At 38.4% G+C, this 288,358-nt stretch overlaps 1 protein-coding gene, 1 long non-coding RNA gene and 2 pseudogenes across 5 annotated transcripts; 2 read left to right on the top strand and 2 right to left on the bottom strand.

Annotated features, from left to right (window-relative positions):
* Nucleotides 1-6,423: 6,423 nt before the first annotated feature.
* LOC133242636 (dnaJ homolog subfamily C member 10-like) lies at nucleotides 6,424-11,682 on the top strand (annotated as a pseudogene).
* Nucleotides 11,683-35,056: 23,374 nt separating this feature from the next.
* LOC133243405 (ubiquitin-conjugating enzyme E2 D3-like) lies at nucleotides 35,057-36,694 on the top strand (annotated as a pseudogene).
* A 51,033-nt stretch (nucleotides 36,695-87,727) lies between these two features.
* Nucleotides 87,728-145,171, bottom strand: NBDY (negative regulator of P-body association). Of its 4 annotated transcripts, XM_061410278.1 has the most exons (5): nucleotides 144,806-145,171; nucleotides 142,820-142,956; nucleotides 127,201-127,275; nucleotides 111,835-111,989; nucleotides 87,728-87,968 (listed from the first exon to the last, which is right to left on the bottom strand). In XM_061410278.1, the coding sequence occupies exon 1, from the start codon at nucleotides 145,039-145,041 to the stop codon at nucleotides 144,835-144,837; it is 207 nt and encodes a 68-aa protein (XP_061266262.1). In that variant the 5' UTR covers nucleotides 145,042-145,171; the 3' UTR covers nucleotides 87,728-87,968; nucleotides 111,835-111,989; nucleotides 127,201-127,275; nucleotides 142,820-142,956; nucleotides 144,806-144,834. The 4 variants fall into 4 exon arrangements, with proteins under 4 accessions (XP_061266262.1, XP_061266263.1, XP_061266264.1 ...); XM_061410279.1 differs by lacking the exon at nucleotides 111,835-111,989; XM_061410280.1 differs by lacking the exon at nucleotides 127,201-127,275.
* Nucleotides 118,361-268,052, bottom strand: LOC133243404 (uncharacterized). The gene is made up of 2 exons (XR_009735074.1): nucleotides 267,892-268,052; nucleotides 118,361-121,918 (listed from the first exon to the last, which is right to left on the bottom strand). It is a non-coding gene; the product is annotated as an uncharacterized LOC133243404 (long non-coding RNA).
* Between the last annotated feature and the right edge of the window lie 20,306 nt (nucleotides 268,053-288,358).

The following is a 288,358-nucleotide window of genomic DNA, read 5'->3' as shown; positions in this document are numbered from 1 at the left end:
TATATATAGCAGTCTTTTTTTGTATCCATTCGGCCAGTCTTATTCTTTTGGTTGGAGCATTTAATCCATTTACTTTTAAGGTAATTATTGATAAGTATGATCTTGTTATCATTTATTTTATTGTTTTGGGTTTGTTTTTATAAACCTTTTCTATATTTCCTGTCTAGAGAAGATTCTTTAGCATTTGCTAAAGAGCTGATTTGTTGGTTCTGAATTCTGTTAGCTTTTGCTTGTCTGTACATCTTTTGATTTCTCCTTCGAATCTGAATGAAATCCTTACTGAGTAGAGTAATCTTGGTTGTAGGACTTTCCCTTTCATCACTTCAAGTATATCCTGCCATTCCTTTCTGGCCTGCAGGGTTTCTGTTGAAAGATCAGCTGTTATCCTTATGGGGATCCCCTTGTATGTTATTTGTTACTTTTCCCTTGCTGCTTTTAATATTTACTGTTTGTGTTTAATTTTTTAAATTTCATCAGTACTTGTTTTCACGTGTTTCACCTTGGGTTTATCCTGTATGGGACTCTCTTGGCTTCTTGGACTTGGGTGGCTATTTCCTTCCCCATTTTAGGAAAGTTTTTGACTATTATCTCCTCAAATATGTTCTCATGCCCTTTCCTTTTGTCTTCTTCTGGGACACCTGTAATTCGAATGTTGGGGTGTTTAACATTGTTCCAGAGGTCTCTGAGGCTGTCCTCATTTATTTTTATTCTTTTTTTTCTTTTTTCCATTAAGTTTCATTTATTTCCACATTCTATCTTCCAGCTCACTTGTCCTTTCTTCTGCCTCAGTTACTATACTGTTGGTTCCCTCCAGAGTGTTTTTAATCTCAGTTATTGCATTGTTCATTACTTATTGACTATTTTTTACTTCTAGGTTCTTGTTCAACATTTCTTGCATTTTCTCAATCTGTGTCTCTAGTCTGCTGCTGCTGCTGCTAAGTCGCTTCAGTCGTGTCCGATTCTGTGCAACCCCATAGATGGCAGCCCACCAGGCTCCCCGTCCCTGGGATTCTCCAGGCAAGAACACTGGAGTGGGTTGCCATTGCCTTCTCTCTAGTCTATTTGTCTGTAACTCCATTCTGATTTCAAGATTTTGGATCACGTTTACTATCATTATTATGAATTCTTTTTCAGGTAGACTCCTTATCTCCTCTTTTGTTGGGTTTTTAATCATGTTCCTTCACTGCTGGATATTTCTCTTCCTTTTCATTTTGTTTGGCTTGCTGTGTTTGGGGTCTCCTTTCTGCAGGCTGTAGGGTCATAGTTCCTCTTAACTGTGGAGTCAGCTCCTTGTGGGTTGGGTTGGACCAGTGTCTTGTGAAGGTTTCCTGGCTGAGGGAACTTGTGTCTGTGTCCTGTTAGATGAAGCTGGATCTCATATTTCTGGAGGGCGGTCAGTGTCCAGTGGTGAGTTTTGGGTGTATCTGTGGGTTTGGTATGGCTTTAGGCAACCAATATTTTAATGTTCAAGATTGTATTCCTGTTTTGCTGGAGGACTGCATGGGATGTCTTGTACTGGAGCTTGCTACCTCTTGGGTGGAGCTTAGTCTCAGTGTAGGTTTGGAGGGTCTTGGGTGGACTCTCGTCTATTAATGTTCCCTGGTGTCAGGACTTCTGTGATGCTCCAAAGTTCTGGACTTGAGTCTCCTGTCTCTGGATTTTCATCCCAACTTCTTACAGTAGCATGAAGACTTCTCTGTCAACACAGAAGACCAAGGTTAATGGTGAAACAGCTCTCCAGAGCCAGGAATACCCAAGGAGATTCACAGAGTTATATAGAGAAGAGGAAGGAGGGTGATAGAGGTGACCAGGAGGAGAAGAGGGAGAATCAAAAGTGAATAGAGCAATCAAGCCAGTAATCAAATCCCTCTGTTAAAATGGATATGAAATGTCAGACTGTTAAAGGTACAAAATTAATAACAAATATCAAAAAGAAATATTAAAAAACTAGAATAGATATTAGATTCTCAAAAGTACAATATAAAAAGAATAAAACAAAATTGAACACAAAAATAAAAATAAAATATTGTGGGATCAAATCAGTGTCAGATAATACCTTGTTCTGGCTTGTACTTGTTCTTAAAGTCTACAGTTGCCCCTCAGATACAGAGTCTCAGCTTAGTTGCAGGATTTTAATCTGTTGTTCTTGCCATTTCTAGGCTGTCCCCCCTTCTTTGCTTCAGTTGGCCTCCTCTGCTTGCAAGTCTCTTCAGTATCTAATCTCTGCCCTGGCACAAGGGGGCAATAAGTGGCCACTTACTCAGGCTCACTTGTTCAGTTGTGCTGTGGAGAGGCAGGGACACTGCAAACACTGTTGGCATGTTTGGGTAGCATTTGGGTAGCAATGGGTTTGGGTAGCACTCACTGTGGATGGACCACACAGGGGTTGCCACAGCCCAAAGCAGCATGCACTTCCCAGGTCCAAGTTGCTCAGGCTTCCAGGTGCTCCACGAGGGCACAGTTCTGGGTGGGGTCTGTGTCTCTTGCACTTCCCAGATCCAAGCCACTCAAGCTCTCAGGGGTACCATGATTGCACAGTCCCAGGTGGGCCATGCATCTCCTCAGGGGAGCTGGTCTCAGGCTGTGACAGTCCTGGCAGATATAAACCATCCAGGATGCCAGGAAGACATAGTTAGTGACCGGCAGCCTGCTCACAGCTTGGAAGGAGATGCGGTCTCTGGGGCCGAGATTGAAGTGGCCCTTTGCCTTCTGCCTCTGGCTGTCACACACCTTCCTCTCTGCCTCTGGGGAGGGCCTTGAAGGGCAGCCAGCTTGCTCTCCTTTGTTATTCGCTAGGGCATGATACTTTGTTCTGTGAGCACCAGGGATCAATCACAGTGAGGCGTTTGAGCCTTCCTGTGGGAAAGGTTCTTTGTTTTTCTTTGTCTCTCTGGCATTCCTATGGTTTGGTTTTCTATGTCATTTTATTTCCCTCAGAATATCTTCATGGCATTCAACACCAGTCCTTACCCTAACGACTGATGATGCATCCGCACCTCCACACCCAGTCCCCACTTGCTAAGGGTGGATGCGAGCATATGAAGCTGCATCTCCACTGGTAACTGCCATTCAGCATGAATTCTGTGGTTGCCAGGAGCCGGTGAGGCATTCCACTCGTGACAAAGGTCATGAGGAAGGAGGCTTGGCATACGCAAAGGCAGGATCGAGCCTCAGGAGTCTCCCCGGATATTCTCGAGCATCTTCCTCCAAAAAAACAGAGTCTGCCTACTTTATTGCTTTGTGCTCTCACCTCTGACTTTACTGGGGGCTGTCCCCCACCACCATCTCGCTCTCTCTGTCAAAGAGTTAACTTACAGCTCCAGTTAATAAAGTTCCTGGACAATTAGGAGTGTTTAAATCCAAACCCCTCAGATGGCTCTCTAACTCGCCTGACAAGTTTACCCGGACTCCTACAGCTATGCATACGATTGTTTACAGTCTCCCAGCCTCGAGAGGCACCGGAAGCTTAAGCTATTCAAATACTTTAGAGCCTCTCAGAGAGTTAGAAACTGTCAGAATAAACTAGTAAAGGATTTCATTGATGAGCCAATGATTGTTGCCAAGTTTTCACATCCCCTGAATTGTATCCTTGAATATGTGTTAATTAATAGTTGGTATGTAGAAAAAATAAGTAGTGGCCTTGGTGTTAGTAACTTTAGACCCTTAAGGTAATAAATTCTTTTCTTTGTTGTAAACCCATTACACATCCGCCCTATAGGAATGCAATTTTATCTTCAGAAGATGGCGCCAAACCTTAAAATAATTACTCTTAGAGAAAATAAGTCTTTGTTGATAAGTCCTTGTCCAGAGTCATAAAATGTTAGTAGTACTTCTGGCCAGAAGATGATGTAAATCACCTAAACCATTTGTATACGATAAATTTGCAGGAAAGAAACCCTGGTTTTTGATAAGGATCAAAAACTGCTGACTTTGCATCCCCTATTATCCTCTATGTGTAACTTAGGGTATATAAGCCCCTGTTAAAAATAAAGCTATGGGCCTTGCTCACCAATGCTTGGTCTCCCCATGTCATTCTTTCCTTTAACTTCCAGCTGAAGTCTCCATCTAGAGCGTGGATATCCTCTGCGACCACTAATTTGCCTGGGCTTCTAAGACCCACTCGAGAAGGTGTCTAAGGTGGGGCACCTTCCGCTATTCGAGAGGGCGCCTGCGGCCTCCGTGGTCAGAGCTAACCTGGTGTCATGGGTTATATTGATTTTCCGCGTAAACCAAGCTACTCAGCCTCTTTTCTCCATTGAATTTTCCTACTGAGCTATCCTCATTCTATTACTCTTTATATCTCTAATTACCATTTGAATAGGTCACCGACGCCGTCTCCCCTTCGAATACCCTGGATCAGCCGGGGCTGGTCCTCGGCATGTGGTGATTTTTTTTTTTTTTTTTTTCGGTTATGCTGTCCTCTGAGATTCCAAAGCTCCCCACTGACCCTGACTGTGACGTTTCCTATTGTATGGAAACTTCTCCTTCATAGCACACTCCCCCTGATGGGTCTCCATCCCTAAATCCTTTGTCTCTCTTTTCATCTGTATCTTTTTTCCTACGTCTTTTCAAAGAGATTGGTTTGTCCTTATGGGTATCTGGGGTTTTCCACCAGAATTCAGAGGTTGTTTTGTGGAAGTTATTCCCTGTGAAGATGATCTTTTGATGTGTTTGTGGGAGAGAAAGTGGTCTCCCCATCCTATTCCTCTGCCATCTTGGGACTGCCCCCCCCAGCAGCTTACTTTTAAATTCATTTACTCAATTAAATTTATTTTAAACTCAGTCAAAACTGACTGCATGAAACTAACTTTTTCAGCATCAACTTTCCACAAACATTTTTTTAAAATCACTTTCTGTATCAGTATTTTTGTTTCCCACTGACTTCTAGCACAAAAAGTGCACACAATACCACAAATAAACAAAACAGCTATTGAATTGGGTAGACTTACCCTGCAAACAAAATTGAGTCCATTGACTCAGAAGTTTTGTTGGTTCCTTGTCTCAGCTGTCAAGCACTGGGTGCCATTTCTGGGAATCCTGAAGGAAAGATCCTCAGACAAAATAGTTCTAGGAGTTGTTTAAGATCTTACTGACACATTCCCTGACCAGAATCAGCTAGCTACAAGCAGCAAGGATCATAGCTGGCTAAGACAAATTTGTTCCTGAGTCGAAACTCACTCTACTCACTGCACAAGAGGACAGTGAATCCAAGAGATGAGGTGCTGAGGCAATGAATATGGTTTTATTCAGAAGACCAACCAAGCAAGAAGATGGCAGACTAACGTCTCAAAATAACCATCTTTTCACGGTATAGATGCAGGTTTTTTTAATGGATGGAGATGGGGAGGTGAAGAATGAAAGTAAAGAAGTTCATTAATCTTGCAAATATCTCCTAGGTTGGCAAGCCTCGGGCAGGGAATGTATTAATTTCTTCCTTCCTGCAATCTTCAAGTGGATAGGGTTATGAAAAAAGGCACTTAAGCTTGTCAGGCAGAAGGACAGGATTCTCTGATGCAGGCCATTATTTATGATTATAATAACAAAAGCAATGGAAAGCAAGTCAAAAAGAAACAGTTGACTTCCGTCTACAACAGAGGGAAAGGCAGAGTCAGTGCTAGTGGACTTTTTAGTTCTGATATAGTTTCAATCAATATCTTCTTGGTTTCCTGCAAAGAAGTTACTCTATTGTTTCTTGTTTTAGAAACTTCTAGACATCAATCAAAGTAAGCATTCCATTCAGTCTGTTTGATCTTACTGCTGGCCTTTTCTAACTCTGCATACAAAAATATCAATTTGGGAATGTCAAAAGAACCCTAATTTGGCCATTTTAGGTTGATATCTCCTTAGTATAATTTCCACAATTAAGTAGGTATTTGCAAGTGCAATTTTGTACATACATAACCCTGGCTGGAGTGTTAGAGGGTACCTTCTGATGCCCCTCATTTCTGTGTTTGAGAGGCTCTATTTCCCATTTTAAGTTGAATTTGTCATTGATAAAATTCATTATTGAAATGGCATTGAAACAGGAAGGAAGTGGGCAGGCCACAACCTTTGAAAGAATGAAATAGCCTGAGGATACAACATAACCTGATTAGAATCAAATGAGTCCAAGATGGCAGACAGGTGAACTTCAACTATACTTTGATCCTCAGTATATGCTTATTGTGGGCTTCCCAGGTGGTTCAGTGGATAAATAATCTTCCTGCAATGCAGTAGACTTGGGTCCGATTCCCAGGTTTGGAAGATCCCCTGGAGGAGGGCATGGTAACCTACTCCAGTATTCTTGCTTTGAGAATCCCCATGGACAGAGGAGCCTGGCAGACTACAGTCCATAGGATCACAAAGAGTCGGACACAACTGAAGCGACTGAGCATGCATTCATCATAACACATCAACAAGCTGAATGACACACTCAGAGGCACCATGACAGTTACAAGGTTGACCATCAAAGAGGTAATTTCATTAGCCTATGAAATTACCCAGCCCATAAAAGCTAACCACGCCACATTTCAAGGCTACACTCTCCCTCTGCATTGGCCCACACTGCCTATGGAATGTGTTTCTCTCTAAATAAATACACTTCTAACCTATCATTTTGTCTCTCACTTAATTCTTTCTGTAATAAGACATCAAGAACCAGGGCTTCATTAGGTCTTGAAACCAGATCTGTGATCTCAGTTAGTTGGAAGACTGTGGGTTTTGGTTGAGTTTGATTCCCAGCCACGTGGGTTTGTGTCCCAAACTGGGTTTTGGCTTGATTAGATTCTGACACATGGATTCAAGTCTCAATCTGGGGTGGACAGTTTCAGTGTGGTGGGCAAATGCAATGCTTGTGAGCTTAACTCCTCCAGGAGTCACCCCCAGAGTCATTTCAGCCCTCTTACATGTCTCAGTAACTCTCTTTGGCAGTCTAAGACCACCACAGGTGCTCAGATCACTGAATGGACAATTCTAATCTGAGCTCCCAGATGAGTAGGTGTTTTAATTAATGAGTGAATTTCCCTATGGGACTACTGCACAATATGAGGACTTGGCCTTCACCATTCCTATAAATTTCTCGGTCATCTTGCCTCTTCTTTGAAATAAAGCTCTCATGTGATATCTTCACTTTTATCCTGAAAAATTCTATAAGGGCAGCCAAATTGACGAAAAGCAACAGATCAGCCTCTTACCTAACTACTCAGCACAGATCACTCAGTCTCCTACAACTGTTAAACCTCAATGTATTTCCTCTGAGTCCCACTCAATGTCTAAACACTGAGTGGGAATGCCCCAGTATATTTCAACTGCCCCCCTCCATATCTTTCAACTGGGAAGGGGTAGGTAACCTGGTCCACCATCAAATAAACCTCTGGACTCCCTGAGGATGTATAAGCCACCGCTGGTACTAAATCTACTGTTCCTCAAACCGTTCAGGTGAAGGAGGGAAATCCACACTGGGTCACTTCATAGTCACCATAACTGTTGACTAAAAAAGGATGCACAACATGAGAGTTGTGAGTTAAATTTCACTTGGGGCAAAATTAGGACTGCAGCCTGGGAGATGGCACTTCAGATAGCTCTGAGAAACTGTTACAAAGAGGTAGTGAGAGAATATCAATATATATAAGATTTTGGTGAAGTGGGAGCTCAATGCAATCAAGCACTTGTCTTACAAAAAGTTTTCTGCTAGTCACCAGGAATTGATGTCTCCATGAAGGGGTTTAGGACAAGATACTATTTAATGCTTTTCTAGACATGAGGAGATGCAAGGATTGAGATCATGAAATCAATTCCTGAAAATATCTGTCTAAAGACCTTTCTTCTAGTTTCCATGGAGCAAAAAATGCCTCATTCTCCAGCCTGAACTCCCTTCACAGTGTGTTGAAGGTCAACAGTTGCAGCAGCACATGATTCAGTCTCCACAGAGGCAGTTGGCAAATGCCCTTGACAAGCATCAATTGGTAGTTGACATAACCAAAAAACACTCACAGATTAACATTTTGGGAGACAATTTGTGCTCCCTGTTTCACCTTTGGATTAATGTATGCAGTTCTCAAATTTGCATTTAGCATCAACTGGAATGAGTGACATTATCTTAATGTTCATTTAAGTCAGAACTTATACAAGAAAAACAATGGTTGAATGAAGATGACTATTTCAGAGACTCAATAATGTTCATGCTGTTTTCTAATAGTGTATACAGCCATTTTAGTGGGTACAGATCAGAGTTTTTACAGTTTACTTGGAGTATTTAAAATGGAAGCAGTAGAGAAATAAGACAAGCTTTCAAGAAACTGGTATTTAAACTACATCTTGATAAAAACCTGAGTAACTCAAATGTACATAATGATTTTTTAAAAATACAGAATATGAACTACTCAAAGATGAAGATCTGTGGAAAAAGTATGACAAATATATAGAGAGGGGACTTACTGATAATAAAGGAGACTACTATGAAAGCTAGAATTGTTATCCTTATGGTTTTAGTATTTATGATGAAGATCCTGAAATCATAGCATTGGATAGAAGAGAATTTGACACTGCTGTTAATTCTGGATGCCAGGGACCAGCCCCAGCTGATCCAGGGTATTCGAAGTGGGGACGGCATCAGCGACATATTTATTTAAATATTTTATCAAAGATATAAAGAGTAATAGAATGAGGATAGCTCAGTAGGAAAATTCAGCAGAGAAAAAAGGCTGAGTAGCTTGGTTTATACAGGAGACCAATAAAACTTCAAGACAACAAGTTTGCACCACTTATGTAGGCCGCAGGCGTCCTTCCATTCTCCCAAAGGAGAGGAGACACTGAGGCCTCCCCCGTCGGATCTTAGAAGCCCAGGCATAATTAGTAAGCATGGTGGGTTCCGCGCTCCAGATGGAGACTCAGCCAGAATTTGGGAGAGAGAGCAACATGGGGAGACCAAGTTTCGGTGAACAAGGCCCGCACTTTATTTTCCAAAGTAGTTTTTATACCTTAAGTTGTGCATAGAGGATAATGGGGGAAGGGGTGGAGTCATGCAGGTACAGCAGTTCCTGGTCCTAATCGAAGCCAGGCTTTCAAACTTATCATATGCAAAAGTTCAGGTGAATTACATCATCTTCTGGCCAGGAGGCCTGTTAGCATTTTAAGAAACTTATCTTTCTCTAAAGGTGATTATTCCAAAGTCAGGCACCAGCCTCCAAAAAGCATTGGACAAAGCTGCATTCCTATAGGGCAAAGGTGAGGTGGGCTCAATCAAGAAAAGAATTAACTCAAGGGTCCAAGGTTACAAACATTGAGGCTACTACTTACATTTCTATACACCCATTATATCAGTCAATACACTGCCAAGGACACAGTAGGTAAGGAGTATGGAGACTTAGCAGCAAACATTGGCCCAATAAGTGAAAAACCCTTCACCAATACAATTTCTAATCAATCTTTTAACTACTCAAAGGAATCGGTGTTTAGACAATTTAGAACATCTCCTGCCTCTCACAGTTGGGAGGCTCTGAACAATCACATGTGGCCGGAAAAACCTATTCAGGCAGGCTAGAGGATTTCCAAAGGAGTTTGTAGGTTAAACACTGTCACACCCAGGAATTATCAACTGGAGCTGTAAGCTAACTCTTTTTCAGAGAGAGGTAGTGGGGGACAGCCCCCCCCCCCCCCCGTAAAGTCAGAGGTGTAGGTGAAAGTACAAAGCAGAAAGTAGGCAGACTCTGGTTTTGGGGGTAGATGCTCGAGAATTTCCAGGGAGACTCCTGAGGCTCGATCCCACCTTTGCGTATGCTGAGCCTCCTTCCTCATGACCTTTGCCACGGGTGGAGCTCACTCCCCGCATCTGGAGATCTGTGGCTTGTGAACTTTTACTCCCCAGGGTGTTCACATTGCCATAATTTGCCTCTCACATGGAAAGACTTTGCTAAAGAAGTAGATGGGTTGCTTCTAATTAGAGCTGTTAACTGTGGTGATGACAGAATGCTTTGCTGAATGAAAAGAGTCAACAGTTATCCCAGCCTCTTCGATTTTAGATGTAGAATGGCTGTAGTGAAATATCACAGGCATAGATCAAAAAGAAAGTTTAGTGAATTTTGCCATGCAGCATGTTAGAAGCACAGTGACAGAATTATAGACAAGAAATTGTGTTAGCTTCATACAAACTGTGTTTTCTAATGGTATTAGCTAGCTGATCACTTTTTGTTCCAAAGGAGATTGTGTGACTTCACAAACAGGTCTAAGGTTAAGTGGTGTGTTGGATGGTCTTGTTAATGTAGAATGGATAGACTGTGCCACCCAGGACAATCTTTATAAAAGTTTGGATATACAAGTACTACTGCTTATTTTCCTTCTAGAGCCACTTTAAATAACAATGAGAAAAGCAGTGTCTTGTTTCTTACTTAATTGGATGCTAAAGAAATATATTTGGAAATAATATATTTGGAAATATTGGAAATAATCTTCCACATTTTAAACTACTTTCAGCAAACACAGTAGAGGGTCATTTGGCTCATCATCCATCAATGGCTTTTATTTTTTCATTTTGGAAAAAATGAAAATTTAATTGATCTTGAGTTGAAGAAACTAAAGCCTCTACTTAAAAATAAATGTATTCAACCATGTCTAGCAATATTTAAAGGACAAGTAATCAAATAATTTGAAATTCATCATGGAAAGAAGATTCTATATGATATGCTTGCCTTTGCCAAAGAAAGTGTTAATTCTCATCTTACCACACTTGAATCTCAACATTTTCCTGCCAATGACAAAGAACCATGGCTAGCTGATTTTTTTGCCCCTTGGTGTCCACCATGTAGAGCTTTATTGCCAGAGTTATGAAAAGCATCAAAGCATCTTTATGGTCAGCTTAAGTTTGGTACATTAGATTGTACAGTTCAGGAAGGACACTGTAACATGTGTAACATTCAGGCTTATTCAACAGCAGTGGTATTCAACAAATCTAAAATTCATGAATATGAAGGACATCACTTTGCTGAACAGATCTTGGAGATCATAGAGGACCTTATAAATTCTTCAGTGATTTCCTTGACACTGACCACTTTCAATGAGCTAGTTAAACATAGAAAATGTAAAGTCTGGATGATTGATTTCTAGTCTCCATGATGTTATCCATGTGAAATCTTAATGCTAGAATGGCCTAGATATTAACTGAACTGATCAATGTGGGCAATATAGACTGCCAACAGTATCATTCCTTTTGTGCCCAAGAAAATGTTCAGAGACAAGCTGAAATGAATTTTTTTCTCAAAAATCAAATAAAGCTAATCAATATCATAGTTACAATAGTTAGAATAGAGATGTTTATTCCCTAGGACTATGGAGTGTAGGATTTTAACCTAAATATCTACAGATCTAACACCTCAGACTTTCAGTGAAAAAGTTTTACAAAGGGAAAAACCATTGGGTGGTTGATTTCTATGCTCCTTGGTGTGAATCTTGTGAAAACTTTTCTCCAGAGTTAGAGTTCTTGGCTAAGATGATTAAAGAAAAAGTGAAAGCTGGAAAAGTAGACAGGCTTATGCTCAAACCTGCCACAAAGCTTATCCAACTGTTAAATTGTATCCTTATGAAAGGGCAAAGAGAAATACTTGGGGAGAGCAGATAGATTCCAGAAATGCAAAAGATATTAATACCTTAATATATGAAAATCTGCAAAGCCACAAAAATCATGGAAAGAGAAATATTAATGAAATTTAATGATGTTAAAAACGAAGAAAATTTGAAAAGAAATTGACAGGTGACATCAGAAGACATGTTTTCAGAATGTTACTATATAGGTGATGGGAATAAATGAACATTATCTTGGACTTCAAACTGCACTGCCTGAATTCTGTACAACATTGATATAAATGAAGGGTTTGCAGCTGTTTTCTATAAAGGACCTGATTATGAATATTTTAGGCTTTGTAGACCATATATAGTTATTTGTCACATATTTTGTTTTTGTTTTGTTTGAAAACCTTTAAAAATGTAAAAATCATTCTCAGATCCAGGTTGTATACAAATAGATCATTAGCCATATTCCACTCATGAGCCACAGATTGCTGACCCCCAGAAAAATATTTAGGTTGACTGTGTCAAACATGATACTGCTCTATGGTAAGTTATACAAAATGCACTTTATTATTTAAAATTTTGTGGCTGACTTGAAAAGAGAATTTGGTTTTCAGTCACCTGTTCTCCTAAAAATTCTCTGAAAATGATTCTTTGACCATGTATTTCATTTAAAAACAGACTCAAATGTGGGGAAATAAACAAGTCCCATATATTCATGCTAAAAAATGTGAATCAGCTGCATGTAAACATATATCCCTTCCCTCTTGAGCCTCCTTACAACTACCCCATTCCACCCCTCTAGGTCATCACTGAGCAATGAGCTGAGCTACGCTACTTGTTCTATACAGCAACTTCCCACTAGCTATCTGTTTTACATATGGTAGTGTATATATGTCACTGCCACTCTCTCACTTCATCCCACCCTCCTCTTCCCTCCCTGTATCCACGACCCCATTCTCTATATCTGTATTATAGCAAATAGGTTCATCAATACCATTTTTCTATAATCTATTAAATATGCATTAATATAGGATATTTGCCTTTCTCTTTTTGACTTACTTAACTTTTATCACAGACTCTATGTTCATCTACATCACTATAAATGACACAATTTTGTTCTTTTTATGGCTGAGTAATATTCTTTATACATATGTACCACAACTTCATTATCCATTCATCTGTAGATGGACATTTAAGTTGTTTCCATGTCCTGGCTATTGTAAATAGTGCTGCAGTGAACACTGTTGTACTCCTTTTGAATTATGGTTTTCTCAGAGTATGTGCCCAGGAGTGGGATTTCTGGGTGGAATAGTAGTTTTAATTATAGTTTTTTATGGAAGCTCCATACTGTTCTCCATAGTGGGTATGTCAATCTACATGCCCACCAACAGTGTCAGAGGGTTCCCTCACCTCCACACCCTCTCCAGTAGTTACAGTTTGTAGATTTTTGATGGTGGTAATTCCAATTTGTGTGAGGTGATACCTCATTGTAGTTTTGACTTGCATTATCCTAATAATTAGAGATGTTGAGCGTCTTTTCACGTGTTTCTTGGCCATCTATATATCTTCTTTGGATAAATGTCTTATTTATTTATTTATTGGTTGCACTGGGTATCCATTGTGGTCTATGGGCTTCTCATTGCAGTGGCTTCTCTTGATCCAGAGCATGGGCTCTAAGAAAATGAGCTTCAGTAGTTGCAGCTCACAGGCTCAGTTGTTGTGGCTTGTGGGCCTGAGTGCAGGCTCAGTAGTTGTGGTACACTGGCTTTACCTGCTTCTCAGCTTGTGGACTCTTTATGAACCAGCAATTGAGCCCATGTCCCCTGCATTAGCCGGCAGATCCCTATTCACTGTGCCATGAGGGAGGTCTGAGAAATGTCTATTTAGGTATTCCACCTATGTTTTGATTGGGGTGTTTGCTGTTTTCATGTTGAGCTGCTTGAATGTTTTAGAAATTAATCCTTTGTCAGTTGTTTCATTTGCAATTATTTTATCCCATTCTGATGTTTGTCTTTTTGTCGGGTTTAGGGTTGCCTTTGCTGTGTAAAAACTTTTATATTTAGTTAGTCCCATTTGTTTATTTTTGTTTTCATTTTCATTACTCCAAGAGGTGGGTCAAAAAGGACCTTGCTGCAATCTATGTCCAACAGTGTTCTGCCTATGTTTTCCTCTTAAGAGTTTTATAGTGTCTGTCCTTACATTTAGGTCTTTAATCCATTTTGGGTTTCTTTTTGTGAATGATATTAAGAAGTGTTCTAATTTCATTATTTTACATGTAGCTGTACAGTTTTTGCAGCACCATTACTGAAGAGGCTGTCTTTTCTCCATTGTATGTTCTTGCCTTCTTTGTGATGATAGGGATAGCTTATGGAGAACAATGCCAATGTTCATGGTCTCTGAAGGAGAAAATTTCACTCCAGGACCCAAAAGACACTGTCTCAGTCACTCAGGGCTTTGTGTAGCAAAGTTTTATTAGTTTAAAAAGGATAGAGAAAGCCTCCAGCAAAAGGCACTGGAAGGGGGTAAGTGAGTACCTGCCTCACTAGTTTAAGCAGGGCATTATATCCTTTTCAACTGACTGTTAAGAATAGATAAGAACAGTTCAAGGCTGTACAAGTTCCATTAGACCCTTTCCCAAGGTATAGGTCCTGAGATAACTTCAGTAAAAGATTAGCCAGCCAGAAGGAACATGTTCCAGGCACTGTGTTTCTGGACCAGATGTACTATTGCTGAGAAACAGGCTCTCAGGCAAGATTTGTTACAATTATAATTATTAACATAGAATCTAAGAAAAGCATTTCCATGAGTAAGACACTCTGTGCTGTGTGGTCATTAGATACTAAAGAAAGACAAGTTCTTGGGTAAGATACATTGTTGCACAAGGCTTGAGGAAAGCATGAGTGAGAATGTTCACCTGCTCCTTAATGGGCCCCAGACTGCCTAAGCTTTAATCCTCTCAGTTAAAGGTGGTTTTGACCATAGGTGTGTGAGTTTATTTCTGGACTTTCTATCCTGTTCAACTGAGCTGTGTTTCTCTTTTTGTGGCAGTGCCATACTATCTTGATTACTGTAGCTTTGTAGTATAAGCTGAAGTCAGGGAGCCTGATTACTCCAGCTCTATTTTTCTTTCTCAAGATTGCTTTGGCTATTTGGGGTGTTTAGTGTTTCATGACAAACTATAAATTTTTTTGTTCCAGTTCTGTGAAAAAAGTCATTAGTAATTTGATACAGCTTTCATTGAATCTGTGGATTGCTTTAAGTAGTATAGTCATTTTCAAAATGATGATATATCTCTCCATCTGTTGTTAGTGTTGTCTTTGATTTCTTTCATCAGTCTTACAGCTTTCTTTCCGTCTTTTCATAGGTTTATTCCTAGGTATATTATTCTCTTGGTTGCAAAGGTAAAAGGAATTGTTTCATTAACTTCTGATCTTTCATTGTTAGTGTATAGGAAAATAAGAGATTGCTGTACATTAATTTTGTATCCTACAACTTTACTGAATTCATTCATGAGTTCTAGTAGTTTTCTGGTAGCATCTTTAGGATTTTCAATGTATAGTATCATCATCTGCAAACAGTGACAGTTTTACTTATTCTTTTCCAATATCAGTTCAATTCAGTTCAGTCGCTCAGTCGTGTCTGACACTTTGCGACCCCATGAATCACAGCACGGCAGGCCTCGCTGTCCATCACCAACTCCTGGAGTTCACTCAAACTCATGTCCATCGAGTCAGTGATGCCACCCAGCCATCTCATCCTCTGTCGTCCCCTTCTCCTCCTGCCCCCAATCCCTCCCAGCACGAGAGTCTTTTCCAATGAGTCAACTCTTCGCATGAGGTGGCCAAAGTATTGGAATTTCAGCTTTAGCATCAGTCCTTCCAATGAATACCTAGGACTAATCTTTAGGATGGACTGGTTGGATCTCCTTGCAGTCCAAGGGACTCTCAAGAGTCTTCTCCAACACCACAGTTCAAAAGCATCAATTCTTCGGCACTCAGCTTTCTTCACAGTCCAACTCTCACATCCATACATGACCACTGGAAAATCCATAGGCTTGACTAGATGGACCTTTGTTGGCACTAAGTAATGTCTCTGCTTTTGAATATGCTATCTAGGTTGGTCATAACTTTCCTTCCAAGAAGTAAGCGTCTTTTAATTTCATGGCTGCAATCACCATCTGCAGTGATTTTGGAGCCCAGAAAAATAAAGTCTGACACTGTTTTCCCTGTTTCCCCATCTATTTCCCATGAAGTGATGGGACCGGATTCCATGATCTTCGTTTTCTGAATGTTGAGTTTTAAGCCAACATTTTCACTCTCCTCTTTCACTTTCATCAAGAGGCTTTTTAGTTCCTCTTCACTTTCTTCCATAAAGGTGGTGTCATCTGTATATCTGAGGTTATTGATATTTCTCCCAGCAATCTTGACTCCAGCTTGTGCTTCTTCCAATATAGATCCATTTTATTTCTTTTTCTGCTCTGATTGCTTTGGCAATAACAACCAAAATTATGTTGAATAATAGTGGTGAAAGTGGGCAGTCTTGTCTTGATCCTGATATTAGAGGAAATGCTTTCAGTTTTTCACCCATTGAGAATAATGTTTGTTGTGGGTTTCTCATATATTACCTTTATTAGACTGTGATATGTTCCCCTCTCTGCCCATTTTCTGGAGAGGTTTTTTTTTTTTTTTTTTTTTTTTAATCATAAATGGGTGTTGAATTTTTTTAAAGCATTCCCTGCATCTATTGAGATGATCATATAGCTTTTATCCTTCAATTTGTTAATATGGTGTATTACAGTGATTAATTTGCATGTATTAAAGAATCCTGGATCCCTGTGATGAAGCCTACTTGATAATGGTGTATGTTATCTTAATATCTTATTGGATCCTACTTGCTAGTATTTGTTAAGAATTTTTGCATCCATGTTCATCAGTGATATTGGCCTGTGTGTGTGTGTGTGTGTGTGTGTGTGTGTGTGTGTGTGTGTGTGTGTTTTCTGATATCTTTTTCTGGTTTTGGTATTAGCATGATCAGAACCTTGTAGAATGAGCTTGGGAATGTTCCTTGCTCTTTTTTTGATGATTTTGAGAAGGACAGGTGACAGCTCTTTACTAATTGTTTAATAGAATTCACCTGTGAAGCCATCTGGCTCTTAGCTTGTTTTTTTTTTCTGGAAAAATTTAAATTCCAGTATCAATTTCAGTACATCTGATTTGTTTGTTCATAATTTCTTTTCCTTCCTGGTTTAGTCTTGAAATGTACTTTTCTAAGAATTTGTCCATTTATTCGTGGATTGGCATATAGGTGTTTGTAATACCCTCTTATAATCCTTTGCATTTCTGTGTTGTTGTAACTTCTCCTTTTTCATTTCTAATTTTATTGATTTGAGTCTTCTCCCTGTTTTTTGATGAGTCTGGCTAATTGTTTATCAATTTTGTTTCTCTTCTCTAAGAACCAGCATTTAGTTTTATTGATCTTTGCTACTGTTTCTTATTTCTTTTTCATTTATTTATGCTCTGATCTTTATGATTTCTTTCCTTCTACTGACTTTGGGTTTTGCTTGTTCTTGTTTTTCTAATTGCTTTAGGTTGTAAGGTTAGGTTGACTACTTGGGATTTGGGGATTTTTTTTTTTTTTTTTTTTTGAGGTAAAACTGTATTGCTATAAACTTCCCTCTTAAAACTGCTTTTGTTGCATCACACAGGATTTGCATGGCTGAGTTTTCATTGTCGTTTGTTTTTATGTAGTTTTTATTTCCTCTTTGATTTCTTCAGTAATTTCTTGATTATTTAGTATTGTATTGGTTATTCTCCACGTGTTTGTATTTTTTACATTATTTTACCTGTAATTGATATCTAATTTCATAGCATTGTATTTGGAAAAGAATGCCTGATATGATTTAAATTTTGTTAAACTTATTGAGCTTTGATTTGTAACCCAAGATGTGGTCTCTCCTGGAGAATGTTCAGTGTGCACTTAAGAAAATGTATTTACTGCTTTTGGATGGAATGTTCTATAAATATCAGTTAAGTCCATCTGGTATAATGTGCTTTAAGGTTGAGTTTCTTTATTAATTTTCTGTCTGGATGATCACTGCATTGGTGTAAGTGGGGGTTTTAATGTCCCCCACTATTACTGTGTTACTATCAATTTCCCCTTTTATGGCAGTTAGCCTTTGACTATGTATTGATATGCACTTATGTTGGGTGCATAAATATTTATAATTGTTATGTTTTCTTGAATTGATCCCTTGATTATTAGGTAATGTTCTTTCTTATCTCTTGTAATAGACTTTATTTTAAAGTCTATTTTCTCTGATATGAGAATATCTACACTGGCTTTTATTGATTTCCATTTACATGGAATATCTCATTCCATCCCCTCACTTTCAGTCTGTTTGTGTCCCTAGATCTGAAATGGGTCTCTTATGGACAGGATATATATGGGTCTTACTTTTGTATCCAAAAATAAGATACAAATTTGTATCTTCTTATTTGTATCTTCTCCTTGTGTTTATTCTTATTCTGTTTATTCTGAATGGGACTCTCTGTGCTTCCTGGACTGGATCTACTATTTCCTTTCCTATGTTAAGGAAGTTTTTGGCTATAATCTCTTCAATTATTTTCTCAGACACTTTATCTTCTTCTTGTTAGACCCCTATAATTCAAATGTTGATGAATTTAATTTTGTCCCAGAGGTCTCTAAGTCTATCCTCAATTTTTCTCATCTTTTTTATTCTCCTCCTCAACAGCTATTTCCACCATTTCCCACCTCGTTTACCCATTCTTCTGCCTCAAGTATTTTGCTACTGATTCCTACTAGTATCTTTTTTATTTAAATTATTGTGTTGTTCAGCACTATATGTTCTTTAGTTTTTCTAGGTCCTTTTAAACCATTTCTTTATTTTTTCTATTTTTGAGATTTTTGATCATCTTTACTATCATTACCATGAATTCTTCTTCACATAGATTGCCTATTTACTTTTCGTTTATTTGGTCTTGTAGGGTTTTACCTTGCTCCTTTGTCTGTGAGATATTTCTCTGTCTTATCATTTTGTCCAGCTTACTGTGTTTGAAGTTTCCTTTTTCCAGGCTGTAGGGTCAAAATTTCTCTTGCTTGTTGTCCCTACCCCCAATGGGTGAGGTTGGTCAAGTGATTTGTGGAGGCTTCATGGTAGTAGGCACTGGTGCCTGTGTTGTGGTGGGTGGAGCTCTTTTCCTTCTGATGGGCAGGACCATCTCAGGCGGTGCATTTTGGGATGTCTGTGATCTTTGTGCTATATGTAGCCTATTTGCTTATGGGTGAGATGTGTCCCTGTCTTTCTTATTGTTTGGCATGAGGTGTCCAGCACTGGGGCTGCAGGCAGTTGGGTAGAGCCAAGTCATGGATTCAGATGGAGGCCTCTGTGAAAACTGTTGCTGATTAAATTCTCTGAGTCTGGGAATTTCCTAGCAGTCCAGCATCCTCAACTTGATTCTCCCACCGCAGAGGCTCAGGCCTGACTTCCACTTTGGTAACAAGACCCCACAAGTCTCTCATCAGAGCAATAAAGGGGATTAAAGAGGAAAAAGAAAGAAAATGCAAACAAAACCCCAAATAGTAAAATCAAAATCAAACAAACAAAAACAAAACCACGGAAACACATACACACACAAGAAACAAAACAGAACCAAAGGAGGAAAACAAGAGAACAATCAACCAGACAAAAGAAGCTGAAAATGATATCATACCATTGAAAACAAAACTAGCAAAAGCAGAAAACAAAGTCAAAGGAAAGTAAAAATTGAAGAATAAAGCAAAGAAAACAAATCAGACAAAAATTATTTTTAAAAGGGAGAAAAACAAAGAAAAGAAGAAAGCAAATAAAAATGGAAATATAAAGAAATTAAAAACAAAGAAATACTTCACAGAACAACAGAAAGGTAAAGTAAAAGTAGAAATATTAAAAAAAAAAAAAAACTTTTTTAACCCCCAAAAGACTGAGTAAAAATAATAAACAACAAAAAGAAAGAAAACAGAACCAACAACAGAATGAATCAAAGCTTAATAAAAGCAACAGTAATAATGTTTTCCTAGTGTCTCAGTTCCCAGTTTCTTTGCCCCCACCATGAGTCACAGCTTCGCCTTCAGAGGAGGCCCTCCATGAATCACACCTTTGCCTTCAGAGGAGGCCCTCCAGTGCCTCTAGGCTGGTCTCTGGACCTGCTGTGGGACCTGTAGGGACAGTCCAGATTCTGGTCTGGCCCAACTCTCACATGTGCTTGCCCTCAAGGTCCACAGTTGCCATAACTAGACTATTTCATTTTTTGGATTACTCATTGTCCATTCAGATATTCCATAGATGCAGGGTCTACTGACTGACTACAGAGATTTAATATGCAGCTTGTGCAGCTGATGGAAGGACTTTCTATCCTCTTCCTTAATCACCTCACCACTAGGGCTAAGCTGTGATTGTATCCCCACCTCTGTATTTGGGCCATCCATGAGACTCTGCTCTGAGGCTGCCCTGGAGTAATTGGGTCTGCCCTGGTGAGGACAGGGTTCAGAGGTGGCATGGCTGCTTAAATTGCAAGATCTCTTGTGTGCTAGGTGTGCAGGGAAGTCAGTGGCCACAGGTGCAAGAGATATGGCCCTACTGGGAGCATTTTTAGCACCATATGGCAGGCGCATGAGGGCCAGCCCTGGCCAGCCTTTTTCTATTGCTCAGCAGCAGGTGCTGGCATATGAGGAAAGAAGGCTACAAATGCAGGTGGCTCCACTCCCTGCATGTTACTCAGCAGTAGGGCCCTGCTTCCATGGCAGTCTGGCTTTCCTCCATAGACATTCCCCATTGTGAATTTCCTCCCTCATGTCCCTTCAGGTTGCCACAACCAAAAGTAATCTTTGCCCTGGCTGTGGTCTCTAATTCCCACAATCCAGCTCCCAACCCCTGTGTGCTCTGGTAGACACACACCCCAGTCCAGGGCACATATGGCCACAACATGGTCCATCTGTATAGTTCTCACTCTGTTGCCTCTGCCACAGATCAGCCACTTCACCATCCTCCAACGACTTCAAAAGCTTTTTTTTTTCTGTCCTGATCAACTGATTTCCACCTTCATGAGGGGGCTTCCCCTGATATGGGAATCTCCCTTCTCCTTCAGCATGCCCCCCTACAGAGTCCAGGTTTTGTTACACTTCTTCTCCTCTTCTCTTCTTTCTTCCTACCAAGTTATGCAAGAATCATTATAGTTCCTACTGGTGACCAAAGTCTTCTGCTAGTGTTCAGCTGGTGTTTTGTGAGAGCTGTTGCACCTGTAGATGTATTCCTGATGCATTCCATGTCCTTCTACTTCTCTGCCACCTTGATTTTCCACAACAATGTAGTTTTATTCTTAACTAGCATGATTTCTTCTTCCAGAATAAGAAAAAGGAAAATATAGGGGGAAAACACAACAGATATTTTTTTAATTGTACAAAGCTTGTGGAAAAAGGAAACTTGGTTATGGAATTTTATGTGTGTGCTGTTTTAATATTTGAATGCATTGATTTATATGCTTTTAAATGAGCCTTAATATCAAAAGTGTACTGATACAAAAGTAGAATGACTCTTTTTTTTTTTTTTTCCCAGAAATCTTTCTTGGCCCCTTCTCCTTTCCATTTGTTTGTATTTTTTTTATTCTTTTTTTTTTAAGTTTATTTTATTTTTTAACTTTACAATATTGTATTGGTTTTGCCATATATCGAAATGAATCCGCCGCAGGTTTACATGTGTTACCCATCCTGAACCCTCCTCCCTCCTCCCTCCCCATACCATCCCTCTGGGTCGTCCCAGTGCACCAGCCTGCCACTATGGAGAACAGTGTGGAAATTCCTTAAAAAACTGGAAATAGAACTGCCTTATGATCCAGCAATCCCACTGCTGGGCATACACACTGAGGAAACCAGAATTGAAAGAGACATGTGTATCCCAATGTTCATCGCAGCACTGTTTATAATAGCCAGGACATGGAAGCAACCTAGATGTCCATCAGCAGATGAATGGATAAGAAAGCTGTGGTACATATACACAATGGAGTATTACTCAGCCATTAAAAAGAATACATTTGAATCAGTTCTAATGAGGTGGATGAAACTGGAGCCTATTATACAGAGTGAAGTAAGCCAGAAAGAAAAACACCAATACAGTATACTAACGCATATATATGGAATTTAGAAAGATGGTAACAATAACCCTGTATATGAGACAGCAAAAGAGACACTGATGTATAGAACAGTCTTTTGGACTCTGTGGGAGAGGAGGAGGGTGGGATGATTTGAGAGAATGGCATTGAAATATGTATAATATCATATATGAAATGAGTTGCCAGTCCAGGTTCAATGCATGATACTAGAATGACTCTTTTATTGGATTATTGATCTTTCCTTAATAAGAGATTGTAAAAGGTTTTTCTTTACCTTTTAAATGAACTGCTTAGGACATATTCTTAATTTTAACAGAATAATTTCCTCCACCTTATGCTAACATTTATCATGTTCTAGATTTCTTAACAGAGTGGAACTTTTGTTTCACAGTGATCTGTGAACCAACTTAATTAGATGTTCAAATCTTTTGACTTTTTTGATAACCTCTCCAAAGGAAAAGCTAAAAGAAATTTTCTTCTCCTCAAATTGACTTTAAGATTTCCCAGAAGGCCCCTGAAAAATCTTGGAGGGTTTGTTGTTTCATCTTGTAAGGAGAAAAAAGTAAATTAAGAAGTAATTGGGTTTGTTTGATATATTTAATTGCATGGGAAAGCATTTTCAAATAAGTAGAGAACCTAAACTACCCCAGATTATGTTCATATAGTAAACTTTATTACTAAACATATTTCAGAAATTGTATGAAGTCCATAGAAATACGTCATACAGTTTTTAATACATGATTATCCTTTATATAATTTTTTCAGTAATGATACCAGTTTTTATCTTAATATGTCAAAAATAACTAAATTTTCTTGTCTAATGAATTCTCATTAGATATTTAACCATAGCGTGAGTGCATGCTAATACGCTTCAGTCATGTCTGACTGTGTGTGACCCTGATGACTGTAGCCAGCCAAGCTTCTCTGTTTAAACATGCTGCTGCTGCTGCTGCTAAGTTGCTTCAGTCCTGTCCGACTCTGCACGACCCCATAGACGGCAGCCCACCAGGCTCCCCCGTCCCTGGGATTCTCCAGGCAAGAACACTGGAGTGGGTTGCCATTTCCTTCTCCAATGCATGAAAGTGAAAAGTGAAAGTGAAGTTGCTCAGTCATGTCTGACTCTTAGTGATCCCATGGTCTGCAGCCTACCAGGCTCCTCCATCCACGGGATTTTCCAGGCAAGAGTACTGGAAACTTTCACTAAAATGTGATATTTGAGAATGATGAATAGAATTAAATATGACTAGACAGCTTTAAGGAACCAAGACTGATATTATGGAACCAATGACTCTTGACTTACAGTGTTCACAGCCTTATAGGTGCATAAGGAATGTTGCTTCCTGAAAGACATAGGAAACACAAGGTATGTGGGAAACTTCAAAAAGAGATGAACTCACTCAAATCTATAGGTACTGAAGACGAGAGAAGAATTCACTCAAATCTATACGTACTGAAGATGAAATCTGGTATTATATTCTTGGCTTGGCTTCCTACCATCAAGAGCCTTTAATTTGAGATTTTTTATAAATGCTCCAGTAAAGCAAATTCAAAAGGGCTTATGTTATCAATTACCATTCTTGCTGCACTTATTGGAGAAGGCAATGACACCCTACTCCAGTACTCTTGCCTGGAAAATCCCATGGACAGAGGAGCCTGGTGGGCTGCAGTCATTGGGGTCGCTAAGAGTCAGATATGACTGAGCGACTTCACTTTCACTTTTCACTTTCATACATTGGACAAAGAAACGGCAATCCGCTCCAGTGTTCTTGCCTGGAGAATCCCAGGGACGGGGGAACCTGGTGGGCTGCCGCCTATGGGGTCCCACAGAGTTGGACATGACTGAAGTGACTTAGCAGCAGCAGCTGCACTTATGCAAATTCAGTTCAGATCAGTCACTCAGTCATGTCCAAATTTTTGTAACCCCATGGACTGCAGTATGCCAGGCTTCCCTGTCCATCACCAACTCCCAGAACCTGTCCAAACTCATGGCCATTGAATCGATGATGCCATCCAACCATCTCATCCTCCATCGTCCCCTTCTCCTCCTGCCTTAAATCTTTCCCAGTATCAGGTTTTTTTTTTTTTTTTTTTCCCAATGAATCAGTTATACCCATCTGGTGGCCAAAGTATTGGAGTTTCAGCCTCAGCATCAGTCATTCCAATGAACATTCAGGACTGATCTCCTTTAGGATGGACTGGTTGGATCTCCTTGCAGTCCAAGGGATTCTCAAGAGTCTTGTCCAACACCACAGTTCAAAAGCATCAATTCTTTGGTGCTCAGCTTTCCTTATAGTCCACCTCTCACGTCCATACATTACAGCTGAAAAAAAACATAGTTTTGACTAGACGGACCTTTGTTGGCAAAGTAATGTCTCTGCTTTTTAATATGCTGTCTAGGTTGGTCATAATTTTCCTCCCAAGGAGCAAGCGTCTTTTAATTTCATGGCGGCAATCACTATCCACAGTGATTTTGGAGCCCAGAAAAATAAAATCAGCCACTGTTTCCCCATCTATTTGCCATGAAGTGATGGGACCAGATGCCATGATCTTAGTTTTCTGAATGTTGAGCTTTAAGCCAACTTTTCCACTCTCCTCTTTCACTTTCAAGAAGAGGCTCTTTAGTTCTTCTTTGCTTTCTGCCTCATGCAAATAATCAGGCTAAATTTAATGAGACGACTTATTCTATAAACAAAAATCAATAGTGAGGTGACTGTACAGAGAAATTTTGTTTCAGTGTAAAACTATATCACACCCTTATGGGTTCTCAGTTCTCCTAGTTTATTCCTACATTGGCCTAGAATTCACTAAACTAACATTTCCATATTTTTTCCCATCTTTTTGACTTTGCACCACTGATAACTGAAACATGCCCACTTAGACACTTATGAGAACCATCTAAAGAAGCTCATTTGAACTGGTTAGATACTTCCATGCTCTGCTCCAACAAATAACCATGACAACAACAGTGATATCTCTGCCATCACCAAAGAAATTCAAACTGCAAATCAAGAAATTTATCAGATTACCACTGCCATTCTTAACTCTATCATCAAAACATGCTTTCATCTCAAGTCTAGAAATATTCTGTATAGTTTACCTTCTGGACTTAGCAACTAGGTTTTCAACTTTTAATCTTTGGTTTTGTTTTCGTAGACTATCCCTTCACTAAATACCTAACTGAACCATCCAGCAAACACCTCTACTACCAAGTTGCAATAAATGATTCAGTTCATTTCAGTCGTGTCCGACTCTTTGCGACCCCATGAACCACAGCACGCCAGGCTTCCCTGTCCATCACCAACTCCCAAACCATGTCCATCGAGTTGGTGATGCCATCCAATCATCTCATCTTCTGTTGTCCCCTTCTCCTTCTGCCCTCAATCTTTCCCACCATCAGGGTCTTTTCAAATGAGTCAGCTCTTTGCATCAGGTGGCCAAAGTATTGGAATTTCAGCTTCAACATCAGTCCTTACAATAAACACCCAGGACTGATCTCCTTTAGGATGGACTGGTTGGACCTCCTTGCAGTCCAAAGGACTTTCAAGAGTCTTCTCCAACACCACAGTTCAGAAGCATCAATTCTTCGGCGCTCAGCTTTCTTCATAGTCCAACTCACACATCCGTACATGACCACTGGAAAAACCATGGCCTTGACTAGATGGACCTTTGTTGACAAAGTAATGCCTCTGCTTTTGAATATGCTATCTAGGTTGGTCGTAACTTTCCTTTGAAGGAGTAAGTGTCTTTTAATTTCATGGCTGCAGTCACCATCTGCAGTGATTTTGGAGCCCAGAAAAATAAAGTCTGACACTGTTTTCACTGTTTCACCATCTATTTCCCATGAAGTGATGGGACCAGATGCCATGATCTTCGTTTTCTGAATGTTGAGCTTTAAGCCAACTTTTTCACTCTCCACTTTCCCTTTCATCAAGAGGCTTTTTAGTTCCTCTTCACTTTCTGCCATAAGGGTGGTGTCATCTGCATATCTGAGGTTAGCTCACCCTTAGTGAAGAAAAGGCAACTTATAAGAAATGGAATTATATTGTTCAGAGCAAAGAAGGATGTCTTTTCTTTCTTTGAATAAGAAGAGGGATTGACAAAAATCCTTCACCAAACTCTACTCAGGTTCTTCAGACTTTCTTCCCAATTAGGCCCTGACTTTTGGGCTTCTGTGTTTGTCTCTGCATTGTCAGTGTTAGAAAGATTGCAATAAGCAAGATTAGCAATTCTAGCTAGATAGAATTTCCGCATTCTTGATATCTGATCACCCTTAATATCTAAGTGGGTTCCTCATCCTCCACTATCCCTCAGGTGATGATAGCACCCTCACCTGTCTTCACTAGGAATCCTGTTAGGTCAGTTTAACCAGAATATCCCCTTACACCTGATGTTTTCTCTTAGTAATTTTCCATCCATAGACTCCCTAACTCACTCCTCAGTTATACCTTCTAAATTTTCCTTGCTTTATTTTCTCCCCCACCTCAAGACCCCATTGGCAGTGGTCCTGATATTTATCTCAATGGCTCTGACTTTCTGTCCTTAATAAGTGCCTTGAATGAATAGTTTTTATTTATTTATTTTTTATTCTGTAATACAGGCCATCCACTTTCAGCACCCAGTCACATTGCCAAGTAAATCTAAATGGAAGCTCTAGGTAGGTAGGCCTAGCCCTCTTCTCTATTTCTTTCTTACTATGAAATTGTTTTTCCAAAGTATAATTTCATATTGTACATTTTTAAAACTTCACAGTATCTTGATTCCTCAGCATTGGGCTGTGAGCACTTCTAGATGTTTGGGTGCACCAAAACTGTTTCTAGACACAAGTTCCCCTTTTTGTCCTCCTCTGTCTGTGATCTCAGGACATATAAATACACCAGTGAAATTTTCTCATGTCTTTTGCTTGTACACTCCACCTCGACCCTTAAAGGCACTTGCCCAGCAGTATTTACTCTCTCTAAGCTCCCTGTCTGCTTAGTTGAGTTCTTTCTTTTGGCACTCCTCTCGTATCCTGTGATGTGCCATACCTCTCTTTTCTAGAACCTGTATGTAATAAATCCTTTATTTTTATACTCTTTTCTGAGTGTAGTACTCACTACCATGTTGGAATAATCCTTAAAGATCCTACAAAGGTGACTTGCTCATTTACAATCTAAATCCTTCTCCAGTGGAAGACTGATTTTGTCTCTAGATTCATGATAATCTAATCTTTATGCTCTAGATATTTCATATTTGTTTAATTCTTAAAACAAATATTAGGTAGGCATTATCATAATTATTAAAGTTTAATTCTTCAGTTTTTCTTACATTGTGATATACTATAAAATTTTTTAAAATAAAACAGGCAGCCCAATAAAATTATGCAATATAAAAATCATTTACAAAGGATATTCTTAGAGACAAAGAAGACTTAACAATATCTCAGTATTCTATAATAGGTCTGAAAAAGCTTTTAAAATGAGCAAATAGTAAATATTTTAAGCTATGTAGGCTATATGGCCTCAGTCACAACTGCTCGGTTGTCTTTGTAGCAAAACTGTAGATACATGTAAATGATGGTATGTGGCTGTGTTCCAATAAAACTTTATTTATGAAAATAGATGGTAGGTGGGATTAGATTACTTGGTCTTATTTTCCAGCTTCCTGTTTATAAATGTTTCCTAAAGGAATAAGACTATATATGGTGTGTGTTTGAAAAGGCTGGAGTGGTGGTGAAAAAAATTAAGAGAAGCATAAAAGAGATAGCATTATGAAATATATTATTTCAAAAGTCAGATTTGATATTTGCTCATGATTTTAAAGACTACATTTTGAGAAAAAAGTTTAATAGTTTCATCAATTACTATAATAAAACTGAAGGGGGAGGGCAGGAAGATGGTGGAGGAATAGGACGGGGAGACCAATTTCTCCCCAACAAATTCATCACAAGAACATTTAAATGCTGAGTAAATTCCACAAAACAACTTCTGAATGCCTGCAGAGCACATCAGGCACCCAGAAAAGCAGCCCATTCTCTTCAAAAGGAGGTAGGAAAAAATATAAAAGACAAAACAAGAGACAAAAGTGGTAGGGACGGAGCTCCGTCCTGAGAAGGGAGTCTTAAAAAGAGAGAAGTTTCCAAACACGAGGAAACACACTCACTGCCGAGTCTGTGGCGAGCCCTGGAATGTCAGAGGGCAACATAACTGGGAGGAAAAATGAATAAATAATTAAAACCCACAGATTACGTGCCCAGTGGTAACTCCCCCAGTGGAGAAGCAGCGCAGATGCCTGCACCCACCACTAGCAAGCAGGGGCTGGGCAGGGAGGCATGGGCTGCATTGCTTAGAGAAAGGACCGGGCCTGAATGCCCCTAGGGCAATCTGAGGGAACTAACTTGGGCCAGCAAACCAGACAGTGATCCCGCTAAGCTACCACGTGAAAAGCCCTAACTTAAGACACCACCAGGCCTGCTCACAGAACAAAGGACTGTACAGAGCTAGTCAGCTGCAGACCATCTCCCTCCGGTGACAAGCAGCCAGAGCCGGGGGGGGAGGTGGGGGGAGGCAATCACAGCCCCAGAGAGACATTATCTACCAAGAAGCAAGCAGGCTTCTTTGCTAAGACTTCTTGGGGTTCTGGACAGTCAACATCCACCTGAGAAGGTGCACCAGTTGTACACCCAGAAAACCGAGCAGCAGGGACGGGGGAGGCAATAGCTTGCAGCGACCGCGCTCGCCACACACCTCATCACCTGAGCTGCTCGGACCTGGGAAGGACACAAAATGCAGGCCCAACCGAGTCTGCGCCTCTGAGGACTACCTGAGTACCTGAATCTAAGCGGCTTAGACCTGGGAGGTGCATGCAGCCCAGGGCCGGCCTTGGACAGTTCCCAGCAAAGCAACCTAGAGCTTGAGCACTGTGGGCAGGGAGGGCTCATGCAGTGTGAGCGGGGGCAGGCCCAGTGTGGCTCAGACACTAGGAGCAAACGCCAGTGTTATTTGTTTGCAGGGTCCCTCCCTCCCCACAGCACAACTGAACAAGTGAGCTAAAAAAGTGTCCACCACTGCCACCTTGTGTCAGGGCGGAAATCAGACACTGAAGACACCAGCAAACAGAAGAACCTAAAACAGAGGGAACCGTCTTGGAAGTGACAAGTGCAATAGATCAAAACCCTGTCGTTAGTACCGATTACATAGAAAGGGGCCTATAGATCTTGAGAAATATAAGCTGGACCAAGGAACTAGCTGAAAATGAACTGATCCGGCACTGCCCACAACAACACCAGAGAAAGTCCTAGATATATTTTTACTATCATTTTTATTTTTTTTAATTTTAAGTCCTCTATTACTCCTTTATTTTTCATTTTTATAACCTACTATTACTTTGCAAAAAAAAAAAAAAGAGACCCTATTTTTTAAAGCAAACTTCATATATATATATTATAATTTTTGTGACTTTTTTTTTCCTGTTCTTTAACACTGTATTTTTGAAAATCTAACCTCTTCTCTAGATTTTTAATCTTTGCTTTTTGATATTTGTTATCAATTTTGTACCTTTAAGAACCCAATCTTCAGTACTAATTTTTACTTGGGAGTGAGATTACTGGCTTGACTGCTCTCTCCCCTTTGGACTCTCCTTTTTTTCCATCAGGTTGCCTCTATTTCCTCCCTTCACCTTCTCTTCTCTACCCAAATCTGTGAATATCTTTGTGTGTTCCAGACGGTGGAGAACACTTAGGGAATTGATTACTGGCTGGATCTGGCTCTCTCCTTTTGATTCCCCACTTTTTATCCTCCTGGCCACCTCTGTCTCCTTCCTCACTCTTCTCTTCTAACTCCGTGAACATCTCTGAGCAGTCCAGACTGTGGAGCGCACATAAAGAAGTGATTACTGGCTAGCTTGCTCTCTCCTCTTTGGGTTCCACCTCATCTCATTCAGGTCACCTCTAACTACTGCCTACCTCTTCTATTCTCCATGTAACTCTGTGAACCTCTCTGGGTGTCCCTCACTGTGGAGAAACTTTTCATCTTTAACCTAGATGTTTTATCAACAGTGCTGTATAGATGGAGAAGTTTTGAGGCTACTGTAAAAATAAGACTGAAAACCAGAAGCAGGAGGCTTAAGTCCAAATCCTGAGAACACCAGAGAACTCTTGACTCCAGGGAACATTTAATTGACAGGAGCTCATCAAACGCCTCCATACCTACGTTGAAACCAAGCACCACCCAAGGGCCAAAAAGTTCCAGAGCAAGACATACCACACAAGTTCTCCAGCAACACAGGAACACAGCCCTGAGCTTCAATATACAGGCTGCCCAAAGTCACACCAAACACACTGACATCTCATAACTCATTACCGGACACTTCATTGCACTCCAGAGAGAAGAAATCCAGCTCCACCCACCAGAACACCGACGCAAGGTTCCCTAACCAGGAAACCTTGACAACCCACCCACACAACACCACCCACAGTGAGGAAACTCCACAATAAAGAGAACTCCACAAACTGACAGAATACAGAAAGGCTACCCCAAACACAGCAATATAAACAGGATGAAGAGACAGAGGAATACCCAGCAGGTAAAGGAACAGGATAAATGCCCACCAAGCCAAACAAAAGAGGAAGATAGGGAATCTATGTGATAAAGAATTCCGAATAATGATAGTGAAAATGACCCAAAATCTTGAAAACAAAATGCAATCACAGATGAATAGCCTGGAGACAAGGATTGAGAAGATGCAAGAAAGGTTTAACAAGGACCTAGAAGAAATAAAAAAGACTCAGTATATAATGAATAATGCAATAAATGAGATCAAAAACACTATGGAGGGAACAAATAGTAGAATAACAGAGGCAGAAGATAGGTTTAGTGAAGTAGAAGATAGAATAGTAGAAATGAATGAATAAGATACGAAAAAAGAAAAACGAATGAAAAGAAATGAGGACAACCTCAAAGACCTCCAGGACCATGTTAAACGCCCCAACATTCGAATGATAGGAGTCACAGAAGAAGAAGACAAAAAGAAAGACTATGAGAAAATACTTGAGGAAATAATAGTTGAAAACTTCCCTAAAATAGGGAAGGAAATAATCACCCAAGGGTAAGAAACCCAGAGAGTCCCAAACAGGATAAACTCAAGGTGAAACACCCCAAGACACATATTAAGCAAATTAACTAAGATCAAACACAAAGAACAAATATTAAAAGCAGCAAGGGAAGAACAACAAATAACACACAAGTGGATTCCCATAAGGATAACAGCTTATCTTTCAATAGAAACTCTTCAGGCCAGGAGGGAATGGCAGGACATATTTAAAGTGATCAAAGAAAATAAGCTACAGCCCAGATTACTGTACCCAGCAAGGATCTCATTAAAATATGAAGAAGAAATCAAAAGCTTTACAGACAAGCAAAAGCTGAGAGAATTCAGCACCACTAAACTAGCTCTCCAACAAATGCTAAAGGATCTTCTCTAGACAGGAAACACAACAAGGGTGTATAAACTCAAACCCAAAATAATAAAGTAAATGGCAACAGGATCATACTTATCAATAATTACCTTAAACGTAAATGGGTTGAATGCCCCAACCAAAAGACAAAGACTGGCTGAATGGATACAAAAACAAGACCCCTATATATGTTGTCTACAAGAGACCCACCTCAAAACAGGGGACACATATAGACTGAAAGTGAAGAGCTGGAAAAAGATATTCCATGCAAATAGAGACCAAAAGAAAGCAGGAGTAGCAATACTCATATCAGATAAAATAGACTTTAAAACAAAGGCTGTGAAAAGAGACAAAGAAGGACACTACATAATGATCAAAGGATCAATCCAAGAAGAAGGTATAACAATTATAAATATATATGCACCCAACATAGGAGCACCACAATATGTAAGACAAATGCTAACAAGTATGAAAGGGGAAATTAACAATAACACAATAATAGTGGGAGACTTTAATACCACACTCACACCTATGGATAGATCAACTAAACAGAAAATTAACAAGGAAACACAAACTTTAAATGATACAATAGACCAGTTAGACCTAATTGATATCTATAGGACATTTCGCCCCAAAACAATGAATTTCACATTTTTCTCAAGCACACACGGAGCCTTCTCCAGGATAGATCACATCAAGGGCCATAAATCTAGCCTTGGCAAATTCAGAAAAATTGAAATCATTCCAAGCATCTATTCTGACCACAATGCAGTAAGACTAGATCTCAATTACAGGAGAAAAACTATTAAAAATGCCAACATATGGAGGCTGAACAACACGCTGCTGAATAACCAACAAATCACAAAATAAATCAAAAAAGAAATCAAAATATTCATAGAAATGAATGAAAATGAAAACACAATAACCCAAAACCTGTGTGACACTGTAAAAGCAGTGCTAAGGGGAAATTTCATAGCAATACAAGCATACCTCAAGAAACAAGAAAAAATTCAAATAAATAACCTAACTCTACACCTAAAGCCACTAGAAAAAGAAGAAATGAAGAACCCCAGGAAGGAAAGAAATCTTAAAAATTAGGGCAAAAATACATGCAAAAGATACAAATGAGACCATAGCAAAAGTCAACAAAGCCAAAAGCTGGTTCTTTGAAAGGATAAATAAAATTGACAGACCATTAGTCAGATTCATCAAGAAACAAAGGGAGAAAAATCAAATCAATAAAATTAGAAATGAAAATGGAGAGATCCCAACAGACAACACCGAAATACAAAGGATCATAAGAGACTACTATCAGCAATTATATGCCAATAAAATGGACAACGAGGAAGAAATGGACAAATTCTTAGAAAAGTACAACTTTCCAAAACTGAACCAGGAAGGAATACAAAATCTTAACAGACACATCACAAGCATGGAAATTGAAACTGTAATCAGAAATCTTCCAGCAAACAAAAGCCCAGATCCAGATGGCTTCACAGCTGAATTCTACCAAAATTTTAGAGAAGAGCTAACATCTATCCTACTCAAACTCTTCCAGAAAATTGCAGAGGAAGGTAAACTTCCAAACTCATTCTATGAGGCCACCATCACCCTAATACCAAAACCTGACAGTTCAGTTCAGTTCAGTTCAGTTCAATCACTCAGTCATGTGCAACTCTTTCAGACCCCATGAATCACAGCACGCCAACACCAACTCCGGGAGTTCACTCAAACTCATGTCCATCGAGTCAGTGATGCCATCCAGCCATCTCACCCTCTGTTGTCCCCTTTTCCTCCTGCCCCCAATCCCTCCCAACATCAGAGTCTTTTCCAATGAGTCAGCTCTTCACATGAGTTGGCCAAAATACTGGAGCTTCAGCTTTAGCGTCACTCCTTCCAAAGAACACCCAGGGCTGATCTCCTTTAGAATGGACTGGTTGGATCTCCTTGCAGTCCAAGGGACTCTCAAGACAAAGATGCCACAAAAAAAGAAAACTAAAGGCCAATATCACTGATGAACATAGATGCAAAAATCCTTAACAAAATTCTAGCAATCAGAATCCAACAACACATTAAAAATATCATACACCATGACCAAGTGGGCTTTATTCCAGGGATGCAAGGATTCTTCAATATCCGCAAATCAATCAATGTAATACACCACATTAACAAATTGAAAAAATAAAAGCCATATGATTATCTCAATAGACGCAGAGAAAGCCTTTGACAAAATTTGACATTAATTTATGATAAAAACTCTCCAGAAAGCAGGAATAGAAGGAACATACCTCAACATAATAAAAGCTATGTATGACAAACCCACAGCAAACATTATCCTCAATGGTGAAAAATTGAAAGCATTTCCCCTAATGTCAGGAACAAAACAAGGGTGCCCACTTTCACCACTACTACTCAACATAGTTTTGGAAGTTTTGGCCACAGCAATCAGAGCAGAAAAAGAAATAAAAGGAATCCAAATAAGAAAAGAAGAAGTAAAACTCTCACTGTTTACAGATGACATGATCCTCTACATAGAAAATCCTAAAGACTCCACCAGAAAATTACTAGAGCTAATTAGTGAATATAGCAAAGTTGCAGGATATAAAATCAACACACAGAAATCCCTTGCATTCCTATGTGTACACCCGTGGTGGATGCATGTTGATGTATGGCAAAACCAATACAATATTGTAAAGTAAAAAAAAAAAAGAAAGAAAGAAAATAGAAAGAGAAATTAAGGAAACAATTCCATTCACCATTGCAATGAAAAGAATAAAATACTTAGGAATATATCTACCTAAAGAAACTAAAGACCTGTATATAGAAAACCAGAAAACACTGGTGAAAGAAATCAAAGAGGACACTAATAGATGGAGAAATATGCCATGTTCATGGATCGGAAGAATCAATATAGTGAAAGAGTATACTACCCAAAGCAATCTATAGATTCAATGCAATCTCTATCAAGCTGCTGTGTGCGACCCCATAGACGAGTGGGTTGCCATTGCCTTCTCCAATCCCTATCAAGCTACCAATGGTATTTTTCACAGAGCTAGAACAAATAATTTCACAATTTGTATGGAAATACAAAAAACCTCGAATAGCCAAAGCAATCTTGAGAGAGAAAAATGGAACTGCAGGAATAAACCTGCCTGACTTCAGGCTCTACTACAGAGTCACAGTCATCAAGACAGTATGGTACTGGCACAAAGACAGAAATATAGATCAATGGAACAAAATAGAAAGCCCAGAGATAAATCCACGCACCTATGGACACCTTTGACAAAGGAGGTAAAAATATACAATGAAGAAAAGACAATCTCTTTAACAAGTGGTGCTGGGAAAACTGGTCAACCACTTGTAAAAGAATGAAACTAGAACACTTTCTAACACCATACACAAAAATAAACTCAAAATGGATTAAAGATCTAAACATAAGACCAGAAAATGTAAAACTCCTAGCAGAGAACATAGGCAAAACACTCTCCGACATAAACCACAGCAGGATCCTCTATGACCCACCTCCCAGAATATTGGAAATAAAAGCAAAAATAAACAAATGGGACCTAATTAAAATTAAAAGCTTCTGCACAACAAAGGAAACTATAAGCAAGGTGAAAAGACAACCTTCAGAATGGGAGAAAATAATAGCAAATGAAGCAACTGACAAACAGCTAATCTCAAAAATATACAAGCAACTCCTACAGCTCAATTCCAGAAAAATAAATGACCAAATCAAAAAATGGGCCAAAGAACTAAACAGACATTTCTCCAAAGAAGACATACAGATGGCTAACAAATACATGGAAAGATGCTCAGCATTACTCATTATCAGAGAAATGCAAATCAAAACCACAATGAGGTACCATTTCACGCCAGTCAGAATGGCTGTGATCCAAAAGTCTACAAGCAATAAATGATGGACAGGGTGTGGAGAAAAGGGAACCCTCTTACACTGTTGGTGGGAATGCAAACTAGTACAGTCACTATGGAGAACAGTGTGGAGATTCCTTAAAAAACTGGAAATAGAACTGCCTTATGACCCAGCAATCCCACTGCTGGGCATACACACTGAGGAAACCAGAACTGAAAGAGACACGTGTATCCTAGTGTTCATCGCACCACTGTTTACAATAGCCAGGACAAGGAAGCAACCTAGATGTCCATCAGCAGACGAATGGATAAGAAAGCTATGGTACATATACACAATGGAGTATTACTCAGCCATTAAAAAGAATACATTTGAATCAGTTCTAATGAGGTGGATGAAACTGGAGCCTATTATACAGTGTGAAGTAAGCCAGAATGAAAAACACCAATACAGTATACTAACGCATATATATGGAATTTAGGAAGATGGTAATGATAACCCTGTATGCGAGAGAGCAAAAGAGACACAGATGTATAGAACAGTCTTTTGGACTCTGTGGGAGAGAGAGAGAGTGGGATGATTTGGGAGAATGGCCTTGAAACATGTGTAATATATAAGAAATGAATCACCAGTTCAGGTTCGATGCAGGATACAGGATGCTTGGGGCTGGTGCACTGGGATGACCCAGAGGTATGGTATGGGGAAGGAGGTGGGAGGCGGGTTCAGGAAGGGGGACATGTGTATACCCGTGGCAGATTTATATTGATGTATGGCAAAACCAATACAATATTGTAAAGTAAAAATAAATAAATAAAGCAAAAAAAGTAAAAAAAAAAAAAAAACACAATAAAACTGTAAAAAAAATTTAAAATTTAAAAATTTAAAAAAAAAAAGTGAAGAAAGGAGACGGGCCCCTGTCAGGAGGAGTGCACAAAATTGCCCTTTAGTCATTGCAGCATGACAGCTCCTGTTAACCAGCCTTGAGATTCTCACAAGTTCCACCTCAATACCAAGCGCCTGTATCTGGCAGAGCGGATGGGAGATCAAAAGACAATCCTTCCCAGCTGCTGGTATAATCAAGGGTTTTTGCAGGACCTTTGAGCACCCACTGAGAGAGTGAGGAGCCAGATTATGGCACAGACCAGGACGCTGAAATGGATTAATAAGCGAGTTAGTGATTTGGCCCGTGACCCTCTAGCACATGCAGGTCGATTTGGAGATGATACATTTCATTGGCAAGCCACAATTATGGGACCTAATGACAGCCATTTCAAGGTGGTGTATTTTTGACAATTCATTTTCCTTCAGACTACCCTTTCAAACCACCTAAGGTTGCATTTACAACAATAATCTATCATACAAATATTAACATTAATGGCAGCATTTGTCTTGATATTCTAAAATCACAATGGTCTCCTGCTTTAACTATTTCTAAAGTTTTTTATCCATTTGTTCACTGCTATGTGATTCAAACCCAGATGACACCCTAGTGCCAGAGATTGCACAGATCTATAAAACAGAGATAAGTACAACAAAATATCTCAGGAATGGAGTCAGCAGTATGCCATGTGATTCTACCTTAAAGTCAGAATAACCTGCATTATAGCTGTAATAAACTTATAAATTACTATTCCTTTTATTTACTTATTTTTTTCTTATCTGGCTGCTCCCCTTTTGGACCTCATCTTTTTTTATTTTATTTTTTGTCTACCTCCTCCAGTCATTCACATGCTAATCTGAGAAGACTTAAGTTCTTCCAGCTTTGGACAACAACTGCTTTTAGAAACTAAAGTAGTTACAAGAGAACAGTTGCCCAAGATTCAGAATTTTAATTTTTTTTTATTTTTATGTTTTGGTGTTGATTCTTTTTAAAAAAATTATTTATTTTAGTTGGAGGCTAATTACTTTACAATATTGTAGTGGGTTTTGCCATACATTGATATGAATCAGCCATGGGTTTACATGGGTTCCCCATCCTGAACCTCCCCTCCCACCTCCCTCACATCCAATCCCTCTGGGTCATCCCAGTGCACCAGCCCCGAGCATCCTGTCTCATACATGGAACCTGGACTGGCGATCCATTTCACATATGATAATATACATGTTTCAATGTTATTCTCTCAGATCATCCCACCCTCTCCTTCTCCCATAGAGTCCAAAAGACTGTTCTATTCATCTCTGTCTCTTTTGCTGTCTCGTACACCGGGTTATTGTTACCATCTTTCTAAATTCCATATATATGTGTTAATACACTGTATTGGTCTTTTTCTTTCTGGCTTACTTCACTCTGTATAATAGGCTCCAGTTTCATCCACCTCATTAGAAGTGATTCAAATGGATTCTTTTTAAAGGCTGAGTAATATTCCACTGTGTATATGTACCACAGCTTTCTTATCCATTCGTTTGCTGATGGACACCTAGGTTGCTTCCTTGTCCTGGCTAGTATAAACAGTGCTGAGACAAATATCAGGGTACACATGTCTCTTTCAATTCTGGTTTCCTCAGTGTGTATGCCCAGCAGTGGGATTGCTGGGTCATAAGGCAGTTCTATTTCCAGTTTTTTAAGGAATCTCCACACTGTTCTCCAGAGTGGCTGTACTAGTTTGCATTCCCACTAATAGTGTAAGAGGGTTCCCTTTTCTCCATACCCTCTACAGCATTTATTGTTTGTAGACTTTTGGATGGCAGCCATTCTGACTGGCGTGAGATGGTACCTCATTGTGGTTTTGATTTGCATTTCTCTGAAAATGAGTAATGTTGAGCATCTTTTCATGTGTTTGTTAGCCATCTGTATGTCTTCTTTGGAGAACTGTCTGTTTAGTTCTTTGGCCCATTTTTTGATTTGGTCATTTATTTTTCTGGAATTGAGCTGCGGGAGTTGCTTTTAATTTTTGAGATTAGTTTTTTGTCAGTTGCTTTGTTTGCTATTATTTTCTCCCATTCTGAAGGCTGTCTATTCACTTTGCTTATAGTTTCCTTCGTTGTGCAAAAGATTTTAATTTTAATTCAGTCCAATTTGTTTATTTTTGCTTTTATTTCCATTACTCTGGGAGGTGGGTCATAGATGATCCTGCTGTGATTTATGTTGGAGAGTGTTTTGCCTATGTTTTCCTCTAGGAGTTTTTTTTTTTTTTTTTTTTTAATGGATCATGTGTATTATGTGGCCAGTGTCTTGGTTGTGAGACTAAAACCATTCCTAATTGCTCTAACATCCTGAAGAATCATCTGAGAGGGAGGGAGATGGATGCTGAGCTGTCACGTCATAGGAAGCAGAATTATTCTAGCAACATCCATTTAAGCCTTCCACTGTTAAAGGTTTGAGGTTACATGATACACTTTATGCTCATAACTGATGTGGCTGGAGAATTGGTATTGAATTTACAGCATCAGCAGAACAGAAAATGTGATGTATTTTATGCATGTCAATAAAAGAATGACCTGTTCTTGTTCTACAGAGAATAAAAATTAGAAGTCAAACACCCTTTCTATTCCAAAATAACATCTCAAACATTTTGTAATTTTCACTTAAATTGTTAGGAGGCTTAGAGCTCTTAGTTAATCTATCTTCCAATGCATTGTTTAATATAGCACTGAATAAATGATGTGAGTTGTCAATGGATGAGTGATCAACTAATAGTCTGCTAGTAATTGATTTATTTTTCTTCAATAAAGTTGCTTAAACAAACAAAGAAAAAAACTGAAGGAATATAAGGTTGGATTTTCACATGCATTGGCATAGCAAATATTAATTTTATATAAGTTCAGCATATCCAGTTGGACAAATGTAAAGGAATGCATTCTATAATAACCCCTTCATTGTATCCTCATCACAAAAGCAGATAAGACAAGTAATCTAAAACAGAAGGAAATGCAGGTTATTACTGACTGCTCCTATAAAAGTGTTAAGACAATAAAAGAAGGAGCAAAGCAATTTAAAGTCAGTTTTAAAATACCAAACAAGGTGTCCTGATAACTATTAAAGAAAATAATATTCAGTGACACTTGTTAAAGATGGTAAGACAGACTTTATTCAGGACAGTTTAGATAGGTATAATAACAACTACAATGGGTTTTTACAATGGGGGACAGAGATTGGTTTCAACTCCAACCACAGGATAGAAAAGTGGATATTTATCATCAAGAAGTAGTCCATGGAAGAGAAAAATACTGTGAGGAAAAATCAGGTGTTCTGGTAAACTTTCTAAGTTGTCCATACAGCAGTAGGCTCAAAGGCTGCCTATTAAAAAAATGATGTGGCAATTATTTAACTTTATAAGAAGTCATCAGTTTCAGCTGGCAAGACTTTAAGCAAAGGACAGTTTCAGTCCTGAATGATTTTAAGTCAGAAGAGGGGAAAAAGTGGAAACTTTAATTTGGAGAGTTGTAGCAGGATACAGGAGAGAAGAAGGATTGGGTAAGGAATGGCAAAATGTGCAAGATTAAATCCACATGGGTACACCATAGTTTTCAATTTTAAAAAAGTTCCCTCTGCAATCACCTCCATTTTTATCAAAGATAATCAAAGTATTCATAAGACTAATTTGTTTACAAAATAAGTTAGTTTCATTAAACTTGGTTTTACTCTTTACATAACTGAGGCACAGCAATTGCCCACATGGGCCCTTTTTAAGTTTGCCTTGCTGGAACTTTACATATGGAATTTCAGATTGGGCTTTTAAAAGCCTCTTGAGACTAGGAAAACAAGGCAAAAACTCATCACCAGATTTTGCCTGAAATACCTATAGATTTAAGTGTATTTCTCTTTCTTCAGGTCTTTGAAATATCCTGAACTTCCTAAACCTGCCAGGAAGTGACATTCCTTACTCACTTGTAAGGCAAGAAAGCCTATAGTCCAGGTATAGACAGTTTTTCTAAGGAGTGACTTCATAAGCGTGCCTGTGTGCTCAGTCACTCATGTCTGACCTTTTGTGACCCAATGGACTGTAGCCTTCTAAACTCTTCTTTCCATGGGATTTTTACAGGCAAGAGTATTGTAGCTGGTTGCTCTTTCTTACTCCAGCAGATCTTCCTGACCCAGAGATTGAACCCAGTTCTCCTCTGTCTCATGCACTGGCAGGTGGATTCTTAACTACTGAACCACCTGGGAAGCCTGGCTTTATAAGCACTGGTGCCTTAAAGTCAATGGTCATCTGATTTATTGTACATCATTCTAAAATATAACATTCCATTCAGAGCATTGCTAATAATTTAATGTTTGCAATTGTGTTCTGTTACAAGGAGAACAGACTCTAACTGAATTGATGCAAATAACTATATTTCCATTAAAATAAGAATATTCTCTAAGAGTTTCCAAATTCTTGAGGTATCAGTTAAGAGGAAATGATAAAAGGTTGAATTTTGTTTACAAAGATATAATTTACCAAATTACTCTAAGTTATAGATAGCTTGGACTTCCCTGGTAACTTAGCTGGTAAAGAATCCACCTGCAATTCAGTAGACCCCAGTTTGATTCCTGCGTCGAGAAGATCCCCTGGCGAAGGTATAGGCTACCCATTCCAGTATGCTTGGGCTTCCCTGGTGGCTCAGATGATAAAGAATCCGCCTGCAGTGCAGGAGACCTGGGTTGGATCCCTGGGTCGTGAAGATCTCCTAGAGGAGGGCATGGCAACCCACTCCAGTATTCTTTCCTGGAGAATCCCCAGGGACAGATGAGCCTGATGAGCTACAGTTCATGGGGTCACCAAGAGTTGGACACAACTGAGTAACTAAGGACACCACAGCAGATAGATAGCTTAAGAGGAAAACATGTTTCCTTAAATCTGGAAAATAAAATATTTAATGCTTTAAACAGCAATATATCAAACAAGAAGTCATATTCTAAAAATTCCAAAAATACATACCAGTTCATTTAGTCAAATGTAACTAATTCTTATTTTTCTTGATCTCAGGCTGGAAAATATATGAATTCATGAGTTTCTTCATTAGTTCTGGAAATTCTTACACAGTTCAGTGGTATGGTCCTCAAGTTATTGAAGGCACACCATTATGGAGCATTCTTATTTGCAGCTAATTATAAATACTTTCAGAGAATAATTGCAATATAGCAGTAACTGAAAATGATGAAAGATAAAAAAATGACCATGGCTAAAGACCTGCTGTAAGTTCATTTGTGGAGGAATTTTAGTTATTTCTGTGGCATACAACATGTTAACATACTAACTGAACAACAAGAATATCAACATGTTTCTATGAACTTCATGTTAATTCTGAAATATCTACATTAAAAATATATATCTGTACACATATAATGAAAGACAGTTCAACATTACTTCCTTTTTGACAATGCTCGCCACGTAATTTGACATATCAGATAAACCTAAATATACCTCTGTTTTACAAGGTGAGAGAAAAATACTTCAAGACTTTCCAGGGGGCTTCTGGGAAACCTCAAAGTTAGTTTGTCTATGAAAAGGCTCAATTCAGAATTTTATTTTGAGAAGTTTCAAAATTGTCAAAAAGATGGAACAGTTGACTAAATAGGATCACAGGTAGATGGCTATCAATTTAATAAAAGTTACAACAAAATTTCAAACATTAATATAGAAAGTTGTTGTTATTCAGTCACTCAGTCGTGTCTGACTCTTTGTGATCCCATGGACTGCAGCACTCCAGGCTTTCCCTGTTCTTCATTTTCTCCCGGAACTTGGTCAAAACTCATGTCCACTGAGTCGGGGATGCCATCCAACCATCTCATCCTCTGTCATCCCCTTCTCCTCCTGCCTTCAATCTTGCCCAGCATCAGGGTCTTTCTAATGAGTTGGCTCTTTGCATCAGGTGGCCAAAGTATTGGAGCTTCAACTTATCCGTCCTTCCAATGAATATTCAGGGTTTATTTACTTTAGGATTGACTGGTTTGATCTTGCAGTCCAAGGGACACTCAACAGTCATCTGTAACACCAGTTAAAAAGCATTAGTTCTTCAGCACTCAGTCTTTTTTATGGTCCAACTCTTACATGATACATGACTACTGGAAAAACCATACCTTGACTATATGGATCTTTGTAAGCAAAGTAATGTCTCTGCTTTTTAAAACACTGTCTAAGACCCTTTTCTTCCAAGGAGCAAAGGTCTTTAATTTCACGGCTGCAGTCACCATCTGCAATGATTCTGGAACCCAAGAAAATAAAGTCTGTCACTGTTTCCATTGTTTTCCCCATCTATTTGCCATGAAATGATGAGACTTGTTGCCATGATCTTAGTTTTTTGAATGTTGAGTTTTAAACAGCTTTTTCAATCTCCTCTTTCATTTATCAAGAGACTCTTTAGCTCCTCTTTACTTTCTCTCATAAGGGTGGTGTTATCTGCATATATGAGGTTGTTGATACTTCTCCCAGCAATCTTGATTCCAGCTTGTGCTTCATTCAGCCTGGCATTTTGCATGATGTACTCTGCATATAAGTCAAATAGCAGGGTGACAATATACATCCTTGATGTACTCCTTTCCCAACTTTGCAACAGTCTGTTGTCCAGTTCTAACTGCTGCTTCTTGACCCATATACATGTTTCTCAGGAGGCAGGTTAGGTGGCCTGGTACTTCCATCTCTTTTATTTTATTTTATTTTTAGGCTATAAGTTTTATTTTTATTTTTTCTAATTTTATTTTCTTTTTAAACTTTACAATATTGTATTAGTTTTGCCAAATATCGAAATGGATCTGCCACAGGTATACATGTGTTCCCCATCCTGAACCCTTTCCATCTCTTTTAGAATTTTCCAGTTTGTTGGAATCCACACAGTCAAAGGCTTTAGCATAGTCAATGAAGCAGAGATAGATGCTTCTCTGGAACTCTCTTGCTTTTCCTATGATCCAGCAGATGTTGGCAATTTGATCTCTGGTTCCTCTGCCTTGTCTAAATCCAGCTTGAACATCTGGGAGTTCTCAGTTCATGTATTTTTGAAGCCTAGCTTGGAGAATTTTGAGCATTACTTTGGTAGCATGTGAAATGAGTACAACTGTGTGGTAGTTTGAACATTCTTTGGTATTGCCCTTCTTTGGGATTAGAATGAAAACTGATCTTTTCCAGTCCTGTGGGCACTGCTGAGTTTTCCAAATTTGCTGACATATTGAGTGCAGCACTTTAAGAGCATCACCTTTTAGTATTTTAAATAGCTCAGCTGGAATTCCATAACCTCAGCTAGCTTTGCTCCTAGTGATGCTTCCTAAAACCCACTTGACTTCACACTCCAGGATGTCTGGCTATAGGTGAGTGATTACACTATCATGGTTATCTGGGTCATGAAGATCTTTTTGGTATAGTTCTGTGTATTCTTGTCACCTTGTCTTAATATCGTCTGCTTCTCTTAGAAGGTTATGTGCTTATAAGGCAAACAAAAAATCCTTAGCTCTTTTAATATTAAAAACACCCAATTTTCTTAAGTAATTAAAGACCTTATAAAGATTACATCAAGCACAGAAAACCATTCTAAATCATACAAACTTGATTTCTCAGGCAGCTAGCTTAAACGATAAAGAAATGGTTATGAAGTATCAAATGCCAGGCCCTTGCATGCGGTACCTGTGAGTAAGTGAAACCAGACTGATCATATAGGAAAATCACCTCAGCAGGTGATTAGAAAGGCATGGTAACATGCTGGAAGGAGAATTAGGCACCAAATGGCCCAATCTGAAAGAAATAAAGATTCCAGTACATCAACTTGAGAATGAAGAGCTAAGGAAAAGTGACATCTGAGTGTGAGTTTCTTTGGTTGTTGACTGTTGCTTTCACCACTAGTCTTGGGGTTTTGTCTTCTGTGCTATGTGGCCTGTGAAGTCTTGCTGTCACAGTAAGCAATCAGGCCTAAATCCCCGAGATGAGAGAACCAAGTCCAGGACTTTGGACCACCAGACAACTCCCAACCCCACAGAATATTAATCAGAAAGACCTCTCCCAAAGGCCTCCATCTCAACACTAAGACCAAGCTCCATCCAAAGGCTAGCAAGCTCCAGTGCCTGATGTCTCATGCCAATCTTTCAGCAAAACAGGAATACAAAACTGCACATTAGCAGACAGGTTGCCTAAAGCCATATAAAGCCCAAATACATCCCCAAACACACTACTGGACACAGCTGTCCTTCAGAGAGACAAGAGCCAGCTCCATCCATGAGAACAGTGGCACAAGTCCCCCAAACCAAGAAACGTTCACAATGCACTGGTCCAGCAGACCCATGGAAGGCAGACTACAATTAAGAGGAACTGTGGTCCTCCACCTTACAGAAGGGAGACCTAAAACACACTAAGTTAAACAAAATGAAAAGACAATAAACATGTAGCAGATGAAAGAATATGGTAAAAACCCACAACATGAAACAAATGAAGAGGAAACAGGCAGTCCACCTGAAAAAGAATTTGGAGTAATCATAGTAAAGACTATTCAAAATCTTGAAAATAAAATGGAAGCACAGATAAAGAGACTGGAGACACAGATCAAGAAGATACATGAGGGAGAACAAGATGGCAGAAGAGTAGGTGGACATGGAGTACATCTCTCTCCATGGATACATCAGGAATACACCTTCGGATACAGAAGTGCATACAGAACATCAGCTGAGAGAAGACAGGAATACCTGACCAGTGGAAAAGAATATATGGAACCACAAAAACTTGGTAGGTTGAAGGAACTAGGGGGAGAAACACGAGTATTACTAAAACTGTACTTGCCCTTGGTGGGTGAGGGAACTGAAGCAGGAGTCCGATCCCCATAGTGGGGCAATTGTCTGAGTCAGAGGAGAAACATTTAAGGCTGAGAGTGAAACAGCTCATCTGTGGCAGCCTAAATGTAATGAGAATCAGACAGTTCTTGCCATAGTCGCAGTCATACATACACTGTTCAGGAACATGGTCTCCTGGAAGGGGCAGCGGCTGGGTGCTGGAGTTTAGAGATTGTGGAGCAATCCCAGTGCGAGGGCTGCTGTTGACTGTGGAAAGACGGATCAAGAGGATGTGAGGGAGTGGATCGTGGTGGGAAATGCATGCGGAGAAAAGCCAGGCAGCCATGGAAGTAAGGTGATACTGCTGAGTCACATGTAGGGAGTGGAGCCATCACCATAGCCTTTCTCTCTCCAGACACCAGCATTGGTCAGCTGAACAATAGAGAGGCTGGCCCATCAAAGGCCTGATGCACTGAGCTAGAGTACGACCCCACCCAGGGTGCCCTTTTAAGTGCCTGATGCATCAATCTACAGAGTAGGACCCCAGTCAGGGGGGCTCCTTTATGTGCCTGAAGCACTAAACAACAGAGAACGACCCCAGGCAAGGGATCCCTCTAAGTGCCTGAACGGCAGAGCTATGGAGAAAGACAGGCCAAAGAGGCCTTCTGATCATCAGCTACAAGAGGCTCGATAAAAGACTCTGATAGGGCCATAACTCGTGCCATTGAGGCAGTCTTTGTCCCCAAACACTTGACGCCACCAAGGTACCCACAGGCCAAGCAGATGCACTACCTTCACGTTCAACTCTCACTGGGGCAGAGCTGACACACACACACACACACACACAATGTCTTGTGTTTATGCATGCAGGGTCGCTTTGGTCCGTCTGACTCTTTGTGACCATGTAGACTGTGGACTGCCAGGCTTCTCTGTCAGAGAAGGGGTTCTCCAGGCAAGAATACTGGAGCCTATTGGCCAATACTGGTTGCCATACCCTTCTAGAGCACTATATTTCCTGCTGCCCTAGCCATCAACCCCCTGAGTACCTGGTGGTGCCAGAACCCCAGCAACCCAAGCAGCTGCACCACTTCCACACCTGGCCCTCAAAGGGGAAAACCCAAGCCATCCAGGGCAGCCTCAAGAGCTAAACCCCAGTGGACGACCCACTTGTAGGGGTGGAAATAAAACCACAAGTGAAACCCAGGGGCAGTGTGACTAAGGAAAAAGACCCAAAACCTTCCCACCAGCCGTACAAGCTGCAGATTAAATCCACAAGATCAACTAGGCAGACTCTGTGGCTACGGAATATATAAAAGGCCACTGAGAGCTCCCACAAAAGAAACACTAGTTCTGATAGCTGTGGACACTGGAGGCAAGAACACACAGGAGTAGGATCAGATTAGAATCTGAGCAGCCCCCACAGCAGGTCCAGAGATCAGTACAGTGTTGGAGGGCATCCTAGGGAGGTAAGGTGGACTGTGATTACCAGTGCAGGAAAGGACTCTGACAGCAGTGACTCAAGAAAAATATTTATTATTCTTATTTTTGACTTGTTCTGTAGATTATGTTGGATTCCCTCCCCCCCCATTTTTTCCCCTCTGTTGTTCTTGTCGATTTTATTGGCACTGAGAAACCAAATTAAGCTTTTGAGTTTTTTTCTTTTTCCTCAGTCACATTTTTTTTTTTTATTGTTGTCATAAACCTCTGCCTCTACGTTGGGCTTTTGCAGTTCTGTGGAGTTTCCTTTTCTTTTCTTTTAATTTTTAAACCTATTATTATTTTTTCTACATTTATTCCTTTGTTTGCTTTGTTGACTGTTCTTTTATTACCCTTGCAGTTAATCTTTAATGTATATAAATCTTATTTATCTACCTCTATTTAACTTTGCATGTCTATTCTTTCTTTCTTTTCTTTCTTTCCTTTCCTCTCAACATATTAGTTAGTTTTGTTTTCACTGCTTTATTTTTTTTTTCCTGTAGCCACTGACTTTATTGCTTGAATATTAACAACTATTATTCTATACACACATTTTAATTTCTTACAAAACTCTACATTCCACGTTGCTAGGTCTCTTCATTCTCCATTTTATGCCACATTTTCATGGAAAGGTATTTCCCTGAATCATAATCTGCCTGATTGTGTGTTTGTTGTTATGGTTGTTGTGGTCTAGTCGCTAAGTTATGAACTCATGGATCATAGACCCCCAGGTTTTTTTGTCCATGGGGTTCTCTAGGCAAGAATACTGGAGTGGGTTGCCATTTCCTTCTCCTGCATGTCTATTCTTTCTTTCTTTTCTTTCATTCCTTTCCTCTCAACATATTTGTTAGTTTTATTTTCATTGCTTTATTCCCCAATTGTCACTTTGCTTTAGTTTTGTCCTCCAGTTTGTGGTTTAATTAGTTTTGTTCTGGTAGATATTATTTTTGGTTTCCTTTCTTCCCCAGGTGAATCTATTGTACTTAATATTTGTTGGACTGTTTTGATTTTGCTTATGGATGTATATGTAGATGTGTATATTCAGTCACATTTCCTATTGTTGTTATAAACCTCTGCCTTTACATTGGGCTTTTGCAGTTCTGTGGAGTTTTCATTCTTTTCCCCTTTTTTCTTTGTTTTCTTCTCTTTTCTATAATTTTAATTTTTAAAACCTATTATATTTTTTCTACATTTATTCCTTTGTTTGCTTTTCCTCCTGTTCTTTTCCCCTTGTAGTTAATCTTTAATGTATATAAACCTTCATCATCTACCTCTATTTAACATTGCATATCTATTCTTTCTTTCTTTTCTTTCTTTCCTTTCCTCTCAACATATTAGTTAGTTTTGTTTTCACTGCTTTATTCCCCACTTGGCACCTTGGTTTAGTTTTGTTTTCCAGTTTGTACTTAAGTTAGTTTTGTTCTTAACTGGTAAATCTAATTATTGATTTCCTTTGTTCACCAGATCAATCTACTATACTTTATTATTGTTGGACTGTTTTCACTTTGATCATGGGTGTATATTCCATTATTTAACTTATTATATGCCTGATTTTGTAACTGCCATTTGTCTGGGGTTCATCTTTGGTTTCTCATTTTTTGATATTTGTTTTACTCTCCCTTAATGCCACAACAAACCACTTGTTGAATCTTCGTTCCTGACCAGAGATCAAACCCTGAGCCTTTGGAGTGGGAGCACTGACTCCAAGATGCTAGACTACCAGAGATCTAACAGTAGGGAGTATTAAATAGTGAGAACTCACACAAAGGAAATCACTTGAATACAAGACCCAGCATTACACAACCACCTGTGCAGGATGCCTCATCTACACAACAAACAAAACAAAAATACAAGCCAAATCATCAGCAGACAGGAGTGCCACCTCAGTCAGCCTTGCCCATCAGAGGAAAACACAAACAAAAAAACAAAACTCAGCACAAATTTCACCCTATATGAAGCTCACACAAACCACTGGACCAAAATTAGGAGTGCAGAAGCAAAAAGGAAGAAAGAATTCAACCTTCTTCAGTGAAAGAATTCAACTTCCCCTGAAGCCTGGGAAAAGGAGATCTCAAAAACGGTAACTTAAAAAAAAAATGAAAAGGCAGAGAAATACTGCACAAATGAAGGGAAAAACTAGAAACATAGAAGTCAAAATAAATGAAAAGGAAATAGGAAGACTACCTGAAAAAGAATTCAGAATAATGATAATAAAGATAATAAAAAACCTTGAAAACAAAATGGAGAAAATCCAAGAATCCATCTACAAAGACCTAGAAGAATTAAAAAATAAGCATACAGAGACAAACAACACAATTACTGAAATTTAAAATACATTAGTACCACACAATTGCACTCATCAGAGAAGGCAATGGCACCCCACTCCAGTACTCTTGCCTGGAAAATCCAACGGACAGAGGAGCCTGGTAGGCTGTAGTTCATGGGGTCGCTAAGAGTCAGACACGACTGAGCGACTTCACTTTCACTTTTCACTTTCCTGCATTGGAGAAGGAAATGGCAACCCACTCCAGTGTTCTTGCTTGGGACGGGGGAGCCTGGTGGGCTGCCATCTATGGGATCGCACAGAGTTGGACACGACTGAAGTGACTTAGCAGTAGCAATAGCACACGCTAGTAAAGTAATGCTCAAATATCTCCAAGCCAGGCTTCAGCAATATGTGAACCATGAACTTCCTGATGTTCAAGCTGGTTTTAGAAAAGGCAGAGGAACCAGAGATCAAATTGCCAACATCCACTGGATCATCAAAAAAGCAAGAGAGTTCCAGAAAAACATCTATTTCTGCTTTATTGACTATGGCAAAGCCTTTGACTGTGTGGATCACAAAAAACTGTGGAAAATTCTGAAAGAGATGGGAATATCAGACCACCTGACCTGCCTCTTGAGAAATTTGTATGCAGGTCAGGAAGCAACAGTTAGAACTGGACATGGAACAACAGACTGGTTCCAAATAGGAAAAGGAGTATGTCAAGGCTGTATATTGTCACTCTGCTTACTTAACTTCTATGCAGAGTACATCATGAGAAACGCTGGACTGGAAGAAACACAAGCTGGAATCAAGATTGCCGAGAAAAATTTTAATAACCTCAGATATGCAGATGACACCACCTTTATGGCAGAAAGTGAAGAGGAACTCAAAAGCCTCTTGATGAAAGTGAAAGTGGAGAGTGAAAAAGTTGGCTTAAAGCTCAACATTCAGAAAACGAAGATCATGGCATCCAGTCCCATCACTTCATGGCAAATAGATGGGGAAACAGTAGAAACAGTGTCAGACTTTATTTTTTTTTTTTTTTGGTTCCAAAATCACTGCAGATGGTGACTGCAGCCATGAAATTAAAAGACGCTTACTCCTTGGAAGCGAAGTTATGACCAACCTAGATAGCATATTCAAAAGCAGAGACATTACTTTGCCAACAAAGGTGCCTAGTCAAGGCTATGGTTTTTCCAGTGGTCATGTATGGATGTGAGAGTTGGACTGTGAAGAAAGCTGAGTGCTAAAGAATTGATGCTTTTGAACTGTGGTGTTGGAGAAGACTCTTGAGAGTCCCTTGGACTACAAGGAGATCCAGCGAGTCCATTCTGGGATTTCTTTGGAAGGAATGATGCTAAAGCTGAAACTCCAGTACTTTGGCCACCTCATTCGAAGAGTTGACTCATTGGAAAATACTCTGATGCTGGGAGGGATTGGGGGTAGGAGGAGAAGAGGACGACAGAGGATGAGATGGCTGGATGGCATCACTGACTCAATGGACATGAGTCTGGGTGAATTCCGGGAGTTGGTGATGGACAGGGAGGCCTTGCGTGCTGCGATTCATGGGTCGCAACGAGTCAGACACGACTGAGCAACTGAACTGAACTGAACTGAGAAGGAGTTAATAGCACAATATCTGAAGCAGAGGAATGAATCAGTGATCCGGAAGACAAAAATCAGTGATCTGGAAGACAGTGAGCTATAAATAACTTCTGAACAGCAGTATAAAGTAAAAAGAATGAAAAGAGCTGAGGACAGTCTCAGAGACCTCTGCGACCATATCAAATGCACCAACATTATAGGGGTCCCAGAAGAAAAAGAGAAAAAGAAGAGGTACAAGAAAATTTTTGAAGAGATTATAGTTGAAAAATTCCCCAACATGGAAAAGCAAATAGCCAATGAAGTCCAAGAGGCACAAAGAGTCCCACACAGGATAAACCCAAGGAGAAACATGCCAAGACACATACTAATCAAACTAACAAAGACTAAACAGGAAGAAAGAATATTAAAACAGCAAGGGAGAAGCAACAAGTAACATACAAGGAAAACCCCATACACTTAACAGCTGATCTTTCAACAGAAACTCTGTAGGCCAGAAGGGAATGGCAGGATATATTTAAAGTACAGAAAGGAAAAAATCTACAACCAAGATTACTGTACCTGGCAAGGATCTCATTCAAAATTGATGGAGAAATAAAAAGCTTTTCAGACAAGCAAAAATTAAGAGAATTCAGTATCACCAATCTAGCTTTACAACAAATGTTACATGAAGTTAAACAGTCAAGAAATACAAGAGAAGAAAAAGGATCTATAAAATCAACCCCAAACAATTAGAAAATGGCAATAGGAACATATATATCAATAATTATTTTAAATGTAAATGGATTAAATGCTGCAACCAAAGACACAGGCTGGCTGAATGAATACAAAAACAAAACCCATATATATGTTGTCTACAAGAAACCCACTTTAGACCTCAAGACACATATAGACAGAAAGTGAGAGGAGAGAAAAATATATTCCATGCAAATGGGAAGCAAATGAAAGCTGGAGTAGCAATCCTCATATCAGACAAAACAGACCTTAAAATAAAGATTAGAAGAGATAATCAATCCAAGAGGAAGACATAACAATTGTAAATATCTATGCACCCAACATAGGAGCAACTCAATACATAAGACAAACACTAACAGACATAAAAGGAGAAATTGACAGTAACAAATTAACAGTAGGAAGCTTTAACACCCCACTCACACTGATGGACAGATCATCAAAATAGAAAATTAATAAGGAAACAAAAGTCTTAAATGATACATTAGATGGGATAGATCTCATTGATATCTTCAGAACATTTCATCCAAATGTAGAAGAATACACCTTCTTCTCAAGTGCGTGGAACATTCTCCAGGATAGACCACATCGTGGGTCACAAATCAAACCTCAGTAAATTTAAGAAGCATCTTCTCCAAACACAACACTATGAGACTAGATATCAATTACAAGAATAAAACCATGAGAAACACAAACACATGAATATTAAGCAACACGTTTCTAAATAACGAACAGGTTACTGAATAAATCAAAAGGGAAATCAAAAAATTTCTAGAAACAAATGACAATGAAAACACAACTCAAAACCTACGGGATGCAGCAAAAGCAGTTCTAAGAGGGAAGTTTATAGCAATACAATCCTACCTGAAGGAACAAGAAAAGCATTGAATAGAGAACCTAATTTTACACCTAAAGCAACTGGAAAAAGAAGGGAAAAAAAAAAAAAACCCAATATTAGTAGAAGGAAAGAAATCGTAAAGATCTGAGCAGAAATAAATGAAAAAGAAATGAAAGAAACAATAGTAAAGATTACGAGAACTAAAAGCTGGTTCTTTGAGAATATAAAGAAAATTGACAAACCCTTAGCCAGACTCATCAAGAAAAAAATGAAAGAAGAATCAAATCAACAAAATTAGAAATGAAAAAGGAGAAGTTACAACAGATAATGAAGAAATACCACAGATTATAAGAGACTATTATGAACAACTAAATGGCAATAAAATAGATAACTTGGAAGAAATGGACAGACTCTTAGAAAAGTTCAATCTTCCAAGACTGAACCAGGAAGAAATAGAAATTATAAACAACCCAATTACAAGCACTGAAATAGAAGCTGTGATCAAAAATCTCCCCAAAGACAAAAGCCCAGGAACAGATGGCTTCACAGGAGAATTCTATCAAACGTTTAGAGCAGAGCTAATGTGTTCCCTTCTAAAGCTCTTTCAAAAAAATTGCAGAGGAAGGAACACTTCCAAACTCATGCTACGAGGCCACAAACAACCTGATACAAAAACCAGACAAGGACAACAAAAAAAGAAAACTACAGGCCAATATCATTGGTGAACATAGATGCAAAAATTCTCAACAAAATGTTAGCAAAAAGAATTCAGCAATACATCAAAAAGCTCATACACCATGATCAAGTTGGGTTTATTCCAGGGATGCAAGGATCCTTCAGTATACACAAATCAAACAACATGATACACCATATTAACAAAATGAAAGATAAAAACCATATGATCATCTCAATAGATGCAGAAAAAGGCTTTGACAAAATTCAGAGCCCATTTATAATTAAAACTCTTCAAAAAATGGGCATAGAAGGAACCTACCTCAACATAGTAAAGGCCATATCTGATAAGCCTACAGCAAACATTATTTTCAATGCTAAAAAACTGAAAGCACTCCCCCTAAGATCAGGAACAAGACAAGGTGTCCACTTTCACCACTGTTATTCAACATAGTTCTGGAAGTTTTAGCCACAGCAATCAGAGAAGAAAAAGAAATAAAAGGAATCCAGATCAGAAAAGAAAAAGTAAAGTTCTCATTGTTTGCAGATGACATGTTACTGTACACAGAAAACCCTAAAGATAGTATCAGAAAATTATTAGAGCTAATCAGTGAATTTAGCAAAGTTGCAGGACAGAAAATCAATACACAGAAAACCCTTGCATTTCTATATACGAACAACAAAAAATCAGAAAGAGCAATTAAGGAATCAATCACATTCACCATTGCAACAAAAATAATTTAATATCTAGGAATAAACTTATCTAAGGAGATGAAAGAACTGTACACAGAAAGTTATAAGACACTCATAAAAGAAATCAAAGATGGTATAAACAAATGGAGAGATATTCCATGTTCCTGGGTAGGAAAAATCAATATTGTGAAAACGACTATACTATCAAATGCAATCTACAGATTTAATGTGATCCCTATCAAATTACCAATGGCATTTTTCACAGAACTAAAATAAAAAATTTCACAATTCATATGGAAACACAAGAGACCCCAAATAGCCAAAGCAGTCTTGAGAAAGAAGAATGGAGCTAGAGGAATCAAGCTTCCTGATTTCAGGTTATACTACAAAGCTACAGTCATCAAGACAGTATGGTACTGACACAAAAACAGAAATATAGACCAATGGAACAAGATAGAAAGCCCAGAAATAAACCCATGCACCTATGGGTACCTTATTTTTGACAAAGAAGGCAAGGATATACAATGGGGCAAAGAAATCCTCTTCAATAAATGGTGTTGGGAAAACTGGACAGCTACACGTAAAAGAATGAAATTAGAACACTTCCTAACAACATGCATAAAAATAAACTCAAAATGGATTAAGAACCTAAATGTAAGACCAGAAACTATAAAATTCTTAGAGGAAAACATAGGAAGAACACTAACAAAAATCAAAGCAAGATCCTCTATGACCCACCTTCTAGAGTAATGGAAATAAAAACAAAAATAAACAAGTGGGATCTGATTAAGCTTAAAAGTTTTTGCACAGCAAAGGAAATTATAAGCAAGGTGAAAAGGCAACACTCAGAATGGGAGAAAATAGCAAATGAAACAACTAACAAAGGATTAATTTCCAAAATATACAAGCAGCTCACACAACTCAATATCAGAAAAACAAACAACCCAATCAAAAAGTGGGAAAAAGACCTAAATAGACATTTCTCCAAAGAAGACATACAGATGGCTAACAAATACATGAAACAATGCTCAATATCACTCATTATTAGAAAGATGCAAATCAAAACTACAATAAGACATCACCTCACCCAGGTCAGAATGGCCCTCATCAAAAAGTTTACAAACAGTAAATGCTGGAAAGGGTGTGGGGAAAAGGGAACACTCTTGCACTTTTGGTGGGAATGTAAACTGATACAGCCACTATGGAAGATGGCATGGAGATTCCTTAAAAAACTAGGAATAAAACCACCATATGACCCAGCAATCCCACTTCTAGGCATACACCCTGAGGAAACCAAAATTGAAAGAGACACATGTATCCCATTGTTCATTGCAGCGCTATTTACAATAGCTAGAACATGGAAACAACCTAGATGTCCATTGACAGATGAATGGATAAAGAAGTTGTGGTATATATACACAATGGAATATTACTCAGCCATAAAAAAGAAAGCTTTTGAGTCAGTTCTAATGAGGTGGATGAACCTGGAACCTATTATACATAGTGAAGTGAGTCAGAAAGTGAAAAATAAGTACTGTATTCTAACATATATACGGAATCTAGAAAAATTGTACTGAAGAATTTATTTACAGGGCAACAGACATAGAGAACAGACTTATGGACATGAGGAGAGGGGAGGAGAGGGTGAGATGTATGGTAAGAGTAGCATAGAAACTTACATTACCATATGTTAAAGAGATAGGAAACGGGAATTTGCTGTATGGCTCAGGAAACTCAAACACAGGCTCTGTATCAACCTAGAGGGGGAGGGATGGGGAGAGATATGGGAGGGAGTTTCAAAGGGGGGATGTATGTATACCTATGGCTGATTCATGTTGAGGTTTGACAGAAAACAGCAAAATTCTGTAAAGTAATTATCCTTCAATAAAAATAATTTAATTAAAAAAGAAAATACATGAAATGTTTAACAAGGATGTGGAAGTAAAGAATAGACGATACCAATGAACAACACAATAACTGAAATTAAAAATTCCCACAAAGGAACTAATAATAGGGTAACTGAGGGAGGAAAATGAATAAGTGAGCTGGAAGTTGGAAATAACTGAAGCAGATCAGAGGAAAATAAAGAGAATACAAAGAAATGATGACAGTCTCAGAGACCTCTTGGACAATATTAAGTGCACCAACATTCCAAGTATAGGGGTACCAGAAGAAGAAGAGAAAAAGAAAGTATATGAGAAAGCATTTATGGAGTTTGTAGTTAAGATTTTCCCGAACATAGAAAAGGAAATAGCCACCCAAATATGAGAAGCCCAGAGTGTCCCATTCAGGAAATATCCAGGAGAAACATTCCAAGACACATATTAATCAAACTAACAAAAATTAAACACAAAGAACAAATATTAAAAGCAGCAAGGGAAAAGCAACAAATAATATACAAGGAGATCCCCATAAGGCTAAAGCTGATCTTTGAACAGAAAATCTGCAGACCAGAAAGGAGGGGCAAAATATACTTAAAGTGATGAAAGGAAAAACTTACAAGCAAGATTATTCTATCCAGCAAGTATCTCATTCAAATTCAAAGGAGATATCAAAAACTTTAAAGATAAGCAAAAATTAAGAGAATTCAGTACCACCAAACCATATTTACAGCAAATACTAAAGGAAATTGTCTAGAAAAGAAACACAAGAGAAGGAAATAGTCTACAAAAACAAACTCAAATCAATAAAATAAATTTAAATAGGATCATATATATCAATAATTACCTTAAACATAAATGGGTTAAGTTCTCCAACCAAAATACACAGATTGACTAAATAGATGCACAGAAATAAGACCCAATATATGCTGTTTACAAGAGACTCTCCTCAGAAAGAGAGACACTTGCACACTGAAAGTGCAAGGCTCTACAAAGATATTCCATGCAAATGTAAATCAAAATAAAGTCGGAGTAGCAATATACATAGAAGAAATTACAGATTTTAAAATAAAGACCATTACAAGAGATAAAGAAGGACACTACATAATGATCAAAGGAGGGGGGCAGTCCTAAGATGGCAGAGGAATAGGATGGGAGACCACTTTCTCCCCAACAAATTCATTGAAAGAACATTTGGACACTGAACAAATTCCACAAAACAACTTCTGAATGCAGGCAGAGGACATCAGGCACCCAGAAAGGCAGCACATTGTCTTCGAAAGGACGTAGGACAAAATATAAAAGATAAAAACAGAGACAAAAGAGTTAGGGATGGAGATCCATCACGGGCAGGGAGTCTTAAAAGAGAAGTTCCCAAAACACCAGGAGACCCTCTCACCAGTGGATCTGTGGGGAGTCTTGGAATCTCAGAGGGTGACATAACCAGGAGGAAAAATAAATAATTAGAACCCATAGATTACGTGCCTAACAGCAACTCCCAGAGCTCAAGCCCCAACCAGCAAGTGGGGGCTGAACAGGGAGGCGCTGGCTGCAGTGCTTAGGTTAAGGACCAGGCCTGAATGCCCTGAGGGCAATCTGAGGGAACTAACCGGACATAGCAACCAAAACTGGGATAGCCAGAAAGAGAGAGAGAGAAAGAGAGAGAGAGAGAACTATCCCATGAAAAGCCCTAACCTAAGACATTGCCAGGCCCGCTACTGAACAAAGGACTGAGAGAATACCAGAGGAGAGCTAGCAGGCTGCACACCAGCCCATCTCCTGCTGGAGACTGGCAGGTGGGGGCAGCAAGAGCTGGAAGGGGGCAATTGCGGCCCCAGAGAGGCATCCTCTACCAAACTGTAAGCAGGCTTTGTTGCTAACCAAGACTTCCTGGCATTCTGCACAGTTGACATCCACCAGGAGGGTTGCAGCCAGAGATGAGCTCCCCAGAAGAGACACACGGGACACTTGAGAAGGCATGCTGGTTGTACACCCAGAAAACTGAGCGGCTGGGACAGGGGAGGCAATCAGATGCACCGCCCACCTGGGGGCCACTGTGCTCATGAAGCACCTGGTCACCTGAGCTGCTTGGACCTGGGAAGGACACAAAACACAGGCCCAATCGAGTCTGTACCTTTGTAGAGTACCCAAGAACCTGAACCTGAGTGGCTTAGACCTGGGAAGTGCAGGCAACCCAGGGCCTGCCTCAGACAGTTTCTGGCAGAGCAACCTAGAGCCTGAGGAGTGTAGACTACAAAAGCACACACGCCGTGATCAGGGGCAACCCCAGTGCGGCTTAACCACTGTGACCACTCCCCAAACACACCAGTGATATTTGTTTGCAGTGTTCCTCCCTCCCCAAAGCACGACTGAAAAAGTGAGCTTAAATAAATGACCACCATCGCCCCCTTGTGTCAGGGCAGAAATGAGACACTGAAGAGACCAGCAAACAGAAGAAGCTAAAATAAACAGAGGGAACCACTTTGGAATTGAGAGGTGCAACAGATTAAAACCCTGTAATTAGCACCAACTACACTGGAAGGGGCCTATAGATCTTGAGAAGTATAAGCCACATCAAGAACTATGAAACTGAACTGAACCCACACTGTCAACAAGAGCTCCAGAGAAATTCCTAGATATATTTTTACTATTATCATTTTTTAAATTTATTTTTGTTTATTTTTAAGTCCTCTATTATTCCTTTAATATTCATTTTTATAATTTATTGAGATCAAATCAGATCAGATCAGTCGCTCAGTCATGTCCGACTCTTTGCGATCCCATGAATCACAGCATGCCAGGCCTCCCTGTCCATCACCAACTCCCGGAGTTCACTCAGACTCACGTCCATCGAGTCAGTGATGCCATCCAGCCATCTCATCCTCTGTTGTCCCCCTCTACTCCTGCTCCCAATCCCTCCCAGCATCAGAGTCTTTTCCAATGAGTCAACTCTTTGCAAGAGGTGGCCAAAGTACTGGAGTTTCAGCTTTAGCATCATTCCTTCCAAAGAAACCCCAGGGCTGATCTCCTTCAGAATGGACTGGTTGCATCTCCTTGCAGTTCAAGGGACTCTCAAGAGTCTTCTCCAACACCACAGTTCAAAAGCATCAATTCTTTGGCACTCAGCCTTCTTCTCATTCCAACTCTCACATCCATACATGACCACAGGAAAAACCATAGCCTTAACTAGATGAACCTTTGTTGGCAAAGTAATGTCTCTGCTTTTGAATATGCTATCTAGGTTGGTCATAACTTTGCTTCCAAGGAGTAAGCGTCTTTTAATTTCATGGCTGCAATCACCATCTGCAGTGATTTTGGAGCCCAGAAAAATAAAGTCTGACACTGTTTCCACTGTTTCCCCATCTATTTCCCATGAAGTGGTGGGACTGGATGCCATGGTCTTTGTTTTCTGAATGTTGAGCTTTAAGCCAACATTTTCACTCTCCACTTTCACTTTCATCAAGGGGCTTTTGAGTTCCTCTTCACTTTCTTCCATAAGGGTGGCGTCATCTGCATATCTGAGGTTATTGATATTTCTCCCGGCAATCTTGATTCTAGTTTGTGTTTCTTCCAGTCCAGCGTTTCTCATGATGTACTCTGCATAGAAGTTAAATAAACAGGGTGACAATATACAACCTTGACAAACTTCTTTTCCTATTTGGAACCAGTCTGTTGTTCCATGTCCAGTTCTAACTGTTGCTTCCTGACCTGCTTACAAATTTCTCAAGAGGCAGATCAGGTGGTCTGGTATTCCCATCTCTTGAAGAATTTTCCACAGTTTATTGTGATCCACACAGTTAAAGGCTTTGGCATAGTCAATAAAGCAGAAATAGACGTTTTTCTGGAACTCTCTTGCTTTTTTGATGATCCAGTGGATGTTGGCAATTTGATCTCTGGTTCTTCTGCCTTTTCTAAAACCAGCTTGAACATCAGGAAGTTCACGGTTCACATATTGCTGAACCCTGGCTTGGAGAATTTTGAGCATTACTTTACTAGCATGTGAGATGAGTGTAATAGTGCAGTAGTTTGAGCATTCTTTGGCATTGCCTTTCTTTGGGATTGGAATGAAAACTGACCTTTTCCAGTCCTGTGGCCACTGCTGAGTTTTCCAAATTTGCTGGCATATTGAGTGCAGCACTTTCACAGCATCATCTTTCAGGATTTGAAATAGCTCAACTGGAATTCCATCACCTCCATTAGCTTTGTTCGTAGTGATGCTTTCTAAGGCCCACTTGACTTCACATTCCAGGATGTCTGGCTCTAGGTCAGGGATCACACCATTGTGATTATCTTGCAAAAAAATACCCTATTTTTAAAGCAAACTTCATATATATGTGTGTGTGTGTGTGTGTGTATATATATATATATAATATTTGTGATTTTTTTAATATTGTATTTTCAAGAGTCTAACATCTACTCTAGGTTTTTAATCTTTGCTTTCTGATATTTGTTATCAATTTTGTACCTTTAAGGACCCAATCTTCAGTACCCATTTTTACTTGGGAGTGTGATTACTAGCTTGATTGCTCTCTTCCCCTTTTGACTCTCCTTTTTCTCCACCAGGTCACCTCTATCTCCTCCCTCCCCTTCTCTTCTCTACCCAACTCTGAGAATCTCTTTGTGTGTTCCAGGCTATGGAGAACACTTAGAGAACTGATTAATGGCTGGATCTGTCTCTCTCCTTTTGATTCCCCCTTTTATCCTCCTGGTCACCTCTGTCTCCTTCCTCCCTCTTCTCTTCTCTGTGTAACTCCGTGAACATCTCTGAGGGGTCCAGACTGTGGAGAGCACATAGGGAATTGATTACTGGCTAGCTTGCTCTCTCCCCTTTTGATTCCCCTTATTCTCTTTTTGGTCACCACTATCTGTCTCCTCCCTCTTCTCTTCTCCATGTAACTGTGAACCTCTCTGGGTGTCCCTCACTGTGGAGAAACTTTTCTTCATTAACCTAGATGTTTTTTCATTGGTGATGTACAGATGGAGAAGTCTTGAGGCTACTGTAAGAATAAGACGTAAAACCAGAGGCAGGAGGCTTAAGTCCAAAACCTGAGAACACCAGAGAACTCCTGACTCCAGGGAGCATTAATTGATAAGAGCTCATCCAAAAGCCTGGAAAATGCGGTGGACAGAGGAGCCTGGTAGGCTGCAGTCCATGGGGTCACTAAGAGTCGGACACAACTGAGTGACTTCACTTTCACTTTTCACTTTCATGCATTGGAGAAGGAAATGGCAACCCACTCCCATGCTCTTGCCTGGAGAATCCCAGGGATGGAGAAGCCTGGTGGGCTGCTGTCTATGGGGTTGCACAGAGTCAGACACGACTGAAGTGACTTAGCAGCAGCAGCAGCATCCAAAAGCCTCCATACTTACACTGAAACCAAGAACCACCCAAGAAGAAACAAGTTCCAGAGCAAGACATACCATGCATAATGTCCAGCAACACAGAAACATAGCCCTGAGCTTCAATATATAGGCTGCCCAAAGTCACAACAAACCCATTGACATCTCAAAATTCATTACTGGACACTTCATTGCACTCCAGAGAGAAGAAATCCAACCCACCCACCAGAACAATAACACAAGCTTCCCTAACCAGGAAACCTTGACAAGCCACACGTCCAACCCCATCCACAGCAAGGAACCTCCACAGTAAAGATGAACCACAAACTGCCAGAATATGGAAAGGCCACCCCAAACACAGCAATATAAACAAGATCAAAAGGCAGAGAAATACCCAGCAGGTAAAGGAAAGGGATATATCCCCACCAAAACAAACACAAGAGGAAGAGATAGGGAATCTACCTGAAAAAGAATTCAAAAAAAATGATAGTGAAAATGATCCAAAATCTTGAAAACAAAATGGAGTTACAGATAAATAGCATGGAGACAAGGATGGAGAAGATTCAAGAAATGTTTAAAAAGGACCTAGAAAAAAATAAAAAAGACTGTTCTATACATCTGAGGGAGGTGGGAGGGGGTTCAGGATGGGGAACATGTGTACACCCGTGGTGGATTTATGTTGATGTATGACAAAACCAATACAATATTGTAAAGTAATTAGCCTCCAATTAAAATGAATAAATTTAAAGTAAAATAAAGAAATAAAAAAGAGTCAATATATAATGAATAATACAATAAAAGAGATAAAAAAAAAAAAAAAACACTCTGGAGGGAGCCAACAGTAGAATAACGGAGACAGAAGATAGGATAAGTGAGGTGGAAGATAGAATGGTAGAAAAAATGAAGCAGAAAAAAAAAAGAAAAAAGAATTAAAAGAAATGAGGACAACCTCAGAGACCTCTGGGACACTGAAACACCACAACATTCGAATCATAGGAGTCCCAAAAGAAGACAAAAAGAAAGACCAAGAGAAAATACTTGAGCAGATAATAGTTGAAAACTTACCTAAAATGGGGAAGGAAATAGTCACCTAAGTCCAAGAAACACAGAGAGTCCCAAACAGGATACACCCAAGGTGAAACACCCCAAGACACATATTAATCAAATTAACAAAGATCAAACACAAAGAATATTAAAAGCAATAAGGAAAAACAACAAATAACACACAAGGGTATTCCCATAATAATAGCTGATCTTTCAATAGACATTCTTCAGGCCAGAAGGAAATGGCAGGACATACTTAGAGTGATGACAGAAAATAACCTACAGCCCAGATTACTGTACCCAGAAGGATCTCATTCAAATATGAAAGAGAAATGAAAAGCTTTACAGACAAGCAAAAGCTGAGAGAATTCAGCACCGCCAAACCAGTTCTTCAACAAATGCTAAAGGATCTTCTCTAGAGAGGAAACACAGAAAGGGCGTATAAACTCAAACTCAAAACAACAAAGTAAATGGCAATGGGATCATACTTGTCAATAATTACCTTAAAGTTAAACGGGCTGAATGCCCCAGCCAAAAGACAAAGACTGGCTGAATGGATACAAAAACAAGACCCCTATATATGTTGTCTACAAGAGACTCACCTCAAAACAAGGGAAACATACAGACTGAAAATGAAGGGATGGAAAAAGATATTCCATGCAAATAGAGACCAAAAGAAAGCAGGAGTAGCAATACGCATATCAAAGAAAATAGACTTTAAAATAAAGGCTGTGAAAAGAGACAAAGAAGGACACTTCATAATGATCAAAGGATCAATCCAAGGACAAGATATAACAATCATAAATATATACGCACCCAACATAGGAGCACCGCAATATGTAGGGCAAAGGCTAACAAGTATGAAAGGGGAAATTAACAATGACACAATAATACTGGGAGACTTTAATACCCAACTCACATCTATGGATAGATGAACTAAACAGAAAATTAACAAGGAAACACAAACTTTAAATGATATAGTAGACCAGTTGGACCTAATATACCATGTTCAAGGATTGGAATAATCAATAGAGTGAAATTGAGTATACTACCCAAAGTAATCTATAGATTCAATTCAATCCCATTGTCTGCACAATGACAGAAATATAGACCAGTGGAACCAAATAGAAAGCCCAGAGATAAATACACACACCTATGGACACGTTATCTTTGACAAAGGAGGCAAGAATATACAATGGACAAAAAGACAATCTCTTTAACAAGTGGTTCTGGGAAAACTGGTCAACCACTTGTAAAAAAATAAAACTAGAACACTTTCTGCACCATACACAAAAATAAACTCAATGGATTAAAGGTCTAAACATAAGACCAGAAACTGTAAAACTCCTAGAGGAAAACACAGGTAAAACACTCTCCAACATAAATCACAACAAGATCCTCTATGACCCACTTCCCAGAATATTGGAAATAAAAGCAAAAATAAACAAATGGGACCTAATAAAACTTAAAAGCTTTTGCATAACGAAGGAAACTATAAGCAAGGTTAATAGACAGCTTTCAGAATGGGAGAAAATAATAGCAAACAAAGCAACTGACAAAAAATTAATCACAAAATATACAAGCAACTCCTTCAGCTCAATTCCAGAAAACTAAACGACCCAATCAAAAAGTGGGCCAAAGAACTAAACAGACATTTCTCCAAAGAAGACATACAGATGGCTAACAAACACATGAAAAGATGCTCAACATCACTCATTATCAGAGAAATGCAATTCAAAACCACAATGAGGTACCATTTCACACCAGTCAGAATGGCTGCTATCCCAAATCTACAAACAATAAATGCTGGAGAGGGTGTGGAGAAAAAGGAACCCTCTTACACTGTTGGTGGGAATGCAAACTAGTACAGCTACTATGGAGAACAGTGTGGAGATTCCTTAAAAAACGAAATAGAACTGCCTTATGACCCAGCAATCCCACTGCTGGGCATACACACTGAGGAAACCAAAATTGAAAGAGACACGTGTATCCCAGTGTTCATCGCACCACTGTTTACAATAGCCAGGACATGGAAGCAACCTAGAAGTCCATAAGCAGATGAATGGATAAGAAAGCTGTGGTACATATACACAATGGAGTATTACTCAGCCATTAAAAAGAATACATTTGAATCAGTTCTAATGAGGTGGATGAAACTGGAGCCTATTATACAGAGTGAAGTAAGCCAGAAAGAAAAACACTAATACAGTATACTAATGCATATATATGGAATTTAGAAAGATGGTAACAATAATCCTATATGCGAGACTGCAAAAGAGACACAGAAGTATAGAACAGTCTTTTGGATTCTGTGGGAGAGGGCAAGGGTGGGATGATTTGGGAGAATGGCATTGAAACATGTATATTATCATATGTGAAATGGATTGCCAGTCCAGGTTCGAGGCATGATACCGGGTGCTCAGGGCTGGTGTACTGGGATGACCAAGAGGGATGGGATGGGGAGGGAGGTGGGAGGCGGGTTCAGGATGGGGAACACGTGTATACCCGTGGTGAATTCATGTCAATGTATGGCAAAACCACTACAATATTGTAACGTAATCAGCCTCCAATTAAAATAAGTAAATTTATTTTTAAAAATGATCAAATGCTTAATCCAAGAAGAAGATGTAACAATTATAATATATATGCAGGCAACATAAGAGCAACTCAATACATAAGGCAAATGTTAACAAATATTAAAGGGGAAATCGACAGTAACACAGTAATAGTGGGGGACATTAACATCCCCACACACACCAATGGACAGATCATCCAGACAGAAAATTTGTGGAGAAACACAAGCTTGAAATGATACAATGGACCAGTTGGACCTAATTGATATCTATAGGGCATTTCACCCCAAGACAGTAAATTCCACATTTTTCACAAGTGCACATAGAACATTGTCTAGAATAGATCATATCTTGGGCCAAAAATCAAGCTGTGGTAATTTTTTTAAAAAATGAAATCATTTCAAGCATCTTTCCTAATCAAAACACAGTAAGATTAGATACCAACTACAGGGAAACACACACACACACACACACACAAACACGTAGTAGCTAAACAATACACTTCTGAATAATCAATAGATGACTGAAGAAATCAAAAAGAAAATTAAAATGTGGCTTAGAAATAAAGGACAATGAAAACACAATTCAAAGCCTATAGGATGTAAAAGCAGTGCTAAGAGGGAAGTTTATAGCAATACAAGCCTGCCTCAAGAAACAAGAAAGACATCAAATAAACAACTAGCATTACACTTAGGAACTAGAAAAAGAGGAAAAGAATGCCAAAGCTAGTGGAAAGAAAGAATTAACAAAGATCTGAGTAGAAATAAATGAAAAAGAAGGAAAATATAGCAAAGATCAATAAAACTAAAAGATCATTCTTTGAGAAGATAATCAAAATGGACAAATGATTAGCCAGACTCATCAAGAAAAAAAAGGAAGAAGACACAAAAATTATAAATGAAAATGGAGAAGTTACAACAGATAATGCAGAAACACAAAGGATCATAGGAGAATACTATGAGCAAATATATGCCAGTAAAATGGACAACTTCGAAAAAAGGACAAACTCTTTAAAGTATAACCTTCCAAAACTGAACCAGGAAGAAATAGAAATATGAATGGACAAATCACAGGCATGGAAATCCAAACTGTAATAAAAAAAATCTTCCAAGAAGCAAAAGCCCAGGGCCAGATAACTTCACAGGCAAATCTACCAAAAGTTTAGAAAAGAATTAATGCCAACCATACTTAAACTCTTTCAGAAAATTTGGAGGAAGGAAAATTCCCAAATTCGTTCTATAAGGCCACCATCACTCTGATACCAAACCCAAAGATGCCACAAAAAAAAGAAAATTGCAAGTCAATATCACTGAATAACATAGATGCAAAAATCCTTAACAAAATTCTACCAAACAGAATTCAGTAATACACTGAATGTATCACACATTATGATCAAGTGGGCTATATAAAACTCCTAGAGGAGAACATAGGCAAAACACTCTCCGACATACATCACAGCAGGATCCTCTATGACCCACCTCCCAGAATATTGGAAATAAAAGCAAAAATAAGCAAATGGGACCTAATTAACCTTAAAAGCTTCTGCACATCAAAGGAAACTATTAGCAAGGTGAAAAGACAGCCTTCAGAATGGGAGAAAATAATAGCAAATGAAGCAACCGACAAACAACTAATCTCAAAAATATACAAGCAACTCCTACAGCTCAACTCCAGAAAAATAAACGACCCAATCAAAAAATGGGCCAAAGAACTAAATAGACATTTCTCCAAAGAAAACATACAGATGGCTAACAAACACATGAAAAGATGTTCAACATCACTCATTATCAGAGAAATGCAAATCAAAACGACTATGAGGTACCATTTCACACCAGTCAGAATGGCTGCGATCCAAAAGTCTACAAATAATAAATGCTGGAAAGGGTGTGGAGAAAAGGGAACCCTCTTACACTGTTGGTGGGAATGCAAACTAGTACAGCCACTATGGAGAACAGTGTGGAGATTCCTTAAAAAACTGGAAATAGAACTGCCTTATGACCCAGCAATCCCACTGCTGGGCATACACACTGAGGAAACCAGAAGGGAAAGAGACACGTGTACCCCAATGTTCATCGCAGCACTGTTTATAATAGCCAAGACATGGAAGCAACCTAGATGTCCATCAGCAGATGAATGGATAAGAAAGCTGTGGTACATATACACAATGGAGTATTACTCAACCATTAAAAAGAATACATTTGAATCAGTTCTAATGAGGTGGATGAAACTGGAGCCTATTATACAGAGTGAAGTAAGCCAGAAGGAAAAACATAAATACAGTATACTAACGCATATATATGGTATTTAGAAAGATGGTAACAATAACCCGGTATACGAGACAGCAAAAGAGACACTGATGTATAGAACAGTCTTATGGACTCTGTGGGAGAGGGAGAGGGTGGGAAGATTTGGGAGAATGGCAATGAAACATGTAAAATATCATGTAGGAAACGAGTTGCCAGTCCAGGTTCGATGCACGATGCTGGATGCTTGGGGCTGGTGCACTGGGATGGCCCAGAGGGATGGTATGGGGAGGGAGGAGGGAGGAGGGTTCGGGATGGGGAACACATGTATACCTGTGGTGGATTCATTTTGATATTTGGCAAAACTAATACAATTATGTAAAGTTTAAAAATAAAATAAAATTAGAAAAAAAAATTAAAAAAAAAAAACAAAGATGCAAGGATTCTTCAATATATCCAATTCAATGTGATAAATTATAGTAACAAATTGAAAACTGAAAGCCACATGATCATCTCAATAGATGCAGAGAAAGCTTTTGACAAAATTCAATAGCCATTTATGATTAAAAAAAAAAAAAAAAACTCTCCAGAAAGTAGGTATAGAAGGAATATACTTCAACATCATAAAGGCCACATATGACAAACACACAGCAAACATTAGTCTCAAGGGTGAAACTAAAAGCATTTCCTCTTCATTCAGGAACAAGACAAAGCTTCGCATTCTTACCTCTATTATTCAACATAGTTTGGGATGTCTTAGCCACAGAAAGCAGAGAAGGAAAAGAAAAAAAAAAAAAGGAATCCAGATTGGAAAAGAAGAAGTAAAATTCTCACTATTTGCAAGTGACATGATAGCATACATAGAAAACCTTAAAGATGACACCAAAAAATTAATGGTGCAGAATATAAAATTAAAACAAAGAAATAACTTGCATTCCTATACACTAACAGTGAAACATTAGAAAGTGAGAAATTAAGGAAACAATCCCATTTACTATTGAATCAAAAAATAATAAAATATCTTGGAATTATGGATAACATTCCAAAACTGAACCCGGAAGAAACAGAAAATCTTAACAGACCCACCACAAACACGGAAATTGAAACTGTAATCAGAAATCTTCCAACAAACAAAATCCAGGATCAGACGGCTTCAGAGCTGAATTCTACCAAAAATTTCGAGAAGAGTTAACACCTATCCTACTCAAACTCTTCCAGAATATTGCAGAGGAAGGTAAACCGCCAAATTCATTCCATGAGACCACCATCACACTAATACCAAAACCAGAAAATGATGTGACAAAAACAAGAAAACTACAAGCCAATATCACTGATGAACATAGATGCAAAAATCCTTTAAAAAAAATCCTAGCAAACAGAATCCAACAACATACTAAAAAGATCATACATAATGACCAAGTGGGCTTTATCCCAGGGATGCAAGGATTCTTCAACATTCACAAATCAATCAATATGAAACACCACATAACAAATTAAAAGATTAAAAAACACGATTATCTCAATAGATGCAGAAAAAGCCCTTGACAAAATTCAATATCCATTTATGATAAAAACCCTCCAGAAAGCAGATTAGAAGGAACATACCTCAACATAATAAAAGCCATATATGATAAATCCACAGCAAACATTATCCTTAATTGTGAAAAATTGAAAGCATTTCCCCCAATGTCTGGGACAAGACAAGGGTGCCCACTCTCACCACTACTATTCAACATAGTTTTGGAAGTTTTAGTCACAGCAATCAGAGCAGAAAAAGAAATAAATGGAATCCAGATTGGAAAAGAAGTAAAACTCTCACTGTTTGCAGATGACATGATCCTCTACACAGAAAACCCTAGAGACACCACCAGAAAATTACTAGAGCTAATCAATGAATATAGTAAAGTTGCAGGATATAAAATTAACACGCAGAAATCCCTTGCCTTCCTATATACCAACAATGAGAAAACAGAAAGAGAAATTAAGGAAACAATTCCATTCACCACGGCAACAAAAAGGAATAAAATACTTAGGAATATATCTACCTAGAGAAACAAAAGACCTATATATAGAAAACTATAAAACACTGATGAAAGAAATCAAAGAGGGCACAAATAGATGGAGAAATATACCATGTTCATAAGAATCAATATAGTGAAAATGACTATACTACCTAAGGCAATCTATAGATTCAATGCAATCCCTATCAAGCTACCAACAGTATTCTTCACAGAGCTAGAACAAACAATTTCACAATTTGTATGGAAATACAAAGAACCTTGAATAGCCAAAGCAATCTTGAGAAAGAAGAATGGAACCAGAGGAATCAACCTGCCTGACTTCAGGCTAAACTACAAATTTACAGTCATCAAGACAGTATGGTACTGGCACAAAGACGGAAATATAGACCAATGGAACAAAACAGAAATCCAAGAGATAAATCCACACACCTATGGACACCTTATATTTGACAAAGGAGGCAAGAATATACAATGGAGAAAAGACAATCTCTTTAACAAGTGGTGCTTGGAAAACTGGACAACCACTTGTAAAGGAATGAAACTAGAACACTTTCTAACACCATACACAAAAATAAACTCAAAATAGATTAAAGATCTAAATTTAAGACCAGAAACTATAAAACTCCAAGAGGAGAACATAGGCAAAACACTCTCTGTCATAAATCACAGCAGGATCCTCTATGACCCACCTCCCAGAGTAATGGAAATAAAAGCAAGAATAAACAAATGGGACCTAATTAAACTTAAAAGCTTTTGTACATCGAAGGAAACTATAAGCAAGGTGAAAAGACAGCCTTCAGAATGGGAGAAAATAATAGCAAATGAAGCAACTGACAAAGAATTAATCTCAAAAATATACAAACAGCTCCTGTAGCTCATATCCATAAAAATATATGACCCAATCAAAAAGTGGGCCAAAGAACTAAACAGACAGTTCTCCAAAGATGACATACAGATGGCTAACAAACACATGAAAAGATGCTCAACATCACTCATTATCAGAGAAATGCAATTCAAAACCACAATGAGGTACCATCTCACGCCAGTCAGAATGGCTGCGATCCAAAAGTCTACAAACAGTACATGCTGGAGAGGGTGCAGAGAAAAGGGAAGTCTCTTACACTGTTGGTAGGAATGCAAACTAGTACAGCCACTATGGAGAACAGTGTAGAGATTCCTTCAAAACCTGGAAATAGAACTGCCACACGACCCAGCAATCCCACTGCTGGGCATACACACCGAGGAAATCAGAATTGAAAGAGACACGTGTACCCCAATGTTCACTGCAGCACTGTTTACAATAGCCAGGTCATGGAAGCAACCTAGATGTCCATCGGCAGACAAATGGATAAGAAAGCTGTGGTATATATACACTATGGAATATTACTCAGCTATTAAAAAGAATGCATTTGAATCAGTTCTAATGAGGTGGATGAAACTGGGGCCTATTATACAGAGTGAAGTAAGTCAGAAAGAAAAACACCAATACAGTAATATTAATGCATATATATGGAATTTAGGAAAATGGTAACAATAACCCTGTATGTGGGAAAGTAAAAGAGACACAGCTGAATAGAACAGATTGTTGCAGTCTGTGGGAGAAGGTGACTGTGGGATGATTTGAGAGAATAGCATTGAAACATGTATATTACCATATGTGAAATAGATCGCCAGTCCAGATTCGAGGCATGAGACAGGGTGCTCAGGGCTGGTGTACTGGGATGACCCTGAGGGGTAGGATAGGGAGGGAGGTGGGAGGGAAGTTCAGGATGGGGAACACATGTACACCAATGGCTGGTTCATGTCAATGTATTGCAAAAATCATTACAATACTGTAAAGTAATTAGCTTCTAATTAAAATCAATAAATTAAAAAATAAAATTAAGAAAAAAGAAGAAATAAAAGATGGTACAAACAGATGCAGAGATAAACCATGCTCTTTGATTGGAAGAATCAACATAGTGAAAATGACTATGCTACCCAAAGTAATCTACTGATTAAATGTTATCTTTATCAAACTACCAATGGTATTTTCACAGAACTAGAGCAAATAATTTCACAGTTTGCATTGAAACACAAAAGATTCCAAATACCCACAGCAATCTTGAGAACAAAAAATGGAGGTGGACTCTGTGGGAGAGGGAGAGGGTGGGAAGATGTGGGAGAATGGCAATGAAACATGTAAAATATCATGTATGAAACGAGTTGCCAGTCCAGGTTCGATGCATGATGCTGGATGCTTGGGGCTGGTGCACTGGGACGGCCCAGAGGGATGGTATGGGGAGGGAGGAGGGAGGAGGGTTCGGGATGGGGAACACATGTATACCTGTGGCGGATTCATTTTGATATTTGGCAAAACTAATACAATTATGTAAAGTTTAAAAATAAAATAAAATTGGAAGAATAAAAAAAAAAAAAAAAAAAGAAAAAAAAAATGGAGGTGGATGAATCAATGTTTGTAACTTCAGATTATACTAGAAAGCTATAGTCATCAAGACAGTATGGTACTCTTATAAAAACAGAAAAATATACCAATAGAACAAGGTAGAAAAACCAGAGATAAACCCACACACCTATGGGCACCTTATTTTTGACAAAGGAGGCAAGATTACACAATGGAGACAAGACAGTCTCTTCAATAAGTAGTGATGGGAAAACTGCACAGCTATATGTAAAATAATGAAATTAGAACACTTCCTAACACCATACAAAAATAAACTCAAAATGATTTAAAGACTTCAATGTAAGGCCAGAAACTATAAAGCTCTCAGAGAAAGACATAGGCCATACACTCCTTGACATAAATCAGAGTAAGATTCTCTATGACCCACATTCTAAAGTAATGAAAATAAGAAGAAAAACAAACAGATCAGACCTAATTAAACTTCAAAGCTTTTGCACAGCAAAGACATCTATAAAAAAGGTGAAAAAACAACCCTTAGAATGGGAGAAAATTATTGCCATTGAAACAATTGACAAAGGATTAATCTGCAAGCAGCACATACAGTTCAACACCAGAAAAACAAACAACCCAATAAAAAAATGGTCAGAAGACCTAAACAGATATTTCTCCAAAGAAGACATGCTGATGCCTAATAAACACATGAAAAAATGTTCACATTGCTCATTATTGGGAAAAAAAAATCAAACCTACAATGTGGTATCACCTGACAATGGTCAGAATGGCCATCATCAAAAAATCTACAAACAAATGCTGGAACAGATATGGAGAAGAGGAAACCCTGCTGCACTGTTACTGGGACAATAAATTGATACATCCACTATGGAGAACAGTATGAAGATTTCTTAAATAACTAGGAATAAACTAGTTTTGGAAGTCCTAGCCACAGTGATAAGAGAAGGAAAAGAAATAAAAGGAATCTAGATTGGAAAAGAAAGAAAACTCTCACTGTTTGCAGATAAATTATTAGAGCTAATCAATGAATACAGTAAATTTTCAGGATATAAAATGAATACACAGAACTCTCTTGCATTCCTATACACTAACAATGAAATATCAGAAACAGAAATTAAAGAAACAATCCTATTCACCACTGGAACAAAAAGAATAAAATACTTCAAAGTAAATTTACCTAAAGAGGTAAAAGACCTGTATGCAGAAAACTATAAGACACTGGTGAAAGAAATCAAAGTTGACACAAACAGATGGAGAGATAAACCATGTTCTTAGACCAGAAGAATCAATATAGTGAAAATGACCATACTACCCAAAGCAATCTAGATTCAGTGGAATCCCTATCCAACTACAAATAGTGTTTTTCACAGAACGAGGAAAAATAATTTGACAACTTGAATTGAAACACAAAAGACCTCAAATAGTCAAAGCAACCTTGACAAAGAAGAATAGAACTAGAGGAATCAACCTTCTTGACTTCAGATTATACTACAAAACTGTAGTCATCAAGACAGTATGGTACTGGCACAAAGACAGAAATACAGATCACTGGAACAAAATAGAAAGTGCAGAGATGAATACACATACCCATGGACACTTTAACAAAGGAGCCAAAAATATACAATGCATAAAGGACAGTCTCTTCAATGAGTGGTGCTGGGAAAACTGGTCACCTCTGTGTGAAATAATGAAATTATGCCACTTCCTAACACCATACACAAACACTCACTCAAAATGCATTAAAGATCTAAATGTAAGATCAGAAACTAAATCTCTTAGAGGAAAACATAGGTAGAACACTCTGTGACATAAACCACAGCAAGATCCTCTATGATTCACCTCCTAGAATAATGGAAATAAAGATAAAAATAAACAAATAGTACCTAATTAAACTTAAAAGCTTTTGCACAGTGAAGGAAGCTATAAACAAGGTGAAAAGACCCCTGTGAGAATGGGAGAAATTAATGGCAAATAAAACAACTGACAAAGGATTAATCACTAACATATACAAGCAGCAGATGCAGCTCAATACCAGAAAAACAAACAACCCAATAAAAAAGTGGGCAGAAGATCTAAAGAGACATTTCTCCAAAGAAGACATGCAGATGGCTAGTAAACATATGAAAAGATGCTCAACATCACTCATTATTAGGGAAATGCAAATAAAAACTACAGTGAAGTACCCTCTCACACCCGTCAGAACTTCCATCATCAAAAAGTGTGCAAACAATAATTGCTGGAGAGAGAGTTGAGAAAAGGGAACCCTCTTAACTGTTGGTGGGAATACAAACTGATAGAGCCATTATGGAGAATACTATAGAGATTCCTTAAAAGAACTAGGGTTAAAGATACCATACACCCCAGCAATCCCACCACTGGCCATACATTCTGAGGAGATCAAAATTGAAAAAGACACATGTACCCGAATGTTCAGTGCAGTGTTATTTACAATATCTAGGACATGGAAGCAATTTAGATGTCCATCAACAGATGAATGGATAAGGAAGTTGTGGTACCTATACACAATGGACTATCACTCCGTTATAAAAAGGGATGCACTTGAGTCAGTTCTAATGAGGAGGATGAACTAGAGTTTTTATAGAGAGGGAAGTAAGTCAGAAAGAGAAAAACAAATATTGTATATTGATGCATATATATGAAATCTAGAAAGATAATACTGACAGTGGTACTTGCAGGGCAGTAAAGGAAACACAGGCATTTTGGACACAGTGTGGGAAGGAGAAGGTGAGATGATATGAGAGGATAGCATTGAAACAATTAATATATCAATATTTTATCTTATATGGAAATGGTTGGTAGTATATTAGCTTCAGGTGCACAAAATATCTTTATAGATTATACAACATTTAAAGTTATTATAAAATACTGGCTAAATTTACTGTGCTGAACAATGTATCATTGTATCAATAGCTTCTTTATTTTATGTATAGTAGTTTGTACCTATTATTTTACTACCCTTAACTGACCCGTCTCTGCTTCCATCTCCCAACTGGTAACCACTAGTTTCTTCTGTATATCTGTGAGTTTGTTTCTGTTTCGTTATATTCATCCATTTGTTTAATATTTTAGATTCCACATGTGAGAAATAGCATATACTATTTGCCTTTCTCTGACTTATTTCACTAAATATAATACCTTCCAAGTTCATCCATGTTGTTACGAATATCAAAATTTCATTCTTTTTATAGCTGAGCAGAATTCTATTGTATATATGTACCACATCTTCTTTATCCATTCATCTGTCGATGGATACCTAGGTTGTTTCCATATTTTGGCTATTGTAAATAATGCTATGCATGTATCTTTTCAAATTGATATTTTTGTTTTCTTTGAACATATACCCATAAGTGAAATTACTGGATCTTATTGTAGTTCTTTTTAGGTTTTTGAGGAAATCATACTATTTTTCATACTGGCTACACCAATTTCAGTTCAGTTGCTCAGTTGTGTCCCACTCTTTGCGACCCCATGAATCGCAGCACGCCAGGCCCCCGCGTCCATCACCAACTCCTGGAGTTTACTCAAACTCATGTCCATCGAGTTGGTGATGCCATCCAGCCATCTCATCCTCTGTCATCCCCTTCTCCTCCTGCGTCCAATCCCTCCCAACATCAGGGTCTTTTCCAATGAGTAAACTCTTCGCATGAGGTGGCCAAAGTATTGGAGTTTCAGCACCAGTCCTTCCAATGAACACCCAGGCCTGATCTCATAATTTAGCATATTTTTAAAGTTTCAAGTTACAAAAATAAATTTGAACTATTTTACAGTATAGATATTATAAAACATAATTATTTCTAAAAATTTCATTTATAAACTTTTATATCACTTACATATTTATACTTTATTTTAAAGAATTATGCCTGAATTGATCATGAAAATTTCATGAGATATTAAAGATTGTCATCATCTTTAGTTACTTTTCTTGGTGGTAAATCAGGTGAGTAATAAAAGTTTTACACAACAAAAGAATTCAAAAATTTAAACATATGAATTGTCCACCTTATTTTTTTCTTCTGTGCTTCATAGACATTGAGCAATTAATTTTTATTGTACATTTGGTTCTTAGGTTATATTTATAATATTTTAATCTTTTACACATAGAGTAGGTTATACATGGGTGATAAATTACCTCAGATGTGAAATAATTTTTAAAATACTGGGATTATTTTTATATTTCTGAGAGTTTTAGGAAAAGATAATTTATATAAGTTCTTATTATTGGTAAACAAATTGAAACAGATATTATTTTCAAACTACAACTGGTCCCATCACTTCATGGGAAATAGACAGGGAAACAGTGGAAACAGTGTCAGACTTTATTTTTGGGGGCTCTAAAATTACTGCAGATGGTGATTGCAGCCATGAAATTAAAAGACGTTTGCTCCTTGGAAGGAAAGTTTTGACCAACCTAAACTGCATATTCAAAAGCAGAGATACTGCTTTGTCAACAAAGGTCCATCTAGTCAAGCCTATGGTTTTTCCAGTGGTCACATATGGATGTTAGAGTTGGACAGTGAAGAAGGCTGAGCGCTGAAGAATTGATGCTTTTGAACTGTGGTGTTGGAGAAGACTCTTGAGAGTCCCTTGGCCTGCAAGGAGATCCAACCAGTCCATCCTAAAGGAGATCAGTCCTGGGTGTACTTTGGAAGGACTGATGCTGAAGCTGAAACTCCAATACTTTGGCCACCTCATGCGAAGAGTTGACTCATTGGAAAAGACCTTGATGCTGGGAAGGATTAGGGGCAGGAGAAGAAGGGGACAACAGAGGATGAGATGGCTTGATGGCATCACTGACTCGATGGACGTGAGTCTGACTGAATTCCGGGAGTTGGTGATGGACAGGGTAGCCTGGCGTGCTGCGATTCACGGGGTCACAAAGAGCCGGACATGACTGAACAACTGAACTGAACTGAACGGAACCATCCAGAGACAGAAAAATATAACAAATACATAACAAATATACGGACATATGTAAAAACGTACACACTGATCCATGCTGATACCTTGTAGCTTTAATTATGAAATTTTAGTGATCAGTCAGCAAAATATAGTGACAAAAATCCACTAGTTTATATCAACCTTTTGTTTTTATTTGAATTGCTTTAAGAAAAATAACAAAAAATTACACTTTTATCAAAAACTGTGGAGTAGATTTCATCATTTTCTTTTGCCATGGAGGATAACAATATAGAGGATGTGGACTAAATTTTAAGAGATTGAAAGGATAAACACATGCCAGGTGCCTAGATATCTCCAAAGCTCATGAGTGAAGGAAACTTCCAGTTCTATTTGCAGTTAACCCTTTTTGCTCTTTTCAGAAGCCTCAGATGGTTGCCAGCAGGGATACATGAATGCTTAGATGGTACCCAATGAAGAGTACAGGGCAAAAGTGATTGTAAGGAGCTGAAGTGAGAAGGGAAAAGTCTGTCAGGGATGTATGGATAAAAGAGATGAAGAGGGGAGGACTTTGAAGGCAAACATGTCAAAGGATTCAATGGAATTGGAGGGGAGATTGAAGGTGGTAAGAGAAAGGCGGAGGAGCAGATGTAACAGGAAGAGAGAGATCTTAGAAGAGAAATCTGGGGGAGATTTCAAAATTCCCAAGGAGGTAAAAAACTTCCAAATTATCATCAGCAAAATCATGCCAGCAAGAAAGAGGTGGACAGAGTTGGCAGAACATATAGTGAGCAGATACTCAAGAAAGGGGTTTCAATTAATTGGGAAGTTCCCATTGGCAAAGCAGTATCAACAAGAGAATAGAATGTTTTCACAAAGAGTCAGGAATAAAATCCAACCCAGGAAGGAGGGAGAGAATTGAAATTGAAGAAAGGAGCTTAGGGGAAAGCCTTCCAGTCCAGGAGTCAGGGAAAGAACCCTAATCAAAACAAGGAGCCAGACTCAAGGGGGCAAAGGTAAAACAATGAAACTAACAATGTATAACACCATAAACAAAAATAAACTCAAAATGGATTAAAGATCTAAATGTAAGACCAGAATCTATAAAACTCTTCGAGGAAAACAAGCAGAACACTCTCTGACATAAATCACAGCAAGATCCTCTTTGACTCACCTCCCAGAGTAATGGAAATAAAAACAAAAAATAAATAAATGGGACGTGATTAAACTTAAAAGCTTTTGCACAACAAAGGAAACTATAAGCAAGGTGAAAAGACAGTTGTAAGAATGGGAGAAAATAATAGCAAATGAAACACTGACAAAGAATTAATCTCCAAACTATACAAGCAACTCTTGCAGCTCAGTATCAGAAAAATAAATGATCCAATCAAAAAATGGGCCAAAGAACTAGACATTTCTCCAAAGAAGATATACAGATGACTAACAAACACATGGACAGATGCTCAACATTACTCATTATCAGAGAAATGTAAATCAAAACCACAATGAGGTACCATTTCACACCACTCAGAATGGCTGCGATCCAAAAGTCTACAAGCAATAAATGCTGGAGAGGGTGTGGAGAAAAGGGAACCCTCTTACACTGTTGGTGGGAATGCAAACTAGTACAGCCACTATGGAGAACAGTGTAGAGAATCCTTAAAAAACTGGAAATAGAACTGCCATACGATCCAGCAATCCCACTGAGGAAACCAGAATTGAAAGAGACACATGTGCTCCAGTATTTATTGCAGCAGTGTTTACAATAGCTAGGACATGGAAGCAACTTAGATGTCCATCGGCAGATGAATGGATAAGGAAATTGTGGTACGTATACACAATGGAATATTACTCAGCTATAAAAATGAAAGCATTTGAACCAGTTCTAATGAGGTGGATGAAACTGGAGCCTATTATATAGAGTGAAGTAAGTCAGAAAAAGAAACAACAATGCAGTATATTAATGCATATACGTGGAATGTAGAAAGACGGTAAAGATGACCCTATATGGAAGACAGCAAAAGAGACAGTGATGTAAAGAACAAACTTTTGGACTATGTGGGAGAGGGCAAGGTTGGGATGATGTGAGAGAATAGCATCAAAACATGTATATTACCGTATGTAAAACAGATGACCAGTACAAATTTGATACAGAAAGCAGGGCACTCAAAACTGGTTCTCCGGGACAACCCAGAGGGATGGGGTGGGGAGGGAGGTGAGAGGGGTGTTCGGGATGGGGGGACACATGTACACCCATTGCTGATTCATGTCAATATATGGCTTCTAATTAAAATAAGTTAATTTTTAAAAAAGGAGCCAGAAGAACTTCCAGTCCAGTGAATGAGGGAATAATCCTCCAGTTAAGAAGAGAGCCAGAAAGAAAGACTTTTAGCCCAGCAGGTATCTTTCAAACAAAGAAGCCTGGGATTCTAACCCATTTATTATAGAGATCCTAGTACTTAAATGCAACCTCTGTCTGGGACTTCTACCTCAACTTTTAGAGTATTACTCAGAATGTTAAGAATCAAAATCTGTCCTTACCAACTTCAACAAATATTTGTCCAGAGCAATGGTTTAGGAGTCAGATTGACCAATGGACACCTGACCAGTCAGTCAGAAGTGAAGCCAAAGGCTGCAAACATACTCACCTAGAGTCCTGAGTGAGAATCTGGGGATCCAATGATAAATCTGATCCCATCTGGGTTTGGGCACCATAGCTGTTAAAGAAAAAATTATTCATGGCCCTTGTTATAGATGGTAAGAAAAACTTCATTCGATGGAGGACTATTGTGGTAATTATAGGGATCATTGTAATGGTGTCTTGCAGTGGAGGAGGGAGATCAGACTTAACTCTGAATACAGCAAGGAAAAATGTGAATTTTAAGCCAAGGAACATGGTGGTGGTGATGATGGAAGGGGAGTTGTCAGTGGATGTAAAATCACTAAGAGGAAACATCAGAGGTAAGGAGAGGATTCTGGCTAAACTGACCGAACAGGATTCTTGTTTGAAGGCAGGCCAGGGTGATCAGATATCATGTGGGAGATGTGTGGGAAGAGGAACCCACTTAGATATTGAGACTGGGAATTCTGGCGAAACTTACTTAGCAAGATTCATGCTAAAACTGATAATACAGAGATAAATATGGAAGCCCAAAAGTCAAAGTCTAGTTGAGAAGAGAGATCAAAAGAGCCTGAGTGGAGTTTGGTCAAGGAGAGAATCTTTGTCAGCAGGTCAAAAGAGTGTCATGTTAAAGATGAAGTTACAGGTAGAAAATTTCCTTGTCAAAACAATGAAATATAAAAACCCTATTAATCAGAGATAAACATCACTGTATTAACACACATTTATCCCATGTGAAGTGTAGTGTAATGGTTTCTAAACTGCAGTACCAATGGTAGACTTTTAGATGATTGTAGATGATCTAAGGCATAAGGTATCTCAAAGATATCAGAGCAGTTGTCCATATGTCACTAGATGGTACATTATTCTGGGAAATAATTTGATAGTTAAATGCATCTTCTAAAGAAAAAAATGCAGTATAAGTAGTATGAGTACGGAAAAATCATGAAAGTGGTATCCTGGATGAATTAATGATGGGAATCATTATTGTATCAGAAAAAGTACTATTATATACATTTTTGGGATACATATGTAGTGAAATTAGAAACATTAGAAGAAAGGGCATACGCTGACTTCAGTTCAGGGTCAAAGGGAAAAAAATGTGTAAAGGACATAATAAGGGCTACAATACATCTCTAATATTTTATTTCCTTTTGAAATAAAAAATGAGGGAGAAGGAAAGTAGCAGCAGTAGAACCTAGATCCAGGAATCAAGAAATATTCATTTAAGGCCTGCCTCAGTTGATAAAGAATCTGCTTGCAGTACAGGAGACCTGGGTTCAATCCCTGGGTTGAGAAGATTCTCTGGAGAAGGAAATGGCAACGCACTACATCACTACTGCCTGGAGAATTCCATGGACAGAGGAACTGGGCAGGCTACAGTCCATGGGATTGCAAAGAGTCAGACATGACTGTGAGACAAACTTGCAGTTTTGTTTTGTTTTGTTTTGTTTTTCCTTAAAGGATAGTACAATGTGCTCTAAATCCTTTTGTCTCTCTAGACTGGTTTAGTATTCAGTACAAGAAGGATTTGAACAAAATAATTGCAAAGGCCCAAACAGCTCTGGAATTCTATTGTTCTGTTTTCACCAATGGAGAAGGAAATGGCAATGCACTACGTCACTACTGCCTGGAGAATTCCATGGACAGAGGAACTGGGCAGGCTACAGTCCATAGGATTGCAAAGAGTCAGACATGACTGTGAGACAAACTTTCAGTTTTTTTTTTTTTTCCTTAAAGGATAGTACAATGCTCTAAATCCTTTTGTCTCTCTAGAATGGTTTAGTATTCAGTACAATAAGGATTTGAACAAAATAATTCCAAAGGCCCAAACAGCTCTGGAATTCTGTTGTTCTGTTTTCACCAATGGAGAAGGAAATGGCAATCCACTCCAGTATTCTTGCCTGGAGAATTCCATGGACGGAGGAGCCTGGTAGGCTACAGTCCATGGGGTCACTAAGAGTCGGACACGACTGAGTGACTTCACTTTCACTTTTCACTTTCATGCACTGGAGAAAGAAATGGCAGCCCACTCCAGTGTTCTTGCCTGGAGAATCCCAGGGATGGGGGAGCCTGGTGGGCTGCCATCTATGGGGTCGCACAGAGTCAGACACGACTGAAGTGATTTAGCAGCAGCAGCAGCAGTTCTCACCAAGGGTCCTTGTTTGTGTATGCTTAATGCCTTAATTTCCATGTACCCAGTTAGTAATAACACTTTTGTCTGTATCTAAGTAACAAGCTGACATTTTATCTACCGGTTCAGAATGAGACAGGAAAATGAAGAGAAAGCAACAAGGAAATACACTGTCAAAATATAAACAATGAGAAAACTTGGAATTCTGAGGGAAATGGACTGTAGCATAAGAAGCCGGAAATGATAGTAAATGGTTCAGGAGTAGTAAATAATGAAGCTGGAAAGCGGGTCATCAACAGCATTAGAGGTCAGGCTGAGAAAGTAGTCTTCATTCAAGAGTGGGGGTGCCATTTTATGAGTGTCCTGAAGGTAAGAGTCCTCTTAAGCCACACTCTCACCTAGAAAATGAATTCAAACATGGAACTTTCTCTTTTCTCTGTTTGCCACATCATCTATTATTAGAGTCCATATCAATAAAGCTTTTTCACAATTGGACAAATGTGAAAGAATGTGCTTTAACTCCTTCATTACATTTCAATCACAAGAGCAGGCAAGACAATGGATTTAAGACCAAAAAATGCAAATTACAATGCAAAGAAATAGAGGAAAACAACAGAATGGGAAAGACTAGAGATCTCTTCAAGAAAATTAGACATACCAAGGGAACATTTCATGCAAAGATGGGCTCAATAAAGGACAGAAATGGTATGGACCTAACAGAAACAAAAGATATTAAGAAGAGGTGGCAAGAATACACAGAAGAACTGTACAAAAAGATCTTCACAATCAAGATAATCACAATGGTGTGATTACTCACCTAGAGCCAGACATCCTGGAATGTGAAGTCAAGTGGGCCTTAGAGAGCATCACTACAAACAAAGCTAGTGGAGGTGATGGAATTCCAGATGAGCTATTTCAAATCCTGAAAGATGATGCTGTGAAAGTGCTGAACTCAATATGCCAGCAAATTTGGAAAACTCAGCAGTGGCCACAGGAATGGAAAAGGTCAGTTTTCATTCCAATCCCAAAGAAAGGCAATGCCAAAGAATGCTCAAACTACCGCACAATTACACACATCTCACATGCTAGTAAAGTAATGCTCAAAATTCTCCAAGCCAGGCTTCAGCAATACGTGAACTGTGAACTTCCAGATGTTCAAGCTGGTTTTAGAAAAGGCAGAGGAACCAGAGATCAAATTGCCAACATCCGCTGGATCATGGAAAAAGCAGGAGAGTTCCAGAAAAACATCTATTTCTGCTTTATTGACTATGCCAAAGCCTTTGACTGTGTGGATCAAAATAAACTGTGGAAAATTCTGAAAGAGATGGGAATACCAGACCACCTGACCTGCCTCTTGAGAAACCTCTTTGCAGGTCAGGAAGCAACAGTTAGAACTGGACATGGAACAGACTAGTTCCAAATAGGAAAAGGAGTACGTCAAGGCTGTATATTGTTACCCTGCTTATTTAACTTATATGCAGAGTACATCATGAGAATCGCTGGACTGGAAGAAGCACAAGCTGGAATCAAGATTGCCGGGAGAAATATCAATAACCTCAGATAGGCAGATGACACCACCCTTATGGCAGAAAGTGCAGAGGAACTAAAAAGCCTCTTGATGAAAGTGAAAGTGGAGAGTCAATAAGTTGGCTTAAAACTCAACATTCAGAAAACGAAGATCATGGCATCTGGTCCCATCACTTCATGGGAAATAGATGGGGAAACAGTGGAAACAGTGTCAGACTTTATTTTTGGGGGCTCCAAAATCACTGCAGATGGTGATTGCAGCCATGAAATTAAGACGCTTACTCCTTGAAAGAAAAGTTATGACCAACCTAGATAGCATATTGAAAAGCAGAGACATTACTTTGTCAACAAAGGACCGTCTAGTCAAGGCTATGGTTTTTCCAGTAGTCATGTATGGATGTGAGAGTTGGACTGTGAAGAAAGCTGAGCGCTGAAGAATTGATGCTTTTGAACTGTGGTGTTGGAGAAGATTCTTGAGATTCCCTTGGAGTGCAAGGAGATCCAAGCAGTCCATTCTGAAGGAGATCAGCCCTGGGAATTCTTTGGAAGGAATGATGCTAAAGCTGAAACTCCAGTACTTTGGCCACCTCATGTGAAGAGTTGACTCATTGGAAAAGACTCTGATGCTGGAAGGGATTGGGGGCAGGAGGAGAAGGGGATGACAGAGGATGAGATGGCTGGATGGCATCACTGACTCGATGGATGTGAGTCTGAGTGAGATCCGGGAGTTGGTGATGGACAGGGAGGCCTGGCGTGCTGCAATTCATGGGGTCGCAAAGAGTCGGACACGACTGAGCAAGTGAACTGAACTGAACTGAGCCCTATAAAAGTCTTAGGACAATAGAGGAAGTTAAAAGCAGGCCTAGGTTAAAAGTACCCTGTAAACCAGGTACTTCAAAAATAATCACTGGGTCTTTCCCAATAAGACCCCGTAAGGAACTTTATTTTACAAAAACAAAATGAAAGCAAAATCATTCTGAAAAGCACAACAGGTTTGTGCCCAAAGATATTCCACACAGTCATTTACAATGGTACTGCCTCGGGATAGCTCAACACAAAGGAAGTCTCTAGGTAAACCAAGACATATCTTGTCTGCATTCAGATGGGCTTCCCTTGTGGCTCACCTGGTAAAGAATCCACCTGCAATGCAGCAGACATGGGTTTGATCCCTGGGATGGGAAGAGCCCTTGGAGAAAGGAAAGGCTACCTACTAAAGTATTCTGGCCTGGAGAATTCCATGGACAGTCCGTGGTTTTGTAAACAGTCAGACATGACTGAGCGACTTTCACATTTCACTTTCACTTCCTTTTCTCCTTTGCCTTTCACTTCTCTTCTTTTCTCAGCTATTTGTAAGGCCTCCTGAGACAACCATTTTGCCTTTTTGCATTTTTTTTTTCTTGGAGATGGTTTTGAGCCTGGACTGTAAAAGAGTGGATTCAGCAGAGCCCAAGCCTTGAAAAGGGAGAGCTCGACTATTTGTCACATTAAAGAATGAGATATCCTGAAGCACTAGTCTTTTAAATGTGCCTTTCCTCACAAAGACTGTTCAGAACCCAGTTGCCTTCCCTGATTGCTCCACTCTTTCCCCAGCATTTTGGCAGGCCCTGAGGTTCTCTTTTCTTACAAGTTCTTTCATCATGCCTGCACAGTGAATAAAACTTAAAATGCAGCGGTGCTTGGATGGGGGCCACCTGCAACCCTTTCATTAGGGAATCAGAACCTGGGTGACGTTTGGGCCTCGAAGGGGGAGAAGGATCAGGAGACATCCTTGTGAACGCAAAGCAGAATGGTGTTTTTCAAGGGGTAAGGTCCATGTTTTCCTTGGATGTTTTAAAGGAGTTCCTATTCCCAAAGAGTTAACAAAATAAGAAAAGAATATATTTGCCCTTGAATCAATAGGTGGAGGTTGGGATGGCAGAGGTGGATGAGGACTAATAAACTTGCTTTGATTCTGACCTTCCCAGGCATTTTTCCAGTTGAGAATTACTGGAACTGCCAGGCATGGGACATGGCCCCTAGACTACCCCCCTTCCCCAGGCTGAGAGATTGTCCTTCTAAAACAGGCCTTCAATTGGGAACTCGACTCTATTGTGTTGTAAATCTCCTACCTTAGGGAAAATGGCCACACCAACACCCTCAGAGACACATGATCTGATTGGCTGAGCTGCAGCTTGAGCACAGGTTGATTGGTCTGCTCCTGAATGAACAAACAAAATTATACATATAGATATAGAGAACATATTAATAGTTACCACTGGGGGAGGGGGCTTGGGGAAGATGAAATTGGTAAGGTGGTCAACTATATGATGATAGATGAAAACTAAACTTTTGGTGGTGATCAGGCTATAGTATAAAGAAGTTGAAATATAATATTGTATACTTGAAACTTACACAATGTTATAAACCAATGTTACTTTAAATACAAGAAATTTAGAGCTCTCCACAAGAAAAAAACACATGTGCTTAAGGAATGTTACTCAACAATACAAATAATTAAAACTCACAAATAAGGCAGCAAAAAACATGATTAAAAAATAAGCCAAAAATTTTATCAAACATAGCATCAATGAGGATATACACATGACAAAGAAGCATATGAAAAAGTGCCCCACATCATATGTCATCAGGGAAATATAAGTTTAAGCAACAGTAAGATACCACTACATACCTATTAGCATGACCAAAACACAGAACACTGAAAGTAGCTAATGCTGGCTAGGATATGAAGAGCAATAGGAACACTAATTCATTCCTTGTTGGAATGCAAAACTGTACCACCACTTTGGTCAGCAGTTTGTGATTTCTTACAAAGCTAATCCAATTCTTTTCCTACAGTTCAGCAATTGCATTCTTGATATTTAACCAAAGAATTGAAAACTTATGTCCAAACAAAAATCTGCACAAGGATGTTTATGGGAGCTTTATTCATAATTGCCAGAACTTGGAAGCACCCAAGAAGTCTTTCAATAAGTGAATGGATTTATAAACTGTGGTACATCGAAACAATTGAATATTATTCAGCAATAAAAATAAATGAGCTATCATGCCATGAAGACATGAAAGAAACTTAAATGCATATTACTAAGTGAAAAAGGCCAAACTGAATGGAGTACATATTGTATGATTCCAGGGACATAACACTCAGGAAAAAGCAAATCTATGGAGTTAGTAAAAAGACAAGTGGTTGTCCGGATTTGGTGGTAGGGAGAGGAGGCATGAATCAGTGGAGCACAGGCGATTTTTAGTGTGGTGTAAATACGATGTGCACTACTATAATGATGTACACATATTATTATACCTTTGTCCAAACCCACAGAATGAAAAACTTAATGTAAAACACTAGGAGAGAATCCTAGAGTAAACTTTGTATTACAATGGGTCAATTTAGGTTCATCATTTGTGACAAATACACCACTGTAGTGGGTGATGATGGGGGAGTTTATGCACCTATTGGGGTGGGAATGCATGGGAACTCTATACTTTACACTTAATTTTTCTGTGAGCCTAAAACTGTTCTAAAAAAATAAAGTGTTTACAAAAAAAAAAAATCTTTAAAAGAAGGAAGTCTTGTCACACGGTGCAACATGAATTGAGGATATTATGCTAAATGAAATAAGCCAATCACATAACAAAAATACATACGCTGTATTATTATACTTATATGAGGTATCTATAGTAGTCAGTCTCATAGAAACAGAAAGTGAAATGTTGTCTGCCAGTGGCTTGGTATAGAGGTAAATGAATTATTATGTAATGTGCATAGAATTTTCACTTTGCAAGATGAAAAGGGATTTGAGATAGATTGTATGATATGAGTATATTCAACACTACTAAGCTGTACAGTTAGAAATTTTAATTTTATGTTGTGCGTATTTTACCACAATTTAAAAAAGGGAAGGCATTCTGATACATTGCTACAACATGGATGAAACTTGAAGAGATTATACAAACTGAAATAAGCTATATACAAATATTGTATAATTCCACTGATATGAGGTACATAGAGTAGTTTAATTCATAGAAACAAAAAATAAAATGGTGGTTTCTAGGAACTGGTGGGAGGGAAGAATGGAGAGTTACTGTTTTATGAATACAGAATTTCAGTTTGGGAAAATGAAAAATTCTTGAGAATGGATGGTGGTTACAATTGCATATTAACCATGTATAAATGTACAATGGCTGATTCGTGTTGATGTATGGCAAAGACCACATTATTGTAAAGCAATTATCCTCCAATTTAAAAAAATGGTTAGGGACTTCCTTGGTGGTCCAGTGGTTGAGATTCCATGCTTCCACTGTGGGGAGCACAGATTAAATCCCTGGTTGGAGAACTAAGATCCCACATGCCACATGGCATGGTCAAAAACATTTTTTAATTAAAAGAGTTAATTTAAATGAATAAATGATAAATTTTATATTATGTATATTTTATTGCAATTAAAAAAACCCATAGGTATAAAGTCTAAATTCTGTAAAACAATTTACATAAATCCTTGTGATCACCTCTACCTATCACTCCTGTCTGATCTCTCACCACTCCATCTACTTTATAGTTTAGCTAAATTGTTTTTTAATTTGTCAAGTAGGAAATATTTTCTTGCTTAGTGGATATATATATATATATATATATATATATATATATATATACTACTTTTTAATCTGTCTTGTGTGTCTCTTCCTTTTGGGAATTGCCATTTCCTGATTCAGTATGACTCTGGTGAGAATGTCAATCAGGAACCCTACCTTCCTCTCCACAGAGGTAAGAATATAATCTTTAAACTGGCCAATCAGAGCACCCATTCTAGTGGATAGTGATTTGTCCATAAATTCATATGTGATCCAAGCAAGGTCAAACTGAGTACTTTTGGAGCTATTAATATGGGAACTTGGAAAAGAGATTGCTTCTCCTTCTGAGTGTGTGAGCTTAATGTAATATAATTCTGAACGTACTGAGGTACCATCTTTCTCAATATGAAGAAAAAGGCTGAAAATGAAGTAAGCAAAGGAATGCTGAACTGAAAGATGAGGAGAGATCACTGAAGGCAGCTTCAGTATGTAGATCCAGACTTGCTTTATAAATTTGTTTAATTAACTGCCTTTCCTGTTAAACTGCAAGTTATACTGACTACTATCTTACTCACCCTCATATTTCCATAGTTTGTAGCATTTATTACATCATAAATAGTTAAACACCATCTTTTGAAAAACTAAATTATTATGCATGGGGTATGCTCATTGTACAATAATATAAATATTCACCAAAGTTTTTTCTAATATTTTTGTGATTTGATGTATTTAATTTAAATTCGTGGTATGAGGGGGAAGATCTAATCTGTTTTTTCCTCATATGATCAGCCAGATATTCTTTATACAATTTAATGAATGATTCAGCCATTCCTCACTTACTTGACATACTACCTTTAAAGTCTTCTATGTGTCCATTTCTGGGGTTTATATCCTGTTATATTGACTTGTGTACACATTTCTACATAAATAATAGGTTGTTTTAATTATTGCATCATTTTTATATTAATGTACATAAAGATCTCCAAAATTTAACTTTAATTTTTCCTATGATTTATGAAAAATACATGAACAATGTGAAAATACTAAAATTGCTGACTGAAATTTTCCCGTTTTCCTTTTATTTTTTATCATAATTTTTTATTAATGTTTTTAATTAAGATAACCTATTTGTTTAATACTAAGTGTTTTAGAAGTAAATTAGAAAATAGCAAATGAAAAGCATAGCAGCCATCTTGACCAAGAAAGCAGTTAAGATGTAGAAGAATAAGGAATGCCATAGAATAGATAAGATACCATAGAAAAGTTGATAGTAAAGAGAATGTGCTGGGAATTTAATTATTTTTCATATTTCCCCTCAATCCTCCCCCCTCATTCTTCTGGTATTTTCACACTATAAAGAATCAGTGAATGGTAATTCTTAGGAAGAAGGTCATACTTTGATACCAATTTTACTGATGCTTGGAATTACTATGAAACCTTTACTGAAAATTGACAATTTACTAGATCATAGTCATATAGAACTAACAGCAAATGAGAGAAAAACTTTATTGGAAACTTAATGGATTTATAAGAATTCAAAGTTATACAGCAAAGACTGAGTGTCACCAAAAGAGAGCATTGACTGGCTGCTGCAGGACCACCTCACAGGCATTATTTGCTTTGGTGAGGTCACCACAATCCAGGCTGGGGTCTTCAAATTTAGAGATCTACTGGTCATGTCCCAGAATCCATCCAAATTCAGGAGGTGAAATTTTGATGATTATATCATAAGACTGAAAGATATAAAAGAGGACAATTTATTCATTTATATTGAGAAATGCAATAATTATACAGATTAGATATGTCTCTTGAGAAGGTAACACCCCACATTTCCTTCTAGGCAGATTATAAGGGAAGCAAAATTATTAGTGTATTTCTTCATAAACATTAAATCAAAGTCATAAGATGCTGATAACAGGCATATTATTTATACCTGGTGTATTTTATTCTCCAGAAAATCTGTACTTATTTACAGAAATAATACATGTTTATAATTGAACAGTATATAATTTAAACAACCTAAACAAAATTATCCTTGTCACCAAACTTCTACTTTTCTTCAGTTCTATTTCTAAAAGAAATCACAGGTATCAGTTCTTTCTAAATCCTTTTCTATGCATTTAAATGTTCATACAGATAGTACTTACAGTAATATAAAATTTAGACAGTTTGAATATAAATTAGTTCATTCTGCAAATTGTTTTAATTCACTTTAACCACTTAATAAGATATTAATGATTTTTCTTTATCAAAATAGATCTATCTACATATTTCAACAGCTCACAATATTATACTGCATGACAGAATAGTCATTCCTCTCTCAAAAGGAATTTCTATCTTTGAAAATTTTCTTTATAATAAAAAAGCATATTTGTCTATATGTAAGAATTTTCCCATAGATTCCATAAGCAAATTATGTGTCAAAGAGTACACACTTTAAAGTTTTAATGCTGCTAATATAAAAATACACACTCTCATAACCAGTGTATATATCACCACATCCTCCCTAAAACAGATTACATAGATTTTTGATTGTTGCAAATGTGATGTGCTAAAAATGATATCTTGAATTATACTTCAATGATTAATAAGGAAGTTAATTAATTATCATTATTGGTCATTAATATTTTGCCTTCTAAGAACTGTCTGTTCCTTGAACATTTTTCTATCAAGTTATTTGTATTCTGTGTTATATATAAAAGTGTTTTAAGGACTCAAATCAAGATGGTGGAGTAGGAGGATGTGGCCCTCCCCCCATGAACATATCAAAAATACATCTACAAGTGGAAAAAAATGCTCAGTGAAAACTAACTGAAGACCAGCAGAAAGACTCCTGAACAATCAAGGTTGTAAGAAAGAAAGATACATGAAGAATTGGGTAGGAAGGGAAAAGAAATGATCAGATTAGGACTTGTGCCTCTGGGAGAAGATTCAGAGGAAAAGGGAGACTATACAGGCATAGACATTCACTGGAGAGTGAGTAGTTTGAGCAACATATTAGATGACCCACCCCTGGAGTCTGACAAATGGAAGCGCCCCCTTGGCTGACTGGAGGCTCAAGAGTGCTGTGGGAAGCCTTGACTCTCTTTGTGATGAGCACTTGAATGCTTGCTTGCTCCATTGAAGGAGGGAAAGGAAGCAGGAAAGGTTGAATTGAAACCACACAGGTCGTTGACTCATTCCCTGTGACCAATCTGGTGTATGCCCCAGCCTGAATCAAGCAAACACTGTAGCCCCATTTGCCTCACACTCAAGCTCCCCACTAAAGCAAAAGCAGTCAGAAATGAAGAAAGAGCTCAGCTATAAGATGTCACAGTGACTCAGACACTAAGCGTGTCTGAGCAGGGACTGGGCAGCCATTGTGGTTGATAGCACAGGCAGCACATCACAGGAAGACCAGATTGCTGAAAGTGGCCAGACTGCCATACCATACTCTATGCCCTGACCCTTGTTCAGTACCCACACCATTACCTCTTGCCCCAGCACTGCTTTTCTCTGGGGCTAAGGGAGACTGTGCTGGAAAGCAGAAGAATACACACTTCAAGGGAACTGAGGTACTTCAGACTCAACCCTCAGGGCTTCTGTTCCAGCAACCTGAGATCTGACCCAACCCCCAATAGGGTGGTGACAGTCACTGAACAGAGGGAAAGCCCCTCTTCACATCTGCTTTCTGCCTTAGCCCCTGACTCTCCAGCCCCATCTTCTACCACGATGATAGATGCTATTACACCCTGAGAAAAGATGTGACTTATGCTCACATCAAATCTAGCTCTATCACGAAAGTCACTGGGCACACATAGACTCACACATAAGGACATCCCTTCAAGATAATTGTTTTACTTAATTTCACAGAGACAGAGAAGAATAAGCAAATTGAGAAGACAGAGGAATTTTTCTCATTTGAAAAAGAAAAAAAGGAACCAATAAAACAGAAATGAACAATTTATTAGATAAAGAATTCAAAGCATTAGTAATAACAATGCTAACTAAATTATGTAAGAGAATAGATGAGCACAATGAAAATTTTAACAAGGAAGCAGAAAAAAAAAAAAATATATATATATATAATAGGGCAGAAGTAAAGAATAAGGTTTCCCTAGTGACTCAGTGGTAAAGTATCCGCCTGCCAATGAAGAAGACATGGGTTTGATCCCTGGTCTGGGAGGATCCCACATGCTGCAGGACGACTGAGCCTGCATGCCACAACCACTGAGCTTGTACTCTAGCAACCAGAGCCACAACTGTTGAGCCCACATGCTGCAACTACTGAAGCCCATGCACCCTAGAGCCCATACTCTGTAACAAGAGAGGCCATGAAAATGAGAAGCCAGTGCAACATAACAAGAGTAGCCCCCACTCACCACAACTAGAGAAAAGCCTATGAAGCAATGAAGACCTAGCACAAACAAAAATAAATAAATAAAATCATTTTTTAAAGAAGTAAAAATAAAGTAAATAAAAAACACACTAGAAGGAGTGAACAGCAAACTAGGTGATACAGAAGAATGCATACAGAAGAATGCATTCTATCTGAAAGATAGAATATAAATCAGCAGCACAACAGGAAAAAGAAAACTAAATTTTTAAAAATGGAAACTGATTAAGAGATTTTGGGGATAACATCAAGCATACAAACACTCACATTATAGGGGTTCCAGAAAGAGAAGAGATAGATAAGGGGGTAAAAATACATTTAATAAAATTATAGCAGAAAATTTCCAAAACCTGGAAAAGGAAAAATATTCAGGTACAGGAAAACAAAGATTGAACCCAAACAGACCCACAGCAAGACACAGTCATAATCAAAATGGCTAAAGTCAAAGATAAATAATTATAGGTCATGGGGTGAATGAAACTGTTGGAAGATCTTGCTGGAGGCCCCTTCTTTCTCTCTACCCCTGGAATATGCATCCACGTGTCATCCCTCCACTAGAAGCTCCTTCAAGGATATGGTCTTGTGAGCATAATATGTTTTGGGGACTATCTGGATGACCTATATACAGGAGTGAACCCAATTAAAACCTTTATATACATTATAAAATTCTGGCAGCCAGTGTGGTCTGTTCATCATGTAGTGCCCAAGACAAGCCTCATATGTACTGCTGCAGTGACCTTGATAAAGGCTATACAGATGGCTGACAAAATGACAGAGTAGAAGGACATAAGCAACACCTTCTCATTAAAACATGAAAATCACAACTAATTGCTAAAGAACAATCGATAAAAAAACACAGGAATCTACCAAAAATTGGTACCCAGTATCCAAACACAACACAGAAGTGGCAATGAGACAGAGTGAAAGTCCTGAGCCACACATCAGGATTCCCAGCCTGGGGTTGGGTCAACAAGAGAAGGAGACCCCAGAGAATCTGGCTTTGATGGACAGTGAGGGTGATCACAGGAATTCCACGGGACAGGAAGAAAGAAAAACCGCACTATTGGAGGGGGAAAACAAGACCCTGTGAGCATCAGGACACATGGGCAAAAATCAGTGACCTCATAAGAGACTAGATCACACCTACCTGTTAGTATCGGAGGGTCTGCTGTGGAGCTGGGGGTGGCTGTGGCTCACTGCAGGGACAAAGACACTGGTAGACAACAGTTCGGGAAAGTACTCATTGGTACAAGCCTTCCTGCAGAACACCATTTTCTACTCAAGACTTAGCCTCACTTAACAGCCTGTAAGCTTCAGTGCTGGGATGTTCCAGGCCAAACAACCAACAGGGAGGGAACAGAGTCCCACATATCAGCTTACAGGCTGGGTAAAGCCTTCCTGAGCAGAGCTCTGCCAACCAGAGAGACAGGACCCAGCTCCAACCACCAGCAGGAAGGAACCAGATCCTCTCACCAAGAAGCCTGCAAAAGGCCCTTAGATAGCCTCATCCAACAGTCCAACAGCTTGCAGAAAAGAAACTGCAATCACAGAAAGTTAGACAAAAAGAGATGAACGAGGAATATATCCCAAATGAAGGAACAAGATAAAACCCCAGAAGAACAACAAAATGAAGTGGAAATAGGCAATATGCTGAAATATAATCCAGAGTAATGATAGTGAAGATAATCCAAAATCTCAGGAAAAGAATGGAGGTACAGATTATGAAGATGCAAAAAATGTTTAACAAAGATGCAGAAGGACTAAAAGCAAACAAAGGAAACTATGAGCAAAGTGAAAAGACAACCCTCAGAACGGGAGAAAATAATAGCAAATGAAACAACTAACAAAGGGTTAATTTCCAAAATATACAAGCAGCTCATACAACTCAATACCAGAAAAATACACAACCCAATCAAAAAGTGGGAAAAAGACCTAAACAGACATCTCTCCAAAGAAGACATACAGATGGCTAACAAACACATGAAGAGATGTTCAACATTGCTCATTATTAGAGAAATGCAAATCAAAACTACAATTAGATATCACCTCACACCAGTTAGAATGGCCCTCATCAAAAAGTCTACAAACAGTAAATGCTGGAAAGGGTGTGGAGAAAAGTGAACACTCTTGTACTGTTGGTTGGAATGTAAATTGATACAACCACTATGGAAGATGGCATGGAGATTCCTTAAAAAACTAGGAATAAAACCACCATATGATCCAGCAATCCCACTCCTAGGCATATACCCTGAGGAAAACAAAATTGAAATAGACACATGTATCCCACTGTTCACTGCAGTACTATTTACAATAGCTAGAACATGGAAACAACCTAGATGTCCATCAACAGATGATGGATAAAGAAGTTGTGGTATATATACACAATGGAATATTACTCAGCCATAAAAAGGAATGCATTTGAGTCAGTTCTAATGAGGTGGATGAACCTGGAACCTATTATACATAGTGAAGTGAGTCAGAAAGAGAAAGATAAATACCATATTCTAACACATATATACAGAATCTAGAAAAATGGTACTGAATAATTTATTTACAGGGCAACAGTGGAGAAACAGACATAGAGAATAGATTTATGGACATGGGGAGAGGGGAGGAGAGGGTGAGATGTATGGAAAGAGTAACATGGAAACTTACATTACCATATGTAATACAGATAGCCAACAGGAATTTGCTGTATGGCTCAGGAAACTCAAACAGGGGCTCTTTATCAACCTAGAGGGGTGGGATGGGGAGGGAGATGGGAGGGAGTTTCAAAGGGAGGGGATATATGTATACCTATGGCTGATTCGTGTTGAGGTTTGACAGAAAATTCTGTAAAGCAATTATCCTTCAATAAAAATAAATAAAAAACAAAGAAAGAGATGAACAATACAATAGTTAAATTAAAAATACACTAGAAAGAATCAATATCAGAGGAACTGAGGGAGAAGAACAGAAAAACAGTGAGCTGGAAGATAGAATGGTGGAAACAACTGCTGTGGAACAGAATAAAGAATGAGAAAAAGATAACGACAGTCTAAGAGACCTCTAGGACAACATTAAATGTATGAACATTTGCATTATAGGGATCCCAGAAAGAGAACAGAGAGAGAAATGACTTGAAAAAAATACTTGGAGAGATAATAGCTGAAAACTTTCCCCACATGGGAAAGGAAACAGTTACCCAGGTACAAGAAGCACAGAGAACCTCAGGCAGGATAAACTGAAGGAGGAACAGAGAGTTACATTTTAATCAAACTGACAAAAATTAAAAACAAAGAAGATATTAAAAGCAACAAAGGAAAAGCAACAAATACCATGTCAGGGAACTCCATAAGGTAATCAGCTGATTTCCCAGTAGGAACTTTGCAGGTCAAAGGGAATGGCATGGCATATTTAAAGTGATGAAAGGAAGAACCTACAAACCAAGAATACTCTACCTAGCAAGGCTCATATTAAGATGCAACAGAGAACTCAAAGTTTATAGACAAGAAAAAGTTAAGAGAATTCAGCAACACCAGACTATGTTTGCAACAAATGCTAAAGGAAATTCTGTAAGTAGAAAAGAAAAGTCCACTACAAAAAGCAAGACCATTACAAATAAAAAAGTTGATGGATAAAGACAAGAATAAAGGTAGGAAATGAACTACACAAAAATATGATATAAAAACAAGCAATTGTGAGGAGAGTACAAATGCAGGATACTGGAAATGTATTTAAAATTAAAACACACAGAAAGAATATCATCAAAAAAATCTACAAATAATTAATGCTGGAGAGGATGTGGAGAAAAGGGAACACTCTTGCAATGTTGGTAAGAATATATATAAACTGATACAGCCACAATGGAAAAAAGTATGTGAGTTCCTTAGAAAAGTATCATATGACTCAGAAATCCCACTACCAGGCATATACCCTGCTGCTGCTGCTGCTGCTAAGTCACTTCAGTCGTGTCTGACTCTGTGCGACCCCATAGATGGCAGCTCATCAGGCTCCCCTGTCCCAGGGATTCTCCAGGCAAGAACACTGGAGTGGGTTGCCATTTCCTTCTCCTGTGCATGAAAAGTGAAAAGTGAAAGTGAAGTCGCTCAGTCGTGTCTGACTCTTAACGACCCCATGGACTGCAGCCTACCAGGCTCCTCCATCCATGGGATTTTCCAGGCAAGAGTACTGGAGTGGGTTGCCATTTTCTTCTCCACATATACCCTGAGAAAACCACAATTCAAACAGACATATGTGCTGTAGTGTTTATTGCAGCACTATTTACAATAGCCAAGACATGAAAGTAACACAGATGTAAATTGACAGATGAATGGATAAAGAAGTTGTGGTACATATATACAGTGGAATATCACTCAGCCATAAAAAGGAATAAATGTGAATCAGTTGAACTGAGATGGGTGAACATATAGCCTGTTACACAGAATGAAGGAAGTCAGAAAGAAAAAAACAAACAAACAAATATCATATAGTAAAGCATACATGTAGAATCTAGAAAACAGTACTGATGAACCTATCTGCATGGAAGGAATCGAGACACAGATGTAGCAAACAGACTTGTGGACACAATGGGGGAGGGAAAGAACAGGACAAATTGAGAAAGTAGCATTGACACATATGCAATACCGTGTGTAAAATAGATAGTTAATGGGAAGCTGCTGCTGCTAAGTAGCTTCAGTTGTGTCTGACTCTGTGCGACCCCATAGACAGCAGCCCACCAGGCTCCCCCATCCCTGGGATTCTCCAGGTAAGAATATTGGAGTGGGTTGCCATGCCTTTCTACAGGGGATCTCCCCCACTCAGGGATCAAATCTGGGTCTTCTGCATCTTCTGCATTGCAGAAGTTATATATATATAGTTAAGTCTCATTTTCATTGTTGTATGTTAGAAACCAACACAGTATTGTAAAGCAATTATCCTTAATTAAAAAATAAATTAAAGACCAATAATTTAAAACAATCCTGTTTATATATCGACTGCTATATTAATACTTTATGGTAACCCAAACTGAAAATCCACACTAGATATAAATACGAAAAAGAAAACAAACACTCTAACACTCTAAACACAAAACCAAGTTTAATCATCAAATCAAAACAGAAGAGAACAAAAGAGGAAGGGAAGAAAAAGACCTACAAAATAAATTGAAAAAAATTAACAAACCTAACAAAATGGCAATGCAAACATATATATTTAAAAAAGGTGGTAGAAACATACCTATCAATAAATACCTTAAATGTAAATAGATTAAATGTTCATCAAAATACACAGACTGTCTGAATAGATACAAAAACAAGACCCATATATATGCTGTCATAAGACAAAATAAACCTTAAAATAAACTTGTAAGAGACAAAGAAGGAAACTACATAAAAATCAAGGGGTCAATTCAAGAAGATTGTAAATTGAAAACATATATGCACCCAACATGGACTTTCCCAGTGGCTCAACATAAAGAATCCATCTGCAATGTAGAAGATGCAGGAGACCTGGATTTGATACGTGGGTGGGAGAGATCCCCTGGAGAAAGGCATGGCAACCCACTCCAGTATTCTTACCTGGAGAATCCCATGGACAGAAGAGCCTGGCAGCCTACAGTCCGTAGGATCACAAAGAATCAGACATGACTGAAGTAACTGAGCATGCGTGCATGCACCCAACATAGAATCCCTATGTATGAGGTAAAAGCTAACAGTCATTAAATAAGAAGTCAACAGTAACATAATAATAGTGGCACTTTTGTCTTTAACATCCCACTTTCATCAATGGAAGATCAGTCACACAGAAGATCAACAAGAAAACACAGGCTTCAAATAACATATTAGATCAGATGTACTTAATTGATATTTATAGGATATTGCATCTAAAAGCAGAGGGATACACTTTCTTCTCAATTGTACACAGAACATTCTCCTGGATAGATCACATCTTGGGACACAAATCAAGCATTGGTAAATTTAAGAAAGTTGAAATCATTTAAAAATATTTATTTATTTATTTTATATATGATAATTAAAATAGTGTGATGGTTTTGCCATATATCAGTATGAATTAGCCATAGGTATACATGTGTCTCTGCCATCCTGAACCGCCTCCACCTCCCTTCCAACCCTATCCTTCCAGGTTGTCACAGAGCACCAGCTTAGGGTGCCCTGCTTCACACATCAAACTCACACTGGTCATATATTTTACATATTGTAATGTCTATGTTTCAATGCTATTCTCTCAAATCATCCCACACTCTCCTTCTACCACTGAGCTTTTGCACAAAGAAGGAAACTATAAGCAAAGTGAAAAGGCAGCCCTCAGAATAGCAGACAATAATAGCAAATGAAACAACTGACAAAGAATTAATCTCCAAAATATACAAGCAGCTCATGCAGCTCAATACCAGAAAAATGAACAACCCAAGCAAAAGGTGAGCAGAAGACCTAAACAGACATTTCTCCAAAGAATACACACAAATGGCTAATAAACACATGAAAGGATGCTCAACATCACTCATTATTAGAGAACTGCAAATCGAAACCACAATGAGGAATCATCTCACACTGGTCAGAATGGCCATAATCAAAAAGTCTACAAATAATAAATGATGGAGAGGGTGTGGAGAAAAGGGAACACTTTTACACTGTTGGTGGCAATATAAACTGATAAAATCACTATGGAGAACAGTATGGAGATTCCTTAAAAAATTAGGAATAAAACTACCATATGACCCAGCAATCCCACTACTGGGCATATACCCTGAGGAAACCAGAATTGAAAAAGACATATGTGCCCCAATGTTCATTCCAGCACTATTTACAAAAGCTAGGACATGCAAGCAACCTAGATGTCCATTGGCAGGTGAATAGATAAGGAAGCTGTGGTACATATATACAATGGAATATTACTTAGCTCTACAATGAAATTCATTTGAGTTAATTCTAATGACGTGGATGAACATAGAGCCTATTATACAGAGTGAAATACGTCAGAAAGAGAAAGACAAAAACCATATATTAACACATATATATGAAATCTAGAAAGGTGGTACCGATGATCCTACTTACAGGGCAGCAAAGGAGACACAGATGTAAAGAAAAGTCTTTTAGACTCAGTGGGAAAATTGAAATCTTATCAAGAATCTTTTTCTGATCACAGAATTATTGAGATTAGAAATCAACTGCAAGGAAAAAGAAACTGTAAAAACTACAATTACGTGGAGGGGAAGCAATATACAACTAAACAACCAATGGATCATTGAAGAAATCAAAGGAAATTTTTTAAAATACACAGAGACAAAAGAAAATGAAAGCACAATGATCCAAAACCTATGGGATGTGGCAAAGCAGTTCTAACAGGGAAGTTTATAGAAATACAACCTTACTTCAGGAAACAAGAAAAATCTCAAATAAACAACCTAACCTTATGCCTAAAGATACTAGGGGAAGAGAAAAAAAACAAAACCCCAAAATAGTAAAAGGAAAGAAATCATAAAGATTAGAGAAGAGATCAAAGAAATAGAGATGGAGAAAACAATAGAAAATTTCAATGAAACTACAGTCTGACTCTGAAAAGATAAACAAAACTGATAAACCTATAGCCAGATTTACTGAGAAAAGAGGGAGAGGCCTCAAATCAGTAACATTAGAAATGAAAAAGGAGAAACTACGATGGACATCACAGAAATACAAAGGATCATAAGAGATACTATAAGTAACTGTAAGTCAATAAAATGGACAACCAGGAAAAAAAAGGACAGATTCTTAGAATGGTACAGTCTCCCAAGATGGAACCAAGAAGAACTAGAAAATATGAACAGACCAATCACAAGTACTGATATTGAAAATATGACTTTAATCAGACACCATGATGAAGTGGAATTTTCCTCAGGGATACAAAGATTTTTCAATATTTTCAAATCAACCAGTGTGATATACTGTATGAATAAACTGAAAAGCAAAAACCATACGATCATGCAAATAGATAGAGAAAAACCTTTTGACAAAATTCAACACCCAGTTATGATAAACTCTCTATAAAGTGGACATAGAGGAAACCTACCTCAACATAATAAAGGCCATATATGACAAACCTACAGCTAGCATTATATTCAATGGTGAAAAGCTGAAAGCATTTCCTCCAAGATGAGGAACAAGACAAGAATGACCACCCACATCAGTTTTATTCAACAGTTTTGGAAGTCCTTGCCAAGGGAATCAGAGAAAAAGAAGAAATAAAAGCATTGCAAATTGGAAAATCAGAAGTAATACTGTCACTGTTTGTTGAAGGCTTTAAACTATGCATAGAAAATCCCAAAAGTTGGCACCAGAAAACTAGTGGAGTTCACCAGTGAACTGAGTAAAGCTGCAGGATTTAAAATTAATACAGACAAGTCTGTTGCTTTTCTATACACTAACAAGGAAAGATCAGACAGAGAAATAAAAGAAACAACCACATTTACCATCACATCAAAAACAGTAAAATGTCTAGGATTAAACCAATCTAATGAGGCAAAGGCCAGTACTCTGAAAACTATAAGACCCCAATGAAAGAAACTAAAGATGACACAAGCAAATGAAAAGATATACCATGCTCCTGAATCAGAAAAAACAATATTGTCAAAATAATTATACTACCCAAAACAATTTACAGAATCATTATAATCCCTATCAAATTATCAATGGCATTTTTCACAGAACTGGAATAAAAACATCAAAATTTGTATGAAGATATGAAAGACTCTGCAGAGCCAAAGTAATCTTAAGAATGAAAATCAGAGCTGGAGGAAATCAGGCTCCCCAACTTCAGACTCTACTACAAAGCTACAGCTATCAAAAGAGTTTGGTACTGACATAGAAACAGAAAAATAGATTAATGGAACAAACAGAAAGCTGAAAATAAAATCACACATCTATGGCCAATTAATCCATGACAAAGGAGGTTAAGAATATACAATGCAGAAAAGACAATCTCTTAAATAAGTGCTGGAAAAACTGTACAGCTACATGTAAAAGAATAAAATTAGAACACTCACTAACACCCTAATAAACTCAAAATGAAATAAAGACCTAAAGGTTGGGTGGAATATTATAAAACTCTTAGAAGCAAACCCAAGCAAAACACTCTTTAACATAAACTGCAGTAATATCTTGGTGAACCCGCCTCCTAGAAAAAGAAAAAGAAAAATGAAAAGAAACAATTTGGACCTCATTAAACTCAGGAACTTTTGCAGATAGGGAAATCATTAACAAACTGAAAAGGAAAACCAAAGAATGGAAGAAATATTTGCAAATGAAGCAACTAACAGGGATTATTCTCTAAAATTTACAAAGAGCTCATGGGGCTCAATAAATCTGATACACAGACAACTCAGTTTAAAAAAAAAAAGAGCAGATGACCTAAATAGATATTTCTGCAAAGAACACATATAGATGGCCAAGAAGCACAGAAAAAATGCTTAACATCACTAACAGTTAGAGAAATGCAAACCAAAACTACAATGAGAAAAATACCATTTATAGTTTGATAGGGTTTGCATTGTATCTGTAGATTGCTTTGGGTAGTATAGTCATTTTTACAATATTGATTCTTTTGATCCAAGAACATGGTGTATCTTTCCATCTGTTAGTGTTGTCTTCTATTTCTTTCATCAGTATCTTATAGTTTTCTGCATACAGGTCTTTAGGTAGGTTTATTCCTAGGTATTTTATTCTTTTGTAGAAATGGTGAATTAGATTGTTTCCTTAATTTCTCTTTCTGATTTTTCATTGTTAGTGTATAGGAAACAAGGGATTTCTGTGCATTAATTTTGTATCTAGTGATTTTACTACATTCACTGGTTAGATCTAGTAATTTTTTGGTTTCCTTCATCTTTAGGATTTTCTATGTGGAGAAGGTAATGGCACCCCACTCCAGTACTCTTGCCTGGAAAATCCCATGGATGGAGGAGCCTAGTGGCCTGCAGTCCATGGGGTCGCTAAGAGTCGGACACGACTGAGCAACTTCACTTTCACTTTTTGTTTTCATGCATTGCAGAAAGAAATGGCAACCCACTCTAGTATTCTTGCCTGGATAATCCCAGGGATGGGGGGGTGGGGGGAGGGGGCTGGTGGGCTGCCGCCTATGGGGTGGCACAGAGACGGACATGACTAAAGCGACTTAGCAACAGCAGCAGCATGTATAGTATTATGTCATCTGCACACAGTGAGAGTTTTACTTCTTTTCCAATCTGGCTTCCTCTTATTCTTTTTCTTCTCTGATTGCTATGGCTAGGACTTCCAAAATAGAACTACAACAATTTTTTTTTTCACAATTTGTATGGAAAAACACAAGACCCTAAATGAAGTAAGGCATCCTGCAGTTCATGGGGTCACAAAAAGTCAGACAAGACTGAGCAAATGAACAACAACAACAATGCCACAGCAGTCTTGAGAAAGAAAAACAGAGCTGAAAGAATCAACTCTCCTGACTTCAGACTATACTACAAAGCTAAAGTCATCAAGACAGTATGGTACTGGCACAAAAACAGAAATATACACCAATGGAACAAGATAGAAAACCCAGAGATAAACACGCACTTATGGGCACCTTATCTTTGACAAAGGAGGCAAGATCATACAATTGAGAAAAGACAGCCTCTTCAGTAAGTGGTGCTGGGAAAACTGGACAGCTACATGTAAAAGAATGAAACTAGAACTTCCTAATATTACACCATACACAAATATAAGGCCAGAAACTATGAAGCTCTTAGAAGAAAACATAGGCCATACATTCCTTGACATAAATCATGCCAAGATTCTTTATGACCCACCTTCTAGAGTAATGGAAATAAAAATAAAGATAAACAAATGGGACCTAATTAAACTTAAAAGCTTTTGCACAGCAAAAGAAACTATGAACAAGGTAGAAACACAACCCTCAGAATACGAGAATAGCAAATGAAAGAACTGACAAAGGATTAATCTCCAAAACATACAAGCAGCTCATGCATCTCAATACCAGGATAACAAACAACCCAATAAAAAAGTAGGCAAAATCCCTAAGCAGATAAGCAGACATTTATCCAAAGAAGACATACAAAGGGCTAATAAATGCATGAAAAGATATTATTAAAGAAATGCAAATCAAAACTACAATGAGGTATCACTTTACACCAATAAAACTGAGAATAAAACTACCATATGAACCAACAGTCCCAGTACCGGAAATATACACTGAGGAAACCATAATTGAAAAAGACACATGTACCTCAATGTTCATCAAAGCACTATTTACAATAGCTAGGACATGGAAGCAACTTAGATGTCTACTGACAAATGAATGGACAAAGAGGCTGTGGTACATACATATACAATGGAGTATTACGCAGTCATAAAAGAATGCATTTGAGTCAGTTTTTTTTTTTTTTTTTTTTTTTACTGTTAAACTTTATTGTTAAAAGCAATACAAGTTTGGCAAAAAATGATAAATTACATGGTTACTTAAAAAAAGGAATGAATGACATTCTTACCATCCAGTCATAAGCATTAGTGGCACATCCATACACAATCTCATAGGCATTTCAGATGCTCATCCCTGTCTCTAGAGTTAAAAACACTGGGTACCCTCAGGGACTGCCATTGAAAACCAAGCTTCTTGATAAAGAAAGCAAAATATAATAGGAAGTAAAGAATTAAACAGAAACTCAAAGACACTGGCATTCAGGGCCAGTCAGTTTTAATGAAGTGGATGACATAGAGCTTATTATACAGAGTGAAGTAAGTCAGAAAGTGAAAAAGAAATATTGTATATTAACACATATATGTGGAGTCTAGAAATATGGTACTCATGAACATATTTCCATGGCAGGAATGGAGACACAGACTTAGAGAACAGATTTTTGGACAGAAAGGAGGAAGGAGAGGGTAGGACAAATAAAGAGTAGCATTGAAACATATACTTTACTATATGTAAAATAGATAGCCAGTGGGAATTTGCTGTATGACCCAGGGAGCTCAAACCTGGTGCTCTGTGACAAACTAGATGGGTGGTATAGGGTGGGAGGTGAGTGGGAGGTTCAAGAGGAAGGGGACATATGTAGGCCTATGACTGAAACATGTTGATGTATGGCAGTAAACTACACCATATTGTACAGCAATTATGCCCCAATTAAAAATCAATAAATTAAAAAAAAAAAAAACAACTACAATGACATATCACCTCACAACAGTCAGAATGACCATCATTAAAAAGTCTACATCAATAAATGCTGGAGAGGGTGTGGTCAAAAGGGAACCTTCTTTTGCTGCTGGAGGGGATATAAACTGGTTCAGCCACAGTAGAGAATAATATGGAAGTTCCTCAAAAAACTAAAAACAGAGCCAACACATACTATTGCAATTGCACTCTTAGGCATATACCCAGAGAAAAACATGGTTCGGAAGGATACATCCACACAATGTTCTTTGCAGCCCCGATATGGAAACAACCTAAATGTCTACCAGCAGACGTATGGATAAAGAAGATGTAATACACATATACAAGGGGATACTACTTAGCCATTAAAAAGCACAAAATAATGCCATTTTAAGAAACAAGACCTGGAGATTATCATACTAAATAAAGTAAGTCAGCCTGAAAAAGACAAATATATATTAGTATTATTGCTTACATGTAGAATCTTAAAAAAATGATACAAATGAACTTATTTATGAAACAGAAACACACTCACAGACTTAGAGAACAACATTATAGTTACCAGGGGGAGAGGGTGCAGGGCAGGGATAGATTGGGCATTTGGGATTGACATGTACACACTACTATATATAAAATAGATAACCAACAAGCACCTACTGTATAGCACAAGGAATGCTGCTGAATATTCTGTAATAACCTAAATGGGGGAAAATGAAAAATAATAACTGCATGTTTATATATAACTGAATCACTTTGCTATCCAACTGAAACACAACATTGTTAATCAACTATGCTTCAATATAAAATAAAAGTTTGTAAAAAGGAAAAAAAAGAAGAAAAATTATAAAGGTAGCAAGAGAAAAAAATAGATTTATATACAAGGGAACCCCTCATAAGGCTATCAGGTGATTTTTCTGCACAAACTTTACATGGTGGAAAGGAGTGGCATGAAATACTTAAAGTGCTAAAATGAAAAAAAACCTGCAACCTAGGATTATCTACCCAGCAAGATTATGATTTAGAACTGAAAAAGAGATAAAGAACTTCTCTGAGAAGAAATAAATAAGACTTCTTCTATACTAAACCCACCTTACAAGAATGTTAACATGTATTATCTAAGTAGAAAATAAAAGGCTTTAACAAGAAGTACCTAGACAAAATGAAAAATCCCACTACTAAAGGCAAATATATAGCAAAGACTGAGATTCCACCTCTTAAATCAGCCAGTATGAAAATTAAAAGTAAAAATAAAATGCAAAATCAAATATAACTGTAATAATCAGTAAAGGGACAAACATAAAGATGTAAAATGTAACATCAAAAACATAAAGTATAGTGGAAGGTAGTAATATTAATAAATTTAGGTCCTTTAGTACTTGCTTGAAGTTCAAACACTACCTGTTTAAAACAAGTAGATATAGTAATAGATCAACATATGTGAATCCCATGGTAGGCACAAATCAAAAATCTATGATACATACACAAAAACAAATGAGAAAGGAATACAAGCATACCACTAAAGAAAATCAATGAACTACAAAATAAAGAAAAAGGAAGAACTACAAAAAACAACTGGAAAAACATGTAGTTAAATGGCAATAAGTACATAATATCCATAATTATTTTACGTCAAAAGACATACGTGCATGCTAAGTCTGCTTGAGTCATGTCTGACTCTGTGTGACCCTATGGACAGTAGCCTGCCAGGACCCTCTGTTCATGGGATTCTCCAGGCAAGATACTGGAGTGGATTGCTGTGCCCTTCTCCAGGGGATCTTCCTGATCCAAGAATCAAACAGTTGTAAAGGAACACGTTGGTGATGCAGGGGAGAAGTATATTTGGGTTAATGTTCTCACAATGTAAAACGTTTAGGTGAAGGGCAGGAAACAAAATTACTTCAAAGGAAGTGAAGCAGCTACTTGAGAAAAGGTTGAGTCGGATTAGATTTCAGGAGCGCTTCTGTTGCAAGAGGTACAAAAAAGGTTAAAGAAGAATTCACAATTTTCTCATTGGTGTTCACCAAAAAAAGCAGTGACTGTAATTACTCTAACACAAATGGGGTATACCTTTGCCACAGGATCCAGATGCTGGCTATAATAACCTGTGGATCTATGGTGAACCCTCTGTTTATAGGTGAGTACCCCAAGGGCATCCCCTATCTTTTCAAATAGAGAAAGGAAAAAAAAAGAATATGATAATTGGGATGCCCAAGTTTAGGTGGGTCCATCAAATTCTACCTTAAGGCCTTGAAAGCTTCATGATCTAGTTCTATAAAACTGGGTCCAAATTGTTACAGCTGAGTAAAAATTTGGACATTTGGCCATAAGAGAGAAACTGCAATCCAGTATCAGCAACAACTAACCAGAGAAAACCTTGGTGTTTGTGCATTGTATGAGGTTTTCAAAAAATTAGGGCAACATAAAGTCTATCTAAATCTAGCTGAAACTCTTTTTCTAACATCAGAAACCCTTTCTGAGGAATTCAAGCCTCAGAGGCAGCATTCAAGATAGCTTTCTCAAACATGGATTTGGGAAACCTACAGTTTTGCTTTCGCAGCATTATGACATTTTAAGGTTAAAAGCTTTAGCAAGTGGATGCTGTCTTTCTGTGAGGAGGCATGAGAAAGAGAGCAAAGAAGCATATTATCTGTATATTAAAACAAAATAAAGCCTCTATGGAACTTTATGTCTTCCAGAACAGCCAACAGGTTGTGTGAGGAATAAGGACACTCAGTATAACCCTGAAGCATTACTGTCCAGAAAATTGATTCTGCTCCCAAGTAAAGCAAAAAGCTATTGAGTACACACTTCCATTAGCTGGAAAATTATGGTAAAGAATTTATTTCCAATAGGAATGAACTTTAGTAATGTATGAGGATTATAGATCATAGGAATAACTATGTTGTTATCTCCATAAAGGTTGCAAACAAAGTTCAAGACTCAGCTCTTAGGTTTTATCAACTGTAAAATGAGTGTTACCTTAGAAAGTGCAAGGGATAATGAGGATTTCAACACTGTAAACTTCTTTCAATGGCTTTATGGAGAAGGGATTATTTATAGGATATTAATTAATGCTGGGAATGGATGATAGAGTGTTCCAAATGAATTTCAAGGTGAAGTTCTCTGTAATTTTTATGAAAATCAGTTGGCTATTTTGCCAAAAAGGAAAGTAACAGCTGATACAATAGTGAAAAATAATTAGCGTTTATGCAAAAATATCCACAATAAATATCCTAACTTTAAACCTAATGCAACTAGAAAAAGAACAACCAAAAAACAAAGTTAGTGGAAAGAAATCATAAATATCAGAGCATATATGAAGAAAATAATACAAAAGATAAAATAAACTAAAAGCTGGTTCTCTGAAGATATAATAATAATAATAAACCTCTGGTCAGACTCCTCAAGAAAAAAAAGGGTTCAAATAAATAAAAGTAGAAAGTTAAAAAATGAAGTTACAATGGAAACCACATAAATAAAATCATAAAAGATTACTGGAAGCAAATATATGGAAATGAAATACACAATCCAGAAGAAATGAATACTTAGAAATGTACACCCTACCAAGACTGAAACAGGAAAACAGAAAAACTGAATAGGTCAATGACAAGTAAAAAATTGAAAATGATTTTAAAAACCAGCTTAGCCAGGCTCCTGGATATAGAGGCAACAGCCTGTAAGTATACAGTGAAATGTGTATTGTTCCCTTCATGCCCTTGGTCTTGGGAACCTAAAGGGAGCAGGGCACGACTTGAGGAGGCTCCTACTGGCTCACCTCTGGACTTTAAGAGCTCCCATAAGCATGACAGCTGTAAGGAATGCAAAGTCAAGAGATATTTTTGCAAGCCTTGAGCTTCTCTTGCTGTTTCATTGCCAAGTAATTCATGGAACACCTTCAGTTTTATTTATGTTTAGTTCTTGGGGTTTTTCTGGAGGATGGCAGGGATCTCCACCACCAGAGAAGGGAGATGTCAATGATGCAGGGGAAGAGTGGAAACTGAACCACACTACTTACTGCTTTCTCCTACACCTGTACCTCCCCCTTAACCAAAGAGCAGAAGAGCAAGGACACTGAGGACACTAGGCCAGCTAAAAGAAACTGAAAGGCAGAGTGGGAAGCAGTAATTCACTACCACTGTGGTCATGCCACCTCCAAGCTCCAACCTCCAACACTGTCTGCCCCTGGGCCCTGTGCAAGGGCGCTTCATTGTGTCTCTCACACAACATACACAAGGAATGACAGGGAAACACAAGCTGCCTGGAGCCCAAAGGATACGCTGCCAGGCAGCCCCTTGTCAGGAGTGGTCCCTCCTGAGTGCCTTCCAGGGCTCCAGACTGACCAACGGACAAACCAACCAACCAACCGGGCAGGAGGCCTGGTGGGCCTCCAGAAGGCAAAAGGAGAGGCGCGGCCAAGTTTGCATGCCTTGAGCATGTCAGGGCTAAAGAGCCCGGGGCGTGCACGCGGGGCTCAGCAAAGCTAGGGAGGACTCCAGGAACTGTAGGTTAAAAGTGGGAGGTGAAGGGCACACATGAGAGGGATGAGGTAATAATCTCTGATGGCAATTAAAGGATGGTTGTGAGGGAATTCCCCTCACTCCCACAGGAAAAGTAAAAGTGTTGGCAGCGTTGATGCTCTCAGACACCTGCCCAACCCTGCCTTCAGGACACAGGGAAGAACTGAAAGGAAGGAGCTGAAAGTGGAGAGCAAACTGAAAGCACAAGAAAGAACCACAGTGGAGGTGAAGTGTAAAGGGGGTCTCCAGTGCACTGTGTCCCAAGTAGGCTGGTGGAACCAACCGTGGCCTCCTAAGAGAAGAGCCATCAGCCAAAGAGTCATCAGCCAGGGCAGAGCCTCAGCCATGCAGGCAAGGGGCTGAACCCCATCCAGAGAGAGGCCTCTTCTGTGATGCCCTAGTGCCCAACTGGGAAGTGGAAAGACAAACAGAAAAGGGGCAAGGAGGAAGGACAGGGAACAAGGAAGGAAAGGCAACCATCGGGTCTGCCGAGACTTGGTGGAATGGGTGCCAGCACGGGGGTTGGGGGTGTGGTGGGGCCTGCACAGGCATGTTTTCAGGAATGCAACCTTTGTGTGGGTGTGTGCCCCAGTTCAGGACAGTAAGCCCGGGCAAAGGCAGGGGAAGGTGTGAAGTGATTCAGAGTAGGGATTCCACCACTTGCTGGTCCCAATCCCTGCCCTCCTTCCTTCCTCCCTGCATCTTCCCCAAGTAAGTGTTCCACAAGTCCTGATGTTTAATGCCTGGGAAAGATCCACCTCAGGTCCTACCTGATAGGAAGGTGGTGACTTTGGTTTTAGTGGGTTGTTTGCTATGTGTTTGGTTTCTCTCACCAATTTCGAATGTTGGCCTACTTTCTGGGACAGCTTGGCATAAGTAGAAGAATGTCTGAAACTGCCACTCAGTTCTAAGAGTCCTTAAGATACTTCCGAGTGTGGGAAATTCCTGGGACGTGGATTTGCTCCTCAGTTCTAAGAGTCCTTAAGATACTGAGTGTGGGAAATCCCTGGGACGTGGATTTGCTTTCCTTTGGAGCTCCCTCCTGTTCGGGTTACACATCTAGGAAGACTTTAAAGGAGCAAAGAAAGGAACCATTGAGGAACTTACAAAAGAGACTCGGGTTCACCTTCCACACTGGTCTCTCACGAGGCACTGGGTGGCATGGGCACGACATCCTTAAACACTCAGGCCATGGTGACCACTTGCTTTCCCTTGCACCTGCGGACCAAAACAATGTCCCTGGCCTTTTCCATGAACAAAGACTGTGGCCCTGCCCTCAGCCACTGCAGCTGCCCCGAAAAGTGTCACCCTGAGAGGGATTCAGGATGGGGAAGAGCAAGATACGGGGCCTGGATAGTTCAGATGTGAATCTAGGAATGATTTCAGTGGGCCCAAACTCTGAAACCTTTCCACACAGAGAATGAGATGTCTGGCTGTTTTCTGTGTATATATGTATGTATGTATGTTTACTGGCTTTTGCTGGCCTGGGATGGGGGGAGGGGTGGAATGGGGGGGGTGGACAGTGGACTAGCAGTAACCTTTCAGTGTTCCCCACGTTTTAATTTTTTCCTCTCTTTTTTTCAACAAAAACTCCTAAAATAGGCTGGCTCCTTCCTCCCTTACCTCTGGGGAAACCTTTCCTCAGAGCTATCAGAGCAGATGTGGCCCTGTGGCTGTACCCCTCAGGAAGGTCCCCGAATGAAAGGAAACTGTCAGCTTTCAGGTTGTGTGTTTTCCTTCTTTGCCCACATCCCAAAACTCTCTGGATAAAGGCCCTGATTCCCTTGTCATGATTGCCATGCCCGCTTGTGTGTGTGTGTGTGTGTGTGTGTGTGTGTGTCTGTTTAAGGGGGATCCATAATTCCCCTGGGGTGGGGGTGAGCTTCCAGGGTGAATACTAGGCTACTGTCAGGGGTTAGGTTTCGAAGCTAAGAGACCTACATGGCAAACCAAGCCACCAAACTCCCTTCTTGCCACCTGACCCCTTCAATCCCCAAGCCCGCCTCCTCTCTCCCTTCCCCCTAAACTCCACCTACTCCCCAGAGGATAAAAATTAATAGGACTGCTAGCAGAGGGAGGGCACCTGGAAAGATTGAAGGTGACATGCGGACGGGTTCCTGGTGCAGAACTGAAGCCTGCAAGAGCCTGGCTACCAAGGCCTGTGGGCAGAAAAGACCCAGATGGCAAACCTGTGGACAAATGTAGGCGAGGCCAAGTGGGGCATTCCCAAAGATTCCACCTGTGTGATACATGCCATCCCCCAAAGTCCCACCCATGGGCACAGAATGAGTGCTCAGAGGTACCATGCTGGGAGGCAGCCTGGTGGCCTCTTCCAGACCCTCGAGACTCCTGGAAAGATTCCCCCTTATTACAGAAGGGGTAAAAAACTTCTGGACCTCCCTGGGACCTGCTTGCCTCTGTCCCACCAGATCCTCGGGAGAACAGGGGTTGCTGCCTAGAAGAGCACAGTGCAGACAAGCAAGAGAGGCTGGGAGGAGCCCGAAGATACAAAGAAGAAACTGCAAGCCTACTGGTGGGATCTCTGCAGGGTTGTTGGTGTTCACGTGAAGGCAGTCAAGAACAGCCTAGCTACACCTGCAGGTTATCCCTAAGTGGCCAAGGTTATGAGGAGCCCAGCTGAAATGGAGCTGGGTGCTGTGTGAGCTGGACTATCAGTGGTGATGAGGGTATTGGGATATTGCTCCCGCTGCTGCTCATGATGATGGTGATGATGGGGAGAGTGAGGAGGAAGGGGGGTGGCAGGAGAAGCAAGAAGAGGAGGAGGAGAAAGGTGACCTGAGCGTTTCCTCATCTCCACCCCCATCCCATACTCTGTCTGGCAGCTAAAGGAAGGAGAGGAAGGCTTGCTGGGGCCTAGGAAAGGGGCGACTGCCATTTCTGGAGCCACAGTGCCACCCAGCGGAACGTGTATCTCAAAAGTCCATGCAGCAGACACCTGTCTTCTGCCAGGCCTCCAGGGATCAGCAAGGCTGTGCTGGGCCTTCTGAGCTCTGCCCAAGCTGAAGGTTCTCCTTCCCCACCCCACCCCCACCCCAAGTTCAGAAGCCTAAAGTGACCCCTGCCCCACCACGGGAAAGACAAGAGCTCTAGGAGCCTTGGACCCTGCCGATAGCACAGGGAACGACCAGCTCAGGGGGCGGAGCTTCCCCTGTCTGTCATTTTGGGCTGGACCCAGAGAGATTCTGCAATTTTTCCTGTGGTGTCCCTGCTGGGGAGTGCCGGGGTGCCCTGCCTGGGACCACAGTGGGGGTCAGGCGGCCTCTTTCCTCACTGGGAGCTGAGGGGCTTTGAGGTTCTGGGACTGGGGCCAGTTACACTTGGCACTCCCAGTGACAGCCATCTCGGGCTGCCCCTGAGGTATCTGAGGGCCTTCCACAACTGCGGAACCACGGTCCAGTCTCCCATGGAGCGCACAGATGAAGGGACAGCCGGGAGCCCGTTGCCCATGTGCACCCTCAGGATGACACAACACCCATCCCCACCCCCCTCAACCCCCACAGGGCCAGTTTCTTTCCAATCCATGGCTGTCTCCATCACTTGAGCCCAGATGACTGGCTTTGACAGAGACAAGCTCCACTTAATGGCAGCATGGCTCCCCAAATGCCAACCGAGGGCTGGACCCTGCCTCCATCATCCCATCAGGCCTTGATCCTCCTCCCCTTCCAAGGCAAAACCACTATCAGACCAACACAGACAACCCCGTGAAGGACGGGAGAAAAGGACAGAATGACCACTGGTCAGGAGGCTGGACGTCCTGCAGGTCTTTCCCCCTTCTTTGCCTCCAACCCGTTTTTTTCTTCACGCCTGCTCTTGGGAGAAGTAAAATCCTAAGTAACTTTCAGAAGCCTAAGGGGACGCCCTCCCCACAATGGGAAAGACAGATCTAGGAGCCCTGGATCCTACTGGCTTTGACATGACTTTATCTCTTTCCTACTTGCTTATCTTTTCTTAGGTGTTTCATAGAGTAAGTCTTCTCATAATTTAGTTTGTTAAATGTTACTTTTTTTTCCCTTTTTGACTTCTGATTTATATATCCGTCTTACTGAACAGTTTTCTTTTCCAAATAGTTACTATTTCATTTCTTCTTTATTCAATTGTGGTGAAATTCATGTATCATGAAAGTAACTACTTCTGAAGTGAACAGTGGCATCTATCACATTCACAATGTTGTGTAACCTCCACCTGTATCTAATTTCTTTTTTAAATTTATTTTTATTTTTTAATTTATTTATTTAAATTGGAGGCTAATTACTTTACAATATTGTAGTGGTTTTGCCACACATTGACATGAATCAGCCATGGGTGTACATGTGTTCCCCATCCTGAACCCCCCTCCCACCTCCCTCCCCATCCCTACATTTTAGCAGGAAAAGGAAATTCCCTATCCATTAAGCAGTTTGCCACTTCCCTACTCACCACCCACCGCTAGTTGCATTCCACATCTACAAATTTACCCATTCTGGACATCTCATATCAGTGAATCATACAGTAAGTGACCTTTTCTGTCTACATCCTTTCACTTACGTTTTTGAGGTTCATCCATGTTGTAGCATGTATAAGAACACCATTCCTTTTCATGGCTGAATATTATATTTGGGTCTTCCCCAGTGGCTCAGTGGTAAAGAATCCACCTGCAGATGCAGGAGACGTGGGTTCGATCCCTGGGTCAGGAAGATACCCTGGAGAAAGACATGGCAACCCACTCCAGTTTTGCAAGAAAATCCCATGGACAGAGGAGCCTGGTGGGCTACAGTCCATAGGGTCTCAAAGAGTCAGACATGACTGAAGCAACTGACCACAAACTATAATATTTGATTTTATTGTATATACCACAATTTCTTTATCAATTCGTTTCTTCGAGTTGTTTTCACATTTTAGCTATTGTTAATAGTGCTGCTCTGAACATTAATGTGAAAGAATTTGTTTCAGTATCTATTTCAGCCCTTTTGGGTTTATATCTAGGAATGGAATTTCTGGGTTGAAGCAATTCTATGTTAACTTTTAGAGAAACAGGAAAACTTTTTGCATAGCACCTGCATCATTTCACTTTTCTATTAGTAATTTTATCAGTATTTCAATTTCTCTATGTCCTCCCCAACACTTATTTCCTTTATTTCCCCCCAATTATAGCCATCCTAGTGGGTTTGTAAAGTTATGGTCTAGATTTGTATTTCCTTTATGACTAATGATGTTCAGCACGTTTTAAAGTCTTATTGACCATTTGTATATCTTCTTTAGAGAAATGTCTAATTCAAGTTTCTCCATTTTTCTTAAAATTGTACTGTTCACTGCTCTGTTGTTGAGTTGCAATTTTTTTTTTCATATTCTGGATATAGGCCCTTACCAGATATATAATTTGCAAATATTTTCTGCCATTCTGTAGGCTGTCTTCTCTTTATTATAGACCTTTGCTGAATAAAAGTTCTCAATTTTGATAAATCCATCTATTTTTGTTCTTTTATTGTTATTGCTTTCAGTGTCCTATTCAAACATTACCAAATCCAAGGTAAAGAAGATTTATATTTGCTTCTAAAAATTTTATGTTTTAGCTCTTGTAGTTAGGTCATTATTTCATTTTGAGTTGAATTTCTTATATTCATCTGTACATGGATACCCAGTTTTTCCAACATCATTTGTTCAACAGACTGTGCTTACTCCACTAAATGGTCTTGGCACCCTTGTTGAAGTTCATCTGATCCATATAGGTTTGTTTCTGGACTCTCAAGTCTATTTGTCTATCTTTATGCCAGTACTACACTGTTTTGATTACTGTAGTTTTAAAATCAAGAAGTGTGAGTCCTACGACTTTGTTCTTTTCCAAAACTGTTCAAGCTGTTTGGGATTCCTTTAAGTGTCCATACAAATTTTAGAATGCATTTTTTCTATTTCTGCAAAAAAAAAAGATGCCATTCAAATTTGGATAGAGACTGGATTGAATCTGTATATCACTTTCAGTAGTATGGATATCTTAACAATATCAAGGCTTCCAATCCATGAACATGGAATGTTTTTCCATTTGTCTTCTTTAATTTCTTTCGTCAACATTTTGTAGCTTTGAGTGTACAGGTCTTTGACCTACTTGGTTAAATTTATTCTATGTATTTATTTTGGGGAGATACTATTGTAAAGAGGGCTGTTTTCTAGATTTTCCTTTTGGATTGTTCATTGCTGGTGTATAGAAACTTAGCTGAACATTGTGTGCTGATTTTGTATCCTGCAACTTTACTGAATTATTAGCTCTAGCAGGGTTTTTTTTTTTTTTGGTGTGAGAATCCTGTGGGATTTTATATAGGATTATGTGATCTGCAAATGGAGACCGTCTTACTTCTTTCTTTCCAATTTGGATTCCTATTATTTCTTTTTTCTTCACAATTGCTTTGGTTAAAACATCCAGTGTAATGTTGAACCACGGTGGTGAAAGGCAGCATCCTTGTCTTCTTGATCTAAAGAGTAATGTTTTTACTCACTTATTATTAAGAATGATGTTAGCGGTTTGTTGTTCATATGTGTGTGCATGCTCAGTCTCTCAGTCATTTCCAACTCTTTGCAACCCTACAGACTGTAGCCCCCAGGCTCCTCTGTTCATGAGATTCTCCAGGCAAGAATACTGAAGTGGATTGTCATTTTCTTCCAGGAATCTTCTTGACCCAGGGATCAAACACATGTCACCTGCATTGTCAGGCAGATTCTTTACCACTGAGTCACCTGGGGTTCATAGATGCCTTTTATTACATTGACGAAGTTCTTGCTATTCCTAGTTTTCTGACTTTTTTTTCCAATTGCGAAATAGTATTGGACTTTGTCAAATGCTTTTTCTGCATCAATTGTGATTATTGTTTCCTTTCTTCATTTTGTTAGTGTGATGTGTTACAATGATTGATTTTCTTATAATGAACCACCCTTCTTTATTTCTGAGGTAAATCTCACCTCATCATAGTATATTGTTGTTCAGTCACTCAGCCATGTCCAACTCTTTGTTTGCCTGTGGACTACAGCACACCAGGCTTCCCTGTCCTTCACCATCTCTTAGAGCTTGCTCAAACTCATGTCCATTGAGTAGGTGATGCCATCCAAACAGGTCATCCTTTGTCATCCCCTTCACCTCCTGCCTTCAATCTTTCCCAGCATCGGGGTCTTTTCTAATGAGTCAACTCTTCGCATCAGGTGTCCAAAGTACTGGAGCTTTAGCTTCAGCATCAGTCCTTTTAATGAATATTCAAGATTGCTTTCCTTTATGATTGACTGGTTTGATCTCCTTCCTGTCCAAGGGACTCTCAAGAGTCTTCAATACCACAGTTCAAAAACAGCAATTCTTCAGTGCTCAACCTTCTTTATGGTCCAACTCTCACATCCACACATGACTAAATGGACCTTTGTTGGCAAAATAATGTCTCTGCCTTTTAATATGCTGTCTAGGTTGGTCATAGATTTTCTTCCAAGGAGCAAGTGTCTTAATTTCATGGCTGCAGTCACAGTCTGCAGTGATTTTGGAAGAAAATAAAGCTTGTCATTGTTTCAATTTTTTCCCCTTCTATTTGCCATGAAGTGATGGAACTGGATGCCATGATATTAGTTTTCTAAATGTTGAGTCTTTAGCCAGCTTTTTCACTAGCCTCTTTCATTTTCATCAAGAGGCTCTTCAGTTCCTCTTTGCTTTCTGCCATAAGGGTGGTGTCATCTGCATATCTGAGGTTATTGATATTTCTCCTGGCAATCTTGATTCCAGCTTGTGCTTCATCCAGCCTGGCATTTCTTATGATGTATTCTGCATATAAGTTAAATTCTTTCCCAATTTGGAACCAGTCTGGTGTTCCATGTCCAGTTCTAACTGTTGCTTCTTGACCTGCATACAAGTTTCTCAGGAGGAAGGTAAGGTGACCATCTCTTGAAAAATTTTCCAGTTTATTGTGTTCCACACAGTCAAAGGCTTTAACGTAGTCAGTGAAGAAGAAGTAAATGTTTTTTCTGGAATTTTTTGCTTTCTCTATGATCCAATAGATATTGGCAATTTGATCTCTGGTTCCTCTGTCCTTTCTAAATCCAGCTTGAATATCTGGAAGTTCTTGGTTCAGGTGCTATTGAAGCCTAGCTTGGAGAATTTTGAGCATTACTTTGCTAGCATGTGAAATGAGTGCAATTGTGTTGTAGTTTGAACATGCTTTGGCACTGCCTTTCTTTGGGAATCCCTTTTCTTTGGGATTGCCTTTGCATCATGGTGTATAATCAATCTATTTCTCTCTCTCTCTCTACATAAGTTTCCGTGTTATTGATTTCTAGTTTTATTACATTGTCATGGGTGAAGATACACTGTATGATTTAAATTTGTGAAGTAACACATGGCCAATCCTAGAGAATGTTCCTGGCACTTGAGAGAAATATGTACACTGCTATTGTTGCAAGGACTGTGATATACTTGTCTGTTAGGTCTACTTGTTTATAGTGGTGTGTAAGTCTGCCATTTCCTTATTGGTCTTCTGTTTACATGTGTTATTAATTATTGAGAATAGAGTATTTGTCTCCAACTATTACTGTCTATTCCTCCCTTCAATTCTCTCCTTTCTTACAGCATACTTTCCTATCTCCACTCTTGATCTCATATGATCTCACTTCTGTCAGACTATTAATTATAGCCACTTTCTCCTAGCTCCCTTTCTATTTGATATTTCCCATAAACATTTAAATATGCTCATCTTTTCCTTCTTAAAAAAATGACCCTTTACCTTATAGTCCCCTTCAGTTATAACTTTTTCTCTTTCTTCCTACGTATCATAGCTCAGATTCTTGAAAGCACTGTCAGTTCTCTCTTTGACCACTTCCTCACATTCCCTCCACAAATTCCTCTACTTATTACAATCTTTTCTCTGTCTCCTCAGTGAATCTGCTCTTGATAAAGTCACAAACATCTTTTGACAAATTCAGTGATTGTTGTCTCCTTTCTTCCCCAACATCAATGGACACTTTTAAGTGGGCTTCCCTGATAGCTCAGATGGTAAAGAATCCACTTGCAATGCAGGAGATATCTGTTCAGTTCCTGTCAGGAAAATTCCCTGGAGAAGGCACAGGCTACCCACTCCAGTATTCTTGGGCTTCCCTGGTGGCTCAGATGGTAAAGAACACACCTGCAATGTGGGAGACCTGGGTTCAATCCCTGGGTTTGGAAGATTCCCTGGAGGAGGGCATGGCAACCCATTCCAGTATTCTGGCCTGGAGAATCCCCATGGACAGAGGAGCTTGACAGGCTACAGTCCACAGGGTTGAAAAGAGTCAAACACAACTGAGTGACTAAGCAAAATGACAAAACTCTTTGACATTGTTGATTATTTCTTTTTTCTTGGGGTAATGTCTTCTCTCAGGTTTCAAGACACTTCATTTCCTGCTTTCCTTCCTTACTTCTTTGCCTATTCAATTCCTTTGCAGGATCTTCTTCTGTCAGTCATTTCATCATTGGTGTTTTTCAGAATTCAATTCTTGCTTTCTTCTCACAATACACATTCCTCATGACTGCAGCTCCCATATATATGCTGACAACTTCCATCACATGCTGGTAACATCCAAATATGCATTCCTTGCCTATAATGCTGACATTCTAATGAACATGCACACTTGAATATCCCACAGGTATCTCAAATTGATTACGGATGAAAATGAAATAATTTGTCAACTTTCTTCACCTGCGTGTCCCCCAATTATAAAGTAAGTTTAATCCAAACATTATCCCTTCCAAGAACCCTTCTCTTAGAGCTTATGATCCCTCCTTTGTGCTTCCTATCTTTATCTTCTCCCTTACAAGATGATTTTTTCTCCAGCACTAGACTGTATGATCTTCAAGGCAGATGCACGGTTTAGTGAGCTGTGTGCCCAACACACAGTAAGTTCTCAGTCAGTATTGATTAAATAGAATCAGTTACACCTCAATGTTGTAGCAGCACCGTGGTGTCTAAAGAAAATGGTGCTTTGACCTAATTGTACCCATTGTATTGACCTGAAGGAGACCTAAGCCTTTCTCTTTCTGAGTTTGAATTACAGCTTTGATGTAGTCTTTCTTGGTTTTTGTCCTTGTTTCTAATGTAAAAGTGTTTAACTGCTTCTTGGTTGTATTGGGTGGCATTGGAATAAGATTTTAACTAGGTATTCTTGAATTGCTTTTACAATAAACCAATTTTATAATCTTTAGATTTATCAGCTTTTTACATTTGTGTAAAGGAAAAATAGAAATAAAAAAATAGAACTGAGTTAACTTAAAATTAATATCTTCTCTACCCCAGAAAAATGTGAAGAACTCTTCTACAGTTTCTTCAAAAGTTTTTTATATTTAATTTTGCATTATCATAGACAATATATGTGCTGTGCTGTGATAAGTCACTTCAGTCATGTCTGGTTCTTTGCAACCCTACAGACTATAGCCCACCAGCCTCCTCTGTCTATGGGATTCTCCAGGCAAGCATACTGGAGTGGGTTGCCATGCCCTCCTCCAGGGAATCTTCCCGACCCAGGGATAGAACCTGCATTTCTTATGTTTCCTGCATTGGCAGGTGGGTTCTTCACCACTAGCACCACCTGGGAAGCCATGTGCCAGATTATTTTATTTCAGTGTGAGGATACCCATCCAAATGTTCTTAGACTTTTTGATTCTACTTATTTAAGAGTTGTTAAAGTATTTGTTTCCCTCTTTGAGCATTACCCTCATGAACTATTTCAGTATATTGTGCCCTCATAGGCACCATTATGGTTTTTATAAGGCTTCACATAAAAACCTGTCAGACAAAAGAGCACATAGTCTGTGATTCCATTTATGCAAACTTCAAAAACAGGCAAAACTAACCAATGGTGATAGAAGTCACAATAATGGTTACTTCTCAAGGGTACTGACTTGGAACAGGCAGAAATGGGCCTTCAGAGTTATTGGAAATGTTCTATATTTTAAGTGGTGATATTTATACAAGCATGTATATATATACACATATTCATTGAACTACATACTTAAAATATAGTACTTCACTGTGAGTTATATCTCAATTAATAAGTAAAACAAATACAACGAACCTATGGATTCTTGTTGTGTACTTTATTTTTCTTTTACACTCCTAATCAACCAGATGACAAGATACTACACTGAGAATTTGATTGAAATCAATGTGCACCTACCAAGTGTATGTATGATATGTATACCACGCAGAGAAGTAGCAAAGAGGAATTAGTCACCTCTAGATGCAGAGGACAGGAAATAAGGAAATATTTCCCTGAGACTAGCACAACTGAGCAGAGCTTGAAGAACAAAGACCATGAGGTAGACACGGGTCTAAAGGTATTGGAGAGAGCCAAATGTACAAAAGATTGGAATGAAATAACAAAATATGTTCAAGGACAGCCTAGTGGAATATAATATACAAGAAGAGGGTTGGAGAAGTCCAGGATGGAGTGTAGGAATTAAAAGCAACAAGCAAGGCTAAATTAAGAGGCTTTTGAGAGAATCTTAGATCATGCTAATATTTTATTATATAAAACAGGAAGTCATTAAAGGATTTTGAGTAGGGAAAAATATGGTTAGGTATTTATTCTAGAGGCTGTGCCACAGCTCAACAGGCGGTAGTGGAACAGGCTGGAGGTCAGTTAGAAAACTATTATTGTCATTTAGGAGAAAAATGGTAATGGTCCAAACCATGGTATGGAAACAGAGATCTGAGAATGGAAAAGAAGACCAAATGGGTGGCTCCAAAAATAATCCAAAGCCCATCAATTCTTTTACCATTCCCAAAACCTTCCTTATTTGTCTTCAGAAGCTTGTAAGTATTGAACAAAAGAGGGACAAAATCATCAAGGAAGAACTTGCTTTTCTCCTCTCATGCTTTTGAAATGAAAATATTCTACCTGTTTTTCTAGAGGAACCCTTATCTCTGCCATCTTTTTAAAATACAAATTTTGAAAAAGGGTAGGTAATTTGGAACTTGTCGAGGACAAATAAATGTCTTCAGTGTATTTTTCATAAATGCCAGTAAAAAATTATTTAACCTAGATAGGTGACCTTGATTTGTATATAAATACTCATAAATATGAAGGAAACTAGCGAGAGTAAATTTCATGTTCATGTGATCTAAAAAATATTCAGTATTATATTAATATCTAGTATGCACTTTTTAGTTTGATTAATATAAATGTCTTTATATACTATCACATATAAAAGAGATGGTTAGAAGTTGCTATATAACAGATAACTCAGCCTGGCACTCTGTGATGACCTAGAGGGGTGGGATGGGCAGGGGAAGTGGGGCTCAAGAGGGAGGAGATATATGTGTAATTATGGCTGATTTTCGTTGTTGTATGGCAGAAATCAACACAACATTGTAAAATCAATTTTCCTCTAATTAAAAAATAAAATGTTGTACCTACGTTTACTAGAGCTCAAATGAGACCTTTCTGTATCTGTTCTGACAGCAAGGAAAATAACTTGGCATGATGAAATTTTTATAAGTGAATTAAATGCAAGTGAAGTAAGAGCTTTTAGGTGAACTTTTTAGAAGTAATTATGCTTTAGGAATATCTACTTAAAAATAATCTCTCCGGGGTGATAGGGATAGAATGTTGCAAAGAAGCCAATACTGACTCCATGCTGGAACTGCTTCTTTCACTTGCTTTTGTTATTACAGTCATACATAATGGCCTGCTTCAAAGGACCCTGTTCCTCTGCCTGACTATAAACTAATGTGCCTTTGTTCAGCTCATAGAAAGACAATCAGACCCTGCTCACTTGTGAATAGAAGAGATTAACACATCCCTTCCAAAAGCTGACCCTTCCTGCAGATGTTTTATAAGACTGAAGATCCTTTTTACTTTACTTCCTCACTTCCCCTCCCTCTTTATTCTGCCTTTTAACTTTAGTTCCTCATTGCTTCTCTCTGACTCTATAAAAGAACCTGGATCCAGACACCAACAAAATGGTTACTTTGAGACATTAGTCTGCCGTCTTTTTGGTCAGAAGGCTTTCCGAATAAAGTCATATTCCTTGCTTCAATACCTCTCTTGGATTTATCGCCCTGTTATGCAACAAGTACAGTAAGCTTGGACACGGAAACAAATTTGGTGAGCCAGCACAGGAGCCTTACTGCTCATGGCTAGCTGGCCCCGATCAGGGAATATTTAGACAAGGCCCTAAGCAGCTTCTAGGACCATTTGTCCTGAGGATCTATTCTTCAAGATTCCCTGAAGCGGCACCAGCTACCCCAGCACTTGGGAGTTGAGACAAGGAACCAACAAACTTCTACAAGTCAACAGACTTGATTTTGTTCAAGGGTAAATCTACTCAATTTGATGGCCCATTCAGTCAATTTGCTTGTTTGTCTGCCCTTTTGTGTTATGAGTCAGTGGTCTCAATTTTGGAGGTGAAGTTGCTCTGCTGTACACACCAGGAACATATTCCCCCCTTCAATTTGGGCTTTTCCTTTATGGGAAAAGCCAATTTGGTTGGGGTACCCTGTTGGAAAGCTGAAGTGTTGTTGGACTCTACATTGAACCAGTTCATTGGGGAATTACTTCTTGTAAGACAAGCCTACCCTCATTGGAATTAGTTCATTTGTTTCATAGGGTAAATTTATCCACCTGATTTTGGAACCGGTTCATCTGTGCATCAATGCTGGAATTTGTTTGTGCTGTCTTTCTTGGAATTTGCACATGTCTTTTGTGTTTTGGCGTTATCAAACTTATAAAAATGGGAAATATTTAATCTATCCCTAAGGAAAGCTCTTTAGGGCATATATTAGATATACTAAGATCAGAAGAGCAATGGCCCCAGAATGGCTCACAATTATAGTCTCTCAGATAGAAGTACAAAGGAAAGGAACTCCCTGAAAATGAAGAGGCCCTAGGGCTCCCTTGGACTTGAGGCATCTGATTCTAGTTCCACTACAGCAGCCCCAGGTAACTTTGACAGTGGGGAGCATCAGCTCCAGTTTAGGGAGCTCCCCCTGAGAGGGAAAACTCGGAGCATTTGGACAAAGGTCACAGGTCTAATGTGACTTTCTGGTTGGCTAGGTTTTGGTTTATTCTGGTACTTTGGTAATACATAGACATCTGGTACTCTTTCCTCTAAGGCTTCTTCTACATCTTCTTGCTTCTTTCTCCTCGAACCCTCTGCAAACAGGTAAGTGGCTATGGAAGCAATTGAGGAACTCTGGCCAGGGTTCCTCTCTGGTGTGTTCTGAAGGCCCAAAGGTCACTGTGCCCCAGTAGCTGCCACCTAAGCGGGTGAGGGCTCTCCTTTCCTCTCCCTCCCTTAAGCTGAAGACCAGGCCAATTAATATCATGTGGGCACAAGTCAGGCACAGAAAAGCCATTAGGGTGCCTGCCACTTGCAGACTCCAGTGACAGGATAAAGGAATCATGAAATGGACTACAGTATTAGAGTATCTGTCCCCAACAAGACAACTTCTGTGAAACTCAGATACATATTGGTTCAAGCAAAACACTGAGCCCACTCCCCTGACAGACAAGTTCCCAGTAGGATTACAAGGCAGATTCCTCAGCCTGTCTTCCCTGTTGCCTTCACCTCTTTCCCTCTCAGTCGAGATTAATTTTGCAGAAGCCTGAGTGTTGTCACTCGGCCATCCCAGGAGGCCTTCTCCCCTATGAGAGAGAAGGAGGGGTGAAACTTTCCTAAGGTAGCCACTCAATTCTTTCAAAAAAATAAAAAGGGAAAAAAACAAAACTTGTTTTACAATGTAGTCTTTATAGCACCAGAAGGGAGGCTCCAAAAAGTCCTTTTACCACTTCCAAAATCTTGCCTGTTCATCTTAAGAGTCATGTAAATATTTTTAAAAGGGGGAAACAAAATCATCCTAGGAAGAAATTGCCTGTATCACTGAGAAGCAAATGCCTTCTCTGGTCTTCTCAAAAACCATTATCTCTGCTTTTTGTTTTTTAATGTAAATTTTAGAGTTATTGTTGTTCAGTCCCTAAGTCCTGTCCTACTCTGCAAGCCCATGAACTGCAGCATGTCAGGCTTCCCTGTCCTTCACTATCTCCCTGAGTTTGATCAAACTTATGTCCACTGAGTCAGTGATGCCATTCAAACATCTTGTCCTCTATGGCACCCTTCTCCTCCTGCCTTCAATGTTTCCCAACATCAGAGTCCAATGAGTTGGCTCTTCTCAGCAGGTGGCCAAAGTACTGGAGCTTCAGCTTTAGTATCAGTCTTTCCAATGAATATTCAAGGTTGACTTCCTTTAGGATTGACTGGTTTGATCTCCTTACTGTCCAAGAGACTCTCTCAAGAGTCTTCTTCAGCACTCAGCCTTCTTTAAGGTCCAACTCTCACACCCATACATGACTATTGGTAAAATGATAGCTTCGACTATACAGACCTTTGCCGGCAAATTGATGTCTCTTCTTTCTAATATACTGTTCAGGTTTGTCATAGCTTTTCTTCCAAGGAGCAAGAGTCTTTTAATTTCATGGCTGAAGTCGCCATCTACAGTGATTTGGGAGCCCAAGAAAATGAAATCTAATACTTATTCCCCATTTATTTGCTGTGAAGTGATGGGACCAGATGCCATGATCTTCTTTTTTTGAATGTTGAATTTTAAGCCAGCTTTTTCACTCTCCTCTTTCACCTTCATCAAGAGGCTCTTTAATTCCTCTTCATTGTCTGTCAATAAAGTGGTATCATCTGCATATCTGAGGCTGTTGATAGTTCTCCTGGCAATCTTGATTCCAGCTTGTGAGCCATCCAGCCCAGCATTTCGTATGATGTGCTCTGCATATAAGTTAAACAAACAGGGTGACAATGTATAGCCTTGATGTACTCCTTTCCCAATTTAGAACCAGTCCATTGTTCCATGTTGAGTTCCAACTGTTGCTTCTTATCCTGCATACAGGTTTCTCAGGATGCAGGAAATGTGGTCAGGTATTTCCATCTCTTTAAGAATATTCCACTATTTGTTGTGAACCACACAAAGGTTTTAGCATAGTCAATGAAGCAGAAGTAGATACTTTTTTGGAATTCCCTTGCCTTTTTCTATGATCCAGTTATTGCTGGCAATTTGATCTCTGGTTTCTCTGACTTTTCTAAATCCAGCTTGTACATCTGGCAGTTCTCAGTTCATGTACTGCTGAAGCCAAGCTTGAAGGACTTTGAGCATAATCTTGATAGCATATGAAATAAGTGCAATTGTATGGTAATTTGAACATTCTCTTGCAATGCCTTTCTTTAGAGAGGGTAAAGTAATTCAGAAGTTGTCTCGTCCAAGGTAATTAGAAATTCCTTTTTATGCAAATATTAATATTTAGCCATCTAGCCAAATGAGCTTGATTTGTTCCACCTGTGAGAAAGCCAATTTTAATCCAACCTCTTCTGTAAACTGGGTTTTACATTGCTATATCTGATTCAGGACAGAAACCTTGAAGAACTGAGGCCTCAATGTGCATTACATATATCTTTGTTTTTGGATAACATTGCTGCAGTTGATTTGTAAAAAGAGCTCTATTTAATTGGCTTAAATAAAAGTAATAAACACTGACAAACCAATCAACTCTAAATATAAGAGAAATTTAAAAATGACTTTCAGGCTCACGTGAACTGGTAAATATTTAATATTAAATTGGTAGCTGGTATCAATGTTTAAGTTTGTTGATCTAATTTTAATGATATAGACATGTCCTGAGTCATCATCAAATTAACTATAATATTAAGCATAAGACTTTCATTGTGCCTACGCTTAACATAAGCTAAATAAGGTATTATATCTGTCAAAAATTTGTCAGCAAGTAAAGTACCTCAATGTGGGGGAAAAAAAACTGTAGGGATATCAAGATATGTGTTGTCAGTAGAAGAAGGTGTGAGGAATTAAAAAAAAATACTGAAAAGAGCTATGCATGATCAGGATTTCCTAAGACTAGATTGAATTTAGTTGAGTAAATGAATCATGTTGGGAGTAAGCTAAGACTTGGATTTGGCTTTTTCTTTCTGTTCAGAGAAAAAAGTATTCTTGGAATGCCATTTTTGATAACACATTATATGAGTTTCTTTGCCTTTAAGTGCTTTGTATTTGCCTTTGAGATCTCTGGTTACTTTGCTTAAGGAATAAGTGTGATCCAACTTACTTTACCAATTAACCAGATGTTTAACTATGACTTTTAAGTCTTTTGTCATTTATAGATACATCTGCATTCTGATGCTGTTACAAAATGGGCTTTTTTATCAAGGAAATTCACAGGAAGTCTATGGAAGCACTTAAAATAGTTCCACATCAAAATGATGGCTATTCAAGAATTCTAATCCATATGGATTAAAGCAAGAAGCTGTCCTGCCCCTGAGGCCCCTATATCAGGTATCCAAAGACTTTTATTCCCTGACCAGCAGTCCATGCCACTACTCAGACTTGAAGCAGTTACAGAAAATAAGACCATCCCCTCTCTGCTTTCCATAAGAATATGGGAGTAAAATCTCTGAGAGGGGAAATGAAACAGGAGGGAAGAGGGCAGGGAACAACCTTTGAAAGAGTGACATAACCCTAGGACATTACAAGGCTGATTATAAGCAAACAGGTCCAACATGGTAGACTAGTCTGTTTCCACTAGACCTTGAGCCGCAGTACATGCTCTTTGTAATACATCAGGAAGCTAAGTGAGGCACCCACAACTGGGTGGTGACCCAATTCAATGTAAACAAACATTTAGATAAAGAAGTGTAAATGAAACAACAGCTTTTTAGATAAATTTTAAGAAAATACAAATGAGATATGAGCTTTAAGTGAACTTTTATAAATACATGTTTTAGGATCTCTCCAGATATTCTACAACTTAAAAGGTAAAATTTGTTAAAACAAATAAAGTAATGAGAGGTTTATGGAAAATGGACCCCAAAAAGGGTTATGTACATGATCAATCAGGACTGACAAAGTTTCAAACAAGTTTAACTGAGTAAATGAAACTTAAAATAAGCAGGTGCAAAATGTAAATTTGGCTTTTTTCTCTGTTAAAACAGACAAGTTTTCTTAACATGCTAAACTGCGTTTGATATTTAAGTTTACCTTTTAAAGAATGTATTTGCCTTTGAAATTTTGTATAGTCACTTTGGCTAAGTTTCACAGTGACCTATGGTCCTGATGTATTTAAAAAAATTTTTGGTGTTCCTTTGATAGGGCTTCACAAATTAAATTATATAATAAAGTTCCTTTGACCTCTAGCTAACTTTGGGGTGCTTCAAAGAGCCCCTGAGGCACCCCAAAGGGAGATATTAAACTAATTAGGTTCACTTGGTATGTTAATAGAGTATTGTCAAGTGAGTAATAAATTTTAAGTTGCATTATATGATAAATAGTACAAATATTCTAGAGATTATATAGAGTTCCTAAGAGTCTGATATGTCCAGGTGGAATATTATCAGTCATAATTCTAGTTATTTTCTGAAACTGTCATGTCACAGCAGCAACTGGGTTGCTTTATCAATTGCATTGTAATTAGATTTAAATGTGCTTTCTTAAGTCTTTTTGATGACAGTTACGGTTTCACTCTAATGCCATTGCAAAAATGCCTCCTCTTAACAATTAAAAAGGACTTGTGGAGAAATATAAGTGTCTAACTTTCCACACACAATGCTGAACTGAAAATTGAAGAATTCTACTAGAACACCTGATGACTTCATAAAGCCCTTAACAAAAAGTTACACAAGAATGAGTAAATGGGTAAATATGGTTGTAATTTTTATGGTTTCTATCTAAAAGGACTATCGGTTTGTGTTTTCTAGGTGTAAGAAAAATGTTCTTCTTCATTTAATTATGACTTGTAGTAATTTGGTAGATTTTGCCTTTTGTGAGAATTGGAACATTTATTCTTTTTCTCTCTACCTGGTTGATCCTGCTAGTAACATATGCTTGTCTCAAAAGATTAAGCCAAGCATAAATGTACATGGCCAGTACAATGGAACTGCAAATAGGTCATTAAATCAGTTATAGCTCCTTTGGTCACTCAATTACTACAACTGGATTACAACTAGTTATACAAATCATTGTTTAATTTTTTTGTTTTCAAATAGTGCTTTGTGCTGCACTATGTCATTGTCAATGTTACTAGCTGCACTACTTATGTCCTCTCTAATTTATAAGACTGTTGTCTCTTGTAGTAACCAATGTATAATCAGACCTCCAAAAATATTTGTGTGGCTAAATATTTTGAGAAAATCACATATATAAAATAAAATGACTGTAATAGTGTGATTCTAGGTATGGAAAGAAGCAACAGTGGAAAATGTCTCCTGGATTATAGTTAGACAGAATCCAATTTTTAATTATTGATGGGGCCTAGTCCAAAACGTAACACCTGGAGGGGCATATCAAGCATTTTGCCTGAACTAGGATAAGCCTCCCAGTGCTGTGGGACAAAAGTTGATCATGAAATGTCTTCCAAACATTGGTCAAATTCATGACCAAGAAGGGAAGACCTGAGGAATTGAATCGGGAATTGCAGCCCTTCAACATGAGCCAGTGAAACCCGAGGAAGGAGAATACCTGCCATCTAGCAGTCATCACACTGCTGCCTCTTCCTATGGTGAACTCTGAGGAAACTTTGAGAATACAGGATTACAGACCCCCAGGCAGTTGTGCTGTGCTGTCCTTAGTCCTTCAGTCTTGTCCAACTCTTTGTGACCCCATGGACTGCAGCCTGCTAGGCTCCTCTGTCTGTGGAATTCTCCAGGCAAGAATACTAGAGTGGGTATCCATTCCCTTCTCCAGGGGATCTTCCAAACCCAGGGATCAAACCCAGGTCTCCTGCATTGCAGGCGGATTCCTTACAGATTGAGCCACCAAGGAAGCCCCCAGATAGCTGAGGTACATATAAAGGAAATAATTTTAATGATCCCTGACTCTTGCATCTTCCTATATTTAGAAAAGTACTACATACCTTTAATTTGAAATGCTGCCTCCTGGATTTGAAGATCAGTATTTCTAAAGTCGACAAGTGTAAAGTAGACATTTACTGAAGAGGAACAAAAGGAAGACAAATCTTAACATGTGAAACATTGGCACTAATGGCAGACATTCTCAGAAAGATCCATCTGATGAAGCAAAATGGTTGTCACCCCTTTTTTCCACAAGATTGTGGAATGGGCTTTTAAAGTGCAGAATTGTTGCAAAGAATCCAATTCTGACTCCATAATGGAAATATTTCTTTGACTTGCTTTTGTTATTATGATCATACATAACTGTTGTTGTTCAGTCGCTAACTCATGTTTGACTCTTTATGACTCCATGGACTGCAGCATGGCAGGCTTCCCTGTCCTTCACTATCTCCCAGAGTTTGCTCAAATTCAGGTCCACTGAGAGGGTGATGCCATCCAACCATCTCATTCTCTGTGGCCCCTTTTTCCTCATGTGCTTTATCTTTCCCAACATCAGGGTCTTTTCCAATGAGTTGGCTCTTCCCATCAGATGGCCAAAGTACTGGAACTTGTTCAGCAACAGTCCTTCCAATGAATATTCAGGACTGATTTCCTTTAGGATTGACTGGTTTGATCTCCTTGCAGTCCAAGGGACTCTCAAGAGTCTCCTTTAGAACCACAATTAGAACACATCAATTCTTCAGCACACAGCCTTCTTTATGGTCCAACTCTCACATCCATACATGATTACTGGAAAAAGCATAGCTACGACTATATGGACCTTTGATGGCATAGTAATATCTCTGCTTTTTAATATGCTGTCTAGGTTTGTCACAGCTTTTCTTCCAAGAAGTTAAGTGTCTTTTAATTTTTTGGCTGCAGTCCCTGTCCACAATGGTTTCAGAACCCAAGAAAATAAAATCTCACTGTGTGCACTTTCCCCTCATCTATTTGCCATGAAGTCATGGGATCAGATGCCATGAACTTTGTTTTTTTGAATGTTGAGTTTCAAGCCAGCATTTTCACTCTCCTCATTCACCTTCAAGAGGCTCTTTAGTTTCTCTTCACTTTCTGCCATTAGAGTGGTATCATCTCCATATCTGATGTTGATATTTCTCCCAGCAAACTTGATTCCAGCTTGTGATTAATCCAGCCCAGCATTTCACATGACAAAATCTGCATATAAGTTAAATGAACAGGGTAACGATATACAGCCTCAATGTACTTCTTTCTCAATTTTGAAGCAGTCCACTGTTCCATGCCTTGTTCTAACTGCTGCTTCTGGATCCACATACAGGTTTCTCAAGGGACAGGTAAGGTGGTCTGGTATTTCCATTTCTTGAAGAACTTTCCACAGTTTGTTGTGATCCACACAGTCAAAGGCTTTAGCGTAGTCAATGAAGTAGATGTTTTTCTGGAATTCCCTTGCTTTTTCTATAATCCAGTGGATGGTGGCAATTTGATCTCTAGTTCCTCTGCTCTTTCTGAATTCAGCTGGTACATCTGGAATTTCTTGGTTCACATACTATCAAAGAATAGTTTGAAGGATTTTGAGCACCATCTTGCTACCATATGAAATGAGTGCAATTGTATGGTAGTTTGAACATTCTTTCACATTGTCTTTCTTTAGGATTGGAATTAAAACTGACCTTTTCAAGTCCTGTGGCCAATGGTGAATTTTGAAAATTTGCTAGCATATTGAGTGTACCACTGCCTGAATGTAAATTAATGTGCCTTTGTTCAGCTCATAGAGAGATAATCAGACCCTGCCGACCGTTAACACATCCTGATACTGAAGCTGGAACTCCAATACTTTGACCACCTGATACGAAGAACTGACTCATTGACAAAGACCCTCATGCTGGGAAAGATTGAAGGCAGGAGAAGGGGATAACAGAGGATGAGATGGTTGGATGGCAACACCGATTTGATGGACAGGAGTCTGAGCAAGCTCTGGGAGTTGGTGATGGACAGGAAAACCTGGCATGTTGCAGGCCATGTGGTCACAAAGAGTGGGACACAACTGAGCAAGTGAACTGAACTGAACACATTTTTTCCAGAGGCTGCTCTTGGAGATGTTTTGCAAGACTGAAGACCCTTTTTACTTCACTTCTCACTGCCTCTCCTTCTCTATTCTGCCTTTTGACTTTAGTTCCTCATTGCTTTTCTCTCTCTTTCTCTTTCTGACTCTATAAATGAACCTGGCATCCAGACCCCAAAAAGATGCTTAATTTGAGACATTAGTCTGCCATCTTCTTGGTCAGCTGGCTTTCCAAATAAAGTCATAATCCTGGCCTCAACACCTCATCTCTAGGATTCACTGGCCTGTTGTGCAGTGAGCACAATGAGTGTGGACTCAGTAACAAGAACCAGATAGTTATACAGGTCCCAGTAGGGGATTATAGATAGAGAGGGAAACCTAGGAAACTTTGGAAGACCACTGTAAGTTAATGATGGATCAGGAAAGCTATTGGAATGTCATGGAATGAAGCAGGCTTTGTTATGTATAAAACCATAAATAAAATTATGAAATATGCCCCAGTCCATTAGGTGACAGAAAAATGTTGACCTCCTTCTTCTGATTTGAATCAGCATTAAGATAATCCTAGTTTGATATATCCATCTGAATGCAGAGTTGCAAAGAATAGCAAGAAGAGATAAGAAAGTCTTCCTAAGTTATCAGTGCAAAGAAATAGAGGAAAAGAATAGAATGGGAAAGACAAGAGTTCTCTTCAGGAAAATTAGAGATACCAAGGGAACATTTCATGCAAAGATGGGTACAATAAAGAACAGAAATGATATGGACCTAACAGAAGCAGAAGATATTAAGAAGAGGTGGCAAGAATACACAGAAGAAGTACACAAAATAGATCGTCATGACCCAGATAACCACGATGGCGTGATCACTCACCTAGAGCCAGACATCCTGGATTGTGAAGTCAAGTGAGCCTCAGGAAGCATCACTATGAACAAAGCTAGTGGAGGTGATGGAATTCCAGCTGAGCTATTTCAAATCCTAAAAGATGATGCTGTTAAAGTGCTGCACTCAACATACTAGGAGATTTTAAAAACTCAGCAGTGGCCACAGGAGTGGAAAAGGTCAGCTTTCATTCAAATCCCAAAGAAAGGCAATGCCAAAGAATGTTCAAACTACTGCACAATCCCACTCACCATGCATGCTAGTAAAGTAGTGCTCAAAATTCCCCAGGCTAGCCTTTAACAGTATGTGAACCAAGAACTTCTAGATGTTCAAGCTGGATTTGGAAAATGCAGAGAAACCAGAGATCAAATTGCCAACACCCACTGAATCATCGAAAAAACAACAGAGTTTCTGAAAAACGTCTACTTCTTCTTTATTGACTATGCTAAAGCCTTTGACTATGTGGATCACAACAAACTGTGGAAAATTTTTCAAAAGATGGGAATACCAGACCACCTTACTTGCCTCCTGAGAAACCTGTATGTGGGTCAAGAAGCAACAGTTAGAACTGGATATGGAACAACAGACTGGTTCCAAATTGAGAAAGGAATATGTCAAGGCTATGAATTATTGTCACCTTGCTGATTTAATTTATATGCAGAGTACATCATAAGAAATGCTAGACTGGATGAAGCACAAGCTGGAATCAAGATTACCAGGAGAAATAGCAATTACCTCAGATATGCAGATGACACTACCCTTATGGCAAAAAGTGAAGAGGAACTTAAGAGTCTCTTGATTAAGGTGAAAGAGGAGAGTGAAAAAGCTGGCATAAAATTCAACATTCAAAAAACTAAGATAATGCCATCCAGTGCCATTACTTCATGGCAAATAGATGGGTAAACAATGAAAACAGTGACAAAATTTATTTTCTTGTGCTCCAAAATCACTGCAGATGGTGACTGCATCCATGAAATTTAAAGACGCTTGCTCCCTGGTTGAAAAGCTATGACAAACCTAGGCAGCATAGTAAAAAACAGATACATTACTTTACCAACAAAGGTCTGTATAGTCAAAGCTATGGTTCTTCCAGTAGTCATGTATGGATGTGAGATTTGGACCATAAAGAAAGCTAAGCGCTGAAGAATTGATGCTTTGGTTTTGGAGAAGAGTCTTGGGAGTCCCTTCGACTGCAAGGAGATCCAACCAGTCAGTCCTAAAGGAAATCAGTCCTGAATATTCATTGCAAGGACTGATGCTAAAGCTGAACCTCCAATACTTTGGCCACCTGATGTGAAGAACTAACCCATTAGGAAAGACCCTGCTGTTGTGAAAAACTGAATGCAGGAGAAGGGGATGACAGAGGATGAGATGGTTGGATGGCATCATTAACTTGATGGACATGAGTTTGAGCAAGCTCCAAGATTTGGTGATGGACAGGGAAGAATGGTGTGCTGCAGTCCACATAGTTACAGACTCAGACATGACTGAGTTAGTGAACTGTTTGATCTCACAGGGTCAGACACTCTTCTGCCTGTTACAACAGAGAAGCTAGTGATATTATTCTCAGGTCTACTCAAAGGCAGTCTTTCTCTTCCCCACTTTCCTTTGATTATAAAATTGCAGCCCACACAATCCTCAGGACAGAGGATGCTCATCTGTCAGCTTGCATCTCTCCCAAACCTTCTGTATTAATAAACCTACTTCATGCCTATCACTTTGCCTCTTGCTGAATTTGTTCTGCACTGAGAAAAAAAAGACCCTGAACTTCAATTCATCCAGATACCAAGGTTGCTCCATTGTAGGAGACTGTGTGGTCTGTGCTGGGTAGTTAGGTAAGAGGCTGATCTTATCTGATGCTTTTCCTCAATTCGGCTGCCTTAACAGAATTTGTTGGGCAGGTTCAAGTCCCAGCACATGGGTTCAAGTCCCAGTCTGAGGTGCACGGTTTCAAGGGTGTGGAAAAAAGGGAACTCTCCTACACTGTTGGTGGGAATGTAAATAGGTACTGCCAGTATGGATATCAGTATGAAATTTCCTTACAAAACTAAAAACAGAACTATCATATGATCCAGTTATCCTACTTCTAGGCATATATCTAGAGAAAACCATAATTCAAAATGATACATGCTATCCAGTGTTCACTGTAGCACTATTTACAATAGCCAAGATGTGGAAGCAACCTAAATGTCCATTAACAGTGGAATGGATAAAGATGTGGTACATATGTACAATGGAATAATACTCACTCATGGAAAAAGCAAGAGAGTTCCTGAAAAATATCTGCTTCTTCTTTATTGACTATGCTAAAGCCTTTGACTATGTGGATCACAACAAACTGTGTGTTTTCTACACATGAGACTCTATTTCTGTTTTGTAAATATGTAATCTGTAGCAACATGGATGAACCTAGAGTAAGTCAGACATAGAAAGATATCACAGGATATTGCTTATTTGTGTAATCTATGGGGGGAGGGTTAAATTGGGAGATTGGGATCAACACATACACACATACAGGTTTCTCAGGAGGCAAGTAAGGTGGTCTGGTATTCCCTAATCATCACCATTTTAGAATTTTTATGCATACCCATTTAAAACTGGGACAGTTTTATTTTTAGGCTCATAACAGGGATAAAATATTTGTTAGATTTCTTCATGTTTCTTGGTGTTTGAGGTTCCTCAGGAAACTCTATTAATATCTGTGCTTTATGAATCATTTGATATACTACTACTACTACTACTACTAAGTCACTTCAGTCGTGTCCAACTCTGTGCGACCCCATAGACGGCAGCCCACCAGGCTCCCCCATCCCTGAGATTCTCCAGGCAAGAACACTGGAGTGGATTGCCATTTCCTTCTCCAGTGCATGAAAGTGAAAAGTGAAAGGGAAGTCGCTCAGTCGTGTCTGACTCTTAGCGACCCCATGGACTGCAGTCTACCAGACTTCTCCGTCCATGGGATTTTCCAAGCAAGAGTACTGGAGTGGGGTGTCATTGCCTTCTCCATATATAAAACAAATAACCAGCAAACATGTACTGTATAGCACAGGGTATTCTGTAATGATCTAAATGGAAAAAAATCTATAAAAGAGAGGATATATGTGTATGTGTAACTCATTCACCTTGGTATACATAAACTAATCAGTTCAGTTCAGTCGCTCAGTCATGTCCGACTCTTTGCGACCCCATGAACTGTAGCACGCCAGGCCACCCTGTCCATCACCAACTCCAATAACTAATACAATATTTTAAATCAACTGTACTCCAACAAAATTTTTTTTCAAATATAATCTCTAGGTATTTGAAAATTTATTTGATATTTAGAGTTGTTCTAAATTAAGCGATGGCAGTTTATTGAATAGCTAGGTCATTCCCAAATAAAATAAGATACTGAGTTATCAATTACTAAACAGAGTTTGATGCCACCCTGAGATATTCTCTTTGAGAAAGCACATGTTTTTAGAAATCATTGGTATTTATGTTTACTAATCTATAGAATACTGGTGTAGAAGATAGTTTATGGTTGCTTAAGGAAAGTAGGGTGTGTGGTTTGAACAAAATCAACTAACTTAGCATCATCAATAATGAATGGGACCAAATGGCATTTTGTGTCTCCTGATGTGATACAATAGCAAGGACACAGCATCACCTATGTAGTCTTCTTACTAAAAATGTTCAAATTAATCTTGGTAAAGCAGACACATTCATATTGTGGGATGAATGCAGGACAACTGCCTGGACTTGTCAAAACTGCCAATGGTATGAAAAATATAAAGAAAAAAAATTGTCTGTCTTAGTCGTTCAGTTGTGTCTGACTCTTTGAAACCCCATGGACTGTAGCCCACCAAGCTCCTCTGTCCATGGGCTTGTCCAGGCAAGAATACTGGAGTGGGTTGCCATTTCCTTCTCCAGAAAGAAAAGAATGAGAAGGTGCTATTCTAGATTTTAAAAGACTAAAGGGGCGTGACAGCTAAATACAGTGCATGATTTTTGACTGGATCCTGGATCAAAACAAATAAAAAGATATAAAGGACATTGTTATGACAGTTGGGGAACTTTGACATCAATGGTATACTATATAATTGTATCAAAGTTGAATTTTTCTGAATGCTATGCCTTGTTATTAAGAGATACTCTTTGATGTGTTTAAGGCTTAAGTGTCGTGATATCTGCAAGTTACTTCCAAATGGTTTAGCAAAAAAGTGTATATTGTGTGTATGTGTATGTGTGTGTGTGTGTGTGTATATATACACACACAAAAAGAGAAAGAAAAACATATGTAGAAAAACAAATGATGTATCTACATGAATGATGTCTTTTGGCATTCCTGAAGAGTTGGAATTTTATAAATTTTTTTAAAAATTGTGAAGAAAACAATGTTTGAAGCTATAAAGCTTATCCTTAATTCTAATTATAAATCCTGACGGTAAATTCAGAAATAAACCAGTGTATTCAATTTTTTGGCAGAACATTTGCTGAAAAATAAAAGAAAGGGAAAAAAAAGAATTAAGTAAAAGAATGGAAAAAAGAAATATCACCCAAAAAGAAGTCTATCAGACAAAATAGACTTTAAATTCAAGTGAGTCACTAAAAATGATAAAAAGGTATATCTATTTTAGATTTGTATGCACATAATAATAAATCCTTGAATATATACAAACTACAAGAATTTATACAACTACAGTGGAAGATTTTAAATTGGTTTCAATAATTGATAGATGTAATAAACAGAATTAATAGTGATATAGAAGACACACAATACAATCAATAAGTTTAACAGACATTTACAGAATACTATATGAAACAATTGGAATATACAAAATATTTTCAAGCACACGTGCATCACAAATTGATCTTGCTCTTTAAAACATGAAGCATATCTCAACATATACTAAACAATCAGTATCATGTAAACCATGTTGTCTGTATTAAGTGCAATTAAATGGAAAAGAGTAACAAAATGCTAAGCTAAAAAATATCCATGTGCTCTAAAGGAAGAAATAAAGCTATCCCTGTTTGCAGATAACATGATACTATATGTAGAAAATCCTGAAGATGCCACCAGTAAACTACTAGAGCTCATCAATTGTCAGTAAAGTTGCAGGATACAAAATAAATATATAGAAATCTGTTGCATTTCTATACACTAATAATGAACTATCAGAAATTAAGGAAACAATCACATTCACTATTGCATCAAAAAGAATAAAATACCTAGAATAAACCCACCTATGGAGGTGAAAGACCTGTACTCTGAAAACTATGACACTGATGAAACTGAAGACAAATAGATGGAAAGATATACTATGCTCTTGGATTGAAAAAATAAGTATTATTAAAATGATTATACTACCCAAGGCAGTCTACAGATTCAATGCATTTCCCTGTCAAAATATCAATGGCATTTTCCACAAGACTAGAACAAAAAAATCTTAAAATCTGTATGGAAACACAAAAGGTCCCAAATAGCCAAAATGATCCTGAGAAAGAAGAACAGAGAAGAACATGCTCCTTGACTTCAGATTACATTACAAAGCTACAGTAATCAAAACTATGTGTAACACAAAAACATATGTATAGATGAATGGAACAAGACAGAAAACCCCAAAACAAACCCACACAGTCACAGTCATTAATCAATGACAAAGGAGGCAAGAATACACAGTGGAGAAAAGACAGTCTCTTCAATAAATGGTGCTGGGAAATCTGGACAGCTACATGTAAAAGAATCAAATCACAACATCCTCTAATACCATATACAAAAATAAACTCAAAATGGATTAAAGACCTAAATATAAGACTGGATACTACAAAACTCCTAGAGAAAGACTCAGGCAAAACACTCTGACATAAATTGTGCAACATTTTTTTTTTTTAATCTGTCTCTTAAAGGAAACAAAAGCAAACATGAACAAATAGGACCTAATCAAATTTAAAAGTTTTTGAACAGCCAAGGATACCATCAATAAAATGAAAAGACAAGCTACTGAATAGGAGAAAATATTTGCAAATGATATGACCAATAAGGGATTAATATCCAACATATATAAACAGCTTATACAATTTAACATCATAAAAACAGCCCAACTAAAAAATAGGAAGAGTAAGACAGACATTTTTCCAAAGAGGAAATGCAGATGGCCAACAGGCACAGGAAAACATGTTCAGCATTGCTAACCATCAGGGAAATGGAAATCAAAACCACAATAAGATATCACCTCATACCTGCCAGAAGGGCTATTATCAAAAAGAAACAAAAAATAAAAAATGTTGGAGAAAATGTGAAGAAAAGGGACCCTTGTACACTGTTGGTGGGAACAGAAATTGGCACAGACACTGTGGAAAACAGTCTGAAAGTTTCTCAAAAAACTAAAAATAGAACTACCATTGTTGCTGTTGTTTAGACTCTAAGTCCTGTTCCACTCTTTTGCAACCCCATGGACTGTAGCCCACCAAGCTTCTCTGTCCAGATTTCCCAGGCAAGAATACTGGAGTGGGTTGCCATTTCCTTCTTCAGGGGATCTTCACAAGCCAGGGATCAAACCAATATCTCCTGCATTGGCAGGCAGATTCTTTACTCAGCCACCAGGGAAGCCCACAATGGACTACTTCTCGGCCATAAAAAAGACTAAAATTTTGCCATCTACTGCAACACGAATGGACATTGAGGGTATTATGCTAAGTGAAATAAGTCAGACAGAGAAAAACAAATACTGTATGGTATCGCTTATATGTAGAATAAAAAAAAAAAAAAAAAAACTAGTGAATATAACAAAAAAGGGGCTTCTCAAGTGGCACTAGTAGCAAAGAATCCACCTGCCAATGCAGGAGAAGCAGGTTCAATCCCTAGGTCAGGAAGATCCTCTGGAGGAGGGCATGGCAACCCTCTCCAGTATTCTTGCCTGGAAAATCCCATGGACAGTGGAACTTGGTGGGCTACAGTCCATAGGTTTGCAAAGAGCTGGAACAACTGAGTGACTGAGTGACTTAGCACACAGACGTAACAAAAAAAAGAATAGACTCACAAATATAGAGAACAAACTAGTGGTTACCAATAGGGAGAAGGGGGAGGTACAAATTATTGGGTATAAGATTGGCTCAAGGATGTATCATACAACATGGCAAATATAGCCAATATTTTGTAATAACTGTAACTGGAAAGTAATCTTTAAAATGTTTAAAGTTTTTTTCAAAATATATCCATGTACCCACATCTTGGTTTCCAAATACCATCTCCCACAAAATGTACCAGAGATGCATAGAGAAATTAGCAATGAAGCAGGGAATACAAAACAACCATAAAGGTTAAAAAAGTAAGGAAATGGCTGAAGTCAAGAATGTATCAAAAAATCATGGGAATATGTGAAATGGACAGAGAATCCAGCTTGAATAGGTTGCCACTGGGACAATTTGAGCATTAAAATAAATAATGATAGCAATAGCATACTCATGAAATAAAATAAAAATCTATGTGTCAAAACCAAAATAAGCAAATAAATAAATAAAAGGAGGAGGAAAAAACCTCTTCCTTGAAGCAGAATACAAAGTAATAAATGTAGTGAAAACATGACATTTGAAAATGATCATTTCAGGATCTCCCCGATGCCCCAGTGGGTAAGAATCCACCTGCCAATGCAGGGGACACAGGTTAGATTCCTAGCCCAGGAAGATTCCACATGCCGCAAAGCAAGTAAGCCCGTGCAGCACAACCACTGAGCCCACGCTCTAAAGCCCACAAGCTTCAACTACTGAGCCCATGTGCTGCAACTACTGAAGCCCATGAGCTCTAGGGCCCAAGAGCTACAACTACTGAGCCTGTGTGCCACAACTACTGAAGCCCGTGAGCCTAGAGCCTATGCTCTGCAACAAGAGAAGCCATGGCAGTGAGAAGCCCAGGCGCTGCAATGAAGAGTAGCCACCGCTCATGGCAACTAGAGAAAGCTCATTCAAAAGCAACAAAGACCCAGAGCAGCCAGAAAGAAAGAAAATGACCATTTTGCAGCCATTAGGGTAATAACTCAGAGAAGGCAATAACAACCCACTCCAATACTCTTGCTTGGAAAATCCCACGGGCAGAGGACCCTGGTAGGCTGCAGTCCATTGGGTCACTAAGAGTCGGACACGACTGAGCGACTTCACTTTCACTTTTCACTTTCATGCACTAGAGAAGGAAATGGCAACCCACTCCAGTATTCTTGCCTGGAGAATCCCAGGGACAGAGGAGCCAGGTGGGCTGTCATCTATGGGGTCGCACAGAGTCGGACACGACTGAAGTGACTTAGCAGCAGCAGCAACAGGGTAATAACTGATTCAGTCAAGAATTATCAATGGATATTAAAGCCAGCGGATTTTAGTTTGAGGAGAAATAGGATACCTACACAGTTTCAAAGTACCCCAAGCAAATTTATTAAGTATAAAGCAGAAAATGGAAGCTTAGAGTGGATTAATCTAGTAAACATCATCTTAACTAAGTAATCGAGGTTAACATTTCTTCTAAGGGGTCAAATCAGCATTATGTGCCACTTATATGCTGCCCTGAGAATAATACATTACTTCTCTGACATTCCTGCCAAATTCCATAATCTAAATACAATAATGAGGAATGGGCACACAGATTTAAGTTTAGGAACAACCTATAAAACAACTGTCTACAATTGTCCAGAAATCTTTAAACTGTCATTGTCATCAGAGACAAAGAAAGGTTGAACTGTTCCAGGTTAAAGAAAACTGAAGAAACATGGAAACTAAATGCAGCACATCATCCTCGATTGAAACTTTGATCAAGAAAATAAAATAGCTATAAAGTGGAAAGTGGAATCACTCAGTCGTGTCCAATTCTTTGCGACCCCATGTACTGTAGCCTATCAGGCTCCTCCGTCCATGGGACTTTTCAGGCAAGATTGCTGGAATTAATTGCTATTTCCTTCTCCAGGGGATCTTCCCAACCCAGGAATCGAACCCGAGTCTCCCGCATTGCAGGCAGATGCTTTACCATCTGAGCCACCAGGGAAGCCCAAAATAGCTATAAAACACATTATTGGAACAAACTGGTCAAAGTGCAATATGGTCTAGATAATAATATTGGAACACTAATTTATGATATACTACAAAGCTATACTAATCAAAAGAGCATGGTGCTGACGTAAAAACAGACACATAGACCTTGGAACAGAATTGAGAGCCCAGAATAAAACATTGTATATACAGTCAACTAATGTTTGACAAGGGATTCAAGAGTACTTAATGGAGAAAAGATAGTCTATTTCATAAATAATGCTGAGAAAACTGAATATTCACATGAAAAAGAATAAAACTGGAGCCCAATCTTACACCACTGGCAAAGGTTAATTCAAAATAGATTAAAGACTTAAAATTCCTAGAAGCAAACAGGGAAAAAGCTTCTTGACATTTGTCTTTGCAATGTTTTTATGGATATTACACCCAAAACATAAGCAAAAGCAAAAAATAAACAAATGGTACTACATCAAACAAAAAAGCTTCTGCACAGCAAAAGAAATGATCAATATGAAAAAACAATATTTGGAATGGGGAAAAAACATTTTAAAACACATATCTGATAAAAAATTAATATCCAAAATATATAAGGGACTCATACAACTCAATATCAGAAAAACAAATAATCTAATTCAAAAAGGTGCAAAAGACCTAAATAGATATTTTCCCAAAGACATACAGATTGCCAACAGGTACATGAAAAGGTACTAAACATCATTAATCATCAAGGAAAAGGAAATCAAAGCCACAATGAGATACCTCACACTTTTTAGAATGGCTATTAACAAAGACAGGAGATAAAAAATGCCTGTGATGATATAGAGAGAAGTGAACCCTTGCATATTCCTTGATGGGAATGTGAAGTGAAATATCTACTATGGAAAGCAGTATGGAGGTTCTTCAAAGAATTAAAAATAGAACTAGCATATAATCCAGCAATTCCACTTCTGAGGAAATGAAATCACAATCACAAGATACTTGCAATCCCAATTTTACTGCATCATTCTTTACAATAAGCAAGATGTGGAAACAATCTAAGTGTCACTGACAGATTAATGGACAAAGAAAATGTGATACACACACACACATTACACTGGAACTACTCAGCTATAAAAAGAAGGGACTTATGACACAGTGGATAAACCTTGAGGATATCAGGCTAAGTGAGGTTAAGTCAGACAGAAAAAGATAAATACTGAATGCTCTTAATTATACATGGAATCTAAAAAAAAACTGAACTCATAGAAACAGAAAGTAAATTGGTGGTTTCCAGGGAAGGGAAGGTAGGAGAAATGTATAAAGGTGGTCAAAGGATATAAACTTTCAGTTGTAACAGGAATAAATTCTGAGGCACTAATCTACAGCATGATGTACATTATACTATAACACTATAGTTACACTATCAATATATAGTTACATAACTACAGTGATAGTATAGTTAATACTATAGTATAGTGAGTATAGTTAACAATTCTGTATTGTATACTTAAAAGTTGCTAGGACAGTAGATCTTACAAGTTCTCATCACACAAAAAAATATTAATTATATGACTGATGTCTTACCTAATATTATTGTGGGTAATCATTTTGTAATATATACATTTAGCAAATCATCACACTGTACTGTACACTTTAAACTTACACTGTTATATGTCAAATATATTTCAATAAAGCTAGGAGAAAAAGAACTGTAATAGAGCTTACATTGTCCATTTAAAATATATGTTCTCCCAAAGTCATCCCTTTTTCAATGAATATGAGTGGATAATCTTGACAATAAAGGCTTATGAAACAAAAATTGGAAGAAGGTCCAACTTCTATTTTGAAACAGGTACTGAGGTTATGTGGGAGAAGGCAATGGCACCCCACTCCAGTACTCTTGCCTGGAAAATCCCATGGACAGAGGAGCCTGATAGGCTGCAGTCCATGGGGTCGATACAAGTCATACACAACTGAGCGACTTCACTTTCTCTTTTCACTTTCATGCATTGGAGGAGGAAATGGCAACCCACTCCAGTATTCTTGCCTGGACAATCCCAGGAACGGGGGAGCCTGGTGGGCTGCCATCTATGGGGTCGCACAGAGTCGGACACGACTGAAGTGACTTAGCAGCAGCAGCAGCAACTGAGGTTATATAAGAAAAAGGTATTATTCTGAGAAAATATACACTGAAGTATTTACAAGTAAAAGCACTTGGAGTCTTCAAATTACTCTTAAACAGCTCAAAGAGAGAGAAGGAAACAGGAAGAGGAGGAGGTAGAAGACAGGCTAAGGGGCGGGAGAGGTAGACAACAGTAAAGGGAAAGAGAAAAGGGGAATGAGAGGAAGAAACAGAAATAGAGAATTATAAAGCCAACATGGCAAAATGGTAATTGGTGAACCTGGATAAAGAGTGTATGGGAGTTCTTTGTAATATTCTCACAATTTTTCTTTAGGTGTAGAATTAGATCAAAATAAAAGATTTAAAACCACAAGTATAAATATCAGCAATAACTCCATCATTGAACAGCATAAGCACAGTTTTCTTATGTATTTAATGAAAGTTTTATATTGCTGAAATCTATTGAGATGAGGAGCCAGTGTATAATTTTGCTTTTTGTTACAAGAATAAAAAACATTAAATATTTTAAAATAGAAAATAAAATGTTTAACTGTAATTGGATTAATGATTTCACAGTATGATTTCTAAAAAAAAATCCATGTTTGTAAATTTAAAATACCCGAATAACTCATGAGTCAAAAAATAAATCTTAAGAGCAATTATAAAATAATAATTGAATAATAATAAAAATACTCCATATAAAAACCTATGAAATTCTTCTAAAGTAGTACATAGTAGAAAACTTATGGTTATAAATTATTTTAGGAAAGAAGATTTAAAATTACTGAGCTAATGGTCCAAATAAATTAGAAAAAGAGCAAACAAAAAGAAAATAAAAGGAAAAATTATTAAAATAAGAGACAATGTTCAGTGGTAAGGCCTGATGAAACCAGAAGCAAGAAATATATTAGAAAATTGAATACTGTAATTTATCACATGGTCTCAGTGTCATGTTAATGGAGGAAAAAACTCCATGTGATCAGTATTTGGAGAAGCTCCATACTCATCCATAATAAAAGCTCTTAGCAAACGAAGAATATAAAGGAACTTACATAACCTGACAAAGAAAATACTAAAAATGGTGAAACATTTATGAAAATTCCCTTGTAAATTCAGGAGCAAAAGAATCCTCTATCACTGCTACTATATTTCGTTATACCAAAGATCCTAGCTAACACAGTAAGACTAATTAAAAAATAAATATTGGAAAGGAAGAAATTTCCATCATTTACAATATACTTAATTAACAGACAATACAAAGAATCTACAAATATTAGAACAAATATAAATCAGAAAGTTCACAGCATATAAAATCAGTATGTTACAATATCAATCACATTCCCATTTACCAACAATAATCTGAAAATGTGGTTTAAAAGATTCATTTCACCACGATACCAGAAACTATAAGGTAATTAGGAGTGAATATAACAAGACAGCTTATAGATAGCATTATTATTATATGGTATATATGGTTTCATATAATGCAGAAAATGGTTTCAATTTATCATTGGTGCTAGCCCTTTGTTTGGCTAACTATTTTAATGTGTTATAATCAACTCTTATTCCTCTTCCTTCTTTAATAAGTTTTTAGTAAAGAGATTACCTTAAAAATCACAACTTCCTGGTGCAGGACATCAGAAAAAGCAGGGTGGCAATGTCAGTAATCTTCATTGTCTTCACTGAATGAACTATTTTATGAATACACCAAGGAAATGGAGTCATACTGCAATCCCTCATAGACTGAAAAATAATAAAATAAGGTTAAATCATTTCTTCTTTTACTGTTCCTCTCTTTCCCATGACCTCCTCAAGTTCTTATGTTCTACCATACCCCCGTTTCAGCTATTTCAGTTATGTATTCCTGAAAAAGTTATACAGACAGAATTAGAAGGGATCTATTGCACAGCAATTAAGAGCATAGGCGCTGGGAAGTTTTGTAGAACAGTGTCTGGCATATAAGATGTTCAGTAAATGTTTGTTATTATAATTTCAATGATTTGAATCACTGGAGGAAATTATATATTTCTTGCATTTTTTGCCCTATACAACCACCTTTGTTTTCTGTTTAAGCACTCCTATTCCTATGGTTCCCCTTTACCCCAACTCTACCCCTTTGAACAGAGAGGTAAAGTTGAGGGAAATCAGGCAGTAAGGAATGACTGAGAGTGAAGCTTTCAAGCACAAAAGAGCTCATTCTTTTACTATGCACTACCACCAAGCCCCAAGTCCAGAACTTCCTTAAATTGCCACTGTAATCCCATCAATCATTGACCTATTCATTCAATATCTGTTTCCCTCCTACGTGACTTCCCTGGTGGCTCAGATGGTAAAGCGTCTGCCTACAGTGTGGGAGACCCGGGTTCAACCCCTGGGTCGGGGAGATCTCCTGAAGAAGGGAATGGCAACTCACTCCAGTATTTTTGCCTGGAAAATCCCCTGGACAGAGGAGACTGGTAGGCTACAGTCCATGGGGTCGCAAAGAGTCGGACACGACTGGGTGGCTTCACTTCACTTTCCTATGTGCTTTAGTTATCTAACCCCTACAGTTCCCAGCATAATGCTTAGTCCATTGCAACAGTTCCTTAAAGGTTTATTGCATAAATGAAGAAAGTATGCCATGTCTTATTTGGAGTACAAGAATCTATGAGTTTTGAGTCAGACCTTAGTTTTTACATTCTGTAAGCTCATCTAAATTGATTGTTTTCCTGATAAAAAAACTGGACTCCTAAAATATATCATTTCCTTGAAAATCTTCAATGGTTTCCACTGCTTCTGGATTAAACTGCATACTCCTTACCATAAATATTCAACCCCTGCAACACTATCTCACCTCCTAGTTTTTCTCATACATTCAGAATTATAGACAAGCTTTTCCTAGCACAAACCTGCTTGGGGCTTTTGTTCTGGGAAAGCTAGGCCAGTAAAGCATTCCCGCCCCTTCCACAAGGCAGATGTCACTCATCCTTTAAGGCCCACCCAAAGTTACCCCTTCCTCTTTGATGGCTCAAGGTCCGTCCCCCAAGCTTCCTGAATACCTTGAGCAAGCAAATATTATGGTACTTGGGTTTGATTTACCATACTATATTTTTTAAATCATTAAATTCTCCTGTTATACAACTCTGAAGGTTCGCTTTAAAATACTCTGTTAGCACAAAGCTATGGCTATAGGAATTAGGCCTTAAATACAATGATGTTATTGATCTTGAATCAGGCATTTTTTGAACGGAAAAGCTTCAAATATACACCAAAGTAGCAAGAATAGTTTAATGAATCCCCATGTATATATCACTCAGCTTTAACAATTATCAAGTCATTAACATTTGTACCCCTCACCTGGGCCCAACTGACTTTAAAGCAAATCAACAGATACGTCTACTGAAAATATATATTTAAAAATAATTACTTAACGTTATTAAATATCTATAAACTCACCCCCACATATTTTGTGAAAGAGCTATTTAATGCCTACATTTTTTTTTTTTTTAATTTTGAAATCGTGAAAAGAATAGGGAAAGGGAGAAGGAGATCTGCGGAAATGCATAATTAAGTTTGAGAGAGCCTGGTTGTCCCAAATGAGAAAGAATCTGACCTGGTTTAGAGTGGAAGAAGTATATTGTACTACTTCTCCGGAGGAGGTGGATGCGACTTCAGGCCCGGTGATGCTGGAGGAGGTGTGGAAGGGAGAGTGGTGTTACCTCCGTTAGCCGTTCCTTCAGGATAATCCCAACGTGGAGCTAGGAGGCAGCGCTTTTTTGGAGGCTTCGTTTCCCGCGTGTTTCCAGGTGGGAGCGTGGATCTCCCGGAGGTACAAGGTTGGTCCCCCATAAGGATTATAGGACCTGGGTGTCAGCTCTCTCCAGTGGGCCCTGGCGAGGCCAAGAGACCTGAGATGGCGGCGGGTCCCTTCCAGGCACAGAGCTTCCTCTGGGTTTCGCTTTTTCCGTATTTCCTGTATCCTGAGACGTATATCCCCTCTCTGCCTCCGCCCTCGCTCCCTACCCCACCCTATTTTAACGTTTCTGCGAGGATGGGTCTTAAAAAAAAAAGAAGCGTTTATTTAATAGAATGTCTCCCCCGCCCCCAGTGTAACTAAATCTGTAGATAGTCTTATACTATCTATGCAATTCTAAGATTAGAACAAATTCAGGTTTACTCTTAAATGGAAGCATCTGCATAGATTGTGGAAAGGCGCTGCGTGTCGGGGCGGGAGTGTTTGTGTGGAGAACAAAGAGGTGATTGAAAAGCTAAGAGCTTTACGTTCTAGTTGTAGAAGCACAACAGAGTCATAAAACTACCTACGACCCTTTAGAAAGCGATATACAAACGTCTTACTTGGCTGAAGTGCAGATAGCACACAGGCACCGACCATGGAAATTGAATGTGGAAAACAAATTCACCGTATGTCATAGAATCTAAGATCACGTTTTTTCTTCATATTTTAACAAATTACAAATCTCTGAAGGCTTATCTTTTTTAAAATATGTCAACATCTACGAAATCTCTGACAATTGACAGTATGCCATACTTTCATTGTCATTTTTTTCCTTCTCTACAGTTAAGGAAAATAATGATTCATTCCACTATGGCTGGTGTATTATATTCTGTGATATATGGTAGGTAAGTAACCGAAGCAGGTACACTGCGGCTTAGAATAAGGGTCAGACACGACTGAGGGACTTCACTTTCACTTTTCATTTTCATGAATTGGAGAAGGAAATGGCAACCCACTCCAGTGTTCTTCCCTGGAGAATCCCAGGGACGGGGGAGCCTACTGGGCTGCCATCTATGGGGTCGCACAGAGTCGGACACGACTGAAGCGACTTAGCAGCAGCAGCAGCAGCAGAATGTCTTAGGGCTTCCCTGGTGGCGCATATGATAAAGAATCTGCCTGCAATGCAGGGGACACTGGTTTGATCCCTGGGTTGGGAAGATCTCCAGGAGAAGAGATTGGCTATCCTCTCCAGTATTCTTGCCTGGAGAATCCCGTGGTCAGAGGAGCCTGGGGTCTACAGTCCATGGGTTCACAAAGAGTCAGATGCAACTAAACAGACAGGCAGAACTTCTTAGACCTTCATCATTCATATCCACCTCCCTGTGACTATGGACACACTTTTCCAGCTCTGTTCCCAGTGTTTTTTAATGGAGAGAATGCAATCCATAATGTCAAAATAGAACTGACTTTTAAAATACTCTGCTATTTACAAACACTCTTATATTTAAGTAGTTAATTAAACACTTGCACCTTTCCTTCCCAGGAGATGACAATTTTTTCCTTGTAAAACTATTGTCATAATCAGGGATTTTTCTGGGCTCCAAAATCACTGCAGATGGTGATTGCAGCCATGAAATTAAAAGACGCTTACTCCTTGGAAGGAAAGTTATGGCCAACCTAGATAGCATATTAAAAAGCAGAGACATTACTTTGCCAACAAAGGTCCGTCTAGTCAAGGCTATGGTTTTTCCAGTAGTCATGTATGGATGTGAGAGTTGGACTGTGAAGAAAGCTGAGCACGGAAGAATTGATGCTTTTGAACTGTGGTGTTGGAGAAGACTCTTGAGAGTCCCTTGGACTGCAAGGAGATCCAACCAGTCCATCCTAAAGGAGATCAGTACTGGATGTTCATTGGAAGGACTGATGTTGAAGCTGAAACTCCAATACTTTGGCCACCTTATGTGAAGCGTTGACTCATTGGAAAAGACCCTGATGCTGAGAAAGATTGAGGGCAGGAGAAAGGGACAACAGAAGATGAGATGGTTGGATGGCATCACCGACTCGATGGACATGGGTTTGGGTGGACTCTGGGAGTCAGTGATTGACAGGGAGGCCTGGCGTGCTACAGTTCTTGAAGTCGCAAAGAATCGGACATGACTGAGTGACTGAACTGAACTGAACTGAATCAGGGATAATGCATTAATTTTTTTTTCTAAATGATGGATAATTGCTTTACAAGGATAATGCATTTAAAGCAATTACCATGATTACCTCTCATCACCATCACTACCTTACTCTGAGTACTAGTGTTGCCCTTTGCACAAACTAGATACTCAGTTTGGGAAATAAATGACCCTGTGGTTTTCTATCAGATGCTACTTATAAAGACAAGAGATGTAGCAGTAAGTTAATGAAAAAATGTAAAAGAAACAATGCTGTAGAGCTAGAAGAACGGTTGGGACTAGACAAAATTGTGGGAGTCAGTAACATAGATGTGGTAGTTGAAGTTATGGGTGATATTCCAAAGAGAAAGTGTAGAGAAAAGAGAAGTGGGCTGCTAAAGACAGACTATTGAGTAATTAGGGTCAGAAGAGGAGAAGCCTGTTGTAAAGGCTGAGAAATAATGGACAAATTCAGAAGAGAGGATTCCAACCCAAGGTTTCTTGGTCTTGGCACTATTGACATTTGAGGCCAGATCATTCTTCGTGGTGAGACCCTGTCCTGTGCATTGTAGGATGTTTAGCAGTATGCCAATCCGGGCCAGTAGCATGTCCCGCAACCCTGCCCCAACTGCCTCCTGGTTTGATAGCCAAAAATGTCTCCAGGTACTCTCAAATATACCCTGGGCAGGGTGGAAGAGTGGCAAGGAAGGGGGGTGGTGGTCGGATAATACTTTTTTAGAACAGTTGGTCTATCCCTAATCCTCCAAACTTGCTCCTTTCCTAGTCTTCACTTCAGTGAATGTTAAACCTTCTACCTAGTTGTACAATTCAAACCCTAGAGTGTGTGTGTATATTTCAGTCATGTCCAACTCTTTGTGACCCCATGGACTGTACCCTACCAGGCTCCTCTGTCCATGGGATTCTGTAGGCAAGAATACTGGAGTAGGTAACCATGCCTTCCTCTAGGGGATCTTTCTGACCCAGGGATTGAATTGGAGTATCCTAGGTCTCCTCCATTGGCAGACAGGTTCTCCAGTATTCTTGCCTGGAGAGTCCGATGGACAGAGGAACCTGGCAGAGTACAGTCCATGGAGTCACACAGATTCAAATATGAATGAAGTGATTGAGCATGCATGCATATATATATATATATATATATATATATATCACTATTTTACTATTTCCTAAAATAAATGAAGTAGTTCAGTTGACTTGCTCAGTCGTGTCTGACTCTCTGTGATCCCATGGACTGCAGCATGCCAGGCTTCCCTGTCCATCCCCAACTCCCCGAGCTTGCTCAAACTCATGTCCATCGAGTCAGTGATGCCATCAAACCACCTTATCCTCTATTGTCCGCTTCTCCTTCTGCCTTCAATCTTTCCCAGCATCAGGGTCTTTTCCAATGAGTCACTTCTTCGCAACAGGTGGCCAAAGTATTGGAGTTTCAGCTTCAGCATCAGTCCTTCCAATGAATATTCAGGACTGATTTCCTTTAGGATTGACTGGCTTGATCTCCTTGCTGTCCAAGGGACTCTCAAGAGTTTTCTCCACCAGGGTTCAAAAGCATCAATTCTTCAGTGCTCAGCTTGCTTTATAGTCCAACTCTCACATCCATACATGACTACTGGAAAAACCATACCATTTTCACAATCTTTTATCTTGAAAGATTAAAGACTTCAAGAGTTAAAGTGGAAATTAAGTTGTCTCTCAGTAAATTAAGAGAAACATGTGCCTATTTTAGTAAAATGACTGAAATTAAAAATTGTATCAAATCCACATGGATTTGCTTTATGGTAAAGATTTGACTTGAAGTGAAAACAGTCTCAATTTAGAGCTGCTGACATCAACCTGAACTATTTATACTTCAAATGGATTTATTTATTTTTATTTTAAATTGTGTTATAATGCATATAACCTAAAATTTACTAACTTAACCATTTTAAGTGTACAGTGCAGTAATGCTAAGTATATTCACAGTGTTGTACAACCAAAGTCCAGAATTTTTTATGCCCATTAAATAACTTTCTGGGATCTTCCTGGTGACTCTAATGGTAAAGAATCTGCCTGCAGTGCAGGAGACCTGGGTTTGATCCCTGGGCATGACTGAGCAACTAGCACTGCAATACTACTGCAAACAACTTCCCATTTTCCTCTCTCCCCAGCCCTGTCAACCCCCATTATACTCACAACTGGATTTTTGTTTATTTTTGTTATATTATAATAGAAAACTAAAACATTTTACTTCTAGGTTTCAAAATGGTTTTTCTCAAACATCTTTTCCAAGTTCAGCCCCTCTCCCTCTTTATTAACATTGATAAAGTAGCTGCTGAAGAAGAAAATGGCAGCCCATTCCAATATTCTTGTCTGGAGAATCCTACGGACAGAGGAGCCTGGAGGGGCTACAGTCCATAGGGTGGCAAAGAATCAGACACCACTGGCAACTAAACAAGTAGTTGCATGTGAAACATGGCACCAGAAGAAGGCACTATTAAGTTGAAGGACTATTGTATCAAATTTGAGTAGCATAGATCTGAATTCCTTTCATAATTTCAAGAGCTTAGAGGATGACAACAGAGAACAAAACTGAATCTGCCTCTGGGTAGTAGTAATCTGTTTTCATTTATTTTTTTTTAATTGAAAAGTTGGTTGTTTTGTTGTGTTTCTTTGGAAATTAGCTTTCATTTAAGGCCAAGAATTTTTCTCTTCCTTGTACAAATATAAAGGATTTCTCTGTTAATTGTTTTTAACTAAAATCTAAGGATAAGAACCATGGAGTTCATATAACATTCTCATAAAATGAAAAATAAGAATGATTTGGAGGAAGACGACATCTTTTTTTTTTAATGTGTGTTTTACTTCAGGTTTTTGATGTAATATTTCACTAAGAATTTTTTAGAATTCTATGAAATACAAAGAAAGTAAGATCTATTATCTCTCCACCTAGATAGGCTCTAAACATTCAAAACATTAAAGTATAAGAGATAAAATAGTATAAATCTGGAAAAAAATTAATACTTCTGAAAGATCAAATAAAAAAGTAAAAATATCTGAAGTTGGTCATTTTAGCTGCATTTCAGTAATTACTAGGTGGGAGAGGGGCAGACTATAAATTTGTATATGTTTGCACAAACATACACATACACACAGATATGTGTGAGAGTTGTATCTACTTGCATAGCTATTGTTTTTCATTTCACAAAAGTGATCATATAGTCACCATTTTTGTAGTTTTCCTTTTTAACTTAACCATGTACCTTGGTGACTTTTCCATATAACATGTTTTTTGTTCTCATTTATAAATGTCCTTTTAATAGCTGCGCACAATCCTATTGTATGAACTTACCATAATTTTTTTTTTATTTAAATAATTCTCTATTTGTGTATGTTTATGAACTCTTTGGTTATTCCAATTCTTTAAATTAAAAATTAACCCATATACCATGAATTCACCTTTTAATAATATACAGTTCAGTATTTTAATGTATGTTCACAAAATTGTGCATCTGTTACCACTAATTCCAGAACATTTTCATCACTCCAAAAAGAAACCATGTACTCATTAACAGTTACTCCCAATCTTCCCTCACCAGAGCCATTAGAAACCACTAATCTATTATCAGTCTCAATTGATTTGTCTATTCTGAACATTTCATACAAATGGAATCATACAATATATGGTCTTACATGTCTGGATTCTTTCAGCAAGCACAATATTTCCAAGGTTCATGAGGCTATGCAATGTACTTCATCCTTTTTTATTTTTATATTTTTATTATGATAAAAATACACATAACATAAAGTTTACTATATTTTTTTTTTATTTTTCATTTGAGGTAATGTTTGCCATCTTGACCATTTAAAAAGTAGTAGTATTAAGTACATTCACATTGTTAAACAACCAATCTCTGGAACTCTTTTCATCTTGCAAAACTGAAATGCTACATCCATTAAACAACTTCCCATTCCCTACTTCCCATAGCCCCTGGCAACCACCATTCTATTTTCTGTCTACATAGATACAACTATAGTATTAATTCATATAAATAAAATAATAAAATATTAGTCTTATTGAATTATTTTACTTAGCATAATGTTCTCAAGGTTCATCTATGTTGTAGGATGTGTTTAAATTTCCTTCCTTTTATATATTGTAAAAATATTTTTATTTTTATTTATTTTATTACTAAAATGTAGGTTCAGGTGTATGATATAATGACTTATTTGCATACATTATGATATCACGGGGCTTCCCAAGTGGCGCTAGTGGTAAAGCATCTGTCTGCCAATGTAGGAGATGCCAGGGACGTCAGTTCAATCCCTGGATCAGAAAGATCCCCTGGAGTAGGGAATGACAACCCACTCCAGTATTCTTGGCTGGAAAATTCCATGGACAGAGGAACCTTGCAGTCCATGGGGCAGCAAAGAGTTAGACATGACTGAGCGACTGAGCACACACACACATACACAGAATTGGTCACAACAGTAAGTCTAGTAACCATCTGTCCCTATACAAAGTTTGTTGTTGTTCAGTTTCTAAGTCGTGTCCAACACTTTTGTTCCCATGCACTGCAGCATGCCGGGCTCTTCTGTCCTCCGCTATCTTCCACAGTTTGCTCATATTCATGTCATTTGAGTTGGTGATGCTATCTAACCATCTCTTCCTCTGTTGCCTCCTTCTCTTTTTGCCTTCATTCTTTCCCAGCATCAGGGTCTTTTCCAGTGACTCAGCTCTTTGCATCAGGTGACCAAAGTATTGGAGCTTCACCTTCAGCATCAGTCCTTCCAGTGAATATTCAGGGTTGGTTTCCTTTAGGACTGACTGGTTTGATCTCCTTCCTGTCCAAGGGACTCTTAAGAGTCTTCTCATCAAGAGTCTCTGATGTATTCTTCTAAGTTTATTATGGTTTTAAGTCTTACATTTAAGTCTATAATCAATTTTGAGGGCTTTTTTTAGTGTATAGTTTGAGGAAGTTGTATAGTTTCATTCTTTGTACGTGTTTCCCAAAACCATTCATTGAAGACAGTGTCCATTCCCTATTGTATAATTTTGTTTTCTTTCTCAAAAATTAATTCACTACATATGCATGGGTTTATTTCTGGGCTCTCTATTCCATGTTATTGATCTATGTGTCTGTTTTAATGTTGATACCATGCTATTTTGATTACCTCAGCTTTGTAATATAGTTTGAAATCAGGAATTATTATGCCTCCAGCTTTGTTCCTTCACAAGGTAACTTTGGTTTTTGTGAATATTGTTTGGTCATGTATTAACAAATATTCAGTTCAGTTCAGTCAGTCGTGTCTGACTCTTTGTGACCCCAAGAACTGCAGCACGCCAGGCCTCCCTGTCCATCACCAACTCCCGGAGTTCACTCAGACTCACATCCATTGAGTCTTCGATGCCATCTGCCATCTCATCCTCTGTCGTCCCCTTCTCCTCCTGCCCCCAATCCCTCCCAGCATTAGTCTTTTCCAATGAGTCAACTCTTCGCGTGAGGTGGCCAAAGTATTGGAGTTTCAGCTTTAGCATCAGTCCTTCCAAAGAACACCCAGGGCTAATCTCCTTTAGAATGGACTGGTTGGACCTCCTTGCAGTCCAAGGGACTCTCAAGAGTCTTCTCTGACACCACAGTTCAAAAGCATCAGTTCTTCAGTGCTCAGCTTTCTTCACAGTCCAACTCTCACATCCATACATGACCACTGGAAAAACCACAGCCTTGACTAGACGGACCTTTGTTGACAAATATTAGGACTGTTTGTTATTTTTGTGAAAATGCTATTAGAATTGTGATAAGTATTGCATTGAATCTGTATATTGTCTTGAGTAGTATGGACTTTTTAACAGTGTTAATGCTTCCAATACATGAACACAGAATAATTCATCATTTATTTGTGGGTTTTTTTTCAATTTTTTACATCAGTACCTTATGATTATCAGTGTACAGGTCTTAAACCTCCCTGGTTAAACTTATTTCTAGGTATTTTATTCTTTACAATGAAAGTATAAATGGAATTTACTTAATATCTCTTGCCATTAGTTTATTTCAGTGAGTAGAAACACACCAGATTTCTACATACTGATTTTGTATCTCACAACTATTCAGAATTCACTTATTCTATTAGCTATTTTGTAAAGTCTTTAGCATTTTCTGTATATTATATGTCATCAGCAAATAGTGGCGGTTTTACTTATTTTCTTTAAAATTTAGATTCTTTTTGTTGTGTTTTCTTCTCTGTTTGCTGGGGCCTGTACTCCCAATAAAATGTTGAATAAAAGTGGTGAGAGTGAGCATCCTTGTCTTGTTCCTGATATTAGATAAAAAGCTTTCAGTTTCTTATCATTTAGTATGATGTTGGCTGTGAGTTGGTTGTGTATGAAAGTATTATGTTGAGGTGTAGACCCCCTTTGTTGAAATTTTTTTTTGTCTTAAACACATAGTGAATTTTGTCAAAATATTTTTCTGCATCTATTGAGATGACCATATGAATTTTATTTTTCAGTATGATAATGTGGTATATCACATTGCCTGACTTTTGCATGTTGAACCATATTTGCATCCATGGAACAAATCCCACTTGATTATGATGTATGAAACTTTTAATGTACTGTTGAATTTTATTTGCTAATATGTTATTGAGGATTTTTGCATCTATGTTGATCAGGCATACATGCTAAGTCACTTCAGTTGTGTCTGACTCTTTGAAACTCTATGGACTATAGCCTGCCAGGCTCCTCTGTCCATAGGATTCTCCAGGCAGGAATACTGGAGTAGGTTGCCATGCCCTCCTCCAGGGGATTTACCCAACCCAGGGATAGAACAGATGTCTCTTGTCTCTTGCATTGGCAAGCAAGTTCTTTACCACTAAGCTAACTGGGAAGCCCAGTTGATCAGGCATATCGACCTATAATTTTTTTTCTCATAATGTCTTTGGTTTGGTGTCAGAGTAATGCTGGCCACATAGAATGAGTTTGAAAGCATTTCATCCTCTTTAATTTTCTGTAATGGTTTAACAAGGATAGGTGTTAGCCGTTAACTATTTGATAGAATTCAACTGTGAAGCTATCACAACCTGGACTTTTGTTTCTTGAAAATGTTTTTCTGCATTACTGATTCAATTTCATTACTGATAACTAGTCTGTTCATATCTTTTTTTATTTCTTCATGATTCAGTATTTGGAGATTGTATATTTTTAGGAATCTATCCATTTCTTCTAACCTGTTCATTTTAGCAGTATATAAATTTTGGTAATAATCTCTTGTAGTCTTTTTTATTTCTATAGTATCAATTGTAAATTCTCTTTTATTTCTCATTTTATCTATTTGAATCTTTTCTCTTTTTTCTTCTTGAGTCTACCTAAAGTTTTATCTTTTGTTTATCTTTTCAAATAACCAATTCTTAATTTCATTGATCTTTTCTGTACTCTTTCAGTCTTCATTTCATTTATTTCCACTCTGATCTTTATTATTTGCTTCTTTCTAGAAAGAATGTTTCTGAGATTTTTCTTGTTTTTCTGGTAGGACTTTATTACTATTAGTTTCCCTCTTAAAACTGCTCTTGCTGTGTCTCCTAGATTTTGTAACATTGTGTTTATGTTTTATTTATCTCAGATATTTTTGTTCATTCTTTGACCCACTAGTTATATAGAAGCAGGTTATTTAGCCTCTCTATGATTATTTCTTCCATAATTTTGTTAAAAAATCAATTTCTAGTTTAATACTTCCTTGGTCGGAAAAGATGCTTAACATGATTGCAGTCTTATTCAATGTACTGAGAATTCTTTCATGTCCTAAATATGATCTATAATGGAGAGTACTCCATGTGCACTAGAAAAGAATGGGTATTCTGCTTTTTGGGGGTGGAATACTCTTTGTATATATATTAAGTTCATATGCTTTAAGGTATCATATAGTGCCAATGTTACCTTATTGCTTTTCAGCCTCCAGGATTCATTAATTGATTAAAGTGAAGTGTTAAAATCCCTTGTTAATTATTGTAGTATTGTCAATTCTTCACTTTCTGTCTGTAAATATTTTCTATGCATTTAGGTGCTCCTATAATGAAGAGATATTTATAATTGGCACATCCTTCTGTTTAATTGATACCCTTATTATTATGTAAGGTCTTTGTCTCTTGTTACAGTCTTTGTTTTAAAATCTATTTTGTCTCATATATGTACTGCTATCCTAGACCTTTTATGTTGTTATTTTCACCTGCATGAAATGTGTTTTTCCATCCCTTCACTTTTAGACTCTGTGTTTCTGTAGATCCAAAGTGAGTCTCTTGTAGGCAGCATAAATATATGCCTTGAGGAAGCCTTTAGTGCATTTATATTTATCATAGTTATTGCTAGGCATGTATGATATGTATTGTAATTTTGTTAATTGCTTTCTATTTTTAGTAGTTATTATATGCTCCTTTTTTCTCTTGTGTTCCTTTCCCTGTGATTTGATGAATTTCTTAAGTGTTATGTTTGTATTCTTTTCTCTTTAAGTTTATGTGTCTCTATTATACGTTTATTTGCTTTGTGTTTACCATGTGGTTTATATATTGATATAATTATCTACTTATGTAGCAGTCTATTAGAAGATAATGGTCTCTTAAATTTGAGTGCATTCTTTTTTTTAAATTTTATTTTATTTTTAAACTTTACATAATTGTATTAGTTTTGCCAAATATCAAAATGAATCCATCACAGGTATACATGTGAGTGCATTCTAAGTGCATATTATTACTTCCTTATATATATGGTATTTCTTTTACTTTTAAAATTGAAGTGTAGTTAATGTACAACATTATATATTTCAGGTAAACATGTAGTGATTCACAATTTTTAAAGGTAATTTTCCATTTATAATTATTATAAAATAGTGGGTATATTCACTGAATTCTACAATATATCCATTTTAATTGAAGTATAGTTAAGTGGCAATATTGTGTTAGTTTCAGGTATACAGGAAAGTGATTCAGTTATACACACATGTATTTATATATTTCATATTGGTGAGTTCTTTTAGTTTTTGCTTTTTTGAAGAAATTCATTTTCTGAAGCATTGGTAAATTTAAGAAAGCTGAAATCATATAAAGCAACTTTTCTGACCACAATGCTATGAAATTAGATATCAATTACAGGAAATATTCTTGCCTGGAGAATCCCAGGGACAGGGGAGCCTGGTGGGCTGCCGTCTATGGGGTGGCACAGAGTCGGACACGACTAAAGCGACTTAGCAGCAGCAGCAGCAATGTGAAAACACAAACACATGGAGGCTAAGCAATATGCTACTAAGTAAACAAAAGATCACTGAATAAATCAAAGAGTAAATAAAAAATATTTAGAAACAAATGACAATGAAAACATGACAACTCAATACCTATGGGATGTAGCAAAAGCAGTTTTAAGGGGGAAGTTTATAGCAATACAATCATACCTCAAGAAACTAGACAAATGTCAAACAACCTAACCTTACACCTGAAGCAATTAGAGAAAGAATGACGACAATAGCAACAAAATGCAAAGTTAGTAGAAATAAATTATAAAGATCAGAGCAGAAATGCAAAGGAAATGAAGAAATTAATAGTGAAGACCAATAAAACTAAAAGCTAGTTCTTTGAGATGATAAACAAAATTTATAAGCCATTGGCCAGACTGGTCAAGAAAAAAAAAAAAAAGGAGAGGACTCAAATAAATAAAATTAGAAATGAAAAGGAGAACTTATGAACTTACAACCATATTGCAGAAATATCAAAGAGTGTACTATTAGCAACCATATGCCAATAAAAGAAACAACCTGGAAGAAAAGGACAAATTCTTAGAAAAGTACAATATGCCAAGACTGAACCAGGAAGAAATGGAAAATATAAAGAGACCAATCACAAGCACTGAAATTGAAACTGTGATTAAGAATCTTGCAGCAAACAAAAACCCAGGGCCAGATGGCTTCACAGGTGAATTTTATCAAATATTTAGAGAAGAGCTAACACCTATCCTTCTCAAACTCTCAAAAAATGGCAGAGGGAGGAACATTCCCAAATTCATTCTATTAGGCCACTATCACCCTGATACCAAACCTAGAAAAGATATCACAAAAAAGAAAATTGCAGATCAAATCACTAAAGAACATAGATACAAAAATCCTCTACAAAATACTAGCAAACAGAATCCAACAACACACTAAAGGTATCATACAACATGATCAAGTGGGGTTTATCCAAGAGATACAAGGATTCCTCAATATATACAAATCAATGAATGTAATATACCATATTAACAAATTGAGAGATAAAAGGCATGCCATCTAAATAGATGCAGGTAAGGCTTTCAACAAAACTCATCACCCATTTATGATTAAACACTCTCCAGAAAATGCATAGAGGGAACCTATCTAAGATAGTAAAAGCCTATATGACAAACCCACAGCAAGCAGCCCTACATCATCATTTCGATTGATCCATAAAAAACATTTCACAAAATCCAGTATCATTTCATGACCAAAACAAAACAAAACACCAGTAATAAACCTGAATTAGAAAGGAAATGCCTCATTATGACATACCACACATATGGAATTACCTATGGCTGACATTATACTGAATGGTGAAAGAATGAAAAATTTCCCCTCAAGATCAGGAGCAATACAATGGTGTACCTTTCACCACTTATATTCATTATAGTACTGCAAGTTCTTTCTAGGCAGACCATTTTGACAAGAGAAAGGAGTAAAAACCACTTACTTTTGAAAATAAGTATTATTATCTCTATCTCAGATGCCAAGGTTTTATATACATAAAATCATAGAGAATTATAAAGAAGCTATTAGCATTAATAAATCAATTTGAAAAATAGCAGAATATTGGACAAAAATCAATTGCATTTCTATATAATATCAATAGACAACCCAGAAAAAGTAATAAAACAATTCCACTTATACTAACATTAAAAAGACTGAAATGCTTAGGAATACATTTAACCAAGGAAGTTATTTGTCCACTGAAAGTTATTTGTGCAAGATTTGTGCATCACCGACTCAATGGACATGAGTTTTAGCAAGTTCCGGGAGTTGGTGATGGACAGGGAAGCCTGGCGTGCTGCAGTCTGTGGGGCTGCAAAGAGTCAGCCACAACTGAGCGACTGAACTGAACTGTGCGTTGAAAACTACAAAAACGTTTCAGAAAGAAATTAAAGAAGAGCCAAGTCCATGGAAAAACATCTCATGTTCATGAATTTTAAGACACAATACTGTTGAGAAAGTTCTAGGACCCACAACAGATTCCCCAACCTGGGAATCTGGCAAAAAGACTGAGAACCTCCAGGGAATTTCACTTTGGAGGTCAGTGGAATTTGATTACAGAACTTACACAGGACTGGGGAAACAGATCCTTGGAGGGCACAAACAAAACCTTGTGCACACCAGGACCCAGGAGAAAGGAGCAGTGACCTCACAAGAGACTGACCAAAACTTGCCTGTGAGTGTCTAGGAGTCTCTGGAGGAGCTATTCATTAATGGTGGCCTGCTGCAGGGTTGTAGGCACTGAATGTGGCAGTGCCTACGTGGGATCTTTTGAAGGAGTTTGCCATTATCTTCATTACCTCCACCACAGTTTGGTCTCAGGTCAAACAAGAGGGCAGGAACACAGCCCTGCCCATCAACAGAAAATTGGATTAAAGGTTTACTGAGCATGGTCCTGCAATCCCTGCAATCAGAACAAGTACCAGTTTCCCCCACAGACAGTCTCTCCCATCAGGAAGCATCCATAAGCCTCTTATCCTTATCCATCAGAGGGCAGACAGAATGAAAACCACAAACACAAACAGCTAATCAAACTGATCACATGAATCACAGCCTTGTCTAACTCAATGAAACTATGAGCCATGCCATGTAGGGCCACCCAAGGTGGACGGGTCATGGTGGAGAGTTCTGACTAAACATGGTCCACTGGAGAAGGCAATAGCAAACCACTTCAGTATTCTTGCCTTGAGAATTCCATGAACATTATGAAAAGGCAGAAGGGTATGATATTGAAAGGTGAACTCCCCAGGTCAGTAGGTGACTAATATGCTACTGGAGAAGAGTGGAGAAAATAACTCCAGAAAGAATGAAGAGACAGAGCCAAAGCAAAAATAACACTGGTGGTGGAAGTAAAGTCTGATGCTGTAAAGAACAATATTGCATAGGAACCTGGAATGTTAAGTCCATTAATAAAGGCAAATTGGAAGCGGTCAAACAGGAGATGGCAAGAGTGAACACCGACATTTTAGGAATCAGTGAACTAAAATGGACTGCAATGGGCGAATTTTAACTCAGATGACCATTTTATCTACTACTGTGGGCAAGAATCCCTTAGAAGAAATGGAGTAGCCCTCATAGTAAACAAAAGAGTCTGAAATGCAGTATTTGGGTGCAATCTCAAAAATGACAGAATGATTTCTGTCCGTTTCCAAGGAAAACCATTCAATATCACAGTAATCCAAGTCTATGTCCCAAGCACTAATGCTGAAGAAGCTGAAGTTGAATGGTTCTATGAAGACCTCCAAGACCTTCTAGAACTAACACCCAAAAAAGATGTCCTTTTCATCATAGGGGACTGGAATGCAAAAGTAAGAAGTCAAGAGATGCCTAGAATAACAGGCAAATTTGACCATGGAGTACAAAATAAAGCAGGGTAAAAACTAACAGAGTTTTGCCAAGAGAATGCACCAGTCATAGCAAACACCCTCTTCCAACAACACAAGAGATGACTCTACACATGGACATCACCAGATGGTCAATATCAAAATCAGATTGGTTATATTCTTTGCAGCCAAAGATGGAGATGCTCTATATAGAGCATCAGCAAAAACAAGACCTGGAGCTAACTGTGGCTCAGATCATGAACTCCTTATTATCAAATTCAGACTTAAATTGAAGAAAGTAGGGAAAACCACTAGACCATTCAGGTATGACCTAAATCAAATCTCTTATGATTATACACTGAAAGTGACAAACAGATTTAAGGGATTAGATCTGATAGAGTGCCTGAAGAACTATGGACGGAGGTCCATGACATTGTAAAAGAAGCTGTGATGCAGACCATACCCGAGAAAAAGAAATGCAAAAAGGCAAAATGGTTGTCTGAGGAGGCCTTACAAATAGCTGAGAAAAGAAGAGAAGCTAAAGGCAGAGAAGAAAAGGAAAGATATACCCAACTGAATGCAGAGTTCCAAAGAATAGCAAGGAGAGATGAGAAAGATTTCCTCAGTGATCAGTGCAAAGAAATAGAAGAAAACGATAGAATGGGAAGACTAGAGATCTCTTCAGGTAAATTAGAGATACCAAGGAAACATTTCATGCGAATATGGGCACAATAAAGGACAGAAATGTATGGACCTAACAGAAGCAGAAGTTGTTAAGAAGAGATGGCAAGAACTACACAAAAAGTACCTTCATGATTCAGATAACCATGATGGTGTGATCACTCACCTAGAGCCAGACATCCGGGAATGAGAAGTCAAGTGGGCCTTAGGAAGCATCACTATGAACAAAGCTAATGAAGGTGATGGAATTCCAGCTGAGCTATTTCAAATCCTAAAATATGATGCTGTGAAATTGCTGCACTCAGTATGCCAGCAAATTTGGAAAACTCAGCAGTGGCCACAGGATTGGAAAAGGTCAGTTTTCATTCAAATTCCAAAGAAAGATGATGCCAAAGAATGTTCAAACTACTGCACAATTGCACTCATGTCACAAGCTAGTAAACTACCGCTCAAAATTCTCCAAGCCAGGCTTCAACAGTATATGAAATGTGAAATTCCAGATGTTCAAGGTGGATTTAGAAAAGGCAGAGGGACCAGAGATCAGATTGCCAACATCCACTGGATCATCTAAAAAGCAAAAGAATCCCAGAAAAACATCTACTCCTGCTTTATTGACTATACCAAAGCCTTTGACTATGTGAAAGAAGAGAGTGAAAAAATTGGCTTAAAACTCAATATTCAAAAAACTAAATCATGGCATCCAGTCCCATCAGTTCACGGCAAATAGATGGTGAAACAATTAAAACAGTGACAGGCTTTATTTTCTTGGGCTCCAAAATCACTGAAGATGGTGACTGTAGCCATGAAATAAATTAAAAGACGCTTGCTTCTTGGAAGAAAAGCTATGAGCAAACTAGGCAGCATATTAAAAAGCATACATTACTTTGCCAACAGAGGCCCATCTAATCAACGCTATGATTTTTCCAGTAGTCATGTATGAATGTGAGAGTTGGACTATAAAGAAAGCTGAGCACTGAAGAATTAATGCTTTTGAATTGTGGTGTTGGAGAAGACTCTTGAGAGTCCCTTGGACAGCAAGGAGATCCAACCAGTCTATCCTAAAGGAGATCAGCCCTGAGTGTTCATTGGCAGGACTGATGCTGAAGCTGAAACTCCAATACTTTGGCCACCTGATGCAAAAAAGTGATTCATTCGAAAAGACCCTGATGCTGGGAAAGATTGATGGCAGCAGGAGGAGGGGATGACAGAGTATGAGATGGTTGGATGGCATCACCGACTTGATGGACATGAGTTTTAGTAAACTCTGAGAGTTGGTAATGGACAGGGAAGCCTTGCGTGCTGCAGTCCACAGGGTCACAAAGAGTCAGACATGACTGAGTGACTGTTTGAACTAAACTGTTGATATGGCAATACTCCCCAAAATGATTTATGGATTCAGTGCAAATCTTATAAAAATGTTAACAGCCTTTGTTTCTCCCAGAAATGTAAAAGAATTATTTAGATTTGTATGGAGTTGCAAGGGACCAGAAATAGCTACAACAAACATTAACAGCAAAACAGAGTTTGAGTAGTCACACTTCAAGATTTCAAATCATAATACAAGGAAAGTTACAATAATTAAAAAAGTGTAATAATAGCATAATGATCGGCATATATACCATGTGAATAGAACTGGGATTCTAGAAATAACTCATACATTTCTGGTTATTTGGTTTTCAATTTTCATTCAATTGAATAAGAATTTTCTTCTTAACAAATTGTGTTGGGACAACTGGATATCCACATTCAGAAGGATGAAATTGGACCCCTACCTTACACTGTATACAAAATTAACTCATGTTGGCAAAGACCTAAGTGTAAAAGCTATAATTATTGAAATCTTATAAGAAACCTGAGGGGTAAATCTTCATGAGCATGGATTTGGCAATGGGTTCATAGATGTGATATCAAAAGCACACAAAAATATATATATATGACATTTTCAATATTAAATACTTTTGTGTATCAAAGAACACTCTCAAGAAAGTGAAGACACAACTTATGGAATGGGAGAAAATATTCACAAATTATATATCTGCTAATACTCAAATGTCCAACTTCTATAGTCAAATATCCAGAGTACATCTTACAACTTAACAGCAAAAAAAGACAAAGTTAACCACCACAATATTGTAAAGTATTTTTCCTCTAATTAAAATAAATAAATAAATTAAAAACTTAAACTATATAAACTTAATGTTAGATAAAGTACAGTAAAAATAAAGATAAATACTCAAAACTAAAAAAATAACCAATTAAAATATTAGCAAAACACTAATATATATAGGAATTTTCTTTGGTGGTTCAGTGTTTAAGTCTCCATGCTTTAAAGGGGACAGAGGTTTGATCCCTGGTCAGGTAACTAAGATCCCACATGCAGCCAAAAAATATAAATAAAAAGAAGATACACAAATAGCAAACAAGCACATGAATAAAAAAATCAATATCATCAGTCCTTAGGGAAATGCTAATCAAAAGCACAATGAGATACCTCTTTATACCTACTAAGATGGGTATATAGTAACAACAAAAAGAAAAGAAAAGAAAAGAAAAATGGCTACTTTTGAGGAGGATGTGGAAAAATTATAAGCCTTATAAATTTCAGATAGGAATATAGAAATGTATATCTCTGTGGAAAATAGTTAAGAGCTCCTCAGAAGTTTAAATTTCGTATTATGGTATGCAATTCCAGCAATTCCACTTATAGGTATGTAACAAAAATAATTGAAAGCAGCTGTTTATATAAATACTTGCAAATTTTAATTGTAGCACTATTTAAAATGGCCAAAATGTGGAGACAACTCAAATGTCTATCAACTAGTCAAGAGTGATGTCAGTAAGATGGCATAATAGAGAGAAAGGTATTATATTGTTAATAATAAAATTACTAGTAGTATTAATATCAACATTACAAAAAGAAATATCTCAAATACACAGCCTAACTTTACAACTCACAGAACTAGAAATAAAGAGCAAACTAAGTTCAAAGTTAAGAGAAGGTAAAAAATAGCATATGTTAGATAAGAAATAAATGAAATAGAGACTAGAAAAACGGCATAAGATTAACCAAAGTAAGATCTGTTTTTTTTTAAAGACAAAATTGACAAACCTTTAGCTAGACTAATTGAAAAAATAAAGAAGACTCAAATATATAAAATCAGAAATGAAGAAGATATATCACGGAAATACAGAGAATCATAAGAGACTACTATGAAAAGTTATACACCAACAAAATGGTTAACCTAGAATTAAATGATGAATTCCTAGAAACATGCAATCTACAAAGACCAAATCATAAAGAAACAGAAGATATTCACAATTTTCACCCAAAGGAGAAAGAATGAATAATTTTCTTTCTTATGGATTTATTATAGACAAATATTGTAAATTTATATAGAGCTTATAACAATACCAAGAAAGGAGAGCAGGAGATGGTGTTCTCTTAGCTTACTGGATCCATACAGATAGCTCACAAATATCACTGGCCCTAGCTCTCCAGCCAATAAAAGCTGAAAAATGTAAGAATGATCATAAAAACGAAGGATACATAAACACTGTGCTTTTATAAACATAATTCCTTTCCTTCTTACTGGCATTTTCCTAAGCCTGCAGGTACAGGTTTTCACAGTTTTTATTTGTACAGATGCTAATTTAACTTGTGGGAAAAAAATCAGCCACTGCTCTCAATTTTAAGAAATGAAAATCTGAGTAGACTAGTGAGTAACAAGGTAGAATCACTAATCACAAACCTCTCATCAAAGAAGTCTAGTACCAGATGATTTCACTGGTAAATTCTACCAAAACTCTTCCCAAAAAAACTGAAGGGGAGGGAACATTTCTCTTGTATCCTCTCTTGTATCTCAGATATAAAAATTATCAAAATACAAGAAAACTGAATTCAACAGTACATAAATAATATTATATACTATGATGAAATGAGATTTATTCTGTGATGCAAAGATGGTTTAACACACACATGCAACCACATGCAATATATTGTTTTAATAGAACACTGATAAAAACCATATGATTATCTCAATATATGCACAAAAATATGACAAAATTCAACACTCACCTAAGATAAAAATATCATACAATATCATACAGTGTTAACTGCAGCTCTATTTACAGTAACTAGGACACGGAAGCAACCGAGATGTCCATTGATAGATGAATGGATAAAGAAGCTGTTGTATATATATACAATGGAATATTACTCTGCCATAAAAAGGAATGCATTTGAGTCAGTTCTAATGAGGTGGATGAACTGAGAGCCTATTATACAAAGTGAAGTAAGTCAGAAAGAGAAAAAAAACCCCAAAATATCCTATTGGCTAACCTATTTTACATATGACCATGTATGTTTCCATGTTACTCTTTCCATGCATCCCACCCCACTCTCACATTGTGGTACATGTGTCTTTTTCAATTTTCTTTTCCTCAGGGTATATGCCTAGTAGCAGAATTGCTGGGTCATATGGTGATTTTATTCCTAGATTTTTAAGGAATCTCCATACTGTTCTCCATAGTGGCTGTATCAATTAACATTCCCACCAAAAGTGCAAGAGTGTTCCTTTTTCTCCAAACTGTCTTCATAATTTATCATTCGTAGATTTTTTGATGATGACCATTCTGATTGGTATGAGGTGATATCTCATTGTAGTTTTGATTTGCATTACTCTAATAATGAACAATGTTGAACATATTTTTATGTGTTTATTATCCATCTGTATGTCTTCTTTGGAGAAATGTTTGTTTAGATCCTTTGCCCAGTTTTTGATTGGGTTTTCATTTTTCAGGTATTGATTTGGATGAGCTGCTTGTATATTTTTGAAACTAATCCTTTTTCGGTTGTTTCATTTGCTATTATTTTTTGTCCCATTCAGAGGGTTGTCTTTTCACCTTATTTATAGTTTCTTTTGCTGTGCAAAAGCTTTTAAGTTTAATTATATGCCTCTTGTTTATTTTTGTTTTTATTTCCATTACTCTAGGAGGTCGGTCATAGAGGATCTTGCTTTGATTTATGTCATTGAATGTTCTGCTTATGTTTTCCTCTAAGAGTTTTGTAGTTTCTGGTCTTACATTTAGATCTTTAATCCATTTTGAGTTTAACTTTGTGTATCGTGTAGGAAGTGTTTCAATTTCATTCTTTTACACATAGTTTTCTCAGAAGCACTTATTGAAGAGACTGTTTTTGCCCTATTGTATATTCTAACCTCCTCTGTCAAAAATAAGGTATACATAGGTGCATGGCCTTATCTCTGGGCTTTCTGTCTTAATTCATTAGTCTATATTTCTGTTTTCATGCCAGTGCCATACTGACTTGATGACTGTAGCTTTGTAGTATAGTCTAAAGTTAGGAAGGTTGATTCCTCCTGCTCCATTCTTCTTTCTCATTGATTTGGCTCTTTGGGGGTCTTTTGTGTTTCCATATGAATTGAGATTTTTTTTGTTCTAGTTTTGTTCTAGAATGCAAGTGATTTCTATGTATCTATTTTACATCCTGTGACTCTGATAAATGCACTGATTAGCTTTAGTTATTTTCTGATAGCATCTTTAGGTTTTTCTATGTATAGTATGATGCTGTCTGAAAACAGTGAGAGTTTTACTTCTTCTGTGATCTGGATTCCTTTTATTTCATTTTCTTCTCTGATTGCCATAGCTAGGACTTACAAAACTATGTTGAATAATACTGGTGAGACTGGGCACCCTTGGCTATTTCCAGATTTAGAGGGGATGCTTTCAATTTGAGAGTAATGTTTGCTGTGAGTTTACCATATATGGCCTTTACTATGTTAAGAAAGGCTCCTTCTAGGCCCATTTTTTTTTTTTTGAAGAGTTTTTATCATAAATGCATACTGTATGTTTTCAAAGGCTTCTTTGCATCTATTGAGATATTCAAATGGTTTTTATGTTGCAATTTGTTAATATGGTGTATCACATTGATTCATTTGCATATATTGAAGAATTCTTGCATCCCTGGGATAAACCCAAATTGATCATGATGTACAATCTTTTTAATGTGCTGTTGAATTCTGTTTGCTAGAATTTTGTTGAGGATTTTTACATCTATGTTCATCAGTGATATTGGGTTTTAATTTTGTTTTTTGTTGTTGTTGTTGTCTCTGTCTGGTTTTGGTATCAGGGTGACGTGGCCTTGTAGAATGAGTTTGGAAGTGTTCCTCCCTCTTCAATTTTCTGAAAGAGTTTTGGAAGAATAGCCATTAGCTCTTCTCTAAAGGTTTGATAGAATTCGCCTGTGAAGCCATTTGGGAAATTTTAATCACAGTTTCGATTTCAGTACTTATAATTGGGTTGTTCCTAATTTCTATTTCCTACTGGTTCAGTCTTGAAAGATTTAACTTTTCTGAGAATCTTTCCATTTCTTCCCAGTTGTCCATTTTGCTCCTCCGTCCATGAGATTTTCCAGGCGAGAGTACTGGAGTGGGTTGCCATTTCCTTCTGCAGAGTATCTTCCTGACCCAGGGATCAAACCCAGGTCTCCCACATTGTAAGTAAGACGCTTTACCGTCTGAGCCATCAGGGAAGTCCTATTGGTATATAGTTTCTCATAATATTCTCTTATGATCCTTTCTATTGCTGTGTTGTCTGTTGTAACCTTTCCTTTTTCATTTCTATTTTTGTTGATTTGATTCTACTTCCTTTATGTCTTGACGAATCTGGCCAATGGTTTGTCAATTTTATCTTGTAAGATAACCAGCTTTTAGTTTTATTAAACTTTGCTAATTTTTCATTCATCTCTTTTTCATTTATTTCTGCTCTGATCTTTGTGATATCCTTTCTTTTCTTAATTTTGGAGGTTTTTTGTTCTTCCTTTTCCAGTTGTTTTAGGTGTAAAATTAGGTTGTCTATTCAACGTTTTCATGTTTCTTGAGGTAGGACTATATTGCTATAACCCTCTCTCTTAGAAACTGTTTTTGCTGCATCCCATAAGTTTTGAGTTGTTGTGTTTTCATTGTCACTTGTTTCTAGGAATTTGATTTCCCTTTTGATTTCTTTAGTAACCTGTCCATTATTTAGAAAAATATTATTTAATCTCATTTGTGTTTGTTTTATAGGTTTTTTCCCCCTGTAATTGATATCTAGTCTCATAGCATTGTGGTCAGAAAAGATGATTGATATGATTTCAATTTGTTTTAATTTACTGAGGTTTGATTTGTAACCAAAGATTATCAATTCTGTCCATTTGGTCTAATGTTTAAGGTAAGATTTGTGTTTCTTTCTTAATTTTCTGTTTTGATGGTCTATCCATTCATTTAAGTTGGGTATTAAGGTCCCCTACTACTATTTTGTTGTAGTCAATTTCTGTCTTTTTGTCTGTTAGTATTTGTCTTATGTATTGAGGTGCTCCTATGTTGGGTGCATAAATATTTACAACTGTTATGTCTTCTTCTTGGATTGATCCCTTGATCATTATGTAGTGTCCTTCTTTATCTCTTAATATTCTTTATTTTAAAGTCTATTTTTAGGTGGTTGAACCTAGAGCCTATTATACAGACTGAAGTAAGTCATAAAGAGAAAGGTAAATATCATATACTAACACATTTATATGGAGTCTGGAAAGAGAGTGCTGAAGAATTTGTTTGCATGGCAGAAATGGAGAAACAGACATAGGAAACAGACTTATGGACACGGGGAGGTGGGGAGAGGGGGAGATGTATGCAGAGAGTAACATGGAAACTTACATTACCATATGTAAAATGGATAGCCAATGGGAATTTTCTGTATGTCTCAGGGAACTCAAATAGGGGCTCTGTATCAACCTAGATGGATGGGATGGGGAAGGAGATAGAAAGGAGGTTCAAGGGGGAGGGTCATATGTTTACCTATAGCTGATTAATAGTGAGGTTTGACAGAAAACAACAAAATTCTAAAGCAATTATCCTTACATTAAAATGTAAATAATTTTTTTATAAAAAGGAAAAAAATAAACTTTTTTTTTCTGAAATTAGAATTGTCACTTCAGCTTTCCTTTGATTTCCATTTGCATGGAATATCTTTTTCCATCTTTTTACTTTTGGTCTGTATATGTCTCTAGATCTGAAGTGAGTCTCTTGCAGACAACATATGTATGGGTCTTCTTTTTGTATCCATTCAGCCAGTCTATGTCTTTTTGTTGGAGTGTTTAATCCATTTACATTTAAAGTAATTATTGATATATATATATATATATATATATATATATATATATATTTCTATATATATATATATTTCTATTGACATTTTTGTAATTGTTTTGGGTTTGTCTTTGTAAACCTTTCCTTTCTCTTGTGTTTATTACCTATATAAGTCCCTTTAATATTTGTTGTAAAGTTGTCTTGGTGATACTAAATTCTCTTAACTTTTGCTTGTCTGTAAAGCTTTGGATTTCTCCATCAATTTTGAATGAGATTCTTGATGAATAGAGTAAACTCGGTTGTAGTTTTTTTTTTTTTTTTTTTCTTTTAGTACTTATATACTGCCATTTCCTTCTGGCCTGTAGAGTTTCTGCTGAACGATCAGCTGTTAATCATTTGGGTTTTCCCTTGCTGCTTTTGATATTCTTTCCTTGGGTTTAATCTCTATTAGCTTGATTAATGTCTCAACATGTTTCTCCTTGGGTTTATCCTATATGGGACACTCTGTGCTTCTTGGACTTCATTGACTATTTCCTTTCTCATTTTGAGAAGTTTTCTACTGTAATCTCTTCAAAAATTTTCTCACTGCCTTTCATTTTCTCTTCTTTCTCTGAGACCCCTATAACTGGAATGTTGGTATATTTAATACTGTCCCAGAGTTCTCTGAGGTATAATCAATTCTTTTCATTCTTTTCCCTTTATTCTGCTCTTCACAGTTATTTGCACCATTTTATCTTCTAGCTCACTTATCCATTTTTCTGCATCAGTTAACCCACTATTGATTCCTAGAGTATTTTTAATTTCAGCCATTGTATTATTCATCTTTGTTTGTTTATTCTTTATTTCATCTGTGTCCTTGTTAATTCTGTTAATTGTGTTGATTGCTTCTTGCATTTGCTCCATTCTGTTTTTGAGATTTTACAACATCTTTAATATCATTACTCTGAATTGTTTTTCAGATAGTTTGCCTATTTCCTCTTTGTTTATTTGGTTTTGTGTGTGTCTAGTTTCTTCCTTCCTTTGTGCAATACTTCTCTGAAAATAACCTACATCCCAGATTACTGTACCCAGCAAGGATCTCATTCAAATATGAAGGAGAAATCAAAAGCTTCTCAGACAAGCAAAAGCTGAGAGAATTCAGCACCACCAAACCAGCTCTCCAACAAATGCTAAAGGATCTTCTCTAGACAGGAAACACAAAAAAAGTTGTATAAACTCGAACCCAAAACAATAAAGTAAATGGCAATGGGATCATACTTATCAATAATTACCTTAAATGTAAATGGGTTGAATGCTCCAACCAAAAGACAAAGACTGGCTGAATGGATACAAAAAGAAGACCCCTATATATGTTTTCTACAAGAGACCCACCTCAAAACAGGGGACACATACAGACTGAAAGTGAAGGGCTGGAAAAAGATTTTCCATGCAAATAGAGACCAAAAGAAAGCAGGAGTAGCAATACTCATATCAAATAAAATAGACTTTAAAACAAAGGCTGTGAAAAGAGACAAATAAGGACATTACATAATGATCAAAGGATCAACCCAAGAAGTAGATATAACAATTATAAATATATATGCACCCAACATAGGAGCACTGCAATATGTAAGACAAATGCTAACAAGTATGAAAGGGGAAATTAACAATAGCACAATAGGAGTGGGAGACTTTAATACCCCACTCACACCTATGGATAGATCAACTAACCAGAAAATTAACAAGGAAACACATACTTTAAATGATACAATAGACCAGTTAGACCTAATTGATATCTATAGGACATTTCACCCCAAAACAATGAATTTCACCTTTTTCTCAAGTGCACACAAAACCTTCTCCAGGACAGACCACATCCTGGGCCATAATTCTAACCTTGGTAAATTGAAAAAAAATTGAAATCATTCCAAGCATCTTTTCTGACCACAATGCAGTAAGATTAGATCTCAATTACAGGAGAAAAACTATTAAAAATGCCAACATATGGAGGCTGAACAACACACTGCTGAATAACCAACAAATCACAGAATAAATAAAAAAAGAAATAAAAATATGCATAGAAATGAAAGAAAATGAAAACACAACAACCCAAAACCTGTGTGACACTGTAAAAGCAGTGCTAAGGGGAAATTTCATAGCAATACAGGCATACCTCAAGAAACAAGAAAAAAGTCAAATAAATAACCTAACTCTACACCTAAAGCAACTAGAAAAGGAAGAAATGAAGAACCCCAGGGTTAGTAGAAGGAAAGAAATCTTAAAAATTAGGGCAGAAATAAATGCAAAAGAAACAAAAGAGACCATAGCAAAAATCAACAAAGCCAAAAGCTGATACTTTGAAAGGATAAATAAAATTGACAAACCATTAGCCAGACTCATCAAGAAACAAAGAGAGAAAAATCACATCAATAAAATTAGAAATCAAATTGGAGAGATCACAACAGACAACACAGAAATACAAAGGATCATAAGAGACTACTATCAACAATTATATGCCAATAAAATGGACAACGTGGAAGAAATGGAAAAATCCTTAGAAAAGTACAACTTTCCAAAACTGGACCAGGAAGAAATAGAAAATCTTAACAGACCCATCAGAAGCATGGAAATTGAAACTATAATCAGAAATCGTCCAGCAAACAAAAGCCCAGGTCCAGACAGCTTCACAGCTGAATTCTACCAAAAATTTAGAGAAGAGCTAACACCTATCCTACTCAAAGTCTTCCAGAAAATTGCAGAGGAAGGTAAACTTCCAAACTCATTCTACGAGGCCACTAGCACCCTAATACCAGAACATGACAAAGATGCCACAAAAAAAGAAAACTACAGACCAATATCACTGATGAACGTAGATCCAAAAATCCTTAACAAAATTCTAGCAATCAGAATCCAACAACACATTAAAAAGATCATACACCATGACCAAGTCGGCTTTATCCCAGGGATGCAAGGATTCTTCAATATCCACAAATCAATCAATGTAAAACACCACATTAACAAATTGGAAAATAAAAGCCATTGATTATCTCAGTAGATTCAGAGAAAGCCTTTGACAAAATTCAACATTCATTTATGATGAAAACTCTCCAGAAAACAGGAATAGAAGGAACATAGCTCAACATAATAAAAGATACATATGACAAACCCACAGCAAACATTATCCTCAATGGTGAAAAATTGAAAGCATCTCCCCTAAAGTCAGGAACAAGACAAGGGTGCCCACTTTCACCATTACTATTCAACATGGTTTTGGAAGTTTGGGCCACAGCAATTAGAGCAGAAAAAGAAATAAAAGGAATCCAAATTGGAAAAGAAGAAGTAAAACTCTCACTGTTCGCAGATGACATGATCCTCTACAGAGAAAACCCTAAAGACTCCACCAGAAAATTACTAGAGCTAATCAATGAATATAGTAAAGTTGCAGGATACAAAATCAACACACAGAAATCCCTTGCATTCCTATACACTAGTAATGAGAAAATAGAAAGAGAAATTAAGGAAGCAATTCCAATCACCGTTGCAACGAAAAGAATAAAATACTTAGGAATATATCTACCTAAAGAAACTAAAGACCTATATATAGAAAACTATAAAACACTGGTGAAAGAAATCAGAGGACCCTAATAGATGGAGAAATATACCATGTTCATGGATCGGAATGATCAATACAGTGAAAATGAGTATACTACTCAAAGCAATTTATAGATTCAATGCAATCCCTATCAAGCTACCAATGGTATTTTTCGCAGAACTAGAACAAATAATTTCACACCTTGTATGGAAATACAAAAAACCTCGAATAGCCAAAGCAATCTTGAGAAAGAAGAATGGAACTGGAGGAATCAACCTGCCTGACTTCAGGCTCTACTACAAAGCCACAGTCATCAAGACAGTATGGTACTGGCACAAGGACAGAATTATAGATCAATGGAACAAAATAGAAAGCCCAGAGATAAATCCACGCACCTATGGACACCTTATCTTTGACAAAGGAGGCAAGAATATACAATGCAGAAAAGACAATCTCTTTAACAAATGATGCTGGGAAAACTGGTCAACCACTTGTAAAAGAATGAAACTAGAGCACTTTCTAACACCATACACAAAAATAAACTCAAAATGGATTAACGATCTAAACTTAAGACAAGAAACTATAAAACTCCTAGAGGAGAACATAGGCAAAACACTCTCTGACATAAACCACAGCAGGATCCTCTATGACCCACCTCCCAGAATATTGGAAATAAAAGCAAAAATAAACAAATGGGACCTATTTTAAATTAAAAGCTTCTGCACAACAAAGGAAACTATACGCAAGGTGAAAAGACAGCCTTCAGAATGGGAGAAATTAGTAGCAAATGAAGCAACTGACAAAGGACTAATCTCAAAAATATACAAGCAACTCCTGCAGCTCAATTCCAGAGAAATAAACGACCCAATTAAAAAATGGACCAAAGAACTAACCAGACATTTCTCCAAAGAAGACATACAGATGAGTAACAAACACATGAAAAGATGCTCAACATCACTCATTATCAGAGAAATGCAAATCAAAACCACAATGAAGTACCATTTCACGCCAGTCAGATGGCTGCTATCCAAAAGTCTACAAGCAATACATGCTGGAGAGGGTGTGGAGAAAAGGGAACTCTCTTACACTGTTGGTGGGAATGCAAACTAGTACAGCCATTCTGGAGAACAGTGTGGAGATTCCTTAAAAAACTGGAAATAGAACTGCCTTATGAGCCAGCAATCCCACTACTGGGCATACACACTGAGGAAACCAGAATTGAAAGAGACACGTGTACCCCAATGTTTGTTGAAGCACTGTTTATAATAGCCAGGACATAGAACCAACCTAGATGTCCATGAGCAGATGCATGGATAAGAAAGCTGTGGTACATATACACAATGGAGTATTACTCAGCCATTAAAAAGAATACATTTGAATCAGTTCTAATGAGGTGGATGAAACTGGAGCCTATTATACAGAGTGAAATAAGCCAGAAAGAAAAACACCAATACAGTATACTAACGCATATATATGGAATTTAGAAAGATGGTAACGATAACCCTGTATGCGAGACAGCAGAAGAGATACAGATATATAGAACAGTCTTTTGGACTCTGTGGGATAGGGAGAGGGTGGGATGATTTTGGAGAATGGCATTGAAATATGTATAATGTCATATATGAAACAAATTGCCAGTCCAATTTTGATGCATGATACTGGTTGCTTGGGGCTGGTGCACTAGGACGACCCAGAGGGATGGTATGGGGAGGGAGGAGGGAGGGGGTTTCGGGATGAAGAACACGTATACACCCATGACAGATTCATGTTGATGTATGGCAAAACCAATACAATATTGTAAAGTAATTAACCTCCAATTAAAATAAATAAATTTATATAAAAAATATTTACTGTGTTTGAGGTCTCCTTTTCTCAGACTCTGAGTTCGAATTCCTTCTTCCTTTGGTTTCTGCCATTGCTGGGTAAGGTTATTCCAGTGGTTTGTGTAGGTTCTGTTGGGTGTGACTTGTTCTTGCATTCTGATGGGAAGAGGTGAGTTTTTTTCCCCCACTCTGATGGGTAGGGCTGTGTGAGATGGTAATCCTGTTTGCTGATGATTTGGTTTGTGTTTTTGTCTTATTTGTTGTTTGGATGAGGCGTCCTGTGATGCATGCTGCTGGCAGTTGTATGATGCCAGGTATTGTATACAGGCCTTTGTGGGAGTTCTCACTAATTAATACTCCCTAGGGTTAGGAGTTTTCTGGCAGTCTAGAGACTTGCTGTCAGTGCTCCCACTCCAAAGGCTCAGGGCCTGATCTCTGGCCAGGAAACTGAGATTCCACAGGTGGTTTGTTGGCATTGAAGGGGATTAAAACAAACATACTAAAACAAGAAACAAAAGGCAAACCCCAGACACATGGAAAATACAAAATCAGGCACATACTAACAAAAACAATGGAATATATATACAGAATATACACACATAAACAAAACCAAAACACTGCAAAAAGAAAGAAAGTAAGTAAAGGAGATTGGCCCAGCAAGCAAAGGAAAACAAAAATGAAATCAACCAGTTAAAAATAAAACTAACTAAAGCATAAACTGGAAAACAAAACCAAAGCAATGTACCAACTAAGGAATAAAGCAACAAAGGCAAAGCAGACTGATAACCATGTTGAGTGAAAGAAAAGGATGAAAAGAAAGAAAAAATAGGAAAGCAAAGTTAGAGGTAGACAAAGAATATTTATATATATTAAAGAATAACTACAACAAGAAAATAATAAGAAAAGCAAATGAAAGAATATATGTAGAAAAGTAATAGTAATAAATTTTAAAAAATTAAAAAGGAAAAGAAGAAACCCCTCAAAACCGCTAAAGTCCAACATAGAGACAGTTGGAAATAAGACATGTAATTTAAGGAAATAACACATGTAATTTAAAATTTTTTCTCAAAAATGTAAATAGATTTGATAGTACTAATAAAATTGACAACTATAGCAACAGGGGCGGGGGGAGAAAAAAATTCTTAAAAATCCAGAAGCAACTACCAAACGAGTTAAAATATAATAATAGTTTTTCTTGAATCTCAGCTGTCAATATCCTTTTTCTCACTGTGACTCAGAATCCACTTCACCTCCCTAGGATGTCCTCCACTACTGGGCTGGTCTCTGGACCTGGGGGCAGCTCAGACTCTAATCTGCTCATACTCCTGTGTGTTTGTGAGTCCAGTGTCCACATCTGCCAGAGGTAGTGCATTTTCTTTTACAGGAACTTTCATTGTCTTTATATATATATATTCCATAGCTACAAAGTCTGCCTAGTTGATTGTGTGAATTTAATCTGTAGCTTGTACCACTGGTGGGAAGGTTTGGGGTTCTCTTTCTTAGCCACACTGCCCCTGGGTTTCAATTGTGGTGTTATCTCCACCTCTGCATTTGAGTCATCCACAGGGTTTTTGTTCCTGTGGCTGCCCTGGAGGACTTGGCTCTGCCCCAGTGAGTACTGGGTGTGGAGGTTTTACAGCTAATTGGATCACAAGGGCCCTGGCAGCACCAGGTACTCAGAGGAGCTGGTGTCTAGGACAGCAGGAAATATGGTGGTCTTGGGGTTTTTACTAGCCTCTGGCTGCTCTGTCTCAGGGATTCTAGCATGGAAGTGGCACAGGAACTTAGATCACAGGGAGCCTGGCAATGCTGGATACACAGGCATGCTGCTGGTGTCTATTCTCACAGGAGGTATGGTGCTATTAGGGTTTTTTTCTAGCTTCTGGCAGCTCCGCCTTAGTGAGGATTAAGCATGGAGGTAGCACAGCTGCTTGGATCGTGGGATCCTTGGCAGCACCAAGTGTGCAGGAACACCGACTGCCTAAGCTGCAGGAGTTATGACTCTATCAGAGTGTTTTTCTAGCCTCTGGTGATCAGAGGGACTCTGGTTGGTCCTTCTCTGTTGCTTGGCCTATTTAGGCACTTACAGATACCTTTCCCCCGCCCCAGGTGGGGTCCTTCTTTGTTGTTTGGCACATCAGGCAGTTAGAGGGCCACCCTGACTAGGGTCTTTCTCTGTTGCTCGGTGCATCAGATGTGTAAAGGGCCACCTTCTCCAGAGTCTTTCAGCTGCTTGGCTGACTTGTGGAGAGAGAGAAGCTCTAGTGATGGCTCCACCCCTGTGTGTGACCCAGGAGCATCACCCGGCCTCCCTGTTTGCCTGGCTTTCTTTCACAAACATTTCCTACTGTGAACTCCTCCCTAAGGTCCCCTCAGGCCATCTCCCTCTAGTCAACAATAGACTTTCTCTAGAATTGCTCTCTAATCTCTGCTCCAGCTCCCAACCATTGCGCTTTCTAGGGTACTTGTGTCGTATCCATGGAATGTAGGGCTGCAGCAAGAATTGTCTGTGTGAGTCTCACTCCATTCACAGATCAGCTGCTGCACTCTCCAACAGTCCCATATACTTACCTCTGTCCCAAATAGTTGTCCTGATTTCGGGTTCTGACCCCTACTTAGTTCACCCACCCCCCAGGTGCAAATCCAGTCCTACTTTCTTCTTTTTTGTCTTCCTTCCTTTGTCCTACCAAGTATTGTGTGATTTTATATATATATATTGGTGGTCAGATACTCTTGCCCACTCTCAGCTGGTGTTGTGCAATATTTTCTATGCCTGGAGGTGTATTCCTGATGTATCCCTGGAGAGAGTTGTACTCCATGTCCACCTACTCCTCCACCATCTTGGATTTCTCTAAATTTTTCATGTTCTATTAGTTACTAAATCTAGGCGAATGCAAGACTTCTTGCACTCCTGAATGTGCCAAAAGAACAGCTTCCACTTTTATTTAGCTTTTTCAAATTCCTTGTCAGACAAAAATCTTACTTTCCTGCACAGAAACTTTTATACAAACAAGATTTTGTCCTTGACTCATCTTGTGAACTGCTTCCTCTTTAACTCCACTCCTCTACTGCATGTATTGTTTTGTGTTGCATGTTTTCAGAAGACATCATTTCAGGCAGAACAAAATATTTCAGTGTACCATTGAAAGGTGTCACTCAAAAAATCCATGCTTTTAGGAAGCAATAATATGTTGTTAGAATCTGTACATTCCAATTGATTTAATACTAATATTTAAGCAAGGTGAAATTTCGAAGTCAGATATGTAGGCTGACCATACTTAAGTTGTTCTCAAAATGCTTCAATGGTGTGGAATGTACTTTAAAAATATATATCTTTCATTAATCATTTTCTCTATAAATGTGTGCTGAAGTTGCTTGTGAGTGAAGGTCACTCAGTTGTGTCTTGCCACTTTATGGACTATACAGTCCAAGGAGTTCTCCAGGCCAGAATACTGGATTGGGTAGGCTTTCCATCCTCCATGGAGTATGTGAAAGCTGTTTAGTCGTGTCCGACTGTTTGCGACAACATGAACTATACAAACCATGGAATTCTCCAGGCCAGAATACTGGAGTGGGTAGCTGTTCCCTTCCCCAGGGGATCTTCCCAACCCACGGATCAAACCCAGGTCTCCCACACTGCAGGAAGATTCTTTACCAGCTGAACCACAAAGGAAGCTTGGGAGGGATCAATACCAGGCACTCTAAAAATAATTTCCCTAGAACCTGAAGATTCTACTGTTTAACTTAAGACTATTTATTAACAAGCATCAGAAACCAACTAAGGTTAATGTACCCAAACAGGGAGAATTAAATACCAGTATTTAGGAGAATTTAGGAAACCCCAGGGTCTGAGGTCAGTTGGGTGTCCCAAAAGGAACAAGAAATCAGACAATGAGAAGCTATTGTGAATAACTCTCAATTGCTTTTATCAGCTTTACTCTGTATTTATTCTTTACTGTTCCATGCACAGGATCACATTTTTTTTGTTTGTTTCTTTGTGCATTTGTCCTTACCTACTGTCCCAGTCCTGGAGGAGGGCATGGCAACTCACTCCAGTATTCTTGCATGGGGAACACAAGGACTGAGGAGCCTGGTGTGCTAGAGGTCATAAGGTTGCACAGGGTCGGAGCTGTCTGAAGTGATTTAGCATGCACGCACTGTTCCAGTCACTCAAAACCCATATACAAATAAACCCAGAGTACATGATTTTTAGTTTGGGTGGCTTGTTACCCTTCTGTGTTGCAATTCCCACTCTATTGACTCTACGGACTTTAGTCTATAGAATCAAAATTTCCATATTGTAGGAAAGAACTTCTTTCCGAAAAGTGATTCCTTAATTGTGACTGCACAATATAATTTCTAGAAGCACTTGTTCAAATCTTGCATCCTGGCTTAGTTCCAGAAGTGTTGAATCTGGATCTCTTGAAGAGATATCTCAGTTTCATATACTTTCAAAATCTCTGCATGTAATTCAGATACAACTTATGGTTAAGTACATTTGTTCTATGTGAACTGTGTAGAACTATGAGCACATTTTTATGCAAGCCAAATGATTATGTGGAGTATGTCCATATAAAATGATTAGGATAATAAAACAATTTATGTGAAGTACAGCCAAAAGGACTGTAACATTCCTAGCCTGGAGTAAATAAGAACCATTCAGACTGGTTCAAGATGGTGGAGTAGAAGAAAGTGCACTCATCTCCTGCGAGACGACCAAGGCTGCAACTAGCTGTTGAACAACTATTGACAGGAGGAGGCCAGAACCCACCAAAAAAAAAAAAAAGATACCCCACATCCACAGACAAAGAAGAACCCACAGTGAAACAGTAGGAGGGGTGAAATCATGATAAAATCAAATCCCATACTCACTGGGTAGGTGACCCATAGACTGGAGAATAGTAAGATCAAAGTTCTTGCACTGTTGTGAAGGTTTTGAACACCATGTCAGGCTTAACAGCCTGGGTATATGACAAAGGGACTGGGAATCCCCAGGGAATCTGGCCTTGAGAACCAGTGGGATTTTATTATAGGACTTCCAGAGGACTGGGGGAAACAGAGACTCCAGTCATAGAGGGCACAAACAAAATTTTTCACCGACCAAGACCCAGAAAAGAGGAGCAGTAACCCCACAGGAGACAACCAAAGTGACCTGCCAGTCTTGGAGGGCCTCCTGTGGAGGTGTGGGTTGGCAGGGGCTCGCCACAAGGATGGGGGCACCAAAAGGTTCCTTTTGGCATAAACCCTCTTGGAGTTCACCATTTACCCTTCCACAGAGCCCATAGACCCCAGGGCTGGTTCTCCTCAGGCCAAAGAACTACCAGGGAGGGAGTGCAACCCCACCTATCAGCAGATACATTGGATTAAAGCTTTACTGTTCAAGGCTCTGCCCAGCAGAGCAAGACCCAATTTTATCCATTGCCAATTCTTCCCATCAAGATACTTACACAAGCCTCTTAGACTCAGGTATCAGAGATCAGGCAGAAGAATCAAGAAGCACAGTCTCATAGTGGCTAAAACAAAAACCACATTACAGACAGTTAATCAAGATGAAAAAGCAGAATGTTCTGTCTCAGATGAAGGGACAAGATAAAACCCCAGAAAAACAACTAAATGAAGTGGAGATAGGCAAACTTTCAGAAAATTAATTCAGAATAGTGACTGTGAAGATGATCCAGGATCTTGGGAAAAGAATGGAGGCAAAGATTGAGAAGATTCAAGAAATGTTTACCGAAGACCTAGAAGAACAACAGAACAAACAAACAGAGATAAATGACGCATGAGAAGGAATCCATAGCAGAATAACTGAGGCAGGAGAATGGATAAATGACCTGGAGGACACAATGGTGGAAATTACTGCCACAGAACAGAATATGGAAAAAAGAATGAAAAGAAATGAAGACAACATAACAGACCTCTTGGACAACATTAAATGCACCAATATTTGCATTATAATAGTCCCAAAAGAAGAGAGACAGAAAGGATCTGAGAAAATATTTGAAGAGATAATAGATGAAAACTTCCCTAACATGCGAAAGGAAATTGTCAACTAAGTTCAGGAAGCACAGAGAATCCCAGGCAAGATAAACCTAAGGAGAAACACATCGAGACACATAGTAATCAAACTGACAAAAATTAAAGACAGATATAAAAATATTAAAAGCAACAAGGGAAAAATGACAAATAACATACAGATCAGATCAGATCAGATCAGTCACTCAGTCGTGTCCGACTCTTTGCAACCCCATTAATCGCAGCACGCCAGGCCTCCCTGTCCAACACCAACTCCTGGAGTTAACTGAGACTCATGTCCATCGAGTCAGTGATGCCATCCAGCCCTCTCATCCTCTGTCGTCCCCTTCCCTCCTGCCCCCAATCCCTCCCAGCATCAGAGTCTTTTCCAATGAGTCAACTCTTCGCATAAGGTGGCCAAAGTACTGGAGTTTCAGCTTTAGCATCATTCCTTCCAAAGAAATCCCAGGGCTGATCTCCTTCAGAATGGACTCTTTGGATCTCCTTGCAGTCCAAGGGACTCTCAAGAGTCTTCTCCAACACCACAGTTCAAAAGCATCAATTCTTTGGCACTCAGCCTTCTTCACAGTCCAACTCTCACATCCATACATGACCACAGGAAAAACCATAGCCTTGACTAGATGGACCTTTGTTGGCAAAGTAATGTCTCTGCTTTTGAATATGCTATCTAGGTTGGTCATAACTTTGCTTCCAAGGAGTAAGCGTCTTTTAATTTCATGGCTCAATCACCATCTGCAGTGATTTTGGAGCCCAGAAAAATAAAGTCTGACACTGTTTCCCCATCTATTTCCCATTAAGTGGTGGGACCAGATGCCATGATCTTCATTTTCTGAATGTTGAGCTTTAAGCCAACTTTTTCACTCTTCGCTTCACTTTCATCAAGAGACTTTTTAGTTCCTCTTCACTTTCTGCCATAAGGGTGGTGTCATCTGCCTATCTGAGGTTACTGATATTTCTCCCGGCAATCTTGATTCCAGCTTGTGTTTCTTCCAGTCCAGTGTTTCTCATGATGTACTCTGCATGTAAGTTAAATAAACAGGGTGACAATATACAGCCTTGATGTACTCCTTTTCCTATTTGGAACAAGTCTGTTGTTCCATGTCCAGTTCCAACTGTTGCTTCCTGACCTGCATACAAATTTCTCAAGAGGCAGGTCAGGTGGTCTGGTATTCCCATCTCTTTCAGAATTTCCCACAGTTGATTGTGATCCATACAGTCAAAGGCTTTGGCATAGTCAGTAAAGCAGAAACAGATGCTTTTCTGGAAGTCTCTTGCTTTTTCCATGATCCAGCAGATGTTGGCAATTTGATCTCTGGTTCCTCTGCCTTTTCAAAAACCAGCTTGAACATCAGGAAGTTCAGCGTTCACATATTGCTGAAGCCTGGCTTGGAGAATTTTGAACATTGCTTTACTAGCGTGTGAGATGAATGCAATTGTGGGGTAATTTGGCATTGCCTTTCTTTGGGATTGGAATGAAAACTGACCTTTTCCAGTCCTGTGGCCACTGCTGAGTTTTCCAAATTTTCTGGCATATCATCTTTCAGGATTTGGAATAACTCAACAGGAAGTCCATCACCTCCACTAGCTTTGTTCATAGTGATGCTTTCTAAGGCCCACTTGACTTCACATTCCAGGATGCCTGGCTCTAGGTCAGTGATCACACCATTGTGAATATCTGGGTCATGAAGATCTTTTTTGTACAGTTCTTCTGTGTATTCTTGCCATCTCTTCTCAATATCTTCTGCTTCTGTTAGGTCCATACCATTTCTGTCCTTTATCAAGCCCATCTTTGCATGAAATGTTCCCTTGGTATCTCTGATTTTCTTGAAGAGATCTCGAGTCTTTCCCATTCTGTTGTTTTCCTCTATTTCTTTGCGTTGATCACTGAGGAAGGCTTTCTTATCTCTTCTTGCTATTCTTTGGACCTCTGCATTCAGATGTTTATATCTTTCCTTTTCTCCTTTGCTTTTTGCTTCTCTTCTTTTCACAGCTATTTGTAAGGTCTCCCCAGACAGCCATTTTGCTTTTTTGCATTTATTTTCCATGGGGATGGTCTTGATCCCTGTCTCCTGTACAATGTCATGAACCTCATTCCATAGTTCATCAGGCACTCTATCTATCAGATCTAGGCCCTTAATCTATTTCTCACTTCCACTGTATAATCATAAGAGATTTGATTTAGGTCATACCTGAATGGTCTGGTGGTTTTCCCTACTTTCTTCAATTTAAGTCTGAATTTGGCAATAAGGAGTTCATGGTCTGAGCCACAGTCAGCTCCTGGTCTTGTTTTTGCTGACTGTATAGAGCTTCTCCATCTTTGGCTGCAAAGAATATAATCAGTCTGATTTTGGTGTTGACCATCTGGTGATGTCCATGTACAGAATCTGGATTTCTTGATCTCTCTCCCATCAGGCTATCAGCTGATTTCTCAACAGAAAATCTACAAGCCATAAGGGAATGGCATGATATGCTTAAAGTGATGAAAGGGAAGAACCTACAACCAAGAATATTCTACACAGCAAGACTCTCCATCAGCTTTGATGGAGAAATCAAAAGCTTTCCAGACAAGCAAAAGTTAAGAGAATTCAGCACCACCAAACCAGCTTTACAACAAATGCTAAAGGAACTTCTCTAGGCAGGAAACACAAGAGAAGGAAAAGACCTACAGAAAATAAACCCCAAATTGTTAACAAAACAGTAATCAGTTCAGTTAAGTTCAGTCACTCAGTCATGTCCTACTCTTTGCGACCCCATGAACTGCAGCACGCCAGGCCTCCCTGTCCATCACCAACTCCCAGAGTTCACTCAAACTCATGTCCATCGAGTCAGTGATGCCATCCAGCCATCTCATCCTCTGTTGTCCCCTTTTCCTCCTGCGCCCAATCCCTCCCAGCATCAGAGTCCTTTCCAATGAGTCAACTCTTCGCATGAGGTGGCCAAAGTATTGGAGTTTCAGCTTTAGCATCTCCTGCCAAAGAACACCCAGGACTGATCTCCTTTAGGATGAGCTGGTTGGATCTCCTTGCAGTCCAAGGGACTCTCAAGAGTCTTGTCCAACACCATAGTTCAAAAGCATCAATTCTTCGGTGCTCAGCTTTCTTCATAGTCCAACTCTCACATCCATACATGACTACTGGAAAAACCATAGCCTTGACGAGACGGACCTTTGTTGGCAAAGTCATGTCTCTGCTTTTGAATATGCTATCTAGGTTGGTCACAACTTTCCATCCAAGGAGTAAGTGTCTTTTAATTTCATGGCTGCAATCAGCATCTGCAGGGTTTTGGAGCCCCCAAAATTAAAATCTTTCACTGTTTCCACTGTTTCCCCATCTATTTCCCATGAAGTGATGGGACCAGATGCCATGATCTTCGTTTTCTGAATGTTGAGCTTTAAGTCAACTTTTTCACTTTCCCCTTTCACTGTCATCAAGAGGCGTTTTAGTTCCTCTTCCCTGGTGGCTCAGAGGTTAAAGCGTCTGCCTGCAATGTGGGAGACCTGGGTTCGATCCCTGGGTCGGGAAGATCCCCTGGAGAAGGAAAAGGCAACTCACTCCAGTATTCTTGCCTGGAGAATCCCATGGATGGAGGAACCTGGTAGGCTGCAGTCCATGGGGTCGCAAAGAGTCGAACACGACTAAGCAACTTCACTTTAACTTTCACTTTCCACCATAATGGTGGTGTCATCTGCATATCTGAGGTTATTGATATTTCTCCCAGCAATCTTGATTCCAGCTTGTGCTTCTTCCAGCTCAGCGTTTCTCATGATGTTTCTGCATATAAGTTAAATAAGCAGGGTGACAATATACAGGCTTGACTACTCCTTTTCCTATTTGGAACCGGTAATAAGATCATACATATCAATAATTACCTTAAATGTAAATGGATTAAATGAACCTACCAAAAGACATAGACTGACTGGGTGGATGAAAACATGTGGATATATGCACTTCCACTTACCATATCACTCTGCTTGACTCCTGCCCCTGGAAATTGTATGTAATTATTTTATATTGTTAGGTTAATCATGTACCCATTATAGCTTGCAATTATAATTATTTATTTTTGTCTGGCTATGGATTGTAAAAACTGATAAACATCTTTTACTATTGTGATTATTTAACTATTACTCACTTAATACCCTTGTATCATGATTGATCAACAGAAAAGTAATAGAACTCTATATCACCAAATCTAGGACCTAATAGAAAAACCTGTAATCACTTTTTAAAATCCAGATACATATCAGAATTATCTTGAAAGTTTTTGAAAAACGCAAATGCTCAGGTATTGCTTTTTTCCTCCAGAGCTCCACATATGTTTCTAATGAGCAGTCATGTTTAAAAACAACTGGACTATATGATGGTCTTTTATTATCAAACTTTTATCTAGTTTGTTTCAGTTTTTCTATTTCATATTCAGTGCTCTCATTTCATTTCCTTTATGTTCTCCAATATCTCCATCTCTTTTTTTTGAGGTTCTTCCTCAAGCCTTTATCAAGTGTAGTAGAAAAGTTTTGTGTGTGTGTGTGTGTGTGTATATATATATATATATATATATATATATATATATAATATGTATTTTAGAAAACGTTTGAATTTTTGCCTAACTAAAAAATTTATAACATTTTGATTCCACTTTTTTGACTTAGTATGAATAGAATGCTAGATTTCTAATTAAAAAATAGATATGCAACTAGCAAGAAAGGTTTACTGTATAGCACAGGGAACTATAGTCAATATCTTGTAATATCCTATGATGAAAAATAATTTAAAAAATAATATATGTGTATTTGTATAAGTGAATCACCTTGCTGTGCACCTGAAACATTATAAGTCAACTATACTTCAATAAAATATATATATATTAAAAAAAAGAACAATTCAAAGTGTTGGAAGGCTGGCTTTTATAAGTAGCATTAGACTTGTTCTTTAAGATTTCGCATGGTGGATCTGGGACCGAATATTGGAAATGTTGAGGCAGAGAATGACTAAGCAACTGCCAGGAAACAATGCATTGGAAAGAAGTTGTATTTAATAAACTGTGGATTCATATATTTTTTTCTAATAATATGATTCTACAAAAAATTTCCAGCACTAATTGGGAGGCAGAAAAAATGCTTATATCCCTATTCTTAAATGTGGTTTAGAAAGGAATATCAGCTACTTAAGGAGCAACACGGGTGGTGCTAGTGGTTAAGTAAAGACCCACCTGCCAATGAAGGAGACCTAGGGATCTGGGCTCTATCCCTGGGTCTGGAAGATCCCCTGAAGAAGAGAATGGTAACCCACTCCAGTATTCTTGCTTGGAGAATCCCATGGACAGAGGAGCCTGGCAGGCTACAGTCTACAGGGTCGCAAAGAGTCAGAAACGACTGAAGCAACTTAGCATGCATGCAAGGAACAACAGCTGTTGTATAGTGGGAAGAATCCTAAGATGGGAGTCCAAAACTGCTTTTGAATTATAGGTCTAATTTACAGACTTTGTGATCTTTATGTCAAGTCTCTAGACCTCCAGTGCATCCCCTGTAAAATATCTTCTTCTGTAAAATTATTATCCATTTGTCAAAGGTATTATAATAATTAAATAACATAATGGATATGAATGTGCTTTGTAAATGGAAAACTATTTCAATGCAAGTTTTTTTTTTTTTAATTGAACTGAGAAACAAGGAGAACAACTTGGGGAAAATAAGTTTTATTAGTGAGTCTGTTAATGATTTTAGATACTATGAACTATTAATGAGTCTATTAATGCCACAAATCTATTACTTAAGGCCATCTATTCCATTTTCTTTGCTGTAAAATATTAGTTGCAATTACCATTTATTGAGCATCTACCATACTGTACAGTTTTATATTTTCCTATTTAATCTCAATAACTATGCAAGGTTGGTAATATTAGATAGGAAGTTAGGCATGAGCAATGAGGGGTGGCCTAGCCGATAAGGAGGCAAGCTGATCTCTAAACCCCACCCTAGACACGCCCCAATGCAGACCAAGATAGCTCTCAGATATGCTACAAAATAACCACAGAGACCTTTCCAACTCCAGAGCATTCACCCTAGGGACCCAATAAATACAAAATAACCACAGGGGCTTCTCAAACTCTGGCACATGCACCTTTGATGAAAAGGTGTGATCTTAGTCAGACGGGGACATACTAAGTATTCATAAGTATTCCATACATACATGCTGCTTGTGCTTAGTTGCTCCAGTCATGTCCGACTCTTTGTGATCCCATGTACTGTAGCCTACCGGGCTCCACTGTCCATGGGATTATCTAGACAAGAATACTGGAGTGGGTTGCCATGCCCTCCTCCATACGTACATACATCTGATTATAACAGACTGAATTCTGGAAAAGACCTGTGCAATACAGCCTGTTATTATGTAACTCGCAACTGTCAATCAAAATTGTCAGTCTGTGCCCACCTAAATGAATATGTAAAAGCCCAGTCTGTAAACCTCCCCCGCTACTACCCCCACCTCCCCACCCCCAACCTGATCACTCCTGTGCCAGTACCTCTCTTGGCTTGGCCTACCTCATATTCTTCTTTTTGTCCTTCAGTTCAGTTCAGTCACTCAGTCATATCTGACTCTTTTCTACCCCATGGACCACAGCATGCTGGGCTTCCCTGTCCACCACCAACTCCCAGAGCTTGCTCAAACTCACGTCCATCAAGTCAGTGATACCATCCAACTATCTCATTCTCTGTCATCCCCTTCTCCTCCTGCCTTCAATCTTTCCCAGCATCAGGGCCTTTTCCAATGAGTCAGTTCTTCACATCAGGTGGCCAAAGTATTGAAACCAGCTTCAGCATCAGTCCTTCCAATGAATATTCAGGACTGATTTCCTTTAGGATTGACTGGTTTGATCTCCTTGCAGTCCAAGGGAATCTCAAGAGTCTTCTCCAACATCAAGAACTGAAGCCTACAAAGGAAGGTCGTCTTCAACCCTCCCTACCCAGTAACACTACTAATAGACCATTGGAGGTTTCAGGTAAAATAAACCATATGACCATTTTTTGAAAGGCAAAGAATTGAAAGGATTAACTATATTTTGACATATTTGCTATCTCTTTTTCTCCTGAGTCTGCCTGACCCTATTACCTAGTCAAAGTAGATAATAGGTTCATTCAAAGAAACCACAGACCTATGTTAACCAAGTATTTGTCATCATGACCCACAATTAAAACCATATATTTTTGAATATTTACATATAATTATATATTTTAAATATATTTTATGTTTTATATGAATGATCATGATTATACATATATTACAGATACACATATATAGTGTACATTATTTTAAAGAAATGCATTTTATATTGTGATCATATAAGTGTAGTGTATATATATATATATATATATATTTATAATACATATTTTTGGGGGTATGAGAAATCTTGAATAGCCATCTCATTTTATCCACTAAGATGAACTTTAGGAATGATAAGAGTTACACATATTTAAAACTCTTTCAAGCATTTTGTTCCTCCTTATATTTATTAAAGTAAATAGCCTCATAGAAGCTTTATGAAAGTGAAAGTTGCTCAGTCGTGTCTGACTCTTTGCCATCTCATGAACCATACAGTCCATGGAATTCTCCAGGCCAGAATACTGGAGTGAATAGCCTTTCCCTTCTCCAGGGGATCATCCCAACCCAGGGATCGAACCCAGGCCTCCCACATTGCAGGTAGATTTTTTACCAGCTGAGCTGTAAGGGAAGCCCCAAAATGCTGAAGTGGGTAGCCTCTCACTTCCTCAGCGGATCTTCCTGATCTAGGGATCGAACCAGGGTCTTCTGCATTGCAGATGGATTTTTTGCCAACTGAGCTATGAGGGAAGCCTGAAGCTTTATAGATCTCTTCAAACCTGTCACACAAATGTGCCTTCTTTAAGAGCTGACATGCTAGCTTCTGTAAGAGCTAACATTGAAAGTATAAACATATAGTTGGGGCTTACAAGCTAGTCCCCATGAAGTAGTCCTCAGGACACCAATAGTTGGTAAGATTGCTGTTTTAGAAACCACATTCTGTTGGTGAAAGATAAATTGTCATATGTGAATATAAAGAGTGCCACAAAGTGCTGATAGGAAACCTCCTGGCTGAGTGAAGATTCCTATGAAGGAAGAAGGCTGGCCCTTTCTCCAGGGAAACTGAGGCTCCTGCTGCCACCTGAATTACACAGTTGGTATTAGTGACTGCTTTAGCTGTTTTTAATCACTTTGGGTATATGATCTGAAGATTGCACTTACTGTATTAATGATTAATAACTCCAGTGCTTTTAGTTGGCCTTAAAAATATCATGTTGAAAATTATCTTTGTATTTAAAAAAGAACAGCACATAATGCCTGTGTCCCACTTTACAGAAGGTCTTCTCTCTCTTGCAGAATAAATTGGCATCCTGGTTTATTTCAGAGAACGGGTTTCCCAGGCAGCTATGAGCAGCCTCTGGATCATTTTCAGAGTCAACTTCTAGTGGGGTATTGGATTTTGGTGTATTCTGAAGAAAGCAGTTGGCATGCTTATAGAATGAGTATATTTGTAAACTAGGATCACATAAATGTGAAGGAAAATACAACATCTGCCAGCAGTGTCTCTGGCCCGTGTATGAAGTAGAATAGCGAGCAATAGTATAGACTAGAGTGATAAATGTCAGAGCTGGACAGGACTTCAGCATCATAAGGACCAAGTCTACATTGATGACAGAAAATAAGCAGCTTTCCCAAGATCACTCAATAATTAAGTGGCAGATCGGGGAATAGGCACCTTTCCTACAGGCTCCTGTCCAGGGGTCATCTATAGGGCAAGGTCTCTCTGTTTTCCCATTTATAAAAATGAAACAACAATACTTGTCTGGCAGATATTTGTAATGACTAAATAGGTTAATATTTATGTAAGTGTCTCACACACTTTTACTGGCCCACAATAAAAGTTTAATAATTTTCTTATTTCCAGATTATTACCCCATAGACTCCACATCTATAATTATTCTCCATTCCTGCCATGCTACACTGCATTTCCTTACATGCCAAATGTGGTGTGATGCTGGATGGTCATGCATACCAGATATGAGTTTCTGCCACAGAATTCACTTTTTGGAAGTACAAGAGATGAATCAACCCATACAGAAAATGGCCTTTTGAAACCAATGACTTTATATAAACTTTTCCACTTTTACAATATAGAATCACTAAGGACAATTAGGAAAGATAGCCTAGAGCACTTTTATTTAAGGTTTCCTTGAGATTTGGAGCTTGCTTTCTCAAATCAAACATTCATGAATTCCTACTTTTCTCAGCCAAACACTGTTGTCCATTATTTATTTTTTTCAGATGAAACTACTGATAGCTTCACTTTATTTTGAAATGCAGCAAAAAATGATGGATCAACAAATGCAGAAATAGATATGTGATAAGTATTATAAAAAGCTAATTGTATAACAAATGGTAGATATATGGGAATTCACTGCAAAATTATTTCAACTACATTTTGGTGGTAAAGGGAATCAAAGGCAAAATATATTTCTTTCTGCATACCAGAATTAAATATATATATTAAATATATTTAATATATATATTAAATGTATTTTAATATATATAAATATATTTACTATATAAATTAAATATGTATTATATATTAAACATATATGCATATATATATATTACATAAATACCTTTTTTAAAACTTCATTTTAAATTTTTTAAAAAAATTGAAGTATAGTTGATTTTCAATACAATATTAGTTTCTGGTGTATAGCATAGTGACTCAGTATTTTTCCATTAAAAGTTATTACAAGATAATGGCTATAATTCCCTGTGCTATATGTTGAGGGAGTCTGAGTTGCAGTTTGGAAAAGAGTTTCTAGACTAGAGCTTTTCAGAAGGGAGTGAGTTTATTAAGAACAAAGAGTAGAGATAAATTGGGTGCTGCAAGCACAGAGGGCTGACAACTCCTGATAGGCCAGGGAGAGTCGACAGTTTTCATGAGTTATGATGAATTATAAACTAATTTTTATACCCTCAAGACAAAATTCCTGCTGGAAGGTTGGTGTTAGGTGATTGGTTTGGGCACTATAGCGTGTTTACTGGAGTGGGCATCTTTGCCTAATTTGGAGTCAGGAAGCTTGTTAGTGATGATCGGGAAGGGGCTTATGGCAACTGTTACAAAGGGGCTCAGCTTTGGAGGTGATCTTGGTTCTGGGCTCCATTTCTGTGGCATTGGTGCAAGGCCTCACACCTGTGGCCTTGGGGGTGGACTCAACATTCCTCCCTCTTTTTTTCAATGGGCCGAATCTTTGGCTCCTTAGCACCCTGCTCATGTCTAACTACCTGCCTATCCCCTTCTCAGGACACAGGGACCAAGGTCATTGGGAAAAGGGCAGAGACTGCTCTGGCTTCTTCTGGCTGGACAGGGGTGTCATGGAGTCCTGGGTCCCAATGCCTGCTCTCAGTCAAGGTGCATTTATGGAAGGAGATGAGAGTCCATGAAATGATAAAACCACTTGTTCCAATATAGTCTGTGAGTTAACCAACTGGTATCCTTTTAACAGCATTTGGAGATTTTTCTTGTTGTATTTTAGAAGAAACAAACTTAACAGAAGTTTAGTTACATGGCCCAGAGATTTATAGAATTAGAAAGCTGCCAAGAGGCCTGGAAGAGGGGCTAGCTGGGCAAATAGAGCCAGACATTGGTCTGTGATATTGGTGTTTCTCTAGGTATGAGAAGATGCAAGAATTGGGGCGCATGACAATCTTTACCTGAAAACATCTAACTGTCTGAAGGTCTGTCCTGCCAGTTTTTTTTCCAGAGCACAGAGTGCCTCATTCCTGATTTCTACCCTGAACTCCTTTCAGGGAATGTTGAAGGTCAGTAGCTATAGTCACTCTGAATTTAATCTTTGTAGAGACAAATTGCAAGTGTCAGTTTCCTGTCATCAGGGCCCCTTCAAGGCCATAGATTTGACCATGGTTTAAGGGGCAACTCATGCCCATTTTGTTCCATGTTGCTAGGAATGCTTATTCTCAGGTCTAGTAAAGATTTTTATGATAGATCACTCAATGTGTTGTTACTGGACTAGGGCCATGAAAGTAGCAAAAGTCCTGGTCCATACCTGCCTTACTAGTAATTTCTTACAGTCCAGGAAAATAGTCCCTCTTGTTGTTTCTTCTTATATTTAGAGTTACATTATTATTATCATTGATCTCGTATGGAACTATATATCATTATATTATTAGAGATTCAGTCATACATTTGGTAATGTTAGAAACAACAATTTTGTAAAAGAGATGATACAGAAAACAATATGAAAGTGAAAAGTGAAAGTGTAAGTCAGTCAGCCGTGTCTGACTCTTTGCAACCCCATGGCTCTTCCATCCATGGGATTCTCCAGGCAAGAATACTGGAGTAGGGTGCCATTTCGTGCTCCAGGGGATCTTTCCACCCCAGGGATTGAACCCAGGTCTCCCGCATTGCAAGCAGACTCTTTACGGTGTGAGCTCTCAGGCAGTAATAGTAATGTCATAAGTAAGAATTTAAGAACTTTTATTAGGTGTAGCCCAGTATATAACATGTTGTCTGACTTAGTTTGTCCAATGGCTATGCTGCTGCTGCTGCTAAGTCGCTTCAGTCGTGTCCGACTATGCCACCCCATAGACGGCAGCCCACTAGGCTCCTCTGTCCCTGGGATTCTCCAGGCAAGAATACTGGAGTGGGTTGCCATTTCCTTCTCCAATGCATGAAAATGAAAAGTGAAAGTGAAGTCGTTCAGTCGTGCCCGACACTTAGCGACCCCATGGACTGGAGCCTACGAGGCTCCTCCGTCCATGGGATTTTCCAGGCAAGAGTACTGGAGTGGGGTGCCATTGCCTTCTCCGTCAAATGGCTATAGTCTGGTGTTAATCTCCTGGTTGTAGATCATGGTGCACCTGGTCTTTAGCCAAAGATTGACTATGAAGTTAGGCTTTAGAAACAAACTTAGACAGGATGGGAAACACATGTATACCTGTGGCGGATTCATTTTGATATTTGGCAAAACTAATACAATTTTTTAAAGTTTAAAAATAAAATAAAATTAAAAAAAGAAAATAAATAAATAAAATTGTAGTTGAAAAAAAAAAGAAACAAACTTAGTGTCCTCTTATTAATCTAATTAAATTTTATAACGAAGAATTATCTCAGAAGTGAATCTTAGTAAACACAAACAAAACTAGAATTTAATATCTAGTGAAACATTTAAAAAATACCCCCATTTTTATTAAACAAACCCAAGACTAACTTGTTTTTAAAGTAAATTTGGCCTATTGACTTTAGATGTCATAGGCCTGTCATCAGTTTTTGTCGAGGTGGATTTTTTTTTTTTTTCTAGAGGTCCCCACTATATTTTGAGATTTCTGTATATGTCAAGAGATAGCCTTTTTACTTACCTGATAAGGCTATTCAGAACTCAAGTGTCACAAATTTCTGGAGGGATAAGGCAGAGAGAAAAAATGTTTTAATCTTACCCACAGATGTAGATTATCAAATTGCTTTAAACCATAAGTATCTTGAGGAGAAGAACTTTTTTTATATCTGAAAACAAAGATCTGAAGCCAGTAATATGTTGGACAAAAAAATTCATCAAAATGTTAATTGTATTTAGCAGTTTACTTAATCTCATGCAAATAATTTCTGTTCTGTTGTCCTCATCTGATGATTGAGGATGATAGTGAAAGTTACAGGTTTTAAGAAGTGTATGAAGTTTTATGTTATGATTCATCCAATGAAGATCAAGTGGGTGCATTGATCACGGGAGATTGTAGAAAGTATATCCAAGTGGAAAACACATTTTTAATCATTTTTTCCCTCTATTGTGACAGCATCAACTCTGCAGCCAGGAAAGACTTTATCTCATCAAGTAAAAGTCAGGTTTGTCAGGGAGCTGGAAGAGCCAAGGGGCTGTCTTGGATTTCCCATAGCCCTGATTGTTTGATTTACAGCCATTGTTTATCTATTTTAAATTCATTGATTTAGGAGTAGTAGAGGGGTTAGTTTTTGCAGAAGCAGAATGAGCTTTGTCTATGTGTGTCATAGACTTCATAGATCATTGTGAAATAATAATTATTCACTTTGCAAAGTTAAAAGATTTTAAAAACAAATATTTAAAGGCAAAGACATTTACACAGTCTGTTATCGAAAGCCACAATCCAAGAAAACTTTGTTCTTTTAACAGAGAGAGAAACCAAATGCCAGCTTGATACCAGCTTATATTCACTGTGAAACAATATTCACTTAGTCAAAGTAACAATAAAATATTTCAGATGCAGTTTAATGTCTTAAGAAACTTGTACCATGCACAAAACTCTCTTCTCAGAGTCGACTTCCCACAAAGTTTTTTTTTTTTTCCATTTTCTATATTCATCATTTTATTTGCCCATTCAGAGAACAGCCACCTGTAAGTTCAGACTTACTTCCTTTTCCCTTAATAAAATATAATTCCATTCCTTATACTTTTATTTTTTTACTGAAAACATGGATCCTCCTTTCCTTCAGCAACCATGAACTGTATTTTATATCATCACTCTGTAGATTGCTAAACATAAATCATCCAAAACTCTTTTTTCATTTGCACTTTTATTCCTTATAAGTTTCTTCACAATGTCTATGTTAATTAGATTAATAAATAAACATTAATACCAAGTATCAATTTAATAGTGAATATTTCCCAGTTGACTTGAGCCTGAAATTCGTTTAGTTTAATTTTACTTGAATTTAGAATAGTTTTATTTGTAAGCGCTTACTTAGAACATGGAACAACGGACTGGTTCAAAATTGGGAAAGAAGTATGTCAAGGCTGTATATTGTCACAGAGGAAGTTGTATAAAATTTACCTATCAGACCTCAAATAGTCCATTAGGTAGTTTAAAATACCAAGTAGTAGTGTATACAGGCTTCCCTGAGTTGGATGTTGAACAAGTAGAATGAATGAAACAGCCACTTTTTGCAGTTTTGTGAATGTTTCCCCACAAATATTGATTTATAAATGCTATTATTTTGTCAATAAACCAGCAGCTTAAGGATATGCAGTGGTGAGAAATGGGAATTTTAGAATCTCTTGGAAGAGTGGATTATTATTTGGTCCAAACCAGAGCTTTCTCTTTTTATCAAACCAACAATTGTGGAAAGTCTACTCTTGTTTTTCTTTTTCTGAGACAACTTGTTGGGCTTCTCTAACCTGTTTATTTTTTAGCTATAAACTTGAGGAAATGTCCCTTTCGACCATGATAGAGTTTTGGCTGCAGCTGGTCCCTTTTAAGAGTAGCATTTCTTGCAGAAATATAAACAAACTGCTTTTCTCTTAGCTTCCAGAAAATCACATTTAGAAAGCTCTAGAATGGAATGTTAATAATAGCTAAAGCAGTAGGTAAAAGTATTGTATCTAATAGTTCCTGAACATAAGGGCCATTAACATTAATTTTAAGAAACAAAACAAAAATTAACAAAAATTTTAACATTCTAAAATCTTTGGATACTCTAAAATCATATCTACTATTAGTATAAACATTGATAGTTTTGTCCTTGACTAAAGAATAGGCTCATATGATAGCTTATAATTTTGCCTGATGGACTGAAATAGACATAGGTAAAGATGCTGCCTCAACAACATGAAAAGGAGTTGCAGTGGCATACCCCACACAGTGTTTGCCACTGTCACCTTTTAAATAAGAATAATCAGTGACCCATGAGAAGTTAGCATTATGCAAGTGAATTTCCTGGCTTTCATCCTGAGGAGTTTGGAGGTAGTCCATCAGTGTTAAGCAGTCATGAGGGACTTTACTGGTGATGGAAGGAAGAAGAATAGCAGGGTTAAGGTTACCACAACTTCAAAGAGTTACGTGAGAAGCAGTTAACAAAAGGACTTCATAGGAGTTGAGGCAGCTGACTGAAAACTGTTAAGTGTGATGAGAATTCAGGAGAGCTTCTACTGCATGAGGTACAAACTGGTTAAAGGAAATCCCAAGACAACTTTTACAGTGGTATTAACCAAAGGGACACTGGCTGTAATCTTTCCAAGGTAAAAGGTAGGGAAATCTCCGTACAAGAGGGTACACTTGTTGGCTACAATACCCTATGAGGAAATGATGATTACTGTGATTTTGGGTGAACACCCCAAGGGCATTTTCTTAAGGCCAAAATGTTCCTTTGGTTTCTATTTTTTAAATTTTTTTCCCTTTGGTTTTAAAGAAAAAATTAAAGATGCATTTTCATTTTCACCAAGAACGTAACTGAAAAATGTATTCATTACTTTGTTCCAGTACCTTCTACCATTTTTCAGGCAACTTCATAATTCCATATTCCCAAAACATTTTATCTTTCTGAGCAAAGAACTGTTCCAGGTGTCTTCTACAGTCTTCTAGGGAATTGAATTTTTTTCGGTTAAGATAATTTTGTAAAGGCTGGAATAAATGGAAATCCAAAGGTGTAATGTCTGGTGAATACTGTGAATGAATCAGTACTTCCTGTCAACCTGTAACAGTTTTTGAGTGAAAAAAAGTGAAAGTGCTAGCTACTCAATTGTGTCTGACTGTTTGTGATCCCATGGACTGTAGCCCACCAGTCTAGCTCTCTGTCCACGGAATTATCCAGGCAAGAACACTGGAGTGAGTAGCCATTCCCTTCTCCAGGGGATCTTCCCAACACAGGGATCAAACCTGGGTCTCCTGCATTTCAAGCAAATTCTTTACCATTTGATCCACCAGGGATGCCCATAACAGTTTTTGCCCCGCATCAAAGAAACATGTGGTCTTGGGTTATCCTGATGGACGATTATGTGTTTTCTGTGAACTAATTCCAGACACTTTTTGTCAAGTGCTGCTTTCAATTGGTCTAATTGGGAGCAGTACTTGTTGGAATTAATTGTTTGGATTTTCTGAAATGTTGTTAATCACTCAGTCATGTCCGACTCTTTGCGACCCCATGGAATATAACCCTCCAGGCTCCTCTGTCCATGGAATTCTCCAGGCAAGAATACTGGAGTGGATTGCCATTCCCTTTTCCAGGGGATCTTTTTGACCCAGGAATCGAACCCTGGTCTCCTGCATTGCAGGCAGACTCTTTACTGTCTTAGCTACCAGAGAAGCCAGGAGCTCATAATAGAGAATTCCCTTCCAATGTTACCATATACACAACATCACCTTCTGTGGATGAAGACCAGCCTTTGGTGTGGCTGGTGGTTGTTCATTTAGCTTGCCCCATGATCTCTTCCATTCCACATTATTGTACAATATCCACTTTTCATAACACATCAAACTTTGTTTTAAAAATGAAACATTTTCATTACATTTAAGTAGGGAATCGACATGTGGAAATACAATCAAGAAGTTTTTTTTTTTTCATGTAACTTATGTGGAACCCAAACATCAAAGTGATTGAAAAGCTAGTGCAAATTATTTTCAGTGCCTAATTTGGATATTTTGAGTATGTTGACTAATTCCCACTTGGTACAATAATATTGATTGTTCTCAATTAATGTCTTGATTTGATCTCTATAAGCTTCAACTGGCCTACCTGACCGTGGAGTATCATCCAGTAAAATATCTCCAGCATGGAATTTGGCAAACCATTTTAGACATATTAGATCAATCACAGAACCTTCTCCATACACTGCACACATCTTTATTCCTGTTTCAATTGTGTTTTTACCTCTCTTGAAAACCAAAATATGCCAAAATGTTACTTTTTTCTTCCATTTTCAATATTAAAATGACTACACAAAAGTTCACCAATTTTGATAAGTTTTTTTTTTTTTTAAATGTACGGTGATGTGACAGCTGTCACAATACAATCTAACAAAATTGTTTTGAATGAAATTAAAGAAAACTAAGTGCTACTAGAACCATCTTATGCAGAAAAACCAACTGAACTTTTAGCCAACCCAATATATGCAAAAAGGTAATTTGATAATTGGGATGCTCAAAGGCACATGAGTTGTCAAACTTCTTTAAGGCCTTGAAGACTATGTTATATGATACTTTCCATAAAATTGGATTTGGGTTATTTTTTAATGAAACATAGAAATTTGGCCATAAGAATGAAATTTGGAATTCAATTTTGGGAATGATCAACTAGCCCAAGAAAACCTTAATTTGGCACTTAGTTTTGGAAAACTTAGAACACCATGAGATCTATCTAGATCTAGGTTTAGGCCTTGTTCTGATATCAGAGGCCCTAAATATTGAACCTGGATTTGAGAAAACTGCAACTTTCATTGGTAACCTTTTGGTCCTTTAAGGCTAAAAGCTTTGGCAAGTTAATATTTTCTTCCAGTGAGGAGGTTTGAGGATGGCAAAGACACAAATCATTCACATATTATGACAAATTAGAACCCCTAGCGAACTTTCATCCAGATCAGCCTTCAAGATTTGCAAAGTACTGGCTAGCTTCATCATCTAGAATACTAAAGAATGCACTGCATAAATCAATTATGGTAAAGAATTTACTTCCAGTGGAAATTGATGTCAGTAATGAATGAAGGTTACAAACAATAAGGTGTTGAGTAATAACAATATTGAATATGTTTTGGAGACCTGGGACAAATCTCCACACTCTGCATTTAGTTTATCTGACTAGTAAGAGAATTTTCTATTATGAGTTTTATGTTTCGAAAAGCTTCTTATAGAGTATTGATTGATTAGTTCTAGGAAGATATTTTGTGTGATCTATTTAAATTTTGATAGGAGGTATGCTGTACAATTTGCTAATATCAGTTGGAGTTTTTGCCCATAGGAGGAGGAAGGTAGGTGAAACAAGATGGACAAATGATCAGTAGTTCCAGAATCAGCTCTAGTACCATCAGGCACAGAACAAATAAAAAATGTCAAAGGGCCACTTAATTCACCTGGCTAGTTCCTTTAATGACTACTGTCAAATTCCAGAATGACTGTCCCCTTTTGGGAAAATGAAATTCCTGTATGATACTTCCCTAAGAAGGTTTATCCTAGTAAGTGGATAGGGGCAATGAAATTAAGGATACAGGATATGTACTTTTCAAAGGGCATAAACAAAAGGGAATAGGTTCACAGATAAGAGCCTCTTGAGATTAATTAGATATTCCCACTATTTGGACCATTTTAATATTTTTAGTACTGATGTTGAGCACCAGGATGTGACTGTGGTGTCATTTAGGACTGGAAGAGATTTATGCCCAATCTAGAAAAAAAAAATGTTTCTCCAAGCCAATTAATAGGAAGGTTTGAGATGAGCCTTTGTAGTTCCTTGGAGCTTTGACATTGAGGATTTGGAGAATAATGGAAAGGCTGGTTAGAGACTTGAAGGTGTTCAAAGCACTCAAATTTCTAATAACAGCTTTTCTAATGTTCTGGGTCTTTGCAATTATGGGAGAAGCTATAGGATTTTAGTTTAATTTAGGAACTTTTGGTGATTGAAGTTGAAGATTAAGAATTTTTGTGTTCTTCCTTTTACATAACTCATTTAGAGTGCAAAAGAGCTGGCTTGCCAGTTTAACTGAATCTGAAGTTAATCCATTCTGAAGTGCATTCCATTCTGGTCCTTTTTACTTGAGGGGAAAGGTCCCAGTTTAGCCATTAATAAACATAAAGTTAAAAAACACCTGAGTGGAATCAACATCAGAAAGACAAGAATTTTCTTTAAAAAAAATCTGAAGTTGATTGTATTAGTTATGAACAGTTTCATCAGATTTCTGTGTGCAAACCTGAATTTTTCTTCAATCAATAAGCTTTGGAAAAGCATTAGAAATGCTTGATAATGTTGCCTAACAATTGCCTCAACATGAACATGTAATGCATTTATTGAACTCGTATCTCAGTTGTAATTCTAGAACCCATTCAGAATTTTCCCCATTAGCAATTTAAATCCAATCTTGGGCCTGGCCTTCACCAACACACATGTGAACTGGCTGATATAAATCAGAGAAACCAGGACAATAAGTTTGAATGACTATATTAAACTCAGCGAATCTACTAGGATCTCCATTAACTTTGGGAAAATCTTTGACTTCAGCTTTAGACCATAGAATATAAGAAATTAAGGGTTTATCTCCTGGATCCTCAGATGGCTTAACATTAAAGGGACAATTCTGGCAAGTTCATAAGAAAATGTGGTGAAGAGACTTTCAAAGAAAGGAGAAATCTAAATGGAGAATTTATGTGAGGAATTGAGGGCATAGTGAAGGCATAGGTAGGATAGAAGGGAAGGAGGAAGATGGCATCAGAGAAGGAGTCTGGCCACAGGGAGCAGAGAGGAGAGAGACAATGGTGCCAGAGGCAGAATCTGAGACAAAGAAGCTGAGGAAGAAGAGCCTGAGGTTTCAGGAGCCATTTTATCTTTCTTTAATTTTTAGTTTGCCTCAGTTCATATCAAAATCTTGATTTGCGGAGAGACAATTTTAGACTCCTGATAACATTGGGAAGCCTCAACATACCAATTAAAATAAGCATTCCATTTAGTTTTGGAAATTTTTGAGGTATTGGGTACAATTCAGTTTGATAGTAATTGGGGAATCAAAACTCTCTATAAAGGCCATTGATGTTCTAAATTGCTTTCGGTCAGGTCTGTCCATTTACTTAGAGATATATATGAAGAAGGATCACAGTTTTTAAACATAAAATTGGCCAGAGTCTCTATAGATGGGTTGTGTCCTCAAAATATTTACATATCTGGAATCCTGTTTTTCAGAAGTTTTTCTCTAAAGGAATAATTTTCAAACAGTTTAAGCAAGTTACAGCTCAAACAGCTGAATTGCAACATCTTGTAAGCCTAAATATTAGCAAATTTGAAGAAAACAGCTTGGCCCCAGAGAAGCCAGACTGAAATTGAGCAGGATCCTATGGAGCCTTTCTGAGGACACACTCCTCCTAGTGTCCATTGCCTTTTTTGGTAAAAAACAAAAACAAAACAAACAAACAAACAAAAAACACCTTTTGTCTCCTTAGTCTGTCTTGGGTTCCAAGGAAAGAATTTAATTAGAAATGAAAATATGAGAAACAAAGGGAAACAGTCAAGGAAGACAAAACAATAGTAGTTTAGTCACAAAGTCAGGGACATTTAGTTCTTCCTCAAGGGCTATAGATAATATCCTGGGCTATATCCTTGAATTATTTTGCAGAGATTAAAACCTCACCAGGTGGAAGAAATTAACTTCATCTGACACAAACACATAGAACCTAGACATATTGGAACCAGAAGGTTGATGATGTTGACTCTTGAAATACCTTCAGTTCAGTTCAGTTCAATCACTCAGTCATGTCCGACTCTTTGCAACCCCATGAATTGCAGCACGCAAGGCCTCCCTGTCCATCAACAACTCCCGGAGTCCACCCAAACTCATGTCCATCAAGTCGGTGATGCCATCCAGCCATCTCATCCTTTGTCATCTCCTTCTCCTCTTGCCCCCAATCCCTCCCAGCATCAGAGTCTTTTCCAATGAGTCAACTCTTCGCATTAGGTGGCCAAAGTACTGGAGTTTCAGCTTTAGCATCATTCCTTCCAAAGAACACCCAGGACTGATCTCCTTTAGAATGGACTGGTTTGATCTCCTTGCAGTCCAAGGAACTCTCAAGAGTCTTCTCCAACACCACAGTTCAAAAGCATCATTTTTTGGTGCTCAGCTTTCTTCACAGTCCAACTCTCACATCCATACATGACCACTGGAAAAACCACAGCCTTGACTAGACGGACCTTTGTTGATAAAGTAATGTCTCTGCTTTTGAATATGCTATCTAGGTTGGTCATAATTTTCCTACCAAGGAGTAAGCATCTTTTAATTTTATGGCTGCAGTCACCATCTGCAGTGATTTTGGAGCCCCCCAAAATAAATTCTACACTGTTTCCACTGTTTCCCCATCTATTTCCCATGAAGTGATGGGACCAGATGCCATGATCTTCGTTTTCTGAATGTTGAGCTTTAAGCCAACTTTTTCACTCTCCTTTTTCACTTTCATCAAAAGGCTCTTTAATTCTTCTTCACTTTCTGCCATAAGGGTGGTGTCATCTGCATATCTGAGGTTATTGATATTTCTCCCAGCAATCTTGATTCCAGCTTGTGCTTCTTCCAGCCCAGAGTTTCTCATGATGTATTCTGTATATAAGTTAAATAAGCAGGGTGACAATATACAGCCTTGATGTACTCCTTTCCCTATTTGGAACCAGTCATCATGTTAGTTCACACTATTTGCATGGTGATTCTTCTAAGGCATGATTTGCTCTGCACTCTGATCCAGTAAAATGCAAGCTCTTTGCAAGGGTAGTCCTTAAGGCCTGTATTGAAGATTTGCTCTGACCCCAGTAGATCTTGTCTTAAATGCCTCTTTTACCATTAAATTTTGGTAAAATTTTAGTCAGTCTTTGGCTTGTTTTTTGTTTGGAGGGTCCTCTTAATTCCTTACTATGCTGTGCTAAGTTGCTTCATTTGCGTCTGACTCTTTGCAACCCTATGGGCCACAGCCCACCAGGCTCCTCTGTCCATGGGATTCTCCAGGCAAGAACACTGGAGTGGGCTGTCATGCCCTTCTCTAGGGGATCTTCCCAACCCAAGGATTGAACCCATGACTCTATGTCTCCTGTATTGGCAGACAGATTCTATACCACTGGAGCCACCTGGGATGCCCATAATTGCTTACTACCAAACTTTTATTGTTTGCAAGACCACTTTTAGGCCTAAACTTACTCACTTCTCATTTAAAATTTAGTCAGTTCCCTTGGGTAAGACTTCAGAGCTCTCTGTTCTCACGGCCTGTCTCTCCTCTGAGAGAAATCTTGGTTTCACTGCTCTTGAATTTTTGGTCCATTTCTCTTCGTGTATTACTTCTTTGTCAGAAGGGCACTCTGGTTTTCTGATATTACTTCTCAGTGTATAATCTCTCTATAAGTAATCTGTGGTGAGTGCAGTTGAGATCCCTGCGTTCTTGGCTACCCATGCCTGGAATACAGCCTCCATACTATGAGTCAGGCCAAGAGGAGAAAGAAGCCCTAGACCTCTCACCATTTTTTTCCCTAGAATAGAGCTTTTGCAACATGGAAATTGAGGAAGAAGGTAATGTGTTAAATTCATGCTTCTGTTGGAAAATACAATAGCACATAGACCGGTGCTATGAGAGTAAGTCCCGTGTTTTCAGTTGTACCCATACAGAGTAGAGATTCCATCACTCTGAATTGAAGGGGAGGTGAGGAAGAATGTAGATTGTTTCTCAAATGCCACAGACTGCTGTTATTTTTTCAGAAATTTTGTCAATTTTTTGAATATGTTTCTTCACTTACCATATGCCATTACAGTAATTCCTAGAATCTTTAAATGGTGAATTAAATTTTTTTTTTTTTATAATTTTCACCAGTTATAGATTTTTTTTTTCTCAGTAGGGACTCCATAGAACTTCCCATGCCACAACTGCAGAAGTTATCTCCTTTGTGTCTCCTACAATTCCAAGTAAATCTATAAAAGTTTAGTTTCTAAAATGGTATAAAATTAAGTCAGTCTCTCATTCTTTCTATCCCTCATTCAGATTCACTTTTGAGTAGACAACATTTACAAGTTTCTTATCTATTCTTCCATAGATAGTCTTTTGATCTAGGCCTTGGAGTATTTTATAAGTAATATTTGGACATGTAGTTAGAACATGTGCTTTTGTGTTTGCATGCATGCACATGTACACACATGCATATATTTCATGATGCTCTCAGATGAAAAACAGCAGTAACAAAGGCTTGACAGAAAATCACAGTTTAGATTGCCTTGAATATAAGGATGTATGGAGATAAACAAAGGAAAACAAATTTAGAAAGTTTATTTGTAACTGTATTAAAGCAGTAATTGACTGCATGTTCAGTCATGTCTGACTCTTCGTGACCTAGACTATAGCCCGTCAGGCTTCTCTGTCCAGTGGAATTTTACAGGCAAGAATACTGGAAGGGGTTGCCATTTCCTATGCCAGGGGATCTTTCCAACCCAGAGATCAAACCCATATCTCTTGAGTTTCCTACACTGGCAGGCAGATTCTTTTACCACTGAGCCACCAATAAACCACATATTATTCTGTATGTAATGAAAAGACACTAAAGAACTTCCACAGAGAATGACATGATCAGAGATATGGAACATCAATTAGTCATGTGAAATATATATGGAAGAAAAGAGAATCAAAAATCTTTCTTCTCATTATTTGATGTGGGATAGGGGTAAGTGAGGATTGCTACACATTTCTCTTGTCTTGTTGCTAGCATTAAGGGACAAAAGGGGAATTTTGATGTAAAGCATCAAACTTGAATGATGAATGCTAAAAAAATATTGTACATGCAGCCAGGGGCCAGAATGTAGATAACCATACACAGTAATGATTTATAATATTTTCTAGAAAACCAAAGACTTTGGAAAACTTTACCTTGTTTTTGCATCATAGCTTTTTCTGCAAATGATTTAAATTTAAGAATTTCTTGAGTGCTTTCTAGGCACTTTCTTGAGTAGAGCCCTTTACTAGGAAGAAAAGTCAAAGAACGAAATAAAAAAAGCTTCCTGTCTATGCAAATAAAGAAATTAAAATTAAATGGCTTGTTAGATTACAGTGGAGACAAGGGAGCCAAATTTAGAGCCCTTCACATAGACAGTGTGCTCTACTCAATGACCACTTAGCAATAAACACAAGTGTTAACCCTTATTAAGTGCTGTGTCAAGAACCTCCTGGGACTTTATGGTCTTTCACTTAATTCTCCTAACAACCATATGAAGTACTTACACATTTTATCCACAAAACTGAGGCTTAGAGAGGTAAAATATCTTCCATCAAATCACCAAATTACTACATTTTGGAACAAAGATTCACATGAAAGGATTTCAAGATCTAAATTAATGCTCCTAGCCACTGTGCTATACTGCTTTACTTGTCCTAGAATTAATAACACTTGGCCCATATAAAATTATGGTTTATAGGACACCTTCATTGATCTCTTTAGCCAATGAGTTTCCCACTTTGTTTCACTGGATGTCACAACGAGTAAGTATATTGCATTATTAGCATTTAATGTGTAGAGCCAAAGTTGCTGACGCATGCAAAGAAGATGAATTAATTCACCCAAAATACCAATAGCACCCTTTAGCAAAAATACCAATAGCCCCAAGGCACTTTTTACCCATTCTCAATGCCAGAATATTATTGTCGGATGGAATCTAATAACATATTAATCATTTATTGTGAAGAGCTTCCTTCGGTAGGTACATCCCACCTCCACCTCTTCTTAAGTGAAATGTCTGGTTCCATAAGGTGCTCATCTTATCATCCCAGAACAGAATTCCTATTTGTGGATTCATCTTTTTCACTGAATATCTAACAATACATCAGGCACTGTTCTACAGTCTGGGAATGTAAGTGAAAAAGATTGCAATGAGGTTGTGTTTAGGTAGAGGAGATTAACAATCAGTTTGTAAATAAATAAGTAATCAAATTATGAGTCATTAAAGAAATAAAACAGGAAAATATGATAAACATAGTTTACTGAAGATGTAGAGACTGGGTAGTTAGAAATGGGTTTTTTCTAAAGGTATTATTTGAACTGAGATGAGAATGATGATACAGGAGGGTACTATTTAATAAACTGTAAAAGATGTCATTTATTAAAAAAAAAAGAGGCAAATGTATATATGGAGAAAGTAGATAATGCTTGCTTAAGGGTATACAGGAGTGACAATGGATACTGTGAATATACTAAAAATCATTGGATTGTATACTGTAAATAGATGATTCTTTTGGCTGCCATTTTCTCAGAATATCATTTTTAATCCTTCACTCTGAGTCTGTAGCACTGAGTCTTTAGCACTGAAGTGTGCCCCTGTGAGGCAGTGTACAGTTGGGTCTTGTTTTTTAATCTATCCAATAATTCTGTGTGTTTTTATTGGTGAATTCAGTTCACTTAGATTTGTATGATTATCATTAGATGAGTACTTAGTACCAGTAATTTCCTTTTATAGTTGCTTTATATTCATTGTTTCTTTTTCTTCTGTTTTATATTCATTGTTTCTTTTTCTTCTGTTTTATATTCATTTCTTTTTCTTCTGTTTCTGGCTTTTATTTTGCTTTAGTGGTTTTAAATAATGTTTTTATTAGTCTTCTTTTTTTTAATGTTTTACATCTCTGCTGTTTATGTTTTGTGATTACCTTAAGATTTTAATCAAGCATCTCATAGGAAAAATAGTCCTTTTTCTGCTGATGGAATTTTGTCTTCATTTATCTATGACTTCCATCCTTTTCCTCTTATCTTTATGTTATCCCTTTTAATGTGAAAATATTACCAAAGTGAGATAGCTATAGTTATTTTTTGCTCTCTTTTTCCTCCCTTTAATTTTATACTATAATAAAGTGTTAAAAAAAACTTATTCTGTTATAATAGCCAGGACATGGAAGCAACCTAGATGTCCATCAGTAGACGAATGGATAAGAAAGCCGTGGTTCATATACACAATGGAATATTACTCAGCCATTAAAAAGAATACATTAGAATCAGTTCTAATGAGGTGGATGAAACTGGAGCCTATTATACAGAGTGAAGTAAGCCAGAAAGAAAAACACCCATACAGTATACTAACACATATATATGGGATTTATAAAGATGGTAACGATAACCCTGTATGCGAGACAGCAAAAGAGACACAGATGTATAGAATAGTCTTTCAGCCTCTGTGGGAGAAGGCGAGGGTGGATGATCTGAGAGAATCGCATTGAAACATGTATATTTTCATACGTGAAACAAATCACCAGTCCAGGTTCAATGCATGAGACAGAGTGCTCAGGGCTGGTACACTGGGGTGACCCAGACGGATGGGATGGGGAGGGAAGTGGGAGGGGGGTTCAGAATGGGGAACACATGTACACCCGTGGCTGATTCATGTCTGGCAAAAACCACTACAATATTGTAAAGTAATTAGCTTCCAATTAAAATAAATTAAAAAAAAAACTTATTTTGATAAAGAATTGTGATTTTCTTATTCTGTTTATCACTTTACTCAAAGTTTTGTGTATTTTTGTTATTTTGTTTCTCATAGAAGAGCTTCTTTCATATGTCTCATAAGGACATAGTGTTCATGAACACCCAAGGTTTTGCTTGTCTGGAACATTATTTATCTGTCATATCTAAATTACAACTTTGCTGGTAAGACTACTTTTGGCTGACAGTATTTATCTTATATTATTTTGAGAATGTCATTCTACTCCCTCCTGGCCTCTAGGATTTCTGCTAGGATGCCTGCTGGAAGCTTTGTGGAAGTTCTTCTGTAGATTACTGTTCCCTTGCCCCCCGCCCGCCTTTAAAACTTGTTGGCATTGACATTTGAAAATTTTAATATCATGTCTCTTGGAGAAAGTCTTTTTGCATTGAGGTAATTGGGTGTTCTAGCTTCATGGCCTTACATATCCACTTCCTTCTTCAGTTCAATTTAGTTCAGTCGCTCAGTCATGTCCGACTCTTTGCGACCCCATGACTCGCAGCACGCCAGGGCCCCTGTCCATCACCAACCCCCAGAGTTCACTCAGACGCACGTCCATCGAGTCAGTGATGCCATCCAGCCATCTCATCCTCTGTCATCCCCTTCTCCTCCTGCCCCCAATCCCTCATCAGAGTCTTTTCCAGCGAGTCAACTCTTCGCATGAGGTGGCCAAAGTACTGGAGTTTCAGCTTTAGCATCATTCCTTCCAAAGAAATCCCAGGGCTGATCTCCTTCAGAATGGACTGCTTGGATCTCCTTGCACTCCAAGGGACTCTCAAGAGTCTTCTCCAACACCACAGTTCAAAAGCATCAATTCTTCGGTGCTCAGCCTTCTTCACAGTCCAACTCTCACATCCATACATGACCACTGGAAAAACCATAGCCTTGACTAGATGGACCTTTGTTGGCAAAGTAATGTCTGTGCTTTTGAATATGCTATTTAGTTTGGTAATAACTTTGCTTCCAAAGAGTAAGCATCTTTTAATTTCATGGCTGCAATCACCATCTGCAGTGATTTTGGAGCCCCCAAAAATAAAGTTTGACACTGTTTCCACTGTTTCCCCATCTATCAGCCATGAAGTGATGGGACCAGATGCCATGATCTTAGTTTTCTGAATGTTGAGCTTTAAGCCAACTTTTTCCACTCTCCTCTTTCACTTTTATCAAGAGGTTTTTTATTTCCTCTTCACTTTTTGCCATAAGGGTGGTGTCATCTGCATATCTGAGGTTATTGATATTTCTGCCAGCAACCTTGATTCCAGCTTGTGCTTCTTCCAGCCCAGCGTTTCTCATGATTACACTGCATATAAGTTAAATAAGCAGGGTGACAATATACTACCTTGATGTACTCCTTTCCCTATTTGGAACCAGTCTGTTGTTCCATGTCCAGTTCTAACTGTTGCTTCCTGACCTGCATACAGGTTTCTCAAGAGGCATTCCAGTCCATTTTTAGTTCACTGATTCCTAAAATGTCAATGTTCACTCTTGCCATCTCCTGTTGGACCACTTCCGATTTACCTTTATTCATGGACCTAACATTCCAGATTACTATGCAATATTGCCCTTTACAGAATCAAACGTTACTTGCATCACCAATCACATCCACAACTGGGAGTTGTTTTCACTTTGGCTCCATCTTTTCATTCTTTCTGCACTTATTTTCCCACTCTTCTCCAGTAGCATATTGAAATAGCACCTACCAACCTGAGGAATTCAGCTTTCAGTGTCATATCTTTTTGCCTTTTCATACTGTTCATGGGATTCTTAAGACAAGAATATTGAAGTGGTTTGCCATTGTCTCTCCAGTGGACCATGCTTTGTCAGAACTCTTCATTATGACCCATCCATCCTGGGTGGCCCTACATGGCATGGCTCATAGTTTCATTGAGTTAGAGAAGGCTGTGGTACATGTGATCAGTTTGAGTATTGATGATGCCAAAGCCTTTGACTGTGAGGATCACAACAAAGTGTGGAAAATTCTTCAAGAGATGGGAATAGCAGACCACTTTACCTGCCTTCTGAGAAATCTGCATGCACATCAAGAAGTAACAGTTAGAACTGAATGTGGAACAATGGCTGGTTCCAAATTGGGAAAGGAGTGAAAGGTTGTTGTTGAATCACGTGAAGACACCGGGATTCTTGGCCCCTGGAGGAGAAGAATTCAATCCGGGGCCAGAAACGAGGCTTGATCACTCAGAGCTTTTGTGTAATAAAGTTTTATTAAAGTATAAGGGAGTTAGAGAAAGCTTCTGACATAGGCATCAGAAGGGGGCAGAAAGAGTACCCACTTGCTAGTGTTAGCAATGAAGTTATATACTCTTCAATGAATCCAAAGAATGTCTGGAGGTTGTAAAGACCTCACCAGACCTACTCCCATAATTTACATTTTAAGATAACAGAAGGTTTAATCCAGAGACTGTCCTCAGGCAGGATACATTATTGTTATATAATCCTAAGGAATGTAGAGAAGGAAAAAAAGTTTGTCCTTTCTTCCTCCTTGAGAATTCCAGACCCCTCTCTCCTTGGGGACCCCTAGACTCCTTATCAACCTGCCTAGGAAATGACTCTCTCAGGAGTACATCAGGGAGGTATATTTTCACCCTGCTTATTTAACTTATATGCAGAGTATATCATGCAAAATGCTGGGCTGGATGAAGCACAAGCTGGAATCAAGATTGTTGGGAGAAATATCAATAACTTCAGATATGCAGATGACACCGCCCTTATGGCAGAAGCAAAGAAGAACAAAAGAACCTCTTGATGAAAGTGAAAGAGCAGAGTGAAAAAGTTGGCTTAAAACTCAACATTCAAAAAACTAAGATCTTGGCATTGGGTCCCATCACTTCATGGTAAATCGATGGGGAAACAATGGAAACAGTGAGAAACTTTACACTGGGGGGCTCTAAAATCACTGCAGATGGTGAGTGCAACCATGAAATTAAAAGAAGATTGCTCCTTGGAAGAAAAGTTATTACTAACCCAGACAGCATATTAAGAAGCAGAGATATTACTTTGCCAATGAAGGTCCATCTAGTCACAGCTATGGTTTTTCCAGTAATCACGAATGGATGTGAGAGTATGACCATAAAAAAAACTGAACACCAAAGAATGGATGCTTTTGAAATGTGGTGTTGGAGAAGACTCTTGAGAGTCCCTTGGACTGCAAGGAGATCCAACCTGTAAATCCTAAAGGAAATCAGTCCTAAATATTCATTGGAAGGACTGATGCTGAAGCTGAAACTCCAATACTTCGGCCACCTGATGTGAAGAACCCAACGGAAAAGACCCTGACACTGGGAAAGGTTGAAAGCAGGAGATGAAGGGGATGACAGAGGGTGAGATGGCTGGATGGCATCACCGGTTCTATGGACATGAGTTTGCACAAGCTCTGGGAGTTGATGATGGACAGGGGGGCCTGGCATACTGCAATCCATGGGCTCACAAAGTCAGACATGACTGAGTAGCTGAACTGACTGAGGTTGAGGTACGTTTTTTTCTATGCCTACTTACTGGAGAGTTTTGATCATAAATAGATGTTGAATTTTGTCAAAAATTTTCTGTGCATCTATTGAAATAATCATATGTTTTTTCCCTTCCAATTTGTTGGTATTCCTTCCTCTGCATTTTTGTGGAAGAATTTGAGAAAATAGGGGTTAGCTCTTCTCTAAATTTTTGGTCGTGAAGAGGTGGCCTTCAGAGCTTCAGTTGATATGTCAGCCATAAGGGTTCCCAATAGATAAATCAGCTGTTCAGTTCCGTTCAGTTCAGTTGCTCAGTTGTGTCCAACTCTTTGCAAAACCATGGACTGCAGCACGCCAGTCCTCCCTGTCCATCACCAACTCCCAGAGTTTACCCAAACTCATCTCCATTGAGTCAGTGATGCCATCCAACATCTCATCTCTGTCATTTCCTTCTCCTTCCACCTTCAGTCTTTCCCAGCATCAGGGTCTTTTCCAATGAGTCAGCTCTTCACACCAGGTGGCCAAAGTATTGGAGTTTCAGCTTCAACATCAGTCCTTCCAATGAACACTCAGGACTGATCTCCTTTAGGATGGACTGGTTGGATCACCTTGCAGTCCAAGGGACTCTCAAGAGTCTTCTTCAACACCACAGTCCAAAAGCATCAGTTCTTCAGCACTCAGATTTCTTTATAGTCCAACCCTCACACATACTGGAAAAACCATAGCTTTGACTAGATGGACCTTTGTTGGCAAAATAATGTCTCTGCTTTTTAATATGCTGTCTAGGTTGGTCATAGCTTTTCTTCCAAGGAGCAAGTGTTTTTTAATTTCATGGCTGCTGTCACCATCTACAGTGATTTTGGAGCCCTCCAAAACAAAGTCTGTCACTGTTTCCACTACTTCCCCATCTATTTCCCATGAAGTGATGGGACCAGATGACATGATCTTAGTTTTCTGAATGTTGAGCTTTAAGCCAACGTTTTCACTCTCCTCTTTCACTTTCTTCAAGTGGCTCTTTAGTTCTTCTTCACTTTCTGCCATAAGGGTGGTGTCATCTGAATATCTGAGGTTATTGGTATTTCTCCAAGCAATCTTGATTCCAGCTTGTGTTTCATCCAGCACAGCCTTTCTCATAATGTACTCTGCATATAAGTTAAATAAGTAGGGTGACATAATACAGCCTTGATGTACTACTTTTCCTATTTGGAACCAGTCTTTTGTTCCATGTCCAGTTCTAACTGTTGCTTCCTGACCTGCATACAGGTTTCTCAAGAGGCAGGTCAGGTGGTCTGGTATTCCCATCTCTTTCGGAATTTTCCACAGTTTATTGTGATCCACATAGTCAAAAGCTTTGGCTTAGTCAATAAAGCATAAATAAATGTTTTTCTGGAACTCTCTTGCTTTTTCAATGATCCAGCGGATGTTGGCAATTTGATCTCTGGTTCCTCTGCCTTTTCTAAAACCAGCTTTAACATCTGGAAGTTCACGGTTCACGTATTGCTTAAGCCTGCCTTGGAGAATTTTCTTCTTAATTGTGGAATCTTCTCCCTGTGAGTGGGATTGGACCAGTGGCTTGGGAATGCTTCCTGGTTGGGAGAAAACTTGAGTCTGTGTTCTGGTGGACGAAGCTGAATCTCATCTCTCTGGAGGAAAGTGTAGTGTCCAATAGTTAGTTTTGGGGTTTCTGTTGGTTTGGTATGCCTTGGGCATCCTGTCTGTTAATGTTCAGGGTTGTGTTCCTGTTTTGCTGGAGGATTATCACGAGGTGTCTTGCACTGGTGTTTGCTGGCTCTTGGGTGTAGCTTGGTCTCACCAAGCTAGGTATGGAGGCTTTTGGGTGGGTTCTCATCTATTAATATTCCCTGGAGTCAGGAGTTCTATGATGTTCTAAAGTTCTGGAGTTGAGCCCCCTGCCTCTGGGTTTTGGTCTGGACCTCTTACAGTAATATCAAGATTTCTAAGGACACAGTACAGAAGACAAAACCCCTAATATAATGATGAAAAAACTCTCCATTGCCAGGCACACCCAAAGAGATTCAGAGTTATACAGAGAAGAGAAGAGGGAAGAAGGAGGAGCAGGTGACCAGCAGGAGAAAAAGGAGAGTCAAAAGGGAAGAGAGCAGCCAAGCCAATATTAAAATCCCTAAGTGAAACAGGATACCAAAAACTAGACTCTTAAAGATACAAAATTAATAACAAAAGATCAAAAATTAAAAACCTAGAATAAAAATTAGACTATCAAAAGTACAATATTAAAAATGAAACCCCAAAATAAGAAATATGGAATGTATTTTTTAATAAGATTTTTAAAAGGAAAGTTAAAAACAGGCTATAAAAAATACAATGGGAATTTGCTGTATGACTCATGGATCCCAAGCCGAGGCTCAGTAACAACCTAGACAGGTGCAATGTGGAGGAAGGTGGGAGGGATGTTCAAGTTGGAGGGGACATGCATAAACCTCTGGCTTATTCATGTTGATGTTTGGTAGAAACCAACACAATACTGTAAAGCAATTACCCTTCAGTTGAAAATAAAGAAATACAAAGAGAAAAAAAGTAGGCTATAAAAAAATAAAAGTTAAAAGAGTAATAAAGAAACATATTAGGATAGTATGTGGGAAAAATTAAGGTAAGGAGAAAGGGAAAATGAGAAAAAAGAATAAAAATTAAAGAGTTTAAAAGTAAAACAAAATAAGATAAAATAATTAAGAAAAAATTATAGGAGGCAGGACAATGTACAGTTGATGTAATTCCTCCATTTTCCTGTTCCAGTTGAGTTTACTACTCCGACCATCCACCAATAAATCTAGGAATGTCTCTGGAGCTGTTTTGGGCAGTGTGGGGTCAGTTCAGTGTCAGATATTCTCTTGTTCTGGCTTGTACTTGTTCTCAAATCTACAATTTGTTTTTCTGCCCTTAAATGTACAGTGTCAGATTAGCTCCAGGATTTTATTTATTTTTCAAGGTAAATGATAGCTGTTAATTAATTGATTATTCATTTATTTTTAATATAAATTTATATATTTTAATCAGAGGCTGACTACATTACAATATTGTATTGGTTTTGCCATACATTCACATGAATCTGCCACAAGTGTACATGTGTTCCCCATCCTGAATCCCCCTCCCAACTCCCTCCCCATCCCATCCCTCTGGGTCATCCCAGTGCACCAGCCCCGAGCACCCTGTATCATGCATTGAACCTGGACTGGCGATTCATTTCACATAAGATAATATACATTTCAATGCCATTCTCCCAAATCATCCCACCCTCTCCCTCTTCCACAGAGTCCAAAAGACTGTTATATACATCTGTGTCTCTTTTGCTGACTCGCATACAGGGTTATCGTGACCATCTTTCTAAATTCCATAGATATGCATTATTATACTGTATTGATGTTTTTCTTTCTGGCTTATTTCACTCTGTATAATAAGCTCGTTTCATCCACCTCATTAGAACTGATTCAAATGCATTCTTTTTAATGGCTTAGTGATAGTCCATTGTGTATATGTACCACAGCTTTCTTATCCATTCGTCTGCTGATGGACATCTAGGTTGCTTCCATGTCCTTGCTATTATAAACAGTGCTGTGATGAATATTGGGGTACAAGTGTCTCTTTCAATTCTGGTTTTCTCGGTGTGTCTGTTCAGCAGTGGGATTTTTGGGTCATATGGCAGTTCTATTCCCAGTTTTTTAAGGAATCGCCACACTATTCTCCATAGTGGCTGTACTAGTTTGCATTCCCACCAACAGTGTAAGAGGGTTCCCTTTTCTTCACACCCTCTCCAGCATTTATTGCTTGAAGACTTTTGGATCGCAGCCATTCTGACTGACGTGAAATGGTACTTCATTGTGGTTTTGATTTGCATTTCTGTGATAATGACTGATGTTGAGCATCTTTTCATGTTTGTTAGCCATCTGTGTGTCTTCTTTGGAGAAATATCTGTTTGGTTCTTTGGTCCATTTTTTGATTGGGTCATTTGTTTTTCTGGAACTGAGCTGCTTGTATATTTTTGAGATTAATTCTTTGTCAGTTGCTTTGTTTGCTATAAGTTTCTTCCATTCTTAAGGCTGTGTTTTCACCTTGCTTATAGTTTCCTTTATTGTGCAGAAGCTTTTAACTTTATTTAGGTCCCATTTGTTTATTTTTGCTTTTATTTCCAATATTCTGGGAGATGGGTCATAGAGGATCCTGCTGTGATTTATGTTAGAGAATGTTTTGCCTATGCTCTCCTCTAGGAGTTTTATAGTTTCTGGTCTTACGTTTAGATATTTAATCCATTTTGAGTTTATTTTTGTGTATGGTGTTAGAAAGTGTTCTAGTTTCATTCTTTTACAAGTGGTTGACCAGTTTTCCCAGCACCACTTGCTAAAGAGATTGTCTTTTTTCCATTGTGTATTCTTGCCCCCTTTGTTAAAGATAAGGTGTCCATAGGTGCGTGGATTTACCTCTGGGCTTTCTATTTTGTTCCTTGGATCTATATTTCTATCTTTTTGCCAGTACCATATTGTCTTGATGGATCTATATTTCTGTCTTTGTGCCAGTACCATATTGTCTTGATGACTGTGGCTTTGTAGTAGAGCCTGAATTCAGGCAGGTTGATTCCTCCAGTTCCATTCTTCTTTCTCAAGATTGCTTTGGCTATTCGAGGTTCTTTGTATTTCCATACAAATTGTGAAATTATTTGTTCTAGCTCTGTGAAGAATACCATTGGTAGCTTGATAGGGATGGCATTGAATCTATAGATTGCTTTGGGTAATATACTCATTTTCACTATATTGATTCTTCTGATCCATGAACACGGTATATTTCTCCATCTATTAGTGTCCTCTTTGCTTTCTTTCACCAGTGTGTTATAGTTTTCTATATAGAGGTCTTTAGTTTCTTTAGGTAGATATATTCCTGAGTATTGTATTCTTTTTGTTGCAATGGTGAATGGAATTGTTTCCTTAATTTCTCTATTTTCTCATTATTAGTGTATAGGAATGCAAGGGATTTCTGTGTGTTGACTTTATATCCTGCAACTTTACTATATTCATTGATTAGCTCTAGTAATTTTCTGGTGGAGTCTTTAGGGTTTTCAATGTAGAGGATCATGTCATCTGCAAACAGTGAGAGTTTTACTTCTTTTCCAATTTGGATTCCTTTTTATTTCTTTTTCTGCTCTGATTGCTGTGGCCAAAACTGTGTTTAGTAGTGGTGAGAGTGGGCACCCTTGTCTTGTTCCTGACTGTAGGGGAAATTCTTTCCATTTTTCACCATTGAGGATAATGTTTGCTGTGTTTGTCATATATAGCTTTTATTATGTTGAGGTATGTTCCTTCTATGCCTGCTTTCTGGTGGGTTTTATCACAAATGGATGTTGAATTTTGTTAAAGGTTTTCTCTGCATCTATTGAGATAATCATATGGCTTTCATCTTTCAATTTGTTAATGTGATGTATTACATTGATTGATTTGTGGATATTGAAGAATCCTTGCATCCCTGGGATAAAGCCCACTTGGTCGTGATGTATGATCTTTTTAATATGTTTAATTCTCTTTGCTTAAATTTTGTTAAGGATTTTGCATCTATGTTCATCAGTGATACTGGCCTGTAGTGTTTTGTGTGTGTGTGTGTGTGTGATGTTTGTCAGGTTTTGGTATTAGGTTGATGATGGCCTCATAGAATGAGTTTGGCAGTTTACCTTCCTCTGCAATTTTCTGAAAGAGTTTGAGTAGGATAAGTGTTAGCTCTTCTATGAATTTTTGGTAGTATTTAGCTGTGAAGCCATCTAGTCCTGGGCTTTTGCTTGTTGGAAGATTTCTGATTACAGTTTCAATTTCCATGCTTGTGATGGGTCTGTTAAGATTTTCTATTTCTTCCTGGTTTAGTTTTGGAAAGCTGTAATTTTCTAAGAATTTGTCCATTTCTTCCAAGTTGTCCATTTTATTGGCATATAGTTGCTACTAATAGCCTCTTATGATCCTTTGTATTTCTCTGTTGTCTGTTGTGATCGCTCCATTTTCATTTCTAATTTTGTTGATTTGATTTTTCTCCCTTTGTTTCTTGATGAGTCTGATTAATGGCTTGTCAATTTTATTTAGCCTCTCAAAGAACCAGCTTTTGGCTTTGTTGATTTTTGCTATGGTCTCATGTTTCTTTTGCAGTTATTTCTGCCCTAATTTTTAAGATTTCTTTCCTTATACTAACCCTGGGGTTCTTCATTTCTTCTTTTTCTAGTGGCTTTAGGTGTAGAGTTGGGTTATTTATTTGAATTTTTTCTTGTTCCCCGAGGTTTGCCTATATTTCTATGAACCTTCCCCTTAGCACTGCTTTTACAGTGTCTGACAGGTATTGGGTTGTAGTGTTTTCATTTTCCTTCGTTTCTATGCATATTTTGATTTCTTTTTTGATTTCTTCTGTGATTTGTTGGTTATTAGGCAATATGTTGTTCAGCCTCCATATGTTGGAATTTTTAATAGTTTTTCTCCTGTAACTGAGATCTAATATTCCTGCATTGTGGTCAGAAAAAATGCTTCAAATGGTTTCAATTGTTTTGAATTTACCAAGGCTAGCTTTATGGCCCAGGATGTGATCTATCCTGGAGAAGGTTCAGTGTGCACTTGAAAAAAAGGTGAAATTCATTGCATTGGGGTGAAATGTCCTATAGATATAAATTAGTTCTAACTGGTCCATTGTATCATTTATCCACAGGTATGAATGGGATATTAGTGTCTCCCACTATTATTGTGTTATTGTTATTTTCCACTTCCATACTTGTTAGCATTTGTCTTACATATTGTGGTGCTCCTATGTTGGGTGCATATATATTTATAATTGTTATATATTCTTATTGGATTGTTCCTTTGATCATTATGTAGTGTCCTTCTTTGTCTCTTTTCACAGCCTTTATTTTAAAGTCTATTTTATCTGATACAAATATTGCTACTCCTGCTTTCTTTTGGTCTCCATTTGCATGAAATATCTTTTTCCAGCCCTTCACTTTCAGTCTGTATGTGTCCCTTGTTTTGAGGTGGGTCTCTTGGAGACAACATATATAGGGGTCTTGTTTTTGTATCCATTCAGCCAGTCTTTGTCTTTTGGTTGGGGCATTCAACCCATTTACGTTTAAGGTAAATACTGGTAAGTATGATCCCATTGCTATTTACTTTATTGTTTTGGGTTTGAGTTTATGCATCCTTTCTCTGTTTCCTGTCTAGAGAAGATCCTTTAGCATTTTTTGGAGAGCTGATTTGGTGGTGCTGAATTCTCTCAGCTTTTGCTTGTCTGTAAAGCTTTTGATTTCTCCTTCATATGTGAATGAGATCCTTGCTGGGTACAGTAATCTGGGTTGTAGGTTATTTTCTTTCATCACCTTAAATATGTCCTGCCATTCCCTCCTGACCTGAGGAGTTTCTATTGAAAGATCAGCTGTTATCCTTATGGGAATCCCTTTGTGTGTTATTTGTTGTTTTTCTCTTGTTGCTTTTTTTTTTTTTTTTCTCTTGTTGCTTTTAATATTTGTTCTTTGTGCTTGATCTTTGTTAATTTGATTAATATGTGTCTTGGGGTGTTTCATCTTGGGTTTATCCTGTTTGAGACTCTCTGAGTTTCTTGGACGTGGGTGATTATTTCCTTCCCCATTTTAGGGACTTTTTCAACTATTATCTCCTCAAGTATTTTCTCATGGTGTTTCTTTTTGTCTTCTTTTTCTGGGACACCTACAATTCGAATGTTGGGGTGTTTAACATTGTCCCAGAGGTCTGTGAGATTGTCCTCTTTTGTTTAAATTCGTTTTTCTTTTTTCCTCTCTGTTTCATTTATTTCTACATTCTATCTTCTACCTCACTTATCCTATCTTTTGCCTCTGTTATTCTACTACTGGTTCCCTCTAGAGTGTTTTTTATCTCATTTATTTCATTATTCATTATATATTGACTCTTTTTATTTCTTCTAGGTCCTTGTTAAACCTTTCTTGCATCTTCTCAATCCTTATCTCTGGGCTATTTACCTGTAACTTCATTTTGTTTTCAAGATTTTGGATCATTTTCACTATCATTATTCAGAATTCTTTATCAGGTAGATTCCTTATCTCTTCCTCTTTCGTTTGGCTTGGTGTGCATTTATTCTGTTCCTTTACCTTCTGGGTATTTCTCTCCCTTTTCATCTTGTTTATATTGCTGTGTTTGGGGTGGCCTTTCCATATTCTGGCAGTGTGTGAAGTTCTCTTTATTGTGGAATTTCCTTGCTGTGGGTTGGTTTGGAAGGGTGGCTTGTCAAAGTTTCCTGGTTAGGGAAGCCTGTGTCTGTGTTTTGGTGGTTGGAGCTGGATTTCTTCTCTCTGGAGAGCAATGAAGTGTCTAGTAATGAGTTATGAGATGTCAGTGGGTTTGGTGTGACTTTGGGAAGCCTGTATATTAAAGCTCAGGGCTATGTTCCTGTGTTGCTGGAGAATTTGCATAGCATGTCTTGCTCTGGAACTTATTGGCCATTGGGTGGTGCTTGGTTTCACTGTAGGTATGGAGGCATTTGATGAGCTCCTATCAATTAATGTTCCTTGGAGGCATTTGATGAGCTCCTATCAATTAATGTTCCTTGGAGTCAGGAGTTCTCTGGTGTTCTCACGATTTGGACTTAAGACTCTTGCCTGTGGTTTTCAGTCTTATTCTTACAGTAGCCTCAAGACTTCTCCATCTATACAGCACTGATGATAAAACATCTAGGTTAAAGATAAAAAGTTTCTCTACATTGAGGGACACCCACAGAGGTTCATAATTACATGGAGAAAAGAAGAGGGAGGAGGGAGATAGAGGCGACCAGGAGGAGAAGAGGTAGAATCAAAAGAGGAGAGAGCAAGCTAGCCAGTAATCACTTCCTTATGTGCTCTTCACAGTCTGAACCACTCAGAGATGTTCACGGATTTATACAGAGAAGAGAAGATGGAGGAAGGAGACAGTGGTGGCCAGGAGGGTAAAGGGCGTAATCAAAAGGAGAGAGACAGATCCAGCCAGTAATCAGTTCCCTAAGTGTTCTCCACAGTCCAGAACACACAAAGAGATTCACAGAGTTGGATAGAGAAGAGAAGGGGGAGGGAGTAGATAGAGGCGACCTGGTGGAGAAAAAGAAGAGTCCAAAAGGGGAGAGGGCAGTCAAGCCAGTAATCTTGCTCCCAAGTTAAAATGGGTACTGAAGATTGGGTTCTTAAAGGTACAAAATTGATAACAATACCAAAAAGCAAAGATTAAACATCTAGAGTAGAGGTTGGATTCTCAAAAATACAATATTAATGAAAAAAACAAAGTCACAAAAATTATAATATGTATATATATATATGAAGTTTGCTTTAAAAAATAGTGTCTTTGTTTTGCAAAGTAATAGTAAGTTATAAAAATGAAAATTAAAGGAGTAATAGAGGACTTAAAATAAAAAAATTTAAAAATGATAATAATAAAAATACATCTAGGACTTTCTCTGGTGTTGTTTGGGACAGTATGGGATCAGTTCATTTTCAGATAGTTCCTTTGTCCAGCTTGTATTTCTCAAGGTCTCTAGGCCCCTTCCTATGTAGTCGGTGCTAACTACAGGGTTTTAATCTATTGCACCTGTCACTTCCAAGCAGGGTCCCTCTGTTTGTTTTAGCGTCTTCTCTTTGTTTGTCTCTTCAGTGTCTAATTTCTGCCCTGACAGAAGGGGGCAGTGGTGGTCACTTTTTTAGGCCTACTTGTTCAGTCGTGCTGTGGGGAGGGAGGAACACTGCAAACAAATAACACTGGAGTGTGCTCGCATTGTCTCAGCCACACTGGATTTGCCCCCGGTCACGGCGTGTGTTCTTCCCCAGTCTACACTGCTCAGGCTCTAGGTTGCTCTGCTGGGAACTGTTTGAGGCCGGCCCTGGGTTGTATGCACTTCCCAGGTTTAAGCCACTCAAGTTCAGGTACTTGGCTAGTCCACAAAGGCGCAGACTCGGTTGGGCCTGCGTTTTGTGCCCTTCCCAGATCCGAACAGCTCAGGTGACCAGGTGCTTGGTGAGCACGGTAGCCCCCAACTGAAGGCTGCGACTTATCCCCTCCCCTATCCCTGCTGCTGGGTTTTCTGGGTGTACAACTGGCGCACCTTCTCAGGTGTGCCGTGTGTCTCTTCTGGGGAGCTGATCTCTGGCTGCGACCCTCCCGGCAGATGTCGACTGTCCAGAATCCCAAGAAATCTTGGTTAGCAATGAAGTCTGCTTGCAGTTTGGTATTCGATGCCTCTCTGAGGCTGCAATTGTCCCCTTCCGGTTCTGGCTGCCTTCACCTGCCTGTCTCCAGTAGGGGATGGGCTGGTCCACAGCCAGCTAGTTCTCCTCAGTTCTTTATTCTATGAGCGGGCCTGGTGGTGTCTTAGGTTAGGGCTTTTCATGGGATAGCTATCCCACAGTCTGGTTTGCTGTCTCAAGTTAATTCCCTCAGATTGCCTTGGGGCATTCAGGCCCGGTCCTTCCCCTAAGCAATGCAGCCCACGCCTCCCTGCCCAGCCCCCGCTTGCTAGTGATGGATGCGGGCCTCCGTGCTGCTTCTCAGCTGGGGGTTACCGTTGGGCACATAATCTGTGGGGTTTAATCATTTATTTATTTTTCCTCCTGGTTATGTTGCCCTTTGAGGTTCCAAGGCTCGCCACAGACTCACCAGTGAGAGTGTTTCCTGGTATTTGGAATCTTCTCTCTTTTTTAAGACTCCCTTCCCAGGATGGATCTCCATCCCTACCTCTGTTGTCTCTCTTTTTATCTTTTATATTTTTTCCTACCTCCTTTCTAAGACAATGGGTTGCTTTTCTGGGTGCCTGATATTCTCTGCCAGCATTCAGAAGTTGTTTTGTGGAATTTACTCAGCGTTAAAATGTTCTTTGATGAATTTGTTGGGGAGAAAGTGATCTCCCCATCTTATTCCTCTGCCATCTTAGATTCCCCCCCCCCCTCCCCCAGCTCTAGGATTTTCATCTTTTGCACCTGCCACTTCTGGGGCAGTTCCTCCTTCTTTTCTTTGATTAGGTTGGTCTCTTCTGTTTGAAAGTCTCTCCAGTGTCTGATCTTTGCCCTGACATGAGGGCATGAAAGTGGCTACTTATTTGGGCTCACTTGCTCAGTTGTACTGTGTAGAATGAGGGACACTGCAAACAAATGCCACTGGCATATGTGGGGAGCACTCACAGTGGATTGACCACATAGTGGTTGACACAGCTCAAGGCGGTGTACACCTCCCAGGTCCAAGCTTCTCAGGCTCACTGGTGTGCCATGAGGGCACAGTCCCAGGTGTGTACCATGTGTCTCCTTAGGGGAGCTTGTTTCAGGCTATGACACTCCTGGCAATGAGCCATCCAGGATCCCAGGAATACATGGGTGGTGACTGGAGGACTGCTCATAGCCTGGCAGGTGATGTGGTCTCTGGGTCTAAAATTGCAGTGGTCCCTTGCCTTCCACCTCTGGCTATCACACACTTGCCTGTCTGCCTCTGTGGAGGGCTGCATATAACAGCCGGCTCACCCACCTTTGGTATTTGCTAGGATGTGATCATTTGTTCTGTGAACTCTCCAGGGTTCAGAGTGTGGCATTAGAGCCTTCCCATGGGATGGTCCTTTGTTTTTCTTTGTTTCTCTCGTGATCCCACAATTTAGGTTTTCCCCATTCTTTCTGAGCTATGTCAGTCACATTTGTTCCATCAGAGTGTCCTCAAGGAATTCAACTCAGGTCCCTTCCCTAAGGACTGATGACACAGCCCACACTTCAGCACACATTCCCCAGTCATGGCAGACAGATGTGAGCATGTTAACAACTTCTTGGCTGGTAATTGTGATTTGGCATGATTTCTGTGGTCTCTTTTATTTATTTATTTATTTATTTCGGTTATGCTTCCCTCTGAGGTTCCTAAGCTCCCCACTGACACCTTCTGTGGGAGTGTTTCCTGTTGTGTGGAAATTTCTCCTCCTTCATGATGCCATCCCCAGGATGGGTCACTGTCCCCAAATACATTGTCTCTCTTTCTGTCTTTATCTTTCATCCTACCTCATTCCAAAGAGATTGCTTTGCCTTTCTGGGTATCTGGTGTCCTCTGCCAGTGTTCAGAAGTTGTTCTGTGGGAGTTGCTCCACATGCAGATGATCTTTTGATGTATTTGTGAAGGAAAAAATGGTCTCCCAGTCCTATTCCTTCACCATCTTGGACCACTCCTCCGGACTTGTTTTATTGTCTGTCTGTTGTAAGTATTTACACCCAGGTTTCTGTTTTTTTTTTTTTTTGCATGGACTACCTCTTTGCTTACCCTCATTTTCAGTCCTTTTTTCTTTTTTTTTTTTTTTGTCTTTATATCTAAACTGCATCTCTTGTAGGCAACACATATATGGGATTTAAAAGAATTGACTCAGATACTCTATGCTTTTTATTGAAACTTTTAGGTTGTTGCATCTATTAGCTTGTTGCAAAGTAATTGTGATTGCTGCAAAAGTAATTGTGGTTCCTGCAAAAGTAATGACAATTGTGGGATGCAAAAGTATTTAATAACTGAGGTTAAAAAGTCATTGTAGTTAGTGCAAAAGCAACTGAAGGTAAAAAGTAATTGTGTTTGGTGCAAAATTAAGTGTGTTTGGTGCAAAAGTAACAGTAATTGTGGGGTGCAAAAGTAATTCTGGTTGCTGTATAAGTAATTGAATTTTGAAAGAAATTGTGTATGCAAAGGTAATTACACTTGGTCCAAAAGTAATCATGGCTAATGCAAAAGTAATTGCAGTTGGTACAAAAGTAATTGAGGTTCAAAAGTAATAGTGGTAAGCTCTTTAGTTAAAAATAAATACATTTAATTATTAAAAATAAAATAGAGGTAAAATTACTTCTATAATTACTTCTTACTAATTACTTCTATAATGAGTTTAACTTTTAAAAATTTATACAATTTTAAAGGTTACTTTCAACTTACCATTACTACAAATATTGAATGCATTTCCTGTGTTATACAATACGTCCTTGAGCCTAGTACCTCCCGCTTCCTCACTTTTATGTTGCCCCTCCCACTCCGCTGGTAACCACTAGTTTGTTCTCCATATCTGTGTTTCTGCTTCTTTTTGTTATATTCACTAGTTTTTTGTATTTTTTAGACTCCATATATGTGGTATCATAAAGTATTTGCCTTTCTCTGACTTACTTCACTTAGCATAATGCCCTCCAAGTCCACCCAAGTTCACTGAGTTTTTAACTGAGATTTTATTGAGATAAATATAGATTCACATGTAATTGTAAGAAATACTGCAGAGAGATCCCATGTACCCTTTCCCCAGTTTCCTCCAATGATAATATTTTTTAATACTACAGTTAATATCACAAACTGAATACTGACGTTGATAACATCCTTGGTTCTTATACAAATTTGCCCAGCTTTACTCATACTCATTTGTATGCATATACTTATGGACAGAGGAGCCTGGTAGGCTGCAGTCCATAGGGTCGCTAGAGTCGGACATGACTGAGCGAATTCACTTTCACTTTTCACTTTTATGCATTGGAGAAGGAAATGGCAACCAATTCCAGTGTTCTTGCCTGGAGAATCCCAGGGACGGGAAGCCTGGCGGGCTGCCGTCTATGGGTCGCACACAGTCGGACACGACTGAAGCAACTTAGCATACAATATTTTCCCATGTGTAAATTGGTGTATCCACCACCACAGTCAAGATACTGAGCAGTTCTATCACCACAAAGATCCTTCAAGTTGCCCTTTTATAACTACACCTATCCATCCCCTCCATGCACACACAATATAATAAACTTTGGCAAATATATACAGTCATGTAATCATCTCTACCAGTAGTCAAATATAGTTGTGAGGGAAAAAAAATAAATAAATACTTTCAAAGAAAAAAGTAACTGTGGTTTGCACAAATGTCAACCACAATTACTTTTGAATCTCAATTACTTTTGTACCAACTGCAATTACTATTACATTTGTATCAACCTAGTATGTTTAAATTAATTATTGATAATTTATACTTATTTTCATTTTTTAAATTGCTTTGGAATTGCTTTTATAGTTTTATTTTGTTTCTTCTTTGGCTCTCTTCACTTGTGATTGAATGGCTATCTTCAATATTATGTTTGAATTCCTTTTTCTTCCTTTGTGTTTATCTATTACAGATTTTTGGTTTGAGGTTAACATGAGGTTTACATATAACATAAATATATGTGTGCATGTATGTATGTGTATATATACATGTGTATATATACATATGTATAAGCCTGATCCAAGATGGTGAAGTAGAAGGACACACACTCATCTCCTCCTGAAAGAACACCAAAACCACAACTAGCTGCTGAACAACCATCGATAGAAAGATATTAGAACCTACCAAAAAGATACCCTACATCCAAGGACAAAGGAGAAGCTGCACCAAGACAGTAGGAGGGGTGAAATCACGTTAAAATCAAACCTCATACCTGAAAGAGACTCTTTGCGGGCACCAACAAAACCCTGTGCACACTGGGACCCAGGGGAAACAAGCAGTGACCCCACAAGAGACTGAGCCAGAGTTGCCTGTGAGTATTTGGGAGTCTCTGGAAGAGGTGTGGGTTGACAGTGAACTGCTGTGGGGACAGACACCCTGGCAGCAGCAATCCTATGAGGGGTGGCATGGGCCTAACTTCTCTTGGAGAAGGCCATCATTAGCCACACGATAGACACCAGGTGGGCAATCCACAAACTGGTAACAATTATAGCAAAGAAGTTCTAGAACTATTGCAAAGGTTCTAGGCCCCACAACAGACTTCCCAACCTGGGGATCTGGCAAAGGGACTGGGAATCCCAGGGGATTTGACTTTGAAGGTCAGTGGATTTGATTACAGAACTTCCACAGGACTAGGGAAACAGATGCTGGGAAAGGCTGAAGGCAGGAGGAGAAGGGGATTACAGAAGATGAGATGTTTGGATGGCATCACCGACTCAATGGACATGAGTTTGAGCAAACTCCGGGAGATGGTAAAGGGCAGGGAAGTCTGGTGTCCTGCAGTCCATGGGGTTGCAAAGAGTCAGACATGATTAAGCGACTTAACAACAAGGGAAAAAGAGGCTCATTGAGGGCACAAACAAAACGTTATGTGCACCAGGATACAGAAATTAGCAGTGACCTCACAAGAGACTGAGCCAGATTTGTTTGTGAGTGTTTGGGAGTTCCTGGCTGAGGTGTGGATAGACAGTGGCCTGCCTCAGGGTCAGGTGCACTGGCAGCAGAAGTCTTAGGAGGACAGGTGTGTTGGCATAAGTACTCTTGGAGGAGGTTGCCATAGCCCTACCATAGAGACTGCAGACTCCAGGGCTGAGCCATCTCAGTCCAAAGTACAGGGAGGGAGCACAGACCCACCCATGAGCAGAAAATTGGATTAAAGATTTACTGAGCATGGTCCTATACACCAGAGCAAGACCCAGTTTTCCCCACAGCCAGTGCCTTCCATCAAGAAGCTTCCACAAACCACTTATCCTCATCCATCAGAAGGCAGACAGAATGAAAACCACAATCACAAAAAACTAACCAAACTGATCACAAGGATCATAGCCTTGTCTAACTCAATGAAACTATTGGCCCTGCTGTTCAGGGCCACCCAGATGGATGGGTCATGGTGGTGAGTTCTGACAAAATGTGGTCCACTGGAAAAGGGAATGGCAAACCACTTCAGCATTCTTTCCTTGATAACTCCATGAAGAGTATGAAAAGCAAAAAGATATGACACTTGAAGATAAACCCTGAAGTCAGTAGGTGTCCAAAATGCTACTGGGGCAATAGCTCCATAAAGAATAAAGAGGCTAGCCAAAGCAGAAATGACTCCCATTTGTGGATGTGTCTGGTGGTGAAAGTAAAGTCTGATGCTTTAAAGTACAATATTGCATAGGAACCTGGAATGGTAGGTCCATGAATCAAGGTAAGTTGGATGTGGTCACACAGAAGATGGCAAGAGTGAACGTTGACATTCTAGGAATCAGTGAACTAAAATGGATGGGAATGGGTGAATTTAATTCAGGTGACCATTATATCTACTACTGTGGGCAAAAATTCCTTAAGAGAAACCAAAAAACCCTCATAGTCAACAAGAGTTTTAAATGCCGTACTTGGATGCAATCTCAAAAATGACAGAATGATCTCGGTTCATTTTCAAGGCAAACCATTCAACATCACACTAATCCAGGTCTATGCCCCAACCACTGATGCCAAAGAAGGTGAATATTTTTATGAAGCCCTACAAGACCTTTTAGAACTAACACCAAAAAATGATGTCCTTTCATCATAGGGGACAATAATGCAAAAATAGCAAGTCAAAAGATGCACAGAGTAACAGGCAAGTTTAGCCTTGTGGTACAAAATGAAGCAAGGCAAATGCTAGCACAGTTTTGCTAAGAGAATGAACTGGTTATAACAAAAACCTTCTTCAAACAACACAAGTTCAGTTCAGTTCAGTCACTCAGTCATGTCCGACTCTTTGTGACTCCATGAATTGCAGCACGCCAGGCCTCCCTGTCCATCACCACCTCTTAGAGTCCACCCAAACTCATGTCCATTGAGTCCGTGATACCATCCAACCATCTCAACCTCTGTCGTCCCCTTCTCCTCCTGCCCTCAATCTTTCCCAGCATCAGGGTTTTTCAAATGAGTCAGCTCTTCGCATCAGGTGGCCAAAGTATTGGAGTTTCAGCTTTAGCATCAATCTTACCAGTGAACACCCAGGACTGATCTCCTTTAGGATGAGCTGGTTGGATCTCCTTGCAATCCAAGGGAATCTTAAGAGTATTCTCCAACACCACAGTTCAAAAGAATCAATTCTTTGGCACTCAGCTTTCTTTATAGTCCAACTCTCACCTCCATACATAATCACTGGAAAAACCATAGCCTTGACTAGACAGACCTTTGTTGGCAAAGTAATGTCTCTGCTTTTCAATATGCTATCTAGGTTGGTCATAACTTTCCTTCCAAGGAGTAAGTGTCTTTTAATTTCATGCCTTCAATCACCATCTGAAGTGATTTTGGAGCCCAGAAAAATAAAGTCTGACACTGTTTCTTCTGTTTCCCCATCTATTTCCCATGAAGTGATGGGACCAGATGCCATGATCTTAGTTTTTTGAATGTTGAGCTTTAAACCAACTTTTTCACTCTCTAAACATGGACATCACCAGATGGTCAATACTGAAATCAGATTGATTGTATTCTTTGTAGCTGAAGATGGAGAAGCAGCCTACAGTCAGCAAAAACAATACCAAGAGCTAACTGTGCCTCAGATTGTAAAATACTTATTGAAAAATTCAGAATTAATTGAAAAAAGTCAGGAAAGCCACTAGGCCCTTCAGGTATGACCTAAATCAAGTCCCTTATGATTATACAGTGGAAGTGACAAATAGATTCAAGGGATAATATCTGATAGACAGAGTGACTGAAGAATTATGGATGGAGTTTCATAACAGTATACAGGAGGTGGTGACCAAAATCATCCCCAAGAAAAAGAAATGTATGAAAGCAAAGTGATTTTCTGAGGAGGCCTAACAAATAGCTGAGAAAACAATAGAAGTGAAAGGCAAACTAGAAAGGGAAAGATATATCCATCTGAATGTCCTGTTCCAAATAATAGCAAGGAGAGATAAGAAATCCTCCAGAAGTGAACAATGCAAAGAAATAGAGGAAAACTATAGAATGGGAAAGACTAGAGATTTCTTCAAGAAAATTAGAGATACCAAGGGAAATTGTCATGACAAGATGGGCACAATAAAGGACAGAAATGGTATGGACCTAACAGAAGCAGAAGATATTAAGACAAGGTGGTAAAAATACACAGAAGAGCTGTCCAAAAACGGTCCTAATAATCCAGATAACCATGATAGTGTGATCACTCACCTATAGCCAGACATCCTGGAGTGTGAATAAGTGAACATTAGGAAGCATCACTATGAACAAAGCTAGTGGAGGTGATGGCATTCTAGCTGAACTATTTCAAATCCTAAAAGATGATGCTGTTAAAGTGCTGGACTCAATATGTTAGCAAATTTGAAAAAGTCAGCAGTGGCCACAGGACTAGAAAAGTTCAGTTTTCATTCTAATCCCAAAGAAGAGCAATGCCAAAGACTGTTCAAACTACTGCAGAATTGTGCTAATTTCACATGCTAGCAAGCTAATGCTCAAAATCCTTCAGTCTAGGTTTCAAGAGTATGTGAAACAAGATCTTCAAGTTGTATAAGCTGGATTTAGAAAAGGTGGAGGAAGAAGAAATCAAATTGTTAACATCCAATGGATCATAGAAAAAGCAAGGGAATTCCAGACATCTATTTCTTCATCGACTATGCTAGAGAGTTTGACTGTGTGGATCACAACAAACTGTGGAAAATTCTTAGAGATGGAAGCACCAGACCACCTTACCTGCCTCATGAGAAACCTGTATGCAGGTCAAGAACCAACGGTTAAAACGACATGGAACAGTGGACTGGTTCAAAATTGGGTAAGGGTTATGACAAGGCTGTATATTGCCATCCTGCTTATTTAACTTACATGCAGAGTACATCATGTGAAATGCCAGGCTGGATGACTCACAATATGGATTAGAGATTGGGGGAATAAATATCAATAACCTCATATATGCAGATTATACCACTTCAATGGCAGAAAGCAAAGATGAACTGAAGAGCCTCTTGATGAAAGTTAAAGAGGAGAGTAAAAAAGCTGGCTTAAAACTCAACATACAAAGAACTAATATCGTGCCATCCAGTTCTATCACTTCATGGAAAATAGAAGAGGAAAAAATTGAAACAGTGACAGATTTTATTTTCTTCCAAAATCACTGCAGACTATGACTGCAGCCATGAAATTAAAAGATGCTTGCTCCTTGGAAGAAAAGCTATGATAAACCTAGACTGCATGTTAAAAGCATAAACTTCCCTTTGTCAAAAAAGGTCAGTATAGTTAAAACCATGTTTTTTCCAGTAGTCATGTACAGAAGTGAGAGTTGGACCATAAAGAAGTCTGAGTGCCAAAAAATTGATGCTTTTGAACTGTGGTGCTGGAGATGCTTGTGAATCCCTTGGACAGCAAGGAGATGAAACCAGTCAATTGTAAAAGAAATCAACCCTGAATATTTGTTGGACTGATTTTTGCTGAAGCTGAAGCTCCAATCCTTTGGCCACCTGATGTGAAGAGCCAACTCATTGGAAAAGACACTGATGCTGGGAAAGATTGAGGGCAGGAGGAGAAGGAAGTGACAAAGGATGAAATATTTTGATGGTATAATCCAACATGAACATGAGTTTCAGCAAACTCTGGGAGATAGTGAAGGACAGAGAGGCCTGGAGTGGTACAATGAAATATTTTAATGGTATCATCCAACATGAATATGAGTTTCAGCAAAATCTGGGAGACAGTGAAGGACAGAGAGGCCTCGAGTGGTACAGACCTTGGGGTTGCAAAAAGTTAGACACGAGTGAGTGACTGAACAACAATATATATACATATATTTGTATAGACATGCATAAATGTCTTTATATATATATATAAATATATAAATATGTAGAAAGAGAGATAAAGGAAGAGAGATTATAGGTGATTTTAGTAATTTTTTCTCCTATACCTTAACTATATAAGTGGTTGATATTTGCTGTGTATTTGCATTTATCAATATTTCTAGTTATAATCTCTTCTCCGTTTATAGAAGCCCTTTTAAGATTTCTTATAAAGCTGTTTAGTTCTGCTGAACTCTTAAATTTGCTAGTCTGTAAAACTCTTTAACTCAGCTTCAAATCTGAATGATAGCCTTGTCAGATAGAATATTCTTGTTTATAGGCCCTTTCCTTTTATCACTTTAATATTTCATGCTACTCCCTTCTGGCCTACAAAGTTTCTGCTGAAAAATCAGCTGATAGTCTTGTGGGAGTTTCTTATATGTAACTAGTTGCTTTTTTCTTGCTCCTTTTATAATTCGGTTTACCTTTTCTCACCTGACTTACTGTGTGTCTTACCTGTGATAGATTACATGTAGGGTGAATAGCACCACTGGATTTGTGGTCTCTGAAGGAGAAGATTTAACTCCAGGACCAAAGACAGTTTTTGTAGATTTTTATTTGAAGTGAAAGTGACAGACAAAGCTTCTGACATAGACATCAGAAGCTGGTAGGAGAGTACCCACCCTCACTAGTTTAAGCAGGGCCATATAAACTTTTCTGCTAGCTGCTGAGAATAGATAAAAGGAATACCTCAAGGTTGTAAGAGTTCCACCAGACCCTTTCCCAAGGCATACATCCCGAGATAACTTTGGCACAAGATTAGCCAGGGAGAACGGTTCAGGCAATGTCTCTGGGCAAGACATACTGTTTCTGTGTAATCAGGGATACAAGTCTGGAGAAACAGGCTCCTGGGAAAGATTTGTTACAACTATAACTATTAACATAGAGTCCAAGAAAAGTATTTCCATGAGTAAGACATTGTGCTATGTAGTCATTAGTTCCTGACCTAAAGAAATGCCAGTTCTCAGGCAAGATACAATGTTACCTAAGGCTTAAGGAAAGCATAACTGAGAATGTTCAGTTCAGTTCAGTCACTCAGTCATGTCTGCCTCTTTGCAACCCCATGAATCGCAGCACTCCAGGCCTCCCTGTCCATCACCATCTCAGGGAGTTCACTCAGACTCACATCCATCGAGTCAGTGGTGCCATCCAGCCATCTCATCCTCTGTTGTCCCCTTCTCCTCCTGCCCCCAATCCCTCCCAGCATCAGAGTCTTTTCCAATGAGTCAACTCTTCGCATGAGGTGGCCAAAGTACTGGAGTTTCAGTTTAGCATCATTCCTTCCAAAAAATCCCAGGGCTGATCTCCTTCAGAATGGACTGGTTGGATCTCCTTGCAGTCCAAGGGACTCACCCACTCCTTAAAGGGCCTTGGACTGCCTGCCTAAGCTTTAACTCTTTCACCTGGATGTCTCATTCCGAGGTTGAAGAGGTTTTTAAATTTATATTTTCAAATAAGTTCTCTACCTTTTTCTCTTATTTTTGGGGACCTGTATAATATTATACTATGCTTGTTGTAGAACCAGAGGTCTCTGAAACTATTCACATTATTTTTTTCTGTTTATTTTTTGTGATTTCCACTACTCTTTAAGTTCACTGACACTTTCCTCTGCATCATCTCAACTACTATCATTTTCTTCTATTGCATTTTTAATTTCAGTTGCATTTTTAATTGTAATTCTTAAGGCATTAGCAATATTGAACATCATACAAAAACCAGTAGACTATTCATATGACTGTCAAATGGTATGGATTACAAATATCTAATCAGTATTTTCACTTCCCAGTTGCTCAGCAGTAAAGAATCTGCCCACGATGCAGAAGATGGAGGAGACACTGTAGCTTCCATCCTTGAGTCAGGAAGGTCCCCTAGAGGAGGGTATGCCAATCCACTCCAATAGTCTTGCCTTGGAGAATCCCATGGACAGAGGAGCCTAGTAGGTTACCGTCCATAGGGTAGCACAGAGTCAGATACGACTAAAGTGACTAAGCACACATGCACACAATCAGTATTTTACCATGAATTAAACAGAAGTAGAAAACTTTTTTGTGGTAAATTGTCTACCTGTGTGTGTGTGTGTGTGTGTGTGTGTGTGTGTTTTAACTTTCTAAGTTGGAGCAAATGGCCAAGTATGTTTATGATCATACTTGTTACAATGTGACTTTAAAAAGAGAGAAAGAAAGTTACTATGCATAGAGAATGGTGTCTATTTGTTAAAATGATATAGCAATTTAAAAGCATAGGCATCACCATCAGATCATTTAAATATATAGAAAAAATACTAATAGAACAGAAGGGAGAAAGAGATAGCAAAACAATAATAGCAAGGTGTTATAATATCCCAACTGCAACAATATGTTTATCATCCTGACAAAAAATCAATAGGAGTTAGCAGACATGAACAATACTATAAATGAAATTGACCTGACAGATACATACAGGACATTTCACGTACAGGAGCAGAATACACAATCTTTTCAAGGGTACACACAGCATTCTCCAGGAGAGATCATATATTAGGCTAAAAAGAAGTCTTAACATTTTAAGAAGACTGAAATTATAGCAAGTATTTTTACCCTCAAGGGTATGGAACTCGAAATCAATAATGGTAGGAAAATTGGAAAATTCAAAAATACATAGAAATTAAACAATGCAGTCCTAAGCAATCAATTGTTCAAAGAAAAAATAAAAAGTTGAAATTAAGCACATCCTGAAACAAATGAGAGCAGAACATACAAAAACTTATGGGATGCAGCAAAAGTAGTTTTAAGAAAGAAGTTTCATCTGCTGATGGACATCTAGGTTGCTTCCACGTCTTGGCTATTATAAACAGTGCTGCGATGAACATTGGAGTACACGTGTCTCTTTCCCTTCTGGTTTCCTCAGTGTGTATGCCCAGCAGTGGGATTGCTGGGTCATAAGGCAGTTCTATTTCCAGTTTTTTAAGGAATCTCCACACTGTTCTCCATAGTGGCTGTACTAGTTTGCATTCCCACCAACAGTGTAAGAGGGTTCCCTTTTCTCCACACCCTCTCCAGCATTTATTATTTGTAGACTTTTGGATCGCAGCCATTCTGACTGGTGTGAAATGGTACCTCATAGTGGTTTTGATTTGCATTTCTCTGATAATGAGTGATGTCCATCAGCAGATGAATGGATAAGAAAGCTGTGGTACATATACACAATGGAGTATTACTCAGCCATTAAAAAGAATACATTTGAATCAGTTCTAATGAGGTGGATGAAACTGGAGCCTATTATACAGAGTGAAGTAAGCCAGAAGGAAAAACATAAATACAGTATACTAACGCATATATATGGAATTTAGAAAGATGGTAACAATAACCCGGTGTACGAGACAGCAAAAGAGACACTGATGTATAGAACAGTCTTATGGACTCTGTGGGAGAGGGAGAGGGTGGGAAGATGTGGGAGAATGGCAATGAAACATGTAAAATATCATGTAGGAAACGAGTTGCCAGTCCAGGTTCGATGCATGATGCTGGATGCTTGGGGCTGGTGCACTGGGACGGCCCAGAGGGATGGTATGGGGAGGGAGGAGGGAGGAGGGTTCGGGATGGGGAACACATGTATACCTGTGGCGGATTCATTTTGATATTTGGCAAAACTAATACAATTATGTAAAGTTTAAAAATAAAATAAAATTGGAAGAAGAAAAAAAAAAAGAAAGAAGTTTATAGAAATAAATGTTTACAAATTATGTAAAGTTTAAAAATAAAATAAAATTAGAAAAAAAAAATCCAACATATGAAGGCTGAACAACACGCTGCTGAATAACCAACAAATCACAGAAGGAATCAAAAAAAGAAAACAAAATTTGCATAGAAACGAATGAAAATAAACTTCCAAACTCATTCTATGAGGCCACCATCACCCTAATACCAAAACCTGACAAAGATGCCACAAAAAAAGAAAACTACAGGCCAATATCACTGATGAACATAGATCCAAAAATCCTTAACAAAATTCTAGCAATCAGAATCCAACAACACATTAAAAAGATCATACACCAGGACCAAGTGGGCTTTATCCCAGGGATGCAAGGATTCTTCAATATCCACAAATCAATCAATGTAACACACCACATTAAAAATTGAAAGATAAAAGCCATATGATTCAATAGATGCAGAGAAAGCCTTTGACAAAATTTAACATCCATTTATGATAAAAACTCTCCAGAAAGCAGGAATAGAAGGAACATACTTCAACATAATAAGAGCTATATATGACAAACCCACAGCAAACATTATCCTCAATGGTGAAAAATTGAAAGCATCTCCCCTAAAGTCAGGAACAAGACAAGGGTGTCCAATCTCACCGTTACTATTCAATATGGTTTTGGAAGTTTGGGCCACAGCAATCAGAGCAGAAAAAAAAATAAGAGGAATCCAAACTGGAAAAGAAGAAGTAAAACTCTCACTGTTTGCAGATGACATGATCCTCTACAGAGAAAACCCTGAAGACTCCACCAGAAAATTACTAGAACTAATCAATGAATATAGTAAAGTTGCAGGATACAAAATCAACACACAGAAATCCCTTGCATTCCTATACACTAATAATGAGAAAATAGAAATAAAGGAAGCAATTCCATTCACCATTGCAACAAAAAGAATACAATACTCAGGAATATATCTACCTAAAGAAACTGAAGACCTATATATAGAAAACTATAACACACTGGTGAAAGAAATCAAAGAGGACATTAATAGATGGAGAAATATACCATGTTCATGGATTGGAAGAATCAATATAGTGAAAATGAGTATACTACTCAAAGCAATTTATAGATTCAATGCAATCCCTATCAAGCTACCAACGGTATTCTTCACAGAGCTAGAACAAATAATTTCACAATTTGTATGGAAATACAAAAAACCTCGAATAGTCAAAGCAATCGTGAGAAAGAAGAATGGAACTGGAGGAATCAACTTACCTGACTTCAGGCTTTACTACAAAGCCACAGTCATCAATACAGTATGGTACTGGCATAAAGACAGAAATATAGATCCATGAAACAAAATAGAAAGCCCAGAGATAAACCCATGCAACTATGGACACCTTACCTTTAACAAAGGGGGCAAGAATACACAATGGAGAAAAGACAATCTCCTTAGCAAGTGGTGCTGGGAAAACTGGTCAACCACTTGTAAAAGAATGAAACTAGAACACTTTCTAACACCATACACAAAAATAAACTCAAAATGGATTAAATATCTAAACGTAACCAGAAACTATAAAACTCCTAGAGGAGAACATAGGAAAAACATTCTCTGACATACATCACAGCAGGATCCTCTATGACCCACCTCCCAGAATATTGGGAAAAAAGCAAAAATAAACAAATGGGACCTAATTAAACTTAAAAGCTTCTGCACAACAAAGGAAACTATAAGCAAGGTGACAAGACAGCCTTCAGAATGGGAGAAAATAATAGCAAAGGAAGCAACCAACAAACAGCTAATCTCAAAAATATACAAGCAACTCCTGCAGCTCAATTCCAGAAAAATAAACGACTCAATCAAAAAATGGATCAAAGAACTAAATAGACATTTCTCCAAAGAAGATATACAGATGGCTAACAAACCCATGAAAAGATGCTCAACATCACTCATTATCAGAGAAATGCAAATCAAAACCACAATGAGGTACCATTTCACGCCAGTCAGAATGGCTGCCATCCAAAAGTCTACAAGCATAAATGCTGGAGAGGATGTGGAGAAAAAGGAACCCCTCTTACACTGTTGGTAGCAGATGGCTAACAAACACATAAAAAGATGCTCAACATCACTCATTATCAGAGAAATGCAAATAGAAATCACAATGAGGTACCATCTCACGCCAGTCAGAATGGCTGCTATCCAAAAATCTACAAACAATAAATGCTGGAGACGGTGTGGAGAAAAGGGAACCCTCTTACACTGTTGGTGGGAATGCAAACTAGTACAGCCACTATGGAGAACAGTGTGGAGATTCCTTAAAAAACTGGAAATCAGATCAGATCAGATCAGTGGCTCAGTTGTGTCTGACTCTATGCGACCCCATGAATCACAGCACGCCAGGCCTCCCTGCCCAACACCAACTCCCGGAGTTCACTGAGACTCACGTCCATCGAGTCAGTGATGCCATCCAGCCATCTCATCCTCTGTCGTCCCCTTCTCCTCCTGTCCCCAAGGCCTCCCAGCATCAGAGTCTTTTCCAATGAGTCAACTCTTCGCACGAGGTGGCCAAAGTACTGGAGTTTCAGCTTTAGCATCATTCCTTCCAAAGAAATCCCAGGGCTGATCTCCTTCAGAATGGACTGCTTGGATCTCCTTGCAGCCCAAGGGACTCTCAAGAGTCTTCTCCAACACCACAGTTCAAAAGCATCAATTCTTCGGCGCTCAGCCTTCTTCACAGTCCAACTCTCACATCCATACATGACCACAGGAAAAACCATAGCCTTGACTAGACGGACCTTTGTTGGCAAAGTAATGTCTCTGTTTTGAATATGCTGTCTAGGTTGGTCATAACTTTCCTTCCAAGGAGTAAGCGTCTTTTAATTTCATGGCTGCAGTCACCATCTGTAGTGATTTTGGAGCCCAGAAAAATAAAGTCTGACATTGTTTTCCCATCTATTTTCCATGAGGTGATGGGACCAGATGCCATGATCTTCGTTTTCTGAATTTTGAGTTTTAAGCCAACTTTTTCACTCTCCACTTTCACTTTCATCAAGAGGCTTTTGAGTTCCTTTTCACTTTCTTCCATATGGGTGGTGTCATCTGCATATCTGAGGTTGATATTTCTCCTGGAAATCTTTATTCCAGCTTGTGCTTCTTCCAGTCCAGCATTTCTCATGATGTACTCTGCATATAAGTTAAATAAACAGGGTGACAATATACAACCTTGATGAACTCCTTTTCCTATTTGGAACCAGTCTGTTGTTCCATTTCCAGTTCTAACTGTTGCTTCCTGACCTGCATCCAAATTTCTCAAGAGGCAGATCAGGTGGTCTGGTATGCCCATCTGTTTCAGAATTTTCCACAGTTTATTGTGATGCACACAGTTAAAGGCTTTGGAATAGTCAATAAAGCAGAAATAGATGCTTTTCTGGAACTCTCTTGCTTTTTCCATGATCCAGTGGATGTTGGCAATTTGATCTCTGGTTCCTCTGCCTTTTCTAAAACCAGCTTGAACATCAGGAAGTTCACGGTTCACATATTGCTAAAGCCTGGCTTGAAGAATTTTTAGAATTACTTTCCTAGCGTGTGAGATGAGTGCAATTGTGTGGTAGTTTGAGCATTCTTTGGCATTGCCTTTCTTTGGGATTGGAATGAAAACTGACCTTTTCCAGTCCTGTGGCCACTGCTGAGTTTTCCAAATTTGCTGGCATATTGAGTGCAGCTCTTTCACAGCATCACCTTTCAGGATTTGGAATTGCTCAACTGGAATTCCATCACCTCCACTAGCTTTGTTCGTAGTGATGCTTTCTAAGGCCCACTTGACTTCACATTCCAGGATGTCTGGCTCTAGGTCAGTGATCACACCATCATTATTATCTGGGTCATGAAGATCTTTTTTGTACAGTTCTTCTGTGTATTCTTGCCATCTCTTCTTAATATCTTCTGCTTCTGTTAGGTCCATACCATTTCTGTCCTTTATCGAGCCCATCTTTGCATGAAATGTTCCTTTGGATAGATAGAGTGTGTAATGAACTATGGAATGAGGTTCGTGACACTGTACAGGAGACAGGGATCAAGACCATCCCCATGGAAAAGAAATGCAAAAAAGCAAAATAGCTGTCTGGGGAGGCCTTACAAATAGCTGTGAAAAGAAGAGAAGCAAAAAGCAAAGGAGAAAAGGAAAGATATAAACATCTGAATGCAGAGTTCCAAAGAACAGCAAGAAGAGATAAGAAAGCCTTCAGCAATCAATGCAAAGAAATAGAGAAAAACAACAGAATGGGAAAGACTACAGATCTCTTCATGAAAATCAGAGATACCAAAGTAACATTTCATGCAAAAGTGGAAATAGAACTGTCTTATGACCCAGCAATCCCACTGCTGGGCATACACACTGAGGAAACCAGAATTGAAAGAGATACGTGTACCCCAATGTTCATCGCAGCACTGTTTATAATAGCCAGGACATGGAAGCAACCTAGATGTCCATCAGTAGATGAATGGATAAGAAAGCTGTGGTACATATACACGATGGAGTATTACTCACCCATTAAAAATAATACATTTGAATCAGTTCTAACGAGGTGGATGAAACTGGAGCCTATTATACAGAGTGAAGTAAGCCAGAAAGAAAAACACCAATACAGTATACTAACACATATATATGGAATTTAGAAAGATTAAGGTAACAATAACCCTGTATACGAGACAACAAAAGAGACACTGATGTATAGAACAGTCTTTTGGACTCTGTGGAAGAGGGAGAGGGTGGGATGATTTTGGAGAATGGCATTGAAACATGAATAATATCATATATGAAACGAGTCGCCAGTCCAAGTTCGATGCACGATACTGGATTCTTTTGGCTGGTGCACGGGACGACCCAGAAGGATGGTACAGAGAGGGAGAAGGGAGAAGGGTTCAGGGTGGGAAACACATGTATACTTGTGGCAGATTCATGTTGATATGTGGCAAAACCAATACAATATTGTAAAGTTAAAAAATAAAATAAAATAGAAACACACAGAAAAAGAAATAAATGTTTACAATCAGACAAAATAAATATTTCAATTGAACAGTCTAATTTATGCCTCAAGGAAACAGAAAAAGAAGAACAATTTAAGACCGATTTAGCATAAAGTAGGACATATAAATATTAGTAATACATAGAGTTCCAAAAGACCATAGAAAATATTAGCAAAATTGAGCTAGTTTTTTTGACAAATTAAAGGAAATTGCCATTAGCTAGACTAATTCAAAGGGCTTCGTAGGTGTCTCAGGGATAAAGAATCTGCCTACCAATGCCAGAGACCCTTGAGATGTGGGTTCAATCCCTGTGTCAGGAAGGTCCCCTGGAGGAGGGCATGGCAATCCACTCCAGTACTCTTGTCTGGAGAATCCCATGGACACAGGAGCCTGGGCTACAGTCCACAGGGTAGCAAAGAGTTAGACATGACTGAAGAGACTTGGAACACACAAGCTAATGAAAAATAGAGACAGAAAAGACTCAAATTTAGAAATAAAAGAGGTGACATATACAGAAAAAATTATAAAAAGACTAATAATAATTGTACACCAATAAGTTGAATAACCTAGAAAAATTGATAAATTTCTAAATATAATCTACCCAAACAATTTCATGAGTAGAACATCTGAACCAACAAATAATGTGGTAAGAGATTGAATAAATAACCAAAAACCTCCCAACAAAGCAAAATTTAGGCTCATGGCTTCATTGGTGAGTTTTATGAAACATTTAAATAAGAATTAGCACCAATCTTAAAAACTCTCCCAAGAAACTGAAGAGTAGGGAAAACTTCTACACTTCTTTTATGAGGCCAGTATTATCCTGATATCAAAGTTGGAGAAAAACATTATAAGAAGAAAATTATGGGCCAATATCCCAGATGAACATAGATAAAAAATTTTCAATAAGTTACTAGCAATCTAAATTTAAAGCCACATTAAAAGGATCATACTTCATGATTAAGATTTATGGCAACATGAGAGAGACATAGGTCAGTGTTAGCCCAAGAGAGACTATATGACAATGTACATTTTCCCTTGGTATTCCAGGAAAAGACAATTGCCCGCCTACTTCCATCCTAGACTGCAAACCTGTGTCATTTTTCCCCACATCTGCGTGGACCTTGAAACCCAGTTCCCAGGTCACCCCTACACCTTGCAACCTTCACTCTAAGAAATGTTGATACTTCCAAGCACAGTGACTCTGAGTTTATGTGGGATTTATATTTTTTAATAAGATTTATTTTTTAAAAAGCATACAATCTAAAGAATTGAAAAAAATCTCTCTCATGAGATATGCCACATTAACAGAATGAATAATCTCTACTGATGCAGAAAATGCACTTGAGAAACCTCAGTATCTTTTCATAATAAACATTTTGTTAAAATTAGGTATAAAAGAAATGTATTTCAACACTGTAAAGATCATTGATCACAAACACACAGCTAGCATCATTCTCAACTGTGGAAAGCTAAAAAGCCTTTCCACTAAGATAAGGAACAAGAAAAGGATGCTCACTTTCACCACTTCTATTCAACATAGTACTGAAAGTCCTATCCAGAGTGAATTTAGTCAAGAAAAAGAAAAAAAAATGCCATGCTAATTTGAAAGGAATAAACTAATTTTTTTTTTTCTGTTTGCAAATGGTATACACTTATAGGAAAGTCTAAAGACTACATGAAAAATCTGTTAGAACTAATAAGTATAGTAAACTTGCAGGATACAAAAAGACAAGTGAGATTGCCTAAAACTACAAAGGTACTGCACAGCAAAGGAAATAGTCAACAGAGCAAACAGATAACTTATAGAATGGGGGGGGGGGAATGTGAAAAACCTGTATCTGCTAAGGCATTAATATCTAATCTACATAAGTAACTCATACAACTCAATAGGAAGAAAACAGTCTGATTTAAAAATAGGCTAAGGATAGAAAGGAGAAGATGGCGGAGGAGTAGGACGGGGAGAACACTTTCTCCCCCACAAATTCATCAAAAGAGCATTTAAACGTCGAGTAAATTCCACAAAACAACTTCTGAATGCCGGCAGAGGACATCAGGCACCCAGAAAAGCAACCCACCTCTTCGAAAGGAGGTAGGAAAAAATATAAAAGACAAAAAAAGAGACAAAAGAGGGAGGGACGGAGTTCCGTCCCGGGAAGGGAGTCTTAAAAAGAGAGAAGTTTCCAAACACCAGGAAACCTTCTCACTGCCGAATCTGTGCCGAGCTTTGGAAGCACAGAGGGCAACATAACAGGAAGAAAAAATAAATAAACAATTAAAACTCAAAGATTGCGAGTCCTAGGGTAACTCCCCCAGTGGAGAAGCAGCGCAGATGCCTGCACGCGCCATTAGCAAGCGGGGGCTGGGCAGGGAGGCGCAGCGCAGGCTGCATCGCTTAGAGTAAGAATCTGGCCTGAATACCCTGAGCACTATCTGAGTGAAATAATTTGGGCTAGCAAACCAGACTGTGGGATATCTACCACGCGAAAAGCCAGCCCTAACCTAAGACCGCCAGGCCCGCACACAGAACAAAGAATTGAACAGAGATAGCCGGCTGCAGACCTTCCCCCTCCGGTGACAGGCAGCCAGAGCCGGAAGGGGCAATCACAGCCCCAGAGAGACATTATCTATAAAACTGTAAGCAGGCTTCTTTGCTAACTAAAACTTTTTGGGGGTCTGGACGGTTAACATCTGTCTGAGAAGGTGCGCCAGTTTTAAACCCAGATAACCGAGTGGCGGGGAGGCGATAAGTCGCAGCATTGGCGCTCGCCAAACACCTTATCACTTGAGCTGCTCGGACCTGGGAAGAGCACAAAACTCAGGCCCAACTGAGTCTGCGCCTCTGAGGACTACCCGAGTGCCTGAACCTGAGCGGCTTGGACCTGGGAGGTACATGCAACCCAGGGCCAGCCTCGGATTGTTCCCAGCGGAACAACCTAGAGCCCGAGCAGTGTGGGCAGGGAGGCTACACGCGCCGTGAGCGGAGGCAGACCCAGTGTGGCTGAGGTACTGCGAGCGCACGCCAGTGCTATTTGTTTGCAGCATCCCTTCCTCCCTCCCCACAGCACGACTGAACAAAGAGAAGAAATACAGCTCCACCCATCAGAACACCGACACAAGCTTCCCTAACCAGGAAACCTTGACAAGCCACCTATACAAACCCACACACAGCGAGGAAAAGCCACAATAAAGAGAACTCCACAAACTGCCAGAATACAGAAAGGATACCCCAAACTCAGCAATTTAAACAAGATGAAGAGACAGAGGAATAGCCAGCAGATAAAGGAACAGGATAAATGCCCACCAAACCAAACAAAAGAGGAAGAGATAGGGAATCTACCTGATAAAGAATTCCGAATAATGATAGTGAAATTGATCCAAAATCTTGAAATTAAAATGGAATCACAGATAAATAGCTTGGAGACAAGGATTGAGAAGATGCAAGAAAGGTTTAACAAGGACCTAGAAGAAATAAAAAAGAGTCAATATATAATGAATAATGCAATAAATGAAATTAAAAACACTCTGGAGGCAACAAATAGTAGAATAACAGAGGCAGAAGATAGGATTAGTGAATTAGAAGATAGAATGGTAGAAATAAATGAATCAGAGAGAATAAAAGAAAAACGAATTAAAAGAAATGAGGACAATCTCAGAGACCTCCAGGACAATATTAAATGCTAAAACATTCGAATCATAGGGGTTCCAGAAGAAGAAGACAAAAAGAAAGACCATGAGAAAATACTTGAGGAGATAATAGTTGAAAACTTCGCTAAACTGGGGAAGGAAATAATCACCCAAGTCCAAGAAACCCAGAGAATCCCAAACAGGATAAACCCAAGGCGAAACACCTCAAGACACATATTAATCAAATTAACAAAGATCAAACACAAAAAACAAATATTAAAAGCAGCAAGGGAAAAACAACAAATAACACACAAGGGAATTCCCATAAGGATAACAGCTGATCTTTCAATAGAAACTCTTCAAGCCAGGAGGGAATGGCAAGACATACTTAAAATGATGAAAGAAAATAACCTACAGCCCAGATTATTGTACCCAGCAAGGATTTCATTCAAGTATGAAGGAGAAATCAAAAGCTTCTCAGACAAGCAAAAGCTGAGAGAATTCTGCACCACCAAACCAGCTCTCCAACAAATACTAAAGGATATTCTCTAGACAGGAAACACAAAAATGGTGTATAAATTTGAACCCCAAACAATAAAGTAAATGGCAACGGGATCATACTTATCAGTAATTACCTTAAACGTAAATGGGTTGAATGCCCCAACCAAAAGACAAAGACTGGCTGAATGGATACAAAAACAAGACCCTTACATATGTTGTCTGCAGGAGACCCACCTCAAAACAGGGGACACATACAGACTGAAAGTGAAGGGCTGGAAAAAGATTTTCCATGCAAATAGAGACCAAAAGAAAGCAGGAGTAGCAATACTCATATCAGATAAAATAGACTTTAAAACAAAGGCTGTGAAAAGAGACAAAGAAGGTCACTACATAATGATCAAAGGATCAATCCAAGAAGAAGATATAACAATTATAAATATATATGCACCCAACACGGGAGCACCGCAGTATGTAAGACAAATGCTAACAAGTATGAAAGGAGAAATTAACAATAACACAATAATAGTGGGAGACTTTAATACCCCACTCACACCTATGGATAGATCAACTAAACAGAAAATTAACAAGGAAACACAAACTTTAAATGATACAATAGACCAGTTAGACCTAATTGATATCTATAGGACATTTCATCCCAAAACAATGAATTTCACCTTTTTCTCAAGCGCACATGGAACCTTCTCCAGGATAGATCACATCCTGGGCCATAAAGCTAGCCTTGGTAAATTCAAAAAAATAGAAACCATTCCAAGCATCTTTTCTAACCACAATGCAGTAAGATTAAATCTCAATTACAGGAGAAAAACTATTAAAAATTCCAACATATTGAGGATGAACAGCACCCTGCTGAATAACCAACAAATCACAGAAGAAATCAAAAAAGAAATCAAAATTTGCATAGAAACGAATGAAAATGAAAACACAACAACCCAAAACCTGTGGGACACGGTAAAAGCAGTCCTAAGGGGAAAGTTCATAGCAGTACAGGCACACCTCAAGAAACAAGAAAAAAGTCAAATAAATAACCTAACTCTACACCTAAAGCAACTAGAAAAGGAAGAAATGAAGAACCCAAGGGTTAGTAGAAGGAAAGAAATCTTACAAATTAGAGCAGAAATAAATGCAAAAGAAACAAAAGAGACCATAGCAAAAATCAACAAAGCCAAAAGCTGGTTCTTTGAAAGGATAAATAAAACTGATAAACCATTAGCCAGACTTATCAAGAAACAAAGGGAGAAAAATCAAATCAATAAAATTAGAAACGAAAATGGAGAGATCACAACAGACAACACAGAAATACAAAGGATCATAAGAGACTATTATCAACAATTATATGCCAATAAAATGGACAACGAGGAAGAAATGGACAAATTCTTAGAAAAGTACAACTTTCCAAAACTCGACCAGGAAGAAATAGAAAACCTTAACAGATCCATCACAAGCATGGAAATTGAAACTGTAATCAAAAATCTTCCAGCAAACAAAAGCCCAGGTCCAGACGGCTTCACAGCTGAATTCTACCAAAAATTTAGAGAAGAGCTAACACCTATCCTGCTCAAACTCTTCCAGAAAATTGCAGAGGAAGGTAAACTTCCAAACTCATTCTATGAGGCCACCATCACCCTAATACCAAAACCTGACAAAGATCCCACAAAAAAAGAAAACTACAGGCCAATATCACTGATGAATATAGATGCAAAAATCCTAAACAAAATTCTAGCAATCAGAATCCAACAACACATTAAAAAGATCGTACACCATGACCAAGTGGGCTTTATCCCAGGGATGCAAGGATTCTTCAATATCCGCAAATCAATCAATATAATACACCACATTAACAAATTGAAAAACAAAAATCATATGATTATCTCAATAGATGCAGAGAAAGCCTTTGACAAAATTCAACACCCATTTATGATAAAAACTCTCCAGAAAGCAGGAATAGAAGGAACATACCTCAACATGATAAAAGCTGTATATGACAAACCCACAGCAAACATTATCCTCAATGGTGACAAATTGAAAGCATTTCCTCTAAAGTCAGGAACAAGACAAGGGTGCCCAGTTTCATCATTACTATTCAACATAGTTTTGGAAGTTTTGGCCACAGCAATCAGAGCAGAAAAAGAAATAAAAGGAATCCAAATTGGAAAAGAAGAAGTAAAACTCTCACTATTTGCAGATGACATGATCCTCTACATAGAAAACCCTAAAGACTCCACCAGAAAATTACTAGAACTAATCAATGATTATAGTAAAGTTGCAGGATATAAAATCAACACACAGAAATCCCTTGCATTCCTATACACTAATAATGAGAAAACAGAAAGAGAAATTAAGGAAACAATTCCATTCACCATTGCAACGAAAAGAATAAAATACTTAGGAATATATCTACCTAAAGAAACTGAAGACCTATATATAGAAAACTATAAAACACTGGTGAAAGAAATCAAAGAGGACACTAATAGATGGAGAAATATACCATGTTCATGGATTGGAAGAATCAATAAAGTGAAAATGAGTATACTACCCAAAGCAATTTATAGATTCAATGCAATCCCTATCAAGCTACCAACAGTATTCTTCACAGAGCTAGAACAAATAATTTCACAATTTGTATGGAAATACAAAAAACCTCGAATAGCCAAAGCGATCTTGAGAAAGAAAAATGGAACTGGAAAAATCAACCTACCTGACTTCAGGCTCTACTACAAAGCCACAGTTATCAAGACAGTATGGTACTGGCACAAAGACAGAAATATAGATCAATGGAACAAAATAGAAAGCCCAGAGGTAAATCCACGCACATATGGACACCTTATCTTTGACAAAGGAGGCAAGAATATACAATGGATTAAAGACAATCTCTTTAACAAGTGGTGCTGGGAAATCTGGTCAACCACTTGTAAAAGAATGAAACTAGAACACTTTCTAACACCATATACAAAAATAAACTCAAAATGGATTAAAGATCTCAACGTAAGACCAGAAACTAAAAAACTCCTAGAGGAGAACATAGGAAAAACACTCTCTATCATACATCACAGCAGGATCCTCTATGACCCACCTCCCAGAATATTGGAAATAAAAGCAAAAATAAACAAATGGGACCTAATTAAACTTAAAAGCTTCTGCACATCAAAGGAAACTATTAGCAAGGTGAAAAGACAGCCTTCAGAATGGGAGAAAATAATAGCAAATGAAGCAACCGACAAACAACTAATCTCAAAAATATACAAGCAACTCCTACAGCTCAACTCCAGAAAAATAAATGACCCAATCAATAAATGGGCCAAAGATCTAAATAGACATTTCTCCAAAGAAGACATACAGATGGCTAACAAACACATGAAAAGATGCTCAACATCACTCTTTATCAGAGAAATGCAAATCAAAACCACTATGAGATACCATTTCACACCAGTCAGAATGGCTGCGATCCAAAAGTCTACAAATAATAAATGCTGGAGAGGGTGTGGAGAAAAGGGAACCCTCTTACACTGTTGGTGGGAATGCAAACTAGTACAGCCACTATGGAGAACAGTGTGGAGATTCCTTTAAAAAATGGAAATAGAACTGCCTTATGATCCAGCAATCCCACTGCTGGGCATACACACTGAGGAAACCAGAAGGGAAAGAGACACGTGTACCCCAATGTTCATCGCAGCACTGTTTATAATAGCCAGGACATGGAAGCAACCTAGATGTCCATCAGCAGATGAATGGATAAGAAAGCTGTGGTACATATACACGATGGAGTATTACTCAGCCATTAAAAAGAATACATTTGAATCAGTTCTAATGAGGTGGATGAAACTGGAGCCTATTATACAGAGTGAAGTAAGCCAGAAAGAAAAACACCAATACAGTATACTAACACATATATATGGAATTTAGAAAAATGGTAACGATAACCCTGTATACGAGACAGCAAAAGAGACACTGATGTATAGAACAGGCTTATGGACTCTGTGGAAGAGGGAGAGGGTGGGAAGATTTGGGAGAATGGCATTGAAACATGTGAAATGTCATGTATGAAACGAGATGCCAGTCCAGGTTCAATGCACGATGCTGGATGCTTGGGGCTGGTGCACTGGGACGGCCCAGAGGGATGGTATGGGGAGGGAGGAGGGAGGAGGGTTCAGGATGGGGAACACATGAGAAATAAAGGAATAAAAAATTAAAAAAAAAAAGTAAAAAGAATTAAGTTATACAAAACATGGAAAATGATGAAATCCCCTAAAAGATGATGCACTGTCTTTAAAAAATATATTATCCTGCAGTTTTCCTATCATAGTGCCCAAAGTACTGCTTTCGTTTTCAAGAAGGAATAAAATAAGACTTGAAGGACTATCTTTATGGTTTGCTTCAAGATTTCATACAAGTTGAGAATTTAGAATTTTTCATTTTCCATTCATAGTGGCAAATAAAAGGAAATTGATAGAGGAAGATGTTTCCAAGTTATTAGATGAATCAGAGGATAAATGGAAAGAGGCAGGTAGCAGCACTCTTAGACTCTGTTAATGATGGCAAAATTGGTCAGGTTATGAGCTTTCAGAGGAATATATTGTAGATGAATCTTCTCAAAACTCAATAATCGATAAATGACCTACATATTCTTAAGGACACAAAAGAAATGTGGTATTTTCATCCAGTTAGTCATTTGACAGGAAAAATGTCACTATGCAATGTTTTGTGACAAGAACTGGGACCATCTTGTTTTTCCAAAATGATGTATGATGATACTCTCTAATTTTTATTGTTTGTGTGTCAATGTTTGAGTTGAGGTTTACTATGTTAAAATTCTTGTGAACACTTCAAATAAAGTTTTTTTTCTTATTAAAAAAAAAAATAAAATAAAAAAAATTAAAAATGGATTGACTAAAACTCAAAAAAAAATAAAAATAAATAAAAATAGGCTAAGGAACTGAATAGACATTTTTTCCAATGAAAATTTCCAACAGGTACATAAAGAAATCCTCAATATCACTAATATTCAGAGAAGTGGAAATCAAAACCACAATGAGATTTCACCTCACACCTGTTAGAATAGCTATTATCAAAAACAGAAAAAATAACAAGTCTTCGTGAAGATGTGGAGAAAGGGGGACCCTTGTACAGTTTGTGGTAATGTAAATTTATATAACCCTTATGGAAAACAGTATGGTAGTAGCAGTGTTAGTCACTCAGTTGTGTCTGACTCCTTGCGATCCCATGTACTGTAGCCTGCCAGGCTCCTCTTTCCATGAGATTCTCCAAGCAAGAATACTGGAGTGGACTGCAATTCCCTTCTCCAGAGGATCTTCCTGACCTAGGGATCAAACCCGGGTCTCCTGCATTGCAGGCAGATTCTTAACCTTTTGAGCTACAGGGAAGACTCTAGGAGTTTCTAAAAAAAAGTCAAAAATAGAAATATCAGATGATTCAAGACAGGTACAGATGATAAGCAGGAACATAGAGTCAAATACTTCATGAGATCTCAAACGTGGAAGCCACAATATCCAACTTATAGAATCTCAGAGTAGAATAGTGGTAACCAGGAGGCTGGTAGGTGGGGGAACTGCAGTGATATTGGTCAATGAGTACAAATTTTTAGTCACACAGGATGAATTATTTCTGAAGATATTCTATATTGCATGGTGACTATAGTTAATTGTATTATATAGCCAGTATTTGTTTAAAAAGTAAACCTTGAATGTTAAATGTTCTTACCACAAAAAAAGGTAACTATATGAGTTGGTGAATGTGTTTATTAGCTTGATTGTGGTATACTCATTTCCTAATATACATGTACACTGAAACAAGTTGCAAATCTTAAATTTATACAAATTTTACTTGTCAGTTTTATCTTGATAAAGTTGGGAAATTGAAAAATAAACATAAAACACCAGAACATATACTGATGAAACATGAATGCAAAAAAATGGTTGTTTTTATTAAAGCTAATTCGAGAGTTTGGAATTGTTTTAAAATAACTAATAAAAGGAGGAGGAGTCAAGATGACTGAATAGGACACAGAATCTTCTGTTCTCACAAGTGTATCAAGAATACATTTACAAATAGAACAATTCTCACCGAATATCTGCTAAACATTAGCAGAAAATTTCAGATACCTAAAAGGACAAGAAAATTCCCCTCGCAACTGGGTAGGATGAAAGAAAGAAGAGAAAAGAGGAATCAAAAAAGAGACCAGCAATCCTTGAAGGAATCTAAAGTTAAGAAGAGGTTCCCACACTCAGAAAAATCCCTCACAGGCTAGTCATCTGGGACAGAAAGCGGCCTTTGGGGGATCAAAGGCGATTATAGCAGATGGTCAATGTAAGGCACGGCAAAGTAAGAACTGTGCACATGCTCCATGCTGCTGCCCTACTCACCCAAGCCTGAATCGTGTGTCTCCTGTTGCAAAGAGGATGCTGGGTGCTGGAAAGTGGGGTTTGGAGTGAGACCCAAAGAGGGGACTGTGAAAAGACTGTGAAAAAACAGCCTGAAGGAAAAGGAGTAAGAAGCTCCAAAACTGGGAAGGTTTGCAGAAAAAGCCTGGGACACTATAGAAGCAAGGCATCATTGATGAATGGTGCACAAGCAGCAGACCCATAGTTGTAATCCTCTTCCCCACCCTCTGACTTTGACATCTGTGTGCACGGGTAAGGGCAATTTGCCCACTCCTGAAGCCAAGGCCTCCTCTGCCCATGTCAGCTCCAGTGTCCTGAGCACTGCCCATCACACATCCTCCTTGGGAATCAGCCCTGGGTATCCCTGTCTGAGACAGGAATCTGCCAGGGTTGGTGGGGACTGAGTGCTAAAGTGTGGGACTAAGAGAGCAGACCCAGCGAGAGGAACGCTGTTGGCTGTGTTGATACAACTTAGGGGATGGGAGTGTGGGCCCCCATGGCCTGGAATGCCACTAGAAGAAGCATGGTCTGCCTAAATAATGAGGTGCTACTGTTGAGTGGTATGCGAGGGGCAGGGCTGCCACTGCCCCCACATGCCAACCCCTGCCTCCTCAGGCACTGGGAAGGACTGCCAACAGGGCAAGTATGCCCCAGTGTATTGCAACTGCCTAACAGTTTCCACCACTGCAAGCACTCATCTCATCCCTGCAGTTGTGGCCACCATACCCCTCCCCATCCTGAATAAGTACGTGTACCCAACTAGCCAATGTTTTCACTTCCTCTCTCTTTGGCAAGGAATAGATGCCTAAGGGTGACACACATACAGAGGTGGGACAAAAACCAAGCTGAGCCTCACGGGTGGTGCAACTAAGGAAAAGGAATGGAAATCTCCCCAGGCAGCTGTACAAGTTATGGATTAAATTCTTGTGATCAGCTTGGTAATGCCTGCATCTGTTGAACATCTGAATAGACAACAAGTGTTCCCACAACCAAGGTCTAGCTTTAGCAACAGTCAGCTTTGGAGGTAAGTATACATGGGAATTGGGCCATGTCAGAGTTTGAGCTGGCCCCACAGTGCCCACACGAGGTCCAGAGTCCTGTCAAGAGGTATTAGAGTACCTCCTGGGGAGGTGGAGGTTGACCATGGCTCACTGTGGGAGCAAGGACACTGAAAAGAAGGCTCCAGGAAAATATCCTTATTACTACTACACTTTTTTGTTTGTTTCATTTTGTTCAAATGTTAATGTTGTTTTTATTACTTTAAAATATATATACATATATATTTTCTAGTTTGCTTTTTTTTTTTGCTTTTGTTCTTTTTTGACCATTTTATGTGTTTATGTTTGCTTTCTTTTGCTCTTTCCCTTAGTTTAGTCCTTATTGTTTTCATTTTTAAGCTCTTTTGTTCTTTTTGTTTCTCTTTTCTGTCTGCTTCTTCTTTTGTTTCTGTTTGATTCTGTTCATGTACATTTGTTTTGGGTTTTGTCAGTTTGTTGTTTTTTGGTTTTTGTTTTTCCTTTTTTCTTTAGCCATGCTTTTTTGGGTTGTGGGCTTTGGGTTTTCTAGCCAGGGATCAGGCCTGGGCCTCTGGACAGGGAGCACTGAGTCCAGGATTCTGGACCACAGAGATTTTCCAGGCCCAGGGAAAATTAATTGCTGTGTACTTTCCTGAAAGTATCTATCTTGATACAAAGACCTGGCTCCACCAAAATGCCTGCAGATTACGTAGTGCTGAACATTTCATGCCAAACAACCAGCAAGAGAGGAACCCACCCATCAATAGACAGGTTGCATGAAGTCATACTAAACTCACAGATAAAACACAATAATTGAAATGAAAATACACTAGAAGGGATCAATAGCATAATAACTGAGGCAGAGAAATGGATATATGAGCTAAAAGGTAGAATGGTGGAAATAACTGCCATGGATCAGAATAAAGGGAAAAAAATGAAAAGAAATGAAGATAGTGTCAGAGACTTCTTTGAGAACAATAAACACACTGATATTCAAATTACAGGGGTCCTAGAAGAAGAGAAATAATCTGATAAAATATCTGAAAAAAATTATAGTTGAAAACTTCTCTAACATGAGAAAGGAAATCGTCACCCAAGTACAGGAAGCATAGCTAGCCCAGACAGGAGAAACCCAAGGAGAAACATGTTGAGACAGATATTGATCAAACTAATAAAAATTTAATACAAAGAAAAAAATATTAAAAGCAGCAAGGGGAAAGCAACAAATAATATACAAGAAAATCCCATTAAGGTTATTAGCTGATTTTTTCAGCAGAAGTCTTCATGACTGAATGGGGTGGCAGGATATATTTAAAGTGATGAAAAGAAAAATCCTATAACCAAAATTACTCTACCTAACAAGGATCTCATTCAGATTCAACAAGGAAATCAAAAGCTTTACAGACAACCAAAATAATTCAGCACTATGAAATCAACTTTACAACAAAAGGTAAAGTGATTTCTCTAGGCAGGACACACAAGAGAAGAAAACGACCTACAAAAATGATTAAGAAAAGGGTAATGTTAACATACATATTTATAATTACATTAAATGTAAATGGATTAAATGCTGCAACCAAAAAATGCAGACTAACTGAATGGATACAACAACAACCCCCACATATATATGCTGCTGACAGGAGACATGCTTCAGATCCAGGGACACATACAGACTGTAAGTGAGAGGATGGAAATAGATACTCCATGAAAATGAAAGTCGAAAGAAAGCTGGAATAGCAGTACTCATATTAGAGAAAACATACATTAAAATAAAAAACTGTTACAAGACAGAAGGAAGGACACTACATAATGATCAAGGAATCAAGTCAAGAAGAAGACATACCAATTACGAATATTTATACATCCAACATAAGGAAAATGCTAACAGCCATAAAAGGGGAAATTGACAGTAACACAATAATAGTGGGAGACTTTAACACCCCACTTACACCAATGGATAGATCATCTAGAAAGAAAATAAGGAAACACAAACCTTAAATGACAAAATAGACCAAATAGACAATTGATATCTATAAGACATTCCATCCAAAAGCAACAGAATTCATCCTTTTCCTGTGCACACAGTACATTCTCCATGATAGATCACATGCTGTGACACAAATCAGGCCTTAGTACATTGAAAAAAAAAAAATTGAAATGGTACCAAGCATCTTTTCCGAGCACAAGACTATGAGTTTAAAAATCAATTAAAGAAAAAAAAAACTGTAAAATATAGAACACATGAAAGCTAGTAAATATGCAACTAAATAATGAAGATATCACTGAAAAAATCAAAGAGGAAATTATAAAAATACTTTGAAACAAATGACAATGAAAACTCAATGATCCCAAATCTATGGGATCCAGTAAAAGCAGGTCTAAGAGGGAAGTTTCCAGCAATACAATCCTACCTCAAGAAACAAGGAAAACCTCAAATAAACAACCTAACTTTACACATAGAGCAATTAAAGAAAGATGGACAGCAATGAAACCTCAAACTTAGTAGAAGGAAAGAAATCATAAAGATCAGAGAATAAATAAATGAAATAGAAATGAAAACATATAAATTATCAATGAAATTAAAAGCTGGTTCTTTTAGAGGATAAGCAAAATTGATAAACCTTTAGACAGTCCTAAGGAAAAAAAGGGAGAGAGTTCATATCATAATACTAATAATGAAAAAAGAGAAGCTACAATAGACACCACAGAAATACAATGGGTAAAAGACTACTACAAGCAACTATATGACAATAAAGTGGGCAACCGAGAAGAAATTCTTAGAAAGGTACAACCTCCCAAGACTGAAACAAGAATAAATAGAAAATATGAGCAGACTAATCACAAGTAATGAAATTGAAGCTGTGATTAAGAATCTTCCAGGTAACAAAAGTCCATGACCAGATGGCTTCACATGAGAATTCTACTGAACATTTAAAGAAGAGCTAATGCTTATATTTCTCAAACTCTCAAAAATTTGCCAAGTAAGGAATACTCTCAAGCTCATTCTATGAGGACAGCATCACTCTGAAACCAAAACCAAAGATATCACAAAGAAAGAAAATTACAGGTCAATACCACTGATGAACATAGACTCGAAAATCCTCTACAAAATACTGGCAAACTGAATCCAACAATACAGTAAAAGGATCATATATCACTATCAAGTGAGATTTATCCCAGTGATGTGAGGGTTGCTCCATACATTCAAATCAATCATTATGATACAACATGTTAACAAATTGAAGACTAAAAACCATATGATCATTTAACAGATGCAGAAAAAGCTTTTGTCAAAATTCAACACCCATGTATGATAAAAACTCTCCATAAAGTAGGAGTAGAATGAACCTATCTCAACATAAAAAAGCCCAAATATGACAAACCGAAAACAAACATCATTCTCAATGGTGAAAACCTGGAAGCATTTCCTACAAGATCAAGAATAATACAAGGGTATTGACTTTTGCCTCTATTACTCAACATAATTGTGTAAGTCCTAACCATCGTAATTGGAAAAGAAAAAGAAGTAAAACTAATCCAAATTGAAGAAGTAACACTGTTACTCTTTGCAAATGACATGTTGCTACACATAGAAAATCTATAGATGACACCAGAAAACTTCTAGATCCAATCAATGAATTTAGTAAAGTTTCAGGATACAAAATCAATACACAGAAATCTTTTGCAGTCCTATACACAATTCCTATTCCTATAGCAACAAATGATCAGAAGGAAAAGTTAAAAAACAATCCCATTTACTACTGAAACAACAAACAAAATAACATACTAAGTAATAAATCTACATAAGGACATAAGGAGATGACTTCTGCAGAGAAAACTATAAGATACTGATGTTAACAAACCATTACCCAGATTCATCAAGAAAGAATGGGAGAAGCCTCAAATCAATAAAACTAGAAGTGAAAAATAAGTTACAACAGATAATTTAGAAATACAAAAGATCATAAAAGACCACTATGAGCAATTATATGCCAATAAAATTCCAGCCCTTCACTTTCAGTCTGTATGTGTCCCTAGGTTTGAGGTGGGACTCTTGTAGACAGCATATATAGGGGTCTTGTTTTTGTATCCATTCAGCTAGTCTTTGTCTTTTGGTTGGGGTATTCAACCCATTTACATTTAAGGTAATTACTGATAAGTATGATCCCATTGCCATTTACTTTGTTGTTTTGGGTTCAAGTTTATAAACCTTTTCTGTGTTTCCTGTGTAGAGAAGATCCTTTAGCATTTGTTGAAGAGCTGGTTTGGTGGTGCTGAATTCTCTCAGCTTTTGCTTGTCTGTAAAGCTTTTGATTTCTCCTTCATATTTGAATGAAATCCTTGCTGGGTACAGTAATATGGGTTGTAGGTTTTTTTCTTTCATCACTTTAAGTATGTTTTGCCATTCCATCCTGGCTTGAAGAGTTTCTATTGAAAGATCAGCTGTTATCCTTATGGGAATCCCCTTGTGTGTTATTTGTTGTTTTTGCCTTGCTGCTTTTAATATTTGTTCTTTGTGTTTGATCTTTGTTAATTTGATTGATATGTGTCTTGGGGTGTTTCACCTTGGGTTTATCCTGTGTGGGACTCTCTGGGTTTCTTGGACTTGGGTGGCTATTTCCTTCCCCTAAATTTTAGGGAAGTCTTCAACTATTATGTCCTCAAGTATTTTCTCATGGCCTTTCTTTTTGTCTTCTTCTGGGACTCATACGATTCGAATGTTGGGGCATTTAACATTGTCTCAGAGGTCTCTGAGGTTGTCCTCATTTCTTTTAATTCTTTTTCCTCTCTGCTTCATTATTTCCACCATTCTATCTTCTACCTCACTTATCCTATTTTCTGCCTCATTTATTCTACTGTTGGTTCTGTCTAGAGTGTTTTTTATCTCATTTATTGCATTATTCATTATTGATTGACTCTTTTTTATTTCTTCTAGGTCCTTGCTAAACTTTACCTAATTGCTCTGAATAAGACTTGAATATGAGTGGTGACAATACACACTCTTGTTTCTCACCTTAGAAGAAAAAAATTTTACCCTTCCAAAATTGAGTATGTTAGCTATGGGTTTGTCATATGTGTCTTTATTATGGGCCTCCTAGGGGGTGCTAGTGGTATAGAACTTGCATGCCGATGCAGGTGACACAGGAGATGTAGGTTCAGTCCCTGGGTTCAGGAAGGTCCCCTGGAGGAGGGCATGGCAACCCATTCCAGTATTCTTGCTTGGAGAATCCCATGGAGAGAGGAGCCTGGCGGGTTATAGTCCCTAGGGTCACGAAATTACTTCTATAAGCTTTATATTGTGCACTTTTATCATGATAGAATGTATTTTTATAGGTACTTTCTTTGCATCTATTGAGGTAAGTTTTCATTTTTGAATGTGATGTACAATACTTATTGTTATGCATGCACTGAATCATCCTTACATTCAAAGGTGAATCTCATATGATCATAATGTATGACCCTTTGTATATGCTTTTGAATTCATTTTTTCCAGTATTCTGCAGAGAGGTTTTAATCTGTATTCATTAAGATATTGTTCTGTAGCTTTCTTTTCTTGTAGTATTTTTATCTGGGTTTTGTATCAGGATGATGCTGGACTCCTAAAATGAGTTTCATAGAATTCTCTGTTCAATTTTTTGGAAGAGTTTGAGAAAGACTAGCATTCATTCTTTTTAATTGTCTGGTAGAATCCAGTAGGTAAACTGTCTTGTTGGCTCTTCATTGTTGGTAGCCTTTTAATAACTGATTTAATCTGTTGCTATTGCTTCCCTAGTGGTTCAGTTGTAAAGAATCTGCATTTAAGGCTGGAGATGCGAGTTTGATCCCTGGGTGGGGAAGACCCCTGGTGAAGGAAATGGCAGCCCACTCTCATATTTTCCACTGGGAAATCTCATGGATAGAATAGCCTGGAGGTCTACAGTCCTTGTGATCAGAAAGAATCAGACACAATTTAGTGACTAAAGCAACAAGTCTATTTTTTGAAACTGAGGAAATAATTTGTTTTTATTCTGGGTCCTGGAAGTGCCAACCTGAATCTGAAAAACAGATGTAACAGGAATGGCAGCCCCAGAGGCTCCTCTGGCTCTTGGGGCCAAGAGGACAGTGAGGAGAAGGCTTAGCCAGAGGCCCAGGGCAGGAGAAGTCAGGGCTGCATGAGAGCCCTGGCCCCTGCTTGAACCCAGGAAGTGGTGGAAGAGGACGACTGCAGAGTTGCTCAGATCCTTAGCAGCTGGGCCACAGGAAGGTGCAGGCTGTGGTTACTCTTCACCCTTCTCTGGGGTAGTGGGCTCCCAGGACCACTTGGCAGCCCCTAGGGGCTTAGTCTCAGGGCTGAGCTTTGGATCCCCTAGGGGTCTCTCGCCCTCCAGGTCCAGTTCCTCAAAAGATGAGCTGCTGGCACCCAACTCACTGTAACTGTGCTTACTGCAAGTGTCACCATCGTCTCTGCTGTGGTTGCTCATCCTGGAGCACAGTGTGGCAGCTGAAGTCACCCAGCTGCCAAGACCCATCTCCAGGCTTACAGAACTCATGTCACTCATCGTGTCAGCACCTGGAGCATGTAGAGGGAGCACAGCTTAGCTAGGACCCCCAGCCCCTCTAGGGAGAGGACAGCAGCTTTCCAACCAGTCCAATGACAGCCTGCACAGTGTGCTCATGAATAATAAAGTTTCCCTAGGTTCAGGATGTTCATTCCCTCTGCCCTCTGCCCTCTACCCTGACTGGGGGTGCACTGACAGGGAAGAGCTAGAGAACAGGGATGGGGAGTGGGGTGGGGGAGGAGGGCAGCCTTCTGTGTGCTCCTTTCCTTGCCCTCAGTTAGCCTCAGCTCCCTGAACTCCCACAGAGCCTGCTGCCCCCCAGGCCCCTAACAGTCCATTAATGACCTTTCAGCCCTGACCTGAGGAGCTGAGGGCAGAACAAAGACTCAAGTATGGGGAAGATCCCCTGGAGAAGGAAATGGAATCCCACGCCTGTATTTTTGTCTGGGAAATCTCATGGATAGAATAGCCTGGTGGTCTACAGTCCATGGTGTTGCAAAGACTCGGACACAATTTAGTGACTAAAACAACAAACAGGTCTTTTGATTACTGATTTAACCTTCCTACTCATTTCTCTGTTCACATCTTATATTTCTCTAATCTTGGTAATTTGTGCTTTTAGGAACTTAACCATTTCTTCTAGTCCATCCATTTTCTGTTGTATAATTCTTGCTAATTGTCTTTTATGATCTTTGTATTTCTGAGGTAACATGTAATATCACCTCTTCCGTTTTGAAATTTATTTATTTACATGTATTTATATATTTGTGTTTTTTTTTTCCATAGTGTAGCTAAAGTTTTATAATTTTATCTTTAAAAAACCAGCTCTTTGCTGTCTTTTGTATTGTTTTTTTTTCATCTCAGTTTATTTCTGCTCTCATATTTGTTATTTCATTCTTTTATGTTAAGTTTGGTGTTCCTTCTTTTTTGCAGTTCCTTGAGTGGTTAGTTTATTTGAGCCATTTTTTTCTTAATGTAGGTTTTTTTATGCTGTAAACCTTCATCTTATACTTGCTTTTGCTGCATCCCATATATTTTGGTATGTTTTGTTTCCATCGTCATTTGTTTTTAAGGTTATTTTTATTTCCATTTTATTTTCTTTTACTCACTGGTTGTTTAGGGGGTTATTTAATTTACATATATGTGTGAATTTTCTAGCTTTTCTCTTGTTATTGATTTCTAGTTTGATATTATTATGGTTGAAATGATATTTGGTATGATTTCAATCTTTTTGTATATCCCAAGATTTATTTGTGACCTATTATATTATATATTCTTGGAGAAGGCAATGGCAACCCACTCCAGTACTCTTCCCTGGAAAATCCCATGGACAGAGGAGCTTGGTAGGTTGCAGTCCATGAGGTCACTAAGAGTCGGACACGACTGAGCGACTTCACTTTCACTTTTCACTTTCATGCATTGGAGAAGGAAATGGCAACCCATTCCAGTGTTCTTGCCTGGAGAATCCCAGGGATGGGGGAGCCTGGTGGGCTGCTGTCTGTGGGGTCACACAGAGTCGGACACAACTGAAGCAACTTAGCAGCAGCAGCAGCAGCAACAGAGAATGTTTGGCATGTACTTGAGAAGATTATACTGCTTCCCTGGTGGCTCAGAAGGTAAAGAATCCACCTGAAATTCAGGAGACACAGGAGATGTGCATTCAATCCTTGGGTCAGGAAGATGCCCTGGAGAACAGAATGGCTACCCACTCTGGTATTCATACCTGGAGAATTCCATGGACAGAGGAGCCTGAAGGGCTACAGTCCATGGGGTCACAAAGAGTTAGATATGACTGAGCAATGAACGCTTTGAGAATAGTACGTATTTTGGTGCTATTGGATGGAATGATTGATCTATTTGGTCCAATGGTTCACCTCTGACATTCCTTGTTTTTTTTTTTTTTTTTTTAATTTTATATATTGATTTACTTATGGTTGCACTGGGTCTTTGTTCCAGTGGGTGGGCTTCCTCTAGTTGGGGCAAGTGGGGGCTACTCTTCTTTGTGGCACATGGGTTTCAAATTGTGGTGACTTCTCTACTTATGGATCACAGGCTTTAGGCATGTGGGCTTCAGTGGTTGTGGCATGTGAGCTTAGTAACTGCAGCTCATGGGCTCTAGAGAGTGAGCTCAGTAGTTGTGGCATATGGGCCTGTTGCTCCTCAGCATTTGAAATATTCCTGGACTAGGTATCAACCCTGCATCCCCTGTACTTACAAGTGGACATCTATCCTCTAGGCCATGATGGGAGTTCAGCATCAAAAATCCTTCCTTTGTTTTTCAAAGTTAGTATTCCTTATTTTGTCTTCATTTATTTTTAATTGGAGGAAAATTGCTTTGCAATGTTGTGTTTATTTCTGCTGTACAAAAATGCAAATCAGTCATAATTATATATATAATATATATATATTATATTATTGTATGATCATTATATATATATATATCCCCACCATCTTGAGCCTCCCTCCCCTTCCCTCATCCCACCTCTCTAGGTTGTTGCAGTGCCAGGTTGGACTCCCTGTGTTATATAGCAGCTACCCACTAGCTATCTTTGCCACATGATAGTGTATATATGTAAATGCTACATTCTCAATTCATCTCAACCTCTCCTTCCTCCACTGTGTCTGCAAGGGCATTCCCTATATCTGTGTTTCTACTTCTTCCATGCAAATAGGTTCATCAGTTCTATTTTTCTGGATTCCATATATATGCATTAATATATATGATATTTGTTTCCCTTTCTGATTTACTTCAGTCTGTATTACAGAGTCTACATTTGTCCACTTCTCTACACCTGACTCAAATTCATTCCTCTCTATGCCCAAGTAATTTTCCATTCTGTATATGTGCCACATCTTGGTTATCCCATCATCTATTGATGAACATGTAGGTTAGTTCCATATTCTAGCTACTATAAATAGTGCAGCAATGAACATTAGGGTGTATACATGTGTTTTTCAATTATGGTTTTCTCAGAGTATATTCCCAGTGGTGGGATTGCTGGGTCAGATGGTAGTTTTATTGCTATTTTTAAAGGAGTATCCATACTTTTACCCATAGTAGCCATATCAGTTTACATTCCCACCAAAAGTGCAAGAGAGTTCCCTTTTCTCCACATCATCTCCAGCATTTATTGTTTGTAAATTTTTTGATGATGGCCATTCTGACTGGTGTGAGTTGATATATCATTGTCGTTTTGATTTGCATTTCTCTCATAATGAGTGATGTTGAGCATCTTTTCAAGTGTTTATTGGCCATTTGTATGTCCTCTTTGGAGAAATGTCTATTTAGGTCTTCAGGTCATTTTTGATTGTTTGTTTTCCTGATATTGAGCTGTATGAGGTGTTTATATATTTTCATGATAAATCCTTTATCAGTTGTTTCTTTTGCAGTTATTTTCTCCCATTCAGAAGGTTGCTTTTCATCCTACTTATTGGTTCCTTTGCTGTGAAAAAGCTTTTAAGTTTAATTAGGTCACACTTGTTTCTTTCAGTTTTATTTCCATTACTCTAAAGGTGGGGTCAAGAGGATCTTGCTGTGATTAGGGTTGAAGAGTGTATTGTATCTGTTTTTTTTTTTTTTTTTTGAGAAGGCTGGATTTTCTTTCTTTTTTTTTTTTTTTTTTTTTTTTTTCCAATTTTATTTTATTTTTAAACTTTACATAATTGTATTAGTTTTGCCAAATATCAAAATGAATCCGCCACAGGTATACATGTGTTCCCCATCCCGAACCCTCCTCCCTCCTCCCTCCCCATACCATCCCTCTGGGTCGTCCCAGTGCACCAGCCCCAAGCATCCAGCATCATGCATCGAAACTGGACTGGCAACTCGTTTCCTACATGATATTTTACATGTTTCATTGCCATTCTCCCACATCTTCCCACCCTCTCCCTCTCCCACAGAGTCCATAAGACTGTTCTATACATCAGTGTCTCTTTTGCTGTCTCGTACACCGGGTTATTGTTACCATCTTTCTAAATTCCATATATATGCGTTAGTATACTGTATTTATGTTTTTCCTTCTGGCTTACTTCACTCTGTATAATAGGCTCCAGTTTCATCCACCTCATTAGAACTGATTCAAATGTATTCTTTTTAATGGCTGAGTAATACTCCATTGTGTATATGTACCACAGCTTTCTTATCCATTCATCTGCTGATGGACATCTAGGTTGCTTCCACGTCTTGGCTATTATAAACAGTGCTGCGATGAACATTGGGGTACACGTGTCTCTTTCCCTTCTGGTTTCCTCAGTGTGTATGCCCAGCAGTGGGGTTGCTGGATCATAAGGCAGTTCTATTTCCAGTTTTTTAAGGAATCTCCACACTGTTCTCCATAGTGGCTGTACTAGTTTGCATTCCCACCAACAGTGTAAGAGGGTTCCCTTTTCTCCACACCCTCTCCAGCATTTATTATTTGTAGACTTTTGGATCGCAGCCATTCTGACTGGTGTGAAATGGTACCTCATAGTGGTTTTGATTTGCATTTCTCTGATAATGAGTGATGTTGAGCATCTTTTCATGTGTTTGTTAGCCATCTGTATGTCTTTTTTGGAGAAATGTCTATTTAGTTCTTTGGCCCATTTTTTGATTGGGTCATTTATTTTTCTGGAGTTGAGCTGTAGGAGTTGCTTGTATATTTTTGAGATTAGTTGTTTGTCGGTTGCTTCATTTGCTATTATTTTCTCCCATTCTGAAGGCTGTCTTTTCACCTTGCTAATAGTTTCCTTTGATGTGCAGAAGCTTTTAAGGTTAATTAGGTCCCATTTGTTTATTTTTGCTTTTATTTCTAATATTCTGGGAGGTGGGTCATAGAGGATCCTGCTGTGATGTATGTCGGAGAGTGTTTTGCCTATGTTCTCCTCTAGGAGTTTTATAGTTTCTGGTCTTACGTTTAGATCTTTAATCCATTTTGAGTTTATTTTTGTGTATGGTGTTAGAAAGTGGTCCAGTTTCATTCTTTTACAAGTGGTTGACCAGATTTCCCAGCACCACTTGTTAAAGAGATTGTCTTTAATCCATTGTATATTCTTGCCTCCTTTGTCGAAGATAAGGTGTCCATATGTGCGTGGATTTATCTCTGGGCTTTCTATTTTATTCCATTGATCAATATTTCTGTCTTTGTGCCAGTACCATACTGTCTTGATAACTGTGGCTTTGTAGTAGAGCCTGAAGTCAGGTAAGTTGATTCCTCCAGTTCCATTCTTCTTTCTCAAGATCGCTTTGGCTATTCGAGGTTTTTTGTATTTCCATACAAATTGTGAAATTATTTGTTCTAGCTCTGTGAAGAATACTGTTGGTAGCTTGATAGGGATTGCGTTGAATCTATAAATTGCTTTGGGTAGTATACTCATTTTCACTATATTGATTCTTCCAATCCATGAACATGGTATATTTCTCCATCTATTAGTGTCCTCTTTGATTTCTTTCACCAGTGTTTTATAGTTTTCTATATATAGGTCTTTAGTTTCTTTAGGTAGATATATTCCTAAGTATTTTATTCTTTCCGTTGCAATGGTGAATGGAATTGTTTCCTTAATTTCTCTTTCTGTTTTCTCATTATTAGTGTATAGGAATGCAAGGGATTTCTGTGTGTTGATTTTATATCCTGCAACTTTACTGTAGTCATTGATTATTTCTAGTAATTTTCTGGTGGACTCTTTAGGGTTTTCTATGTAGAGGATCATGTCATCTGCAAATAGTGAGAGTTTTACTTCTTCTTTTCCAATTTGGATTCCTTTTATTTCTTTTTCTGCTCTGATTGCTGTGGCCAAAACTTCCAAAACTATGTTGAATAGTAATGGTGAAAGTGGGCACCCTTGTCTTGTTCCTGACTTTAGAGGAAATGCTTTCAATTTTTCACCATTGAGGATAATGTTTGCAGTGGGTTTGTCATATATAGCTTTTATTATGTTGAGGTATGTTCCTTCTATTCCTGCTTTCTGGAGAGTTTTTATCATAAATGGATGTTGAATTTTGTCAAAGGCTTTCTCTGCATCTATTGAGATAATCATATGGTTTTTATTTTTCAATTTGTTAATGTGGTGTATTACATTGATTGATTTGCGGATATTGAAGAATCCTTGCATCCCTGGGATAAAGCCCACTTGATCATGGTGTATGATCTTTTTAATGTGTTGTTGGATTCTGATTGCTAGAATTTTGTTAAGGATTTTTGCATCTATGTTCATCAGTGATATTGGCCTGTAGTTTTCTTTTTTTGTGGGATCTTTGTCAGGTTTTGGTATTAGGGTGATGGTGGCCTCATAGAATGAGTTTGGAAGTTTACCTTCCTCTGCAATTTTCTGGAAGAGTTTGAGCAGGATAGGTGTTAGCTCTTCTCTAAATTTTTGGTAGAATTCAGCTGTGAAGCCGTCTGGACCTGGGCTTTTGTTTGCTGGAAGATTTTTGATTACAGTTTCAATTTCCGTGCTTGTGATGGGTCTGTTAAGATTTTCTATTTCTTCCTGATCCAGTTTTGGAAAGTTGTACTTTTCTAAGAATTTGTCCATTTCTTCCACGTTGTCCATTTTATTGGCATATAATTGTTGATAGTAGTCTCTTATGATCCTTTGTATTTCTATGTTGTCTGTTGTGATCTCTCCATTTTCGTTTCTAATTTTGTTGATTTGATTTTTCTCCCTTTGTTTCTTGATGAGTCTGGCTAATGGTTTGTCAATTTTATTTATCCTTTCAAAGAACCAGCTTTTGGTTTTGTTGATTTTTGCTATGGTCTCTTTTGTTTCTTTTGCATTTATTTCTGCTCTAATTTTTAAGATTTCTTTCCTTCTACTAACCCTGGGGTTCTTCATTTCTTCCTTTTCTAGTTGCTTTAGGTGTAGAGTTAGGTTATTTATTTGACTTTTTTCTTGTTTCTTGAGGTGTGCCTGTATTGCTATGAACTTTCCCCTTAGGACTGCTTTTACCGTGTCCCACAGGTTTAGGGCTGTTGTGTTTTCATTTTCATTCGTTTCTATGCAAATTTTGATTTCTTTTTTGATTTCTTCTGTGATTTGTTGGTTATTCAGCAGCGTGTTGTTCAGCCTCCATATGTTGGAATTTTTAATAGTTTTTCTCCTGTAATTGAGATCTAATCTTACTGCATTGTGGTCAGAAAAAATGCTTGGAATGATTTCTATTTTTTTGAATTTACCAAGGCTAGCTTTATGGCCCAGGATGTGATCTATCCTGGAGAAGGTTCCATGTGCGCTTGAGAAAAAGGTGAAATTCATTGTTTTGGGATGAAATGACCTATAGATATCAATTAGGTCTAACTGGTCTATTGTATCGTTTAAAGTTTGTGTTTCCTTGTTAATTTTCTGTTTAGTTGATCTATCCATAGGTGTAAGTGGGGTATTAAAGTCTCCCACTATTATTGTGTTATTGTTAATTTCTCCTTTCATACTTGTTAGCATTTGTCTTACGTACTGTGGTGCTCCCGTGTTGGGTGCATATATGTTTATAATTGTTATATCTTCTTCTTGGATTGATCCTTTGATCATTATGTAGTGACCTTCTTTGTCTCTTTTCACCGCCTTTGTTTTAAAGTCTATTTTATCTGATATGAGTATTGCTACTCCTGCTTTCTTTTGGTCCCTATTTGCATGGAAAATCTTTTTCCAGCCCTTCACTTTCAGTCTGTATGTGTCCCCTGTTTTGAGGTGGGTCTCTTGTAGACAACATATGTAGGGGTCTTGTTTTTGTATCCATTCAGCCAGTCTTTGTCTTTTGGTTGGGGCATTCAACCCATTCACATTTAAGGTAATTACTGATAAGTATGTTCCCGTTGCCATTTACTTTATTGTTTTGGGTTCGAGTTTATACACCGTTTTTGTGTTTCCTGTCTAGAGAATATCCTTTAGTATTTGTTGGAGAGCTGGTTTGGTGGTGCAGAATTCTCTCAGCTTTTGCTTGTCTGAAAAGCTTTTGATTTCTCCTTCATACTTGAATGAGATCCTTGCTGGGTACAATAATCTGGGCTGTAGGTTATTTTCTTTCATCATTTTAAGTATGTCTTGCCATTCCCTCCTGGCTTGAAGAGTTTCTATTGAAAGATCAGCTGTTATCCTTATGGGGATTCCCTTGTGTGTTATTTGTTGTTTTTCCCTTGCTGCTTTTAATATTTGTTCTTTGTGTTTGATCTTTGTTAATTTGATTAATATGTGTCTTGGGGTGTTTCTCCTTGGGTTTATCCTGTTTGGGACTCTCTGGGTTTCTTGGACTTGGGTGATTATTTCCTTCCCCATTTTAGGGAAGTTTTCCACTATTATCTCCTCAAGTATTTTCTCATGGTCTTTCTTTTTGTCTTCTTCTTCTGGAACCCCTATGATTCGAATGTTGTAGCGTTTAATATTGTCCTGGAGGTCTCTGAGATTGTCCTCATTTCTTTTAATTCGTTTTTCTTTTATCCTCTCTGATTCATTTATTTCTACCATTCTATCTTCTAATTCACTAATCCTGTCTTCTGCCTCTGTTATTCTACTATTTGTTGCCTCTAGAGTGTTTTTAATTTCACTTATTGCATTATTCATTATATATTGACTCTTTTTTATTTCTTCTAGGTCCTTGTTAAACCTTTCTTGCATCTTCTCAATCCTTGTCTCCAGGCTATTTATCTGTGATTCCATTTTAGTTTCAAGATTTTGGATCAATTTCACTATCATTATTCGGAATTCTTTATCAGGTAGATTCCCTATCTCTTCCTCTTTTGTTTGGTTTGGTGGGCATTTATCCTGTTCCTTTATCTGCTGAGTATTCCTCTGTCTCTTCATCTTGTTTAAATTGCTGAGTTTGGGGTGTCCTTTCTGTATTCTGGCAGTTTGTGGAGTTCTCTTTATTATGGCGTTTCCTCACTGTGTGTGGGTTTGTACAGGTGGCTTGTCAAGGTTTCCTCGTTAGGGAAGCTTGTGTCGGTGTTCTGGTGGGTGGAGCTGTATTTCTTCTCTCTGGAGTGCAATGAAATGTCCAGTAATGAGTTATGAGATGTCTATAGTTTTGGGGTGACTTTGGGCAGCCTGTATCTTGAAGCTCAGGACTGTGTTCCTTTGTTGCTGGAGAATTTGCTTGGTATGTCTTGCCCTGGAACTTATTGGCCCTTGTGTGGTGCTTGGTTTCAGTGTCGGTATGGAGGCATTTGATGAGCTCCTGTCAATGAATGTTCCTTGGAGTCAGGAGTTCCCTGGAGTCAGGGTTTGGACTTAAGTCTCCTGCTTCCGATTATCGGTCTTATTTTTACAGTAGTTTCAAAACTTCTCCTTCTATACAGCACCATTGATAAAACATCTACATTAAAAATGATAAGTTTCTCTACAGTGAGGGTCACTCAGAGAGGTTCACAGGGTTACATGGAGAAGAGAAGAGGGAGGAGGGAGTTAGAGGTGACCCAAATGAGATGAGGTGAATCAATAGTGGAGAGAGTGGGCTAGCCAGTAGTCACTTCCTTATGTGCACTCCACAACTGGACCACTCAGAGATGTTCACGGGGTTATACAGAGAAGAGAAGAAGGAGGAAGGTAACAGAGGTGGCCAGAAGGATAAAAGGGGGAATGAAAAGGAGGGAGACAGATCCAGCCAGTAATCAGTTCCCTAAGTGTTCTCCACCGTCTGGAACACACAGAAATTCACAGAGTTGGGTAGAGTAGAGAGGGGTTAGGGAGGAGACACAGGCGACCTGGTGGAGAAAAAGGAGGGTCCAAAGGGAGAGAGAGCAGTCAAGCCAGTAATCTCACTCCCTAGTGAAAAATGGGTCCTGAAGATTGGGTCCTTAAAGGTACAAAATTGGTAACAAATACATAAAAGCAAAAATTAAAAATCTAGAGTAGAGTTTGGAATTTCAAAAATACGATGTTAAAGAAAAGAAGAAGGAAAAGAAAGAGAGAAAGAACGAACAAACAAAAACAAACAAGGTCGCGAAAATTATAAAGAAAGTACAGGTACAAAATTGATAACTAATACCAGAAAGCGAAAATTAAAAATCTAGAGTAGAGTTTGGAATTTCAAAAATACGATGTTAAAGAAAAGAAGAAGGAAAAGAAAGAGAGAAAGAACGAACAAACAAAAACAAACAAGGTCGCGAAAATTATAAAGAAAGTACAGGTACAAAATTGATAACTAATACCAGAGAGCGAAAATTAAAAATCTAGAGTAGAGTTTGGAATTTCAAAAATACGATGTTAAAGAAAAGAAGAAGGAAAAGAAAGAGAGAAAAAATGAACAAACAAAACCAAACAAGGTCGCGAAAATTATAAAGAAAGTACAGGTACAAAATTGATAACTAATACCAGAAAGCAAAAATTAAAAATCTAGATTATAGTTTGGAATTTAAAAAATACAATTTTAAAAAAAAAAAAAAGAAGAAGAAGAAAAATAAAGAGAGAAAACAAACACACAAATACGAACAATGTCACAAAAATTATAAAGAAAATACAGGTACAAAATTGATATCAAATACCAAAAAGCATAAATTGAAAATCTAGAGTAAAGTTTGGAATTTCAGATATACAATGTTATATAAAAGAAGAAGAGAAAGAAACAGAGAAGAAGAAGAAAAAAAAAATCACAGAAATTATATAAAAAAAAACTATAGGTACAAAATTGATAACATATACCAAAAAGCGAAAATTAAAAATCTAGAGTAGAGTTTGGAATTTCAAAAATACAATGTTAAAGAAAAGAAGAAAAAAAAAAAAACCAACAACAACAAAAAAAAACAACAAGGTCAAAAAATTATAGAATATATATATATGAAGTTTGCTGAAGAAGAAAAAAATAGGGTCTTTTTTTTTTTTTTTTTTTGCAGAGTAATAGGTTATAAAAGTGAAAATTAAAGGAACAATAGGGGACTTAAAATTTTTTTTTTTTAATTAAAAAAAAAAAAAAGAAAGAATTATCGTAAAAATAATAAAAATATATCTAGGACTTTTTTGTTTCTTTTTTTGTGGGTGTTGTGGGTTCAGTTCATTTTTGGCTAGTTCCTTGGTCAGATTTATATTTCTCAAGATCTATAGGCCCCTTCCTATGTAGTCCGTAGTAACCACAGGGTTTTGATCTATTGCCTGTAGCTTCCAAGGCGTTTCCCTCTGTTATATCTTCTTCTGTTTGCTAGTCTCTTCAGTATCTGGTTTCCGCCCTGACTCAAAGGGCACGGTGGAGGACACTTTTTTTTTTTTTTTTTTTTTAGGCTTACTTGTTCAGTCGCGCTGTGGGGAGGGAGGGAGGGAGGGTGCAAACAAATAACACTGGCGTGGGCTCGCAGTGCCTCAGCCACCCTGGGTCTGCCCCCGCTCACGGCGCGTGTAGCCTCCCTGTCCACACTGCTCGGACTCTAGGTTGTTCCGCCGGGAACAATCCGAGGCTGGCCCTGGGCTGCATGCACCTCCCAGGTCCAAGCCGCTCAGGTTCAGGCACTCGGGTAGTCCTCAGAGGCGCAGACTCAGTTGGGCCTGCGTTTTGTACTCTTCCCAGGTCCGAGCGCCAATTTGCTCTTCCCAGGCGAGCGCCAATGCTGCGACTTATCGCCTCCCCGCCACTCGGTTATCTGGATGTAAAACCGGTGCACCTTCTCAGGCAGATGTTGACCATCCAGACCCCCAAGAAGTTTTAGTTAGCAAAGAAGCCTGCTTACAATTTTATAGATAATGTCTCTCTGGGGCTGCGATTGCCCCCTTCCGGCTCTGGCTGCCTGTCACCGGAGGGGGAAGATCTGCAGCCGGCTATCTCTGTTCAGTCCTTTGTTCCGTGCGCGGGCCTGGCGGTCTTAGGTTAGGGCTGGCTTTTCACGTGGTAGGTATCCCACAGTCTGGTTTGCTAGCCCAAATTATTTCGCTCAGATAGCGCTCAGGGTATTCAGGCCAGATTCTTACTCTCAGCGATGCAGCCCACGCCGCGCCTCCCTGCTCAGCCCCGATTCGCTAATGGCGGATGCAGGCGTCTGCGCTGCTTCTCTGCTGGGGGAGTTACCGTAGGGCTCGCAATCTGCGAGTTTTAAATTGTTTATCTATTTTTTCTCCCTGTTATGTTGCCCTCTGTGCTTCCAAAGCTCGGCACAGATTCGGCAGTGAGAAGGTTTCCTGATGTTTGGAAACTTCTCTCTTTTTAAGATTCCCTTCCCGGGACAGAACTCCGTCCCTCCCTCTTTTGTCTCTTTTTTTTTGTTTTTAATATTTTTTCCTACCTCCTTTCGAAGAGTTGGGTTGCTTTTCTGGGTGCCTGATGTCCTCTGCCGGCATTCAGAAGTTGTTTTGTGGAATTTACTCGACGTTTAAATGCTCTTTTGATGAATTTGTGGGGGAGAAAGTGTTCTCCCCGTCCTACTCCTCCGCCATCTTGGCTCCTCCCCCTGTATCTGTTTTAATCTAAGAGATTTATAGTTTCTGGCCTTACATTTAGATTTTTAACCCATTTAGAGTTCAGGAAGTGTTCTGATTTCAATCCTTTAATACATAGCAGTCCAGTATTCCCAGCACCACTTATTGAAGAAACTGTCCTCTCTTCATTGAATATTTTTGCATATTTGTCAAAGATAAGGTGCCATATGTACATGAGATTATCTCTGGGATTTCTATTTTGTTCCATTGGTCTATATTTCTGTTTTTGTGCTAGTACCATGCAGTTTTGATGAATGTAGCTTTGTAGTCTGATGGCAGGAAAGTTGATTCCTCCATCTTCATTTTTTTTTTCAAGATGGCTTTTATTATTCAGGGTCTTTTTGTGTTTTGTTAAATTGTAAAATGTTTTCTTCTAGTTCTATAAAAAATGCCATTGGTAATTTGATAGTGATTGCATGGAACCTGTAGATTGTTTTGGGTACTGTACTCATTTTCAGAATATTGATTCTTCCTATCTAAGAACATGGTATGTTTCTCCATCTGTTTGTGTCACATTTGATTTCTTTCATCAGTGTCTTTTAATTTTATGCATTCATGTGTTTTTTCTCTTTGGGTAGGTTTATTCCCAGATATTTTATTCTTTTAGTTGCAATAATGAATGGGGTTGTTTCCTTAAATTCTCTTTCTGATTTTTCATTGTTAGTGTGTGGGAATACAAGGGACTTCATTGATTAGCTCTAGTAATTTTATGGTGGCATCTTTACGATTTTCTACATATAGTATTATGCCATTTGTAAACAGGGTCACTTTTACTTCTTCATTTCCTATTTGGATTCTTTATCTTCTCTGATTTCCCTGGCTAGCATTTCTAAAACGATGTTGAATAATGTGGTGAGAATGAATGTCTTATTTCTGATTTCAGAGAATTCTTTCAGTTTTTCACCATTGAGAATAATGTTTTCTGTGGCATTATATATGGCCTTTATTATGTTGAGCTAGATTCCTTCTATGCCGATATGCTAGAGAGTTTTCATCATAAATGAGTGTTGAATTTTGTTGAAGGTTTTCCCTGTCCCTATTGTGATGATCATATTGTTTTTGCCATTAATTTGTTAATATTGTGTATCGTATTGATTGATTTACAGTAATGAAGAATTCTTGCACCCTTGGATCACTTAATCCTCACTTGTATGATCATTTTAATGTGTTTTGGAATTCTGTTTGCTACAATTTGCTGAGAATTTTTGCATCAATGTTCATCGGTGGCATTGGCATACAGTGTACTTTTTTGTGATATCTTTGCCTGGTTTCGATATCACAGTGATTGTGGTCTTGTAGAATGAGTTTGTGAGTTTTCATTCCTTTGAAACTCTTTGAAAGAGTATTAGTAAGATACATGCTAGATCTTCTTTAAATGTTTGATAGAATTTGCCTGTGAAGCCATCTTGCTCTGGGTTTGTTGTTGTTGTTGGAAAACTTTTTTATTACACTTATGATTTCTGTGCTTGTGATTGGTCTGTTCATGTTTTCTTTTTCTTTCTGGTTCAGTCTTATAAGGTTATATTTTTCTAAAAATTTGTCCATTGCTTTCAGGTTGTCCATTTTCTTCACATATGATTGCTCATAGTAGTCTCTTGTCTACTTGCAGTTAAATAGAACCTGTATGACCTGCAAGCCTAAAATATTTATTACTTTGCCCTTAAAGAAAAAGTCAGCAAGTCACCACTCTAGACTCATATCAATTTTAAAATCAAGATTTGAAAACATCAGAGTGATTTGTCAGCAAATCAACTATCTGCCAAAACAAAACTATCATCACATTCATGAAAAGCATTATAAAACAAAATATTGTGGTAAATTAAAAGAAGCAAGAAAATATGAGAATTTATCTTATATGCAGAGTACATCATGTGAAAGGCTGGGTGAAGCATGACATTGTACAGGAGGCAGTGATCAAGATGATACCCAAAGAAAAAAATGCAAAAAGGAGAGATGGTTATCTGAGCAGGTCTTATAAATAGCTGAGAAAAGAAGAGAAGCTAAAGGAAAAGGAGAAAAGGAAAGATATACCCATTTGAATGCAGAGTTCCAAAGAATAGCCAGGAGAGATAATAAAGCCTTCCTCTGTAATCAATCCAAAGAAATAGAGGAAAACAACAGAATGGAAAAACTAGAGATCTCTTCAAGAAAATGAGAGATACTAAGGGAACATTTAATGCAAAGAGGGGCACAATAAATGACAGAAATGGTATGGACCTAACAGAATCAGAACATATTAAGAAGAGGTGGCAAGAATACACAGAAGAACTATACAAAAAAAGACCTTCATGACCCAGATAACCACGATGGTGTGACCACTCATCTAGAGCCAGACATCCTGGAATGTGAAATCAAGTGGGCCTTAGGAAGCATCACTACGAACAAAGCTAGTGGAGGTGATGGAATTCCAGTTGAGCTATTTCAAATCCTCAAAGATGATGTTGTGAAAATGATGCACTCAATATGCCAGCAAATTTGGAAAATTCAGCAGTGAGCAGTGGCCACAGGACTGGAAAAGGTCAGTTTTCATTCCAATCCCAAAGAATGGCAGTGCCTAAGAATGTTCAAACTACTGCACAACTGCACTTATCTCACATGCTAACAAAGTAATGCTCAAAATTTTCCCAACGAGACTTCAACAGTACGTGAGCTGAGAACTTCCAGATGTTCAAGCTGGACTTAGAAAAGGCAGAGGAACCAGAGACCAAGTTGCCAACATCCATTGGATAATTTAAAAAGCAAGAGAGTTCCAGAGAAGTATCTACTTCTGCTTTATTGACTATGCCAAAGCCTTTGACTGTGTAGATCACAATAAAATGTGGAAAATTCTTCAAGAGTTGGGGATGCCAGACAACCTTATCTGCCTCCTGAGAACTCTGTATGCAGGTCCAGAAGCAACAGTTAGATCCAGACATCGAACAACAGACTGGTTAGAAATGGGAAATGAGTACACCAAGGATGTATATTATCACCCTGCTTATTTAACTTATATGTAGAGTACATTATTTGAAATGCTGGGCTGGATGAAGCACAAGCTGGAATCAAGATTTCTGGGAGAAATATCAATAACCTCAGATACACAGATGACACCACCCTTATGGCAGAAAGTGAAGAACTAAGGAACCTCTTGATGAAAGTGAAAGAGGAGAGTCAAAAAGTTGGCTTAAAACCCAACATTTAAAAAAAAACTAAGACCATGGCATCTGGTCCCATCACTTCATGGCAAGTAGATAGGGAAACAATGGAAACAGTGACAGACTTTATTTTCTTGGGCTCCAAAACCACTGCAGATGGGGATTGCAGCCATGAAATTAAAAGACGCTTGCTCCTTGGAAGAAAAGCTGTGACCAGCCTAGACAGCATGCTGAAAAGCATGTACATTACTTTGCCAACAAAAGTCTGTCTAGTCAAAGCTATGGTTTTTCCTGTAGTCATGTAATGGATGTGAGAGTTGGAATATAAAAAAAGCTGAGCGCCAAAGAATTGATGCTTTTGAACTGTGCCGTTGGAGAAGACTCTTTAGAGTCCCTTTGACAGCAAGGAGATCCAACAAGTCCATCCTAAAGGAAATCAGTCCTGAATATTCATTGGAAGGACTGATGCTGAAGCTGACACTCCAATCTTTTGGCCACCTGATGCGAATAACTGACTCATTTGAAAAGACCCTGGTGCTAGTGAAGATTAAAGGCAGGAAGAGAAGGGGATGACAGAGGATGAGATTGCTGGATAGCATCACCAACTCGATGGACATGAATTTGAGGAAAAAGGGAGTTGGTGATTGGCAGGAAAGCCTGGTGTACTGCAGTCCATAGGGTTGCATAGAATCGAACATGACTGAGCAACTGAACTGAACTGATAGCCTATTAACAATGTTTTGATAGTTTGAGGTGAGTGGTGAAGGTCTTAGCTATACATATACATGTATCCATTGTCCCCCAAACTCCCCTCCCATCTAAGCTGCCACATAGCATTAGACAGAGTTCCATGTGCTATACAACAGATCCTTCTTGGTTATCCATTTTGAATACAGCAATGTGTATATGTCCAACCCAAACTCCTCAACTATCCTTTTCCTCCATCCTTCTTCTCCAGTAACCAAGCACTTGTTTTCTAAGTCTGTGAGTCTCTTTTTGTCTTTAAGTAAGTTCACGTGTATCATTTCTTTTTGGATTCCACATATAAGGGATGTCATATGATATTTCTCCTTCTCTGTCTGACTTACTTCACTCAGCACGACAATCTATAGGTCCATCTATGTTGCTGCAAATGGCATTATTTTATTTTATAACGGCTAAGTAATATTCTGTTGTATGTATGTACTACTTCTTTATCCTTTCCTTTGTCAATGGACGTTTCAGTTGCTTCTATGTCTTGGTTATTGTAAACTGTGCTGCAATGGACATTGGGATGCATCTATCCTTTCAGATCTTGTTTTTCTCTGAATATATGCCCAGGGGTGGAATTGCAGGGTCATATACTAGTTCTACTTTTAGTTTTTTTAAGGAACTTCCATACCGCTCTCATTAGTGCCTCTAAATTTGCATTCCAACCAACAGTGTACAAGGTCATATACTAGTTCTACTTTTAGTTTTTTTAAGGAACTTCCATACCACTCTCATTAGTGCCTCTCAATTCGCATTCCAACCAACAGTGTACAAGGGACTACTCTCTTTTTGTTTCTGCTTCCATAGAAAATATTTTCCTATGTATTAACTGTGTCTTTAAAGCTAAAGTGTTTTATAGGTAGAATATATAGGTAGGTCTTCTGTTTTTACATTTTTACTCATTCAGCTACTTTGTCATTTGATTAGATATTTCAATCCATTTACATCTAAAGTAGTTACTGACAGGTGAGTTCTTACTAATTTCATCATATTGTTTCTGGATGTTTTGTAGTTCACATATTTCTGTATTTCTCTCTTCCTGCCTTCCTTTGCAAATCATGTTTCTCCATAGAGATAATTTTTGTTTTCTTCTCTCTATGTTTGTGAATCTATTGTGGGTATTTGTTTTCTGGTTATCATGAGACTTGAATTAAAATCTTATTTATGTACATATGTGTCTATTTTGCACTGATAATTTATTCTTTGGCAGTTTCTTTCTTCTACTTTGTATATGTAATCCAATTCTCTCTGGCCTTTAAGGTCTCTAATGATAAATCGGTTGATAGCTTAATGGGACTTCCCTTCTAAGAGATCATTTCTTCTTGATTTTAAATAAGTTTTGCTATTATTTTATTTTAGACATTCTTATGCAAGAAGGAGAGTGGTTGTCTGAGGAGACTATAGAAATACCTGAGAAAAGAAGAGAAGTGAAAAGCAGGGGAGAAAGGGAAAAAATATACCAAACTGAATGCAGCATTCCAGAGAACAGCAAGGAGAAAAAAGAAGGCTTTCTTAAATGAACAATTCACAGAAGCAGAGGAAAACAACAGAATAGGAAAAACCAGTGATCTCTTCAAGAAAATTGGAGATATCAAAGGAAATATTCATGCAAAAATGGACATAATAAAGGAAAGAAACCGTAAGGACCTAATACAGGATGAATAGATTAAGAAGAGGTAGCAAGAATACACAGAACTATACATAAAAAAGGTCTTAATGATCAGGATGACCATGATGGTCATTCAATTTGTTAATGTGGTGTATTACATCGATTGATTTGTGGATATTGAAGAATCCTTGCATCCCTGGGATAAAGCCCACTTGGTCATGGTATATGATCTTTTTAATGTGTTGTTGGATTCTGACTGCTTGAATTTTGTTAAGGATTTTTGAATCTATGTTCATCAGTGATATTGGCCTATAGCTTTCTTTTTTTGTGGCATCTTTGTCTGGTTTTGGTATTAGGGTGATGGTGGCCTCATAGAATGAGTTTGAAAATTTACCTTCCTCTGTGATTTTGTGGAAGGGTTTGAGTAGGATAGGTGTTAGCTCTTCTCTAAATTTTTGGTAGAATTCAGCTGTGAAGCGTTCTGGACCTGGGCTTTTGTTTGCTGGAAGATTTTTGATTATAGTTTCATTTCTGTGCTTGTGATGAGTCTGTTAAAATTTTCTATTTCTTCCTGGTTCAGTTTTGGAAAGTTGTACTTTTCAGAGAATTTGTCCATTTCTTCCACGATGTCCATTTTATTGGCATATAATTGCTGATAGTAGTCTTTTATGATCCTTCATATTTCTGTGTTGTCTTTTGTGATCTCTCTATTTTCATTTCTAATTTTATTGATTTGATTTTTCTCCCTTTGTTTTTTGATAAGTCTGACTAATGGTTTGTCAACTTTATTTATCCTGTAAAAGAATCAGCTTTTGGCTTTGCTGATTTTTGATATGGTCTCTTTTGTTGCCTTTTCATTTATTTCTGCCCTAATTTTTAAGATTTCTTTCCTTCTAATAACGCTGAGGTTCTTCATTTCTTCCTTTTCTAGTTGCTTTAGGTGTAGGGTTAGGTTATTTGTTTGACTTTTTTCTTGTTTCGTGAGGTATGCCTGTATTGCTATGAACCTTCCCTTTAGCACTGTTTTTACAGTGTCCCACCAGTTTTGGGTTGTTGTGTTTTCATTTTCATTCATTTCTATGCATATTTTGATTTCGTTTTTGATTCCTTCTGTGATTTGTTGGTTATTCAGCAGCGTGTTGTTCAGCCTCCATATGTTGGCATTTTTAATAGTTTTTCTCCTGTAATTGAGATTTAATCTTACTGCATTGTGGTTAGAAAAGATGCTTGGAAAGATTTCAATTTTTTTTGAATTTACCAAGGCTAGATTTATGGCCCAGGATGTGATCTATCCTGGAGAAGTTTCTGTGTGCGCTTGAGAAAAAGGTGAAATTCATTGTTTTGGGGTGAAATGACCTATAGATGTCAATTAGGTCTAACTGGCCTATTGTATCATTTAAAGTTTGTGTTTCCTTGTTAATTTTCTGTTTAGTTGATCTATCCATAGATGTGAGTGGGGTATTAAAGTCTCCCACTATTATTGTGTTAATTTCCCCTTTCATACTTGTTAGCATTTGTCTTACATATTGTTGTGCTCCTATGTTGAGTGCATATATATTTATAATTGTTATATCTTCTTCTTGGATCGATCCTTTGATCATTATGTAATGTTCTTCTTTGTCTCTTTTCACAGCCTTTGTTTTAAAGTCTATTTTATTTGATATGAATATTGCTACCCCTGCTTTCTTTTGGTCTCTATTTGTGTGGAATAACTTTTTCCAGCCCTTCACTTTCAGTCTGTATGTGTCCCTTGTTTTGAGGTGGGTCTCTTGTAGACAATATATATAGGGGTCTTGTTTTTGTATCCATTCAGCCAGTCTTTGACTTTTGGTTGGGGCATTCAACCCAATTACATTTAAGGTAATTATTGATAAGTATGATCCTGTTGCCATTTACTTTATTGTTTTGGGTCTGAGTTTATACACCCTTGTTTTGTTTCCTGTCTAGAGAAGATCCTTTAGCATTTGTTGGAGAGCTGGTTTGGTGGTGCTGAATTCTCTCAGCTTTTGCTTGTCTGTAAAGCTTTTGATTTCTCCTTCATATTTGAATGAGATCCTTGCTGGGTACAGTAATCTGGGCTGTAGGATATTTTCTTTCATCACTTTAAGTATGTCTTGCCATTCCCTCCTGGCCTGAAGAGTTTCTATTGAAAGATCAGCTGTTATCCTTATGGGAATCCCCTTGTGTGTTATTTGTTGTTTTTCTCTTGCTGCTTTTAATATTTGTTCTTTGTTGTTGATCTTTGTTAATTTGATTAATATCTGTCTTGGGGTGTTTTGCCTTGGGTTTATCCTCTGTGGGACTCTCTGTGTTTCTTGGACTTGGGTGACTATTTCCTTCCTCATTTTAGGGAAGTTTTCAACTATTATCTCCTCAAGGATTTTCTCATGGTCTTTCTTTTGGTCTTCTTCTTCTGAGACTCCTATGATTCGAATGTTGGGGTGTTTAACATTGTCCCAGAGGTATCTGAGGTTGTCCTCATTTCTTTTAGTTCTTTTTTTTCTTTTTTCCTCTCTGATCCATTTATTTCTACCATTCTATCTTCTACCTCACTAATCTTATCTTCTGGCTTCGTTATTCTACTGTTGGTTCTCTCCAGAGTGTTTTTTAATCTCATTTATTGCATTATTCATTATATATTGACTATTTCTTCTAGGTCCTTGTTAAACCTTTCTTGCATCTTTTCAATCCTTGTCTCCAGGTTGTTTATCTGTGATTCCATTTTGTTTTCAAGATTTTGGATCATTTTCACTATCATTATTTGGAATTCTTTATCAGGTAGATTCCTTATCTCTTCCTCTTTTGTTTGGTTTAGTGGGCATTTATCCTGTTTCTTTACCTCCTGGGTATTTCTCTGCCTCTTCATCCAGTTTATATTGCTGTGTTTGGAGTAGCCTTTCTGTATTCTGGCAGTTTGTGGAGTTCTCTTTATTTTGGAGTTTCCTCACTGTGGGTGGGGTTGGACGGGTGGCTTGTCAAGGTTTTCTGATTAGGGAAGCTTGTGTCAGTGTTCTGGTTGGTGGAGCTGGTTTTCTTCTCTCTGGAGTTCAATGAAGTGTCCAGTAATGAGTTATGAGATATCAGTGGGTTTGGAGTGACTTTGGGCAGCCTGTGTATTGAAGCTCAGGGCTGTGTTTCTGTGTTGCTGGAGAATTTGCATGGTATGTCTTGCTCTGGAACTTGTTGGCCCTTGGGTGGTGCTTGGTTTCAGTGTAGGTATGGAGGCATTTGATGAGCTCCTGTCAATTAATGATCCCTGGAGTCCGGAGTTCTCTGATGTTCTCAGGATTTGGACTTAAGCCTCCTGCTTCTGGTTTTCAGTCTTACTTTTACAGTAGCCTCAGGGCTTCTCCATCTATACAATACCATTGATAAAACATCTAGGTTAAAGATGAAAAGTTTCTCCACGGTGAGGGACACCCAGAGAGTTCACAGAGCTACATGGAGAAGAGAAGAGGGGGGAGGGAGATAAGAGGTGACCAGGATGAGATGAGGTGGAATCAAAAGAGGAGAGAGCAAGTTAGCCAGTAATCACTTCCTTATGTGTGCTCCACAGTCTGGACCGCTCAGAGATGTTCATGGAGTTATAGAGAGAAGAGAAGAGGTAGGAAGGAGACAGAGGTGGCCAGGAGGATAAAGGGGGGAATCAAAAGGAGAGAGACAGATCCAACCAGTAATCAGTTCCCTAAGTGTTCTCTACCGTCTGGAACACACAAAGAGATTCACAGAGTTGGGTATAGAAGAGAAGGGGGAGGGAGGAGATAGAGGCGACCTCGTGGAGAAAAAGGAGAGTCCAAAGCCGGAGAAAGCAGTCAAGCCAGTAATCTCGCTACCAAGTAAAAATGGGTACTGAAGATTGGGTTCTTAAAGGTACAAAATTGATAACAAATACCAAAAAGCAAAGATTAAAAATCTAGAGTAGAGGTTGGATTTTCAAAAAATACAATAGTATAGAAAAAAACAAAGTCACAAAAATTATAAAATATATATATGTGAAGTTTGCTTTAAAAAATAGGGTCTCTTATTTGCAAAGTAATAGTAGGTTATAAAAATGAAAATTAAAGGAGTAATAGAGGACTTAAAATTTAAAAATTAAAAATAAATTAAAGAATGATAGTAAAAATATTAAATATATATCTAGAACTTTCTCTGGTGTTGTTGTGGGCATTGTGGGGTCAGTTCATTTTCAGATAGTTCCTTGATCCGGCTTATATTTCTCAATATCTATTGGCCCCTTCCTATGTAGTCGGTACTAACTACAGGATTTTAATCTATTGCACCTGTCACTTCCAAGGAGGGTCCCTCTGTTTGTTTTAGCGTCTTCTGTTTGCTTGTCTCTTCAGTGCCTAATTTCCGCCCTGACAGAAGGGGTCAGTGGTGGTCACTTTTTTAGGCCTACTTGTTCAGTCATGCTGTGGAGAGGGAGGAACACAGCAAACAAATAACACTGGAGTGTGCTCGCATTGTCTTAGCCACACTGGATTTGCCCCCAGTCATGGCGTGTGTTCTTCCCCAGTCTACACTGCTGAGGCTCTAGGTTGCTCTGCCAGGAACTGTCTGAGGCCAGCCCTGGGTTGTATGCACTTCCCAGGTCTAAGCCAATCAGGTTCAGGTACTCGGGTAGTCCTCAGAGGAGCAGACTCAGTTGGGCCTGCGTTTTGTGCTCTTCCCAGGTCCGAGCAGCTCAGGTGACCAGGTGTGTGGTGAGTGCGGTCGCTCCGACTTATCGCCTCCCCTGTCCCTGCCACTGGGTTTTCTGGATATACAACCGGTGCACCTTCTCAGGTGGATGTTGACTATCCAGAATCCCAAGAAGTCTTGGTTAGCAATGAAGCCTGCTTGCAGTTTTGTAGATAATGCCTCTCTGGGGCTGCAATTGCCAGCGTCCAGCTCTGACTGCCTCGCCTGCCTGTCACTGGAGGGGAATGTGCTGGTCTGCAGCTGGCTAGCTCTGCTCAGTCCTAAGACACGGGCCTCACGGTGTCTTAGGCTAGGGCTTTTCGCATGGTAGCTATCCCAGAGTCTGGTTTGCTAGCCCAAGTTAGTTCCCTCAGATTGCCCTTGGGGCATTCAGGCCCGGTCTTTACTCTAAGCAATGTAGCCCGTGCCTCCCTGCCCAGCCCCAGCTTAATAGTGGTGGATGCAGGTGTCTGCACTGCTTCTCCACTGGGGGAGTTACCACTGGGCACGTAATCTGTGGGTTTTAATTATTTATTTATTTTTCCTCCCAGTTATGTTGCCCTTTGTGGTTCCAAGGCTCGCCTCAGACTCGGCAGTGAGAGTGCTTCTTGGTGTTTGGAAACTTCTTTCTTTTTAAGACTCCCTTCCCAGGACAGAGCTCCGTCCCTACCTCTTTTGTCTCTTTTTATCTTATATTGTTTCCTACCTCATTTTTAAGACAATGCACTGTTTTTCTGGGTTTCTGATATCCTCTGCCAGCATTCAGAAGTTGTCTTGTGGAATTTACTCAGCGTTCAAATGTTCTTTTGATGAATTTATGGGGGACAAAGTGGTCTCCCCGTCCTATTCCTCCACCATCTTAGGACCCAATTTTCCAGATTTTACTTTCTTGGGCTCCAAAATCACTGTGGATAGTGACTGCCACCAAGAAAAAACAAACAAACAAAAAAAGATGCTTGCTCCTTGGATGAAAAGCTGTGACAAACCTAGATAGTATATTAAAAAGCAGAGACATCACTTTGCCAACAGAGGTCCATATTGTCAAAGCTATGGTTATTCCAGTAGTTCTGCATAGATGTGAAAATTGGACTCTAAAGAAAGTTGAGTACCAAATAACTGATGCTTTTGAATTGCAATTTTGCAGAACACTCTTGAGAGTCCCTTGGACCACAAGATCAAACCAGTCAACCGTGAAGTAAATAAACCTTGAATATTCATTGGAAGGACTGATGCTGAAGCTGAAGTTCCAATACTTTGGCCACCAGATGTGAAGAACTGACTCATTGGAAAAGACCCTGATGCTGGGAAAGATTGAAGGCGGGAGGAGAAGGGGAGGACAGAGAATGGGATGGTTGCATGGCACCACTGACTCAATGGACATGAGTTTGAGCAAACTCCAGGAGATAGTAAAGGGCAGGTAAGCCTGGTGTGCTGTAGTCCATGAGGTAACAAAGAATTGGACATGACTTAGTGACTGAACTGCAACAACTCTTGCCACTGATCAATGCCAGCTTAGGAAATGGGATGTTGCAGGCAAAATGATCCCGTCTTCCTTCTTATGCAGTTATCTTCATGATTTTTGCTCCATAGTGTTTCTGAGATTTCTTAAGTGCAGTACAGGTTTCTCCTAGAGCTGTTTTTGTTATCAGTTCACTGTTAGCTGTTCACTGATAACTGTCTAATTGTTGCCAATCGTGGGAGGATGGAATCTAGGGTTTCCGACTTTGCTATTTCAGTGATGTCACTTCAAGAAATTTTATAAATTTTAACAGTAAGAGAAAAAGTAGGTTCTTACTAAAAGAGAACCCACATAAGACTACCAACATATTTTTCTGCAGAAACTTATTAGGCCTGAAGTGATGAGATATATTCAAAATGCTGGAAAAATCCAACCAAAAATAGTTTACCTGACAGTTATCATTCAGAATTGAAGGAGAGACAGGGTTTCAGACAAGTAAAAGTAAAGAAATTTATTACCATGAAACCACCCTTACAAAAATCTTAAAGAGACTTCATTAAGGTAAAGACAAACAGCATTGAGTGGTAGTAAGAAACATAAGAAACAATAAAGTTTACTGGTAAATATAAATATATAGTAAAGTTAATGCATAAATAACATAAACTATTATAAAAGTTGAAACAGAAGTATTAAAAATAGCTACAGCTATAAATACTATTTAAGGAATAACACAAAATGAAAAACTTTAAAAAGTGACATGAAGAATATAAAATGTGGGTATAAGCAGAGTAAAAATGTAGAACTTTAGAATTCATTCAAACTTAGGTTCTTATTAATTTACTATTGCTGTTGTTCAGTTGCCCAGTCATGTCCGAATCTGCAACCCCATGGATCACAGCACACCAGGCTTCCCTGTCCCTCACCATCTCTCAGAGTTTGCCCAAGTTCATGTTCATTGCATCAGTGATGCCATCCAGCCACTTCATCCTCTGACACCTTCTTCTTCTGCCCTCAATATCTTCCAGCATCAGGACTTTTCCAATGGGTCATCTGTTTACATCAGATGATGAAAATATGGGAGCTTCAGCTTCAGCCTCAGTCCTTCCAGTGAATATTCTGGGTTGATCTCCCTTAAGATTGACTGGTTTGATCTCCTTGCTGTACAATGGATTTTCAGGAGTCTTCTCCAGCACCACAGTTCAAAGGCATCAATTCTTTGGTGTTCTGTCTTCTTTATGATACAACTCTCACAACCATAGGTGACCACTGGGAAGACCATAGCCTTGACTATACGGATCTTTATCAGCAGAATAATGTCTCTGCTTTTCAACACACTGTCTGTTATTGCTTTCCTGCCAAGAAGCAATTGTCTTCTGATTTTGTGGCTGAAGTCACCATCCGCAGTGATTTTGGAGCCCAAGAAGAGGAAATCTGCCACTACTTACACCTTTTCCCCTTCTATTCGCCATGCAGTCATGAGACCATGTAGTGGGAATTTCTAATATTGCACTTTCACAGCCTTGAGAAATTTCATAGAAATAGCACGTGGAAAAATATCATATATCAAGAAACTGTGTTGATGATATACCAGCAATGATGAAAAACATTTTTCATGTTTTTCTTAGAATAATAGCCTTGTTATAGACCCCAAGGCCAGACCCAGAAGGGAGTATGACTGGGATCATGAAAGCATGGACCTTGGGACACCAGGTCAGTGTTATGTATGAACACTGCCTACCTGATTGCTGATTGTTCCCAAGACTATCCCAGAAGGGAACATCCTGGGATAAAAATAATGAGATCTGGACTATGTCAGTGTAGTGTCTTGGGAAAGATAGATCAAAGAAAGTTTTGTAGTCTGCAATCAGAAATAAAATCTGGACTCAGAGTGGACTCTGGTCCTCAGTCCAATAGAGGCTGCAGGTTCCCTGACCCATTGCATCAGATTTTGTGTTCTGTTTTCATTCTTCACTTGCTCCAGGATCTTTAGGGCAAGCGGGCTGGATGTCATGATCTTAGTTTTTTAAATATTTAGTCTTAAGCCAACTCTTTCACTCTCCTCCTTCACCTTCATCAAGGGGCTCTTTAGTTCTTCTTCGCTTTCTGCCATTAGAGTGGTATCATTCTCATATCTGAGGTTGTCGATGTTTCTCCTGCTTATTTTGATTCCAGCTTGTAACTCATCTAGCTCAGCATTTCTCATGATGTGCTCAGTGTATAGGTTAAACAAACAGGGTGACAGCAGACAGCCCTGTCGTACTCCTTTCTCAATCTTGAACCAATCAGTTGTTCCATACAGGGTTCTAACAGTTGCTTCTTGACCCAAATACAGGTTTCTAAGGAGACAGATAAGATGGTCTGGTATTCCAATCTCTCTAAGAGCTTTCCAAGTTTGTCATGAACAACACAGTCAAAGGCTTCAGTATAGTCAATGAAACAGAGAGAGGTGTTTTTCTGAAATTCACTTGCTTTCTCTATAATCCAGCATATGTTGGCAACTTGATCTACAGTTTCTCTTCCTTTTCTAAATCCAGCTTGGATATCTGAAAGTTCTTAATTTACTATAGATTATTATAAATATATGATGTTAAATGTAAGCCTCATGATAACCACAAAACAAAAACTTAAAGCAGATACACAAAAATAAAAAGGAATCTAAGCATTTCACTAAAGAAAATAAATGAATGACAGCAGGAGAAAAGGAAATAAACAGAGGAGAACTGCAAATAACCAGAAAACAATGGACAGAATGGCGATATGTACATACCTATCAATAATTACTTTAAATGTAACTGAACTAAATATGCCAATCAAAAGATGTGGAGTGGCTGAATGAAATAAAGAACAAAAATTGTCTGTTTGTAGGGAAAAGTGGACAGGTACATGCAAAATAATTAAACTGGACCACTGTCTTACGCCATCCATAGAAATCAGCTTAAAATAGACTCAAATGTAAAAGCTGAAGCCATACAATTCCTAGCAGAAAACATAAGTGGTAAGCTCCTTGACATCAGTCTGGGTGATATTTTTTTGGCCCTGACTTCATAAACAAAATATGTGGGATTACATCCAATAAAAATATTTCTTTGCAGCAAAGGAAATCCTCAACAAAATTAAAAGGCAATGCACAGAATGGGAGAAAATATTTGCAAATCATATATCTGATATGGGGTTAGTATCCAAATATATGAAGAAACCATAGAACTCACTAGTAAAACAAACAATCAAACAAACAAACAGAAACCCAATCTGATTAATAGATGGTCAGAAGTCTTGAATAGACATTTTTCCAAAGAAGACATCAGATCAGATCAGTCGCTCAGTTGTGTCCGACTCTTTGTGACCCCATGAATCGCAGCACGCCAGGCCTCCCTGTCCATCACCAACTCCTGGAGTTCACTCAAACTCACGTCCATCGGGTCAGTGATGCCATCCAGCCATCTCATCCTCTGTCGTCCCCTTCTACTCCTGCCTCCAATCCCTCCCAGCATCAGAGTCTTTTCCAGTGAGTCAACTCTTCACATGAGGTGGCCAAAGTACTGGAGTTTCAGCTTTAACATCATTCCTTCCAAAGAAATCCCAGGGCTGATCTCATTCAGAATGGACTGGTTGGATCTCCTTGCAGTCCAAGGGACTCTCAAGAGTCTTCTCCAACACCACAGTTCAAAAGCATCAATTCTTCAGCGCTCAGCCTTCTTCACAGTACAACTCTCACATCCATACATGACCACAGGAAAAACCATAGCCTTGACTAGATGGACCTTTGTTGGCAAAGTAATGTTTCTGCTTTTGAACATGCTATCTAGGTTGGTCATAACTTTCCTTCCAAGGAGTAAGCGTCTTTTAATTTCATGGCTGCAGTCAACATCTGCAGTGATTTTGGAGCCCAGAAAAATAAATTCTGATACTGTTTCCACTGTTTCCCCATCTATTTCCCATGAAGTGATGGGACCGGATGCCATGATCTTCGTTTTCTGAATGTTGAGCTTTAAGCCAACTTTTTCGCTCTCCTCTTTCACTTTCATCAAGAGGCTTTTTAGTTCCTCTTCACTTTCTGCCATAAGGGTGGTGTCATCTGCATATCTGAGGTTATTGATATTTCTCCCGGCAATCTTGATTCCAGCTTGTGTTTCTTCCAGTCCAGTGTTTCTCATGATGTACTCTGCATAGAAGTTCAATAAACAGGGTGACAATATACAGCCTTGACGAACTCCTTTTCCTATTTGGAACCCGTCTGTTGTTCCATGTCCAGTTCTAACTGTTGCTTCCTGACCTGCATACAAATTTCTCAAGAGAATAGCAAGAAGAGATAAGAAGAGCAAGAAGAGCAAGAAAAGATAAGAAAGCCTTCTTCAGCGATCAATGCAAAGAAACAGAGGAAAACAACAGAATGGGAAAGACTAGGGATCTCTTCAAGAAAATCAGAGATACCAAAGGAACATTTCATGCAAAGATGAGCTTGATAAAGGACAGAAATGGTATGGACCTAACAGAAGCAGAAGATATTAAGAAGAGATGGCAAGAATACACAGAAGAACTGTACAAAAAATATCTTCATGACCCAGATAATCATGATGGTGTGGTCACTCACCTAGAGCCAGACACCCTGGAATGTGAAGTCAAGTGGGCCTTAGAAAGCATCACTACAAAAAAGCTAGTGGAGGTGATGGAATTCCAGTTGAGCTATTTCAAATCCTGAAAGATGATGCTGTTAAAGTGCTCTACTCAATATGCCAGCAAATTTGGAAAACTCAGCAGTGGCCACAGGACTGGAAAAGGTCAGTTTTCATTCCAATCCCAAAGAAAGGCAATGCAAAAGAATGCTCAAACTACTGCACAATTGCACTCATCTCACACGCTAGTGAAGTAATGCTCAAAATTCTCCAAGCCAGTCTTCAGCAATATGTGAACCGTGAACTTCCTGATGTTCAAGCTGGGTTTAGAAAAGGCAGAGGAACCAGAGATCAAATTGCCAACATCCACTGGATCATAGAAAAAGCAAGAGAGTCCCAGAAAAACATCTATTTCTGCTTTATTGACTATGCAAAAGCCTTTGACTGTGTGGATCACACTAAACTGTGGAAAAGAAGACATACAGCTGGCCAATAGGCACATGAAAAGATGCTCAACATCACCAATCATTGGTTCAATGCAAATACGAATCACCTGATACCTTCAGACTGGCTATTATTAAAAGACAAGAAAAACAACTCTGGGAAAAATATAGAGAAAAGGGAACCCTTGTGTACTCTTGTTGGGAATGTACCTTGGCACAGCCACTTTATGGAGGTTTTTCAAAATTTTAAAAATAAAATTACCATATGATCCAGCAATACCACTTCCAGATATTTGTCTGAAGAAAGTGAAGACACTAACTTGAAAAGAGATGTACAATGGATCTTTATGGTAGTTCAGTGTCCATAGTGTCCATCAGTAGATTAATTAATAATGAAAAAGCGATATGCATACAATGGAATATTATTCAGACATAAAAAGAATAAAATTTGCCATTTTCTGCAACATGAATGGACTTTGAGAGCATTATATTCAGAGAAATAAGGCTAAGAAAGACAAATACCATATGCTCTCACTTATATGTGGAATTTTAAAGGAGAAAAAGCTCATAGATAAACAGATTGATGGTGCCAGAGGCAGCAAATGGGAATGGGAAAAATGTGTGAAGAGAGTTAAATGATACAAATTTTAGTTATAAAATAAATCATGGGGAAATAATGTAAAGTGTTGAGACTCTAGTTAATAATCGTTGTTGTTCAGTGGTGAGTTGTGTCTGACACAGCAACCCCATGGACTGCAGCACACCAGGCCTCCTAAAGTTGTTAAGAGAGTAAAGTCCTTATCACAAGAAAAACAACTTTTTAGCTGTGAATGGTGATGGATGTTAATTAGATTTGTGACTATTTTGCAATATCTGCAAATATGCAGTCATTATGTCATACACCTGAAAATTACATTATATGTCAGTCATACCTCAGCTTTTTTAAAAAAGAAAAAAATTAAAAAAGAAATAAGCCAAATCTCTCTCTCTCTCTGTCTCATACACACACACACACACACACACACACACACACACACACAAATTACTGCCTAGGGGCAATTGCAGAAACATGCATTTCTAAGACAAAAATTATGGAATCACAAAATAATACAGGATATTGCAGCAGAAGCAAAATTAGGATTGTATTAAGGAAAAATTTGGAATTTGATGGCTTGTGTGAAATGCTTTTGCAATAAAATGCACAGCTAAATAAATCTCACAAGCCCTCACATTTAAAACCAAACAGCCAACTATTCAAAAACTGGTCGTTAGACATGTTACTATCTATAGACAGAATAAATTATGGTGTTGGAAGATTTTTAATATTATAAAAGTGAAATTTAGCAGTATAAGATTGAAACTGTTGAAAACTGAACAAATATGACTAATTTGACTAAAGGAAGTAAATTGTCTCCTATACCAATATGAATCAAATATGGTACATATGTGTCCATGATTCAAGGAGTTTTAACTGATTGTAATTCAGATGTTGCTATTGACATTGACAAACGTGACAAATGGTTATTTTGATGAATTTACCTTCAAGATTTAGAACAAATTAAACACTATTTATTATAATTCATTAGTTCTATATTTACTGTCTAATGAGTTCCTTTTAATCAAGCTTTAATAATGAGTAGTGGAATGATGTATATACATATGTGTGTCTGTGTGTGTCTGTGTGTGTATCACTTATATATTTTTCTAAACTCATAGAACCTAAAACAGCAAAAGTGAATTATAATGTGAATTATAATTCACATATAGGGTTTGGGTGTGTTGACTGAAAAAAAAAAAAAAAAAAAGGACCACATGAGAGTTGTGATGTAAGTTTTACTTGGTGCAAAATGAAAACAATAGCCAGGAGATAGCATTTCAGATAGCTCTAAGAAACTGCTTCAAAGAGGTAAAGGGGAGGTGAGTATATATGTAACTTTAGTAAAGTGGGGAGTACATGTACCCAGTTGTGGATGAGACTGGTGATGGAAGTAAAGTCCAATGCTGCAAAGAGTAATATTGCATAGGAACCTGGAATGTTAGGTTCATGAATCAAAGCAAATTTGAAGTGGTCAAACAGGAGATGGCAAGAGTGAACATTGACATTTTAGCAATCATAGCATATTCAAAAGCAGAGACATTACTTTGCCAACAAAGGTTTGTCTAGTCAAGGCTATGGTTTTTCCTGTGGTCATGTATGGATGTGAGAGTTGCACTGTAAAGAAGGCTGAGCGCTGAAGAATTGATGCTTTTGAACTATGGTGTTGGAGAAGACTCTTGAGAGTCCCTTGGACTACAAGGAGATCCAACCAGTCCATTCTGAAGGAGATCAGCCCTGGGATTTCTTTGGAAGGAATGATGCTAAAGCTGAAACTCCAGTACTTTGGCCACCTCATGCGAAGAGTTGACTCATTGGAAAAGACTCTGATGCTGGGAGGGATTGGGGGCAGGAGTAGAAGGGGACGACAGAGGATGAGATGGCTGGATGGCATCACTGACTCGATGGACGTGAGTCTGGGTGAACTCTGGGAGTTGGTGATGGACAGGGAGGCCTGGCATGCTGCAATTCATGGGGTTGCAAAGAGTTGGACATGACTGAGCGACTGGACTGAACTGAACTGAACTGAGCTAAAATGGACAGGAATGGGTGAATTTAACTCAGATGATCATTATATCTACTACTGTGGCCAAGAATCCCTTTGAAGAAATGAAGTGGCCACCATAGTCAACAAAAGGCTCCAAAATGCAGTACTTAGGTGCAATCTCAAACATACACACACACACACACACACACACACACACACACAGAATGATCTCTGTTTGTTTCCAAGGCAAACCATTCAGTCTTACAGTAATCCAAGTCTATGCCCTGACTAAGAATGCAGAAGAAGCTGAAGCTGAATGGTTCTATGAAGATCTACAAGGCCTTCTAGAACTAACACCCAAAAAAGATGTGCTTTTCATTATAGGGGACAGCAATGCAAAAGTAATGAGTCAAGAAATACCTGGAGTAACAGGCAAATTTGGCCTTGGAATACAGAATGAAGCAAAGCAAAGGCTAATAGATTTTTGCCAAGAGAACACACTGGTCATAGCAAACACCTTCTTCCAACAACACAAGAGAAGACTCTACGTATGCACATCAACAGATGGTCAATACCTGTCAGGGAATGTTTAACTTTAGGATTCCTGTATGTTGTTTTCTATCTCTCATGAACCCTCTGTTCCTTATCAGTTCCTGGTAGACAGGAACGAGTGGAGCGGCATGCTGTTCCCAGGACTGAGGTCATGGGACAGAAAACATGCATGGATTTCCTTCAGTAACCTATTATCCTAAGGAAAAACTGTTTAGTAACGACCCTCTTACTCAAATATGGATTGTCTTCTGGCCTTATGACGATTGTTATTTATTGTTGTTACCTTGGTGACGGTTGATATACGTTTGGTTATTGTTCTTTATTTTTTGCCTAAAGTTTCCTTGTATGACCAATATATATACTCACAAACATGATTAAAGTACCCTTGTTCCACCAGAACCTGAGTCCCCATGTCTTTCTTTCTCTCTCTCTCTGGCTAGTTCTCTGGAGTG

This window comes from Bos javanicus, chromosome X, assembly GCF_032452875.1.
Source record: "Bos javanicus breed banteng chromosome X, ARS-OSU_banteng_1.0, whole genome shotgun sequence".
Lineage (NCBI taxonomy): Eukaryota > Metazoa > Chordata > Mammalia > Artiodactyla > Bovidae > Bos > Bos javanicus.
This window is presented reverse-complemented; position numbering and strand designations above follow the sequence as displayed.

Coding starts and splice junctions, on each gene's coding strand:
- NBDY (XM_061410278.1), bottom strand. CDS start 145,041: ATGGGGGACCAACCTTGTACCTCCGGGAGATCCACGCTCCCACCTGGA.